Below are 276,544 nucleotides of genomic sequence, written 5' to 3' on the forward strand. Positions count from 1 at the left end.
GTTCCCAATTTGTTCATTATTTTAACATACAGTTATTACGTAAAACTATTTTTCTTATAATAAACCCTTATTTTTTATGCAAATTGTGTGAGTGGCGGGAGTACGGAGTCCCAGTAGGGCAGGACATTACGACTCTTTCCGCGAACACCGGGTGTATCACGGATTTTCAGTGATCCATTCATTTAGTTTGCACCGCTATTTTGTCTTTTGCGCTAAACGGAATCTGTTTCATCGGATCATCAAGACTGGTCATGCTCTGGTGTTGACGTTTAATATTTCTACTCGAATTAGCAAAATTGAAGCACTAGCGTTCGGCCAAGGACTTCAATTGAGTTTCAGGTATATGATCTTAAACCGTCACATAGCAAAACCCCTACCACTGATTTACATAAATTAGTACCCGTGATGATCCGGGGAAGAATAGGTCTTCAGCAAACCATGCTTGCCGTAAGAGGCGACTATGCTTGTCGTAAGAGGCGACTAACGGGACCAGGTGGTCAGGCTCGCTGACTTGGTTGATACACGTCCTCGTTTCTTAATTGCGTGGATTGATGCTCATGTTATCAATCACTGGATTGTCTGGTCCAGACTCTATTATTTACAGACCGCCTCATATAGCTGGAATATTGCTGAGTGCGGCGTTGAACAACAGACCAACCAACCACACATAATGTTAAGTGATCTGCTTGCTTGATGAGTTCGGAGCCTCACATAGAAAAAATTGCATGTCAGTGAAATCTGTTGTTGTGGACACTATGTCATAGAGTTATTTCGTTGTCACAAGTCAGTAAATAAGTATCACGTGCAGTATACAGTATATCAAGTGCAATATACAGTATACCACCTGATGTATTGAGTGAGTGCTGGGCAGTGCTGCCTGTACATAAAATAAGAGATGTCGGACATTGCCGGGATCGTATTCGGGGAGTCATTATTCAAATACGGGTGGATGTTTATAAAGCTTGTACAATTTATTTACATCCTTAAGTCTGTACAACACGTAGATATCCCATATAAGAAAGAAACGACTTCTTCAGCCACCAATGGCAGTTGGACTTGGTTGATGCATGTAATCGTATCTCAAATGCGTAGATCGATGCTCGTGATGGCAATCACGGCATTGTCTGGTCGACTCCATTATTTACAGACCGCCATCACATCACTGTAACAGTGCCAAGTGTGGAAACAACAAAGAAACAGTGCTTAATGTATGAGGAAGTGATACAGGTCACTGATTAGTCTTGTTAATGCCCATTAGCAAGAGTATGGAGCAGACATACCAAGGATCAGACTTTGGGGGATTCAAATGGGTATCTTGTGGATCCTAACAAGTCTAAGGAATGTGACACTGTACAGGGACTCGCTACTGACCTCTGGCCTAGATACGAGCTCTGCGATCTCTCAGGAATAGAATCATCCATGGGATGGGATTGTTCTATCAAAATATCTGGATCTGCAAATATGTTTGCCATCCAACTGCTAGCCACTGCATGCCACAATTTTAACTTTATTGGTTGGTTCGTTTGTTGTTTAACAACGCACTCAGCAATACTCCAGCTATATGATGGCGGTCTGTAAATAATCAAGTTTGGACCAGACAATACAGTGATTAACATCATGAGCAACAATCCACGCAATTGGGATCGATGACATGCATCAACCAAGTCAGCGAGCCTGACCACCCACCTCCTAGAAACAGCACAGTTGGCTGTCGCCTGTTACAGCAGGCATGGGTTGCTGAAGATCTATTCTAACCGATATCTTCAGAGGTCATTTTCTTTCTTTCTTTTTTTAAACTTGAATACCACTCAAACACAATATACTGACTCAAGCTGATCAGTCCATGTTTTATACCCCTAATGCCAAGTGTAAGGCAGGGTAACAACAAGTACAATCTTTAAACATCTTTTGGTGAGACGCGGATGGGAATTGAACCATCAACCGTCTGCTCTCTTGGCAGATGCTCTATCCATGAGACCACTACCAAAAGAACATCTCACCTAAACTAAAACACCAGGCCATCATAACAATAACAGAACTCATATTTGTTTCATGTTTTATTAAGTGTTTGTATTTATATTCTATATGATGGAGTACGTGTCTCTCTTCTCTGTACAAAAGGCAGAAGCTACAGGCTGAAATCACAGATGCCAGCACACAATAGGCATAACACCTACAGAAACATCGGCCCACAATCTCTTCAGGACAGATTCCACACCAAGACCACACCAACCTCCTGTGATATTTGGTATTAAACAGAAACACTTATTGTGAGGAAACTTAGATTTGGCTGAATAGGTACAATATATACATTTACCCTCCTCTCTGTATATGGGTGTTAGTCAGCTGAAAAAGAATTACAGTCTGTGGCAATACAGAACTTTAAATACCAACTTGACAGTAGAGCTCATAGCTGTACAAGGCTTGTATTGGGATGTATATCCTTTCCATAGTTAATTATTTGGAAGATATAAAAAAAACTTAAACCAATGAGCAGATATGCTAACCAGGGAACTTAAACATTAATTTATTTTGAAACTCTTGCAATAGTTGCAAGAAGTGCTGTTTTGGTTTTGTCACACTGCCCTCAGACACCTTACATAGAATCAGGATTTGATTATTTCAGGTTTTGACCAAAAATATCTCAAGCAAAGACAGATTCATTGAACATTTATCCATAACAGAAAATAAAATAAAATATATTACACAAGTTAAATCAACTGAAAAAGAATTCATTTCTATGTCAATGAACTATTTTACTTTAAAGAATCAAAAGAAAACATATTGGATCGAGTTGAGAATCAACATTTCTGATATATCTGCCAATACACAGGGCAAGATGTGCTTTCAAATAAAACAAATTTTGAAGTAATGAAAAACAGCCATGGCCTAATGCATATATATATTATCCGAGTATTTTTCAGTGAAAAAATACTTTTCACACACACACCCAACTGTGACTATTTCTGGTGACCCTTCCCTTCTTCCCTCCCTTCTTCCCTCCCTAATCAATTACCAGTAGTACTTTTTACCATTGCTCATACTGATACATATTATTCAGACAAGATCTAGACAGTTCAGTCACCAACAAACATAGCAGGACTATAAAAGTTCCTAATTACCTCATATTACCCAGAAGGGTAGAATGATTGTGTTAAAAAACCCTCCGATATTGGTACATGCTTTTTAGTGATTGTCAGTGCTGATTGGTCAATTGAAGATATGACTTCACTCTGCTTCATCGTTCATCCATTGTTCATGACATCACAAATTGTTTACATGGCGTTATCTGAACAATAGACTCTCTTCAGTGAACTCTCTGTAGGGTTGACATTTTATGTATTTTCTTCATTTTCACTTAAAATGTCAATGAGGAATATACAGAACCTACTCAAAATTTGAAATTACGGATTATCTGTCCCTCGAGAATGATTGCTGTAAGTGGCTGGCCAAAGGAGGAGGTTAATTTAACACCATTCATTCACTTGGATCGGAGTATCCGTAATTCCTCTTAACCCGTCGGTTATTCTCTACTTATTTCCCCAAGCCAGGTCTACTCAAGAGTTGACTGTATCAAAGATCCAATATAACCACTATGAATACCCATGAAGACGAAGCTATCATTAAATGCCTGATATGACCAAACTAGGAAACAATGTAAAAGGCATGCATCTTAAAGAACAAAATACACATTCACATTTGTAAATAAAAAGATGTTATAAATATTTTTGCAAAGGTATCTTTTCTCTTAAACTAAGAATTTGTTCCTTGCATGCCAATTTCACACAATTTAAAAGCAAGACTCACACAACTGATCTTAACAACAAAATAACACATGGTAGACACAGATATCCCTGAAAATGTATGGAAAATGTGAATCTGAGAAAATAAGGACTTCAGTAGTTATTGCTCTTCTATACCAGAAAGATGCAGAAATAAAAAGGAGAAGTAATTAAGAAAAAGTTACTTAATCTGATGACTATGTTTAGTCCTATTTTCTCAGAGTTGGAGAATAATGGAAATATGTGAGCATGGCCACTGAGCAACAAGCACGAACTATAAAACAGAACCTAGCACCCGTGTCTCTCTGTTGATATACTAAACTTGTTGATAAAGTATGCCACAGATAAAGGTTCATGCAAAATGTACGTTGTTCTTCCTAAAGTACTGTTCACAGAAAGCAGGAATGAGGAGATGTTGATCTTGCAAGGGGGCACTGTCTGCAACACACCACCAGGTATCGGAAACATTACATCTGCAAAATTTTAGAGTGAGGTAGAAGACCTTTCGTCACAAATGAGAGTTACATTTTCTGTATTCTATTCAAGGCAGTGCCCAGGTTGAAAGCATTTCAAGTCTTTTCAAGTCTGGGAAGAAATACCTACTTAGACTGACAGTGATAATGTTCCTTGGTTCAAACAAAAGTAGAAGTGGACTGGGAATAGGGCCAAAGACCATCTCCCCAGCTCCTACTTCTGTGGTGTGGTGTGGTGTGGCGTGGTGTGTGTGGTGTATGTGTGTCTGTGTGCTTTCCTACTTTGCGTGAACAGTTCCTTCAAGAGGAAAATGAAAGAGTATGGTTTTATGCCTCTTTTAACAATATTCCAGCAATACCATGACAAGCACACAAACAATGGGCTTCACACATTGCACCCATGTGGGGAATGGAATTGAACCCGTGTCTTAAGCATGACAAGCAACCCCTTTAACCACAAGGCTACCACACTTGCTGGTACGTCTACATAGAAGCCAACAACTCCACGTAATCGGGTGCACCTGCCCTGCTTTGTTTGATATCTGGTGAATGTGAATGAAAAGTAGTGAGTGAGCGAGTGGGATTTTATGCTGCTTGTAGCAATATCTTGGCGGGGGACACCAGAAATGGGTTTCACACATTGTACCCATGTGGGGAATCGAACCCGGGTCTCCAGCATGATGAGTGAACGCTTCAACCACTGGGCTACCCCAATTCCCTTCAGTAAAAAGTGAAGGTGCAAGATCAGCGATGCAATTTGATTTTCTTTACCCGTGCCCTCTTGAATATTGAAAAACAAATACCTATATAACATTTCCAATCTTACACTTTGTGATATCAGGCAATTAACAAAAGGGCAATCCCAGCACAGATATTACCTAAAAATAGGTCAGCATAATTGAACGAAGAGAAGCTGCAAAAATCTCATCTCAACATATCTAAAGATTTCACAACAAAATAAACCAGAAAGAATCTGTAAGAAAGACCAAGCTCCGTGCAAGCTGGTGACGAATCAGACTCTGTACATGCTGCATAACATGGTGTCACTGTGAGGAGCTTAGTAAAATAGGTGTGCACATGACAGGTAGAATCCTGATTATCTGCTGATACCTGGTACGAGATTGTGATTAGGATGCAGTTTTAAAAACATTGGATTGAATTTTGTATCCACACTCGGGTGAAGTGATGGTTTAGCACTACTGTCACAGGCTAATTCTTGTATCACGTGACCAGGTTTATCTCTTGTTTGATAATAAATGCCCTAATTCTAAATTCTGACCAGCCTAGTGGAAGCGTTTCAATATGACTTACAGAATGTTTTTCCCAATTTTAAAGATATGCTACTACAACTGCGCCAGTGAGGAGTGGGAGAGTACGTCTGTACATATCAAAATGACCGTACTACTAGCTAGCTGTAGGGCTTCCATGTCTGCACGTGGGACTGTACAACCTAAACTAGAATTAATACGCAATGGAAATAGTTTTTCATGTTTTGTCATATTTTCTCAATGAAAGCTAACAATTTCATGACATATGTTTATCTAAATGTGTACTTTTAAAATTGGACGAAAAGCTTATGTAAATTATTGAATGGACTGGGTAAGATGTGACAAGTCATCACATCTGGCTTGCCTGTGGCAGAGGTACCAGGTTAAACCGCAAGAACTCTGGGCAGGAGATTGTTTTTGATCAGAGCAAGTAAAAAAATAGTAGTTTAAAGAAAATGATAGAAATCGTGCCATATGCAGCTATGATGTCGCAACTTTAACAGATTGTTATAATTATTAAAAAATATGTTATTGAAAAAATATGTATACCATTAAAAGTTTGTCAAAAGTTGACGTCTATTGTTCGGTACACAAAAACGAATATGACAAAAGAAGGAAATTAGATGAACACCAACCCAAACAATTGATACAGACGTGCTTACAATGTGGGTCGGTTTGAAACTCTACTTGCATAATTAAAGGACATACAAATGTACAACTATCACAAAGTACAGAGAGGGAAATCATCTGATAGTGTGAAATCCTCTACTTTTGAGTTTATTATATAAATCTAGGACTATTATTGATACTGATTCATATTTACAAATAGTTCTGAGATTATGCAAATTCTGTACATTGATATTACCTCACATTTAAATACAGTGATGTAACCATGGTAACCTCAGTCTATTGGCTCATTTTAACAGGGCTGTAACGAAACACTTTGTCGCGATACGATACATATCTCACTAGTAATGATACACACTACATAAGATACGACAAATATCTCACTGTACTGTCGAAGTACAAGAACCTATACAGTATACAATATCTCACCAGTTGACATGTTACAGAGCTGTATCTGATCATAAAGATAATGAATAGATAAAATTTGTTATTTTTGGGTTAATCAAACTGGCTTGGGAACTGTTACATGTAATGTCAGAAAGTAGTACCATACGTTCATCTTTATGCCATTTTACTAACACTTCTTTAAAATTGAATAATTTCGTACTGATATGTAATCTCAGAATTCAATAGTTGTATCGTGCTGCATCCTTGTTAATCATCACTGCCCCTCTTTTAAGTACGACATTTGACCTGCGTGGGACTTCAGGGGTAAATCTTTGCAAGACTGATTTCTCTACAGCTCCAACATAATGAAAGTCTGCCACACTTTTGTTCAACAACACACTGGCCAAGTAGATCTATACAAAATAATAACAATAATAACTATGATAAAACATGAATCTGAATTCAGTTGACACAATCACACAGCAAGAGTACATCAAGCTTGACAGCTAGTAGCTTTAACGTAGAAAACTACAAAATTGGCACATCAAAATATTGGTTAATATCATTTGTTTCACATACACATGCATTTGAAAAATAGAAACTAAAGAATTGACTCCATATAACAAAAGTTTAAGAAACTGAAAGTGTGGTTAAAAAAATATGTCGTGAAGATTTTCACAAATTCTAACATAATGATATGAGTTTTTAGGAAAATATAACAAGAACTAATTGACTCCGGCACTTCAAGATCATGCTGACACTACTAATCTTGATGGAGAATAAAACCATCCAATCCTCATTAGGAGAAACTGAAAAATGTCAGGAACTAATTTTGAAACATTAACAAAAGTCTTTTCTTTCAGAAAACATACTCAGAAACTAAATATACATAATACTGATAAACATTGACCAAAAATGAATGACTGCGAAACACGGCCGAAACTTCTGAAATAAACTACTCCTAATAGAATAAAAACAATGTTCAACATTTCAGAAAGAGACTTATCAAATATGGCTAAAACAAAACTCCCTGCAAAATGTTGCATATCATGATAAATCCCACGTACACATTCAGCAAATCATGTCATCGACAGCATGGTGTACAAACATTACCACACTCTGTACTGAAATCATAAAACACATTTCTTACATTTTAACTCTGCTCACAAAGCTCTGTACACTAATATCTCACCATTCACACCATAGTAGCAACACCATTCACATCCTATCTTGTGTGACATCAGCGAATCAGTGGCTTAAAACCACTTTGAACAATAGTTCAGCTTAATAATGAAGAAAGCCCAAAGCGATGTTGGACTGAGGCCATCCAACCTGAAACCCTCCAGCCTGGGTAAGTGACTGGCACACCAAGGATCGTTCAGAGCAACCTGGGATTCAAACCCATCACCAGCAGATCCTGGCCTAACAAAGTGTTATTGACGTGTTTAATATTAGGTCCTTTATCTTAACCACAAACCAAGTTTATAATACTTTCAAGCAAAAACCCAAATATGAATGATAAAAACATAAATAAGTATAAGTGTTTCACATTGTAATTCGATTGAGTTAGCAAGATAATGTCAGCGATATGAAAAACAATATCATGAACATTAATTCATCACAAGCTGAAAATAAGCTAAATGTGTCTGAAAGGACTGTAAACCAATATTTCTTTCACATCTTAAGTAATCAATCTCACTCAAATCAGATCTTAGTGCTCGCTCGGTGTAGTGGTATTGAGCACTAAGATCTGATTTCAATGAGGTTGTGAAGTAAGTTGATATTCATGATTCAATCTTCTCCTTGAATGTCACTGTTTTCAGTGTACAACAGAACCACCAAGATGAAATAATTTTGTTTCATATATACACTTTTATATACATAAATCATTTTGTAAAGTATATAATTTATTTAAAAATCTGAATACATAAAATACTACTTCTCTTACAGAAATCATACCTTAGTTTTATCACAACAGTTAAGAGAATCTAGCCCCCTGTATTATCGCATCTCTGCAAAAGACATAACTTCTACATCTACTGATACCATCACAGACTTCTACTCGACCTTCCTAAGACTGCCATCGAAGATCTGTTGGGAAACAATAAGACAGAAGCAGCTAAATCATTCACCTCATGCTGATTAGAAACACAAGTCAGAAACATTGTATTGCTCTCAGACTGATCATTAATGATAGGGGCTTGCGAAGCGATCGATTCATTCATGATTGTCAAGAAAACAAAGATGTAAATGTTATATTTTGTTTGTCCATTTTTTATGACCCTTTCCAAGATGACATAAAAAATGATGAACATCAAACAAATATTACCAATCATATAACAGCAAGCGTTTTTTTATATTTCTGATAATGTCTAGCTCCAAATATGTACTTCGTTACGGCCCTTCACGATTCACTCCGACCATGCTACCCCTATGATAAATGACCAGCTATTTTATGGGAATAAGAAGTTGAAACAAACAATATTCTACATGTTGGATAAACGTGACAACGTTGGCCCTCTGGTGGTGGTCCTAATGGTTAGTTATTACAACATATTATGATTAATCTTACACAACTATATACAACTTCATATAAACCTCAGTTCAAGAATATCTGTACACGAATTTGCATTGAATAACTGATGGTTGATAAAAATATTAAACCCCATCAACATTTAACATGCAACATAAATTAACTGTATATTTCCTCAGTAAAGTGCTCAGAGTGATCTTAGCACTGTTTATGTCATGTGAACCTTTAACCAAGTGATCAGAGCTCTGACAATTATTGTAGGAATAGGAATGATCGCTAAAGCAGTCATTGCATTGATCTGCAACACTGGGTCCCATACAAGGGACTACTCCCCATGAAACAAATCTCCCTTGGCTGTTTGTTTGCAAAGCCCTGTTACTGTCCTCAAAATGGCTTGAGAAATACCTTGAACTAATCATTCATTTAGGAGCTAAAACTGTCTTTGAGAAGCAGAGTCCAGGCCAGCACACAGGCTTATTATAAGCCACCTAACTAAGTCTGACCAGTAGGGGTACACTGTAGTCACTGGTCTGTGTTATATCCATGTTATGGCATCCTTGTCAGGTTGTGCTGTTACTGTGTGAGTGAGGGAAAAAAAGTCTCCATAGTCAGCAGATGTATCGGTCAGCAGACATATCAAGTCTGGACCAGACAAACAAATGGTCAACAGTGGTCACCTACAGCCAGGTTGTGACTGAAAGTTGATCTTTCTGGATCACACATTTAAAATGTACTCCTGCTCAGGAACCATTGTGACCACCCGATCCCCAATCGACCTGTCCTGATGAACATGGCAACCATGGCCCTGTATGGCCCAGGAATCCAAGTACAGATCTCCAACCACAATAACTGCTGAGAAAGCAACGAATCCCAGAATGACTACCACAATAACTGCTGACTGAAATACCAAGGGCCTCACATCCATGAAGTCATCCCAGCTCTGAATCAAATCATTACCAAGAAGTTCTTAGAGCCACAGTGCTAAGAACACCCAGGAACAACCCCTAAGTAAATAGTTGTTGGACATGAGCAGTTTAGCAGAACCACTAGTACTGCTGTAAAATAATTTCATAGCAAAATAGGCATCTATGACTATAATAAGTGTTCAAACATGGTGAAATACTCCACCCAATCTATGATACATGATGGAGCCGGGTGTTATCAACACAAATCCCCTAGCCAGGGACAGATCTGTTTTATCACATTGCTTAAAGGCTGAAGTTAAGCACACACTCTGAAGCTGACATGGATATATACACGTATAACTCGTAATGACCACCAGGATGAGGACTTGTTCATTACAGTATTCAAGGCTGTGCATACATGCTTCTCAATGTAAAACAAAGTGTTACACATACCAACACCAATGATATAAAACGGAGGAGGATGAGCTATCTACAGGATGAAACAGCAGACTCATGAACTGTGTACATCTTCATCTCTGCCGGGACACACTAAGCAGGCTACATAATACTGTAAATATGGTGTAGAGATGAGTGGACTCGCTACACATAGCCTACATGCTGATGCCATTTAGTGATGGCACACCATCGTTTGTTCGTAAAACTAACAGAATGGATACAATTTAACCATGGATATTTCAATACATATTGTCCACAAACATTAACCACTGAAAGTCAAGGGGACATAACTCTAATGTATCTGAGAGTGAGGGGTTCCCTAGGTCCATGTACTACAGAAGCAAACCTCAAGGTCCCCTTAATTTTGTTTGATGCAAACAATTATTGTTTTTATCTGAATAATTGATAGAGTGATGTTCTATTTAACAGATGTTGCTTAGTCCTTACAGCTTTTATATTTGGTTTACGTGATCAAACGGAAAAAAACACACTTGAAATTAGAAAAGAAAAATTACGTTTCACAGTTAGGTAAAATGGAAACAAAGATCTTATCACCAAAATTCATAAGAGATGGTGACTGATACATATGAAATCTATTTAAAAAATCCAAAACAATCAATTATCTTTTAGTATCTTGCCATGTCAAAACTTCCTTGTTTTACATTCATTAACAGCAGTACTTATCTTGAAATTTTATGTTTCTTTTTCGACCACCTACACTGAATTTCAGGCCAATTGTTTTGTAAACCAATTAATAAAACATACATACATACTTATCAAACATCCCATGTACAAGTGTGAATAAACATATAGGACTTAACTACAACTTGAGCAAAGCTGAATGGACACAGGTATGTTTTAAGTAAGAGCTGTGACTGCTTCCTCCACTATCACACTTTTCTCAGTAGAGCAGAAGGTCTGTTGAGTCCGATCAAAACATGAGCGATGAATGTGCAGTCTGTCACAAAAAATAAGTCTTTTCCCCTTTAGGGAAACTTTGCACCATATGAAGCTGTACATATTTGAAATAACATTAAAATCTGTTGCTATGGTTACGATTATTCGTCGTCGTCTGCAACATATGCCAAGGGGAAGTAACCAATCTGAAAAACATAAAGATAATAATTAGGAATCAAAGATAATAATTAGGAATAAAAACACAAAAACAGTAATAGCTACATCAATGGAGGGACGGTTGTTGGCATTAGAAAAAGATAGCTGTACAACATTTGAAAAGTGTATACTGGTGCATTGCAATCACGTCTTCACGTTGTAATTAGAGCTAGATGTGAATTTGAGGCATTGTCTCAGGTTATTTGTGGACTTTAGCCATCAGTTTTCCTTTTCATTGCGGCCAATTGTGCAACAATCTCCCTCTACAATTGAGACAGTCTCCAAGCTTTTCACTCTTCAAGTTTCGCCTGAAAACTCCTCTGTTCCTGATCGCCTTTCAAGATTAACTCTTTCATTGTGTTTGTGAGCCTTGAGCATGCATTGTGCATGGAATAATGCACTAAAGATGTTGTTATTATTATTATTATTATTATTAACTGTAAGACAGCCATCATAAAAACTAACTTAGCAGACACATGTAATGCTGTTTAAACAACTTGAATCTAACTTGCAAGGATCACAAATTTGGAGAGACTAGTGATGTCAGTTGATTGTGAAATGATGGTAACCAATGACATCACAGTGGTCTGAAGAGCATTGTGATGTAAACTCATTGTAGCATTATCTCCTGTGGAAGCCAGGGGTGTGTTGCAAACAGCCAATCGCTTGCAAGTGATATACAGCGATTTGCCTTACAATGGAGCGCTAGCTTTCAGCCACTTGCAATCGCACCAATCCCTGTCTGAGGTCGCTTTGTTCTCAAACCAAAATTGCCATCAAACCATAGCCATTTTGGAAGCACATCGAGCTGTTGCAGACCTGGGGTGAGCGATGAAATTGCTTATTCTAAGCGAATCGTGGCTTGCAACACATCCCAGTTTTGGATGTTAAATAGAGTGAGTGAGTGAGTGAGTGAGTGAGTGAGTGAGTGAGTGAGTGAGTGAGTGAGTGAGTGAGTGAGTTTGGTTTAATGCCTCTTTTAACATTATTCCAGTTATATCGCGGCGTGTCAGCTTAATGTGGGAGGAAAGCCCGAAGTGATGCAGGTCTCAGACGTTTACCACTTCGGTGAAACCCTTCTAGCACGGGTATGGTGCTGTCAAACCTAGAAACATAATCGGGGCGAACCGGGATTAAAACCCACAATCATAGGTTTCTGGCCCCCGGATGTTGAATAGACATAGATGTGGTAAACCATATCATATTGTAGGCTCAGATGCCAGCAGATTGTTATGTGTGCCTAGTCCTCACCTTGAGTGACCGTAAGTTCTGCCCCTTCCACCACCCCTTGTCACTGCCGTTCTTGCTGATGACTGCAATCCGGTCGTTAGACTTCAAGCTCACTTGTGTGGTCGATGTAGCTGCATAGTCGTACACGGCAATAGCGTAGCCTAGAATTCGGGGATTTGCTGAAAGACATATTTGCAAATGTATCATTAAATTCATAAATTACATGTGGAGTGGTTTCAAGTCACACTCGTTGAGTACATCACAAAACTGACATTTATCTAAATTTTCATGAGAACAATTCTTTGCAATATTAATATAACCTGCCCCTTCTCACTGCACAGCACTGTACATTACCATGAATGTGTTAGCAAAACATCAATCACCCTTCGTATTTTTAGATATTATTATTTAATTTACTGTTAAATTCTGACATGTTTTCTTACATAAAGAACATATTGTGTGATCATTTTCAAATGTCCCTGGCTGAAAACTCCTGATTGGTTTTTTTTTAGCTAAAACAGCCAAACTCCTCATTTTGTTATGATTCAGACAATATCTTTCATGGTGCAAGGTATTACTTTCATTAGGTTATTGTTAGGGTGGTTTGTATAGGAAAGGTGATATCAACTACTTGATCTTGGTGTCAGTAGGTTGTGTAGTTGTATTACCAAGCGAGTGAATATGTTCAAGGCAGCTGTCAACAATATTACAACTATATAATGGCAGTCCTCAGTAATCAGTTCAGGGCCAGATGATCAATAGTTATAGGAGCAATAATCTAGACTGTGATGTATTCAATGACAATCGGCCAGGTCAACCAGTTTAACAAACGTGGCCCTGTGACTATAGGTCCCACGTGTCACTTTGAGCATAGATCCCATGTCATTTTAAGCATAGATCCTACATGCCACTTTGAGCATAGATCCTACATGTAGCTTTGAGCATAGATCCCATGTGCCACATTGAGCATAGATCCCACGTGTCACTTTGAGCACAGATCCCATGTGTCACTTTGAGCTTAGTTCACACGTGTCATCATGAGCATAGATCCCACATGTAACATTGAGGATAGATCCCACGTGTCACATTGAGCACAGATCCCATGTGTCACTTTGAGCTTAGTTCACACGTGTCGTATTGAGCATAGATCCCACGTGTCACATTGAGCACAGATCCCAAGTGTCACATTGAGCATAGATCCCATGTGTCACATTGAGCATAGATCCCACGTGTCACTTTGAGCATAGATCCCACGTGTCACTTTGAGCACAGATCCCATGTGTCACTTTGAGCTTAGTCAACACGTGTCATATTGAGCATAGATCCCATGTGCCACATTGAGCATACATCCAACGTGTCATATTGAGCATACATCCCATGTGTCACATTGAGCATAGATCCAGCGTGTCATATTGAGCACAGATCCCACGTGTCACACTGAGCATAGATCCCACGTGTCACATTGAGCATAGATCCCACGTGTCATATTGAGCACAGATCCCACGTGTCACATTAAGCATAGATCCCATGTGTCACTTTGAGCATAGATCCCACGTGTCATATTGAGCATAGATCCCATGTGTCATATTGAGCATACATCCCACGTGTCACATTGAGCATAGATCCTACTTGGCACTTTGAGCATAGATCTCACATGTTACTTTGAGCATAGCTCCCAAGTATCACTTTGAGCATAGATCCCACATGTTACTTTATGCATAGCTCCCAAGTGTCACTTTGAGAATAGATCCCACGTGTCATATTGAGCACAGATCCCACGTGTCACATTGAGCATAGATCCCACGTGGCACTTTGAGCAAAGATCCCACGTGGCACTTTGAGCACAGATCCCACATGTCACATTTGGCATAGGTCCCATGTGTCACATGGAGCATAGGTCCCATCCATGACAAGCAGATCTATAGATTAAGTATAATATAAGTATAAGTAATAAGCCACAGGCTTGGGGTATGATGACACCAGGCAGGTAACCATATGATCCCCATAGTTAGTTTGTTATTTAATGCTGCACTCAGTAATATTCCAGCTATATGATGAAGGTCTGGAACAGTCAATCCAATGATTGACATCATGAGCATCAATCTAAGCCTGACCACCTGATCCTTTTGGTCGCCTCTTACAGCAAGCATGGGTTGCTGAAGACAAATTCTAATACTAATATGCACAGTTAGTTCTCATAAGTCTTGTTCAAAGTCACAGTCAGCAATATCACATCTAAGTCCAGGCAGCCTTTATCAACTAGATGCCTGACAACCTTCAGGCTGCCAGCATGAGCAACCCTTCACGTTATCAGGCTTCGATGGCACACTATACGGCAGGTTACACATTGTCTCCCCTGGTTTCTAGTACAAAGATAGTGGGGACCCATTCCCCCCCTGACTGCCCACAAGATGATAACCATCAGCAACTCACAGACACGGCAAGCGGATGGAGTCCCACCTGAGCAACAGATACCTTGTATAGTAGGCATGTCCCAATATCTCACGACATGATATACATATATATACAGGCTGCAGTATACTGGATACCTGTCAGCCATACCTGTTGGTGTATCTAATATGGAGGCAAATTGAAGAAATATGCTCCTAAAGCCATAAAATGAATCTGCACTTGTTAGGATTTATATATTTAAACCTCAAAATTCTATGGCAGTACATTTCATTGACATGTAAAATAAGATGATCTGATCTTCATCTCGAAGGCATAAAGAAACCAACCCAGTTTTCATGTCTGGAAAAGGTTCCTACACACGTCTGAATTTGTAACAGCAATATCTGTGGGGGGCAAAGGCCCTGGAATAATTACAATGACAGCTGAAAAAACTGGGAAGCTGTTACTTACAAAATGGTGAATGCCTTGCCAAACTCTAATACTGTAATTTATCACAAGACAGATAGGCCCCTGTGTACAGGGCTCATCTGGGATCACCTGCTATAGTACTAACAGTTCTACAGGGACTCTCTGGTCCAGTCAAGGCAGAAGGAAATACTCAATAGTTTATTCAAAACTGAGGCTAGCCACTGCACTGTGTTTAACCAACAAATGATTTGCCCAAATGCACTGTATAGTACATAGTCCATTCAGAATAAGTTGAAAGTTATAAGAAACTATTTTTCAGCCACAAAGTAGGGAAAGTCTGACGGTTGTGTTTTGAGTGCTTTCCTAACTAATGTCTACGCAATATGGTCTGTCTGTTTAGTGAACATCAGTCCAAATGAATGATTGATTTGTTTGTTGTTTAATGCTGCAATCAGCAATATTCCAGCTATATTCTGTAAATAATCCAAGTCTGGACCAGACAATCCAGTGATTGACATCAAGAGCATCAATCTATGAAATTGTGATACGACATGCATCTGACCACCTGGTCCTGTTAGTCGTCTCTTTTGACAAGCATAGGTTCCTGAAGACCAGTTTTAACCCTTATCTTCACGGGGACCAAATGAATGAGCTGAAGGCTATATGAAGTGACGAAGTGTGCTGGCTATATGAAGTGACGAAGTGTGCTGGCTCCATCTACAAGGTCCAGACCAGAGACTACCAAATGGACATACCTCCTTCATTGTTGACATTCCGGATGGGTATTCTGAGTGTTGTGTTGACATCGGGGAAGCTGTCCCGCAACGAGTTCTGTTGGTAGTGTGAAACGAGTCTCTGCAGGCACAAGAGATGGACAGAATCAACATACTGTTCAAGTGGTTCTCACTAATGTGTGAAAAACTACTCACCTCACCTTACTTCAGTAGAGTTTACTCTGTACATATGGGTTCTCATAATCTTAGCTTACTAGATGGAAAGACATTTTACTAGAACTTGACCAGAGAAAAGTGGCCTAAAGTGGCAGACTTCTTCGGAGTAACCCACAACATATCAACCACTGAACTGTCGGCTAAATAGTGAAGAGAAAGGGATACGATATTTGTGGCACACAAAGGAACTCACCGGGACAGAATCGAAGTAGCGCCCCTCTGCCAAGAAGAACTTGGATTCAGCATTCTGGTTCACCTTGATGTGCCTCACTGCATTGGCGTACCTGACAGGGGAGAGAAGTATTAGTGTCCATACTCCCTACACTGTGGGAATAACGTGAAGGTCAATAGATGTGACCTCCCACAAGATGACAGGGATGAGATGACACCTTGTGACTGAAAAATCACATTTTGACTTTTCATTATATCTCAAAACTTCAGCATCTTCGGAACATAAAAATACAATTCACATTTATTACACAGACACATGACGTCACACATATCGATTTTCACTGAAACAAGTTGACGTCTTTATAATCCCACAGCACAATTGTATCTTAGCACCCATAAGGTCCCTTTTGTCCTGGTGGGTCACAAATGTATTACAGTTAGCACTATTAAAGCCATATCTCTGCAGCCCGAACTTAATCAAGTCTTGGCCAGGCAAACCAGTGGCTTATGGCATGAGCAACAATCAACATCATCAGCGTACAATGACACACAATCAGCACACTGCACACATTGTAACCTACTGTCTGTGGATAGTTCTTGCTACAATCAGATCTATTCTGACCTGATTTGCACATAGAAGATTTAACATGTTAAACAATTCTTCATAATCTGATAATACAACATGCTTCTAAACATACTACCAACAAATGGAGTACAGTTAGGTGACACTTACTTAATACTGAGAGAGTACGCTCCCAAGCGTATTCTGCTGATGGACTTGCGGATGAGGAAGGTTCCATCTGGACACTGGTCAAGCATGGCCTGCGCTGCATCTCGGTCCATCTCATCCACGTACCTACACACAATTACTCACATGCAGTCGACATGCACATAGACCCCTTGACATAGAAACACTAGTGACTTAGGAGTAAATGAATGTTGCTTTATGCCTCAGTCAGCTATATTCCATTTAAATCATGTTACCCGTACTCATAATTGATTGGACCGATTGCACTAGAGGTCGAGTGAGTGAGTGAGTGAGTATGGTTTTACGCCGCTTTTAGCAATATTCCAGCAATTTCACGGCGGGGGACACCAGAAATGGGCTTCACACATTGTACCCATGTCGGGAATCGAACCCGGGTCTTCGGCGTGACGAGCAAACGCCTTAACCACTAGGCTACCCGACCGCCCCTCACTGGAGGTCGAAAGCATGAACATTGTTTAATGCTATTAGGGACAAATAATAATCCCCAAGTAATCACTTTGTAAACAATATGGGGAACTGGACACCACCTCAGCCTGGTACACTGATCAAGTCCAGTGGAGAAGGTAAGCTAGTGCTTGATGGAATGTAGTTTGTTTGTTGTTTAACGCCGCACTCAGCAATATTCCAGCTATATGACGGCGGTCTGTATAAATAATCGAGTCTGGACTAGACAATCCAGTGATTGACATCATGAGCATCGATCCACGCAATTGGGATCTATGACATGTATCAACCAAGTCAGCGAGCCTGACCACCCGATCCCGTTAGTCGCCTTTTACGACAAGCATAGTCGCCTTTCACGGCAAGTATGGGTTGCTGAAGACCTATTCTACCCCGGAATCTTCACCGGTCTTTGATGGAATGAGCATTGGTCAAAACCATCAGAGAATAATGACACACTGAGAGTCAGCAAACAGCTGTGTGTGTGTGTGGCGTTGTTTAACGCTGCATTCAGCAATATTCCGGCAGCCTGTAAAGAGTCTGGACCAGACAATCCAGTGATGTGGACCACGCCACCGGGGTATGATGACATGCCATCAGTCACTGAGCCTGACCACCCTCTCCATTTGGTCACCTTTTACGACAAGCATGGGTTGCTGAAGACCTATTCTACCCCGGATCTTCACAGGTGGGTACACATAATGGATTCATAAAAATGTAAGACAAACCATTTGGCATTTATTAGATGATTGTTCATGACTAAAAGTAATTTCAGTTATACTCCATCATGCAGGATGTGGTTATAATCAACAATTAAGCATGCCAAAAGTATATATACACACTCACTATGGGATAACACTGTGGAAAAAATATCATTCCAACAGAAGAAAACACCGAGATTATTATCAGTTAGTAAAACACTCTCAAGACAAGTCCACAAAAATAGAACTGTTTTCTCCAGTTTGCTTCCTTCTGAGATTTGAGTCATGACACATGCAGTCTTGTCCAGATCCCCAGACGTTTGCTGACACAGAGCCAACATAGGTCGGAGACTGGTGCGTGACTTAGCAACAAACACCAGTATTGTCATACGGGAGTCGAGATGCACAAACTCCCTAGAGTACCTGTGCAGTGTCATACTTTCTCCTATGTTTGAGTATCTTTTTGTCATAAAGAAACCTATATATATAAGGAAGATGTGTATTTTGACATGGGGAGTGAGTGAGTGATTACTGTTTTCGCAATATTCCAGCAACATCATGGCGGGGGACACCACAATTCGGCTTCACATAATGTACCCATGTGGGGAATCGAACCTGGGTCTTCAGTGTGACCTCACCGCCCCATATTTTGATATGAACGTGAACAGTAAAATGTAAATTCTGATTTTATTTACACAAGGGGTCTTGCCATTGTAAGTTGCTTGGACTAAAGTTTACTATGTTTTGTTTGAATTTGTTGGTCCTTCTGATGATGAAATGTGACTTCATACTAGGGCTGTTACGATTCACTCGTGTATTCAGTGAATCGAACTGTTTCCATTCATGAATTGAATTCGTTAATCGTGGCCACTAGAATCAAATATTTATGAATATGCAGTACATACCCTGTACCTAAAAATATCAATAAGAACATTGTATGCACAGATTTCTTCAAAGTCAGCACTCTTATAATATTTAATTTGACAGTATTGTGGTCACTGGTCATTGTCACAGTTGAGCAGATACTAGTACCTGATATGTGAAGCATGTAAATGTTTAATATATTAATAATTAACAAACCAGTCAAATAACTTATGTTATTGTTTCACTGAATATAACAAATAATACATCAACTGTTGACTTGTTATTGTATTCGTGAATAAATATTCATATTCGTTACCCCATATTCATGATTCAAATCATATTCCCCTCATAGTGTATTCGTTGCAGCCCTACTTCATACCACGACAATTGTTGAGTTTTCATGTAACCTATTATTGATTTTATTGTGACTTTAATTATCATTCTGTATCATACATAAGAAACCTTCAGAATATTTGTGCACATGAAAGTAGTTCCTGCTGTAGCTTATGTTGAATATTTTTTGTATCTCTCCCAGCATGTTTTACACATTGTTACATTAGAAAATATTACCCTTACATATTTAGGCTGCAATATCAGAAAACATGCCCCGGACATATTTAAGCTATTGTAATATTAGAGTGAGTGAGTTGGGTTTAACTCTGCTTTTAACATTATTCCAGGTATATCATGGCGTGTCAGCTTAATGTGGGAGGAAAGCCCGAAGTGATGCAGACCATGGGTATGGTGCTGACAAACCTAGAAACATAATTTGGGCGAACCAGGATTCGAACCCACAATCATAGGTTTCTGGCGTGCCCAAGGGACGCAACTCTGCACAGCGAATTGCGGCGCCTTAGACGACTGGGCCACCCGTGCCCCCTTGTAATATTAGAAAGAATTCAACTGATAAGTTTCAGGTATTGTCAAATTAACAGTGTTCCCTTTCAAATTCATTGTAATTTTCAAGGATATTCTCAAAGAGAATACACATCACAGTATTAGAAAGAATTTCCCTGATGTTTCAGGCCCTGTAATATTAGAATATATTTCTCTTGACGTACCGGTATATAAAATTTGTATTTCCTGGACTGTAGGCATTGTATTTGGATTGTTTGGGATTGTCTTAGCAGCTTGGCATCTTGCAACACTGAAGTGCGATGTGCTAGTTCCGGTGGAGGTGCAACCTACCATGGTTTTTCTTTGAGTTCAGTGACATTAACATAGGAATGTGTTGAGTTGCCAGATGGTGGTGAGGAAGGTGTGTCTGATAGCTGTGGGTTGGAGGACCTATTGGGAAACGTCACGTCCAAGTACGAGTCTTTCCGCTGAAATACACACAATCAAAATACAAACAAAATAGTTTACATGTTAGAAGTTGAATGTAAGCTGTTTCTCTATCCTTGGTTCAGAAATATCCATTTGCAGTTTCAGACATCTTGAGTATGTTCACAGTATCATTGTACATGACTGCCTCTCTGAATGAATAGGCTGTTACATTGAATCCTGTTTAATCCAGACGCTAGAATGTCCTCGTGATTTTCAGCCATCTGTGCAAAAAACTTTTGAGTCTACTCGTCCGAACATGGACCCAAACATCATTTAAAGTAGAAGTTAGTTTTAAGTGGACTATTATTAGCTGAGCTTTTGACCGAACGGAATATTACTAGACTCAGGCTTTGGACGTATTTGGGTATGAGTAGAAGTTACAGAGTGATTGTCTCAAGGGCAGGGTTTCCAGACAAATGGGTTTCCCTGTTTGCGGAGCGTCACACTAGGTATTATTCAGCAATGTTCCGTGAAAATAAAATAGAAAAGAATAATGGCAAACTTTCTGTCAACTGAACACAGACAACATTCACTGGATGAAACAAGTATCACTGACTCTGACGATATTTCTGAACCCCGGATACTAGTGTTCACAGCATTCTAGCATTCCAACATAGGAAACACAATCTCTGGGAGGAACAGAAGGGGCGATCCATGCCATACAAACTAAAACTCTCATCCTGAAGAAAAACAAAATGTTGTGGTTAATGCCACACACCAACACACAAGAGTTTCAAACTGACATTTAATAACACACACTGATTATTTTTCAAAAGAAATATTTTCAGGTGTCAAAACATAATCTGAGCAATTTTGGGCTGAATTACTGAGAGAGAGAGTAAGGCATCATGATTAAGTTTGGGGATATTTATTAGTAGGGAAGACTGAGAATACAATTTTTAAAAAATAAACCCCAATATATTCATGATCCCTAACATTATTTGGTCAGTAGGGAAAAGGTGATTTAGAATGCTAATTTATTGAATGAATGGTGAATGGTGTGTTGTCAGCCTGGCAGTGTCAGTATGAAACCCAAGCTAACTGTCCACTACACAACAGCAGAGCCAACAGTGAGGTAGTCCAGTCCTTCGTACCACGGACACACGAAGAAGTGGCGCTGTGGGGGACCATTGCTGAATTCCCGCACCACCCTGGCCTGGTGGGGGACGACTCGGGGGACAGGGTTCTCATACTGAGGTAGCTGTCGGGGAAACAACATCTCAACATCAATGGAGTAAAATCACTTTATGGTACACTGTACATCACTGCAGGAGTTGTGGGCGGTTCAGTCCCACTTTCTTATGAGTTTACATGGTGACAGCATATTACAACAGAGTACAACACCCAGTACTGGGACACAACTGAATAACCGGCTCTGTAGCTCACCTGTTCCATTGACATAAGATACAACCACTTTCAGTATTCTCAAAACTGTATTCCAAGGGCTTTTCATCACTTTCAGGAATATTTAGCTATATTATGGCACCATGATTCAAACAAATGTAGGTCTTGCATGCAGGAATCAAAGTCATTGGGTAACATTCTACATACTCCAGCTATATGAGTGAGTGAGTATGGTTTTATGCCGCTTTTAGCAATATTCCAGCAATACCACGGCGGGGGACACCAGAAATGGGCTTTACACATTGTACCCATGTCGGGAATCAAACCTGGGTCTTTGGCGTGACGGGCAAACGCTTTAACCACTAGGCTACCAGACCGCCCCTCCAGCTATATGACTGTGAGTGAGTGAGTATGGTTTTACGCCGCTTTTAGCAATATTCCAGCAATATCACGGGGGGGGGACACCAGAAATGGGCTTCACACATTGTACCCATGTCGAGAATCGAACCCGGGTCTTCGGCGTGACGAGCGAACGCTTTAACCACTAGGCTACCCGACCGCCCCGCTATATGACTGTGATTTGTAAATAATTAAGTCTGGACCAGACAATCCAGTGATTGATATCATGAGCATCAATCTACGCAATTGGGATGTGATGACAACTATCAACCATGTTAGCGAGCATGACCACCTGATCCCGTTAGTCGCCTCTTACGACAAACATGGGTTGCTGAAGACCAATTCCTCCACTAAGTAAAGGATACTGAGAACTTTTTGTGGACACCCACTGGGTTATTGAGGCCATAGCAGTTGTTGTGTCAGAATAAAACTCTACAGTTAAATACATATTTTATGACACATGAATGCTACCGTCATTATTTGTTTAACAACTTTCATATTACTTCCATCTTCCATGTTGGGAATGTGACATTTATGTCTGTAAACCATAATTCAACGATGAGTTAGGCATCTGTCACCTTTCTGCTGATTGAATCAATCATAGCCTTTTTTAAGGTGACAATATTCAGTTATTACCTTACCCAATGCAAATTAGAAATCATTTGAGAAATGTGAGTATTTTCCATCACCGTCATCAAAACAACATTTACCCATATTACAAAAATGACTCCAACCAAACTTGTCCAAACCAAGTTTTAACTGAACACACAGAACACTAGTTTTTGATATAAACGTATTGAATATCAATTTATCCCAGTAGTAACCAAGAGATAGGAGTTAGTCTGAAAGACAAACACCAGAGAAATACTTAGTGTAATAACCTGATGAAAACATAATATTCAACACTCCATTTACCCACAGTTGGCTTCTCATTTGCTAGTACTGATATCCCCACTGAAGTATCTACACCTAGCAATCATACCGCCTTGATTAATAAGGCACAAAGTTGTTTCATATTCTATAATTGACATAGTGTGCAGTTTCTTTTCTCTACCATACCAGTACTTTCTACTAATGTTTAGTCTGTACAGAAGTTGAGATGGGTGAGCAGATTAAATATCAGCTATCAAAACGGAGTTCAAGTTTCTTAAACAGATTTACAAATCAAGGCTTCACATGGCTTGCAAAATATCAACAAAAAGATTATTCTACTCCAAATCACAATTTGATACATCCCAATTCTACTTAACTACTTTGGGGCTCTCAGTTGCATGCTACCTCATTTTAGGGGATTTATAGGCGTTTAAATATCTCTTTAACGTGGAAATGACTATAGGTCCCCCCAAGTAGTGGTAGGACGCCCCAGTTGGGATGGTCCTTGGTCCACAACCCAAGGACTTACACATCCCAGGGTTAATCCTGGGTTCATGATCAAGGATAAACAACATATCTCACGAGACCATCCGGGTCCACGACCCATGGCAACGCGTCTCGATGCTTCGGGTCCTACTGCTGCTGCATGGTTCATGACCTCTGCACGGTTCATGACCTCTGCACTGTTCATGACCTCTGTACGGTTCACAACCGCTGCATTAATATGTCCTTTGTTTGGTTGAAATTTAGTATATAATTCTAAACTTAACTGAACAAGAAGCTGAAGCTTATCAAGTGATATTAACTTCCATGAGGACGTAGATTACTGACCTTTGGATAAATGACTAATAAATATTCAGTTATAAGTTGTAACAAATATTATGAATAATGAAGGTGTTAAAAAGCTGTAATGTCATATGCACGGAGACTCAACTTAGAGAAATTAAATAAAACCCTGAGTAACCCTGTACCTTTGAATCTTTTCCATGTCAGTTCTACACTCGGAAGTAAACACTCGTTCCATACTCTTCTCAGTTCAAACTAGGTGAAGTCATGTTATTCCAGATGGGAAAAGAATTAAATTGTCAATTTACTGACAATGATTGAAAGTCTTTAATATTATCACAAATTTAACTCAAAGTGTAGACTTCAAATGGTGTTAATATAGGATTCTCCATAATATCCCCGCAACTAGACAATTCCTTAATAAGGAAAAGGAACCATAAACTATATACTTCTAATTGGGAAATTGTCAAATGGCAGGAATTGGAAATGTGGTTTCATTCCATACAAATATCTTTAAATCTTACAAAGCAAATTTAAGATCATACTGGGCATAATAGGGAACAACAATAATCCTAGAAATACAATTAACTTATTAGCTAAGCAAATTATTTATAGATGAAGTACAAAAGAACCTATTCCAAACATAGAATTCAGTGACGCCACAATGATCTGCAAACCACTGTGTTGCAATTCCACTGTAGCGATATCTCCTAAAGGATCGTATGATATCACCCAAGCAATATCTCCTTTGGAAGCCAATTTTGCTGCTTTATAAGTACTGTTTAGAAATACTCATACACTGTAATATGTCTCATACGTGTTATTAGTATACTGGACAATATCTGTATTTGAAAACAGGGAAAATCAAAACAGAGTGAGATTTAGTCTGTAAAGAACATTTATCATACCAAACTTGCTTCCACAGGAGATATCACCACACAGAAATTGAAACCCAATGCTTTTCAGACCACTGTGATGTCATCGGTTACCATGACGTCAAACAAATGACATCATTAATATCTCTGCCACTGAAGTTGTTTAACTCCACATTTTACTCTCAAAAGAGTGGTTAGTATTGTTTACAAACTGAAACAATTGTCAGAATGATCACTTAAAACCAAGTCATTAGTCTGTGTAGGAATAGTAATGCAACTTCCCAGTGTATTATAACCATGAATTACCTGATCTTCCTTGCTAATTTTCTGAAAGATTAAACCTGAATGTATGGAAATGCTAATCAAGGAAGGTCACTGAAAAACATGACAGTTTACAACCGCAATAGTAAAAATGCCATTCATAGTCCCTGCTAATGTTGATAGAACAAGGGCGAGGCTGAATCGAGGAGCCAATCCAAAACCAGCTGATCAGCACGCAATGAGCGTCCCCTTTCACCACCCAAGCCCCCTCCCACAAGGAGAGTCCCCCTTTTCACCACCCAAACCCCCTCCCCCCAACACGAATGCACCATCGTTATACCATCCGTACCCTCTGACACAATGACTCTCCCCATAAACCACCCAAGCACCCAGCCACAACAAGTGTCCCCTATAATTAGGGGCTTCAGACCTCTTGTTGAAAGTGCAGACACTACGCCCACTTACTGCGATCCGAGATACTTGTACATAGCTTGCAGGGAAGAAGCCCTCCTGGCCCTGATGACGACCCTGAAGGGACAAGTGTGAGAGTCAGTGAATGTTGTGACATAGTTCCGTCACCAAACTTAAGTTATATCACAGACACTTGTAAAAATGTCCAACCCACGAATTCAGTGCATGAACTCAATCAGAAAGTTTACACATTGTAACTATACCTTAACCATTATGATGACATCACTATACTTAAACCATTAAGATGACATCACTGTACTTAAACCATTAAGATGACATCACTGTACTTAAACCATTAAGATGACATCACTGTACTTAAACCATTATAACATCGCTGTATTTAATCCATTATGATGACATCATTGTACTTAAACCATTAAGATGACATCACTGTATTTAAACCATTACGATGACATCACTGTACTTAAACCATTATGATAACATCACTTTACTTAAACCATTATAACATCACTGTACTTAAACCATTATGATATCACTGTACTTAAACCATTATGATAACATCGCTGTATTTAATCCATTATGATGACATCACTATATTTAAACCATTATGATGAAATCACTATACTCCAACCATTATGCCAGGAATTCACTGGCCATTCTGAACATGCTTTTTGTGTAAGCAAAACTGACACAGCTGTAGGTCATTATGCAAAATTAGAGAGAAATTACATAAAACTAAAACTAAAACATGGTTTAATTTGGAAAAATCACTCAAATCTGTTGATTTCAGAAATAGAATCAGTGACCCCTGAACATTAGACCCCTGACATGTCAGCTCTTACATACATGGGGTACATAGGACTTATGATGCACAGCAACCCATCTCCAGAATAAGATTGAGTGAAAAATAATCTATATGGTATCCATTTCTCAAAGAAGGTAATCATAAGATTTTCTTCTATCTCAAAGGAGTGAGTACGAACCTTCCACCATGTTTTATCTGATTGGTCGACAACATCGATTGTCTCTCCCGTCTTGAAGGTGAGTGCTCGGTGCCCATTAGGAGGCGGCGTTCCCGTGTAGGCAGTGGTGGTTCGAGCTTTGGTGACTCCTGTGAGAATAGGGACAGGAATTAGGGGTGGGACGAGTACAAATTTACTACCCGGGTACCCACCCCCCTATCACCGACCCTACCCGGGTACCTGCTGTAGGTCTCAAGAGATAGGTAAAACATGTGGGAATAGTTTTGACCGTACTCCTGTCAAAATTTATATTATAAAATGATCTAGTCATGCATACACTGAAGTTGACTGAAATTTATCTTTATGCAAACATATAAGGTCAGAAGGAATGTGTGCATAGTCGGAAAGAAATGGGAACATTTGTCACTTATAGTGTAACCATAAAGTTCTAGATAATTTTTGCCATTTAACAATATAATCACATGACTACTCAGTACCGACCCGAGTGCCCGAGTTACCCGTCCCAGCCCTAACAGAAATGTACTTGTTTCTCCCACTCATGCCTCCAAATCCAACACTACAATAATCCACAGAGAACAACTGATCATGGATTACCTTGCGGTGATGGCCTGGGCGGTCTCGGTGACAAAGCTGAAACACAGACACAATAAACACTATTATTGTTTATATTTTCTATTAGTAATACTTTTATTACACTAATTCAGTCTTCAACTTACGCCATTATTCCAAAGCCTGAGGTGAGCCAAAATTCTTTTGGTTCAGGAAAAAGGCTAACAGTAGTTCATATAGAAACACGACAATCTACTGGAAATGATGCAAAGGTTTGCACTAGCAGGGATCACTCTAGGAATTTTCGGACATGGACCTTTTATGTGAAATATTCAAATATTCCAGAGGTATGCCTATACAGCACAATGTTAAAATGCCCCATTGTATTTGAAAATGTGGGCCTTTTTTTTCAAATTTAGGAGCTAAAAGCACAAGGCCCCACCCTTGAATTATGTGAAAATTCTCATGTGAAATATTGAACTATAGATATTGTCAAATGAGAATAAGACTTACGTTTAATATCAGGTTTCTTGCCTATGCATTCTTTATGCACAGCTTTCTTTGTGTCTGGAATACAAGAAGCATGGGTAACTGTACAACTCCATGGAAGTAGCTTGGCAAAAAATATGTGAGGGGATGTTGTTTTACGTCTCACTTATTGCAGATATTATACACAACAGCAAGTGGGTATGTATTTTGTTGTGTTTTTAGCAATATTCCAGCAATAACACGGCAGAGCACCAAAAAGTGGCTTCACACATTGTACCTTAGTGGGGAATTGAACCTGGGCCTTCAGTGTGACGAGTGAACGCTTTAACACTAGCAACCCATCCACCCTGTACATAATGAAGGCTGAAAATCAGGGTACACATTCAGCCAGGATATAGTCTGAATGAGCTCATGTAATTAGATGATTAAACATTGTCTTTCCGTGCTATATTTTCAAAACTTGCATTTTGATATACCCTTTCTGTTATGTTTTAAATGGTAGATGGTTGACTTATAATTTCACCTTGACAAATGTAGCCTTGGAAGAAGACTCCCCTGTGAAAAAAAGAGAAATGCATGACTAAGTGAATTACTTTTAATGCTTCAATCAGCGATATTCCTGTTTTATCATCCAAAACTGGCTTCCAAAAGCCAAAATTGGAAATTGCATCACCATGCTTTGCAGACCATTAGTTACCATGATGTCACAATTACATGACATTACTAATGGCTCTGCTACTGAAACTGCTCGCAATACTTTTTACGCTGAAGACACTGCTTATTACTGTCTACAAACTCAAACATTTGGAAGAATGATAAATAGAATCTCACCCTTGTGTCTTTTGATATCAAATACATCAACACTTGTTGATAAAAGTTTCAAACTCCTCGGCAAGTCTTTAGAGTTTTAAACTATTATCAACTCTGTTGATAAATTGCAGATCTACATAGGAATTTCTTTATCTAGAGACATACATAATAACTATAATAATAACTATTTTATTATTAATCGATAGATGGATGTATGGTGATACTTTTGAGTCAATATATATCAAAATTAAACATTTAAATCAATGACACCCTTAAATTCTCTGTACCTGACACACAAAGAAGCCAAATTCTGCTGTCAACATACCTGAGGAGCTTGCCACACACATCACATTCACGGGGTTTCTCAAACGTCTGCATCACATAGTTGGGGCCCGCTGACGGCTGAGTGTTCTCTCTGAAACAATATACATGCACTCCATGACCTCGTCCATCTTCCCGAGGCAAGCGTGTCCACTAGCCTATATCAAAGCCTAGTTTCTATCAGTAATTGTTTGCTAATAACTTGAGAGAGTTTTTTAATTGATCACTCACAGTGCCATCTGTATAGCCTCGATCCATTTCTGCCGTGCGTCTTCTGTCTTAGCGAAGAAAGTGAAGGCCATCTTCTGACTCTTCTGCACCATGATGAAGGGGCAGTTCCACTGCAGAAGAAATACAAGAATGTTCAACAATACGGTAATCGATCTCCAGAACAGATACAACAATGTTCAACAATACGGTAATCAGTCTCCAGAACAGATACAACAATGTTCAACAATACAATAATCAGTCTCCAGAACAGATACAACAATGTTCAACAATACGGTAATTAGTCTCCAGAACAGATACAACAATGTTCAACAATACAATAATCAGTCTGCAGAACAGATACAACAATACTGTAATCAGTCTGCAGAACAGACACAACAATGTTCAACAATACGGTAATCAGTCTGCAGAACAGACACAACAATGTTCAACATTACGGTAATCAGTCTGCAGAACAGATACAACAATGTTCAACATTTCGGTAATCAGTCTGCAGAACAGATACAACAATGTGGTAATTAGTCTGCAGAATAATGTTCAAAATCATGTCAGTCCAGATGCAGACAATGGTCAACAGCATATCAATCAACAAGAAGGTTCTACAGAACAAGGAATCAGTGCCACAGATCCATCAGACATTACGATCTTTGTGAACATCTGTCAATCCATTTAATCCCAAAGTGAGCAAAGTCATATTTATCAGAAATTTCAGAACATACAAATTACCAGTCCCATACCTTGTCAGTTCTCTTGTCATTTGGCACACTGCTGTCGTCTACTTTGTACTCGCCCAAGACGATGGCATCCTTGAAGCTGTAGGTCTCGCCCTGCAACATCAACATCGATATGGTCACCACGTAGCCCAGACAAACACATCCTCTGTCTTGGCTTGGATCTTGGCCGTCTTGGCCACCAAGAATCATCCTACAACATTTCTTCTGGCCAATAATGAGATGCTAACATGCCCACTATGTACGACCAGTGGGCACCAGTATGCATAGATGATTCAAATTACACACAAATTACAATCACAATAAGATCATTGCATTGATAAAAAGAATCATTCTCAGTTACTACAAGCTGGTTATTCCAACAACATATTAATACGCATGAATAGGTAGTCTTGTTCTAAATTATAAGCAGAACATTAAGTTAGCATTCAATTTAAGGTTATTTGCTTTGACCAAAAATAATTGTAATTTTGAAACAAAATTACAGTGACAAATTTAGTCAAATTTTGTGTTTAATTTCAGTATTGTACCTTTGTTATCACAACATCAAAAAGCATATTCAGTGAACAGGGTTACTTAATCAGAGCGCATCAATTTCTCAGTGTCTCCATATCAAAAGTACTGGGGCTGGTTGATCCCCCCTTACCCAACCCTCTACTGCAAGGAACAAGGCACCCTTGAAAGAGTTCTCCCTCTATGGCAATTATACCCACGAGACAATAGAGAGATGTAGTTTATCACAACACTTTCATAGTCCCTTTCTCTGCCTCCCAATCCATGAGAGCATCCTACACATTGGGCAATTCTCTTCAGTATCGCTAATACAATAAGGTACCAAGGATCTTTTCTTCCCTGACATTCCCATGCAGATAACGAGGAGCCTTTTTTTCGCTGGAATCCCCATGGGGTTGCTGATGCCAGCAAAAGGTACCAAGGACCTTTTCTTCCCAGAAATCCTCACAGGGTTGCCTATATCAGCATTGGATACTGTGGAGCTTTTCTTCCCTGAAACCCCAATGGGGGTTCTGATACCAGAACAAGGTACTGAGGAATTTGTCTTTGCTGGATTTTCCATTGGGATCCTGATACCAGCAGAAGGTACTGAGCAGTCATTCTTCCCCGGAATCCCCATGGGGATTCTGATACCAGAACAAGGTACTGAGGAATTTGTCTTCCCTGGATTTTCCATTGGGATACTGATACCAGCAGAAGGTACTGAGCAGCCATTCTTCCCTGGAATCCCCATGGTATGGTGACACCAACACCAGGTACTCAAGACCTATTCTTTCTTTGGACCACCACAGGGACATGATAATATATGGAACCTTCTCAAATGGAAATCACAATTCCAGCTCCATTTTTCAATTGGAGATTCTACTTAGATAATTGATTATTGTAACATTGATACTTTTGCATAAAATGGCAACTGAAATTCAACTTGGGTTTTCAGGAATTATTATTGGGTTGTTTGACACAAAATGGCATTTCAAACACTGAAAATAGTATGGACAAATTTGTTTCTTGAGAGATACACGGCCAGGGGTACCTTGCCCATCTGAGGATCTGTCCAAGATGTCAGCCATGTACACCATAGGACATGCTTTCTCCAACATACTTGGTCTTATTTCACATAACAATCATTGGGTCTTTGGCATAGAAAAAAACAATAACACATAAGTTCATGAATAAATTCATCTTCTAAAAATAATCCACAATTTCTTTTCTCATATTAAAGGATGGTCTCAAACAAAACCATGAAAAATATTCCTTAAAAATATAATCTTCCAGCTCACATTCTAGTCTGTCTAGACTCAGGGCTCTCACCAAATAAAGAAGAAGAAAAAGAAGAATAATAACTTCAGGGTTACAAAATAAACTATAGGTAGGCCTATTGACTGCTTCTGATAATTCAAACCCTTTTCATTCACGTTATGGGAGGGAAAGAGAGCTTATTTATATTTCAGAAGTATAGATTGTCAATTTTTAAGAATCCAATAAATTCCATGACATAAACAGTTGTACAAATGTAGTTGATCTTGATTCTGCTTGAGACTTAATTCTCGCTAGAATTTGATTTCTGTCTTATCTTGACTGAGGTCTGAACAGGATTAAAATTTGGTCCAAAAATTAGCCCAGTTTACACAGATCCCACTGAAGTTTTAAAATATCAGTAAATATTACACAAGATTAAAGGTATACACATTAGTATCAAGTACATATTGCTAAAACTATTTGAATCAGTTGATGCTTCATTAAGGGCATCAGCAATCTTTGGTCATTCCATAGGAGAAGTGGTTAGGGAAGACAACTCTACACGTGCGCATTAGTCTAAATACATAGGTTAGGGTCTGCAGGCTGGCTGGTCAAACAGTTGGTCAGGACTGTCATCTTTTATAATGGAGCAAAATGCCATGATTTATGTCACAAAACACTCGTGTTGCATGTCTTGCACAGACATAGCCCAGCAAGTAGATACAAACAGCTTTGCGGGTTGAAAATTGTCACCTGGCTATGAAAATGACATCTTCCTACTTTAATTGCAGGTATCATTAATAATTGTCATTATTTCATTTTTGTACCAGAATGAACAAGAAAAGTGTATTCAATCTGTAAATATTGCCATGTGAGTATTTGTGTCATTTTCAGCATGCCCAATTCTACAGATTTCTTTAATCAGTACATGAACAACTATAAGTATTTTCTGCAGTTCAATACATGTACTTGGCAACATGTCCTGTAGTCAGAAATAATTCATTTTCTTAGGCATGCTATTTGTTCTAATCAGTGATGTTGAAATTGAATTCTGGTCTTTTTTCATTTTGCCACCAGCCCATTCATATATAGTGGCCAAAAAAGTCTGCAAGACAAGAAATTCCACTGATCTGTCTTGTTGGTACAGATGTCTGTCTGACTGTCTGACTGTCTGTCTGTCTGTCTGTTATTGCCCTCCCGAAAGAATATGTACAGAACACATGCAACACAAGTGGCAAGATTTATAAACAGGACATCTTGCTGTAACCGAGTGTGACTAATTCTCACCCATCCTCCATTTCAAATAATAACACAGCCATCACTCTCCAAAATAATATTTGTATTAGAAATTGTAACCTCCTGAAATATCACTATAAGCAGTAGCTAATGTAAGCATAGAATCAACAAAAATGGCTAAAGTATGCACTTGCGAAATAAAAACAATGGTCGGCTAAAACACCACTTCAAATATGCAGGGACATTCCACGACAAAGATGGATGAGAGCACAAATGCATTCACATCATTTTCATGCAATACTGGTAAGTTATTTTAACAGCAGCCAATATCACTTTGAAAGGGTTGCTTTCTTATATTATTTGTTTCAGATTCCTGACTCGTTAGAAAAACAACAATTATAAACATGAATTTCATGTGCAAATTAATTGTATATTTTCCATGTGTTTCTCTTCCTATTTAAAAAAACAAAACTATAAGCAATAGGGCATAACTACACATGTTAAATTCTTCCACTATCTCCATCCATATTGCCTAGGTTTGAGAGCAGAGCCAAAAGCATGTGCAGTGTCGAGACGCAGTGCCGTGACAAAGGTTAAGGGTCAAACTCTCCTAGATGTACTTTGGGAACAATGTCACATTTGCAGAAATATCGAGGTACTTAGCAATATTCTGCAATTTCATATCTGACTGAACATGTGTCTGAGACTCAAGCCACGCCAGGCCTAAGGAGTGAGTGAGTATGGTTTTACGCCGCTTTTAGCAATATTCCAGCAATATCACAGCGAGGGACACCAGAAATGGGCTTCACACATTGTACCCATGTCGGGAATTGAACCCGGGTCTTTGGCGTGACGAGCGAACGCTTTAACCACTAGGCCACCTGACCGCCCCAGGCCTAAGGAGACATGTTTAGTTCATTGAATACATTTACAGTTTTAGGAAGATGAAAAATTGTTTTCCATTCATCTCTTCAAGAATAAGATCAGGGATACTGAAACTGATTAATACAACTATATCAGTGATTAAAGGACTGATAGAACATACTCAATTTTGGCCTATTTTAGTACATGTATGGATTTATCTTGACCTCCTCAGGGGATGATATTTGGCAAAGTCTGATTCAAATGTCAGAAACGTCAGAAACAATTTACACATGGGAATGGACAGTTTGCCATTAATATTGACATACTTATGAATAGTGTGATGACTTGGTCGAGGTTAGGACCAACAAAAGGTAGATACTTTAATGATAAGTATTACATTATCGAAAACAATGTTAAATTACAGATAAATACCTCAGAAATTGAGTCAGCTAAGGACAAGCAGTTTGGAATCAGTGGTAAATCGCCATTTATTTTAAAACACATCACCATGATTACACAGATTTCAAAATTTCAAAATGTTGAATAAAACAAAAGGAAGCTGTAAGCTACAGTGTGGCAATATACAGACTTATATCGAAATGTTGAAAATGTTAAGACAACATAAATCAGATAACTTTGCACAGCTGCGTTGTCAGTGTTTGAGTATGTATCAAATATATCATAAATATAACCAGTATTTAGTCTTAGTTGATGTAATATGCAACAGCAGACACATATCATATAATGTTGATTCCTTTTCCTGCATATACCAGGAAGAACCAAACATGCAGGTTTTAAGATGATATCTGCACCATGCCATACATGTGGGTAGTTCACAGTTGTCATGGTTACAACATAACATCAATGGCAATACAACATGCTCATGTGTTTCACATGCAAGATTGAAAATTCGGAGACTGACAACATTTCACAATATATGTTTGACTGGGCATGCCATTGAGAAACTGAAGATGATAGTGTGTATGGATGACATGGAAGCCAGACAGGAGGTCATGAAACAGGCAACGACCGACTGTCCAGCCAGCCAGACTCTCAGGTTGATCCTTTACAAAAGGAAAACGAACACTACCGGAGATATCATCAACAGGTAAGTGATCTATAGATACACCCCTAAGGATGAAGACACATTACAGAATTTATTTATGTATCCTAAACAGGTTTTATTCCTGGAAACATATTTCCTTTCTTCAAATTCATTTTCAAACTTTTAACTCAAACTTTTTGTGTTCCAGTGTAAAGAGCTTCTTCAATACCAAGCTCTAGTCAAAAAGAGGCTACATATATGAGAAAGAGGCTGTAAACATGAGAGTGAGGCTGGGACAGCAGAGACCCCTGGTGGCTGTATATCTGGGAGAGTTTGGACACCATGTAGGACAAAAGTGACAAGAGCTTACCCATAGGAATTTCTCCACCATCTAGTAGAGGCACAAAGATACAAGGGTGACAATGTGATCCATTCAACAAAACACAGGTGATATCTAATGTGGTGTCAGCTAACATGTGACTAAAGGCTACCAGTGACTCCACTCTTACAGCCAGCTTAAGACACGGGTATCAGAGAAGGCTGAACATGAAGAAACAGGGTGTGCTTACATGAACAGAAACATAAAATGCATTGAATATTAGAATTATTGCTTCTGGGCAGCTTAAAGAATTTATTGTGTATTTTTTACACCCTTTCCCCGAAACCCCAATAATTCCCTTGAAAGCATTGAACATTGAAAATTGATACTTTTGATCAGTATGTGCTAATGTTTATTGTAAATCTTTAACACTCCATCCCCATAAAACAATCCCAGCCAACCAAACAAAAACACAAAAATCTTAGCTTAATTACCATGCCAGATTGTGGCATTTTTCATAATACTAATCTCCACCGTCATATAGCTGGATTATTGCTGAGTGTGGCGTTAAACAACAAGCCAATACTAATCTAATTATAACTTCTGTGATGTCCAATCATTTTGTAAAGTTAAGACAGAGAATACAAAGCTGAGCTTAAAATTCATTTCTTTAGTGATAAATGTGCCCAAGACAAAAACAAATCATTCTTTCCAAAATAACAAATTGGACAAAGTGATGAATCTGACAGAAGGTCTGGCTATAAATGTGTGAAAAACGTGTCGGGGTATTTGTGCATGATTCGACTGCAATGAGATGATCATGTCAACTGTGACAAAGTGAACCAAATAAATTTTGGTAAAAATATACAGACAATAAATAGATGCAATGCAAAAAGAAAATATTTACTTTATTCTAGCAAAATAATGAATATTAACACTTTATACTAACATGACTAATGCATGACAATATTTGCCTATACCTACTGCCTAGCTAATCGACCAGGTCGTATAAAGTCTACAAGTGTTAAGTTCTGAATGCTTGATACAACACACTATGAATCCTCTGGTGCAGTGCCTTCTATTGCATTGTATTCTATTGTATGTGTCTAAACAGCAGAAAAGCAGCAAAGCTCATTGAAGACAAAGTATAATTATCTTTAAAAAGGTCTACTTATGTGCCGATCTTACAGAATTGGAATGATTCGCTGATTTCATTATAAACTCTTCTGCAGCCAAAGGATTAATCTAGAAAACGCCACGTCATACTGACTTTGTGCCCTAGGTACTTGGACTGTGATGCACGGAGGTGAGTCTAGCATAACTTAGAGATAAGTGAGCTTCCATCATTTCCCACTGATGATTCAATGAGGATTTCAGCCATTTTAGTGTTCTTCAGCCATACATAGTCACGGGACACCAAGAAGGGGCTTCACACTTTTGTTTGTTTGTTTGTTTAACACCGCACTCAGCAATATTCCAGCTATATGACAGCAGTCTGTAAATAATCGAGTCAGGGCCAGACCATCAAGTGATTGACATCATGAACATCAATCCACGCAATTGGGATACAATGCCATGCATCAACCAAGTCAGCGAGCCTGACCACCCGATCCCATTAGTCGCCTCTTACGACAAGCATAGTCGCCTTTCACGGCAAGCATGGGGTGCTGAAGACCTATTCTACCCCGGATCTTCATGGGTCTGACTCATTTTGTACATATTTGGACAATTGTGCCACTGACAATTGACAAGTTTGATAATTAATCCCACCTTCTTGGATTCATTTAGTTACAAGCTTACAGTAAAGAAATTCAACAATCCTTCACATGTTTTTATGGATAAGATTTAAAGAACATAGAGTATGTCTTCCATTTCATATAAAGAATACCTGAAGCCAAAAATTCACCAAAAGCAGATACTGAAATATTCAGAAAGGACTAAAGTTTTTTTGTTTCTCAGTTTCAATGATATTTCTCCGCGAACATTAAAGCGAAACCTCGGTGCATCACAGCGTAACAGTCAAGACCATTTCTAACTTACTGTCAGCTATTCGTAATTGTCATACACCGTTTTGGACAATAAAACATTCACCATGCTAATTGAAATTATAGCCACAATGCTGATCATACAAAAATTATTTGCCTTAAACATACAATATATACAAAAATCTTTTAATTTGCTTGCAAAGTTATCAAATAAAAGGCATCCTGCAGACATGAATGCTTATTTGACATTAATTGTAAACAATGCTTAAAGGAATTCAAAATTGCCATTTCTTATGACAGGTGATAACTTAAAGGGAGCAAACCCTCATCTTCATGGAGGATGGGATTTCTACTTTTGTGGTAAAAAATCATTGAGGTAAAAAATCATTAGACCATACCTCACCTATAGTCAACATAATTACTCAAAGCTACAAAGATTATCAACACATTGACAAAGCTACAGGTCATCCAAATAGATTGGGGAGTACATATACAGATTGATCTGAAGTCTTACTTTCTCGCTAGATAAAAGAAATGTTAGAACAGTAGTTCAAAGAGAATAAAACCTCACAGACGTACGATCAAAACCCTCCAAACTGTTTGTATCTTACACAAAGGAGGAAAAAAATCATTCTGATAGATACCCTATAAGCACATATATTCAACACACACAGCTTTTGTCCTTACACAAATATACATATGACTTGGGTTGTGTTGACAAGTAAACATATCTCGTAGCAATGGTCATAGATTAGAATGATATCAGAGAAAGCGTACACCTCTTGCCATTAATTGGAAAGGTCATAAATAACGCCATTATTGGAAAGGAAGTACCTATACCCAAAGCTATAAAGCATAATGTGTTTCCTCTCTATCTGCTGACACGGGTGGTCACTCGCCTACCAACTTACCCGAGCCTTGCACATAAGCATCACCTTGTCAAAGAGGAAAATGTGCCTGAAAAGAAAAAGAAAAAAGGTCATTCAAAATGTTGCCATTTCAAACATACATCCAGAATTTGGGTGAAACCAAGTGAATCAGAAATAGAACGAAGTGCAAGATTGAGAAATAATAATGTTTACTTTAGAGCAAACTTTGCTTGCTTTTATACTGCAGAAACTACTGGCAGAGGCAAATGTTATCTAGACAGGTACTGCTATGTTTAATACATGACATCCTCAGGATTATATATGTCATTCAAATACTGAGAAATGAAAGAGATCAAACAGAACAGAAAATGCATGTGTCCTACTAATTCACCAAAAGGATTTAACCACAAACAACAGAATCTGTGTGGAAAAATAACATTAAAAACATGGTGACAATAGAGAAACTATTTTGCATCAATTGTTGATAACAATATGATTATTTTGCTACATTTATTCCCAACTTGGATTGTTTATAACAGGTGGTATATTGTTCATGGTATAGTGCTGTAGGGTGTCATAACACATTTAACGTCATACTGATATGATTATGACCTCATACTAATATGAATATGTTGGCCTTAATAATTTTGTCCAAGATATTCAGACCAACATTGTGATGTTTTCTTCAAATTAATATCTAATATTTTCATCAATGATATATTAAAGCATGAAATTATGAAATAATGTGTTTTCCCTAAATGCTACATCTTCATAATTTAACACCTTGGGTAATAGTTATGCTCGTGTGAAAATAGAAATATAAGCCACAATTTTTTTTCAGTTGGTTCATTTGGCATATTTTAGTCAAATGTCTTTTCTGGATCTTAATCAAAAACTGACAAGTGATGAAAAGCTAAAATGCTAGAAGTTACAATTCACGTAATTTCTCCCCCCACCCTATATTTTTCATTTCATTCATAAATTTGGAAATTCCAGTGATTTAAGGGTGCTCTAATCACACCTTGTGTTTTGTCCCATCCCATGCAGGACTGTATTCTCATGCTTATCCCATCCAACGAACAAGAAGAAGCAGAGAAGGTTGTATCTACAGGCATGACAGGCACGGTGCTGCTGGACTAACTTGTAGGGGAGACATCATCACAAGGAGTCACTGCGAGTCACTGAATCTTGCTTTCTATGCCAGTCAGCAATATCACAGCTACATGATGGTGGTGTGTAAATAATGGAGTCTGGGATGAACAGACCGGGGGTTGATGGCATGAACAGTGATGGTGGTCACACATTTTAAAAACTCCATCCCCACTCCAAGGTTGCAGGAAAGCAATAGAGCTAACATATGACATCACACCCAAACAATCTTAAAACTATTAATCTGACTCATTAGGTAAATTGGCGCAGTGCTTCAGACTGCGAAGGGTCTAGGGCCCCATTCCACAAAGTGATCTTAGCACTATGACTATCATTAGCCAATGACTGACTGACTGACTGAGTATGGTTTTAAGCCGCTTTTAGCAATATTCCAGCAATATCACGGCGGGGGACACCAGAAATGGGCTTCACACATTGTACCCATGTCGGGAATCGAACCCGGGTCTTCGGCGTGACGAGCGAACGCATTAGCCAATGAAGAAGTACGGGAAGGATAGAGCTAACATATGACATCACACCCAAACAATCTTAAAACTCTTGGAATGGGACCCATATCATTGTCCGCTGGAGAACCAAATGATCCTAAATTTGGGGGGAATACATACAACATGTTCAACATGGTCTTAAAGCTGGCTCATTGTTTTCATAGGTTATTTTCACATTAATCTGAAGCTGTCAGTAGGCAAGTCCTAATCTCCTAGTCTGACTTTATTGGACATTCTCTTGTCATTGCAATGTGGCAACACACTCAAATATTAGTCATGGATATTGAGATTGCGACAGAGAAGGTGAAGGCCACAGGAAGTGAAGCTGATAGTTAGGGAGGCGATACACAGCAATATGACTATGAGGCAAGTGCACAGAGGTGTTCAACAGCAAACTTGGTTCAACATCAACCACCCTTACAGATCTGTGCTCAACTGGTTGAATGTGTTGGAACCATTATTACATGAGCCATGAACAGCTTAATACTGACCATGCTGACAGAATTTGTTGCTTGTGTTTGCATACGACTTGTCAACAAGGTTGGTTACTCCATCAATATTTGTTATTATCCAATAAATGTTAGTTTAAGTATTGACTGATCAATCTTGACTTGTCCTTAAGAAAGACCTTCAAATTTAGTTGAAAATGATGCATATTAATCATGATCAAGTATTGAGCTGACAATCAACCAGTTAACAGGGAGGATAATAAGCTGGTATTCAGACTCTGACCCTGTGACCTCACATCTGAACCCATTTCCAGGGCTGAATTATTGCAGGATGTGAAACACATCCCCACTGTTGTTGAAATTTAGATAAAATCTGAGCAAGAAATATCTGTACATATATTAAACGCAAGAACTTGTGATGGCGAATTTAACCGAATTCACACCATGCAATAGGCAAGAAAAGTAAACAATTATTCAGATATGAAGACAAAGAAAATAGTTTATAAACTTAAATTTAATAAACAGACTGTGTGAGAGATAAAATATTTGATAGTGAATGAAAACTGATTGTGTCTGGGCCAGGCAAACAAGTGGTGAGTGAGTATGGTTTTACGCCGCTTTTAGCAATATTCCAGCAATATCACGGCGGGGGACACCAAAAATGGGCTTCACACATTGTACCCATGTCGGGAATCGAACCTGGGCCTTCGGCGTGACGAGCGAACGCTTTAACCACTAGGCCACCCGACCGCCCCCTCAAACAGTGGTAAAGCGCATGATCAACAATCCACACTTAAGGGGGATATGAAGGCAATCAGCCTGGGGCCATGTCAGTCAGTTCTTACAACAAACATATACTGGGGGTCTGTTCCCCCATAGGGGTTCCTCCAACTGTAGAGTGTTGTTTCTTTGACAGAATACTTAATGCCTGTCATGGAGATGTCTCAGCTCTTAGAACAGGGCTTAACAGAATTTCAGTTACAAATTCATGGACTTTTTACACATTTTAAGGCCCCTCACAAACATTCAAGGCCATGCAAAAAATTGTTTGAAATATTCAATTCTAAGAAGTGAAACAAGCTGTGTATTTGTGTAAAGTATTGAAGTTATTCTTCATAACTCTATTATGGTGGGTTGTTTGTGTACAGCAGAATTATTTGTAGAATGTCTACACATCTGGATAACAATACCCAATAGACTGGACCCAAGGAAGTGAAACTATTGAATGCTCAAAAGGAACTATCGAGAACCCAATGTGAATGATTACACAAGGCACAAAAAATATCTGGAGCCTGAACGGAAACAGATGACCATTGACGTCACATGGGAAATAATCCTATGTTTACTGACTATAACTTGTTTGTATACAAATTGTTTCCTTTAACTTTGAAAAGACATATATAATTTAGGTAATTTACCAGGTAACTTGAGATGGGATTTAATCAGAAAAAAATCAAGGTATTTTCACCGTTGGTTGGTTGGTTGGTTGTTTTACGCCACACTCAGCAATATTCCAGCTATATGACGGTGTTCATCCAGTGACTGATATCATGAGCATCGATCCACGAAAAATCTAGCTTGATTTATTAACCAGGGTTCTAAGCAAAAATATAAATAACCTATAATAATGGATAGGGTGATATTGCAAGCGTCAAAACTGAAAACATTCTCTGTTGACAAGCAGAAATTCAAATACTAGAATTATGTGACATAAACAAACAAATACATAAAAAACATGAACAAACAAATAAATCAAAACAATTCAGGAAAGGGGATTACATGCAAAAACAAGCAACATGCAAACTCCTGAAAATAGTCTTAAATAATTTTCACTTTCAGCATATTTCTGATATTCCAGGAAACTCTAGTGGTAAGTACTATGTAGTCAATGAGTGTTTCTATTGATGCATTAGCGATGCCAGGATTGAGTCTATAGAGGTGTTATTCAGCATGTGTATTATGGCTTACCTTTTCTCTGCAGCCCCCCTGTTAAAGTGAAACTTTCTCATTTTTTATCAGTTCTTAACATATACATATTTGGTCACTGCTTACATTTTGTCACAAGGCAAGTTCACACAAAACTTATAAAGATTAAAGGTTCTCATATTTTAACAGATATTTTCATATAGAAATCGGAAAAGTTCACAACATTTCTCAAAGAGCAAATACACATAAAAACAATCCTATTTTATTTTGCATTTTTTTTATTAATCTAATAACTATGAATCTAAGAACTGGAAAAATATGTTCACACAAAAGTTATACTAATATTACATTTCTTTGTGACATAACTGAATAACTTTTATTATTTTCGGATGTTATTTATAAGCGGTTGGACTCCATTTTTTAGTTGAATTAACTCATAGAAAAGGACTACTGGTAAGTCACCTTCACATGTGTTGGATCCTGACTGTTCTGCCGAGACATGTTTGATAACAGGCATAGGGTGCTACGATATGAACTGTTACTGTGTTTGACGAACACATCTAATTGCGTTAACATTTATAGCTACTGATAATATATGGTTCTAAAATCATTTTTATTTGCAAAGATACTTTAAACAATAATGTTCCATTACTTTAAGAACTTAATTTTAGAATAAACTGAAAACATCATGTATGATTTAGCATGATTACCAAAATATTGTGAGGCAAAATTTAGTGTTTGTAATATATATTTTTAAATATTTCTTAGTTATGATTTTCTCATCATAGGACAAAATGGCAGCAAAATACTGACGATATTATAATTGATTCCATATATGGAATATTTTTAAATCAAGTGGAGATAACTCTCAATGGGTTGTGATGCAGCTGGAATCTGATAATACCGTTGATATCCCCTGTACAAGAAATTCATTATCTCATTGTAAGAGGTTTTTTTCTACAGACAATATTAGAAATATTCTTTTTGTAATGATAGGCCAAGATATACCTCAACAACATCTGCTACTTTCAAATGCCGATCGTTCCTACTTTTTCCTATTTCTAATGATACTAAAGCTGACAGCTGATCTCAAAGATTCATATCAGTATTTTCTCCTCTTTGTCAAATACCACATTATGTTTAGAATCATGTATTCTAGAATTGACACTGTATCCTCCAATTTTTCAAGGCTGTTATTGATCAGTGTGAAAATACCTGTAGTTTCGATGACCAGTGTTTGACAAACATAATTCCTTCTGGAAGCCCACAGAACAATTGCAGGACAACTAAATATCCTCAGTTTTAAAAAGCATTGCCTATTTTCGCATCTTTACACCTGGGATTTATCAGACCCAATCAAAGGCAGACATTGTGCCCCAAGTCTGCAGCAAATGTCAGTAAAACTTCCCAAATTGGAATCATAAATTTCCCCATTCATGTAATAACGAATATCTAATGTTATGACTATGTAGAGGTAACCTGCATTTCACTGATAACGGGGACAATACACAGGAAGAGGTCTTAATACCTGGTTTTACATTATTGCAATGAAAGCAATCTCAACATAAACTATAAAAAATACCTCTGAATTAATAAAATAAGAACTTTCAAAAATTCAATTTTGAACAAAGAAAGACTTTTTTCAAAGCTGCTTGCCAGGGGCATTTAGTGCAAAAACCAAAATAAATCACTGTAATATTGCCAATAGTCTAGCAACTTCTGCCAACTCATTCTGTAAAAGTAGGGCTTCCATAAAAGTATATTAAAGCATACTGGCATTTCATATTTTCCACTAGCCAGTCTGGCTACCTCCATCACGAAACAACTCTTCTTAAGTTCTTATATGATCTTACTGTCATTTACTCGTGGACCAGCATATTTGTCAAACACTGATCATCAGACTATCTCACTCACAGACACGGTAAGTACATTATTTTAAGTATTAATCACAAGACCACTACACATTTAACCTAGCCATCCTCAATTCCTTTAAAAAATATCACAAACAGGTTTTGTCATGCATACTCAGTGCATGATAGGAAACTTGATGTGAATGTTGACAAATAAATAAAACACAAATACAATGCATACACAATACAGTTTCCTGATGTGAATGTGACTAAGCTAGGGTTATGATGATACATGGGGTCTAACATTCAGATGGAGCTGTGGTGCCTACTCTAGTGTGGTGCTTCCCTCTCTAGCTACAGTGCTGGTATAGACGTGTCATTTCACAACACAAACAGGACCCATGCTTGTTTTAAAGGGAGACTTTGATGCCCGACATGGGGCAGGTGGTGAGGTGAGGTGAAATGGGGTTTAACGTCGCGTCCAACGACATGGGGCAAGATTAGCAAATGATCAGTGCCACATGAAAAATTGAGGCATTGTCTCTGTGTAATTCGATTAAGGTCGTCTTCAAATGATTGATTTGCATCATACAATTAAAGTTGGCACATAAACAACATGGGCTAAGGACTTTAAACAAATTTCACCTTACGTTTTGGTTTGAGTCTTGTGCCTCTATTGAGGTAATACCTTAGCCACTAGTCTGAAGCCCAAGTCTAGTAAATTCTGTTCGGTCTTGTAACCTCAGCTTATAATAGTCCAAATGACAACACAAAATGTACCCAAAATGATGCTAAGAGCCAAGTCTGGGGTGGTAGACTCCAAAGTTATTGGCACTGACTGAGGTAACTCAAGCCTTGGTTTTAGTCCAACACTCTTGCATGATGACTACTTGTGGCTACTATCAGTAAGGCGTTATCGAACACAAATGGACAGTATTCCAGTTACAGCAACTTGACAAAGTGGCCCTCCCTAACGTTCTATCACAACTGTCTAAAGCTGGCTTACTTGATGCTGTCTACATGACTACATGACCTTCATGTTTATATAGGAAAATATCCTATTGTTGTGAGTGAGCTGGACTCGCTCCACTTTGAACAGTATCTCAGTTATATTATGTGTCATGTTAGTGTGGGAGGAATCTCCAAGGATCACGATCAGGGAAAATCTGGGATTCCATTACCATGGTTACAGTCAATTAACATGACGGAAGTAATCATGGCAACAAAACTCTGATAATCTGAAATATCACTCCATTTGCACAGAGCACTAGTACTGACAAATGAAACGAGTTATCATTGTATATGTCATGCAGATCATAATTGTATATACTATGTATATAACTACATATATCATGAATACTACTTAAAAGAAGTAAAAGTACACCCGATTTAGTCATATGACTATAGCTAATTAAAAAGTCCACGTGCACAGGGCACTAGTACTGACAACTGAAACGAGTTATAATTGTATATGTCATGCAGATCATAATTGTATATATTCTGTATATAATTACATATATCATGAATACTACTTAAAAGAAGTAAAAGTACATCCGATTATAGCTAATGACAGAAACTATAGTCAAATTAAAAAGTCAAGTGTTCTACTGTTTGTAGCATGTATATCATGAAGTTGAGCAGCAGGAAGCTGGCAGGATAACTCGATACCACGCTACAGAAAGCAGCATTGTTACAACGAAATGTTATATACTGATCAAGAACCAGTTTTACTTATAATGGGAGGGAGGCCATAACGATGTTAGTGAAGCAATATTGCTACAGATCCTAGCATGACAGCAATATCAGTTACATCAGAAGCCACAGACTTGAGTCAGTAGAAAAAACTACAGAAATCAAAACAAAAAACACCTTCCTTTTTAACAATCTTTCTTATGATCCTCAGACTGGGAAGAACTTTACTAACTGGACTCATTTCATGTAGATATCTAATATTCTGTATGCAGGACAGATGCATCTATTTCAGACTTTGAAAATAAAATGGTGTTTTGGCCTGCTTTATGTTTGGCCATAAGGCCAGCTATGGATTCACTACTGCATAAGTTGGATGTTAGTGTTGTAGGATCAGTCAACACTACTGGACACTTCTCAATGGCAAATGCAAAATTCCCAACTCTATGGCCATGTAACATGGTCATAGTCAATTGTCTATTAAGAAAATCAGTTTATTGAACAAAATTTCATTTAGAAACATTTTTTTACTTTTGTGGTGCAGATTTTGCATATATGACTGCAGTCAGTAACATTGTTTTGACAAATGAAATATTTCTTATATAGGACACTTTTAAGAGGTAGTTCTAAATTGAAAAAGTTCATCAATTCCTCAAAACATGAAATACTTGGGGGTGTTTGCAAGTATCTGTAGGATGGCCAGTAAGAGTGCGGACAACCCCCAGTTAGTTTACAGGGAGGGTCAGTCAATAGGGAGCAGATCATGGGTCTTCCACACCAACCTGTTCCGGACTCGACTGTCCATATGGGACAACACTTTCAACTCCCCGTCTTTCTGGAAGCGACCATAGTCCTTCAGTGATGTATTTGCAGGCTGAAAAAACAAAACCTTCAGTAAATGAAATAAACCTATTTCCATTAGAGACGAATAAAGGAGAAAAATACCTTTACTGGGTGAAACATAAACACTCTTTTTTATCCCTTCTGAAAATTGAAGAATATCTGTCCAATTATTGTTACATAAACACCCAAAGCAAATCTACATAAATAAATAAACAAAGAATTTACATTAAATCCACATAAAACATTTCTCTTCTCTGGTTCAAAGTGCAAATTCTGATAAAATTTGGTAAAATTGTCATTGATATTTGTACCTCTGAAAATAAATGTTCAAAGTAATATGGTGTGTGAATCAATCTTACGGCCAAAAAATACACTACATATTCAAGAATGCTACATCAAGTCAGGCCAACAGTTGCTAGTCTACAACATGCTTGTTTATGCCAGGATGAGGATTACAAATGTCAGACTAGAATGCTCTCCGTCTCTATGCACTAAATTACCATCTACAAGGTTAATCAATAAGAACAAGACACACAAATAATCGTAAAAACTTAACCTTAAGAATCTATTTCAACTCAAGAAAAGAAATACGAATTAAATATGAAATGGCACTTGAATACCATTTGTTCAAAATATTATGAAGATAAAAAGATCCGATATTATAATTTTTAAATGAATATACCGCATACCTTTCTACGTCAAAGCATTAACAAGAGGTGACTTTTTCAAGTCCACGCCTATCATGATCATGAAAAGTGCCCAGAGCGAGGAAGCATCTAGGCTACGTGTCATGAATAAAATGGTGCATAAACAGGACAAAGTTAACAGGTCTGGCATACCGATAAACAATCAAGTTTGTGGATACCACATTACCCACAAAATCGTTCAGCATGTTCAGTAAATGAACTGAGCAGTCCAATGACGAGAAGAATCCTTTGGTTTATCAAACTTCATGAAACAGGAAGCAATATGTAAATCTTGACCCCTCATCTCCAGCCTTCAACGTTATGATGACCTCTCTTCTATATCCTTAAACCATTAGGATAACCTTACATTATTTTTGTCGCAGTTAATTTTGAGCTAGGAATTCACTGGTCATTCTGAACGTGGATTTTGTGCAAGTAATCCTGAGGGAGCTATAGGTCATTATGCAAAATAATAGAGAAATTATATGTGAACCATAACATGGTTTAAGTTGGAGAAATCACTGGAATCTCTTGAATCTGGAATCTGCACAGAAAAAAGCTTCACACATTGTACCCATGTCAGGAATTGAACCTGGATCTTCAGCTTGACAAGCGAACACTTTAACCACTAGTCTACCTGACCGCCCCTTATTACATAGCAGAAGTGAAAATCTAATTGTATTGACGTGCATGGTAGGTGAGTAACGAAACTGTTTTAACCAGAGCTGTTTCCTTGGATTAACAAACATCTCCGGTCAACATTTGTTTTTTAGTTGTTTAACACCGCACTCTGCAATATTCGAGCTATATGATGGCGGCCTGTAAAGATCGAGACGGGACTAGACAATCTTATGATGGATAATGTGAGTCGCCTCTCACGACCAGCATAGGTTGAAATGAACCAAGGTGCCGTTGTACAAAACAACCTTAGCACTACGACTGGCATAAGTCTATGTTAAGGTATGGGAGTTACGATCACCTTAGCGCTAAGATCACTTTGTACAACAGCACCCAATGCAAACTCATGGCATTTTGACCAGGAAAATCTTTAATGCAAGCATTATAAATTGGTTTGGCCTTGACAGTTTTGTGTACCAGAATAATATAATTATTAATACTAACTTGTCAGAATGCCACTATTGTGGAATTGCCATGTACTATTTCTATTTTGTCTATTCTCTGATATTTGAAAATCATATCGTTTCCTCTTGAGTGTATATAATGTAGCTGGTTTGAACAGGATAATTTTAATTTTGTTTTCTTAAAATTGTACATTAAAGCAGGCCACCTAATGCGAATAATCCAAAACAATTACCAAAATCCATATTTGAAAGACAATTTTTAAAATTAACAAATCAACAAATTCTCATGCATTTTGAAAAAGATTCAGTTCCATCAATCCTGTGTGTTAGAGAATGCTTGGAAAAGTTTGAAAATGTATAAAGTTGTGGACAACAGACAAATAACAACATCAACTCTCCATGGCTTTGTTTGCCTGATGAGCTTAAACAGGTACATAAGAAAGCATACAAATATATTCTCATCCAGGGTTTACCTTTTACTTTAAAAAAAACTAGGGGTCAAGGGGCCCCCCATTTATTAAATTCATGGGTCAATACAGGAAATATGAGGGTCCTGTAAAGTAATGAAATGGTGTAGTGTACTGTACTGTACTGTAGATTTGATAATTACTTAAATAACAGGACCGTTATATTTCGTGTGACAAGTTTGGTACTATGAATGTTACGTGTGTACCTCTGGATGCAATATTTATTTCCATCCATTCTATACTTTTGTGCATATTGGACGCACATTTGTGCATCGTCTGGACCCTGTACTAATCAATGCAATAATAATATGGAGGAACAAGAAACTGAACAACTAGTTTGATAACAAAAGTCTAACTACACAGTCAACAATCTACAGAACAAACCATGGGTTGCAGTAACAAGGGAGATAACTACACAGTCAGTAAGGGAGGTAACTGTCATTCCAAGCGACAGACGAGCATGGTCCTTTCAGACTTGTTAAAGATAGATTCACAGGTCAAAGGAGAATAAGTATATATTTCTTTTGCATTGCTAAGAAATTCAGATATCTCAAACAAATTTCTTTTGTGACTATATTATTTTCATGATGATAGCTTCAATATATTTGACAAGCCATGAACATTTCTATTTCACCTGACAAATGACTTTCCTCAAATTCTGTAGCTTAGAAATTTTCATGATAATTTTGTCATATACATTGTACAAATATAGTGATGCCTGAAAAATATGACATCTTAAGAGCCAAATTTTCAGGTCATTGGTTAAAATGTTTTCAGTTTCAAAAGTGTCTCCTACATATATACAAATACTTTACCCAAGATAAAACCATGAAGGGTCAATTAACTGTTTTCCTAAGATATGGAAATGTTAATCTAAGGAAGTTTTCAGTTTGGCTTGATACTGATTTCTCCATTTTGAAGGTGTCTTTGTCCTAATTTAGCAATGCAGAAGGCGGCGGCATGTACGAATTCAAGACAAGAGAGACATGTTTAGTGTGAGTTAATTCAGCAGATTCTGCAGGCAGACAGGCAGTTGGGTGGGTGACCGACAAACCTCCGTGGGCCTTTGTCCTGCTAGCTTCGCCAAATGCTATGAAAGAAAGATAAAATATTCAAAGCCGTCATAGGTGGGGCTTGAGCAAAGAACTTGGGCTGGAGCTGTGGTGTGGGTTGGGTTGTAGATGTGGGTTGGGTGGGGTTGTAGATGTGGATGGGTGGGTGGGGCTGTAGGTGTGGTGTGGTTGGGGCTGTAGTTGGGTCTGGGTGGGGCTGTAGGTGTGGTGTGGGTTGGGCTGTAGATGTGGTCTGGGTGGGGCTGTAGATGTGGTGTGGGTGGGGCTGTAGATGTGGTGGTTGGGGTTGTAGATGCAGTGTGGGTGGGGTTGTAGATGTGGGTTGGGTGGGGTTGTAGATGTGGGTGGGTCTGTAGATGTGATGTGGATGGGGCTGTAGATGTGGTGTCGGTGGGATTTTAGATGTGGGTGGGTGGTTGGGTCTGTAGATGTGGATGGATGGAGGGGGCTGTAGATGTGGTGTAGGAGGAACTATAGATGTAGTGTGGATGGGGTTGTAGTTGTAGTGTGTGTGGGATCTTAGATGTGGATTGGGTGGGGTTGTAGATGTGGGTGGGTGGGTGGGTCTGTAGATGTGGTTTAAGTGGGGCTGTAGATGTGGTGTGGGTGGGTGAGTGGGTGGATCCGTAGATTTGAATGGGTGGAGGGGGCTGTAGAAGTGGTGTAGGAGGAACTATAGATGTGGTGTGGATGGGGCTGTAGTTGTAGTGTGTGTGGGATTTTAGATGTGGGTTGGGTGGGGTTGTAGATGTGGGTGGGTGGTTGGGTCTGTAGATGTGGTGTAAGTGGGGCTGTAGATGTGGATGGATGGATGGGTTTGGAGATGTGGTAGAGAGGGGGTTGGAGACAGTGGAGGGATGGGGCGGAGATGTTTTGGGAGTGTGGAAATAAGTGAGCAATGGCTATATGGTGGTTTGTGTGAAGATACAATGGTAATGTCTTAATTGTTATTAATGACATAAAGTTGTACGTAGATATGTACATGTAACCTGTATCAGACTAGCTTAGTTTCTAATAGTTTCTCTAATACTAAAAATTTGGGATGTCACGATACAATTATTGCTGATGTGGTAAAGTATATATAGTAGAGTCCCTGTTCGCAAACTACCTTAGATGTGTGCCCGAATATATGAAAGATGAATGAATCGGTCCATGTGTGAAATGATACAGGATTGAAATATGCATCGTTACAGGAATAAAATATGAATCGATACAGGAATGTGTGTGTCACGCATCATATCATCTGTGGATATTGATGCATCAATGTATTGGTGAATCGTGACATCCCTAAGAAGAATATATCTATTTTTTTCAAATCTGAATACTACAAAACTTTTCATGTATATAAATGTTTAGTCCAGTTTACTGGTTTGTGTTGTGGTTAAAAAGGTCACTAAACAATGAAGGTTAATGTCACGGTCTGCTTAAACAAAACAAATATTTCAACGTCAAAGTCATGAGATCATAATGGAAGGTCAAGGTCATGAAGTTGTAAAGGAGGGTCAGTGGCATGATGGGAGAAAAAGAGTGTAGAAAGGTCTATCCGACATCCAGACTGTTATACATTGGAGTATCATGCAAGCCACTAACAGTAACTGAAGATGGAGTCAGTGATAACCGTGATGTAGAGAAACAGGAAAGCTGATGGGTGGATGGCCAGATGATCAACTTATAGGACTACAACAATGACGGTGGATTAGTGAAGGAGGTCCCTGACTCGGAGTATGCACAGCTGGATCAGTCTTACTCCACATGGGCATCTTGATACATGACGAGGATGATGGAAGCGATGATGATGAGGTTGAATGACGGCTGTGCATACTCTAAATTAGGCCAATCAGAAGAGACGTGAGATGTGAACCAAATTAAGATCTAACCATAATGAGCTGCAACATAGATTCAGAAATGCGAAGCTTACAACACAGATAAACTACACTCTTGATCATTTGTCTTCCCATTAAAACCATGACACGCACTGGAATCAAACGTTGACACAACACAACCCTTGAATACAGTTGGATCACATGTACTACTATGAAACCATCGAAACCATATGAAAATATCGAAAATATATTACATATTTTTTTCCAATTTAAGCCCATGCTAGGTCCGGTGAACGGGGTTGATATATTGAATATATAATCCAAGAGGGAAGTATTGTCCATATCAACCCTCACACTGATGCATGATGGGAAAGTGACTACTTACCATACGCAGATCAACAATGCTGAAAACAAACAGTAAAGGTTTGACAATAAGGAAAAATCTAAAAGTTCTATTTCATTTTAAATGGATGAGCCTAGTTCCTACTTTGCAATAAAGTGATTTACTGCAGACCTACATGGGTAATTTTTATCTTTACAGATACAGAATAATTAATGACATCATAAATCAATATATCATAATATCTTTGAGTAAACATCAACACTAAAATTTCCAATCAACAACACCCCTGGGTGCTACGTACCATCACGTCCAGCTCTGGAATAGAGGACAACACAATCACATTGCTAAAGTCAATCATACCAGATAAACAAAACTGAGACCACTCCTCATGCAGAATGAAGCAATCTTCCATTGATATTCAGTGAAGGACCAGTGATTACCCATGGCCACCATTAAAACACTTATGAATTTGTTTCCGATGTAACCATGGTAACTGGTTCGGTTGGCGGGATTTGTTCCGACTGCCAAACTTACTATAGATCTAACTGAAATACAGAAATACATTGCACTGTGAATCCTAGGAGAGGAAATCCTTTATGGTGCAGGGACTTGTCTTAACCTACTCTCAGGCCGAAATTCAACCCTCAGTCTTCAAGAAATGTCAGTAAAAATTCCCGAATTGGAATAATTCATGTTAACATAGCCATAACTGATATTAAAGGCTCTGTAGAGGCGACTTATCATTCAGGACTAAAAAGACGAAGAGGTTTTTATGCTTAGTTTTACATTACTGCATAAAATGCCATGTTAAAATACATCTGAATTGAAGAATTAAGGACTTTTTTAAAATCCCAAATTTGTTCCCCCTAATTTGCCTGCCCACACTACTTCTTATACTATGGGAGTGGTGAAATATCAGCTAAGGTTTTTTCTACCCCATCTTGTTCTGATTATGCAAGAAGGGATAGATCTATTGGCAGTTTTCGTTCCGGGTAGTTTTACACCACCTTTAGCAATATTCCAGCAATATCAAGGCAGTGTACACCAGTAACAGGCTTTACACATTGTACCTCTGCATGGGAAATGACCCAGGGCACGGCAATTAACAGTTTAACCAAAAGGCAATGCCACTGCTATTTTGATGAAGATAATATAGAAACATGACATTCTTCTCCGATGTACTTCACACATTTAGAGAACAATACACTCAGCAGTGATGATATTTTTTCTAAGCCCAGAAAGTAAACTGAGCAATAGTAATATAATTGCATGTACCTATTCTGTATCTCATCGATGAGCTGTAGAGCTTCGTGGTCTCTCTTCACTTCATTCACATATAGGGAGAGATCCTGAAACAGAACCCAACATCACTCAACAGCCTTCACCTTTCAGCAGAAAATAACCAGACTACTTCCTTCAGTAAGACGGGATATAAGGGCTGGGACGATACACCAACTGTGTGATCCAATACGTATCACGATACCTTACTCACGATTCCATATGTATCACGATCCTTGCATGTGCTCTTATCTGTGGTGCGTAAGCCATCTTGTTCATAGACATGGCTAAATATACCTGGAACACTGATGATTTACAAGTATGGCGCAATGGATAAAAGTATTTCACTATTAATTTGCAATACTGATTAGTGTTTAGTGGAACGGTTTTCAAAGTAAACATTTAAGGTCAGAATTGAATTTTTTTACTTAGTGTGCGACTGTGATCGATACTTGCTGCAAGAAATAAAAAATTGTGATCCACCGATGCATTGGTGTATCGTTCCACCACTACAGGATATGTAAATAATGTGAAGGAGAAATCACTCAAATCTGTTGGTTCCAGAAGTAGAATCAACTTGCCCTTTAGGGGTGTGTGACTTTCACGTCTCGTTGACTACTTTTGCAATCAACTGATTCAACTGCTTTCTCTATTTTATCCATGTTATGATTGATATATTTTTTCTCGATTTTGCATAATGACTTATAGTTGCATCAGTTTTACTCAGTGCATCCTCCTGAGGCAAGGGAGTAAATTGACTATAAAAGTCCAGTTCCCACCTTAGTTTGGCTGGACTAACAAGTCTGTGCATTACGAAATCGACATCAGGTTTGCAAACAATATGGATTTCAACGTGCAGATTTCAGTTGACTGAAGGAATTGCAAAGGATGACAGATACCAACAGATATTCTCCAAATCTTTTTTAATCAAGGTGCTCACGTGATTTGATGCACCTCGCGAGGTAAGACCTGTTCTATTACAATATAGAGCTTGATCATCGATCATTTCGTCTTGACTGGGTACCGCCATTCTGTTAGAAGCAAATGGAGGTGATATGATAGGTGGAATCTGATTGGTCAATAGAAGGGACATAAAAGGGACATAACTCATAAAAGCTTTGATCAAACCTGGTTCGGCAAGGGTAGAAACTGGCCTCTTAAAGTCTGTTAACCTTGCCGCGGGAAGATGTACTCAGTGTTAAAATGCACATTGAGAGTCAGCTGCCACAACACTAGCATGACTTATGGAGTGAGTTGATGGAGTAAGCACCTATCCAGCCATGATACAATGAAGAATGGGATACAGGAGAGATATTCCGAATCTCCACTGGTGAGCTGAATAAATCTTCATGAGTTACACCCACCTGCATGGCCTCCAAGCCTTTTTCTAGGTCTATTCTCTCAGGGTTTGACTTGTCTGTGTTCTTTATGAGTTCCTGAAATATAAGGAGATTTGATTACAATGTTACCATGGTAACAGAAAGCCAAACAAAAGATTTTAAAGAGGATCTTAATGTAGAACTCTGAACCACATTTCGTTTTCTTTGACAATGCAAAACTCCAAGCGAAGTCCCGAGTTTTACACTATTGCACCGAGATGTTAAAATACATTCTTATTTGAGTTTTTTCCAGTTTGTCTGCCAGGGCAGGATTAGAATCCTAGATAAAACCCTGTCCTTGCAGAAGTAAACAAGTAGTTTTAGAGACTGGTCTGACCTGATGGTTCTAGCACTACAAACATTGTACCACTAATCTGTGCCTCACCCTCAACAGCAAGTGGTACTTGAGCACTCTCTGCATTGGCACATGGAGCAAGTCCCGCAACCTAAACTTGCCCTCGTTGGCTTTCCGTTCACATTCCTGAAACAGATCACAATTAGAGATAAAACCTGATGGACACAGAACCTTCCAGTGCCTACACGTCAGTGAACATTCCAAAACATGTGTTCGCGATATTCCCTGTCCCGATGCGGCAGTCCACCGATGTAATACTCGCACCAACAACACTAATCCCTTTCAAGCCAACAGCACCGCTGTGACAAGCATGGGTTGCTGAACACAAATCCCAACCGGGATCTTCACTGGGCTTATTTCCATACCGATATGACACATATGTACACAGTAAAGAATATGCTGTAATCTTGCATGTGGATCAGACACATGATTGATCGAATCATACCCACGATCACTACTCACCATTATTTTATTTCGGATGACATCATTCTCACAGACTTTGTCAATCATTTCTTGAGCTGCTGGGAGGTTGGAACAGAAATCTCCATAGATGAGCAGCTTCTTCTTGTAGTTGACGAAGACGCTGCTGATGGTGGGGTTGCCTGTCTCGACAGCACGTAGCAGATCGGCGGAGAATGATCGGTGGACAATCAGGAGCTCCTGTAACCAAAGCAATGCTACATGTTTTTATTATGCCTCAAAGCGAGATTGACCAATCAGAGAGCAGAACTCTTAACCCCACATGAGCCTGTATACCGTCAGTAAAAATCCAAGATGGTTGTTACTGACCTAAAATGAGACCGTATACCATCAGTAACAGCCATTTTGGATTTTCCAAAATCAACCTCACATATTTCACATGAAAATTCTGGTACAGAAATTCATTATTCGACACCGTTTTGTGTTTTAATATCATTAATTTTGATGTGCAAGGATGTTGATGTTTTTCTGCATCACATTTGTGACTTTAATAAAGATTATAGAAAGTTAAAATTATCAACAAGGTTTGGCCTCTGAGGTTTGAAGAGCAGTCTCCCTTTGATCTTAACATCTTAGGTTGTAAGTGTTAAGTTTTAAGTTTTGACATGTTTTGACAGTTTTTGCGACAAAGATATCAAATAGTGTAAACATTTCAGCATAATAAATCATATGCCGAGAAAATCGGCTTAAGCCCCTCCCAATGTTGTTCTCCTAAATGTTTAAAGCATTCACTCATCACACTGAAGACCCGGGTTCAATTCCCAACATGGGTACAATGTGTGAAGCCCATTTCTGGTGTCCCCTGCCATGATATTGCTGGAATATTGCTAAAAGCGGCATAAAACCATACTCACTCACTCAATGTTTGTTTGTTGTTTAACACCGCACTCAGCAATATTACAGCTATATGAAGGCGGTCTTTAAATAATCGAATATGGACCAGACAATCCAGTGGCTAACATCATGAGCATTGATCCGAGCAATTGGGATGGATGACATGCATCAACCAAGTCAGGGAGCCAGACCACCCAATCACGATAGTCGCCTTTTACAGCAAGCATGGGTTGCTGAAGACCTATTCCACCCCGGATCTTCACAGGTGTGAAATATACTACTCAGGGGAAGAACACACAAAATTTTTTATGATTATTGTTAATTTGTCATGACATGACATGACAGACTACCTATAGTCATATGAAAAAATCAAGTGTGCTTTAACTTATTTTGAGTAGTTTGTATCAATTTATTTAAAAAATTCAAGACATGATGGCAAACACGTGAAATGTTTTCTTTTCCAATTGATCCAACATTTCTATACTTTCATTATAACACCACTTACCTCTATGTGGGCAAAGACCACTTCTCTGTCTTGTGTGGCAATAAAGGCATGTAGGGGCTTGATGAAATGCTGCAATCAAGACATAAGAATCAGTTACCACGTACATGGGACATATACATGTAAGATGTAACAGCATTACTGGCTGCAGTCTAAACTCACTATCACCTCAGATCTTAGTCAATATCAGTATTACCTCCCGAGACTGTAGCCCGGTGCATGACGTACCTGGTTGACCATGGTGAGGGCATCCACATAGTTCTTCTCTGTGTCCAGCATCTCCTTAATACAGTGGTCACGCTTGGTCAGTGGCACAGGCTGAAATAATATGTGGACAGTCAACATGGAGAGCAACCTCAATACTCAGCTACAGCAATACGTTAAATACAATACAATAATTTGATACATCTCATTTCACAATCTAAATGACTGAAATACGTCATAACAGCATTATTGTAACTACAGTACTGTCAGAAATGCTAGAAAAATGCTTTTCACCTCGAGCTCACATCCATCAATAAACCTCAGATCACAGGTTCCAGCGCGCAAAATAATGACACGATTACCTTTACCTGATGGTACCATGGTTTTAGTCTACCTTCTTTGTTATTTTTATCATACTGTTGATTTGTTGGTATGAAAGCACCAGAGTTTGAACAGTTTGGTAATACACCCTCTCATAACTAATAAAAGGTTTCCCTCTATCACTGTCACATGTAAAGAACTTGTATGCATTTCCTACTACAGACTCCATGTCCTGTACCAGTGGTACCATGGCTATGGCTGTGCATGTGTAATGCAACATTCATCATGTGTTTGTTTTGTTTGTTTTTTGTTTAATGCCACACTCGGCAATATTCCAGCTACCAGTATATGACGGCAGTGTGTAAATACTCGAGGCTGGACCAGACAATCCAGGGATTGACATCACGAGCAACGATCTATACAAATGGGTTACGATTACATGCATCAATCATGTCAGAAAGCCTGATCAGCCGATCCCGATAGTCGCCTTTTACAGCAAGCATGTTTTGCTGAAGACATTTTCTACCCCGGAACTTTATCATGTGAGCAGTGTTGACACAGAAAATGCAGCATCAAGTTGGTATTTTCTAATATGGACATCTAGAATGATCTCCAGTCAACTTGTTTTTTAGATGTCTTATGATGACTCCACTATAATATTGTTATAACAGTCGTGTGCGCATACTTCTTAGAGGTGAAACGATACACTGTTGCATTGTGAGTTTTCATGTTATCTAACTGTTGCATTGTCATGTTTAATGACCCCAGGGTTTTTGTCAGTAAAATAATAATCGCAAAATGTGTTGGAATTAAGTTTTCTACTAAAAATAGCCGCAACAAACATTTACCTACAGCTAGCTTTTCCTTTTGAACGTGCCCTGAAATATTCATAGTCAAGACATTTCCATGTGATTTGACGTAAATATAAATATCGCGATATGTATCGTATTGTGACCTTTGTATCAAGATACATATTGTATCGTGACCTTGCTGTATTGTTTCACCACTAATTCTTCTGTAGTCCGTTTCAGACTTCCCTGATTGGACTAAGAATAAATCTGAAGATGCTGTGTTGTTCTAATTTTTCTCCTGTAAAATTGTCGATAGGACTTTTTGTGACTGAAATGCTTCAAAACACAGGTAGGTAAGATTGTATTGGACATTTCAATAGCAACAGTCTGTGAAACATTCTATCTTCTCTTAATGGGCAAAAAGCATTTTTCTAGCATTTCCAACAGTACTTTAGATCATATAAGCCTGTAAAAAATCAAAACGGGGATAGCAACAATAATGTCTTGAGTACAAAGGATGACAGCCAGGTCACACATTGTTACCCATCCTCACGTTACTGGACTCTAAGACAACCTTTGGGTCCTGATGTTATTATTCATATAACTAACATGAAAGTAAGGGTATTACACAATGTAACAAGAGAACCTGTATACTAGGAGAGTCATCAGGTCATGAAAAGATTGGTATACCAATATGACCAAGAATCAGAGAGTAGGGTTGGTCTCATAATCAAAAACATTTATGTTTTCAGGCTGACATGATGTAAGTAGTGACAGTTAGAGTGGCTGCCCCTACTTGTGATTTCTGTGGCTCCTCCCTTTGCAGTCCACACAGGTCATCATAGATCTTGTCCTCCTCATCCTGGTACACACAGTCATACAGCTCTTCTGTGTCCTCGAGGTCGTTCTCACTGCACACACACCAGTACACATCAGTATTATCACATCATCGTACACTGACTTAGTGATGATTGGTACATATCAGTATTATCACATCACATCACATCTCATTAAGCATGTTAAGTGACTTAGTGATGATTGGTACATCCTATTATTGTTTGTTTGTTGGTTTAACACCACACTTCCAGCCTGTCTGTAAACAATTGAGCCTGGACCAGATAATCCAGTGATTGACATAATGAGCATTGATTCACACAATTGGGATACGATGACATGCATTCTTTCCCTGCACTATACAATGTTACAGTCTTTCCATGATAATTCAGTAATCAAGACCTGATATGTGGTCATTGATGTTTCAGTCAGGTGAGGTAAAAATGAATATTTTATTCTCTTATTACACTATATTTTTAGAAACAGTTAGTCAGTAACATCATTCAGACATTTATCTACCTCCTAATCATGCTCTAACACTGATATCACTGACACAAACATACATCAGTGGTACAGTGGTAAGTAATACAGTGTCATGATTGTACTGGTCTACCACAACTTCTACTTACAATGCTGACTGCAGCAAACTCATCATACAAAGCAAATATTAAACTTAACTTCCATTTTAATCATTCGTTTAAAATTATTTCAGCTAAAATATATATGTTCCCAACTGTGGTTAAATCCTTTAGCATGTTTAGATGCTTTATGACAACCCACGAATATCCATGCCTGCTAGCCTATTCATTACACATGCAAACAGAATATATGTGCAACCAACTAGTTTCACGTGAGTGACATGGTTTTAATGTCACACGAGTATTCAGTTGTCATGTCAGTGTAATGCGGGAAGTGAGCAAACGCTTTATTTTAACCACTCGACTATCCCACCGCCCCACACAGTAATGAACACCACAATGATGAAACCCATTAGCACAGGTATGGCAGCCTCCATAATTCATGCCAACCTGCTAGCCCAATACTATTTAATTGTGCTGTGGACAAGTAATAATCCAGTGATGGTTGTCTTCACTGCCTGGTAGCATTTCAGGATCATAATTCTGAACCAGTTCTCAATGTGCAGCGTTAGAAATTAGCACTAGTCCCATAGTCCCTGCCAAACTGCCCAACAGTTAAGGTATCATAAGGACAAGTAGAGATTTTTTAGGGGTTGGCCATATGTTATCATTATAAGGACAAGTGGACATGGTGGACTAAAACTGTTTGTTTCTAACGCTGAATGTACCTATATTGCTACAAATTGTAGAACTGAATTACACTGACAGAACATGTAAACACAGGAAACAAGACCTATTCCCATCCAACAAATGCCAAGTCCGTGGTCTAGGAGCCATCTTTACTTACACTGCCATGTCAGGTAACTCTCCATAGATGTTGTCAGGATCATCGGTGTAATGATTTGACTGGGCCTGACTATCCGGGGGGAATCCGCTACAACCAATAGGAGCCAAGAGTTTCAGACATCAAGTTTCAGACATCTCCACAAGACTGGTTAGTTATCACATGGACATACAGTTATCACGAAGGGTGTGTGGTATTATCGGTATATCGGTATATTGAGGTTCATTCTTGCCACGATATGTATCACAATATCATTTTTTCATGCTCATTATATCCGGCAATTTCTAATAGTGATTTTATCATGTATTTAATGTTATAGACTTAATGCCCTAGATTGTGCATACAAGATGGCCGCGTATTTATTGACTGAGTAAACATTATGTTGTACCAGCATCTTGCTTTGTTCCATTTCCTTAATCATGTTTATGTATCAGATTGCTTTTGAATTCAAAATTTAGAATAAATCATGATACATATCACAATATGGCTGATAAAATATTGTGATACACTTTAAACCTCCAATACCCAGCCCTAGTTATCACACAGGTGAATATGACAAGTTTACAGCGTTATCGTATTATCAGCTCCCCATTAATCTGATCACTTCACGTTAATTGTTCTTGGGACTGTCCCCTTTCTTACCTGCTCCTCCAACTGTTGTGGAGATTTTCTCACCACAATTTCTTTTATATATATAAATTGTACAATAGATGCTGTGAATTCTTACACCGTTATCAAGCTGGAGGGGTTGGTTATAGGCACTCCATTGATAACGGTGTAAGAATCTACTTCTAAACTTCGCTACATACAATACACCAGAAGTTGTCATCCACAAAGCTGTATGTTTTCATTATTAAGCGGTTACCATGATTGCGTAAAGTCAGGAACTGAAACAAAGTCATATCCACCTGTATGATATACATGATATATGAACTGACAAATACAATCTCATTATTATGCATTATTTTTTCTTCGATCTGACACAGTTCAATTCCATACTGCAATCAGCATGATCAGTCACATCCAAAGGTCATGCAGATGTACATGAAGTTATCTTTAAAAAATAATGCATAATACAAGTAATCATAGCAATTATACAGTGTTAAAGGACAAATACCTACATGTGTGTGTGTGTGTCACTGAACAAGTGACATGTGACGCAACTCAACCAACAGTGCCATGATACACTCATACACCCCTATCACAGTGGGACTAGTAATACTTGTTAGTATCACTTTCAGCATGGTCAACTAACTCTGTTACACACAAAATAAATTCTAGCAATGCTTTCTACAGACAATATGTCTGAATTGGATGGTTTGGTCCAAACCGCACGCTATATGTGTATAGCATGCATGCTGTACAAACCAGGCATTGATCAAGCAGAGAAGGCTTGTTTCTGTCATGTGACTGACTTACGTGGCTAGCAGCGCTATCTGGTTGTAGTAAGGGTGCTCATGGAGCGGATGTTGAGATACAGAAGGAAAACTTCTACAAACAAAACACTATCACTGTCATACCCGTGTACTCCTTATACACTCCATGATTAACTATCCTTATATAGTACATGAGGTGAGGTGAGGTGAAATGGGGTTTAACGTCGCGTCCAAGATTATTGCACTTATATAGCGATGTGCATGTACGTGTGTGTGTGTGGCTGCTTGTACTAGTCCGGACCGGCCGATTTATAGTGCTAGCTCACTGAGATACCATGCCGCAGTTTAACATAAAAAACCCACTCAGACACAGTATACTGACTCCGAGCCGACCAGTCCTTGTTTTAGCCCCTTAATGTTGAGCGCTAGTCCTGCACCATGACCGTGGAATATATTTATTTTATGAAAAAATAATAATCTAGAAATGCATACAAAAGCAAGTCTAGCCATCTCAAGCTAGCTCTATTCCACATAGAGAATTGTTTTTATTTTTAGAGTCAAGAAGGATATTGTGTAATATAAGATTTCAGAGACTAAATGTTAGTCTAGTTGAGCGCCAGACAGGGTAACAAGTACCATCTTTTAACGTCTTTTGGTATGACGCGGCCGGGGATCAAACCCCGGACCTTCCGCTCTCCGGGCGGAGGCTCTACCACTAGACCCCGGAGGCAGTCATATGGTACATGTAGTATTGGCTTGCACAGGAACATATACTGCACAGTTCACCCACCCATTTGTGAAATCAAAAGAATTGTGACTTGTTAATTCATACCAGAGTGAACACTGTTTAGCCACAGTGAGTGAGTGAATATGATTTGATGCCACTTTTAGCAATATTCCAGCAATATCATGGCAGGGGACACAAGAAATGGGCTACACACATTGAACCCATGCAAGGAATTAAACCCAGAACTTCAGCATGGAGAGTGAACGCTTTAACCACTAGGCTACCCCACCACCCTTTTACCCTTAGTAATTGTATGCTTGTAATTTATGCTTCAGATTCCAGATTCTCCAAATGAAGTAACAATATTTCCTCCTTAACCATTATTCATGCTATTTAATCCCAAACTGTAGCAACAACTGAATGTTAAACAACTGCAGTAATGAAAAAGGCCTGATATAATGAAGCCACAAGGCCACTTCAGATAAATTCTGGACATCAAATGTAGAATTCTGTCATCAAACAGAAGGAGGATTATATCAGTTATCATTACCAGTAGAACAATCATAGATTCTCTATTCACACTTCACAGACCTTGGCCATGTTGGCAAGAACACCAATTAATTCCTGTCAACAATAACCATGGCAACAATAATTGGAATTAATTTAAATTTAACAACCTAATTTAAATCCCATACATATACCTTTTATGAAAAAAGAAGACATTTCACGGAAATCTTTGTAAACATAAGAAGTCAATGCATGTGAAAAGACTGTTGCCATGTATATGATCAACAAGAAGGCTTGATGTGACAATCTGCCATGTTTGCCAAGGGAGATAACTTTGCCTACAAAGTCAACCTCAAGCTGCTTAAAGCAACTGCAATCTATCATGTTAATGTTGCAGGTATCTCAATCGAATATGCATTGTATAAACAAAACATTACATGTTACCTTGTTTTTCGTCGTGCTATGTCAGTTTTGGACAATACTGACATTGTCTCCAGAACCTAAAATGGAAATGACACATATCAGACACTTCATTGTATACATCCAATATGTCGGTTAAAGTATAATTAGAACTATCTGTGTGTTTCACTCAGGAATTTATCTAGGTATCCAAAGTCAGTGGCCTTGGCACATAAACTGGGGAGAAAATCATTATCTTGTTCAAAATCGGAATTTCAGAGTTATTTTTAACATTGCATGGAATTCACTACATGAACCTAAGCATAGAGCCTCTTTATTGGTCCTGTAACCAGTGAAGTAGAAGTCACCACTACAAAGCCATAACATTGGTTAGGAACATATTAACAGGAAGTGAGACATTTTCATTCCAATGTGGGAACTTTTGCTGCAGACTTGGCACTGAATATCGACCTCTGAGCAGGTCTAGATAATCCCCGAAATAAAAACTTTACACCCTGTGTGACAATACATTTACATCACAGTTGGCTGGCAGATCATATGACCAAACACTTTAGTATCAACAAAAACAATTAACAGATGTGTACCAAGTCTATATCCAAGCTATTTGGTCATATGCAGTGATGCAGGTCTCAGACGTTTACCACTTCGGTGAAACCCACGAGCACGAGTATGGTGCTGACAAACCTAGAAACATAATCAAGGGAACCAAGATTTGTACCCACAATCATAGGTTTCTGGCTTGCCCAAGGGACGCAACCCCTCATCATTATGATGTAATGCATTACTTGTATCATATTAAGATAAAAGTCAAAGCATATGCTGCTTTAAGCATTGTTAAGCAGAATTTTCAATATATTCACTAAATATTCTGATATATGTATGATTTTTGTGTCCCTATTTGAGGATTTCACGACAAATGTCAGGAACAATAATAATGTTTTGAGTGAGTAAGGCTTAACCATGTTAATACCTCTTTGAATAGGTATTTTTCAGTAATCACAGCTAAATGTGAGAGAAAAGCCCAAATTGATTCAGCTTCTAAATGCAAGGTGCTGACAGACCAACATGACCAAGGGATTTGAACCAGCAAATCAGGACACAATTGTGACATAATTCTGTATGGTAGACAACTGGATCACACGTGCCCACAAACCTCTTCCAGGAAAAAGTTTTTTGATTTGCTGACATGTCCGAGGATAGCTTCCTCATATCTTCAAAAGTTTCCCTGTCGTCATAGTCATGTCTATCAACATGATAACACATACATGTCAAAGTGAAATAGTAATTATCTGGGATATGGCTCTATGTTATTTGTTGTGAATAGGACATGTACAATACTGTGAGAAATATTGAATTGGTTTCACTTTGACATGTAGTATTACAAGCAGTCATTGTGATTCCGAATACCTGATTTGTCCATCATTGCAAACAAGTGGTTTTTTTCCATTCAGTCTTCTTTGGAAAAGTAAACAATTCATCAAAACTTAAATCAGTTTTGCAAAAATAACTGCCTTGTGACATCTTTCCATTACAGTTTTCCAACTCATCATGAGCATTTGGATGGCTTCAACATGTGGTCCTTATTGGCTCATTGGAAAGGGACCTGTGAAGATCCGGGGTAGAATAGGTCTTCAGCAACCCATGCTTGCCATAAAAGATGACTATGCTTGTCATAAGAGGCGACTAACGGGATCAGGTGGTCAGGCTCGCTGACTTCGTTGATGCATGTCATTTTATCCCAATTGTGTGAATTGATGCTCATGATGTCAACCACTGGGTTGCCCGGTCCAGACTCAATTATTTACAGACCGCCGTAATATAGCTTGAATATTGCTGAGTGCGGCGTTAAACAACAAACAAACAAACATGGAAAAGGATTAAGTTTTTGTCTTTTTTGTTTGTTGTTCAATGCTGCACTGACTGCAAATAATCGAGTCAGACAATGCAGTGATCGATAATGTGAGTAACGATTCATGTCGTCAGGGTACAATAACACTATCAACCAAGTCACTGAGTCTGACCACCCGATCCATCTGGTCACCCTTACGACCAGCACAAGTTGCTTGGGACCAATTCTTAGCCGGAATATCCACAGGGTGGGACAAATTTACAACAAAACGACCATCACTATTAGAAGGAGGAAAAAGGTCCGGCGTTTTGACAGCTAATATTTTCTTACGTTAAACCCCAGATTGGTTGTTCTCTCGAAAAAACTTGCCTGCATTTTGAAACCAACAAAACCATCATGTTTCAATATGTTTTGACAATGGAAAGCACATAATTCTACTATATAGAGTTTTACCTTTCGGAAGTCCTTCACATCAAACAGGTCCTGCGGCTGGAACAGCTGCATATCATGTAATCCAAAAGGTTTTTTGCATGTCTGCAGAAATGTGCGAATATTCTTCATGCACAAAAACTGAAAAAAAGAAGAAAATGACATTTCAGCATATACTTGTTTAACATGTTAACTATCTGTAAATATGCACAATATGTTTTATATGGATGAATGACATGCACTTGTAAACAGCGTTAGAAATTGGCACTAGTCCTGTAGTCCTTACCAAACTGCCCAATAGTTAAGGTATCATAAGGACTAGTAGAAATTTGTCCATGTTAAGGGTTTTGCTATATGTTATCATTATAAGGACTAGTGGACAAAAACTGATAATTTCTAACCCTGGTAAACAATGTGTACATTGCCTTACACTCATTGGATGCTTAGGAACAGGAAGTGAAATACAGACACTTCAGACAAATCAGGAATTTGTTCCAACCTGACAAGGAAAGGATGTTTGCAGATAACACTACATATACTTGGTACACTGTTTTTCACTGTGTTCGTACAGCAGCAAAAGGGAATTCCCCATGTTGGCTAAATGTTGATGGACCATAATGCACTTAAATCACTTTAGTCACACTGTCATATGTCTAGTGATGCTAAATCGGCACCGTTTTGCATCAAAATCTCCATGTTCCTTGTGGCCTGGCTGACAAGACGTTGTTCCTATCAACCAGTTGGTATTTGACCTCTGAAACTGTTTACTTCAGGATCATTCTATCAGATTTTTTGGTTTTTATCGTCAGTAAGGTGATGTTCGCCAAAGTTCTTCATTGGACATGTTAGAGACATTACAAATCTTGGTAAATATTAATATTTGAAAATTGAAACAGAAACGAAACATAAATTGATACATGGGTAGGCATACATCAGTAGCCATATATTGGTAGGCATACATATGTGTGGAAACTTTCGGTGAACCTTGACTTCCCTGATCATGCTGATGGAAAACAATGTCAAACTGTGAAACATGAACTGAGAGGGTCTCCATACAGTAATACTGCCAGCAGAGATCACATCACAGTGGAAGGAGATTCCACAATATTATCTGGTATTTTGAAACCTGTACTAAGCGCCAACATTTACTGACACTCCTATTTTCTCGTGTACGCAGCAGTGTAGAACATGAACATGGTGTACAGGACCAAGGGGTAGATAATTTCCTTGTATCTATCATAAAAAGAGGTTTTAGTTTCATCAATGTTTGAACTAAATTTGTTCCCTACCATGACAGATATCTCTCTGACAACAAATTCTACTTGTGTATGGTTTTATAATCGCTCCCCTTTGTCATTTCCTTACATTTGTTACATGCCCAGAGTGCTAATTACAATGAAAAGAAACAAGTTCATATCATGAAAGAAGAGAAAGACTAGTGTCTCACAGAATTCTACACTTTCTAAAATGATCAACTGATACATCTAAAGATGCACAACAGCGACAATCACCAAAACATATGCTAAATCAATAATGATTAAAAACTATTTATGAAAAAAATGGGTCTGCAATCAAAGACAATTTACCTAGATATACATGAACATGATGAATGGATTTCTGATGTGGACATTATACCAAATTTGAAAGAAAACGAAAATGGCTTAGTGGTGGGCCATCATTTGGCCATAAGGAAATGATGTGCTTAGATTCTACTTGGCAAATGATTTGATGTAACCTACAACATCTGTACAAGGGAAATGTTCTCACAGGCAGTAGTAATTTTCAACTAGAAGTTCCATTTTCTGGTTGTTATAAATTAGTAAAAAAATACATACAGGCAGTGTTTGTAAATAAACATGAAAGTCAATCATTGTCAATGGTACTTGTCATAACCCGCATATTAAATTAAAGGTAATACTTTTTGTCTGTCCTCAATAGGCTCTTCAAATTCTATCGGGAGAAACCTCAAGGATCCCTCTCTAAATGTTAGAACAATGTGCATGTGAAGAGAGATGACAATTCAGAAACAGTTCTGAATATTGATTAGTTTCAGCAACATATCTCTTAATACCATGGAAACTGGTAATGCAAGGATATAAATGTTTAACAATGTACTACATCCATAGTGCCCTGCAGTGTGAGAATCTATATACATGTACTTGTACTTAATATCTGTGGTAATAAGCATCTATGAAACGTTCCTCATGTATCATGTATATTATCATGAGTACCTAGGTCTTGTGTGATTTGTTTATGCTCTGCTTATGTGACAATGCCACCAAAATGGCAGATTCTACACGTTGTTCGAAAGTGCTTGTGCAATGAAAATAACTGTTTACAACCACAATTTGGACATGCAGTATAACAGTTTCTATTTTTTTTTTAAAGTTCTAAACAGCTAAAGAGTACATCCTCTCATCCAATTACAGTTGACCAATGAAATTTATGTCTGGGTAAAAATTCTCATAAAGGTTATTGTAGATGATTGATAATGGGTGTGTACATAACTATGTCTGTCTGAGATATACAACATGTGTGAGTGTTTTGTTTGTTTGTTTGTTTGTTGTTTAACGCCGCAATCAGCAATATTCCAGCTATATGACGGCGGTCTGTAAAATGATCGAGTCTGGACCAGACAATCCAGTGATTGACATCATGAGCATTGACTCACGCAATTGGGATTGATGGCATGTATCAACCAAGTCAGCGAGCCTGACCACCCGATCTCGTTAGTCCCTTTTTATGACAAACGTGTGAGTGGATAATACCCGATAACAACAAGACTTTCGTCAACTAGTCAGTAATTCATTATCACCAAAGTATCCCATTTGCATTGTTACCTGGATATGATGAAATTGATGCTTTTTTCTCAGTACAGTGCCATTGTGTTGAGTTTTCCTTCACATTTAAGTTTCACTCTGTTTTTCCCGATGTAATTATTCAGAGGTTATTGGATACTGGATTCCTATTTCAATCTCCATGTTAACTTGTAACCATTGTAACAACAGCCACACTGGCACTTGTTCAACCTTACTTCCTAGCAATCACATTACTGTCCCCATGATCAGCTGAGTCATAAACATTGGACCTTAAAGAAGTTAATTCCACTTACTCTTTACACTTGATCTGCAACACTGGCAATTGACATTATTCACATTATTGTTTGTTTTTTTAACATCACACTCAACAAAACTCCAGTTATAGTGATTGTGGTTGCCTGTAAATTATCATGTCTGGGCCACACAATCCAGTGACTGATATCATGAGCAATGATCTACACTGATGGACACACCATCAGCCAAGTCACCAAGCCCATCTACTCCATCCATTAAGTCAACTCTTATGACCAGCATAGGTTGATGAGGACTAATTCTAATCCGAAATCCCCATAGGGGTGAGATTAATCATAAACACGGTAGCTAAGCTAAACATATTTCAATTTCAGTCCTATAAGTTAGCTTATAATAATCAACAGGTTGCACAAAAATTTCAAGTTTGTAAAGATAAGGGTCGTAGAATACAAAACGTTTGGCACACAGTTAATTTTGATCATGAATCATGTGAATTATAGATATGCAATGCAAAACTGAATTCACCTGTCAGGGATTTTCTAGGATTGGTAGACAAATTGGATTTTCTCCACAAATTGCAAATCATTTATTAATTTCTTCTTATTATTATTAATTTTCTCAGATTCTGATGTATTCTTGAATTCCATATAATGCAATGGTGTAAGGCTACTGGTAAGTAGGTATGAAATCCAGTTATCAGTTAAATACAAGTTACATCTGAAACAACAAAATCATGAATGATAATAACCTGCATCAATGGGGAAATTGTTGATGCCACTTTGGAAACTTTTACAGACATTTACTGTATCCTCTAACACCTTCTTTATAAGTCCCTGGCTAATGGCATACTATGAACTATTTGAATTTGTTATGGTTATTTATAATAGACTTATGCTTATGCTAAACTAAGAACCTATCATATAAAATCTACATTTATATATGGATTACCAATATGGCATTAACCATGAATATCCCGTACATTCATTTTTTTTACTCATTTCTTAACTATCTTAAGTCCATAGATTTCTTTTACTGCCATAAAACTATAAGGTTGGTGTGTGTGTTTCTTTTATGGTGCAGATCTAATTGAAATCGCATACGTGGTAAAGTGCAACACTCCCAATTCTTTAAATCAATACATAATCACATGTAAATACACTATATTGATAATATGCAACCATCCATAGATTTAATTTGAAATTTAACCATGTTAACAAAAAAAATGACAAAAGCCAGAAATTTCTGGAAAATCATCACAGCAATAGTCAAAACTAACCATGCTAATATCAAATTGATCATTTGAAATTAACTGAATATAATCGGGTTATAGCGAAAACGGCACCTCAGCAAAACGTCACCGGGCGAAAACGGCACCTCGACTCAAGCGCAAACGGCTACTACAGTGATCGCTCGCTATTGCGCTACCAATGGGGTCCAAATAATTGGTGGGCGTTATAGACGATGAGCCGTTTAACCGAGGCCGAGGCGGGGGAGCGCGCTCGGCAAATCTCAAATCATCAATATGTGTTTATCTCACGTCACGTCAAAATAGTATATATTTTTATGGACCTAGATCTACCTGTAATATCATTCATTTATTAAATCTGTCATATTTCACAATGTCTGAAATACGTATTCCATTCTAATTTATCATTTTTTATCAATAAATTAAAAAATTATTCACTATTTCCCGCGATGTTATTGAAAATAAAATTCTCGGACACACATTTCGACAACGGGTCCGCATCAAACATGTCAAAGAGCAAAATAAAGACTATTTTAAGCAAATCTTTAAATATATTATACAAAGTGATAAATAAAATCAACAAAAATATATCTAAAAGTAATCAAACTTACATCTAAGTTATTATTTCCATCGTTTCGTGCGATCACGTGTAATTTAAGTCAAATGACATCTCGGCTTTCGTCGCCTTGAATTCTCGGCTCGGACACAACGTTTAATGCAAAAATATATGCATGAAAAATCTTTGTCACAGCTCGTAACCTAGCACGATACATTCGCAAAGTTCCATATTTTTAATATATGTCGTGATTTCCTGCTTAAAACGTTCAGAATAACACGATTTAACAAAAAATCTTTCGCTAACTTCTGAAATTACTTACTTACTTACTTACTTTGGAGATTTAACGTGCGCTTTCCGACTGATGCGTATTTCGCACACGGGCCCGGCCAGGCCATTTAATGTGTTTCCGAAAGGGGCGAAGGTGGTCTGTGCAACCCAAGAGGGGGGTTTTAGGGGTTGCTTATATAGAATTTGGGAATTTTGAGATTTGGAATAGATGCCGATGGGATTGGGGAGGAGAACTAAGGGAAATTCTGAAATTTATCAAACACGAGCTTTGTATCACAGCTTGATTGGCTGCCTGAGGTCACGTGCTCAAAATTGACCAATCACGAAACTTGTAGCAGATTTCGGCAAGAAAGCGTCATTAGAAACAAATTTTAATCCAATGAAATCGCTTGTTATAACTACGGGGAAAAAAGAGGCGATGTTACGAAAGCGCGATTACGAAATGAATGACCGCCGTGTTGTGACAGCAACTACATGTGTGTGACAGTTTAGCCTTAAATTGGATTGCCCACTAATTAAGAATATAAACTTCACTTGTGGTTCTCTTTTATTGCATGCATGCGCTTCTAAGATTAAAGGATGTATAGTGTGAAAAGTTAACGAGTAGAACAATCGTATTTCCGGGACCTGCCGCGGATGTTTTCAAACAGATTATTAGAACTCCATTCAGCGATAAACCGTTGATTATGCAATGAGAAGCGTTATGTGCAAATAAACAACGAACAACAATACAATCATGTCTGTGTAAAACTCTCAGTATTAAAAGTGTACATAAATTTTGGGAGCCATGCGTTACCGCGCGTAATAACCGAAGTAGCGCTTTATCGAAGAGCGCAATAGCGAGCGATCACTGTATCATGACTATTGCCTGGCGAAAACAGCACCTTATTTTCTTTTTACCTTGGTCAAATAAGTGCTATTAAACTTATATGGTAACTTGCAAACACCAATAATTGTGAGATGCTAAAACAAGTTTACATTAGAAATTAGCCTCTACTCCAACTATAATCCAACTTAGCTTATATGCAACACAACTTATTGTGAAAACATGACATGCTTTGAAGAAAAATAATAGAAATTAAACTCACGTCGTCTCTTACAAACACAAATAATTGTGAAATAAAACAAGTAAGAAATTAGACCCCTACTCCAATTTACTCGCCGACTGATGTGAAAACACTATACGCTTTGAAGTTTTAAGTACCTTTACTCAATTTAAACTGAAACTGTATTTAAGAGGCCTAACATGGTGCTGTCAGATCACAGTTATTCACAATGGCCTTTTGATGTGTTGCATGAGAGAAGAATGTCAGAAAACAACAACATGCTATGATAACTGGTACCATGTAAATAAACCATGTATATTACTACAAAAATCGTTCTTATTAAAAATAGAGGTGCCGTTTTTGTCAAATGCGGTGCCGTTTTCGCCAGAGAAATCGTTGCCGTTTTAGCCTGCACCCATATAATCATTATCAATGATTATATACTGAACAGTGTTAGAAACTAACAGTTTTAGTCCACTAGTCCTTATAATGATAACGTATAAGAAAACCTTAAAACGGGCAAATTTGTACCAGTCCTTATGATACCTTAACTATTGGGGAGTTTGGCAAGGACTATGGGACTAGTGCCAATTCTAACGCTGCTGAACTTGACTCTCAACAGATTTGCAACATTAGACAAAGTTAATGAAATGGTATTGGTAAGGACATCATCAGAAGATGAAAGTATGCTATCATTGACCTCATTCTATTTGCAAGGTACTCTAACTTTTTCATACAATACATGCACACACAAAAAGATTTGACTGTTGGACGACAAAAAATAATACAAAATACATACTTTCTACATGCAGCAAAAGACACTTAAAACTGAAACTTGACACCTCAAAAGAAGCATAAATATGATTATGGTCATAACCTTAAAGAATATATGATACAAATGTTGCAACTGTTAATTGCCCATGATGAGGACAACTCTGGTATCCAAGAGATGGGAGGGAGGCCTGTCAGTTGCTCTCCACGGGAAAGAAGGAAGAGGTGAATGTTACAACTGACAGGAGTGCATTTAGTTTATGGACTACTTATGAAAGTAGCTCGAATATACCATTTGATATATTTGAAACAGAAGACAGTATGAGACAGTTACGTATCAACTTAAGCAGTCGAGAGTCACCTGGCAAAAAATAGTAACAACCAGGATATAAATTAGGTAGACCCATAACACAAACAAACCTGCGACATTTGAGGACGCGGGCTGAATTCTTTCAGATCGACGCTTGAAGGATATAGTTGATTTAGCAAATGGCAAATTAGAGATCCATCTCGGAGAGCTTGTGCTAAATCAAAGGCATTTGCATCAGATCGTGTGGCTTTGTGGTCTTCTGGTAAAATCTGGCACCTGACGAGCCACTCAACGCACAGTCTCCAATCGTCCGCCATCTTGCGTCTTCTTCCTCTTCCTGCCTGAAATTAAAGAGAAATAAAGAACGATGGAATATAATTATCTATGAATGAAAAATATGTATGTCACAGATAAAGTCTTGTAGACAGATAATTGGTCCGCTACATGTTATTTACCAACATTAGATAGGAAAGATATTTTTCATAATCTTCCGGTCATCGCGGTCTGAAGAGTGACTATATTCAACCCGGAGAACCGGATGTCCATTCTGCCACTATACTACTTCCGTTAATGGTTACCAGGTGCGAGGTCTACATTTGTACTGTTTCAAGTGACTGCACTCACGTGTCAACAAGTCAGTCTGTCTTAAGTGAATCAAGAAATCGCCAGACGTCAGTGGAAAGAAATAGCCATCATCCTAAACAATGTTTTTCTACCCACGAATGACAGGAAAGGTAAATGAGAGTTGTCAATGTCAACAAATCGTGCGTGCTTGTAGATAAGATTGTTTTGCAAAAATGATTCGCTATGTACTTGTGGGAACACTAATTGTTATAGTGATAAGACTTTGATATAAATGATAAAGGTGTAGACGTGTTGTAAACATTTGGGGGTTGTCTGAAATAAATGCTTCTTTTTTTTAAATTATATAATTTTTTGGTTATTGAGTGAGTGAGTATTGTTTTACACCGCCTTTAGCAACATTCCAGCAAAATCACGGCGGGGGACACCAGAAATGGGCTTTACACATTGTACCCATGTCAGAAATTGAACCCGGGTCTTCGGCTTGACGAGCGAACGCTTTAACCACTAGGCTACCACTAGGCTTGGTCAGTGTTGGCCATGCAAGCACTTAGAATTTTCTCATGTGACAGATTTTCTCCTTGTGGAAGTGCTGATTGTTGCAGTTCTGCATTGCACAAATTTTGATATTCCATCACACAACCTTCTATGGAGATGTCCTCAGATCTCAATACAGAGAGGTATTAAGATCTCACTTTAAACACCCTAGACATATAAATGCCACATGGGAACCTTTGTCAGGTAATCTGAGTAATAAATTCATTAACTGAGCATTAAGTGAATGACAACAAATACACAGGTGTAATGTTATACCTGAAATGTGGATGACAACAAAGGAGTCGTAATTGTTGTGTTATTTGCAATTATGTTGTCTAAAAAATAAGGATCGTTGCTTTTTTGAATGTATGAACTGAACTTCATTGTTGTAAAAATAATATGTACACATATTTGCTGTATACTAAAGTACATAATTGTTCATACACATTTACTTTGATGGTTTGTTTTTACTATGCCCCGTCCAAATGAAGTTTTGCAGGGGATGTAGAAACTAGGGCTGGGACGAGTCCAAATTTACTACCCGGGTACGCACCCCACTATTACCCGTCCCTACCTGGGTACCCACTGTAGGTCTCAGGAGATGTTTCAAAATGTCTGATTGGGAACATTTTTAGGATAGACCAGGCAAAACGTATTTAGATACATGTATCAAACAATTTTGTCATTCATACGCTGAAGTTGAATTAAGTTATATTTTTATTCAACCATATGAAAAATCAGAAAGAATGGGTGCATAGTCAGAAAGAAATGCGAGCATTCGTGACTTGTAGTGTAACCATAGAGTTTTAGATCATTTTTCCCTTTTAACAATATATCACGTGACTAACCTGTGAACCACAGGTCAGGGTAGTCCTGTGGGTACCCGGGTCCTACTCAGTACCCACCCGACCCAGGTACCCGAGTTACCCGTCCCAGCCCTAGTAGAAATGTGGTTTGTCGTGTTTTGTTTCCGGGACATAACTCATAAACCTTTCAATATTTCTCCATGCAACTTTGTATGCACACCAGGCAGTTTTTAATTATGGTTATTTATTGCATTTCCATGTCAACAAGTTGGAAACAAGGGTGTGGATAATTTCATGAGCGTAGCTCATAAAATGTTTTTCATTTCATTGTATCTGGCAAGTGCTGGACTGGTGGGTTTTGCTATTGAGGTTGTGTTTTAGATTTTTTTATTTAACAAGTTGAACTAAGGTTCAGATGAGTGTTTAATTTTGTGGTTTCGTCATCTGTCAATATGTCAGTTGTACTACCAAACCCTTTTAGGTATAATGAGGTATATGACATAAACATTGTTTGATTTATGCACATATTTGAATGGGGATATTGATGACTTTATATTCTTGTTCTGTTTACATCTGATAGTCGATAGTATACAATAACCACATGCAATGGCAAAATTGGTTCTTATTTACGTTCTTAAATGAATAAGATGTCTATTTTTAATATTTCCAAATAATTGCATCCGATGAGCTACCAATGTTACATTCTAGCCCAGGCTCATCACACTCAGTTGGGTTGCCAGCAAATCAGCTAATGAGCCAAGCAAACAGTGTCAGATAGACGAATAGAAGCCAGAGTCTAGTGCCCCTTTAAAACAACCCCAAAATTATATACAATTATTACATATTATGAGCATGAAAACATTTATTTTTCTACAATAGCAGGACAGAAGCATTTTTCTTATTATGGCTATTTAATCGATTTATTAATTTACCTTATTATTTAACCTGGTGTTATTACTGTTTTAGAGTGATAAGATAAGGGAAGTAACACTAACCTAATTGCCTAAACAAATAAGAGTAAGGAACAAAGCGTCAGTGGCTGGCCCATGGATGCCGACTGACAATAATTTCAAGCTACATCTTGCGTCATTGACTTCAAGTGGAGTGAGTGACTGAGTTGTGTTTAACACCGCTTTGAACAGTATTCCAGTTATATCATGGCATTAGTCTGTCTTACAGACCCTGATACAAATCTATATCAAATACAGCCCATGCAAGTCTATAATGTTTGGCAAGTCTAGATTACTGCAGTATAAGGAAAATGTAGAGAGTCACTGGGCTGGCTCTCTTTTATTATATTTTTGTTAAGATAACTGAACAACTGTTTTTTCTGTACGATATGTTCATTTCAGAGACTAGATGTTAATCTAATCATGGCATGTCAGCTTCATGTTGGGGGAAAACCCAAAGTGATGCAGGTCTTAGACAGTTACAACTTTGGTGACACCCACGAGTACAGATATGGTGCTGACAAACCTAGAAACATAATCGGGCGAACAGGGATTCGAACCCACGATCATTGGTTTCTTGCATGCCCAAGGGATGCAACTCTGCACAGCGAATTGCGACTCCTGAGACGTGCCCCCAAGTCAAGATGAACATGATCTATAAGACCTACTTCATAATGTATTATCCTAACAACTGAAATATATTAATCCTATCAACCCTTTTTAAACAGTTCTGTTTGGTCTTGTCAAATGATAGATTTATGGATTCTTGTCCTTGTTGATACCTTGTCCAACCTTGTTTTGATCTTTTCCATTTGACATGGAAGAATTCAGTGTTATTTTTGCCTCTTCATTTTAACTTGTCAGTTTAGACAAATTTAGATGACGTAAATATTTGATACGGTTTTGTGCAAGAAAAGGCCTTATGAAATGTACAATTGTAGTACAGGAAACTGGACACAAAATTAATTCGTAAATTATTTCCATTTTGACTAACAAGTGACTTTCATGTTTTACCAATTACAGGCGGTCCCTGAAAGGGGGTGGCATTTCAGCACTTTCACTTGAACATTTAAATACTTTTTACGAATGTCATGATATATTATTCTTGGGAATTGACGTTATGTTTCTTGGAAAATTATGTTTGCAACAAAATCGCAATAACATTTTTCACAGTACTTGAACTTTAATTCCGATAAAAAACCCATTCATAACTCTGATCTCAACCGATGTTGCTTCACTCAATTTGGTAGAATGGAGATAAACAAAGTAGAGTGTTGTTCAGCTCCAAATTCAATTTAGCATGGTTTAATCTATGGGCAACCTAGCTCTATTATGAAAACAAGTATGCTTGTTTCCTAATCACTCACTCACTCACTCATTCCAGTGAATTATACATAAGTATTATGCATGTACCCTCAATTGCATATACCCTCAATTAGGGGATAATTAACTGTGCAATTTAGAGGTTTCAAACATGGATTTAATACCTGTAAATTTAATTCAAAACCAAACACAGCAATATTTTTCAAGGTTGAAAAATGTACAGTTTTCAAATCTGAGTGACCTCTAAACATGCTAAATTTGAAACATGGTTGGTTGATTTCCTTGCTAAAATGAGAAAATATACTTCTTTTTTTTTTATAAATTCAAAGTGATACAATCATCAACAAAATCAATTGTAGATTTGATACCCCTGCGGGAATTAATGATGATTCTAAAATATAAGAATATATCGGACTCCAGAAGTTGTAGACATTTTGTGAATGTGTTGTGCAAACCCCACCTTCTTCCTTGTTGTGTATGACAGTTGATGCCCTGTGTTACCTAGCACGTCTGGCCGGGAGATATATGGCATATCACCTACCTTCCTGGAGAGTGTTCGGAATCTATATGTGCTCTTCCTTGGCATAGTGGAGATGTTGTTGTCAGTATTATCCTCACTGTTGTGTTGAAAGTGTGACCAGTGTTATATTAGAATGATGTATGGCATGTTGCTGACCTTTTGATGATATACATTAGGTAAATATGTGATACTGTCTCCATCAATCAATTGCCCTTACTTGACATCTCTGATATTAATCCACTGTCAGTCCGTCATGCAATACCTAATCATAGTCTTAGATGATTTTTGCTATATCAAATATCTGGTTATATTTGTTGTTGTGTACTTTACACATTATACTAGCTTGTCTTTGGTTGATCTGTGGTTAAGGGCTGTGGACTAGCCTAGTGGGCAAAGTGTTCTCTTGTCGTCACATCAAAGGCCTGTGTTCTATTTCCCACATGCTATAATATCACTCAGGGTATATACGGTTTTATGTGTCCTGCATTAGGTTTATACCATGATCCGGAGGTCAAAATACAAAAGATTAGAAACCACATAAAAACCATGATACCATGCTACAACAAATTTATCTTGCCAACATGTTTTAATCTGCTAATGTAAAATAATTAAAACAAATTGAAAATTGATAGAAAACAGCTATTTGATTGAGCTGAGGTTAACTTTTGCTGTGTCATGTGGATTTCATTGACTTGTAAGAAAGACCTGCAGCTTTATTGAAGCTGGGTATAGGGGCTTTATTCTCACACTCAGAAATCCATGTGCAGCCTGTTTTCTTCATAGTGGGGTATAAAGGATTTTTCTCCCTCTTTGAAATTGATTTTGCTTACAGGCGGGACACATAGAATTTCATCCAGATCAGGTGAACCAATCATTTCATAGGAGGTGATATAATGAAGGATATTACCAAGACTTGAACGTGTTGAAGCAAAAGTATGACATCACCAGTTTTTGTTAGACATATCACCTTGAGTTCAGAATAGGATTAGGATTTGTTGTTTTCAAAATTAAGAATGGTCATTTTAATAATTTAAATTTTAGGCTGCTCCACAGATCAATATAATGTGTGAAACATTCAAGGACCTACCGACACCCCCCGAGAAAGAGTCTGAATGAAAAGTTATTATTTGCATGAAGAATAATCTGACGTCTTGCTAGGTCCAAGTAAATATAAAATTTTAACAAAATTATGACAGGAAAGAAATGAGTGGGACCAGACAAATTACATTTCGGACATGTACATATTTTTGGTAAGATGTCTGGGGACCAGAGCAGCTGAAAGACTTTTTAACCCCTGCTCTCTTCCCCCAAACCCTCATTCCAGCATTACTTTGCCACATATTACTTTCAAGTATATTCAACTCTGTCCTATGCTTTTTGCTATCCTTTGTTTTGAGTTTATGAGTTATGGAACGGTCTCAAGGGGGATGTGGGTAGATGTTAGTTAATGTTCGACCAAGGGGAACATGAAGGTTCATGAAGACTTGCTGCATGGTATCAGCCAATCAGAAATCAAATATCGATACAGGAGAATTCTTGCAACATCTTTCCTTTGTGATGTGGCTGATAAACATAGCATTATGAACTTCAGCGAGAAGCCATTCCAGAACTTGGTTGAAAATGAATTAAGTCATTATGACCTGTCAGTCACAGCTGCTCATTCAACCATGAGCCAGGAATTTGTTGAGTCTATCAGCTCTTTTATCAGTCTTCCTCAGTTTTACTGATTATAACTATATTCTGAATTAATATCGCTCACTTTTCAATTTATAACTGCTTAAATGCAATTAGACCATGATAGATCTATTGTTACTCCAGGGGCATGGGTGGCCCAGTCGTCTAAGGCACCGCAATTCGCTGTGCAGAGTTGCATCCCTTGGGCACACCAGAAACCTATGATTGTGAGTTTTAATCCCGGTTCGCCCCGATTATGTTTCTAGGTTTGTCAGCACCATACCCGTGCTCGTGGGTTTCACCGAAGTGGTAAACATCTGAGGCATGCATCACTTCGGGCTTTCCTCCCACATTAAGCTGACACGCCGTGATATAACTGGAATACTGTTAAAAGCGGCGTTAAACCCAACTCACTCATTCCCTATTATTACCCCAGTCACTGGATCAGTATGCACACAATGTTCATTCTCCCTGAGGAGTGTACAGTGCTATTCCATATGTTTTCATGGCTTTTCACAGTGGACAGTTGGTTAGCCTAGTGGTTAAAGTGTTCGCTAGTACTCCAAAAGACTTGGATTAGATTTCCAACATAGGTACAGTGTGTAAACCACATGTTTGATGTTCCCCAAGGCCCCCATAAACATTCGGAACCTTTTTGTATGTTATCATTCACATTGGGCATTGGTTTTCTTTGGGTATTCAATATATTCTTGGGGGCACTCGCACTCCGACTCGAACACACCTAATTTACAACAAATTACCGAAATCATTAATCAGTCTTGTTAATCCGACACAGTGATCAGCGTACTCCGTGGTCATCTGCCCGAGTGCCCGTGAGTACACAGGCCGTGTTTTAAAGCGAGATGAATCAGCTGGTAACCATGGTAACTGCATATTACAACGGCTGCAGAGATAAACTTGCATAACAATAAACAACTAATGCTTTAAATAAAGAAAACAGGATTAGTCACATGCTTAGATTACCTCAATCTCATTAAAATAAGATACAAGTTCTCGGTATCGGTGAGGACATCCCACTACAGGTCACGTCAGAACAACCTTTCACGAACTATAACCTACCCCTCAAAATGACTAACAGGAAGTCAACGTTAGCCACTTAGAAAGCTGTTTTCTTAAGCTTTGTGGTACCAGTTTCAAAGTTTGCGACTTCCATTCCAGACTATGCTTTTTAAAGTATTTTGAGTAAGTCATACAGTCAGTAACAGTTGTTTTGTGTCAAACTTTAGAGGTTGCATGATTAGAAAACATATTCCACCAACAATGTAACATGATATGAATATTTATTTTATGTCTTTTTATTACGTGTTTGAATCGTTATCTTTCGTGTAGTTGTCTGATTTTCGATCACGATCATTGATGCTACTTAGTTTCGTTTATCTGACATACTCGTTAATCCGACATAATCATATGCAACCATTGATGTCGGATTAACGGGACTTGACTGTATTCTTTTTTTAAAACTAAGTACATGTAATCTGAAAGTAATTTGGGGTGTGAGACGTGTCAGCCGAAAAAAAATGTAATTGTTTATTTGGATTATTATTTTTTGACCAATTGTAATGTAAATAGGGTCAGCGGATCCGTGATCCAACAAATATATATATAATCGAATTTCAATAAAAGAAAATCTAACTCTGTCCACTTTCAATTTAAAAAAAATAATTCCCCGAGAAACAAGTATTTTTGTTCCCAGCCTTATCATGTGCATTTGATGTCATGACTTTGACAGTTGGTTTATAATTGTGAGTCACAGTGTGTGTGACTAGTGCAGGAAAGAGAACACATTGTGGAATATATGGTCAGTAACACTCCCTGCTGTACTGGTAGGTGCACGCCACATTCCATTCACAATGATTTATCTTGGTAAGCGAAATGGGGGTGGGGGGTGATTGTTATTTTGTTCAAAATATTTTTATATTTCCTATGTTCTTAAATTCAGAGTTTTTAAAATTAAATTTGTATATGAACATTACATCTAATAATGTTAAACTAAACGTTAAAACCTCGTCCTTTTATTAGTTCTGATATGTTAAATACTAGTTGACACATTAGATATAACTATATTAACATGAATTGGGAACGTTTTAATTCCAACTTGGGCATTTTTAAGGGCATTTGCTGTAGGCTTTGGGCTGAAAATTGGCCACTGGACAGGTTTAGACAATTCCTGCAATATATATGATTACCTGTTATATACTCCTAACCTGGTGTGGGTGAGACAGCACCTCTCTATTGCTTGTCATAGGAGGCATTGAATGAGGTGGTCCAACTTGGTGACTTTGTTACGTGGCATTGTAGAACCCGACCCGTGAAGATTCCGGGGTAGAATAGGTCTTCAGCAACCCATGCTTGCCGTAAGAGGTGACTATGCTTGCCGTAAGAGGTGACTATGCTTGACGTAAGAGGTGACTATGCTTGACGTAAGAGGTGACTAACGGGGTCAGGTGGTCAGGCTCACTGGCTTGGTTGATGCATGTCATCCCAATTGCGTGGATCGATGCTCATGATGTCAATCGCTGGATTGTCTAGTCCAGACTTGATTATTTACAGACTGCTGTCATATATCTGGAATATTGCTGAGTGTGGTGTTAAACAACAAACCAACAACAACAACATGTCATTGTAGCTGACATGAGTTGTGCTGTATATTGTCTAGTCCAGAATATTTGCAGACATAACACATATTATGTTATCTACAGATTTCCCAAAACATTAAGCCAAAATAAACTGAAAAATGACAACTTTGTTCAACTTGAGATCTGAGTTTATAACCAAAGAATTTGGGAAATGTCTGTTGATTATCCTGGTCTCTGATCTAAGTCTTGTTTGGGTTTGGACAGTGGGGGAAGATACAGTGGTCCCTCGACTTAACGCTCCTCGATGTACCGCTACTCCGGATGCACCGCGGGGTAAACCATGGCTCCCAAAAATGCATGAAGAAATTTCCCCTAAAAGCACGTTAAAGCGCGTTAAAGCAAATAAAGTTACAAATAAACTGATGAAATTTAATTCCAAGTCGATGTACACGTGTGTGTATTTGTAAAACAATTACGTTCATTGTATCCGGCTGAATGTGATCGAAACCATTCTGCCTTTTGTTCCGGTTGTGAAAAAACATATCGTACACAGATCTGGCATTAAACTCACATAAAATCAAATCACAGCAACAACAAACATAAGCCGCATTGTTTGATTTAATACTCATCTCAGCTTGTTGTGATTGGTAAGACAACATGTGAGATGTCTTCGAACTTCAAACCGGCCGCGTGTAATGCAATAACAACAATGGAAACAATGTATTTTCAGATTTCATTACTCTTCTTCAAAGTTATTGCCTTTTCCATTGAGAATGTCCCTTGGTTATGTGGAATTTTGCACTATACAAATAGCCTTATGATGATTATTTTATATTTATTTTATTTTATTTTATTTTACTTTATTTTATTTTATTTTATTTTATTTTATTTTATTTTATTTTATTTTATTTTATTTTATTTTATTTTATTTTATTTTATTTTATTTTATTTTTATTTTTTAAATATTTTCAAAATAATTTTTTTATTTAATATTATTTTTATTTATTTATTTTATTTTTATATATTTTTTGTTGTTAATATTTTATTTCATTTTATTTTTGAAAGTGCTTTTGTTTTATTCAACAATTTACAAAATTTTGTTGGATTCTCCAGATTGTGTTTTATGATTTCTGTTATTAAACTAAACATGATTCTGTGGCCAAGTGATCCTTTCCTAAAGCTCAGCAAGGTTTGTTGATGTTTGCACAGCAAATAATGAGAGCTTCTCACATGGTCCAATATTGCCCTGTCTCTGAGCAGCTGACTGGGACAGTTGTCAGGCACACAAGGAGATGATCCCTGCTGAAGGCACGTTACCTGTGATAGCTTGTAACTAGTGGCATGTAATGGTGCCCAGAGGGAGGCAGCTTGCCCTCATTAGTTCATTCATCCGTTTGTTTTGTCAGTTGTTCCTTCATTCCGCTTGGTTGTTCATTGCTGAAACCAATTATTTAATAGCCCCCATCACTTATTCAGAAACCAATTATTTATTTAGCCGCAATCACTTATACATGCAGTCATTCACCCACTGATTAATGCAACCACTTGTAGTTATTTATTTTTTATTCATTCAATCATTTGTTAATTGGGTTATTTATTTGTCAGTTTGTTTTGATACTTATTTGATTCAAGGAACATGTTAGTTAATGATCCATATTGATACCGGTGTAACCAGATTGGTTGTTTGAGGAATGCTATAGCCACTCAAACCTTGTCTTATTGATATAGATGATCAAGGTATAAATATATGTTGGAAGAAATGCAAAACCTCAAAATTAATTGGTTTTTTTCTGAATAGGAACTAGTTTTGTATATGCAGTAAATCAGGAAGACATTTTTGCTGAAAGAACTTCATCAATAATGTATAGTTTTATACCTCATTAATCATGGTCATGCTATAACAGGTTTGGCACACCTGCCCAATACTTCATTATAACAAGGGTCTATTCATGTAGTCCCTCTTTATAACACGGCTCTTGATGAGGTGTGTCATGTTTGATGGGATGGTTGTTTGTCAATATAGCTCAATGGTGGGCATTGTGTCAGTACATGGTTTTCAGCCGGTAGAAACACTGGATGTGTCTCGCCGCTTGCTTGACATGCATATTATCTGGATAAAACAGGTTGTTACTGGGGTCAGCGACAGGGAATAGACACCTAGATTTGCTATTCAAGTTCTGCATCTATGCTTCCCTCTGTTACACTCCAGTGATGAAGCTTTTTGGAACAGCTCTCACCGCTGTCATTCGTTGTTCATCTCCGAGAAAAACGCTGTTGACGAAAATGGCACATGCTCCAGACATGTTGTTTGGAAAGCTCTGAAGCTGATTGAGTGCTCTGTTGAGGCTTGGAGGGAAGCCATACCGATCGACAAATCCATCTCCAAAGGTATATATCACGGTTCAATGATTCTAACTGAGGATTGTGCTCAGAGTCAAGAGTGGATTAGCTCGTACATCGAGTCCCCTTGGTCATGGTATTCGTGACCTGGGACAGTTGGGTAGGATTGTGTGTTTGCATTGTTTATAAATATACTGGTGATACGTTGTCATAAACTCGCAACCTTTCACTTTCCATGTTCAGTTGTCATGGTCTGATGTTACCTGGTGTGATATGAGATCCCTGAAGAGTAGTGTCTGTGTGTGCTCCGCGGATCATGCCATCTATACAATAGTTAAACAGGAAGGTCAAGTTACATTTGAAACTTTGAGTATGTTTTTATTGTGATGGTGTGATCGCAAGCGCTGTAGGAAGTAGGTTGGATGGGTGCATCTTGTATTCATGTACATAGTGGTGTAGACAGCCTTTATGTCAGATTTTCTGTAAGTGACAACAGGTGTCGACACAACCCTTTATACTTGCAACTAACATTTAGCCAGGCCACAGCAAGTGGATTATTTGTTCTTCTGATTTTTTGACAATTTTTTATAAATCTAATTAGTGATCATTGTCTTTATAGACTGGAAGACTTTGATATTATCTTGGGCAAATGTTAATGATATTATGATATTCTCTACTGATCCATGTTATGGTGATGTAGCCTAGTTGTAAAAGCATGCACTGGTCATAGGTCCAGGCCTTCAGCAACCCACGCTTGCCGTAAAAGGCGACTATTCTGTCGTGAGAGGCGACTTATGGGATCAGGTGGTCAGACTCACTGACTTGGTTGATGCATATCATCGTGTCCTAATTGTGTGGATTGATGTTCATGATGTCAATCACTGGTTTGTCTGGTCCAGACTCAATTATTACAGACCGCCGTCATTATAGATGGAATATTGCTGAGTGCTGTATTAAACAACAAACAAACAAAATAAACATTAGTACAATATGAGAAATGGAGATTACTAAAAGAGTCTCTGTCAGATACCATTACAAAGGGGGCGGTCGAGTAGCCTGGTGGTTAAAGCGTTAGCTCGTCACGCCGAAAACACGGGGTTTGATTCCCAACATGGGTACAATGTGTGAAGCCCATTTCTGGTGTTCCCCGCCGTGATATAGCCATACTCCCTCACTCACTCACTCACCCATTGCAAAGAGTTGTTTCAAAACGTATCTAATAAGCAATTAAGTTGTATATGATATGCGTACAGTAATCTGTTTCTTGAACGCCTTAGACCTGCGTTTATCATCAAATTGATTTGTTTTACTACCACTCAAACCTAATGTGACCCTATCTGTGGGTTATCAAGGGGATGCTGATGATACATACTAGATAATATAAAGAACATTATTAAACACTCTAAAAACATAACATTTTGAAACAAACGTAGGTGAAGTCGATAGAAGTACGAGAAACGTATAAATGAATTGCAATCGGGAAAGTAGTCCTTCATAATCTGACCTTGGGTCATCATGGACTAGCCAATCACGGGCCTCAAATGGGTTTCCCACCACTGGAGTCTCCCATCATAAAATGGGGCTGTCGGGTAGCCTAGTGGTTAAAGCGTTCGCTCATCATGCCGAAAACCAAGGTTCGATTCCTGACATGGGTACAATGTGTGAAGCCCATTTCTGGTGTCCCCCGCCATGATATTTTGCTGGAATATTGCTAAAAGCGGCATAAAACCTCACTCACTCACTCACTCGTCACATCGAAGACCCAGGTTCTATTCCCCACAGTGTGTGAAGACCATTTCTGGTGTTCCCAACTGTGATATTGCTGAAATATTGCTAAAAGTATGGCATTACGCCGCTTTTAGCAATATTCCAGCAATTTCATAGCAGGGGACAACAGAAATGGGCTTCACACATTGTACCCATGTAGGGGGAATCAAACCTGGGTCTTTGGCGTGATGACTTTTATCACTAGGCTACCCCACCCCCCAAAAATTGCAAAGAATTTGACTTTTTTTTGTGCAGCAATGCTCATACCTTTGAGCGATTTTGATTCGGGTTTGACTACCATGGTAGAGGTTTGGTATTAGGACGTCTTATTATAGGCCACTCTCCTAGCTGTCAACCGTAGTACCTCTGCCACAGACTTGCAAGATGTGACAATTTGTCACATCTAACTCAGTCCTGGGGCGGTCGGGTAGCCCAGTGGTTAAAGCGTTTGCTCATCACGCAGAAGACCTGGGTTCGATTCCCGACATAGACACATTGTGTGAAGCCAATTTCTGGTGTCCCCCACCGTTATATTGCTGCAATATTGCTAAACCGGCGTAAAACAATATTCACTCACTTTCACTCAGTCCATTCTACAAATTATATTTCTTAATCGTCCATTTCACTTGAAAAAAGTCATTTTGATAAACATGCGTCATGAAATTCCTAGCTTTCATTGAGAAAATATTATAAAACATGAAAAACTGTTTCCATCTGAGTATCATCCTTTCTTTACAATGGTTGTCATGAGCAGACGTCAAAGCTCTGCAGGTAGCTAGCGGTATGGTTATCTTGATGTGTATAGATTAGGGCTGTTACGATTCACTTGTGTATTCGGTGAATCGAACCGTATTCATTCATAGATTGAATTCGTTTTTCGTAGCCACTAGAATTGAATATATATGAATATGCAATCATGTGCATTTACATACCCTGTACCTAAAAATATTCATAAAAGTTTATCAAAACATATTAAATGCATAGATTTCTTCAAAAACAACACTCTTATAATATTTAATTTGACAGTATTGTGGTCACTGGTCATTGTCGCATTTGAGCAGATACTTGTACCTGGATAAGTGCAGTATATTAACGTTTAATATATTAATAATTAACAAACCATGTCAAATAATTTATGTGATTATTTCACTGAATATAACAAATAATACATCAACTGCTGACTTGTAATTGTATTCGTGAATTAATATTCGTATTCGTTACCCTATATTCATGATACAAATCGTATTCGCCTCATAGTGTATTCGTTGCAGCCCTAGTATAGATATATTGTCATACTCCTCACTGTTGTAGTTGTAGAGTATAACTGGTTCAAAACAATATGTAAGTCACCCTGAAAGGCTTACCCTCAGCCGGACTGCTCAGAATTCAGAATTAGCATGTTTGTTTACAATCAAGAGAAAAGTCCAGTCACAAGGTATGCAAATTAGCTTGTTGCAGTGGTGTTATACTAAATTATCCCTGTGCCGGAACTTTACAGAACTAACTGATAATGTTTTCATAAACTTCCTGGTGTGTAGATATTAATGCATGTCGGTATTAAACACTAATTCAAGGCTGAAGAGTATAGTAACAGTAACACATAGTAACATAGTAACAGCTGCTAGTCCTGGAAGATACACAGTGCATGTCGGTATTAAACACTAATTCAGGGCTGAAGAGTATAGTAACAGTAACACATAGTAACGTAGTAACAGCTGCTAGTCCTGGAAGATACACAGTGCATGTCGGTATTAAACACTAATTCAAGGCTGAAGAGTATAGTAACAGTAACACATAGTAACATAGTAACAGCTGCTAGTCCTGGAAGATACACAGTGCATGTCCGTATGAAACACTAATTCAGGGCTGAAGAGTATAGTAACAGTAACACATAGTAACGTAGTAACAGCTGCTAGTCCTGGAAGATACACAGTGCATGTCGGTATCAAACACTAGTTCAGGGCTGAAGAGTATAGTAACAGTAACACATAGTAACATAGTAACAGCTGCTAGTCCTGGAAGATACAAAGTGCATGTTGGTATCAAACACTAATTCATGGCTGAAGAGTATAGTAACAGTAACACATAGTAACATAGTAACAGCTGCTAGTCCTGGAAGATACAAAGTGCATGTCGGTATTAAACACTAATTCAGGGCTGAAGAGTATAGTAACAGTAACACATAGTAACGTAGTAACAGCTGCTAGTCCTGGAAGATACACAGTGCATGTCTGTATTAAACACTAATTCATGGCTGAAGAGTATAGTAACAGTAACACATAGTAACATAGTAACAGCTGCTAGTCCTGGAAGAGACAAAGTGCATGTCGGTATTAAACACTAATTCAGGGCTGAAGAGTATAGTAACAGTAACACATAGTAACGTAGTAACAGCTGCTAGTCCTGGAAGATACACAGTGCATGTCGGTATCAAACACTAGTTCAGGGCTGAAGAGTATAGTAACAGTAACACATAGTAACATAGTAACAGCTGCTAGTCCTGGAAGATACAAAGTGCATGTTGGTATCAAACACTAATTCATGGCTGAAGAGTATAGTAACAGTAACACATAGTAACATAGTAACAGCTGCTAGTCCTGGAAGATACAAAGTGCATGTCGGTATTAAACACTAATTCAGGGCTGAAGAGTATAGTAACAGTAACACATAGTAACGTAGTAACAGCTGCTAGTCCTGGAAGATACACAGTGCATGTCTGTATTAAACACTAATTCATGGCTGAAGAGTATAGTAACAGTAACACATAGTAACATAGTAACAGCTGCTAGTCCTGGAAGAGACAAAGTGCATGTCGGTATTAAACACTAATTCAGGGCTGAAGAGTATAGTAACAGTAACACATAGTAACGTAGTAACAGCTGCTAGTCCTGGAAGATACACAGTGCATGTCGGTATTAAACACTAATTCAAGGCTGAAGATTATAGCAACAGTAACACATAGTAACATAGTAACAGCTGCTTGTCCTGGAAGATACACAGTGCATGTCGGTATTAAACACTAATTCAGGGCTGAAGAGTATAGTAACAGTAACACATAGTAACATAGTAACAGCTGCTTGTCCTGGAAGATACACAGTGCATGTCGGTATTAAACACTAATTCAAGGCTGAAGAGTATAGTAACAGTAACACATAGTAACATAGTAACAGCTGCTAGTCCTGGAAGATACACAGTGCATGTCGGTATTAAACACTAATTCAAGGCTGAAGAGTATAGTAACAGTAACACATAGTAACGTAGTAACAGCTGCTAGTCCTGGAAGATACACAGTGCATGTCGGTATTAAACACTAATTCAAGGCTGAAGAGTATAGTAACAGTAACACATAGTAACGTAGTAACAGCTGCTAGTCCTGGAAGATACACAGTGCATGTCCGTATCAAACACTAATTCATGGCTGAAGAGTATAGTAACAGTAACACATAGTAACATAGTAACAGCTGCTAGTCCTGGAAGATACACAATGCATGTCGGTATCAAACACTAATTCAGGGCTGAAGAGTATAGTAACAGTAACACATAGTAACATAGTAACAGCTGCTAGTCCTGGAAGATACACAGTGCCAGGTCTTTCCACAGATTGCTGATGTGAGGTAAAATATTAACTCACTCACTACAATGTCCGATAGATCAACGTATCTGTCAATGAAATATGAACTTTATATCACCCACATCATATCCTTGACATCTTATCATGAGAAATGGTCCTAAACAAATGTAAACAAATGTAAACAAAATGGTCCTAAACAAATGTAAAGAATGTGATTTGCTTTGGCCTATGATATTGATTTTGTAACATCAGATGTTGTCACAATAGTACAGTAAGGTTGCCCACAGCTACTTGACCTTGACCTTACTTCTTTTCATCTACCGGTACTTCCTGATTCTTGTGTAACTGCTATTGTGACCTGGAGTTTTCGTTCCTTTCTTCTTGGATGGCTCCACATGTGAACATTGTTTTCAAACTGTGTTATTTTCTTTTGAGCATTTCTGTTTATTTACAAAATAGTTTGTTCCGACACTGTTAGGTGAGGGGAATGGTTTGGCATATGACTGTTTGAGGTGAGTGAGTGAGTGAGAGGGAGGGTGGGTGGGTTTTGGGTTAAGTGGTTGGTTGATTGAGTGAGTGAGTGAGTGAGTGAGTGAGTGAGTGGATGGATGGATGTGTTTGGGATAAGTGGGTGAGTGAGTGAGTGAGTGTATGATTGAGTGGGTGGGTGGGTTGGTGGGTTAGTGAGTTAGTGAGTGGGTTAGTGAGTGAGTCAGTGAGTGAGTCGGGTGGATGGACAGACGTAGGAACAAACAAATGATTGAATGAGGGAGAGAGGTGGAATTTGGAAGGAAGATAACTCAGACTGTAAAGGTTAGCACTTTGTTGGAACCCATGAACACTGGTATGGTACGTCAACAAACCCAAGATCTTAACCAGGGCAGATATGAGATTCCAAGCCACTATCAACAGTTCCAGAAGGGCCAAGGGGCATAACTTGTTAATATGAATTTTGCGCCTTAGGCCTGGTGCGAGAAATGTAAAATTAGACTTCTGTTTCCCTCGTCTCATTTGTCAGCGATGTGACAGTCACGGCAGGATTATTCAGGGAAGCATCTATGACCATACACGAATATGAAGCCTTAACAATAGAGGAACAGCTTAGCGTCTTAGGCTCTCAAATTGGCCGCGATTTGTTGTGCATACATCTGACTGTGAGGGAACATCGCCTGGCCACCAAGTCAGGTCAGTTGCTCTCTGCCTGTCCACTGGAGACAGCTAATTACAGGATGGGGAGGGACTCAGGTATCTGACCTTCTCCTTGGAAACTGTTTACCTGTGCAATACACCTGTGTAAAGGCTCGTTATAACACAGTAGTGTCTAGACAGGTCAGTTGGTTGGACTTGTTGGAGATGAAAGTTTTTCAACATTTGGTATCCTTATAATCTTTTATTTATTGTTTATGAGATAGTATTTTCCATACTTCATGATTCCAAACAATGAACATTGCTTTTTTGGTATGATTTTGTTTCATGGAATATGCGACTTTGTCATATTATATGCTTCTTATATATTCAAATATTATCATTTTTATTTCATATGATCTTATATATACTACTCAAAAGAAGTTAAGGACCACCCGATTTTTTCATATTACTGCAGTTGATCTGTCTTGCCAAAAGAAGTTAGGAGAACCTGATTCTTTCATATTATTATTGTTAATCTGTCATGGCATGACGGATTAACTATGGTAATGTGAAAGAATCGGGTGGTCCTCAACTTCTTTTGAGTAGTATATCTCGACCTTCATGAACAATTGTTACAGAGGTCAAATGTGGAAGTTTATTTATTTGTATACATTGTATAGCAGTGTAATGATATGATTACTTTGGTAAGTTTGATGATAAGCACTTTAGCCAGAAGTTATCATTGCAATCATTATCTCTTGTCATTGTTATTAGTTTTAAACTTTGTGAGCTTCAAAACTAAGAACAAACATAATTGACATTATGAGATTTGTTAATGATAATAGTATGCTATCATACTGGAAATTATGGTATATATGCTTCATATACCCTATCAGCAGTCTATATCAACATCTCTCATCAGTCTACCTTACGACTGGCCTACAGCTATTTATACCATGTGGCCCAGCTACGTTGTTATAGCGAGGTAGTGGGAGGCATTTCCTTGTGAGATATTTAGTGTGATTGAATATCTGTCGTGTGGACAGTGGATCTCGTCTCATCCTGGTAAGTTCATTTCCCTGTCTAAAACACAGCTGGACTCATTATTGGCAATGTAATGAAGCTAATACCGATATTGGTTGTAAGACTGCAGGTGTGTACGTGTTGAGGTCATAGTGGATGTTGACAGTCGATGGTTTCTGGAGGTAGGCGCACCTTGCTTTCTCTCATACTGACTACAGTTGTTGGAAGTTTGAAATTGAATTAGATCTGTTGTAGGAATCATGGGTAATAAGCTGTTTACATGGTTTTTGTAGATTTTGATGGAAATGAGGGATTTGTTTCAAAAGTATATTTTAATGGTACTTTTATCAAATGTTCATTCACACAGACGACTGATGTTGTGATTTCATAGAAGTTACTGATGTGTTGTTGTACTTCATTATCAACAGGGTAGTCTTCTGATTAAAGCATTCGCTCGTCAGACCCAGGTTCGATTCCCCACAGTGTGTGAAGTCCATTTCTGGTGTTCCCCGCTGTGATATTGCTGAAATATTGCTAAAAGCAGCTTTAAACCTATCACTCACTCACACACTCACTCACCCATTCACTCACTCACTCACTCACTCACTCACTCACTCACTCACTCACTCACTCACTCAGTATCAACATGTTTTATAAACTATTTACCCAGACAGTTGAATACATCACTTTATTTGTTGCTAAATATAAGATATGCAGTTTTTATCATTGTTTATTAGATGACTGAAGTTATAATTTAACTTAAATTAATTTAGAGATAACGTGTTTAAATTAATCATTGCCAGAGACCATTGCCAATCGGACATTTGCATTTTGGCCACGCCCACGTCATATCTGAGGTGCTGGATGTTTGAACAAAAGGAATAAACTCAAGTGTCACTTTCATAACATGTATAGTGTTTCCTCACTAATTCACCCTTCAATACCTCGGCTGTAGCGTGCAGTAACAATTGGCTCCCAAAATTTACTTCCAATAAACTGGCACAATGTTTTTCCCCATCTCAAAAAACATTATCAGCTGATCACTGAGAGTACGTTACACTGGAAATACCAGTCAACAAATCCGAACTGAAATATGCAATCCCATTATTATGCAATCTGGTTATCAAATTGTGTTCATTGTATATCTGGATTTATGTTTGTAATATATTTTATAAATTTTATTCAAAGTTTCATTTCATATTGTTTACATTAATTTAGGCGAAATCGTGTGTGGAGTGATCGGTAGATCGCACAACTCACCGTTACTGACAGCAACCAAGGTCAGATTACCACTTTTGACGCCTTGAAATGAACTTTAGTTGCCAGAGAATGAATACATATATCATAAATGCCATACTTTGACTTGTTAAAAGTCATATTTATTGGCAATGTAACTGTTATATGTCAACATTACGTTTTCGCAATCGAAATACACGTAGCGTGGGTTGGTCAAATTGGTCCATACGTAAAAATATCCTGCAATAGCAGTCGACTGTACCAAAGTGTTACGCTTATGGTTCTTATAATTATAAATGTATATAGTAAAAGCCGCAACTAAAATAGCACAATTTTGGAACATATTCTTCCTGATAAAATAATAATTTCAGATACAGTTTGTTCCGACCATTGCATCAAAATTCTTTGAAGTTGTAACATTGGATACTTTTCAACTGAATCACAGGTAGATTGTTGCGAGCACAGCTGATTGCTATTTCCATCTTCGTTTATGAGAAAATACACACGGAAATCTTAACCGCTGCATATAAACCAATGCTTTGGAGAGTAGGAAATACAATTTAAATGGTAAATCGTCATGTCTAGCAAAGTTTTATATCAAATTTCATATTTTTATCGACCAAGTTTGTTATACCTTTTCATTCACCTGAATTCGCTGAAGGGATAGATCTACGATGTATTTCATAGCCTACAACACTCGATAGATACATTGATCTAATATATACAATTCCAACCTATCGGGATGTCGGTCAGTGTGCCTGTGGTGATTGATGTTGACCAAATATTAAAATGTCCGGTTTGCACTTTTTCAAATCGCACATTTTGCAGTCACAATGGGACAAGTCTGGCACATAGACTGATTTCCGGATCCCTGGTTGTAGCTATTTGATTTATATTATAGATTTATTATCACTGTTTGTTTTCAACTGATGAAAGAGGTGATCACAGTTCTTGTAACCTACTGGACATATATTTGGGGTTTTATGTATAAATTAAATATCAACATGTTAGGTGGACTGTTTCCTCATTCAGATGATTGAACTTGCTATAACTATTTGATCAATATAATTTCCTAGTATCAAAAAAAGTTTAATTTCATGGACATTTCAACTATGTTTATTTGAACTGAGCAATCATTGACAAGAAATTTAACTTGTGTATTTTTTTAATAACTGCCCACCTTGAAAACATTTTTGAGCACCCAGGGGGCTTATTACAGCAAATATGGTAATTGGATCGATGCTCATGATGTCAATCACTGGATTGTGTGGTCCAGACTGGATTATTTACAGACCTCTGTTATATAGCTGGAATATTGCTGAGTGCGGCATTAAACAACAAACAAACAAACATGATCATCATAAACTGTATTTTACATGACCTGTCAACCATTTCTTCATGAGATTTTATCAGTATATATTTTGATTTACACATTTTCTAGTTCAATATGTCAAAAGGCAGAAAGCAAAATATGACTTTGATGTTAACTTTCTGAAAAGAACTCATGAATTCGAAACTATAACAAATATATAAAGATTAACATATCTTAATCAGACAGCATGCTTTCCATTCTTTAATTAGGCAGGTAGGTTAAGTAGGTAGGTAGGTAGTGAGGAGAAATGGGGTTTAAAGTCGTACTGAGATTATTACACTTAAATAGTACATGCATGTGTGTGCATGTGTCTGTATGTGTGTCTGTGCGTGTGTCTGTATGTGTGTCTGTGTGTCTGTGCATGTGTCTGTATGTGTGTCTGTGCGTGTGTCTGTGTGTGTGTCTGCTTTTTCTAGTCCAGACTAATGTTGGTTTAATGGTGCTAGCCCACTGAGATACCAAGCCCAAGGTTAACAATGATACCCCACTCAGACACGGTATGCTAACTCTGAGCTGACCAGTCCTTGTTTTAGCCCCTTAATGCACGAGGCAGGGTAAGAACAAGTTAACGTCTTTTGGTGTGACACGACTGGGGATTAAACCCCCAACCCTCCACTCTTGGGGTAGACACTCTATCCACCAGACCATGGAGGCGGTCTTGAATAGACTCGTTCATAAAACATAATTTGTATCCTGTATTTTCGTAACAAGGAAATTTTGTATGTGGGAAGTTACTTGTTTTCGCTGCAGTCACTGTGCAAGGTAGCTGCACTCACCCTTCTCCCCTCTCCTCTTTCCCCTCGAGAGCCTTCGTGGTCTAGTGGTAGAGCGTCCGCCCGGAGAGCGAAAGGTCCATGGTTCAATCCCCGGCCGCGTCATACCGAAAGACATTCAAAGATGGTACTTGTTGTTACCCAGTCTGGCGCTAGGCATTAAGGGGCTAAAACAAGGACTGGTTGGCTCGGAGTCAGTATACTGTGTCTGAGTGGGGTATTCATGTTTAACTGCGGCATGGTATCTCAGTGGGCTAGCACTATAAATCGGCATCAGTCCAGAGTAGTACAAGCAGCCACAAACCACACGTGCATGCACGTCGCTATATAAGTGCAATAATCTTGGACGCGACGTTAAATCCAATTTCACCTCACCTCACCTCTTTCCCCTCTCTCTCCCAAGTATCATTGATACAAATCCTAATTCCTTTGCCAAAATCGACTTTTCAGATGATGTACAGTTCATCTTAATAATAACTGCCCTAATTTTTATATTTTTGCTAATATAATTCTATGGACTCAAGATTCTTATTCTTAGTAAAGGACAAATATGCAAAGGGAGATCACCCATACTGACCTATGTTTCTGTTGTGTTCCAGTATTTTCCGCTAGATGGCTACTGGTAGCCACATGATTTCTGTGCTCAATGAACAAGTCGCCACCATTCCAAGAATCAGCCTACTTTGTGCACCAGCGCTACGAGGACACTGCCCACGTTGTCTTCCAACAGCTTCAGAAGAAGAAGAAGGACGTGGTACGAGGGAAACAGACACAACCTGACGATGCCAGTGCTGGAGTTGAAGTGTCTCACTATGGTAACGTGGGCGTGATAGCACGCAAGGAAGCCACTGAACGATTCGCTGCATTAAGGCAGGCTGAGAAAGAGGAGAAGAAAGCAGAGAAGAGGTCAAAGAACAAAGACTCCACCCCAAAGAAAGGTGATAAAGGCTCGAAAGGACCAGCTGTGACTGAAAAGTACACTCCGTTATCGAGTCCAGGGCAGACACCTCGAGATTTGCAAAGTGATCACTCTCCGTACAGTCGCAGAGAGACCAGCCTCAGATCCAACAATAGTACACCATTTCAGAGCCCCCAAAGTGCACAGCTGTCTTTTAGAACTGAACTTGAATTTAAAGAGGTTCCACTGAGTCCTAAAGAAAGGCTAAACAGTCCTAAGGTAACGCCAAACAGTCCAGTAGTAACTTTGAAGAGTACTAGGGAGACTCTGAACAGTCCTAGAAGGACTTTGAGTAGCCCTAAAGATTCATTGAATAGTTCTGGGCAGACATTTAAAATTCCTAAAGAGGCAGTGAATAGTCCCAAGGAGCCTGTGAATAACCCTAAGGAAGCGCAAAGCAAGCCTAGAGAAACACCGAATCATCCAGTAGAAACACTGAATAGTACTAGAGTGACCTTAAATAAGCCTAAATCTTCACTGAATAGCCCTAATGAATCATTGAATAGCCCTAATGAATCATTGAAAAGTCCTAATGAATCATCGAATAGTCCTAATGAATCATTGAATAGCCCAAATGATTCACTGAATAGTCCTAGAGGTTCACTGAATAGTCCTAAAGAGCCCTTACATAGTCCAAGAGATGTTTTGAGTAGCTTCAGTTCTGTGGAAACTCAGGAGAACAGCATTGGCATAGAGGAGGAATCTCTACCATATAGCCCCAAGGAAGTCAGCTTCAACTCAGAACAAGAATTTGTACCGCTGAGTCCCAACGGGAGGGATCTAAGTTCGGAAGAAGAGAAATCGCAGGTCCTGGACGACAGTGACAGTGTTGTTGACTTTGGTCACTATGGTAACACAGGAGTGGTAGCCACAAAACAGGCGGCTTCCCGAGTAACATCGATCAGGCGGATAGAAGAGAAAGCTGTACAGAGTAAAGTCTGTAGGATTATGTAACATCAGTCGGATAGTAATGCCATTTGTGCCAACCTCGTAGTAGAAGTCTATGAAGGATTTGTACCTGGTTGTGGAATCATAGCTTGTGAATAGTGTAGATGCTGGTGATAATTTTGGAGATTTTAGGAGTGCTTCCAGTGAAGGTGATTTCACACTCGGATTAAATAGGTTTCTGCTTCACATTCATACCAAATTGAATCAACGAACTTCGTCTTGCAAGAGTCAGTTTATTGACTCAAAAATAAGTAATCACCCTGAAAATCAGCCTGCATTTGTAGTGTTACATACTGGTTTCAACAGAATTAATAAGTCTTGGAACTGGTGTTTGTGATTCTGTGTTCTCAGTCCAATATGGAGCTTCATCCTATGTTAGACACTGAGACAGGTGCCAACCCCGGCTTGTGGTATGTGCTGGCGACGTCCGGCGAGAGTCCCACCATGAGGGTAGGACACACATGTACATACGTTAAAGGGAAGGAGGATGCTGGGAAGGAGGATGCTGGGAAGGTGCATGTCATTGGTGGCGCGAACCCGAGCGGGATGTTCGGGGACACATACGTTCTGGATCTCAATACGCTGCAGTGGGATACCATCGACTCCACGGGGCTCCGAGCCAGGTATGAACACGTAGCGTTCTGTGCAGATAGTCAACCTGGAAAAATCTTTATTTTCGGAGGTGCTGATCAGAGTGGGAATATGAACGAGGTCCAGTGCCTGGATACAGCCGACAACATGTGGAGCACCGTGGCAGTGTCCGGGACGGCACCTGCACCCAGAACCTTTCACACAACGGCTGTTGTCAAGGACAAGCTTATTGTGTACAGTGGCGGCCATAGTGGGGCGGATCCAGTCGGAGATCGACAAGTCCACAGCTTCGATGTTGCTACTTCCACATGGTCTGTACTGAGCCTACGTGGTGATTCACCCAAACCTCGTCATGGACATGTCATGGTTGCTATTGGCAACAGAGTTTTTGTGCATGGTGGCATGGCTGGGTCATCTTTTCATGATGACCTTCATGTCCTTGACCTTGACAAGAATGCCTGGAGTAATGTGAAACGTAAGAAGATGTGTCCATCTGCTAGAGCAGGTCACGGAGGTGTGGCAGACGGCACAGATCTCTACATCTTTGGAGGGATGAACAGGGATGGTGCTCTCGATGATACATACAAGCTTGATACAGGTCAGTGAATTATGTGATTTTTAGGAATAGGAAACCTCTATTATATAATAGAGGAAGTATTCTACAATTCTTACAGACATGTTTTAATATGACATTGTATAAGAATTAAAATAAATTCAAAATTGATAGAAAACAGCTGTTCGATTGAGCTGTGTCACTTGACTTTTATTGACTTGGAAAAAGATTGTGGCTTTTTGCTTCAAAGCGGGTATAAGGGATTTATTCTCCCTCTCAGAAATCCGTGTGCAGTCTGTCTAGTTTGTGGCGAGGTATAAGGCATTTATTCTCCGGTTGAGAAATTTGCTTCCCTCAAGGCAAGATGCATCATATTGTTTTCAAGATCATGTGAACCAATCATTCTGACATGGAGGTACGATAATTAGAATTATTAACAATGATAATTATTGTTTGATAATACCTTACAGATAAAAAACATCTATTCCATCATTGCCAGCAATCCTGTATTTTGACTCACCACACTATAAAATCTTTAGAATTTCAACAGAAAACCTTTTTACTATCAAATATCCATATCACAAATCTCTGTGCATGTGAGGCCAGGAAGTCTTCACATCTTTCCTGTGTGTCCTGTCAACATCCACATGCCTCTGTGTTCTATAGTGCTTCTGTCTGTCTATTGTGCCTCTCTCTGTCTATAATACCTCTGTCTGTCTATAGTGCCTCTGTCTGTTTATAGTGCCTCTGTGTCTATAGTGCCTCTTTCTGTCTATTGTGCCTCTGTCTGTCTAGAGTGCCTCTGTCTGTCTAGAGTGCCTCTGCCTATCTACAGTGCGTCTGCCTGTCTATAGTACCTCTACCAGTCTATAGTGCCTCTGTCTGTCTTGAGTGCCTCTGTCTGTCTACAGTGCGTCTGCCTGTCTATAGTACCTCTACCAGTCTATAGTGCCTCTGTCTGTCTAGAGTGCCTCTGCCTATCTACAGTGCGTCTGCTTGTCTATAGTACCTCTACCAGTCTATAGTGCCTCTGTCTGTCTAGAGTGCCTCTGCCTATCTACAGTGCGTCTGCCTGTCTATAGTACCTCTACCAGTCTATAGTGCCTCTGTCTGTCTAGAGTGCCTCCGCCTATCTACAGTGCGTCTGCCTATCTATAGTACCTCTACCAGTCTATAGTGCCTCTGTCTGTCTAGAGTGCCTCTGTCTATCTATTGTGCCTCTGTCTGTCTATTGTGCCTATGTCTGTCTATAGTGCCCATGTCTGTCTAGAGTGCCTCTGCCTATCTACAGTGCGTCTGCCTATCTATAGTACCTCTACCAGTCTATAGTGCCTCTGTCTGTCTAGAGTGCCTCTGTCTATCTATTGTGCCTATGTCTGTCTATAGTGCCCATGTCTGTCTAGAGTGCCTCTGCCTATCTACAGTGCGTCTGCCTGTCTATAGTACCTCTACCAGTCTATAGTGCCTCTGTCTGTCTAGAGTGCCTCTGTCTATCTATTGTGCCTCTGTCTGTCTATTGTGCCTATGTCTGTCTATAGTGCCCATGTCTGTCTAGAGTGCCTCTGCCTATCTACAGTGCGTCTGCCTGTCTATAGTACCTCTACCAGTCTATAGTGCCTCTGTCTGTCTAGAGTGCCTCTGTCTGTCTAGAGTGCTTCTGCCTATCTACAGTGCGTCTGCCTGTCTTTAGTACCTCTACCAGTCTACAGTGCCTCTGTCTGTCTTGAGTGCCTCTGCCTATCTACAGTGCGTCTGCCTGTCTATAGTACCTCTACCAGTCTACAGTGCCTCTGTCTGTCTTGAGTGCCTCTGCCTATCTACAGTGCGTCTGCCTGTCTATAGTACCTCTACCAGTCTACAGTGCCTCTGTCTGTCTTGAGTGCCTCTGCCTATCTACAGTGCGTCTGCCTGTCTATAGTACCTCTACCAGTCTATAGTGCCTCTGTCTGTCTAGAGTGCCTATGTCTGTATATAGTGCCTATGTCTGTCTATATTGCCTCTGTCTGTCTAGAGTGCCTCTGCCTATTTACAGTGCGTCTGCTTGTCTATAGTACCTCTACCAGTCTAGAGTGCCTCTGCCTATCTACAGTGTGTCTGCTTTATAGTGCCTCTGTCTGTCTAGAGTGCCTCTGCCTATCTACAGTGTGTCTGCCTGTCTATAGTACCTCTACCAGTCTATAGTGTCTCTGTCTATATTGCCTCTGTCTGTCTATGTTGCCTTCATCTGTCTAGAGTGCTAGGATTCCTATTTGTTCTTCAGTCTTCCAAGGAAACATGAAACATGAAAGGGTTGTGAAAGCAATCTACAAACTAATTACGCTTACCATACTCGCTGATCTCCACAAGAGAGGCATTCATGTTTGTCTAGCTAATACACTTATTACAGTAACTCTGAATGAGAGTTTAAATATTTAATAGCATTTTGTCGATACTTTGGAGAGAGTACCTGTTTCTGATCATCGTTTTCACTAATTTGGACATCCCTTGTTAAACACAGAACACAGGGTTTCCAAGCATTAAGCAAGGAAATTATTTTGTGTAAGTGGGGAATGATATGTTCGTTACAACTTCTCAAGTCATTTGGCAAGATGCCTTTCTCTGAGTTTTCAAACATGAGGGAAGGTTCTCGGGGAACTAGACTGGAAAGACAGAAACCTCTTCAAGGAGATTTATTTTACAAACATATATTTCAAGGTCTGACACGATAGTCACCTCCCAATATGATGTCTGACAGTAAAACATCAGCTAAAGTGAACTTAAAGTGTATGTGTTGTTTGACGCCACACTCAGCAATATCCCAGCTCAATGACGGTGGCCTGTAAATAATCGAGTCTGGACCAGACAATCTAGACTAACATCTAGTCTCTGAAATGAACATATCGTACATAAAAAAACAGTTGTTCAGTTATCTTAATAAAAATATAATAAAAAGGAGCCCAGTGACTCTCTTCATTTTCAGAAGATACTGCAGTGATCTAGACTTGCCAAACATTATAGACTTGCATGGGCTGTATTTGATATATATTTGTATCAGGGTCTGTAAGACAGACTACAGACAAATCAGAGCTATGATTCATGCCAAGTCACCGAGTCTGACCACTTTCTCCATCAAAGTCACCTCTTACAACCAGCATCGGTTGCTAGGGACCAATTCCAACCAGAATCCCCACGAGTTCACAATTAGCCACCTCTTACGGTTACCACCAGCAATAGGGAGCTGGGGACATAGTCGGTCCAGGCCCCCACAGGATCATACTAAGTAGATCCTTGACTTTATGAGTGTTGAGTGAGTTTGATATAAGCCTGCTTTAGACATTACTTGAGGTATTTCATGGGATGTCAGCTTCATGTGGAAGGTGAGGATTTCATGAAATGTTTTTTTTTCAATCAATACCAGGTTTTTTCCTTAATACTAAGCGCCAGGCAGGGTAACAACAAGTACCATCTTGAAACATCTTTTGAAGGAAAGCCCAAGTGATGTAGGTCGTAGACGTACTTTAGTGAAACTCGTGAGCACGGGTATGGTGCTGCAGGATTTGAAAATGTCCCACTGTAGGGAGTGCTTCATTACTGTATCTACAGCGACCATGGAGAGGTGGTTTTGGCTGTTCCAGAAGTGGAGGAATGGGAAAGTGCATCCTAATTAAGCTGAGAAAACCAATGGTAGTGATTACCCCAGGGAAACACTGCAGTAGAGCAGAGCCAGAGACAGGAAGTGACATATAAACATGCTTCCCGAATCATCTGTGTACCCTGCCACCTTGCCAACAGGTGCCCCTCACTCCCCCTCACTCCCTCCCCCTCCCTCCCAGCAGCCACAACAGGCCTCACTACCAAGCATAGTTGTGATATGTACAGGAACTCAGTATGTGTTAAACTCTGCTGCTGCTGGTATCTTGGTAGCCAGGTTTAATTTTTTACAATAAGGCCTATTTTTGTCTTTTGGTTTACAAAATATTTGGCCAAAAAATCAATATAGGCGGTAAAAAATAAAAGATTTTATTATTCAATTTTCAGATTTTTACTGCTTCTCACGTTTTTAATGATTAAATAACAAACAATTTTTAACATGGCAAGATACAGAAAGATAATTGATTGTTTTTTTGTTAATATGGGCTTGTAAATTTGTACGACCTGACCCTACCCGGGTACCCGCTGTAGGTGTCAAGTTGGGTACAAAATGTCTGATTGGAATTTGATTTACTGGCGTCCAGGCAAAAGCTATTTAGATACACGCCTAAAACACTCTGATCATGCATACACTGAAGTTGACTGAAGCTTTATCTTTTCTCAAGCGTGTAATAGTCCGAAGGAATGCATGCATCGTCGGAAAGAAATACAACAATATTGACTTATAGTGTAACTTATAGGTTTATTGTTATTGGTAAAATATGTCACGTGACTAACCATGGGTCGGGTGGTCCTGTGGGTACCCGAGTCCTGCTGATGCGTGTGTAGGGAAGACATGGGTGTAACCATCTTTCACCATGTTAGGACTTTCCCCACATGCCTAACACACCTGATATTAACCTAAGTGAGTGAGTGAGTTGTGTATAACGCCGCTTTTAACAGTATTCCAGTTATATAGCTGCATGTCAGCTTAATGTGGGAGGAAAGCCCGAAGTGATGCAGGTCCTAGACGTTTACCACTTCGGTGAAACCCACAGGGACGGGTATGGTGCTGACAAACCTAGAAACATAATCGGGGCGAATTAGGATTAAAACCCACAATCATAGGTTTCTTTCGTGCCCAAGGGACGCAACTCTGTACAGCGAACTGCAGCGCCTTAGACGACTGGGCCACCCGTGCCCCCAATATTAACCTTAACAAGTAGTCTGTGTGGACGTCAGAACAGTTCATAGTTGTATAAAAATGAAGTCTTTTGTAATTTTAAGCTGCTTCCTGTAATTTCTTGATCAATAGACCAAGTTGCAGGTAACATGGATTTCTGGCTTGATTTGTGGTGGATTTTCTACCTCAGTATTTGTTGTGTTTATTTGCGCAATGTTTGTACATCAGTTTTTACGTTTAGTAAAAACACATCCTGTAATAAGCATGATAAGTATGTAAAAATAATAACTTCACCGATTGTTCATTAACACAGAGAACCTGTAGACAACAATACGAAATCATTGCAATAATGCAACAAAAGCCCCACCCATTCTGTTATCAGCCTATCAGAAGACAGTAGTCCATTAGTGGATGTGGCTTAAGAAATTTTCTTGATTAGCCAATCAAATGCCATAGAATCATTTGCAATTTATTTACAACAAAAGTGCAGCCAAGTCACTGTCAGTTTGAAATTCAAGTCACTGGCCTGAAGCCTGAGAGTGAGACTAATCAATGTCATTAGGAATAGTAGGCTCGTTTATGGCAGTCTGTACCCAGTTAGTTAAGAATAAATCTAATGAAACACACTAACTCACATCTCTTCACATCGCCTCGCCTCTCCTCTCCTCACCTCACATTTTTTCATTTATATCTCCATAAACGTAAAAAATATTGCAAAATTCTTATAAATAAATAAAATCAACAATAATTACTTCACAGACTTCTTATTTCATCATTGACACACACAAAACTGTAGACAACAGTACGAAATCAGTGACCTCGTTCTGCACAATACTGCAACAGAAGCCCCTCCCATTCTATTATCAGCCAATCAGGAAACAGTAGTTTCTAAGTGGGTTTGGCCATTTTTTCTTTGTTTTGAACATAATCGCAAATCAAATGCCACAGAAGCGCATGCAGTTTATTTATGTGATGATTAATAAAGTGGCCCCCTTTTTGGGGGTGGTGGTGGTAAAAAAATGTCAACACAAGTTGATCACGGTACCAGAACTCCTCTTTTGGTCAGACATGTCCAGTTTTGCAAATGTTTTAGACTGTTGATACATCTGACATCAAGAGTTAGAACTGATTCAGTACATCTGGTGTCCTCTTGTTTCTGTTATACTAATATATTCCTTCGAATACCCTATCTCTATGACACCACAGCCATAAATTCCTGTTTTGGCTGTCAATCACACTATAAAATCTGTACATTTTCAACAGACGTCTTCTTCATTGCTAACATATCAATTATGAGTAAAATATCAAATTTGAAATCAGTGTTTTTAAATATAAATTGTTTCTTTTACTTTTCTAATTTCAAATTTTGATATTTTACTCAAAATATGGCATCAAAATAAAATCCATTTGTTCTCAATCTGAGGCAATCACAATGATGAGATAGACCCACATGCAGCCAAACTTACCAATTCTTTTGAAGTCAGAATCCTCGTCCCACGATGTAGCTTTATGACAACTTTTGTAATCAACTGCAGTAGTAAGATTTCCTGCACTCGTCACATCAGCAAATAATACGCTCCAGAGAGTCCAAAACAGACTCTTAAATCAATAGGCCGGTTTACAGACAATATTGAATGCACTAACAAGGAGCCATTATCTCTCTTGTTGAGAATGAGTCAGAACAGACCAGCTTGATTCAGATACCTTGAAGGTGACGGCGGCATCATTGTCAACTACTTCCTCATCACAAGATGCATGTGCGCTGATCCCTGTGTAGCGTGTGCCGTCACGGCTGCCTGTGGGTTGTCGGAGATAGATGCAACTGTAGCCCTGGTATTGTCTGTAGATGGGGTCGTCCTCAGTCTTTAAGATGAAGTCTCTGTTTATCACTCAGGAATGTGGTTCTGCTTTATCATAGAGCTATTAGCCTGTCGTTTACAACCGTTTTATCACCTTAGCATTGGAGCTTGATAGAGATTCGGCCCTTGTTTTATGAGACAGCTGAAGTAGAAATAATGCTTAATTGATGCACAGCCGAACGATGGTTATTAATATGCACATTTTGTCAATTAATATTTGTCATCTAATCGTTCCCAGATTAAACTTCCAAAAAAGAACAGTTGTGACTTATGAAACAATTACAGGCAAGCTATTGCCCCTTTTGTTTCGTAAATTATGCAACTTTATTGTGTGTGTGTGTGTGTGTGTGTGTGTGTGTGTGTGTGTGTGTGTGTGTGTGTGTGTGTGTGTGTGTGTGAGAAGATACAAAATCATATATATGTGTGTTACTGACAGACTTAGAGCTTCATGTTATGTAAACGTGGTTAAAATTGCTCAATTTTTTTGTTCATTGTGTTGAAGCCCGTTGAATGGGAAATGTCACCTACCTAAGTGTAGCTTGCTCCACCTATCCTAACTGGCTGCTTTAATGACTGTACACATTCTTCACTAGGTTCAATGTTATAACTTATTTCTTATCAATATTTGTTCGTAATGGGTGTTTTAATACTTCTTATCTCCCGTATGGTAATTCTGAATAAACTTCCCACTAAATCTCTCCTATTTCTACAAAAGCCACAAGCACAACTTGCTTCCTTGAGGCCTAATGCAGTGATCTGTATTCCTGTAGACTTGATACACCGAGAAAGCTTCCTGTGGTATATCGTTCTTATCACATGGAAGGAGATATGTACCAGTATTCCCAGTCAGTACAGATGTACAGGAATACGTACAGTCCGGTATGTAGGATCGCACAGCACTGTACAGGCGGGTTGATCCTAGTGATCTCGGGCTGTCAGAATGTAGTGTGCAGTATGTTTGTCTTACCTGCAGCAGGGACTAACTGTGTCAGGCTGTTGTGCACACACATATGTGTCAGGTTCTTATCAAGTTCACTTTTGAAGGACAGCTGCACTTCCTTTTGTGTGTCCTGGGGAATGTTATGATAGGGCTCTTCCAACATGACAGCATTGTCTTGAATGTAAACATTGTCATATTCAGATATACATGCTACAGGGAGTAGTACTTTATATACATGCTGCAGGGAGTAGTACTTTATATACATGCTACAGGGAGTAGTACTTTATATACATGCTGCAGGGAGTAGTACTTTATATACATGCTACAGGGAGTAGTACTTTATATACATGCTGCAGGGAGTAGTACTTTATATACATGCTGCAGGGAGAAGTACTTTATATACATGCTGCAGGGAGTAGTACTTTATATACATGTTACAGGGAGTAGTACTTTATATACATGCTACAGGGAGTAGTACTTTATATACATGCTACAGGGAGTAGTACTTTATATACATGCTACAGGGAGTAGTACTTTATATACATGCTACAGGGAGTAGTACTTTATATACATGCTACAGGGAGTAGAACTTTATATACATGCTACAGGGAGTAGTACTTTATAAAGCTGCAACTGCACTTTATCAAGATTTGCAGTTATATCCATGAATATATTTGTTTTTGTAAGTCTTGTTTGAGGAATATGAGGTCTATTAATATCTGCAGACTATGTTAAATGAATACACCTTTGGTTGTAATTTGTTCTATGAAGAACTTCGTATGATTATGATCCTGTTTTTGTAACAACCCCTCTGATTGTGATGTTGTTTGTGTAACAACCCCTCACCACCACCCTACACACACACTCCCCCCCACCCCAATACACCCCTTCCCCACACATCCCAACACAACAGCCCACACCCTTCTATTAATCAAATAATAAATCAATTGATTGTTTCATCATTTCACTGTAATTAAACTGACAGAATGATTTAAGAAAGAAAAAACCAACATGCTTGTTTTGAAAGGAACTGGTCCGAAGAAACCTCACACTTTTATACAAGTATGTACAAGTATACAAGTATAGAATATCCACGGGCTCACCACGCCAATGAAATCAGATAACAGCAGTCATTCTGATACTTCAGCTGGCCCCCAGCCAATGAACCAGTAGTTAACTTGACCCCTGAACAGAGAATCAATGGACAGAATTGCTCATGCATGTTTTGAAAATATCAGGCATAAATGAAATAATAAATCTCAGCTACTTTCACAAGTTTATTGCTCTGCTGTTTAATCAATAAACCTACAACCCACAGCTCTTTGCCACTTGACATAAGGAAATAAATATTGTGTTAAGACTGGTTGTATTTTATGATTTACGGATTCCACTTTTCACAAAACCCTTGTAGCCCTACCCTACTACAAAGTGTAAAGGTCCAAGCTTGCCATGACTGTATTCACCTCACCAGGTCAGAGCGACCTGACTTGAGGGCGCCCGGTCATGTGATACCCAGCAGGTCATGTGATCCTCAGTCCTTGGGCCAGCACTTATAACCCTGGTATTGTGTTTGAACTGTGTCAAGTATCCTCTCATCCCACAAGCTCTGAGGCATCTCTCCTCCTTCGTACATCTTCTGTATTGTAATCATTATTTGCTTGTCCCATGCATCAAAAGTTTCATGATATTTTGTGAACTTTGAAGTCAGACTTGGATTTATAGTAATTCTATCCTTATAATAGGCACGTTTAGATAAGCGGACAGTCTAAGGACTTTTATAGTCGTTTATAGGGACAACTTGTTTTTATTATTTATGTAATCTAGATATTATGATATAAACTACTAATTAATACCATACAGACTTGTGCAAGTCTAGAGAGACTTATACAAAGAACTTTGTAACATGAGTCGATATGAGTCTGGTGCTTTTGTAGAGAGGCTCACTGAAGGTGTGGTTATCTTTTTAATCAAAATAATTGTATCCTTTTTCTTTTAAATATATACAGTAAACCACGGTTATTATGACCTCAAAGGTACCACTAATTTTAGTTTGTTATAACTGTAGTTCGTTATAAGCATATAAACAGCATATATACAACAAATGCACGGGACCAAAAAGCACTTTGTTATATCCGTCAGTTCGTTATAAGCGTGTTCGTTATAAACATAGTTTACTGTATATGCATAAAAAATGAAAAAAATAAAGTGGTTGTCTTTGATTTGTGTATGAGTGGGTCAGAAAATATTCTCATCCAAGTACTTAAGCTTAATGGTTGTTGGTTGGTTGGTTTGTTGTTTAACACCGCACTCAGCAATATTCCAGCTATATGACGGCGGTCTGTAAATAATCGAGTCTGGACCAGACAATCCAGTGATTAATACCATGAACATCGATCCACGCAGTTGGGTTCGATGACATGCATCAACCAAGTCAGCGAACCTGACCACCCGATCCAGTTAGTCCTCTCTTACGACAAGCATAGTCACCTTTTACGGCCAGCATGGGTTGCTGAAGACCTATTCTTCCCCGGAATCTTCACTGGTCTAAGCTTAATGGTCACAAATCTGTCTGATCCAGGGTAGGTATTGCTGATGAAGAGGGCCCAGGGCCTGGCATGTTTCACATGTGAAACTGCATACAGACTTGCTTCATGACCCTCAGGGGCGGTCGGGTAGCCTAGTGGTTAAAGCGTTCGCTCGTCACGCCAAAGACCCGGGTTCGATTCCCGACATGGGTACAATGTGTGAACCCATTTCTGGTGTCCCCGCCGTGATATTGCTGGAATATTGCTAAAAGCGGCGTAAAACCATACTCAGTCAGTCAGTCATGACCCTCATGAGTGAGTAGAACTGTGAAGATCTGGGGTAGAAGTGTAGGAGAAACCATGTATCCGAGGGATTACTAGAGATTGTAAACCCTCACATGAGGGAACGTCCCAAGGAGACATGGTTTGTCCAACTTATAAACCGACTCATCTCATAGACAATGTTTTTAATTAAATAACTGTAATAAAAACTCTCAAATGTATAACCTGTATCGGAGATGAAATATCGTCTGCAGTCGTGAACTCGGTTCAATAAAACCGGTGACCTCAGCATGTGGGTTTCGCAATGGTGCGCAATCTTCACGTCTCGTAGGCTGTTCATAGTTTTTATTCTAGCAAGGGTTTACAATGATTGTAAGCCCTCCTATGAGGTGTTACCACAATTTCAAAAACTCCATATCGAGTTACACAAACAGCCAGTAGGTTTATAAAAGGTCTTCAACAACCCATGCTTGCCGTGAAAGACGACTATGCTTGTTGTAAGAGGTGACTAACGGGATCAAGTGGTCAGGCTCGTTGACTTGGTTGATGCATGTCATCATATCCCAATTGCGTGGATTGATGTTCATGATGTCAATCACTGGATTGTCTGGTCCAGACTTCATTATTTACAGACTGCCGTCATATAGCTGGATTAATGCTGAGTGAGTGAGTGAATTTTGTTCTGGACAAGGCAAGGCTGGACAAGGCAAACCAGTGACTGATAAAGTGAGCAACATTCCATGCTGTCTGGATATCACCAAATCCAGTTACAGTTCTGCCAAACCAAATTTTAACGACTGTGGAATAAAATAAGAAAAGCCAGTCCTTGTTTTAATGCCCTTACTGCCAAGCACCATGCAGGGTAACAAGAAGTAAGATGGATACCCCACTCAGACACATTATACTGACCCCAAACTGACCAGTCCTTGTTTTCATGCCCCTACTGCCAAGCACCATGCAGGGTAACAAGAAGTAAGATGGATACCCCACTCAGACACATTATACTGACTCCAAGCTGACCAGTCCTTGTTTTAATGCCCTTACTGCCAAGCACCATGCAGGCTAACAAGAAGTAAGATGGATACCCCACTCAGACACATTATACTGACTCCAAGCCAGTCCTTGTTTTAATGCCCTTACTGCCAAGCATCATGCAGGGTAACAAGAAGTAAGATGGATACCCCACTCAGACACATTATACTGACTCCAAGCCGACCGGTCCTTGTTTTAATGCCCTTACTGCCAAGCACCATGCAGGGTAACAAGAAGTAAGATGGATACCCCACTCAGACACATTATACTGACTCCAAGCCAGTCCTTGTTTTAATGCCCTTACTGCCAAGCACCATGCAGGGTAACAAGAAGTAAGATGGATACCCCACTCAGACACATTATACTGACCCCAAACTGACCAGTCCTTGTTTTAATGCCCTACTGCCAAGCACCATGCAAGGTAACAAGAAGTAAGATGGATACCCCACTCAGACACATTATACTGACTCCAAGCTGACCAGTCCTTGTTTTAATGCCCTTACTGCCAAGCACCATGCAGGGTAACAAAAAGTAAGATGGATACCCCACTCAGACACATTATACTGACCCCAAACTGACCAGTCCTTGTTTTAATGCCCTTACTGCCAAGCACCATGCAGGGTAACAAGAAGTAAGATGGATACCCCACTCAGACACATTATACTGACTCCAAGCTGACTTGTCCTTGTTTTAATGCCCTTACTGCCAAGCACCATGCAAGGTAACAAGAAGTAAGATGGATACCCCACTCAGACACATTATACTGACTCCAAGCTGACTTGTCCTTGTTTTAATGCCCTTACTGCCAAGCACCATGCAGGGTAACAAGAAGTAAGATGGATACCCCACTCAGACACATTATACTGACTCCAAGCTGACTTGTCCTTGTTTTAATGCCCTTACTGCCAAGCACCATGCAGGGTAACAAGAAGTAAGATGGATACCCCACTCAGACACATTGTACTGACTCCAAGCCAGTCCTTGTTTTAATGCCCTTACTGCCAAGCACCATGCAGGGTAACAAGAAGTAAGATGGATACCCCACTCAGACACATTATACTGACTCCAAGCCGACCGGTCCTTGTTTTAATGCCCTTACTGCCAAGCACCATGCAGGGTAACAAGAAGTAAGATGGATACCCCTCTCAGACACATTATACTGACTCCAAGCCGACCGGTCCTTGTTTTAATGCCCTTACTGCCAAGCACCATGCAGGGTAACAAGAAGTAAGATGGATACCCCACTCAGACACATTATACTGACCCCAAGCTGACCAGTCCTTGTTTTAATGCCCTTACTGCCAAGCACCATGCAGGGTAACAAGAAGTAAGATGGATACCCCACTCAGACACATTATACTGACTCCAAGCTGACCAGTCCTTGTTTTCATGCCCCTACTGCCAAGCACCATGCAGGGTAACAAGAAGTAAGATGGATACCCCACTCAGACACATTATACTGACTCCAAGCCAGTCCTTGTTTTAATGCCCTACTGCCAAGCACCATGCAGGGTAACAAGAAGTAAGATGGATACCCCACTCAGACACATTATACTGACTCCAAGCCAGTCCTTGTTTTAATGCCCCTACTGCCAAGCACCATGCAGGGTAACAAGAAGTAAGATGGATACCCCTCTCAGACACATTATACTGACTCCAAGCCAGTCCTTGTTTTAATGCCCTTACTGCCAAGCACCATGCAGGGTAACAAGAAGTAAGATGTATACCCCACTCAGACACATTATACTGACTCCAAGCTGACCAGTCCTTGTTTTAATGCCCTTACTGCCAAGCATCATGCAGGGTAACAAGAAGTAAGATGTATACCCCACTCAGACACATTATACTGACTCCAAGCTGACCAGTCCTTGTTTTAATGCCCTTACTGCCAAGCACCATGCAGGGTAACAAGAAGTAAGATGGATACCCCACTCAGACACATTATACTGACTCCAAGCCAGTCCTTGTTTTAATGCCCCTACTGCCAAGCACCATGCAGGGTAACAAGAAGTAAGATGGATACCCCTCTCAGACACATTATACTGACTCCAAGCCAGTCCTTGTTTTAATGCCCTTACTGCCAAGCACCATGCAGGGTAACAAGTAGTAAGATGGATACCCCACTCAGACACATTATACTGACTCCAAGCCGGCCGGTCCTTGTTTTAATGCCCTTACTGCCAAGCACCATGCAGGGTAACAAGAAGTAAGATGGATACCCCACTCAGACACATTATACTGACTCCAAGCCGACCGGTCCTTGTTTTAATGCCCTTACTGCCAAGCACCATGCAGGGTAACAAGAAGTAAGATGGATACCCCTCTCAGACACATTATACTGACTCCAAGCCGACCGGTCCTTGTTTTAATGCCCTTACTGCCAAGCACCATGCAGGGTAACAAGAAGTAAGATGGATACCCCTCTCAGACACATTATACTGACTCCAAGCTGACCGGTCCTTGTTTTAATGCCCTTACTGCCAAGCACCATGCAGGGTAACAAGAAGTAAGATGGATACCCCTCTCAGACACATTATACTGACTCCAAGCTGACCGGTCCTTGTTTTAATGCCCTTACTGCCAAGCACCATGCAGGGTAACAAGAAGTAAGATGGATACCCCTCTCAGACACATTATACTGACTCCAAGCCAGTCCTTGTTTTAATGCCCCTACTGCCAAGCACCATGCAGGGTAACAAGAAGTAAGATGGATACCCCTCTCAGACACATTATACTGACTCCAAGCCAGTCCTTGTTTTAATGCCCTTACTGCCAAGCACCATGCAGGGTAACAAGAAGTAAGATGGATACCCCACTCAGACACATTATACTGACTCCAAGCCGGCCGGTCCTTGTTTTAATGCCCTTACTGCCAAGCACCATGCAGGGTAACAAGAAGTAAGATGGATACCCCACTCAGACACATTATACTGACTCCAAGCCGACCGGTCCTTGTTTTAATGCCCTTACTGCCAAGCACCATGCAGGGTAACAAGAAGTAAGATGGATACCCCTCTCAGACACATTATACTGACTCCAAGCCGACCGGTCCTTGTTTTAATGCCCTTACTGCCAAGCACCATGCAGGGTAACAAGAAGTAAGATGGATACCCCTCTCAGACACATTATACTGACTCCAAGCTGACCGGTCCATGTTTTAATGCCCTTACTGCCAAGCACCATGCAGGGTAACAAGAAGTAAGATGGATACCCCACTCAGACACATTATACTGACCCCAAGCTGACCAGTCCTTGTTTTAATGCCCTTACTGCCAAGCACCATGCAGGGTAACAAGAAGTAAGATGGATACCCCTCTCAGACACATTATACTGACTCCAAGCCGACCGGTCCTTGTTTTAATGCCCTTACTGCCAAGCACCATGCAGGGTAACAAGAAGTAAGATGGATACCCCACTCAGACACATTATACTGACTCCAAGCTGACCAGTCCTTGTTTTAATGCCCTTACTGCCAAGCACCATGCAGGGTAACAAGAAGTAAGATGGATACCCCACTCAGACACATTATACTGACTCCAAGCCGACCGGTCCTTGTTTTAATGCCCTTACTGCCAAGCACCATGCAGGGTAACAAGAAGTAAGATGGATACCCCACTCAGACACATTATACTGACTCCAAGCTGACCAGTCCTTGTTTTAATGCCCTTACTGCCAAGCACCATGCAGGGTAACAAGAAGTAAGATGGATACCCCTCTCAGACACATTATACTGACTCCAAGCTGACCGGTCCTTGTTTTAATGCCCTTACTGCCAAGCACCATGCAGGGTAACAAGAAGTAAGATGGATACCCCACTCAGACACATTATACTGACTCCAAGCCGACCGGTCCTTGTTTTAATGCCCTTACTGCCAAGCACCATGCAGGGTAACAAGAAGTAAGATGGATACCCCACTCAGACACATTATACTGACTCCAAGCCGACCGGTCCTTGTTTTAATGCCCTTACTGCCAAGCACCATGCAGGGTAACAAGAAGTAAGATGGATACCCCTCTCAGACACATTATACTGACTCCAAGCCAGTCCTTGTTTTAATGCCCTTACTGCCAAGCATCATGCAGGGTAACAAGAAGTAAGATGGATACCCCACTCAGACACATTATACTGACTCCAAGCCGACCAGTCCTTGTTTTAATGCCCTTACTGCCAAGCATCATGCAGGGTAACAAAAAGTAAGATGGATACCCCACTTGGACACAATATACTGCCTCCAAGCTGACCAGTCCTTGTTTTAATGCCCTTACTGCCAAGCATCATGCAGGGTAACAAGAAGTAAGATGGATACCCTACTCAGACACATTATACTGACTCCAAGCTGACCAGTCCTTTTTTTAATGCCCTTACTGCCAAGCATCATGCAGGGTAACAAGAAGTAAGATGGATACCCCACTCAGACACATTATACTGACTCCAAGCCAGTCCTTGTTTTAATGCCCCTACTGCCAAGCACCATGCAGGGTAACACGAAGTAAGATGGATACCCCACTCTGACACATTATACTGACTCCAAGCCAGTCCTTGTTTTAATGCCCCTACTGCCAAGCACCATGCAGGGTAACAAGAAGTAAGATGGAAACCCCACTCAGACACATTATACTGACTCCAAGCCAGTCCTTGTTTTAATGCCCTTACTGCCAAGCACCATGCAGGGTAACAAGAAGTAAGATGGATACCCCACTCAGACACATTATACTGACCCCAAGCCGACCGGTCCTTGTTTTAATGCCCTTACTGCCAAGCACCATGCAGGGTAACAAGAAGTAAGATGGATACCCCACTCAGACACATTATACTGACTCCAAGCCAGTCCTTGTTTTAATGCCCTTACTGCCAAGCACCATGCAGGGTAACAAGAAGTAAGATGGATACCCCACTCAGACACATTATACTGACCCCAAACTGACCAGTCCTTGTTTTAATGCCCTTACTGCCAAGCACCATGCAAGGTAACAAGAAGTAAGATGGATACCCCACTCAGACACATTATACTGACTCCAAGCTGACTTGTCCTTGTTTTAATGCCCTTACTGCCAAGCACCATGCAGGGTAACAAGAAGTAAGATGGATACCCAACTCAGACACATTGTACTGACTCCAAGCCAGTCCTTGTTTTAATGCCCTTACTGCCAAGCACCATGCAGGGTAACAAGAAGTAAGATGGATACCCCACTCAGACACATTATACTGACCCCAAACTGACCAGTCCTTGTTTTAATGCCCCTACTGCCAAGCACCATGCAGGGTAACAAGAAGTAAGATGTATACCCCACTCAGACACATTATACTGACTCCAAGCCGACCGGTCCTTGTTTTAATGCCCTTACTGCCAAGCATCATGCAGGGTAACAAGAAGTAAGATGGATACCCCACTCAGACACATTATACTGACTCAAAGCCGACCAGTCCTTGTTTTAATGCCCTTACTGCCAAGCACCATGCAGGGTAACAAGAAGTAAGATGGATACCCCACTCAGACACATTATACTGACCCCAAGCCGACCAGTCCTTGTTTTAATGCCCTTACTGCCAAGCACCATGCAGGGTAACAAGAAGTAAGATGGATACCCCACTCAGACACATTATACTGACTCCAAGCTGACCAGCCCTTGTTTTAATGCCCTTACTGCCAAGCACCATGCAGGGTAACAAGAAGTAAGATGTATACCCCACTCAGACACATTATACTGACCCCAAACTGACCAGTCCTTGTTTTAATGCCCTTACTGCCAAGCACCATGCAGGGTAACAAGAAGTAAGATGGATACCCCACTCAGACACATTATACTGACTCCAAGCCGACCAGTCCTTGTTTTAATGCCCTTACTGCCAAGCACCATGCAGGGTAACAAGAAGTAAGATGGATACCCCACTCAGACACATTATACTGACCCCAAACTGACCAGTCCTTGTTTTAATGCCCTTACTGCCAAGCACCATGCAAGGTAACAAGAAGTAAGATGGATACCCCACTCAGACACATTATACTGACCCCAAACTGACCAGTCCTTGTTTTAATGCCCTTACTGCCAAGCACCATGCAGGGTAACAAGAAGTAAGATGTATACCCCACTCAGACACATTATACTGACTCCAAGCTGACTTGTCCTTGTTTTAATGCCCTTACTGCCAAGCACCATGCAGGGTAACAAGAAGTAAGATGGATACCCCACTCAGACACATTATACTGACTCCAAGCCAGTCCTTGTTTTAATGCCCTACTGCCAAGCACCATGCAGGGTAACAAGAAGTAAGATGGATACCCCACTCAGACACATTATACTGACTCCAAGCCAGTCCTTGTTTTAATGCCCCTACTGCCAAGCACCATGCAGGGTAACAAGAAGTAAGATGGATACCCCTCTCAGACACATTATACTGACTCCAAGCCAGTCCTTGTTTTAATGCCCTTACTGCCAAGCACCATGCAGGGTAACAAGAAGTAAGATGTATACCCCACTCAGACACATTATACTGACTCCAAGCTGACCAGTCCTTGTTTTAATGCCCTTACTGCCAAGCATCATGCAGGGTAACAAGAAGTAAGATGTATACCCCACTCAGACACATTATACTGACTCCAAGCTGACCAGTCCTTGTTTTAATGCCCTTACTGCCAAGCACCATGCAGGGTAACAAGAAGTAAAATGGATACCCCACTCAGACACATTATACTGACTCCAAGCCAGTCCTTGTTTTAATGCCCCTACTGCCAAGCACCATGCAGGGTAACAAGAAGTAAGATGGATACCCCTCTCAGACACATTATACTGACTCCAAGCCAGTCCTTGTTTTAATGCCCTTACTGCCAAGCACCATGCAGGGTAACAAGAAGTAAGATGGATACCCCACTCAGACACATTATACTGACTCCAAGCCGACCAGTCCTTGTTTTAATGCCCTTACTGCCAAGCACCATGCAGGGTAACAAGAAGTAAGATGGATACCCCACTCAGACACATTATACTGACTCCAAGCCGACCGGTCCTTGTTTTAATGCCCTTACTGCCAAGCACCATGCAGGGTAACAAGAAGTAAGATGGATACCCCTCTCAGACACATTATACTGACTCCAAGCCGACCGGTCCTTGTTTTAATGCCCTTACTGCCAAGCACCATGCAGGGTAACAAGAAGTAAGATGGATACCCCTCTCAGACACATTATACTGACTCCAAGCTGACCGGTCCTTGTTTTAATGCCCTTACTGCCAAGCACCATGCAGGGTAACAAGAAGTAAGATGGATACCCCACTCAGACACATTATACTGATCCCAAGCTGACCAGTCCTTGTTTTAATGCCCTTACTGCCAAACACCATGCAGGGTAACAAGAAGTAAGATGGATACCCCTCTCAGACACATTATACTGACTCCAAGCCGACCGGTCCTTGTTTTAATGCCCTTACTGCCAAGCACCATGCAGGGTAACAAGAAGTAAGATGGATACCCCACTCAGACACATTATACTGACTCCAAGCTGACCAGTCCTTGTTTTAATGCCCTTACTGCCAAGCACCATGCAGGGTAACAAGAAATAAAATGGATACCCCACTCAGACACATTATACTGACTCCAAGCCGACCGGTCCTTGTTTTAATGCCCTTACTGCCAAGCACAATGCAGGGTAACAAGAAGTAAGATGGATACCCCACTCAGACACATTATACTGACTCCAAGCTGACCAGTCCTTGTTTTAATGCCCTTACTGCCAAGCACCATGCAGGGTAACAAGAAGTAAGATGGATACCCCTCTCAGACACATTATACTGACTCCAAGCTGACCGGTCCTTGTTTTAATGCCCTTACTGCCAAGCACCATGCAGGGTAACAAGAAGTAAGATGGATACCCCACTCAGACACATTATACTGACTCCAAGCCGACCGGTCCTTGTTTTAATGCCCTTACTGCCAAGCACCATGCAGGGTAACAAGAAGTAAGATGGATACCCCACTCAGACACATTATACTGACTCCAAGCTGACCAGTCCTTGTTTTAATGCCCTTACTGCCAAGCACCATGCAGGGTAACAAGAAGTAAGATGGATACCCCTCTCAGACACATTATACTGACTCCAAGCCAGTCCTTGTTTTAATGCCCTTACTGCCAAGCATCATGCAGGGTAACAAGAAGTAAGATGGATACCCCACTCAGACACATTATACTGACTCCAAGCCGACCAGTCCTTGTTTTAATGCCCTTACTGCCAAGCATCATGCAGGGTAACAAAAAGTAAGATGGATACCCCACTTGGACACAATATACTGCCTCCAAGCTGACCAGTACTTGTTTTAATGCCCTTACTGCCAAGCATCATGCAGGGTAACAAGAAGTAAGATAGATACCCTACTCAGACACATTATACTGACTCCAAGCTGACCAGTCCTTGTTTTAATGCCCTCACTGCCAAGCACCATGCAGGGTAACAAGAAGTAAGATGGATACCCCACTCAGACACATTATACTGACTCCAAGCCAGTCCTTGTTTTAATGCCCCTACTGCCAAGCACCATGCAGGGTAACACGAAGTAAGATGGATACCCCACTCTGACACATTATACTGACTCCAAGCCAGTCCTTGTTTTAATGCCCCTACTGCCAAGCACCATGCAGGGTAACAAGAAGTAAGATGGATACCCCACTCAGACACATTATACTGACTCCAAGCCAGTCCTTGTTTTAATGCCCTTACTGCCAAGCACCAGGCAGGGTAACAAGAAGTAAGATGGATACCCCACTCAGACACATTATACTGACTCCAAGCCAGTCCTTGTTTTAATGCCCTTACTGCCAAGCACCATGCAGGGTAACAAGAAGTAAGATGGATACCCCACTCAGACACATTATACTGACTCCAAGCCAGTCCTTGTTTTAATGCCCTTACTGCCAAGCACCATGCAGGGTAACAAGAAGTAAGATGGATACCCCACTCAGACACATTATACTGACTCCAAGCCGACCAGTCCTTGTTTTAATGCCCTTACTGCCAAGCATCATGCAGGGTAACAAGAAGTAAGATGGATACCCCACTCAGACACATTATACTGACTCCAAACTGACCATTCCTTGTTTTAATGCCCTTACTGCCAAGCACCATGCAGGGTAACAAGAAGTAAGATGGATACCCTACTCAGACACATTATACTGACTCCAAGCTGACCAGTCCTTGTTTTAATGCCCTTACTGCCAAGCACCATGCAGGGTAACAAGAAGTAAGATGGATACCCCACTCAGACACATTATACTGACTCCAAGCCAGTCCTTGTTTTAATGCCCTTACTGCCAAGCACCATGCAGGGTAACAAGAAGTAAGATGGATACCCTACTCAGACACATTATACTGACTCCAAGCTGACCAGTCCTTGTTTAAATGCCCTTACTGCCAAGCACCATGCAGGGTAACAAGAAGTAAGATGGATACCCCACTCAGACACATTATACTGACTCCAAGCCAGTCCTTGTTTTCATGCCCTTACTGCCAAGCACCATGCAGGGTAACAAGAAGTAAGATGGATACCCCACTCTGACACATTATACTGACTCCAAGCCGACCGGTCCTTGTTTTAATGCCCTTACTGCCAAGCACCATGCAGGGTAACAAGAAGTAAGATGGATACCCCACTCAGACACATTATACTGACTCCAAGCCAGTCGTTGTTTTAATGCCCTTACTGCCAAGCATCATGCAGGGTAACAAGAAGTAAGATGGATACCCCACTCAGACACATTATACTGACCCCAAGCCAGTCCTTGTTTTCATGCCCTTACTGCCAAGCACCATGCAGGGTAACAAGAAGTAAGATGGATACCCCACTCAGACACATTATACTGACTCCAAGCTGACCAGTCCTAGTTTTAATGCCCTTACTGCCAAGCACCATGCAGGGTAACAAGAAGTAAGATGGATACCCCACTCAGACACATTATAATGACTCCAAGCGAGTCCTTGTTTTCATGCCCTTACTGCCAAGCACCATGCAGGGTAACAAGAAGTAACATCAGTACTATTTGACTCCTATATTTGTGAGTATTGGTGCAGACAGTTGGTACTGATATCACAGCTGCTTGTCACTGATGGTAACTCGACCCATATATTACAGAGATAGTGACAGCGGCCCCTCTGTAAGTTGCGATCTACCCAGCATGTTCCCTATCATGTCTAGTACTTCTGTACTCTGTGATTCACCTGATTGGGAACCGTGCTCTCACTTCGCCATAGTCGAGGGTTTCACTAATCTAAGCATTCCCCCAACATTAGCTGACTCACCAAGATATAACCTAAATATTGTTCTAACAGCCTCACACCACCTCACTGCCTGTTCCTATCTACATAGGGGGCTCGGGTGGCCCAGTCGTCTAAGGTGCAGCGATTCGCTGTGCAGGGTTGCGTCCCTTGGGCACGCCAGAAACCTATGATTGTGGGTTTGAATCCTGGTTTGACCCGATTATATGCCTGTGGTGTTGCCGGAAAGTTTCCCCAAACTTCATGCTTATAATAATAATAATAATAATTATAATAATAATAATAATAATAATTTCAAGGCCATTCATATTGTGTTTGATTTCAACATGACACAGATGCATGCTCAACGCATTCATGTTTTATTATTACCCTGGTCAAATTGGATCAGTGTGCACTCGATTTTCATTCTCAGCTCCCTGTGGAGTATACAACCCAAGCTGCCTGTGAGGTGCTAGAAGGTTAACAGCCATTATTATCTCATCCTACCAGGTACCCATTTAGTGCTGGGTGAACAGGCATATTACCTTGCCTTGTCATGTCAGAATTTTTTTATTTATTTCATTTTTCCCAACCAAACTGAATTATTAAGAATTCATAAACCAACTAAAAAGAATAAAAAGGCTGGAGTGGTGCTTGAACAACTTGCATCAACCTGGCAATTTGACTGAACCTACCCATCTTAATGGGCATCCTTGAATATTCCTGCAATGGTATTTGAAACATATTTCTTAAAAAAAAATTATTTTTTTATTATAAGGTCATGACGAGGACCCATTTATTTTCCTCTTAATTTCAAACACTGCAAGTACTTTGGTTGTGCTGAGATGGCTTTGTGGAATGTGGCCATAATGTAACCCAGGCTTGTTGAGACTGAGGCCCATCAACAGGAAGTGAATGGGCAAGGCATGTCCAACAGCTGCAGCACTAATATAGACGAGTATTTTCGTAGCAGACTGTTTAGTACATGGTACTGAAGGGAGGGAGTACTAGTTTAGGTGTTCTTCACACTGATCGCAGGACACTGCTGGTTCGGGACTGATTACTTACTTCACTGTATTAAACACACTCGAGAAAGAAATATACTCTTTGAAAAATTATCCAGACAAAATGTAAATGTAAATGTCCACAGTCATGAAGATAAATTATTTCAATAAATCCTGTCAAATAATGAAGCAGTCAATATCAACTGCATTTGTTTCCACATCTATAATTTCAAACAATAAATACCCCTTCATAATCAACCGTTGACATTTTATGTATAAAAATATGTAATATTATGTATATTATGTATGTCTGTATATATGTATATATAAATCATAATGTCTTGTCTTTTAAAATTGCATCTGTCCCGTAATGGAACGTTTCTGCAATAAATATTATCTTATCTTACACACCACTCACTTGTTGTCAATGAATACGGTGCTTAAATTAATTGAATGAAAACAGTTATAACGTTGAATTTATGTGATGGAGACATTTCAAATGTAAAGAGTTCTCATATATAGGGTTTAGTTCATGTAAGAAACAGACAAATTGTCTTCTTTTACATGTTTTTGTATTTCATTGTTTTTTGTTTGAACCGAACTTAAATTTGTGTGAGTAACAAAGAAACCCGCGAAGATCCGGGGTGGAATAGGTCTTCAGCAATCCATGCTTGCCGTAAGAGGCAACTATGCTTGTCGTGAGAGGCGACTAACGGGATCAGGTGGTTGATGCATGTCATCGTATCCCAATTGTGTGGATTGATGCTCATGATGTCAATCACTGGATTGTCTGGTCCAGACTTGATCTTTTTCAGACCGCCGTCATTTAGCTGGAATATTGCTGAGTGTGACATTATACAACAAACAAACAGTAACAAAGAACTGAGGTCATGTTTTAAGGAAAGCATCAGATCAGTGGTTCAGTGGTGGTAGTCGAGAGTGAACTAGGCAAGTTTGAGACAACAGTTAGCAATATTCTAGACTAACATCTAGTCTTTGAAATGAACATATCTTTCAGAAGAAAAAAAAGAAAAACAGTCGTAAAATTATCTTAATGAAATATGATAAAAGGAGCCCAGAGACTCTCTTCCTAATCTAGACTTGCCCACTATTATAGACTTGCATGGGCTATTTTGGATATGTTTGTTTCAGGGTCTGTATGACAGACTAGCACTATTCCCGATACACCACAAAGGCCTGTAGATGATTAAATCTAGGTCAACCTATTGCTTGATAGCATGAGCAACAATCTCAGTCATCATGGCACGATAGTCTAGACTACATGTCATGAAAGCCATCAGACAATGCAACATGAGGTACTGCAAATCTGATTTGCCTGAATCTTGTTACATTATGCCTCAGTCATACATACAACTGTTGCCGGCCGATGTGGGGACATCGGTGGGTTTCGACGATGCCCGGCATGCCACAGATTTTTGCCTTCCACTGTGACACATCGGTGCAGAAGTCATGAAACTAAGGATGATCAGTAGGCCGTTGGCTGGAGGGTGTCCGAAGGATTTTGGAAAAAATGGAAGGCGTATACTGTCCAGTGATTGACCGGTCATCTGGCTGGAATTGGCCCGTAATCTCCCGATACCCAGATCCGATGTAAACCAAATCGTGCGATCCCCGGATGAACACCGCTGGTTTCCTGATCGCTATAAAAGGAGCCTGCTCATTGCCCGGCCTATCATAGTTCATGTTCGCCATCAAAATTGCTGCAGGCGCCGCGATTCGCTGTGCAGAGTTGCGTCCCTTGGGCAGGCCAGAAACCTATGATTGTGGGTTCGAATCCCGGTTCGCCCCGATTATGTTTCTAGGTTTGGCAGCACCATACCCATGCTCGTGGGTTTCACCGAAGTGGTAAACGTCTGAGGCCTGCATCACTTTGGGCTTTCCTCCCACATTAAGCTGACACGCCGCGATATAACTGGAATACTGTTAAAAGCGGCGTTAAACCCAACTCACTCACTCACTCACTCAAAATTGCTGCAAGTGCTATATCACATTTCAGTTGATTTTGTAAATTTGTGGAGTCTGAAACTCATGTGGACCACTGGTCGCCGCAAGAAAATAACTCCAAGTTGATTTCTTTCGATGTGTCCACCGGGGTCTCCCCGATGTCAAAAACATGGCCAATGCTCACAGATGATTGTCCGGCGCCCCGTCGGGTATCTCTCAATTTTGCCGATTTTCAGCCTTTTCGGGCATCGTAAACTAATCTTTCCCGGTATCGGTGGATATGTGACTGAGGCATTATCAGGGATCTTGGCTAGGAAAGGTTTACTCAATCTGTATTTAAGACTTAGCAGTAATTAAGTTTCACAAGATCCTTCAGGCTATGGCCCAGATCTTGATGATATTGAGAGTGCAGCCACTTCCTGTGATGAGTGATATGCTAGTGCCCTGTATAGTCGGCAATAATGACTGCAAATCATATTCCACACAACTCCAGAGATGAGGGTCCAGATGAGGGGGAGTGTCACAAGTCTGTAGTGCGGGGCCTTTAGTCAGTAGGCAGTAAAGTGTGGGGCCTTTAGTCAGTAGGCAGTAAAGTGTGGGGCCTTTAGTCAGTAGGCAGTAAAGTGGGGGGCCTTTAGTCAGTAGGCAGTAAAGTTTGGGGCCTTTAGTCAGTAGGCAGTAAAGTGTAGGGCCTTAGTAGGCAGTAAAGTGTGGGGCCTTTAGTTTGTAGGCAGTACAGTGTAGGGCCTTCAGTCAGTAGGCAGTTCAGTCTTGGGCCTTTAGTCAGTAGGCAGTAGGGTGTTGGGCCTTTAGTCAGTAGGCAGTAAAGTGTGGGGCCTTAGTCAGTAGGCAGTAAAGTGTGGAGCCTTTAGTCAGTAGGCAGTAAAGTGTGGGGCCCTTAGTAGGCAGTAGAGTGTGAAGCCTTTAGCCAGTAGGCAGTAAAGTGTGGGGCCTTTAGCCAGTAGGCAGTAAAGTGTGGGGCCTTTAGTCAGTAGGCAGTAAAGTGTGGGGGCTTTAGTCGGTAGGCAGTAAAGTGTGGGGCCTTTAGCCAGTAGGCAGTAAAGTGTGGGGCCTTTAGCCAGTAGGCAGTAAAGTGTGGGGCCTTTAGCCAGAAGGCAGTAAAGTGTGGGGCCTTTAGTCAGTAGGCAGTAAAGTGTGGGGGCTTTAGTCGGTAGGCAGTAAAGTGTGGGGGCTTTAGTCGGTAGGCAGTAAAGTGTGGGGCCTTTAGCCAGTAGGCAGTAAAGTGTGGGGCCTTTAGCCAGTAGGCAGTAAAGTGTGGAGCCTTTAGTCAGTAGGCAGTAAAGTGGGGGGGCTTTAGTCGGTAGGCAGTAAAGTGTGGGGGCTTTAGTCAGTAGGCAGTGTTTTTGGGTAATAACAAACATGCAAATAGCAGACAAGTAGGGCTAGGACAGGTTACCTGGGTACTTGGGTTGGATGATTCCTGAGGAGGAAACAGGTACCCACAGGACTACCTGGACCCATGGTTTGTCACGTGATGTATTGTTTAATGACAAAACCTATCTAGAACTCCATGTTACACCATAAGTCACGAATGTTTGCATTTCATTCTGACTATGCACACATTCATTCTGACTTTTATATGTTTGCATAAAGATAAAACTTCAGTAAACTTCAGTGTATGCAGGACCAGATCGTTTCATTTTGCCAGGGCTACGGTCAAACTATTCCCAATTGGACATTTTGCACCTATCTCTGAGACCTACACGGGTTCCCGGGTAGGGTCAGGTAATAGTGGGGTGGGTACCAGGGTAGTAAATTTGGACTCTCTGTGCAAATGCATATCGTCAGTCTGTCTGTAGGGAAACAAGGCGACAAATGGTTCTGCTATCATCTCATTGCTGCAATTTGTGTTACTGAACCACTGATTGGTTTTGTCCTGTCATATCTAGATGTATACAAGATTTTAGCACAATTATGCTAAACAGTAGTAAAGTTAGTTTTTAAAATTTTATGGACAGTTTACCTAATCTTTGTAGATAATAAACATGACATATAAGTTTACTTTTACTTTTCACAGTATACCCCATCAGAACCCTCAGTTAAGTGGGCTGTTCAAGATAGTTTCACAATTTAAGTTGATTTAAAACAGATGAATATGAGATAGGAATATTATTTATAGTAAATTTCTACTGTAACCCATGACGGATCGATGTGAGTTCCGTATCTATTTTATAAGTGTTTAATCTATTTCTGTCTCGAATCCTGCTGATGTACTTTCTTTTGTTGTGTTAAAGGCAATTGAAAGTTGTTGTTATATATTTATACTGCTCAAAAGAAGTCAAGGAACCTGTGTGTTTCCTATAACTATAGTTAATCTGTCATGTCATGACGACTTCTTATATTTTACTATAGTTTATTAGGGGCGGTCAGGTAGCCTAATGGTTAATCACGCTGAAGACCAGGGTTTGATTCCCGACATGGGTACAATGTGTAAAGCCCATTTTTGGTGTCCCCCACCGTGATATTGCTGGAATATTGCTAAAAGCGGGGTAAAACTTACTCCCTCACTCACTCACTAAAGTTTATTAGAGATTACTATGGTAACTGTGATACAAGTTGTCATGACATGACAGATGAACTTTAGTCCTTATGTTCTTCAACTTCTTTTGAGTAGTATAGTTTGCTATATTATTGGGCTTGTGAGTGCATAAAAAGTTTGAGGGTTTTGTAGTAATAATGTGCATATCTATAATGTGCAAAATCCACACGCTAAAGCATGCATAGAGCATTTATTATTACCTCGGTCAATGTATCAGTGTGCTCTCAATTTTCATTCTCAGCTCCCTGTGGAGTATACAAACCAAGCTGCCCCTGTAACGTGAGAAGGGTAAAAGCCATTACTATCTCATCCTACCAGGTACCCATTTAGTGCTGGGTGAACAGAGGCTTATTACCTTGCCTTGTCTTGTCAGAATCTTTTATTTTATTTTTCCCTTCCAGACTGAATTATTAAAAATTCATAAACCAACTAAAAAGAAAAAATAGGCTGTAGTGGTCCACCTGGCAATTTGACTGAACCTACCACAGCTCCCTGTGGTGTTGACAACCTAAGCTGCCTGTGAGGCATTAGGGAACCAGCCATTACCATCTCATCCTACCGGGTACCCATTTACTGCGGGGTGAACAGTCTCATTTTAAACAAAGTTACTTCCCTTAGGAGACACCACATGTGCGACGTGTATATTTATGGGGATATACTGGTTACAATATGTGTGTTTGTTGTTTAAAGCCACTCATCCAGCTATACAACGGCAGTCTGTAAATAATCAACTCCGAACCAGACAATCCTGTGATCAGCATTGATCCAAACAATTGGGATAAGATGACATGCAGTCAACCAAGTCACTGAGCCTGACCACCTGATCCATTTTATAGCCTCTTACGACAAGCTTAGGTTGCCGGGGACCAATTCTAACCCCGGAATCCCCATAAGGTGGTTACAATTGTTGCCTGGGTGATGGTGCAATATGCAATTGATTGTTACTCATGCCATCAGCCACCAGTTTGTCTTATTCCTATTCAGCTATACACCAGCTGCCTTGTAATGCCGGAACAATGCTGACTCATTAGAACATTTTCTGAAACCAGGGTAAACCATGGTAATATTTTATAATCTTTTGTTATTTTTAGGTTGGACCAATATATTTTCTTGACTTAAGGATGTGCCAGAACCCTAAATTAACCTCATTCTTTACCCTATCAACATAACTTTCTCTGTTGTCTTTTGCCGTTCATTGTATTGTTCAACGAGGATTGTCTGCAAAACAAAAACAAAGCGATCAGGATTTGCCTTTGCCTTTGATTTGTTGTGGAGCGTGTGTATATAGGGGGCACGGTTGGCCCAGTTGTCTAAGGCGCCGTAATTCGCTGTGTGGAGTTGCATCCCTTGGGCACGCCAGAAACCTATGATTGTGGGTTCGAATCCCGGTTCACCCCGATTATGTTTCAAGGTTTGTCAGCACCATACCCGTGCTCGTGGGTTTCACTGAAGTGGTAAACATCTGAGACCTGCATCAATTCGGGCTTTCCTCCCATATTAAGCTGACACGCCGTGATATAACAGGAATAACAATAAAAGCGGAGTTAAACCCAACTCACTCACTCACTCTTATTCTATATGATGGTGAGTGATTTGTTGAAACAAAGGTTTGCTCATGATGTCAATCACTGGATTGTCTGGTGCAGACTCGATTATTTACAGACCGCCGTCATATAGCTGGAATATTGCTGAGTGCGGCGTTAGACAACAAACCAACCAACCTTTTGTCTCCGCATACGTGCTGCTGTTGAGCCTGCACACCGCAGGACACATGTTGTCATGACCCAGCTCTTCCAACCACTCCCTATTCTCGGAGAATTCACACAGTTTAACAGGGAGCTTAGTCTGTCTCTCAGTCCCTGAACCATGCTATTTTCCTTTCACCCAGCCCTTACTGTAGTTATAGCCCTAAAGGAAGCAAGTCTAGATTTGCCACCGTCTGTCTCACAATCCCTGAACCATGTTATATTCCCTTCTGACCAGCCCTTACTGTAATGCTATAGCCCTAAATGAAGCAAGTCTAGATTTGCCACAGTCTGCCTCACAGTCTCTGAACCATGCTAATTTCCCTTCCGCCCAGCCCTTACTGTAATGCTATAGTCCTGAATGAGGCAAGTCTAGATTTCCCAAGGGTTCAGAATCCACCATCTCACTGGGGCTCTTTTCAATGTAAAGGTGGTTGTTTGTTTCTGTCAGAATTTTATATTTTCATAGACAAGATTGAGACATTGTATGTTCAAATCAGTTTATATGTAAAATTTTAATTACTGTTAAGTTTTCTCTATTCCAAGATTCTCAATCACTTGTCAGCCTTTACAAAAAGTATTGTAATGGTGAATGAGAGAATGGTAAGAGAACGTGAGTTGTGAATGGTGAGTAAGTGAATGGTGAGGGAGGTTAGAATCATTCTTCAGCAACCCATGCTTGTCGTAAAAGGCGACTATGCTTGTAAGAGGCAACTAACGGGATTGGGTGGTCAGGCTCGCTGACTTGGTTGATGCATGTCATCCTATCCCAACTGCATGGATCGATGCATATGATGTCAATCACTGGATTGTCTGGTCCAGATTAGATTATTTACAGACCACATTCATATAGCTGGTATATTGCTGAGTGTGTTGTTAAACAACAAACAAGCAAACAAACATGTTCATCATAAACTGTAATCTAAGTGTATTACATGACCTTTCAACCATATCTTCATGAGACCTGATCAGTTTATATCTTAATCTACACATTTTGTAGGTCAATATGTCAAAAGGCAGAAGGCAAAATGGCTGAAATTGTGTTAAAACAGTTAAACCTGTTAAACCTACCTCACTGTAGTGACTGTAACTTATCTTGCGCCCCACATCAACACCCACCCCTACTAGCACCCCCACCCCCACCCCTACCCCCACCCCCACCCCCAGACATGCTGAAGGTTACAAGCCTCACCCCAGGGCTAACTGGTTCATGAGAACCAGGAACTACTTCAATCACAATGTACTGGAACATAATCTTCATCCTTTTGTGCAGTTTTAAAAACAAGGTCAAGTGATATGATCAGTCCTATGTGTGACTCCCTTGGATGCATGGTGTGTGTTTTCATATTTCGTCTCCAGTAATGTAGACCGCTGGACTAATGGTGTTACTATATCTGTTATCACTTCTTGCTTGATGTTTGGTCTCCAGTAGACTGTTGGACTAATGGTATTCCACTGTGGTGTTGCTTTATCTGTTATCACTTCTTGCTTGATGTTTGGTCTCCAGTAGACTGTTGGACTAATGGTATTCCACTGTGGTGTTGCTATATCTGTTATCACTTCCTGCTTGATGTTTGGTCTCCAGTACTGTAGACTGTTGGACTAATGGTATTCCACTGTGGTGTTGCTATATCTGTTATCACTTCTTGCTTGATGTTTGGTCTCCAGTAGACTGTTGGACTAATGGTATTCCACTGTGGTGTTGCTATATCTGTTATCACTTCCTGCTTGATGTTTGGTCTCCAGTACTGTAGACTGTTGGACTAATGGTATTCCACTGTGGTGTTGCTATATCTGTTATCACTTCTTGCTTGATGTTTGGTCTCCAGTACTGTAGACTGTTGGACTAATGGTATTCCACTGTGGTGTTGCTTTATCTGTTATCACTTCTTGCTTGATGTTTGGTCTCCAGTAGACTGTTTGACTAATGGTATTCCACTGTGGTGTTGCTATATCTGTTAGCACTTCTTGCTTGATGTTTGGTCTCCAGTACTGTAGACTGTTGGACTAATGGTATTCCACTGTGGTGTTGCTTTATCTGTTATCACTTCTTGCTTGATGTTTGGTCTCCAGTAGACTGTTTGACTAATGGTATTCCACTGTGGTGTTGCTATATCTGTTATCACTTCCTGCTTGATGTTTGGTCTCCAGTACTGTAGACTGTTGGACTAATGGTATTCCACTGTGGTGTTGCTATATCTGTTAGCACTTCCTGCTTGTTCTGGGAGTGAAATATGACACATCAGTATCTGATTGGCTGCATCTTCTTCCTGGTCCAGATAATGTGGCTTTGATTACTTAGGTCTTCTTCACAACATTGTGATAGAACATTAGTCTGCCATTCCGTCTCTGGAACAAATATATCCACTACAGCCCATGCAAGTATTTGATTACTGCAGTCTGAAATAGAAGAACGTTGTCTGGGCTCCTTTTTATTATATTCTATAACTATAATTCAACAACTGTGGGTTTTTTCATTAAAATATATTAATTTCAGAGACTAGATGTTAGTCTGATATGGCCTGTACTTTTGGTTTGCAAGTTGTCTAAAACACTACTTGCTAATGAAGTATGTTGTGTTATTGTTATTTAGGGATATGTATTGCCAGTTAAACAAGTTCAATTGCATTGATAACAGACATGTAAATCTAATTTTCCCCACATTTGCAGAATTTTTTTCTGTTTTTTGGTTTTGTCAACAGGGTACATGTCAGGTGCATGTCTGTCTGTCATGCTACTGTAATCCCTTGTGTAGGAGTACCTTGTTTATAGTCTCCATAGCATGTGACATGCATGATAACCTACTGGCTGTTTGTGTCACTCAATATGAAGTGTATGAAATTGTGGTAACACCACGTAGGAGGTATTACAACGATTGTAACACCTTGCAGGAGGGCTTACAATCAATGTAAACCCTTGATAGAACAAAAACTATGAACAGCCTACAAGACGCACATGCAGATTTCGCACCGTTGCGAAACCCACGTGCTGAGGTCACCGGTTTCACTGAACCAAGTTCACGACTGCAGGCGATATTTCATCTCTGATACAGGTTATACATTTGAGAGTTTTTATTACAGTTATTTAATTAAAAACATTGTCTATGCGATAAGTCGGTTTATTAGTTGAACAAACCATTTCTCCTCGGGATTACCAGCGATTGTAAACCCTGTAAACCCTACGGCCCCCTCGGTATGTCACCTCATGTCAGGGTTTACAATCGCTGGTAATCCCTCGTAGAAATGGTTTCTCCTATACTTAAAACATAACTAACCTAAAGACTGGTGCCTAACGATTGTCATGATACTTATCAAGACCCCGTAAAGATACCTGATGGTCAATGGTGAATGTGACATGACATGTTTGTTACGTCACAGTTGTCTTGTTCACATTTCGACTTACATCCATCGGTCACGTGATAGATCTAATTGTCATACTAATATTGCTGGTCACGAACAAGAGACTGAGCCATACATACAATGGGCTGTGGAATAGTGAAGTCTTTTGTTATATGTCCTTTTGAGGTATATCCCCAAAGGCTTGAGTCTACTGAGCTAAATGAGCAGGTCACAGTGTGTGGCCGGGTTTGGTGCTGACTTTGTAATGGTGCCTGGTTTGTCTGGTCCAGATTGGATATTTAGAAGCAGCTGTTATTATTAGCTTCAAAGCAACATTTGCTCACGTCCAATAGGAAAAACAAGAACTTCCTATACTGTATTCGACGTAATAAGCGCCCAGGGCGCTCTCAATATTAGAAATAGGGGGCTCTTAAATTTCGGGGTTTATGCTGACAGCCTGAAATGTTTATGTATGACAGATATATTTTTCCAGAATTTAATTGCCCATAATTAAGGGTGCATATAACACACGAGTGTGCATATACGCGAATAAATAAGTCTTGTGTACATTGATCAATCGAAAGGGGTGCTAATTAGGATTGTTTACTAGCCAATATATCAGCAAATATCGCTATGGGCGCTTATTAGAGCGGGCGCTTATTACGTCAAATACGGTAGTTTCCATGCCTGTTTGGTGACAATTAATTGTATGCATTCTAAAACACTTTAAAAGGAAGCAACTATGCTTGTCATAAGAGAGTCTCTAAGAGACGACTAACAGGATGAGGCAAGTCTAGATTTTCCAAGGGTTCAGAATCCACCATCTCAATGGGGCTCTTTTCAGTGTAAAGGTTGTTGTTTGTTTCTGTCAGAATTATATATTTTCATAGACAAGATTGGGACATTGTATGTTCAAATCAGTTTATTTGTAAAAGTTTTATTACTGTTAAGTTTTCTCTATTCCAAGATTCTCAATCACATGTCAGCCATTTAGAAGTTACAAAAAGTATTGTAATGGTGAATGAGAGAATGGTAAGAGAACGTGAGTTGTCAATGGTGAGTAAGTGAATGGTGAGTGAGGTTAGAATCATTCTTCAGCAACCCATGCTTGTCGTAAAAGGCGACTATCGAGATTGGGTGGTCAGACTCGTTGACATGGTTGATGCATGTCATCGTATCCTGATTGCAAGGATCAATGCTCATGATGTTAATAACTGGATTGTCTGGTCCATTAAATACAGACTGCAGTCATATAGCTGGCATATTGCTCAGTGTGGTGTTTAACAACAAACAAACAAACACACTTTGAAAACACATATTCCTCATTTTGTAATATTTGGCAAAATGGACACAATAATAAAATTAACTTGTTCATGTATTTAGGCAAGATATCATCAAACACAACATTGTCATTGTACAGGTTTAAGTCTCATTCGATGTGTTTCGAATTGACTTGAGCACCAAACACATCTTTTGTGATTTTGGTTGCGTCAGAATACCATATTCGACGTAATAAATTAGACATAGGGGGCTCTTATTAAAATATTATATTGGTGAAAAAAAAACAGAGTTGAAAGATCAATTTCGTGGTTTATGCTGACACCCTGAAATGTTTATATACAACAGATTTATTTTTCCAGAATTTAATGATAATAAACGGTGCATATAACACACGAGTGCGTATTATACGCGAATAAATAAGTCTTTTGTACATTGATTTATCGGAAGGGGAGCTGATTGGGATTGTTCACTCGCCAATATATTAGCAAATAACGCCATGGGCACTTATTAGAGTGGGGAGCTTATTACGTGGAATACGGTGGTATATGAATATTGATTAGCTCTCCTTTTACTGTGACAGTGTCAATGACGTGGACAAAAGTGGAGCTTCAGGGCCCTCCGCCGCCAAGTCGTCTGGACTTCGGCATGTGTGTCATCAACCTCTTCCGATCACAAAACCCCAACCAACAGCTGAGCACCGACATCGCAGCAACGTCAAGACAGGCCCAGGATGTTCTAGACACCGAACTGAAACCGGGAAGTGCCAGCTCCCGGGACTCCAGGCAAGACAATGCTCCAGGTGAGTCAGTGAACTGTGACTGTCTGGGTGACTCAATGAGCTGAAACTGTTGGGTGAGTCAGTGAGCTTTTAGTGTCTGGTGAAGTCAGCGAGCTGTGACTGTCTGGTTGAGTCAGTGTGCTGTGACTGTTTGGGTGAGTCAGTGAGCAGTAACTGTCTGGGTGACTCAATGAGCTGAAACTGTTGGGTGAGTCAGTGAGCTTTTAGTGTCTGGTGAAGTCAGCGAGCTGTGACTGTCTGGTTGAGTCAGTGTGCTGTGACTGTTTGGGTGAGTCAGTGAGCAGTAACTGTCTGGGTGACTCAATGAGCTGTAACTGTTGGGTGAGTCAGTGAGCTTTTAGTGTCTGGTGAAGTCAGCGAGCTGTGACTGTCTGGTTGAGTCAGTGAGCTGTGACTGTCTTGGTGAGTCAGTGAGCTGTAACTGTCTGGTTGACTTAATGAGCTGTAACTGGCTGGGTGACTCAATGACCTTTAACTGTCTGGGTGAGTCAGTGAGCTTTTAGTATCTGGTGAAGTCAGCGAGCTGTGACTGTCTGAATAAGTCAGTGAGCTGTAACTGCGGGGGTGAGTCAGTGAGCTGTGACTGGGTGAGTCAGTGAGCTGTAACTGTCTGGGTGAGTCAGTGAACTGTGACTGTCTGGGTGAGTCGGTGATCTGTGACTGTCTGGGTGAGTCAGTTACCTGTAGCTGTCTGGGTGAGTCAGTGATCTGTGACTTTCTGGGTGAGTCAGTGAACTGTAGCTGTCTGGGTGACTCAATGAGCTGTAACTGTCTTGGTGTGTCAGTGAGCTGTGACTGTCTGGGTGAGTCAGTGAGCTGTGACTGTCTGAATAAGTCAGTGAGCAGTAACTGCGGGGGTGAGTCAGCGAGCTGTGACTGTCTGAATAAGTCAGTGAGCAGTAACTGCGGGGGTGAGTCAGTGAGCAGTAACTGTCTGGGTGACTCAATGAGCTGTAACTGTTGGGTGAGTCAGTGAGCTTTTAGTGTCTGGTGAAGTCAGCGAGCTGTGACTGTCTGGTTGAGTCAGTGAGCTGTGACTGTCTTGGTGAGTCAGTGAGCTGTAACTGTCTGGTTGACTTAATGACCTTTAACTGTCTGGGTGAGTCAGTGAGCTTTTAGTATCTGGTGAAGTCAGCGAGCTGTGACTGTCTGAATAAGTCAGTGAGCTGTAACTGCGGGGGTGAGTCAGTGAGCTGTGACTGGGTGAGTCAGTGAGCTGTAACTGTCTGGGTGAGTCAGTGAACTGTGACTGTCTGGGTGAGTCAGTGATCTGTGACTGTCTGGGTGAGTCAGTTACCTGTAGCTGTCTGGGTGAGTCAGTGATCTGTGACTTTCTGGGTGAGTCAGTGAACTGTAGCTGTCTGGGTGACTCAATGAGCTGTAACTGTCTTGGTGTGTCAGTGAGCTGTGACTGTCTGGGTGAGTCAGTGAGCTGTGACTGTCTGGTTGAGTCAGTGAACTGTAAATGTCTGGGTGAGTCAGTGAGCTGTAAATGTCTGGGTGAGTCAGTGAGCTGTAACTATCTGAGTGACTTAATGAGCTGTAACTGTCTGGTGGACTTAATGAGCTGTAACTGTCTGGGTGAGTCAGTGAGCTGTAAATGTCTGGGTGAGTCAGTGAGCTGTACCTGTCTGTGTGAGTCAGTAAGCTGTAACTGTCTGGGTGAGTCAGTGAGCTGTAACTGTCTGGGTGACTCAATGAGCTGTAACTGTCTTGGTGTGTCAGTGAGCTGTAACTATCTGGGTGACTTAATGAGCTGTAACTGTCTGGTTGACTTAATGAGCTGAAACTGTCTGGGTGAGTGAGTGAGCTGTAACTTTCTGGGTGAGTCAGTGAGCTGTACCTGTCTGTGTGAGTCAGTAAGCTGTAACTGTCTGGGTGTGTCAGTGAGCTGTAACTGTCTGGGTGACTCAATGAGCTGTAACTGTCTTGGTGTGTCAGTGAGCTGTAACTATCTGGGTGACTTAATGAGCTGTAACTGTCTGGTGGACTTAATGAGCTGTAACTGTCTGGGTGAGTCAGTGAGCTGTAACTTTCTGGGTGAGTCAGTGAGCTGTACCTGTCTGTGTGAGTCAGTAAGCTGTAACTGTCTGGGTGAGTCAGTGAGCTGTAACTGTCTGGGTGACTCAATGCGCTGTAACTGTCTGGGTGAGTCAGTGAGCTGTGACTGTGGCAGTCAGTGAGCTGTAACTGTCTGTGTGAGTCAGTGAGCTGTAACTGTCTGGTCAAGTCAGTGAGCTGTAACTGTCTGGGTGACTCAATGAGCTGTAACTGTCTGGGTGAGTCAGTGAGCTGTGACTGTGAGTCAGTGAGCTGTAACTGTCTGGTTGAGTCAGTGAGCTGTTACTGTCTGGGTGACTCAATGAGCTGTAACTGTCTGGGTGACTCAATGCGCTGTAACTGTCTGGGTGAGTCAGTGAGCTGTGACTGTGGCAGTCAGTGAGCTGTAACTGTCTGTGTGAGTCAGTGAGCTGTAACTGTCTGGTCAAGTCAGTGAACTGTAACTGTCTGGGTGACTCAATGAGCTGTAACTGTCTGGGTGAGTCAGTGAGCTGTGACTGTGAGTCAGTGAGCTGTAACTGTCTGGTTGAGTCAGTGAGCTGTTACTGTCTGGGTGACTCAATGAGCTGTAACTGTCTGGGTGAGTCAGTGAGCTGTTACTGTCTGGGTGACTCAATGAGCTGTAACTGTCTGGGTGAGTCAGTGAGCTGTGACTGTCTGGTTGAGTCAGTGAACTGTAACTGTCTGGGTGACTTAATGAGCTGTGACTGTCTGGGTGAGTCAGTGAGCTGTAACTGTCTGGATGACTTAATGAGCTGTAACTGTCTGGGTGACTTAATGAGCTGTGACTGTCTGGGTGAGTCAGTGAGCTGTAACTGTCTGGGTGACTTAATGAGCTGTAACTGTCTGGGTGACTTAATGAACTGTGTCTGTCTGGGTGAGTCAGTGAGCTGTAACTGTCTGGGTGAGTCAGTGAGCTGTAACTGTCTGGGTGAGTCAATGAGCTGTAACTGTCTGGATGAGCTCTGTCTGGGTGAGTCAGTGAGCTGTTAATGTCTGAGTGAGTCAGTGAGCTGTTTCTTTCTGGGTGAGTCAGTGAGCTGTGAGATTCTAGGTGATTGTAAGTCCTCTGTTTTTTTATTTAATAGCTCAAGTTCATGCACTTTTAGGAGCAGCTGTATGGAAGCCTAAATGACCTAGATAAGCATGTTCAAACAGTTAATTTCCTCAAAATATACAATATTTTATGGATTCTTACAAATCTATGTTTGTTTGAGCAGAATGAATTTTTAGTAAGATGCCATGTTAGGTTTATGATAATGACTATTATTTCTGTTCTTCTCAGACCTAGCCAGCATTGGAGCCGACCTTGAATTAGCTGGAGCAGAGAGTCTAGACGCACTGGGAGCGAAGTCTAAGGGAGATAACTCTGAAGACCTAGAACAGCAAGCACCTGCAGCTGACAAGAAGAAACTCACCCTGTGTCTGGTGAATGGTGGGATGGACACTGAAGGAGAGATATTTGACGACACTCTCGTCATTCTGCTACAGGGGTCGTAGTGCTTGACTAGATTCACTGTTACAATGTGGTACTCTGTGCGTCTTGCATGAGGCTATAAGACCCTGGCTGTCATGCACTGATTGCAGCAAGCCCATATGACAGCATTTCATGTCTACATCAAGACATGGCCCACTTGTGACACAAGCGTAGCACACGTTTATACCAAGGGAAGACACAGAAAGACAAATGTATCCTGCCTGGGAACCCATGTTATGTTTCATCCGTAGAGCCATACCTGTGTGCTTGATCACACATTGCTGATAGCTCCCAGACAGCTTAGGCTAAAAAACATAACAGTCTTGGTTCTCAGGCACCACCCGCGTCATCATAAAGTCTACCGTATGTTTTGTTTTTATATCCATTTTAAAAAAAATCTAAAAATCCTTATACTTAAACACAATGCACCAAAAAAAATTGAAAAATGGAAACAAAAACGAAACGTACGATGAACTTTATGATGATGTGGGCAGTGCCTGAGAACCAAGACTTATGTTTTTTTTAGCCTTATAATTGTGAAACATAGGGGGATCCAGAGGAGGACCCCCCATTTTGAAAACCAAATGTAGTATGTTGTTGACAACAACCCTCGGAGGGAGAGAGTATTTTGATATTTTTGGGACCCCTCCTTTTACAGAATGCTGGATCTGCCCTTGTTTGAGACAAGCAGTTGCGAATGTCCAAAAGGATGGTGGCGTTGGGGTATACATTAGAATGTGTTTCCTCCACGGATCATGTACCGTATTCGACCAATAAAGCTCCCAGGGCGCTTAAAATAAAGACAGAAGGGGTGGGCGCTTATTGGGACCAATTCAGAGTCAAATTGGCGTAAATTCATCAGTAAGCCTTAAGTCACAAATATCTAAAATAAACAGAATACAGTCATGCCCCGCTTATAGGGACCTCAAATATCCGGAAACCTCGGGGGGGGGGGGGGGGGGGGGGGGGCTTATTGGGTCGAATACGGTACTTAGGATTACAACTTCTTTATAAGGCTGAATAAGTTAATTACTTGATTTTCATAATTGACTGTCTCACTCCCAAACACCCTGCCTCACGTACATGTTTGTGCCAAAGTACCTACCGATGAAGAAATCGCTATGCGTGTAACCTTAAACCTTGAATTGATGAAACACACGGTATATACATAGTCCTAAATATTTGTTTTATGTGAATCACATCCCTGGATAGTTAATGTCCACACATACCTGATGAGTTTGTTTAATAAGACAATTAAAATATAATATGAATATGCAAGATACCTCTTGCCTTCATTTTTGTACAAAATATGGTTGAAAATCAAATTATTATTCGTGGAATTATCTGGGTGTTTTTACTTGAAAGGAAGCAATCATTTAAGAATTGACCTTCATTTCATTGAGTTCATTGGAGTATGAACCTTCATAGAGTAAGGGCCAAACTGTATGAACTTCGGAGCTTGCGACGTGTTTACGTCATTTCAAGAACACAGTCTCGTGAAAAACGTATGAACATCCAAATTGTGTTGTTCATACACTTAAGAACGTCAATTGCGCGGTCATGTGACCAGCCTCTCGTCCAATGGAAAAGCTGTATATCGTGTAAACTTCAAATTAAAAAATTATTTATGTTTGAGTTGGTAAAGGCGTGGAATTTATGGGAAGGTTATAAAGAAAAAGGGCAAGTATTTTGGGAGGATCACCCAAAGTATGTGACTTTTCTTTTCTCTTCATACATGACACTGTCATACCACGACATATATATGTAAAGTTGTGTGAAATATTTTCCAAATTTGATATGACAGGAAACAAATCAGATCCAACATCAGTGGAAGAGTAATGTGCTGGTGTTGAAGGCAAATTATCAGCTGATGTGTGTATATGTATATATGTTGTGGGTATTAGAGATACAGGGTGAAGTTTTGAATGCCGGGTGAATTGCTGTTAAAATATGTCAGTAGTACACACACTGGTTCATCAAGATCTATGTTTTTGTTTCAAATTTGAGATGAACCATCTGTTATTTAACAGTTGAATAGATATAGGATTATAGATATTCAAGGTAACAATAAACGCGGTTCGTCTGTACTTTGTGTGGAATGGTCAGATTACCAGAGAAGGACTGCCATATCAATTTCATATCATTGCTTGATCTCAAACAAATCTTACATATCAAAATTTTAATTCAAGCCATTCAGAATCAATTTAATACAGGAATGACATTAATTTAGACTTCTGTATTCTCTCAATGTACATATGATAGTACCTTTATCTTGCTTGGCACGTTTACCTGGTTCTGATGCATGCTGGGAGAGTTGTCAGAAAGCCAAGGGAGATAACTCTGATAATTGTCGGATATTGAACTATCAACATGTATGTGGCTACAAACATGTCTCTTCATGATACAAAGTATCTGGGGGTAAGAATGAGTTGTGAACAAAATGATCATCTGTACATCATGAATGTCTCTATTGATACTGTTGATAGTGAAGGGTGACATCGAATGTCAACTGTGGATAGATCCATCAATCGTCACACCCCAAATTAACATACACTTTAGGTTTCTGGTTGGTTGGTTTGTTGTTTAACGCCGCACTCAGCAATATTCCAGCTATATGACGGCGGTCTGTAAAATAATCAAATCTGGACCAGACAATCCAGTGATTGACCTCATGAGCATCGATCCACGCAATTGGGATCGATGACATGCATCCACCAAGTCAGCGAGCCTGACCACCCGATCCCGTTAGTCACCTTTTACGACAAGCATAGTCACCTTTTACGGCAAGCATGGGTTGCTAAAGACCTATTCTACCCCGGAATCTTCACGGGTCCTTTAGGTTAATGAAATACATATGATGGTAGGCAGGTGAGGGAGAAACCATATTTATCCTCCATACTCCCATTAGTAAAATAAACCTACTATGACAGTATGACAGTCTTTATGTAAGAAAGAAACGACGAGTGGGAGTTGTATATTGTACAATAAAACACTGCTTGTTCTTTGAGGTTTATGGCATAGCTATCTTAGGCTTAAAGAATTGGTTCTCAGGCAAAGGTGTTTGAAAATATAGTGAGGGCAGGCGTTGTTGTTTGTTTTTTTGTTGCTCAAACTAGTATGTAACCAAATAAACAGATGTGTAACCAAATAAACTGTTGTGTACAATCAAGCTGGGAAAGCACCTGCCAACATAAATGTATTCCTTGATAAGTAAAATACTTGAATTAATTATTTGACTACTGTTGGACTTGAGGAATTTTTTTTGTTTTTTTTTAAAATGGAAATAAAAATGAAACGTGCGGCAAACTTTATGATGATCCGGGTGGAGTCTGGGAACCAAGACTATTATTTTTTAACCTTATATGGGCATTTAGAAGTTATCTTGGCAAGGAGTATTATGGACAAGTAGTAGCTCTGAAATGTGTGGATAATGAAGAACTTGTTATCAACATACTCATCACAATCTCCCATGGATACAGTACTTAACATAACATCTTGTTAAACAAACATCATACAAACTGACTTAGTCTGTCTTACAGACCCTGATACAAATACTATGCAAGTCTATAATGTTTGACAAGTCTAGATTTCTGCAGTATCAGAAAATGAAGAGTCTCTGGGCTCATTTTTATTAAGATAATTTAACAACTATTTTTTTTTCTGTATATGTTCATTTCAGAGACTAGATGTTAGTCTAAAACAAATCTTAGTCTTCTAAAACAAATATCTATATATGTACAAACTAATATTACGTCTAAGGTTGTCTCATGGTTGGAATGGAAGGAAAGCATCTTGATAAGCCAACATATATTTTATAACTATTTGTAGTCACAGAATCAAAATATTTGTCTCATGACTGGTGCGGAGTGATATGAAGATGCATTGTTGTTGCCTTGTGATCTCATGTTTGCATGTATTATATCTTGTCTGTATACTAGAGGGGCGGTCGGGTAGCCTAGTGGTTAAAGCGTTCGCTCGTCATGCCGACGACCCGGGTTCGATTCCCAACTTGGGTACAATGTGTGAAGCCCATTTCTGGTGTCCCCCGCCGTGATATTGCTGGAATATTGCTAAAAGCGGCGTAAAACCATACTCACTCACTCACTGTATACTACACTTTGAGCAGCTTCAAGTAACTGGGATTTAAGGCCTAGGACGTCATCACTTTAATTAGTCTGGGGACTAAACATTTACAATTACACTTAACAACATACAAATATACTATTCAAATGTTTAGAGATATATTTAGATTGTTTATACTATATGAGCTTATAAAAATAAGAGAATTGGTTCTCAAGCAATGACTTTTGAAAATATGGTGCAGGCAGGCGGTGTTTTTATTTGTTTGTTTGCTTGCTCAAACTAGTATGTAGCCAAATAGTCGTGCACCATCAACCTGGGAAAGATCCTCCCTACACAAACAAGCATACAAACTCCTATTGTTGCCATGACAACACGAGATGTGCAGTAAAGCAGTGTGCATGTAAAGGGAAGTAACTGCATGCAATATTGGATTGGATTGTTTTTAAGTATTAGGAGTTTGTTTTTTAAAATGGACATAAAAACGAAACATGGGCTGACTTTATGACGATGCGGGCAGTGCCTGAGAACCAAGACTATTATTTATTTTAGCCTTACATAACACATTTTATGGGCATCATTGTGGTGTACTATGGAATAATATTTATCCCTATCAAAAGTTGAAAAGTATACAGTGTGATTTGCCATACCATATTACAAAGTAGAGACAATTTATGGATAACAACTTCTTTCGTTAAAGGCGAAGTTTTGGTACAGATCCTTAAACCGTTGTCAAGCAAGGCTGAATAATGTCATACTGTTGTTATTCATTATTGCTTGACAACGGAAAAGGATCTATACCGAAATGTTGCCTTTACAGTAAATAAAGAAGTTGTTAGCCATATATTGTCTCAACTTTGTCATCCATCAACTTCTAAGTAATGCCTGTCAAACATACTATATTAGTTTCTGTTGAATTTCTAAGATTGTTTAAATTGTGACAAAACAGTTTTGGCATTCTATTAAAGAACTTTCATTTCAAAAGAGCCAGGAATATTGCCTGTACATGCCTTCATTGTCTGGAAGATGTTACATATCATTCAGTTCTGGAACATCAAGGCATGAGAGTTACTGTTTGCATGTGTGAGTTGTGATGACTTCACTCCTGTCTCTGCCCCCTACATTGGGGAGGATGGTTGCAGGACAATATCCACCTTGAATGCTTATTGAATGGAGGCCCCATGTCAACCTGTCACAGATATCACTGTTTCTACTTATTAAAAGGTTTACAAGTTCACATCTTTTTGTGTTATTTGTGTTCAAACAATCAAGTGACATAGTGAGTTTATTGCTTGAATGTAACACTTTTTAGGCCACACTTTTTTGACCAGTGAAGATCCGGGTTAGAACAGGCAGACGATCCCAATGTTGAAAATCAGACATCTGGTCAGCAGCGTGAGGAAGCGCCTTGCAAATGTGAGAGTGAGTGAGTGAGTTGCGTTTGACACCGCTTTTAACAGTATTCATGTTATATCGCAGCGTGTCAGCTTAATGTGGGAGGAAAGCCCGAAGTGATGCAGGTCTCAGACGTTTCCCACTTCGGTGAAACCCACGAGCACGGGTATGGTGCTGACAAACCTAGAAACATAATCAGGGAGAACTGGGATTCGAACCCACAATCACACGGTTCTGGCGTGCCCAAGGGGCGCAACTCTGCACAGCAAATCGCAGCACCTCATACGACAGTGCCAACCAAGCCCGCACCTTGCAAATGTCATTCATGAGAGGGATGGATACTCCAGAAACAGATTGCAGTCAGTGCCCCTCCACAGAGGAAATGACATCATCATTTGTATAATGCTTGCCAGACAGTTCTTTCGTCACGTTTGGAAAGAGGTGGAAATGTGACAAAGTCAAATCTGATGAATATGGAGGAGTGAGTGAATATGGTTTTACACCTCTTTTAGCAATATTCCAGCACTATCAAAGCGGGGGACACCAGAAATGGGCTTCACACATTGTACCCATGTCGAGAATCGAACGCTTTAACCACTAGGCTACCCGACCGCCCGAATATGGAGGATGTTCAATGAGTTCAGCTAAAAACAACAATCATTAACTCGGTCTGTAATACTTTTCATGCACATACATCAATATTTCCATCTGCCGCAACAGTATTTCATTTAAAACACAGTGTGTCAGCTTGATGTGGGAGGAAAGCCTGAAGTGTTGCAAGTCTTAAGACTTTTATTACAATTGAAGACCAGGACCATGGATCCGGTGCTTACAAACCCAGAAACATAAATCCGAGCATAAGACCATAGGTTTCTGGTGTACCAAACAGACGAAACTGCACAGCGTCTATAGATGACTGGGCTACCCATGCACCCATGTGAAGTAAACAATGGGGGAATATGTGACTATGTTTGCCAAGCTTGACGACTGAAAATTCCATGTACAGATTTCTCTGGATCTATGAGAGTTTATCTTGAAAGTATCCTAACTGTGGTGGCATGACACCAACACAGGTAGTCAGACCTGACGTCCGTCAATCAAGTGATTGTTCGAAGTGTGATCTATTTGTCATAGCGACTGATTTACGACACCCATTGTCTGAAGAACATTTAATTGCAAAGGCTCATTACCCTGGAGCCATGACATCTATATGCCTTGAAACACTTAATTGCTGTTATTTATAAGATGCTAATCCTAACTGTTAATCCCCATTTTTGTGTACATCGACCGTCTGCCATCCTGCTGATGAATTACTGTTTACATTTATATTTATTACTTACTAAATGTCAGGTGACCTTGGCTATATAAGCCTTGGTCCAGAGAGATTGAGGAGAAGGAGAAAAGAAAGGTCTTACCCTGAGCCTAGCTAGGGTTAGGCTGGGTGCTCCGGGGCACCTAGACAACAACCACTACCACTATGTGCTGACCTGGCACATAGTGTCTTTTGTATGTATATATCTCAAGTATAAAGTAAAACTGTATATACCACAAGCCATCGTCTCCAAGTTGTCACTTCCTACTGAGAACCATACGTCGGCCCCTTGCATATACGAGAGTGCAAATTATTCATTAATCAACGTCAGACCTCACGCGTTGATATATTGTTCAAAATATTATCTATTGTTCATGATGTCTGAGTGAGTTGGATTTAACACCACTTTGAACAGTATTCCAGTTATATAAAAGCGTGTCAGGTTGATGTGGGGGGAAAGTGAGTGAGTATGGTTTTACGCCCCTTTGGGCAATATTACAGCAATATCACGGCGGGGGACACCAGAAATGGGCTTCACACATTGTACCCATGTCCGGAATGGAACCCGGGTCTTCGGCATGACGAGCGAACGCTTTAACCACTAGGCTACCTGACCGCCACTGTGGGAGGAAAGCCTGAAGTGATGCAGGTCTCAGATGTTTACCACTTTGATGAAACCCACGAGTACAGGTATGGTGCGGACAAACCAAGAAACATAATCAGGGCGAACTGGGGTTGGAACCCACAATGATGATGTTGGCACTGGTTGACATTATGTCATAAGAACAGTAGGTTACCTTCAGTGAAGTATGTGTTTGAAACTTACAGATTCACTGTCCTTTGAGAAAGAGTCAAAGCTTTTGGGTTTCGGCGTTACTTCATTAGGGTCAGGTTTTTTTAGTAATTTCTCATAGCTAGTTGGTCAAAATACCATCGTCAGGGTTCAGTGTAAATTCCAATAAAGTATTTGTAATGTACAAGCCTTTTGTACATTTCGGTCAGTAGACAGTGAGATGAATCACATTGTATATGTTGTATGTGATACAGCATACCGTAAAGATATACGCTATTGCTACATGAATTAACGTATATCACCACTGATCTTACTGACTGTTTGTTAATGTGCAAAAACAAAATGTGAACACGTTCTAAATCACCTGTTTCGATTTGGCAACGTGATAGTTCGTGTGACGTCACCTATATTCGTGAGTCTGTTCCATGAAACTACTTCCTGTAGCATAATGGCTTAAATCAGCCTTGTATGGCTACAAAAGTGCATCTAGTCCATCTAAATGCATTGTATATTACTACACAGCCGTGACTCGAAGTAAAATAACTTCTGTCACTGGTGGAGTGCAATTTCCCCACGTTCCACCGACCGTATCCTCGTGCGAGAGACTACTTCCGGTATGACGTCACTTTGTTGACAGTTTGATCGGTTGTAGATTTTCTGATACGAGAGTGAAAGCCGGTTCGAGCCGAGATATGTGAGTTGACATTCAAGTATTTTATATTTATTGTACATCTTCCTAACTGAATGAAATACTGAAAAGAATAATTATATTCTGGTAATTTAATAAATGTTATTGTGCAATTCTTAATTGTGAAATTATTCTTCGAAAAATTAAATAATTTAACCCTCTTGGTGCCACGGGACCATATATGGTCCCTCACTTTTCACACCCGCATAGTGCCAGGGGACCATATATGGTCCCGAGAAAATGCCCTTTTTAAACTGTGAATTTTGATATTAACACTGAGTGCGCAAAGTCAAAACTATAACCATCATCACCCCAACCATCTTAGCTTTAACATCGTGTAACTCATATTTTATACAATGCTACGGATTGCGAAATATGGCGAGATTGGTAAAGTGGCTACCGCTCTTCTCGGCCTTTTTCTGCCATCTTTGAACACCAAGCGAATGACGGCGAATTTTGATTATGCACCCATGTCACATACACGTAAATATTTTCAGACAAAATCCTTGTTCATAAGAAAAATTATGACCTGAGTGGTCAGAAAGACATATTTTTCGCAACTGTATACTTATTCACGTAAATACAAGTTTATTTACACGTTTTGTATATTTTTATCGACTATCGGTAATGGCGGAATGGTCGGTACACATGAGAAAACGACAGTTTATATTTCCATTACATTTATGACGTTCATTGAATGAATTTATAACCATCATCACTCTAATCATCTCAACGTTAATATCGTGTAACTCATATTTTATGCAGTGCTACGGATTGCGAAATATGGCGAGATTAGTAATGTGGTTACCGCGCTTCTCGATCTTTTTCTGCCATCTTTGAACACCAAGCGAATGACGGCGAATTTTGATTATGCACCCATGTCACATACACGTAAATATTTTCAGACAAAATCCTTGTTCATAAGAATAATTATGACCTGAGTGGTCAGAAAGACATATTTTTCGCAACTGTATACTTATTCACGTAAATACAATTCTGTTCATTCCTTTATGAACAAGTTTATTTACACGTTTTGTATATTTTTATCGACTATCGGTAATGGCGGAATGGTCGGTACACATGAGAAAACGACAGTGTATATTTCCATTACATTTATGACGTTCATTGAATGAATTTATAACCATCATCACTCTAATCATCTCAACGTTAATATCGTGTAACGTGTAACTCATATTTTATGCAGTGCTACGGATTGCGAAATATGGCGAGATTAGTAATGTGGTTACCGCGCTTCTCGATCTTTTTCTGCCATGTTGAACTTCATGCGAATGAAGGAATTTTTTATTATGCACCCATGTCACATGTACGTAACTATTATTATATCAGACAGCCAATTATAAAAAGAAATCTGATCGGACTGGTCAGAAAGATTTACTAGTCCCCACTGTACAGTTATTGGCGTAAGAGTACTAACGTTTAGTCGGCCACGGAAGTTTTTTGTTAAGTATTGCATATTTTTATCGTCTGTGTCATGGCGATTTAGCACGGCGCTACATACGAACAGTGCAGATTGTCTTTTTGTTTATGATGCTGATTAACAGAACATATTCAAATCAAATGGAAAGATAGCTATAATCGTTAATATTAAGTTGGTATAGTGTATACTTATGGGCAGGAGGTTCATGATCAAAACCTAAACATTTAATGGCCAAGCCCGAAGTGATCGACAGGGCACGTTCGCATCATATCTGTGCCGCGATTTCTTGTTTACCGGTTGTCCTACATACTCGCCCGTTCAGACAAATAACTGCTACTTTTTTCATATGAAATGTCTAAGAGTCATGTGTGATTGCTCAAACAACCTGACCGTGTGAGTGACTTGCCCTAACTGTTTCACATTTTGTCGAAAATGGAGATTTCAAAAGTGTGGCCACGACATCTAACGTGAGTCGACGCCATATTGTAAACAAATTGTGTCAAGGCCGGTTCCACATGTGGTAGCTCGGCCAACGTTCCTGTCGATGGTACTTGCGATACAAACATAATGCAACTACTGAAAACATCAACATAACTTCTACAATGATGACATCAATACCTTTTTGTATTTGGATTAACCGCTTATGGATACGCTGTGCTATTAAGTTTGACTTCGATTTGTTTTTCCTTTCATTGAAACTGTGATAATGGCGCTGTGATTGGTTTGCTGAAATAGTATTTTCCATGAGTCTAATGTACATGGTACATGCTGTGATTGTAGAAGATAATTGATAACCAATTGTGTATGCATTTATATCATCAAATACACATTACTAATCTCTTCAGAAAATGGAATATATTATAGCTCGTTTTCAAACATTCTGCCATGGATATTAGATCAAAAATTAATATTAGATTTACAAATTATTTATGTACACTGTACTCTCGATTAACGTATGATAATCTATTGCAAGTCTTCAACTCTTATTTGATATGTCATCTGAAATGTAAGCAATGAGTAGGATTAATTTTATTTCGTTACAATCTGCAATTTTATTCAAATAGGCTAATAGACGGTCGGTGATTTCCCGCCGCTGTGAATTTGTCGTCTGGACAGGTGCGCGTGATTTGACCTCGCGTGTTGTGACGTGGATGACGTCGCATGAAACAGCTGATCTAATGTTGTGGTAGTATAATGGATACACGTGGTTTCATTTTCCAAATAACAATATTCTCTTTGACTGAACTAGAAAGCATATCTAGTACATCACGATTGGAAAATGTCTACGGCGACCGACGAGTGAAACATTTGACTAACAGTGTTAGACTTATTTGGCGCAGTTTTCTAATTTTGGTATGTTGACATGTGCTTTTGAAGGCTTGATATTCCAAAAATATAATATGCATTTAGTTGAGTATAGTGAGAAAGCTGTCAAAATGGATCCAATATTAAACCACCTAGATTTTTAATATTTTAGCTTCATCTATTGGAATCTCGAATGGTTTAATTTATAACATAAACAGTAAAAGTAATTAGATCTTCTCACTATATATAGATAATCAATTTCTGAAAGACAAAAAGTGTTTTAGTGTAAATGTGACTTCGTTTTGATGTTTATGTCTTTTTTCACTCTGCATTATCTAAATTACCAAATACTTCGACCAGTGACATAGTAGTAATTACATTCTACTTTGTTTTGTATCCTAGGTATGAAACAGATTTTCTTTTTAAATAAATATTTGTCTAAGAGCAAAATCAATACAATCTTATGGGTTTTTTCACCATTTTAATTTGTATATCTTCCCTCCAAGCTGTTGTTTAGCTAGGCCAAAATTAAGAAAAAAAGGAAAGACATAATAAACCATTTTATTAAAGATTTTGCTGGTTAAATTTTCGAAGTTCAATACCAAGAATATATTTTTCCTTTTATGACAAATAATTCCATTACTTTCATTAGCCTACGATCATTATCTATTTCAAACTTTTCCTTTAGTAGAATGGGATGGAATGGGAAACTAGTGGAAATAAACTATCACGTATGTCCTTAAATGTACATGTATATACCTAACTAGGTGTAAATACACTTCTAAAGTCGTATTTATAAATCAAATGAATAAACGAAAGAAAAAGTGGTATTTCATGGACTGGCCATACAAGTATATTTTGAGCAAAGGTCAAAGTTAGGCAACCTAGCGCGAAATACGACCTGATACGAGGATGTATGTTTTCTGGTGGCCATAGTGAAACAATGACATATGGCGCCCGAGTTGCGAGTGATCGAAAATAGGTTTGTTGAATAGATTTGCTGCCCATGAAAACGTTTCAACAAGTTTGATTGAATCTACATGTACTTACTCTTGGGTGGTATTACGTTAGTATAATCTTGTTAATTATTAAGAAATAATGATGATGCCCGATATTGAGCGATGTCAATTTGAGTATTGTTAGGGCTGTTTAGCGATCTTTCACATTTTGTCCTTTGAAAATGTACGATGTCAATTACCCCGAAGTTGTTTTTATCACTAATAAAAGAGCACGGTCATTGAAACATACATTGACGTAACCGGGATTTCTTCACGATATACATTCCAAACTGTCATTCGTTTTGTGACATAATCTTTAAAACAGTCTGCGTATGAATTAATCACGACCGCTTCCGTCAATTTTGTTTTGACGTCAAAAACACGCACAATTTCATCGGGATTTTTTATCGGTAAATATAACTCACGGAACATTCTCAGTGAATGTGTACTTCAACATAAATATCATATGTCTATCACTGTTAGGACATGTACTTGCCAATGATATGAATTATTGGTCATTTACATTTCAAACAAGGGCGCTTGCTTGACTTTGCTTGCCATATTCGGGTGCGATTAATGTGGAAAAGTAGGAAACTTATAATACCAGCACATTTATCGATGGCTGGGCAGTGCATAGATCTTTTGGATTTGGTGACTGTAGATACTGTTGGAAAGACAATCAACTCGAGTTGCATGTTATACAATTTGGTTACACTGTGTGAAGAAATAAAGACGTTGCAACACTTTTGATACAATGTATACGTTTTTGTAACCGCGACGTCAGCACAGTGTGCCACTGAGCGGTTTGCAGGCTGACTGACGTCCAGGCACCATGAGGGTTAAAGGGCAAGTTCACAAGGAAATGAACCTATTTTTCGTGTACCTTTTCCACATTAAAAGTGTTAACCTAGTAGTGTCATAGACAAAAATATAAAAATATCACAATTAATTAACATATTTTTTGCATTAAAACGATTTACATTTTTCACATTTACCAAGTGTTCTATTTCCAGAACAAAAACACCATGGCTTATGCCCCTTGCAATATGACGTCATTGGTGCCAATTGATAAACATCATGACGTCATCATGCTTTGTTAGAGCCGCTTCACGTGGTGTAGGTACAGGTGTGTGATTCTAGCGTCTCAGATGCCAGCCAGCATAGTGTTATGCTGAGTCACCACTGCGCCGGAGTGTGTCGTAGGCCATGCTGTTTTACCGCAAACTGGTTCTTGATATCTTTTGCGTTGAGAATAGACAGGGACCCAGTTGAATTGGCACCAATTTCGTCATAATCTAAGGGGGATAACTCTGGCCTGTTTAGCTCGAAAAACGAAGGCCTCATAACGGCAGAGCATTTTCACACTATTGTGAGCTTCCTACTTTCACTGTGAAAAAAATGAGTTTATATTTTCAAACACAGATACTAACTAATTCTAAAATTGCGTTTTGTTTAGAAAAAGAAAGAAAGTGATTTTTGCGTGTACACTTCCCCTTTAAACTGTGTGGTTGGTGGTATTGGGAGTGATCCACAATTCGCTACCAGAGATGTACCCCAATACCCACCCCCTGAACCGTTACATATTGTTTTCTCAGTTCCCTGAAAAAGGTGTCTGCATGTTATACTAAAATACTACCTGGAAGGTTTTCCATTCTCATTATAATCTATGCAAATGGTTACTCATTTGCTGCTGGGCATCCACAATGAACGATATGTCCTTTCGCTTCAAGCAATCAGCTTTGACAAACAACCAAACAGACTGTGATAATATCAGATTTTATTACCTGTTTGCCATGTTTCACAAAGATGTGATGACTATATACAGACTGCCTTTGAAACAATGTGATACATTGTGATACTGACACACATCAGATTAACATAACAACATGTCCAGCCTGTCTGGACTGCAGCACCATGGTGGATGAGGAACACAGCCTAGCAAGCCACAAGTGATCACGCCTCACAGGAAACAAGTACAACAACGGTCAACCTTTCACACAGTAAGTGGCACCTAGCTTGTCTTGGACCCTAGCTCTAGACTGGCACATTTGAGGGTGCCAACCCACCCTCTAGACATACGTCACACCACTTCCTTGCGGAAAAGGATATATACCGAAATGTTGCCTTTACAGTAAATAAAGAAGTTGTTAGCCATATATTGTCTCAACTTTGTCATCTGTCAACTTCTAAGTAATGCCTGTCAAACATACTACATTAGTTTCTGATGAATTTCTAAGATTGTTTAAAATGTGACAAAACAGTTTTGGCATTCTATTAAAGAAGTTTCATTTCAAAAGAGCCAGGAATATTGCTTGTACATGCCTTTATTGTCTGGAAGATGTTACATATCATTCAGTTCTGGAACATCAAGGCATGAGAGTTACTGTTTGCATGTGTGAGTTGTGATGACTTCACTCCTGTCTCTGCCCCCTACATTGGGGAGGATGGTTGTAGGACAATATCCACCTTGAATGCTTATTGAATGGAGGCCCCATGTCAATCTGTCACAGATATCACTGTTTCTACTTATTAAAAGGTTTACAAGTTCACACCTTTTTGTGTTCTGCTGTATCTGCAATAATTCTTGATCGGATAAGAGGAAATCGTCTATATAGACGTGGAGTCTTGCAAGATTTAGATGAGCGAAGCTGATGATGGGGGTGATACTCTGTGTAAAAAGCCATGTCGCTATTGATATTCCAAATGGAAGCACGTTGAATTCGAACCTTAGACCGTTTACTGCAAAGCGTAGGTAGGGTCGACAACTCGGGTGAATAGGTACATGCAGGTAGGCATCCTGTAGGTCCAGACTGACTAGCCAATCTCCTAGTTAGAGGGAATTGCGTAACTTTTTTTCTGATTCCATTTGAAATTTTGGTGGACGTATAGGTAGTCTCTTTTAAGTACCTTTAGGTCTATTATCATGCGCATTATTGTAGAGTTCTTTTGGGGGACCAGAACAACTGGAGAGTAAATCCCCTTTGTAGTGCCTGACTTTTGTAAGAGGCTGATAGCCCCTTTGTCTAGTAGTTCTCGCATAGACAAAGTTGCCGCCGCTAACTTGGCCCCTACTAGATGAAAACGTCGGCCTTTGGGGTGGACTACAAGCTCCGGACGCTGTTGGAAATAGAGTTTGTACCCTCTTTTTACCACTTCGATTAGCCAAGGGTCGTCCGTAATTGACTTCCAATTTTCGGCGTATAGTGACAGACGACCGCCGACTGGTCCCGCGGTAGGCGTTAAGATGAATTTGGGTAACCGGTAATCGAGGTCCATTAACATAGCAAGGTCGACAGGGTTTGGCTGAGAGATTCTTGGGTGTAGAGAGTCACGAACGGCGGTTACCTCTTCCTCTGGTATAGGAATGACCACGACCTCTTTGGGACTCATGTCTCCCTCGGCTTGGTTTGGCACGGGATGAGCTTTTCCAAGTGGAGGCACGAAAAGACTCACGTCCCGACATAACATGTCTGCGCTTAGGCGGATCTGTGTGAATCTGGGTGTTGGCCGACCGCTTTTCATTAAGCTTAGATGCCAATGAGATAGTGGAGTTTTGGAATCTGATTAGTGGGTACATGTCTGATGCCTGCTGCAAACCAGTTCATATACGTGCTAATATTTATCATCTGTTTGTTAACACTGTCAATTTCTTTGAATTTATTCATCTCAACATTCATCTTGGTATTTGGGTGTCTGACCAGATCAAAATATTCATCATCAATGGTAGGAGATGTGGGGAATGGACAATTGTGTGTTTTATAACATTGTCTCTCTTTGTGAGGAAAAAGAATTCTAAAAGCTCTACTGGTAGAGGCATTTAAATCCGCATTCATTTTTGTGACCACATTTTCAGTGAATGGTGAATATGGAAATGTAAGAAAACCTTCCCTCTTTTCTGCAGGATTTTCATAACCAGCTCTTTCAATAAACACTGGATCCTCTACCCCATTGCTTGGAGGCTTTACAGATGGGATCAATTGATGAATTTCATAGATAATATCTTTAAATGAGTAGTCGTTTTGGTTTAAACGTGAGTGTACTATTACCATCCTCCCGAGAAGCGCACGTACAATCTTGAGAAGCGCCTGTAAAACCCTCTCGGCCGTACCCCCGGGCGCTTGCCACTGGGGTGAAACGGCATCGCGTGGTGTATGGTTATCTCTCTGCTGCGATTCCTGGCTCGAGCTGCACGAGGATTGTGCTGTATAACTGTAATAGCTAAGTGATACATAACTGTCTGAGCTATAGACGCGATTCTGGCGTGTGGCATCGCATGTACGATCTGTAGGGAATTTACTTGTTGTTGACTATATCAGGGCAATGACTTCCAACTCACTGCAGATGTGAAATGTCAACTGATTGTTTCACTTCGACTGCTTTATAATCACCCCAGTGGGGATTCTCGGTTACACCACGTTTGTAAGAGTGGGTAGAGATTCTGGATCAGTCTAGCTCCCAGCACCCCGTGTTTGGAAGAGTTGGTGGAGATTCTGTTGTCAGTCAAGGTCCCAGCGCCTAACGTTTGTAAGAGTGTGTGGAGATTCTGGATCAGTCTAGCTCCCAGAACCCTATGTTTGTAAGAGTGGGTGGAGATTCTGGATCAGTCTAGCTTCCAGAACCCAATGTTTGCAAGAGTGGGTGGAGGATCTGTTGTCAATCTGTGTCCCAGCACCACGTTTGCAAGAATGAGTTGGAGATTCTGGGTCAGTTTAGGTCACAGCACTCCATGTTTGTAAGAGTGGGTAGAGATGCCATTGTCAGTCAATGTCCCTGCACCTAATATTTGTAAGAGTGGGTGGAAATTCTAGGTCAGTCTTGCTCCCACAACCCTGTGTTTGGAAGAGTGGGTGGAGATTCTGTTGTCAATCAATGTCCCAGCACCCCATGTTTGGAAGAGTGGGTGGAGATTCTATTGTCAGTCAAGGTCCCAGCACCCTGTGTTTGGAAGATCGGGTTGAGATTCTGGATCAGTCTAGCTCCCACAACCCCGTGTTTGGATGAGTGGGTGGAGGATCTGTTGTCAATCAATGTCCCAGCACCCCATGTTTGGATGAGTGGGTGGAGATCCTGTTGTCAGTCAATGTCCCAGCACCCTGTGTTTGGAAGATCAGGTGGAGATTCTGGATCAGTCTAGCTGCCAGAACCAAATGTTTGCAAGAGTGGGTGGAGATTCTATTGTCAGTCAAGGTCCCAGCACCCTGTGTTTACAAGAGTGGGTCTTCCGCGTAACGAGCGAAGGCTTTAACCACTTGGTTACCAGACCGCCCCTGTGTTTGTAGGAGTGGTTTGAGACTCAGATCCTGATGTTCCAGTTAGTAAGGAACACAGGATGACCAGAATGAAACAAAGAGACAAGCAACACGGGCAATATGATGAGGCTGGGCAGTATTTATTATGTACAGAAGTCTAAGAAACAATGTTACAATTATTTACCCTTTATACAGTAAGGTTCCGATTAGTGCTAGCTTTTGATCAGGTCTATATAGAATCACCACGGTATAACAAGAACAGCATTATGCAAAGCCAAGTAGAGCCATCCAGCACAGCCTGTACACTGAAGGGCAAGGATTGTTTAGAAATTACAAGTATCTGTCACACGTATACACTGAATACTGCCACCTGTCAAAGTTAGTATATAGATTCAATCATTTTCTAGAAATTGTATCAAAAAGACTTTCAATTAGAATTAGTTTACAGAAATTAAACTAAGGATGTGATTTTATCAAGCATGTAATGACAAACTTGACCACCATCTTTAACAATGGCTGATCAATAGTGGTATCTTAGGAAGTGATTTTCATGACATGAAATCAAGGAAAACATATTACAAAAATCTGTAGGTTACTTTAAAAATCTTAATCGATCTCAGCTAAATAAACTGGTGTAAATTACAAGGTAGAATCAAGAGTTCCCTACAACATTAGTAGTGCTACAACAATAAACACAGAGGAATTTCTTTGGCACTGGTCAAATTGGATGATGGAAGCTTAACACTAACAGCAGCACATGACACTTAGTGTGAATACATGACATCAATGTGTACCCACACAGAACACCGTCATGATACAGCCTTTGGAGAAAGAGCAGATGAACACATGCTGTAAATACCCACATAATCTCCATCTGTTCAGTGTGGTCCAGCAAATAAATAATGTTGAAGTGAAACGGTAGACACTAGTGTGTTGGTAAGCTACAATGTCAACCATACCCCTGTTGAACTGAGGTATGGGAATGAAGCAGCACTGACTGCTTGAGTCCGAGCTGGAGCTGGAGCTGGAGCGGGAGCTTCTACAGAAAACATTCATCTCGGAAATAAATCTGAAAACATTCAGGATTTAGAAAACATTGCACAGCACAATATTTTGAAGAAAATATGTATTAAAAACACATGTACAGGAAATAATGTAGGCATCTTTTGTGGAAAAGCAATCTTGTGGCATTAGTGACAATTGAAGGAATACTGACAAACAAGTTTGAAGACTAGAAGTGTTACGATGAGTGTAAAGTGTACCAGTAACAGTCAATACGATTCTTACAGCATCCATGGCCAAATAAAGCATCATACCCAATACAGGCAGATATGTACACATATTGCAATGTCTGGCACTATCATACTGTGAATGCCTACACTGGCATTACAATGACATTTCTAACTTGTGGTAATGCATAGATGAATAATTAAGATGAAATTTGAGAGTGATGAAGATCTGCATTTAAGATAAATTTCTTATTGTTACCATTAAGTGTTAAAAGACTGAAAAAGTTATTGTCTTAACCTTGATGCCCCTTACCTTGACCTTGATGCCCCTAACCTTGACCTTGATGCCCCTAACCTTGACCTTGATACCCTTTGCAGTGGACAAAAGGAGCATCTTGACTGTGGCCTACTTACATGTACTGATAAACCCCGTTAATCCAGATACTACCACATAGTGGAAAATCATGCAGCAAAAAACAAGCCTTGAGTACATTATCATAGGAAAAGAGTAATGCCCCTATTTACATAGACCTTCTTTCCCTGAAAAAAATAATAATAGCAAAATGGCAAAAATAGGATGACAATGTTGCTTTGACAAACGCCTGTGTGGTGAATAGACAAAAATCAGACCCAAAGAAGTAATGAAAAGGCTTCTTTCCGTGACCTTCATCTCGTCTCACAAAGCAATTGTCAGTTAAGTCTACCCTTTAACTTCAACATGGACTTGCGTTAGTAATCAAACATTCCATGCTAGGTTCGAGTACTGAAGCTCCAATGGACATTCTAACAAGTGAGTGAGCATGTATGGTAGCATGTTGGCTTGAGTCATGTCCCGGCAATATGTTGGCAGGGGAAGTAAAGAATGGGTTTCCTATATTAATCAGACCAAACGCCTCAACCACCAGGCTATCCCACCACTCCAGCACACATGGTTTTGTGAAACAGGATCTATTTACCACAAGGCGTATATCAGCATGAAGCTCACCCACATTTCCCCAAGCTAACAACCATTTTCCTCAGAACCAGGAAACACACAATCACCAATCTCACATTTTGTACCTAATTGTTGCCTACAGGTAATAATCCTGAACAATGTTCATTACTAAGTTCTCAACTCTATCCAGTAACACTGATATTAATTCTATATGAACAATTTCACTACTTTGAATACACATAATTCAATACCAGTCAATTCTGTAAATAGTTTTATCCCAGGTCACAAGGAGGCGAGAATGTCAATGTCATGAGAGAAATGCTTAAAAAACCCAACTGGATTATCACTATAAGAGAGACTGTGGAGAGACTGTGGGGAGACTGTGGGGAGACAGGGAGGTCAGACAGATCGGGAGACTATTCACAATCATAAAGGAACACATTATCTAAGTATGAGATCTGCAAAACAGGCTGATTGAAAGATAAAAGTTGACATAAGTTGAGTGTACCTTAACTTGCTTCCCATTGGGCCCATACAGATCACGACATGACCTTCACAGAGGTTGTTGACATTCACTGTGGCCGTCAACATTCACCTTGAACAACATTCAACACGATTGTTGACGCTCACAGGGGTTGTCGACTTTTACCGTTGTTGTCAACATTCACTGTGGCCGTCAACATTCACCTTGAACAACATTCAACACGATTGTTGACTTTCACAGGGGTTGTCGACTTTCACCGTTGTTGTCAACATTCACTGTGGCCGTCAACATTCACCTTGAACAACATTCAACACGATTGTTGACGCTCACAGGGGTTGTCGACTTTTACCGTTGTTGTCAACATTCACTGTGGCCGTCAACATTCACCTTGAACAACATTCAACACAATTGTTGACTTTCACAGTGGTTGTCGACTTTTACCGTTGTTGTCAACAGTCACTGTGACCGAGTGTTGTGATATGACAGTGTTGTGAGATGTAGTGGTCGACAGTCACAATTTGAAGCAGACTGTGACATAAAAAAGGTTGTCCACCTCAGATGCACAGCCTTGACACACTGACAGAGAAGTGAAAACAACAAAAACAATCAATTTGATTCACATTTTAAATTTTTGGGGAAGGAGCAATTGTAAAACAAAATTGGTGTGGCCTGAACAGTGTAGCCCCACAGCATGAAGAAAGAAACACTATCCAATCAAAGATCCCGATTTACAGATTAATCATGGCCGTATACAACTGTTTCTCTCCATTAGATTCAGAAGTCCAGGCAATGGGCTAGAAATGACACTAGAACTCATTCCATTAAGTGATGACTCAGCACAATGTCTATGTTTACCACGCAGAACTCTTACAGACAGATATTTTCAAAAATATTATTAATTATTATTACTAAGGTTAAGGTTACAATTGGAAACACTGATCTAATCATGCAATCAGCAACATCATGGCGGGGGACATCAGAAATGGGCTTCACACACTGTACCCATCGAACCTGGGTCTTTGGCGTGAGGAGCGAATGCTTTAACCAGGGATGAGAACGGATATTTTCGTTTTCAGCTGAAACTTCTTTGCAATGGAGCGTGGTCCATAATTTGGGGGTGTTTATGAGGGAAAACCATCAGATTTTAAGAAATTTGTTGTCACTAAAATTTGTGGAAATTCACGGATCCGTGGCAGATTCTCACCCCTGTTTAACCACAAGGCTACCCCACCGTTCCCCCTTTGTTGAAGGGGCCCAAATGGGTTGAGACGGAATAAACAAAGTAATCAATAATTATCATTACACAAACAAATGTTGCACCTTCATCACAGATCAATGCAGTAGAAAGACCCTACTGACGATTTCAAACAAACAGCAGAAAGCTCTAGCAAACGACTATATACACACTGCTAAGAGGAACAGCTCGGGTATATAGATCTGTTCAGGAGTTCAGCTTCTTGACATCTGCTTTTTGCAAATGGTAGACTATTGCACAATGCGAACAAGTAAAACAAGTTGTAAACATTAGCAATAAAAATAAGGACATTTCGTTCTCGAGGATTTAACTTACGATTTAGCGCAGATGACCTACATTAGTTCAGGTATTCTACATATTAATGCAGATGACTTACAATTTAGTGCAGGTGACCTAGATATTGTTGAAGTGAGTAAACTTAGACCACAATTTTCATCTTTGACGAAAAGCAGGAGTGTTTTGTACATGATAAGTACCCAAGAATAAAAAACAACTCGTTTCTTCTTCCTCATTAGCTAATTAAGGGTAGGGCTTAATTACGATGCCTCATTCACAGAAATCATGCATTTTGCGAACCCATATTGTTGCATAGCACAGGTAAAAGCCACACTGATGGACAAGCAAGTATTTGCAGGAAGGAAAGGGAAATGTCAAAGTGAGGTCACTGACCTCATGCTTTGTATACAATCAGGTAGGACGATATTGATCTAGGTTATATCGACGTAACAATGTAGGAATCTTTCTCCCCGTATAAACAAATAATATACAGTGATAACAGCTTCTGCAGAGAGTAACAGGCAGGGAGTCTTCAGTCCGCAACTCGAGTGCAGGCAACTTTACAATACGCTTTGTGATATATTATCAGTCAGTCAAGCAGTGACCCAACTACTCCATGTGGGTGAGTGTTAGAGTGTCAGTGTCGGTGGGTGGGTGGGTTTATGAGTGTCAGTGTCAGTGTATGGGTTTGTGTTGTAGGTGGGTTGGTTTACAAGTGTTTGGGTGGGTAAGATAGGTAGTGAGTGAGTGAGTGAGAAGGGTTTAACTTAACATTCTAGCCATATGATAGCAGGGGGCACCAAAATGGGCTTCACACACTTTACCCATAAGGGCAATTGAACAGGGTCTTCAGCATGGATGCCCATGAAGATCTGGGTAAGAATAGGTCTTCAGCAACCCATGCTTGCTGCTTGTCGTAAGAGCCGACAAACGGGAAAGGGGGGTCTGGCTTGCTGACCTGGTTGATGCATGGTATCGTATACCAGTTGCGTAGATCGATGCTCATGACATCAATCACTGGATTTTCTGGTCCAGTCTCCATTATTTACGGACCGTCGTCATATAGCTGGAATACTGTTGAGTGAGGCATTAAACAGAAACAAAACTTGTCTAGTGAGTGAGGGTATGTGGATGTCTGGAAGATTGAGTTAATGGGTGGGTGGCAATATTGTGAGACTGACACTGAGTTACATCTAACTTGGTGGGAGGGAGGAACCTCGGTGGATGGGTGGAATATGTGTGGGTGGGTCGGTGGTAGGGTGTGGATGAGAGGGAGAGATTGATGGTGGTTTGGGAGTAGGAGTAGGATGTAGGATGTAGGTGGGTGTTTGGATGCTAGTGTATTTTAGTTCAACATTCCAGCCACATGGAATAAAATGTCCTGGGTTGTCATAGCAACACACACTATTGAACACGACTGCTTTGTCAGATTAGTACCAACCATTTTGGCATTATTCAGCACAATTGGCTCTAGGCTAAACAGGGTTGTTTGTATCAGCCACGGGTGTATCGTAATATGGTTGACAACGACTGTAATCATCAGACATGTACTTCCAGTCGCCTCAAACCATGGACCTCTCTAAGTCTTTCACCTGAACATTTCATTTGACAAACTAGAAGACACGGACAAATGACCTGCAATCATAGCAGCTAAAAACATGCTGATGTTTTAAATGACGATATGTCACAGATGGCTGTCAAGTCAATTTTATTGACAGAGAGAGTGATTATGATTTGCAATACAAAATGAATTCCCTTTCTCGAAATCTAATTCCAAAATCCTTTCAGGTTCTGATAAGTTTACAAACACATAAAAACAAAGCCCAGACACTGTCTGTTGTCGTTCAGAACAAGCCCTCAAGCAAACAATGAAAGTATGACAGGAGCAAGTGTCAATAAGGTGCACCAACATAGTGATGAAAGAAAGGAGTTTGGTTTGGTTATGGCCAAGTTGCATACATTCAGTACTTGCTGGACAAACCAAGGATCATGATGTGAGTGGATCTGCTATTCCAACCCACACTGAAACTCTGACTTAGACTACACTTAAAAGTGGGTCCAAAGTGTCAGATGGATGTCCGAAGAAACACCAAAGGCAATCCAACAAGGAGTCAAACCTGGACCGTCTAGGTGAAGGAGCAAGTGCATGAACCATGAGGCTACCCTACCAAACCACCCAATGTCACCAACACAAGACATTGTTGCTACTGGGCTAACCACATAAGCTGTATGTTACCAGATGCCTGCACTGCCGGGGAGGAATCATTAACAAGCACAAACAGTAATGATTTAAATAATATAGCATCACAAATTACAGCATGATATTATACACAACTGCATCCTCGTCAACTAAGAAGTTATGTGCATGCTGTACATGACGCAGAGCTAAAACAAGATCACATGGGAAGGACAAAGGGCTAAAAGCAAGTCTATTTTGTCGGGATACCAACGTGGACATTCCTCAGTAGGGGATATTCCTGTAGTGTGTATGTTGTCCATATATATTTCTACATTAGACAAATGTCTATCAAGACTGTTGACTTCAGTCAACACAATAAAGGCCTTTTTTCTTAATCAAGTTGTGTAGATACTAAAACAATATGATGTTGTGAAAAAGATGTTTTGAAGAATTTCCGAACATGACAAGAATTCAACATATTAATCATCCAGCTACATAAAAGCACGTGCTCAATTCAATTAATCGTTACAGAGGTGCTTTCCTGTTTTCAAATTTGAGTGCATAATTCTATCAAATTTCTCGGCCTTCATTGGAAGAGCATCACTACTATAGAGTTACTTCCCCTACTTTCACAGGCTTCTCCAGCAGTCAACAGGTGCCCTTTGCTGTATCCCGACTGAATGCTGATGATCTGTGCAGGCAGCAGCAGCAACAACAACAGCGAACAGCAAGCCAGCATAAGTACATTAGTATCAAATATATACAACATGAATGACTACATATATCAAACAGATTAAAAAGGTATAAAGTGTACCTTGATCGTTTAAAAAAGTTGATCTGTTTATCTCCAGCCAGAGAATTTGATTGCACGATTTAATCATCAGCGTAACATGAACCTCTCCCCAAACTACAGTCGGAGATGAAGCCGAAAGACAGCCCTTTGATGTTGCAGCATTAATATCCAATCTGACCACCAACACATCGTAAACAGCACACAATGTAAATGCATTGTCAGCAGTCTTCTAATATCTGTTACCAAAGAGCTGCCTTTCAAACATCAGCAAGATTAAACCTTACTCCATCATTCAAATCTACATCAAGAGGCAACTTTCTTCATTCAATCCTCTTTTGTCCATTATCAATACGTTTCCTCGACAACTGTGTGACTCTTGTATACATACATTCTTTCTAGAAAACTACAGAACACATTTATATCAAATCGCATCCTTCTTCGGTCTTGCTCAGGGTCCATGATGTTGCGGTCAGCATTTGAAGCAGGTGTTATACATGATGTTGATGAAGCTGGGTGGGTGATGTGTTGCAGGGTTAACTTAATGCAGTGTTGGACTCCGATGGGTAATCTCACCGCATGAAGTAATGACACCATCAACCCTACCCTACATAGATCTGACTGACCTAGTTACTAGATGAAGCAGATGGACACTGGACAGCAATGGCGTGACACAGCATCATGGACCGTGGACTGTAGTGGGAGAGGTTGAAGCTGCTTCAGGCAGATACTGCCCAGTGGAAGGTATCATCAGTCATCTCCTGTACCCACAAGGTCACAAGGTGAATCTTACTAGCTTACGAACTGATGCAACCCTGTCCCGTACAAGGTCATAAGATGCATCTATGTAGCTTGATAATTGATGCAATCACAAGGTGAATGTTACGTAGCTGTGTAACCGATGACAACGCAAGCTAGGGCTTCTCCATCACCTGATGGACCTGCGCAGGCATCTGACTGATTGCAAGCATGGAGCTGTGGACTGACCACCTGAAAGATGACCTAGGTTACCTTGTCACCTGATGATAGTACTTTCACACATTCCAAGTCGGCTCTCAGTCTGTTCAAACAGGACGGTGCATTTTCTAGCATGGCTTGATGAAGGAACTATGGAGACGGTCTGTTCCAAACACTAGTGGGATTTGCCCGCTCCAGACACCTCAATGTTCTCCTGGTTATGAAACACGACACTCAATCAGCAGCTTGCATCCTGGAGATCTCATTTTAACAACCGACAGTGACATCTTTCAGGTCTGTGAACTAGAGTAATGCTATATGGTGTGCTAGACTTGATCCTGATCGTACAGGTGGACCTCTATGTAGGATGTCGGCACGAAGCCCTCGGAGGTATCGTCCCGCTTGACCCGCGTCCACCCGTCGCCCTGGTCAGCCTCTATGATGTTGAACTCTTCATTCTCCAGCATGGAGATCGACCCTTCGCTGCTTCCTGAAAACCACAGCAACAGGGTGTGTTTATTTGGGAGAGGTAAGGTAAAGTGAAATGGGGTTAATGTCATGTTAAAGACTATTGCACTTATATGGCGACGTGCATGCGTTTGCGTGTCTTCCTGTATTAGTACGAACTATTGCCAGTCTTATAGTGCTAACCCACTGAGAAACCATGCCGCAGTTCAACATGGACACTCCACTCAGACACAGTATACTGACTCCGAGCCGACCAGTCCTTGTCTTGTCCCCAAACTACTGAGTGTCAGGCAGGATAAAAACAACTACCTTCTTTGAACGTCTATTGGCATGACGTCTCCGGGCAGATCCTGTTTCAACAAGACCATGGAGGCGGTCTTATTTAGGAGGACTGTGTTTTCTGCTGTCTAATGACAGATGGTCAACACGTGTACATAAAGATAAATCAGCATCAAGCTACTTTGGTACGGATGTTGTGATGAAAGTTGGAATGGGCTTTGCTACAGTTGTAGAACTCACCATCAAAAGGATATAATGCCCGACAGGTTCCGATGATAGGAAACGTTTCAAACTCATCCTCCCCCTCCTCATCTCCATCAATAGGCCTGAAACAGAAGGTCAGTATGAGACGTTAGCAGTGAGTGGGAGGCAGTTTCAAATTACGATACAGTGAAGTTTCCACACAGAAACATAAATATCAGAGGTACATATCATATGTAAGGTTCAGCTAGATGTTTGTTTTCTATGGATGTGAAATGAACATTGCAAATATTCAGAGTAACATTTGTATCAACATCAAAACAATTGTTATTGTTAATAATTCTTGGAATACTACCTCTATTACATCACTGCCCAATATTGTATTCAGGCTGCGACCACACTAAAAACTAAACAATCAGATTTTCATCAGAAGTCCTCCTCACTGTCAACTATACATCATTAGTCGTATCCCTAATAGCACTCTGGACGACCTCTTCCATGTACAGGTCACGTCGGGTCTAAATGACTTCATTTCCTTTCTAGATGTCATTTCCGGTCTCTCAAAAGTCATAAAGGTGTCATCTATGACGTCACTTCCGGTATTGGTTCCGATCGTGACGTCACTTATTCCACTTGTGATGTCACTTCAAGTCAATAGGAAAGCCCGAAGTGATTCAGGTTTTTAGAAGTTACCACTTTGGTGAAACCCACAAGCTCGGATGTGCTGCTTACAAATCTAGTAAACATTACCAGGGCGAACCAGGATTCAAACCCACGGCAAACTGCGGCACCTTAGACGACTGGGCACCCCGTGCCCCCACAGCACCATGATGTGACAGACACTGACAGCATATACTTACGCATACACATTATGCTGCAGGTTTGGTGTTCCTGGCTCGGAGACCTGCTGTTGACTGGCTGGGGTACTGCCATCTGACACACTTGGGGACAGCGACTCGTTAGACGTACTGTGGCGCCGATGTTTACCATCAGCCTCACCTAGATAATTCTGGAACACATAACACAAACACTCCTTTCATCACTCAATATGTCCACACTACCTAGTAAGTTGAATGCTGACTTTCGTGGAACCTCGATAGCCTGGAAATAATTTAGGGACAATGTTGAACATGAAACTCATTATTGCCGGACACTTGTTTATCCAAGCCACTGATTTCAGCAAGCAAGTCATCTCTATGAACACAGTAGGTAGATTTACGTAGTCAGTAGTGATGGGTATTGGCCTTTTGTATTGCCATAAATTGCAATAATGATTCATGTATTGCGATACATACCACGATATATTGCATGCCTTCTTTCATTTGTAATTTGTAACAAAATAATAAAAAAGGTCACATACATCACACTTCCCCTGCAGTTTTTTGACAACTTTGTAGTAGTCCACCATTTTGTTGGATGTTACTCTGACCACAACACAAACGTAATAGACAGATCATATACAGGAGGCTGGTCGTGAATAAATTTGCTTCTTCGATCACAGGAATCAGATGCTAATTTCATAATTTCAACTGGAGTTGTCACTGATGTACATTTTGCCAACAAGATGAAAATATGCATGATTTTGAAAAACCCAATATACACCAGTATTTTCCAAACATATTGTCGGAAGTTTTCATACGTAATTCAAATTGTGGTATACTGGCAACACCTATAGCCGTCAGACAGAGCAAGTAAGGTTTTGGGACAATCCTTAAGAACTCTCCAGTATAATGTTATATGTTTACGGACCTACTGATTGACAAGAGTGATCTAACTGACGTGTCTGTGTGTCCACCTGCCCCCTGTGTCTGTACTTGGAATCATATTGTTTAAATGGCATCAACGTGTTTTCACTCACCTCAAACTTTTGCAGATCTTGCCGTAGATCATCTATCTTTTGAGCATTTTCTTCTATTTTCTTATCTAAGGTACTTGGATCTCCTAGAGCCGGGTTGTTTGCATAAACATCTTTCATCTTCAACATGCCTTCCCTGTAACAGCAAGCCATGGATACAGTCAAACACTGTTGTGTTGAAGTTGAGAGACCTATGTAAATACTGAGGTTCCACACAACCCAAAATGATAAATAAAGAAGGAACATGCAGGGACAATGCTTTAACTTCCAGACAACAGTAAGTTTGACACAACAGTGTTTCACTGTAATCTCAAGGTATCCCTGTAAAGGCAAGTCCCATGTAATCTCAAGTAGAACTATAGCTATCCCTGTAAAGGCAAGTCCCATATAATCTCAAGCTGAATTATAGCTACCCCTGTAACAGCAAGTCCTATATAATCTCAAGTTGAAACAAAGCTATCCCTGTAACAGTTTAACTCTACATAACCTCTGTCTGTCCTACCTCCAAGGACTACAACCCTCCCACAACTCTACATTACCTCTGTCTGTCCTACCCCCAAGGACTACAACCCTCCCACAACTCTACATTACCTCTGTCTGTCCTACCCCCAAGGACTACAACCCTCCCACAACTCTACATTACCTCTGTCTGTCCTACCCCCAAGGACTACCACCCTCCCACAACCCTACAGTGCCTCTCTGCCTGTCTTACCCCCAAGGACTACCAACCTCCCACAACCCTACATTACCTCTCTGCCTGTCTTACCCCCAAGGACTACCACCCTCCCACAACCCTACATTACCTCTCTGGCTGTCCTACCCCCAAGGACTACCACCCTCCCACAACCCTACATAACCTCTCTGTCTGTCCTACCGACAAGGACTACCACCCTCCCAATACCCTACATTACCTCTCTGTCTGTCTTACCCCCAAGGACTACCAACCTCCAACAACCCTACATTACCTCTGTCTGTCCTACCCCCAAGGACTACCACCCTCCCACAACCCTAGAGTACCTCTCTGCCTGTCTTACCCCCAAGGACTAGACTACCACCCTCCCTCAACCCTACAGTTCCTCTCTGTCTGTCCTACCCCCAAGGACTAGACTACAACCCTCCCACAACCCTACATTACCTCTGTCTGTCCTACCCCCAAGGACTACAACCCTCCCACAACTCTACATTACCTCTCTGCCTGTCCTACCCCCAAGGACTACCACCCTCCCACAACCCTACATTACCTCTGTCTGTCCTACCCCCAAGGACTAGACTACAACCCTCCCACAACCCTACATTACCTCTCTGCCTGTCCTACCCCCAAGGACTACCACCCTCCCACAACTCTACATTACCTCTGTCTGTCCTACCCCAAAGGACTACCACCCTCCCACAACCCTACATTACCTCTGTCTGTCCTACCCCCAAGGACTACCACCCTCCCACAACCCTACATTACCTCTGTCTGTCCTACCCCCAAGGACTACAACCCTCCCACAACTCTACATTACCTCTCTGCCTGTCCTACCCCCAAGGACTACAACCCTCCCACAACCCTACATTACCTCTGTCTGTCCTACCCCCAAGGACTACAACCCTCCAACAACCCTACATTACCTCTCTGCCTGTCCTACCCCCAAGGACTACAACCCTCCAACAACTCTACATTACCTCTCTGCCTGTCTTACCCCCAAGGACTACAACCCTCCCACAACTCTACATTACCTCTGTCTGTCCTACCCCCAAGGACTACCACCCTCCCACAACCCTACATTACCTCTGTCTGTCTTACCCCCAAGGACTACAACCCTACATTACCTCTGTCTGTCTTACCCCCAAGGACTACCACCCTCCCACAACCCTACATTACCTCTGTCTGTCTTACCCCCAAGGACTAGCAACCCCCCACAACCCTACATTACCTCTGCCTGTCCTACCCCCAAGGACTACAACCCTCCCACAACTCTACATTACCTCTGTCTGTCCTACCCCCAAGGACTACCACCCTCCCACAACCCTACATTACCTCTCTGTCTGTCTTACCCCCAAGGACTACAACCCTCCCACAACTCTACATTACCTGTCTGTCCTACCCCCAAGGACTACCACCCTCCCACAACCCTACATTACCTCTGTCTGTCTTACCCCCAAGGACTACAACCCTCCCACAACCCTACATTACCTCTGCCTGTCCTACCCCCAAGGACTACCAACCTCCCAGAACCCTACATTACCTCTGCCTGTCCTACCCCCAAGGACTACAACCCTCCCACAACCCTACAGTACCTCTCTGCCTGTCTTACCCCCAAGGACTACCACCCTCCCACAACCCTAGAGTACCTCTCTGCCTGTCTTACCCCCAAGGACTACAACCCTCCCACAACCCTACAGTACCTCTCTGCCTGTCTTACCCCCAAGGACTACCACCCTCCCACAACTCTACATTACCTCTCTGCCTGTCTTACCCCCAAGGACTACAACCCTCCCACAACCCTACAGTACCTCTCTGCCTGTCTTACCCCCAAGGACTACCACCCTCCCACAACCCTACAGTTCCTCTCTGCCTGTCTTACCCCCAAGGACTACCACCCTCCCACAACCCTAGAGTACCTTTCTGCCTGTTCTTTGGCCATTTCCTTCTTGATTGCATCAATCTTCTGCTGCAGCTTCTTCCGACGCTGATTGGGAGGCAGGTCACTGAAGTCTTCCTTTGGGTCATCCACCTGAAGACAATCAAACCAGTCATATCTCACTCTGAACTGGTCAATATCCATGTAAACGCCCACCATCAAGCAGACATGTCACAAGTATCTTTAACAAATCGTTTCTAACAAAACATTTTGTATTTACCACAAAGCATGTCATTCACATAACAATACTCTACATGATCATTAAGCAAAGCGAAATAAGCTGCTAAATTTGCATTCTTTATCTGTGGGATCATGCCATGTTACACAAAATTACTCAATGTTAATTTCATGGCCGGTCACAATTCATATACAATGATATGGCTGTATGTCACTGAAATGACCGCACATCATCATCATCATCATCATTCCTAAAGGACAACTGTAATAATGACAATGCCACAACGAGGTCAAGGGGCCTCATACTAGCATCTACCACTGATAACCCTCAACATGCACGCATGCAATACCAAAGCATACCACAGCATGCAATTTCTACCACTGCTGTTTATAACCACCTAAAACCGTTTTGGTATTCCACTTACTCATGTGTAAGCACGAGACAGCGATTAAGCTGTCTATACTGTTTCATTACAAAATGTTATCAGATGAAATACTTAAATTAATCTTTTTGTTCTGTTTGTTGTTTAAGACCGCACTCAGCAATATTCCAGCTATATGACGGCGATCTGTAAATAATCAAGTCTGGACCAGACAATCCAGTGATTGACATAACAAGCATCAATCCATGCAATTGGGATATGATGACATCCATCAACCAAGTCAGCGAGCCTGACCACCCGATCCCATTAGTCAACTCTTATGACAAGCATAGTTGCCGTTTAGGGCAAGAATGGGTTGCTGAAGACCTATTCTACCCCGGATCTCCACAGGTCAGTTAAATTAATCAGTAGATCGTAGAGAGCATTTACTGAGCACAGCAATAATGTAAATAAATATCCCAGGCATTGATTAAATGTCCAGTTAATGGTGCCTCAGTCCATCAAATATCAAGCCTGGACACTTGCTTAGGAAAAGTAAAGCATATCCTGCAAATGTAACACATTAAATCAACAAAAAATAATTCCAGGCAATAAAAACCCACTGCGAGCCTAAGGACAATGTAATGTTCTGTTATGGACAACATGCAGAAAACACTGGTGAGAACGCAGGGAATGTTAAGTAGCCTCTTACACCAGTGTGAGGACAGGGTTGAGGAAGTCAACCTGACCCGCCTACTTGTGAAGTCAAGTGTTGATATTGTGCAGCAACACTCCGATGACCACATGGCTTGATTTACAGCTTCTGGCACAATAACAATACTCACTCTCTAATTGCACCTTGTAAACAAAGTCGTACCAAATAGTTGTCACATACTGTTCTCGCTTAGAATTCATAGCCTGAACTTCATGTAATAGAAATTGATTTCGTTATTTGTCAAGTAAACTGTAGTCTTCCATATTACAGAGCACCATGTTATCAAGACATTAATCCATCCTCGTGGACAGTTGACATTAATGTATAGTTGCATGTTAAGTCAAATTAACATTTACACAAGCATATTTGTCAACTGTGGTTTGTATTCTGACTTTATGACTGTGTTTAATGAAGCATTTGCACATTTCAGAGTGAGTGAGAGAGTGAATGTTGTTTTTCGCTGAAGTATTTCAGCTATATGGCAACATCCTGTAACTGAATTTCACACAGGAAAACCAGTGGTTGACAGTATGAGCAACTATCCACGCCAGCTAGAGCCACAGTATCAGACAGATCCCAGGTTTAGAAGTGCTTAAGACAAACATCAGATACTTGGAATCCCCACCGACATGTCAGAGGGTATCAATGGGTATCAATGGAGATCCACTTCAACATCACTCTGTGGACAGGTCATTTGTTTGCTTGCTGTCAAACCCCACACTCAGCAATATTCCACCTCATAGAGTCTGGACCAGAAATTCAGTGATGACATCATGAGCATCCATCTACACAAATGGGATACATCAACCAAGTCAACAAGCCTGACCATCTGATCCTGTTAGTGGCCTCTTGGGGCGAGCATGGGTTGCTGAAGACCAATTTTAACCCGGATCTTGACAGGGTTGAATTCTGAATCAAATCGCAGCCACAAGAAATAACTTTACATATTGTCGTACATTTGGGCACCTCCAGGGCACAGCCATGTTGTATTAGTAACAGTGTCATGTTAGAACAACACTGATGGTAATTAAGAGTTCCCGGCCACCAACATCCAAAGGTCAAGGTCATCATGGTAGTTAAGTACAACAGAAATAATTTGGTTAATAACTCACAAAACAGTGCTGGAGATGGAACTAAATGGGAATGTTTGTTTGCTTTTCTTCCTTGTTTCTAAAAAAAGTATAGTTGCAATCATTCTGCTCCTGAGAACATATCTGCCTTTTTCAAAAGTTAGGGGAGATAATTATATAAAACATGGTGCTCAGGCTGGTTGCTTGTGACAATGGACGTAGTGGTGAATAGGTTCATGCTATCATCTAAAGAGATGAAGATTTAGACACGGTCACACTACGTAGCAAATTTGAGTTAACGTTCTGGAATATTTCTCTCCATAGATAAATATCCATATTTCTGTTCCAACACTGCTTTGATGGAACAATTTCCTGTTATATACAATAGATAGACATGCATCGTTCTTGATGACATCACAGAGTCGCTACATGTTCTCTAAGACAGTTACCATGGTTACATACTGAAGGAAGTACATCTAGGACTACAAGTTGTAAACTTGTAACCTGGGGATGCCCTCTGTGAAACTTTCCCAATCATTATGCTGTGCTGTTTGTTAAAGTGCTCTTTGACAATGATTAAGAAAATTTCCCAGACCATCCCACGTTTTATATCCCCATCTGGTGTTGTACAAGGGAGAAATATGTTCTTAAACAATAGCCCACAAGTGAAAATCAGATGCTGAAGCTGTTTTTTCAACCTATATCAGATTTGTTCCTCTCTGAAAATCCTGTTTTCAAACAAGATACAGCATCACAAGTCTACATAACTCACCTGTCCGGATTAATTTTGATTGTATTCCATGCACTTTAAACAGTTGCAACATTAATGTATTTCCTTGGGACTCTTCTGCAAGGATGCCCCATGCCAAACATTGTTGTTTGCGTATTTGATAGCACTACATGTTTGATAAACATCAGATCTTGACAACTATGTGAAAAGAAACTGTCATCTATCTTCACTGATAAAAGAAATTTGTTGGAGGTGCAATCTTCTGTTTGAGAACATGTTTCAAATATTTCTGGATGACTGATTCAACAGTCTTGACTGTTTGCTCAGAAGCCAGAGTGTGATGAATTATTTCCCCTTGTATATATACACCAGACAGGGTGGTAGATTCACAGTATATACCACAGATCCAGAAGTCTATGGCTAACCCAGTTGGAATCATATTACTTGTCATTCTGCTGCCATTTTTCAAAGCAAATGTCGTCATGCTATACACATTCAGGGGAAATACAATTTGTTCCTTCCTGAGTAAAAGGATGCAAACACAATTCTTACTTCACAGCGCTCTCAAAAAAATGAATTCTTGTAATGGTTAAACAGGAAAAAGCCCATTGTGCAATTTCCGACATTTGCTTTATAAAACAGGCAACAGAAAACATTGTGGAGCAGATTTGCCACACAGTGACAACTAACAGGCTGTAGTTATGACATTTCATTAACTAGTTTAACACTGTGTATAAAACTGACTACACTAATCCTAGACATGACCAAATCAACTGTCACAGTGTGTTGCATCTGCTAACTCTAGGAACTGAGTAAGATGCAGGCTCAGTAGATCATCATATCAAACCATTTCTGCCCAGGCCAGGATTGACAGCTCCATAATGAATACCAATAATGGTAGCAATATAATAGAGTCAAGAAAGAGACTGCCAACATCCTTTTGTACATGGGATTCAAGGGTCTATTTAAAGGGAATTTGGGACGCAAATAAAATCTATTTGGTACGTATATTCAACATTTAACAAAATATAACGTACATAATAATTCCCTTTACTGGTATGTATTATATTTTTTAAATATTTTTCTCAGTAATTCAATTTCAAATCATACCCTTTCATGAACTAGGAATGAGTTTGAAAGTTTTTCGTCTGCAATCGGGATTCTGCCTGAATTTTAAGAATTGTGTTAAGTAGTCTTTGGGATTCAGGGGTGAACAAATGAGACCGAGTGAAAAATTAGAGGGAATTTGGGATTCAGGGGAGGAGGGGATGTTTTCTGAAATGCCATATTCTAATATGATCATCTACTAAGCCTGTTCTGACACCTGGGTCTGGATGCTACAAGATATCATAGACACGGCATACCTAGATCTAACCTTCATATACACTGGGTACATGTGTGACACATAGCATACATATGTGACACATTGCATACATCTGTGACAAGTTGCATACATCTGTGATGTGATTGCAATATATTCCATACTTTAAGCTGTTAGTATTAAATATATGCAAAATGTTACTGGGATGTAAAAAATAATAATTTCGGAATGGTGTAAAAGTTGTTTGTTACAGGGCACAGGGATTGCGTTTTAGAAATTGGTTTAAAAAAAGATGTGGGTTGCTAAGAAAATGGACACTGTCCTATCAGAACGAACAGTTATCAAACTTAAACATGACAGGTTGTCATGGCGACATCTTAAGTTTACCCGAAGTGATGTTTTTGTGAATTTGGATGATACTTATGAAACTTTGGATAGCTATTTTTCAACTTGAAATCTAAATGATAACTTTTTAAAGACAAGAAATTCAGAATTTAAAGGGAACATATTTCCCGCATTCTAACATAGGAACACCTAGTTTCTGAGAGCAAACATAGGAGTACTGTGTAGAGTGATTGTCTGTGGCTGTAATGCATGGTCTGTCTATGACATAGTGCAGTAGATCCAGTGAGAGAGACTGACGGACGACGGACAGTGACACAGACATACGAGGTGGGCGACATATTTACCGTGGTAGAGATTGTGGGTAACTGCGATAACAGCTAGAAACAAAATAAATACACACATAGCCTTCAGTTCCAAAGTATCTAGCTTGGATGAGCATCTCTAGCGCTCTATGCTTATATGGATTCAACTCTCTCTGTATGAAGCTACCCAAACTAAAACCAACCACTCCTCATATCAGACCAAAGTTGCAATTCATAGAAACATGTACGCACATTGTACCAAGTTGGGATACATTACCGTCAGAGAAGATGGATTAATTTTGAAATTTTTTACCAAGTCAAATAATATTTAACGCATTGAGATACTTTCTGGGTGTTGATGAAATCATCCAACTTGATTCCATGTAGGCCTGGAAAACGTGCTGAAGAAGGTGACGTTTCTAATAAAACTGTGCCAACCATCACCTCAGTTCGTCATAGTTCCAAACAAATGAGAAATGTAAAATTCTATTGTAATAAATCTTTGTCCTGGAAAAAAAGCAATGTAAACAGTGACGCACAAAAGAACAAAATTAACAAAACAATACCTGGAAGCAATCTGACCATGCACCTTGACAAAGATACCCAGCATTATGCCATGATCAGCAGCTACCTCTAGTGTTCCATGGACTTATTGACTTCATAAAAGGGCTCCATTTCAGAACTTTAATTGTTGACTTATTACCTGTGGTTTACCATATCGCTGTGGTAACCCTATCTCAGTGCTGCTCCCTTAAAACAATCTAGATTTTGACTTGTTGCTACACGGAGCTGCTGACTGTGCCACAGTGTTTTCCTAATAGATTCCCGATCCAAATGTGCATCGTACTTTATAAGCTTCAGCAAAGTGCCAGCATCATGATCTAACGACAAATGCAACATGATTTACTTCATGAGACACTCGTCTTCACATACAAGTACCGGGTACTTATATTTTAGATGGAGCAACAATATATTTACTCATCGAGTTGGAAATCGGACTGGTAAAGATTTTTATCTGCAATAGCTCTCAACAATGACAGCCATAAATCTGTACCTTCTCGAGGATCCATACCGGTAAGTACATAGAAAGTTGCATGATCGAAAATAGATGTACACATATTTGAAGGCAAATCTATTAGGAAGCAAATTGTCTTGTGGTCTTCATGGGGTTATGATTCATGTACATACGGCAGGGTTGTTAGTGCCGATGTTCCAAATCGGGAATCTATTAGGTAAACACGATAGGACAGCCCGTAGTTGTGCATAGCAACATGTCAATATCAAGGCAGCACAGAGATACACTTACCTCAGCTATCTTTCCATATAGCTTTTACAAACGCATTCATAAAATTAAAGTAATGTGACATTATTCGGATGCTGCAAAACTACATGGAACACAAGGTGTCCTCCCCATCTGGCCGACACTGTCAAACTGCTTGTAGCACAACTACTCACACACCTACTCATGCCATGCTGAAAACATAGGACTGGGTACTAGACAGGAAACTCAGGGGAAACTATAATGCAGGATGGAAAACAGGACTGCATTCTTTACATACCAATAATCCAATGATCTTTAACATGAGGAAAAACAAATAATAACGGCTGGCTAGAAAATAAAACTTTGGTACAAAATTATCCCGAGAAATTCTGTTGGTTGTTAACACTCACACAAATACATTGAAGAGAAACCTACAAACAAATTGAGTCAACAGTCAGACACCAAGCACTCAAATTGAAAAGAATATATCCTGACGAAAAATTGGAAGCGTCATAACATTAATACGTCTCTTGAGTTAAATCAGTTGTCAGGAAAGATGTATTCAATTCATGAAAATGACCTACGGTGAAAGGTCTGCTACATGAGACATGAGAATACATGTGAATACATGTGAATTGATGTGATGAACGTTATGTGCCCTTGAAGGATGAAACCGACGATGAGGCAAGATGAAATATGTCTGACAACTGATCTAACACAGGAGCTTCACTGACATCCAACATCTAGTCTAACTGCCATTAAACAGACCTGAGATTTCTGCAGCAACAGTTAATAAAAATGTTCAGTCAATGTTTAAGAAGACAAATCATCTTTAGAAAACAAACTTGGAAATTCCACATATTTATAATTACAAATTGGGAATAATGGTAAAAACAACTGAGCACAACATATCTGTAGGAATGACTCCATTACGCCCCAAATTTTTAAATAAAAACTTTTAAAAAAAATTAAAAAAAGAACCTGCAAAAGTAACACCTAGAGTAGACTGTACAATGAAGTGCATGATAAATATTCACTTTACACATGATACAGTAGGTCAGATAACCATATGCAAGAGGTTGTGAAATACATCCGAGTGCATACCACACAGTCTCTACAGTGAAAGCTGTATTATAATCTAGCCTATCTGCCAATGCAACAAACACTAGCTTGGGTTAGTGGCATATGGCTGCCTACACATAGTTAAGAACATTAGGAATAAAGATTTGCTATAGTATGGGTAAACATCTTGTCTTTTTTTGAAAGTAAGACAAACATTGATTCATTGTAAACAGAACGAATTCCCTCCCTGGTAAATCACATCTACTGACAATAATACCTCGCCCTACAATAGTCAAAAACACATCTTACAATCTAGCAGTACTACCAACACAGAGTAAGGGAACAATAAATTGGGCGAAATATTTTGGCGTTCTTAAAGTTCCTAATAGTGTACCACCTGCTAACATTTTGTGAGTACACACACACAGCTTGAGACTGTGACATCTGTGAAATAAAAGGGGGCTGGCAACGGTAGGATATTGTATTATGTGGGTCTTTTGGTCAAAGGTTCAAACACAGGATTTGAAAGAGATATGTAGGATGCCCTGTTCACTTCAAAAGTTTCTTTAAGTCTAGATGAGCAAATGAAATAAAGCTTGGAAAACACTTGCAAAATCAGTAGACATGTGAGATGAGATGTCACAGTCATTACATTTAAAAGAATCTCTGAGTCTAGTTTACCTAAAGGATTACAACAAAACGTGGACTAACATCTAGTCTCTGAAATGAAAATATTTTACAGATAAATTATCATCTTAATAAAATACAACAAAAAGGAGCCCAGTGGCTTCATTTTGAGAAACTGCAGTAATCTAGACTTGCCAAATATTATAGACTTGCATGGGCTGTACGGGATCAATTTGTTTTCAGACAAAGCAAAATGCATCGTTCCCTTATGTTCGGTTGGTAGTACATGTGCTTCCTAAAAGAACAGTGCACACTCCTATTAATATTCTAATCCAAAATGACCAATATGTTAGTAGAGAGACCAACAATCTGAACATGACCTACCTTTGATGACTGAAATAAACCAAATATTCCCCCTCGTTTCCGACTCTTGCCAGAAACAGTGGATGTCTTATAGGTATTTTTCATGTCTGAAGGCGCTGATTTGGGTGTGGAGTGGTTGGAGTTTTCGGTGGCCTGCATGTTGCTCAGATCTTCGAATGGAATGTCACTGGGGACCTGAAACCCTGACTTGTGCCTCTCGATAACCATCTTTGAATCCTGAAAACATAAGATGAGGTCAGATGAAATGGAGTAAACGCCACGTCCAAAAGTATAGCACTTAAATAGCGACGTACAAGTGTGTGTGTGTGTGTGTGTGTGCGTGTGCGTGTGCGTGTGCGTGCGCTACTGCTACTCTGTACCCATGAACAGCTTGGACAGAATAGGTCTTCAGGAACACATGCCTGCCAGAATAGGCGACTATGCTTGTCGTAAGAGGCAACTAATGGGATCAGGTGGTCAGTCTCGCTGACTTGGTTGATGAATTGTGTAGATCGATGCTCATGATGTCAATCACTGGATTGTCTGGTCTGGACTTAATTATTTACAGACCGCCGCCATATAGCTGGAGTATTGCTGAGTGCGGGGTTAAACAACAAACAAACAAACAAACAAACAAACAAACGAACAAACAAACAAACGAACAAAGACTCTAACTCTGTCATCTACTTCCTGGTAAGCATAAATATATTCTTCTCTACTAGCAATATACAACACTACATTCAGACATTAAACAATTGTGCATGGTTGTATTGAAGTCTCACTTCTTTTGCATTAATGGCTGCTGCAGCCTTCTGCATGCCGTCGATGCAGGTGTTGATGATGGGGATGACATTCCTGTCAGCCTCTGCACTCTGACCTATAGCTGACTGGAGGCGGTTGATTCGCTTCTCGTCCATATCTTGTAAACCCTGAAACACACACAAATAAGCTTCTTCTTGTACAAAAAATGAAAGGGTAATATGATATAAAAAGTTGATTAAGATTTTTGATTTGATCTGTTTGTTGTTTAACGCCGCACTCAGCAATATGTCATAATTTTGGTAAACTTAAGATAACTTAGCACTAAGACAGCTTCAAGAAACGTAGCACTAAGACAGCTTCAAGAAACATAGCACTAAGACAGCTTCAAGAAACTTAGCACTAAGACAGCTTCAAGAAACATAGCACTAAGACAGCTTCAAGAAACGTAGCACTAAGACAGCTTCAAGAATGGGCTTAGATAAGCTCTTTATCACTATGAGACATTTATGACAATCTTAGTAACAGGACTGTGAACAGGCTGGCAGGTGAGCTACAAAAGGTCCTTGCTCAAACAAATTGCATACAGTAAACTACATTTATAACCAAGACGTTTATAACCAACTGACAGATATAACGAACAGTTTTTTTTTTTGTCCTGTCCATAAGCTGTATATGCTGCATATATGCTTATAACGAACTACAGTTATAACAAACTCAAATAAGTGGTCACTTTGACTTGGTTATGACTGTAGTTCACGGTATGTTGTGAATGATGAAGACGGGTGTACTACCTGAAATACTTGTGGCATGCCGGTGGAATAATACTCTCTCTGATGAGTATTGGTCTGCTGGAGCTGGGCAGCGTACTCATTTTTGCAATCCTCACATTGAGAAGCCTTCGTATTCATCACAATTCGATGCTGCAAAGTTAAGAAATAAAACATGGCAGTCCGAGCATGGTGAAACTTGAAATAGTAAATGTCCTACTGCAGTCCGTGCCAAATACTCTCAACCTCCTAGTCTGAAATTTTCACAACTTTCAGCTGATAATAGTATATACATAACACTTTTACCTATGTTCCATTTGAGGAACAAACCTGGAGCCTTCCTGTGACAGGAAGATGGTTCCCCCACTACACTAGCTCCCCCCATGTACATAGCCCTGTACTGAAGTCAAGCTCTACTCACACAAGACTGACACACACGGTGATAATTACCTTTTCCACTTCAGCTCGGGACAGATTGATGTCCGCATCAGCCTTCCTGTAATTGTCTAGAGCCTTTTCACTGTCTTTGAAAGCCCTTTCGTACTGTCGTTTTGACTGAAAGGTGTAGAAATAATGTCAACACATGTAAAGTTATTCTTATACCTCAGAAACAGTACACAACATACCTTTAACTCAGAGATATTACATAAATCTACATTTCTTCACTTGAGAACATACAATCAATACACAAATGACCATGTCATATTTATATTTACTACGATTTGAAAGCATTAATTACTTTCAAGAAATGCTTGATGTCATATTTGCATATTTGCATGCAATGTAATTACTCTGATCAGTTGTTTAAAACAAATTCCTCTGGACAATTTTTGTTTGTTTGTTTGTTGTTTAACGCCGCACACAGCAATATTCCAGCTATATGACCAGACAATCCAGTGATTGAAATCATGAGTATCGATCCATGCAATTGGGATACAATGACATGCATCAACCAAGTCAGAGAGCTTGACCACCCGATCCCGTTATTCGCCTCTTCCGATAAGCATAGTCGCCTCTTACGGCAAGCATGGGTTGCTGAAGATCTATTGTAGCCCAGATCTTCACGGGTCTCCTCTGCACAAACATCACTTCAAGTAGTGTAGTGTCTACCGCTGAAATGTGATAGCTGACACACAGTCTTGAGAGTTACCTCTCTTTGTTCAAGAACACGGAAGCAGGCAACCACATGGCATATGTAATTGAGACAAACACCTAAGAAAATAGAGCTTGCATAGCCTTGTACTTATTCTACAAGTTGGTATCTAACAGTACTCCCAATTGTCTCCCCTTGCTCAGGTGTCCCAACCTGTTGGTAACTCCCCACAGAGAAGTCACAGCCATGCATCTCACCTTATCTAACTGTTGGTATGACTGTTTAAGTGAATCTTGAATCCTTGTTCCTTCATGTAAATGCTGAAATGATAAACACACATCCATGAACACCCCACAGGAGCTAAGACATGAAAATGTGGCAGATTTTAATCATTATCACACACGCTTTATGGGGATTGTGTCCTGTTTGTTAATGTGTGGCCATTTCTATTTTAAGTGTGTACATATCCTATAGTTTGGTTGATCTCTGTAGGTTGGGAAGTAGGCCTGTAAGGGATGGATCTCTCCACCTTTTGGACATCTATAACTAATGTCTAAATGACACCTCTTTATATGTATCAATTATAAACAATAGGGTTTCTATGAGTTTTGTAAAAGCATGAAAACAATAGTCCATTTTTAAACATCTTTTAATGTGTGCATCTGTCAATAAAACAACTTAAAATGATTTTGGGGGTAAATTAACCAATGATCAACCAGACATTGTAACTGTTCTTAATCTGCATTGCATCCAGCTTCCCTTTTAAAATACAAAATTTGGTGTGTTATGATAAAGACTGTGTTATAATTAAGACTGTGTTATGATTAAGACTGTGTTATGATTAAGACTGTGTTATGATTAAGACTGTGTTATGATTAAGACTGTGTTATGATTAAGACTGGTTTTACGCCACTCTTAGCAACATTCCAGCGATATCATGGTGGTGGAAACCAGAAACCCACATTTTACCCATCTAGGGAATCAAACCTGTGCTTGCAACATGACGCTTAACCACTTGGCTACCCCATGCCCCTATTAAGACTTAGTCTGAAACAAGCAATCACCCTTTTCCTCTCCTGCCTGAGCTCCCCGATGAGAGCCTGCAGGTCTTTAAAGACGGTGCCCTGCAGGTTCTCAGCCACCATCTCATGCTGGCCCGCGATGTCATGCAGCTCCTTCACCATGTCCACAAACGCCCGCGACCACGTAAACCTGAAACACAGACCCACACATTAGTTACATCAGCCACCAGCTGTTTACTTATGTAATGTTTGTTGTAAAGTAGGACCATTTTGGCTTTCACTGTAAAGTTTTCCCCAAAACCAGCATCACATGGCTGGAGTATTCCCTTCCTGTAAAGTAAGACCTGTTTTCCCCAAAACCAGCATGCCATGGCTGAAGTCTTGCCTCCATGTAAAATAAGACCTGTTTTCCCCCAAACCAGCATCACATGGCTAAACGGATTTTCTTCAGACGCGACAAGAGCTGTTGAGATAAAAGACTACAGGATGGAAAGAGCTAGAGTCCCTACCTGACTGTCAGGTACATAGAGGGGATGTCATCCACCTGGGAGGGAGGGAGGGAGGGGGTAATACACAGCCCCACCCACACCTCCGGACAGTTGCCAGGAAACACAACTTTACACAGGTAGGTGGGGTGGATCATGTGGAGTTGCCATAGATGAAGCCAGGTAGGAACGAGATAAACACACTGGGGCAGCTATAGATACTGGTTACATCTTCACAGGTGAAATGTCAGTATAGAAGGACTGTCTGTGTAATTCCTTTGGGTCAAAGCCATTCCAGGATGAATAAAGATCCTATTGATGATTAGATGCAAGATGGAATGTTACTTAGTCACTGTCATAGCAGTGTTAGAAATTGGCCTTGACTAACTGCCCAATAGTTAAGGTATCATAAGGACTAGTAGAAATTTGCCCTTTTTAAGGGTTTTGCTAGATGTTATCATTATAAGGACTAGAGGACGAAAAACTGTTAGTTTCTACCGCTGCATAGGGTCAAGCCATAGGGTAATAGACAAGTCCTTGACCATGTCTGTATTATTACGAACTTTGGTATGAACAATCAGCAAGTGTTTAATTGTCCTCACATACTTAACACATTTATTGCTAAGCAGGAGCAGTGAGTGAGTCAGTAAGTGAAAGTTGTTGTATGGTACAGAAAACAATACTACACCTCTACCAGTCTGTAATAAACTGAAGGTTAGAACTGGAGGTTGATAGCATGAGCACCAATCCATGCCACTGGGCATACTGACACTGAGGCAGGCCATCTCTCCAGGAATTAGTTCTTCAACCTGTTTCTTTGAGATCACTCACAATGTCTGTTTTACTGGATTAGACCTCTTCAGCCCAGTGAAGTCTCCAGCCCATATTCATATGTAGCAGCCATTGTGATCACCCAATCTCCAAAATAGTCCTTTTTGTCAGTTGTTTAACGCCGCACTCAGCAATCTTCCAGCTACATGACGGCGGTTTGTAAATAATCGAGTCTGGACCAGACAATCCAGTGATTGACATCATGAGCATCAATCCACCAGATCCTGTTAGGTGCCTCTTACGACAAGCATAGTCGCCTTTTACGGCAAGCATGCCAAATTAGTCAGTTCATACAACACAGGGTACTGAAGGCCAAAGCTCAAACCTTCACTGCATCACTGTTACAAAGCTTTGCATGTTCCTGTAATGTTTTGTCAATCAGGTATTTTCTTTGTGTTGCACACACTTAGTCTGATTACACCATCACAATCTATCAAAACCAAAACCTAAAGCCTGTGTGTTTTATTTCATATGAAAACAATCAACAAAGAGGACGAAAGAAGCCAGCATTGCCTAATCACCAGCCTACTACACAAGATAAACAGGATTAAATTGCTTTTTATGATTACGCCGGTGTGGAGACTGTACTGGATGCCAGGCCAGGTTCACCAGCTGTTTCTTATCATAGCCTGGAGTTGGTAATAATGTAGAAGGCACAGAGCTTCAGGTGACTATCTGCCCTGGCAGGGAAGAGGAGGAGGTATCTTCAACACAAAAACCTGTGTCAGCAGTTTCTGGTTGACTGCAGCTAGACATGATATGGGTGTAAGAGGCTTGTCTTCTAGGTTGTTTAAACATATCAGGCCAGTTGAAGGCTTTTCAGAGCTTCCTGGTGAAAGTGAGTGAGGTGGGTTCTACACTATTTTTAGCAATATTCCAGCCATATCACAGGAGGGTACACCAGCAATAGGCTTCACACACTGTACATGCATGTGGGGAACCCAACCTTGGCCTTACAAGATGGACCACCTCCGAGGTCTTGTGGTAGAGCCTACGCCCGGAAAGCAGAAGGTCTGGGATTCGATCCCAGCCGCGTCATACCAAAAGAAGTTAAAAGATGGTACTTGTTGTTACAACCCTGCCTGTTGCTTGGCATTAAGGGGCTAAAACAAGGACTAGTTGGTTTGGAGTCAGTATGCTCTGTCTGAGTCGGGTATCCATGTTAAAACTATGGCATGGTATCTCAGTGGGCTAGCACTATAAAATCAGCATTAGTCCGGACTAGTACAAGTGTATGTGCACGCTCGCACACAGCGATATAAGTGCAATCATCTTGGACTCGACGTTAAATCCCATTTGACCCCACCTTTCAGGATGACAAGTGAACACTCTAACCACTAGGCTACCCCACCATCCCTAGTATGGTAAGAGGCAGGATACAAACTGTGGGAAGGCTTGTCTGTAAACAAGGAAATAAAGTGGTGTGGCCTTATATTGACTGCATGTTGAAAGGGACCAATAGATAAGTAGGTCAACAGGGGTTAATAAGAATATTCATCATCAACTGTTCTTACTGTCCTCCATCTTCAACTTTTAAAGTACACACCAACACTGTAACATAATTAGGCAAGGTACGTGCTAATCCGCAGCACACATGGCTGTCACAGGTAAGCTGATTGTGGTCACTCCATGAGGTCAAATTCTCAGCCAGATAATCAGGACCTCAGGGAGTCGCCCCTTTCTTTATATCATTGTACTTTAAATGGGCCAGATGACCATGTGACCTCGGGGAAACGCCCCTTTTTTTATACCATTGTACTCACATGGGAAAGCCGAACTATACAATAGGTGTAAAATGTTCATTCTGATTACCAGCAGGATGCAGTTTACCTGCATACCTTATCTGTGTGGAAATCTACCTCAGCAATTGTACAATAAATACGGTTATTCTGTATATTAGCTGCATTTTCACTACAACCCATGTTGTTTATTTTCAAAAACAATTGCGACTACAATGTCAACAATACTGTAGAAAGATGTCTCTCTGTTTCTAACATGAAAAAGATTATGAATCATATTTGATATATAACCTTCACATACCGCTAACACAACCCCCTTTCTTCTTGTATCCAGTAATTATGGCCAATAGAGGCTGACCACTTGCTTGTCGTGCCACGCCCCCTTCTCACCATTATGGTCACAATTACAGCTGACCACTGGTGATTTAAGTGCCACGCCCCCTTCTCACCATTATGGTCACAATTATAGCTGACCACTGGTGATCTAAGTGCCACGCCCCCTTCTCACCATTACAGTCACAATTACAGCTGACCACTGGTGATCTAAGTGTCACAACCCCTTCTCACCATTACAGTCACAATTACAGCGGATCACTGGTGATCTAAGTGCCACGCCCCCTTCTCACCATTATGGTCACAATTACAGCTGACCACTGGTGATTTAAGTGCCACGCCCCCTTCTCACCATTATGGTCACAATTATAGCTGACCACTGGTGATCTAAGTGCCACGCCCCCTTCTCACCATTACAGTCACAATTACAGCTGACCACTGGTGATCTAAGTGTCACAACCCCTTCTCACCATTACAGTCACAATTACAGCGGATCACTGGTGATCTAAGTGCCACGCCCCCTCCTCACCATTATGGTCACAATTACAGCTGACCACTGGTGACCTAAGTGCCACGCCCCCTTCTCACCATTACAGTCACAATTACAACCGATCACTGGTGATCTAAGTGCCACGCCCCCTTCTCACCATTATGGTCACAATTATAGCTGACCACTGGTGATCTAAGTGCCACGCCCCCTTCTCACCATTACAGTCACAATTACAGCTGACCACTGGTGATCTAAGTGTCACAACCCCTTCTCACCATTACAGTCACAATTACAGCCGATCACTGGTGATCTAAGTGCCACGCCCCCTTCTCACCATTATGGTCACAATTATAGCTGACCACTAGTGATCTAAGTGTCACAACCCCTTCTCACCATTACAGTCACAATTACAGCTGACCACTGGTGATCTAAGTGTCACAACCCCTTCTCACCATTACAGTCACAATTACAGCCGATCACTGGTGATCTAAGTGCCACGCCCCCTTCTCACCATTATGGTCACAATTATAGCTGACCACTGGTGATCTAAGTGCCACGCCCCCTTCTCACCATTACAGTCACAATTACAGCTGACCACTGGTGATCTAAGTGTCACAACCCCTTCTCACCATTACAGTCACAATTACAGCCGATCACTGGTGATCTAAGTGCCACGCCCCCTCCTCACCATTATGGTCACAATTACAGCGGATCACTGGTGATCTAAGTGTCACAACCCCTTCACATGACTTTTTGCATGGGTGCCTCCTCATCTGAGCTGCCATTCCTGTGACTCCATTCTATATGGTAATGGACAGAATAAGCTTGCTCTGTGATCACCTGTGTGATGGAGGAGAGATTGTGGTTATCCTACAGAGATCAGCAGTGGGCCATGCAATACTGACATCTGACACCCAGTGCTGCTAACACACCAGGATGTATATCAGAACAGTTCTGTGAACAAGAAAATAAAGTGAAATGGCCTTATGACTGTTGACTGCATGTTGCGAGGGACCAATAGATAAGTAGGTCGACAGGATTAACTAAAAAAAATAAGAATGTTCATGACCAAGTACTGTTTCTCATTTTCTTCCATCTCCAACTTTTAAAGTACACACCAACATTGTAACAGGTAAGCCTATTGTGGTCACTCCATGAGGTCAAATTCTCAGCCACATCACCATGTGATCTTGGGGACACGCCCCTTTCTATATATTATTGTACTTTGAGTGAGTGAGTGTGTGAGTGAGAGTTTTTATTGTATGTAGGTCATTCCAACAATTACATGAAAAGAATATGACATGTTGACCAGAAGTTGTAAAGTTTATCGATATTGTTGGTTATAGCAGATTCACATTTTGTTACATAATAGTATTCTGACAGTTTAAGTATTACTGGACTCACATACTGCCATACATCTGACACCCAGTGTACCCAATACACCGAGCTGTACATCAGAAACATTCCTGTATCTGCATCAGTCAACAAGACTTCCATATCAACACCAGGTGTTAATGGCCAATGTTAAAGTTGATTAATGCATTTAAATAATCCATAAAGTAAACATCAATACTGACTAAGTGGCAACCCATCTGCTGGCAAATTGTTGTCGGCAGTGTTATCATCAAGTGTAACAAATACTGATTCAGTGGTGCCACTGTCGGTTGTCACGTACAGCATGTTGATGGTGATGTGGTGGTGGTGGTGTGGTGGTGGTGTGATGGTGGTGTGATGGTGTGGTGGTGGTGTGATGATGTGATGGTGTGGTGGTGTGATGTGGGGTAACAGAGTTGAGTTACGTAGGTCCGAGATGGAATGTTGTATGACAACATTCTGTATATGATAGCGGACTGTAAATAATCGAATCTGGACCAGACAATCCAGTGATTGATATCATGAGCATCGATCCATGCAATTGGGATCGATGACATGCATCAATCAAGTCAGCAAGGCTGACCACCTGATCCCGTTAGTCACCTCTTACGACAAGCATAGTTGCCTTTTACAGCAAGCATGGGTTTGCTGAAGACCTATTCTACCCCGAGATGGGTTGTGCTGCGTGCAGTTGTGTAGTTGACAGGGGTAGGCACCATGGGTCAAATCTAACGAGTCCACAGCTTATTTCGGAATAGTGGTTATGTAAAATTGCTAGATTATGGTAGAAAACAACTTAGTGAGTCCCTATGGATTTTTACTTCTCTCTGACTAACAGACAAGAGGTCGTGTCTATCCCGAAGTGTGGGGGGTCTGTAGTGTGGGGTTGTGTAGAGTGAGGTGTGATAATGCCATGGTGAGTTGTGTAGTGTGGGATCAGTGTATTAAATTCAGATAAACTCAAGTCAGGCAGCTGAACTGGCAAGTCTAATAAATATGCCTTAAAGAAACGTGTTAGTTTCAAAAAGGTGCAGTGAAAAGCCAAGTGTCAGGCTTGATAACAAAGTACCCGCTTCTAATGTCTTTTGTTATGACATGGCCTGGGAATCGAAGCACTGACCTTTCACTTTCCAGGCTGATGCTCTATCAATATGCCATAGCTTTTGATTGTCTATTGAAACCCCACCCCTACTAAGAACGAAAATTTACGTTAAAGTCCACATTTTACTGTCTATATTAGATTGTTTTTAAGCCTATAAGGGGTGTATAATTGGTTAGTAACTATTATCCAAAAGGTTTAGTTTCAACGAAGTGTGAACAGCTTGTCCCCCCCCCCACCCCCCTTTAAATCGCTGGGGGTGGTTATCACAGTGCAACATTGCTGGTTACTAACTTAACATGCCATTGTCTTCAGGCTATTTCAAAAAGCATGAGTGACTGAACTGTGTTAAAAAAAGCTTTAAAAAAGCATTTCAGTTATATCCCAACATGTCAGCTTCAGGCAGAAGATGCAACATCGTCTGGCATCTCAAGTGGTCTCTCTCTTTGCCATCTCTATGACGTGATCTAACATGGTTTTCACATTAAGTCAAGGTAACAAATCGTAGAGTATTATTGTGTCAATATCTAGCAGAAAATAGTGTTGATACGATTGGGTATTATGTCACGATTACATTCTATCGATATGAAACGCTCATATGCAAGAGCCATATCTCAAACCACAAACCAACACTTTTCTGCACGAATATTCAAATCTGTCAGGTTATTGGCACCATCTATAAAATGTCCGCTCTTTAATAAAGCAACCCAATCAGGTCTAAAATCGTGTTGTTCCTGCCATGAGATTGACTCGGCTAATTGTTGAACTTGCGATCAATACATTGGAACAGACGGAACCATCGATAAAACTGCAGTCTTTCAGGCCATAAATCTTCCAAGAATATTGGCTTTACTTCATCCCACCAGACCTCTAAAAGACATATACTGATTTCATTAGATTTTGTCCCTTGTGAATTGACATTCAACTCGAAAGTCATAATGAATTCTTCAAAGGAATAAAGGTGACAGAAACCTTTAGATATGACAACGAGTTCAAATGCATGTTTCCGTGTAGTATTTACTCTTCATGGTCGTCTTGACATGGCAGCTGAGTTTCCCACACTATCTTCCTAACAACCAGTGTCCGAAATAACTGCCTGCACGTGGCTGGTAACCTTTTTGCCGGGCTGCATGAAATTTTCCTCCACCTGCCTGACTTTCTGGCACATAAATTTATGACTACTTTCGTATTCAGTTTTATTATGACTCCTTGTAGATTCTCAAGTAATTGTTTGCATTAATTCACCTGAATCGAGACGCTATTTGTCTCTAATTTTGCTTGGGGTGATTTTTCAATATTTATTATGTCTGAGTGCGGGCAGGTAACTTTGAAGATGGGCAGGAAACACTGATGGGTCACCTGACCGACTGTCCTGGTTGGGTTTTAAAATAATTTCAAACAACTGAAAAATCTTTCTTCATGACAAGCTATTACCCTCGTGTTCAGTATAAGTCTACCTTGTCATAAAAAAATAGTAATTTAAAAAAATAATTAAAAAACCAATCAGTCAGATCCACATTCAGGGCACCATTGAAATGGAGAGAGGCAGTGATGGAGCTGACAATCTGACCAATCAGACGGTTTAAGTTGATGTAGACTGATCAGTATAGCAAGTTTCAACAAAAAATATTCAACAGGTTAAGAGTTCTGCTCTGGAAATGGAAAATGGACAGCTGACAGACGATGATTGTTACACAGATTATGATAGGTAATACATGTCACACAAGGGTACAATGATTGTATGTGAGCCCACCATCAGAGCATGGCTCCTGGCATGAACAAAGTACAATTCCACACGTGTCATACTTACACATAATCATCTTCTTCTTTCTTCCGTGGTTGATAACTCTTCACTAGTTTTCTGAAACAAACAATGACAACAATAACATGATTATTTCAATGTGGTCTCAGTTGAAGTCATAACACTCACAGCAATATTGAAGAACATCAAGGCTGCAGACATTTGGGTTTCACTACGGCAGTTTGTGACTATATTCAAGTATGATTACGTCATGCCTCAATAAGGGGTGGTCAGGAAGCCTAGTGGTAAAAGCATCCGCTCGTCACACCAAAGACCCGGCTTCGATTCCCGACATGGGTACAATGTGTGAAGCTCATTTCTTGTGTCCCCCGCTGTGATATTGCTGGAATATTGCTAAAAGCTGCGTAAAATCAAACTCACTCACTCATGCCTCAATACAGGATACATGTATATATACTGAACCAAAACAGTTGGGGGATCATGAATATTTTGGGGGATAGTGAAATTGTGTGCTCAGTCTTCACTAAATTCCCCCTGGCTATCGATATAGACTATAGAGATCGATAATTGTTTGTTCCAATCTGATTTTGAATACATTTGTTGTTGAATTGGTTGTGAAAGCATCATAAGGGTATGTACAAGGAATAATGAGAGTAATTTCTGAAATGAGTCGATATGTGATGTGTGCTTAACTAGGAGTCAGACACACAGGATGAGACAGTGCTCAACTGGATTAAACATTGAACAAAAGCAGGGCTCCCTTTCACAAAGTGAAGTGTTGTTAACAACGTACTCATCAATATTCCAGCTATATTCCAGATTGACCACCCGATCCCGTTATCGCCTTCAACGCCAAGCATGGGTTGCTGATGACCCATTGTAACCCAGGGCTCGCAAGTTACAAATTATATCAATTACAAAATACAATTTCACAATGAATCTAGTCAGAAAAGAATATGTACTTGGCCACTCCTAAAACGGCATTGTTCAATATTAAAATATACTTAACCAAGGATTAGTGCTATAAATGGCTATACAAAGTTATTATTGTTCAAGAATGAGATCTGAAAATGAGTGAGTTGGTCAGCTAATAGTTGAATTGACCAGCTTCAAGATGGTGTGCAGTGACGAGGACACCATTAATCAATCAGTGGGAGTACACGCTGTCACCTCGCCATGATGGCTTGCACCTACATCAAACACACCTACCCCTGCAGGGCTCTCCCACAGCCTATCAAATACCCAGGAGTAGTACCTGATTGAGTACTGTGTCAGTCCACACAGAGATCACAGAGTGTAGTAATTGTCACCTGCATCGGAAGGGTTTCCAAAATGAAAAGACTGCCCTTATCAATAAATGGCCTGTATTTTAACAAGCTGAAGACACAAGAAAAGTATGAAATTCCATAACCTCTATTGTAAACTACATCAGATTTTGAAAATCAAAAGACTGCCCTTATCAAATGGCCTGCATTTAAACAAGCTGGAGTGAGTGAGTGAGCATTGATCCCCGCAATTGGGATCCATGACATGCATCAACAAAGTCAGCAAGCCTGACCACCCAATCCTGTTAGTCACCTCTTACGACAAGCATAGTCACCTTTTACGGCAAGCATTGGTTGCTGAAGATCTGTTCTACCCCGGATCCTCACGGGTTTCACTGAAACCACGATGATAGCTAACTGTTGGGCTTATCGTTGGCACAGGCACTATGAGTGTCCCAATGTAGGTTACAGTGTCTTATGGAGTCTGCCATCTACCTAAGCCACAAGCAATCTCAATCAATATCTTAAATATCATCTTAATCTCAACCCAACTATCCTTAGCGCTTAGATTCCCTTTCCAATCAAGAACCCTTTTACAATCATTAGGGTCAACACCCATTTACAATCATTAGGGTCAACACCCATTTACAATCCTTATGGGTAACCCCCCCCCAGGGTTTTACTGGATGCAAGGTATAGCATCCTACATGCAAACAAATTGTGAATGGGTGCAAATAATACTCACTGTGAGTCCTGTTGGACGCAAGAAAGTTTGACTGTGTCAATAAACTTATCAACATTGCAGACTGCATGTCACATATAAGTGATATTTCTTTTCTCGTAAGAAATACACTGAAAAGATCAAGATGGCAATGGGAAACTTCTTCAGTCTAACATTAGAATCCCTATCTATAACAGGCTAAAAGTTTCTGATCATGTGCAATGGCTTGACATCCAGAAAATCTTGGAGATCGAGTGAAGCATGCCACAGGTTGACAGCCTGGGACCCAAATATTTATGCCATGGACCCCCAAAATCTATTACTGAGTTCTTTAGAGGCCAAAATAGGTGGACCCAGGTAAATCCCTGACACGCTTTATAATTTTCTGGTTAACATCCCTTACAAGCCTTTCGGTTAACACCCCTTTACCGTGATCTGGTTAATACCATTGATGACCATTAGGGTTAGTTGTTAGTTAGGGTTGGCTATCCCACCTTTTGTAGCGAATCTTTCCTGAGGTAATCCAATGAAACCCATTGTAATCCGAGGTAACTCTGTATTCTTATCAACAAAATATGTACCTCTGGAACATTCTAATTGTATTTCTTCTGGCTCCAACAGCATTGATGACTGTTGGAATCACACAAATCAGACAACTATCGAAATGCATCAATATGGAATAGCCTTCAGAAATAAGGTATAAGGACCAAAATTTTCAATTAATTATTTCAAAGAATGACTTTGCAACAAAATCAATATGAAGGCATCAAGTGACTCTCAAATTCCCCTCTTCTGAACATGCAAACTCCTCAGGCATTTCTAAATCGGTACAAAATTACAAATTAATTCTATTAATCTACAATTTCTTTTCCTTTTCAATTGTTCAGCCAATGGCCACCAAATACTTCCACTTCATTCTGGAGATGCCTGGCTAAGAAGCAAGGACAACAGAGAATGAATATCATCTGGCTGAATACAATTGCAGGTGTGGACTACATTCCAGTAGTAGCCAGACAATGGAGTGTGTTCCTGCGAGGTGTACCAAATTTCCAGACCCCATCGGCTTCAGCATGGTGCAACCAGCCATATTGTATTGGCTGAAGGCCACACATAGTCAGGATGCTCCGCCATTACGACCACTTTCACTCGGACCCCCAGTGGCCATACTAGATGTATGGCAAGGTGTTTGACTTGGTCACCCATATTTGTCTTGGCCTCCTTTAACAATGTTGATTATGCTAAAACAAAAGCTGTATCCCTCTGGGAATATAAAAATAATCCACAGTGCTAACATGCTTCTGATCTGTCCATCAGGTAGTGTTGATTCACAAGGCTGTGAAGTATTGGTCAAGTATTACAATAGAGTCATACAATAACGGACAGTGTGTTGTCCGATCTCACTTGACAATATGTCAGCCTACCATGGTGGGTTGGTAATTCTGGGAGAAAGACCTGAAGTTACCATGTATTGAACATAGGGTGAGGTGAGGTGAGGTGAGGTGAGGTGAGGTGAGGTGAGGTGAGGTGAGGTGAGGTGAGGTGAGATTAATCCTCCTGTTTAGGTTTTAAATTGTATATCATGTTATTATGCGTGCCAAATTATTACTGTAATGTTTGCATTGTTCCGAGTGGGCACTTAGTTCAGAAAATGTTCTTCTTTCTTCTTCTAATCAGAACTATCTATCAAACATATTTTCAGTCAGAACTCTTCAGACAAAATGTGTGAATAATAAGCATGAAAACAACTTGAGAAAATATGTCCAGAGTTGATGAGAAGGCTATATTTGTGCCCTGACTGCAATAATTAGACTTGCCCAAGTCTTGGAGGAAATAACTTTCAGAAATCATAATTTCTAGATTATATAAATAATAAGAACAAGTTGTCCCTATAAGAGACTTGCTCATTGATGTACTATCCGCTTATCAAGACTTGCCTATAAGGATATAATAACTATACACCCATGGACTTGTCATTCAGCACAGCCATTGAGCAAGGCTAGGCAATGATGTGAATCATGACTTATGACCCCAGGCACAAGCTAACCAACCCATCACCAGGTCAGTCATGCAAGGAGCCTGTGGTCACACTTGATGCTTCAACCAAAATATCTTTGTCCAAGGACAGTCATGTTTGTTGTGTAAAACATCGTAACTCCAGGACACATTCTCCATGTTGAACAAAGGTGTTTGGGCTGTATTGGGTGGGTCCAAACAACAAAGATACACAACAGATTTTAATTACAAATCTTGCATATGGTAGATGGTTCTTGAGCGGGTTTAGAAGCTCGGCTACCCTGCAGCGATGTACATCCAAACCAGCTGCTCCGGTCCCCCAAAGCTGGGTTGAGCCGACATCGGTCCAAGATTACACACACACAACATTTTCACTCAAATCTCAGTGTTGTTTAGAATAAAAATTAGAAAAGTACGACAGGAAGGGCGGCAATGGCTTTTTCAAAGTTATGTCAAATGGAAAAGTTGACATATGGCACCAGAGTGGGGAAAGGTAAACCTCATGATGGCCAACCGCTGTTCAAATATTGGACCAATGTGTAGAAGTGGTCCATCGTCAGCACACTGCGATTGGGAGAATGAAGAGATGCTGTTCATCTGTTTATAAAAAGGCAATTGTATTTATTTTCCATGGCAATGCCATAGCAGTGGGGACAACATGACTATGACAGTGTGTATTTATTTAAACACAACTACACTTCATCAGTGGGGAACAAGTATACTTTGACAATGTGTATTCATATGCCACCATGATCATGTTTCTGTGTTGAAAGCCCACCCTGAAATATCCCAGCTATTTGATGGTGGCCTGTAAATAATTGAGTCTGGACCAGACAATCCAGTGATTGATAGTATGAGCACCAATCTACGCCACTGGGGTAGGAGGATATGCAATCAACCAAGTCACAGAGCCTGACCACCCAATCCACCGAGTTGCCAAATACGACTAGAACAGATCCTATTCTAAACCAGAATCCCCAAGGGGGCAATAGCTTTCAGCCAGCACAGGTTCTATTCTAACCCGGAATCCCCAAGGGAGCAATAGCTTACAACCAGCACCTTGTTTTATCCCCTTAATACCACTAGACCATGGAGGCGGTCACAATGAGAAGTATGATCCACAGTGTGCGACATTAACCTATTAGGTCTAGTAAGCTTAACTAGTAATAGTTCATAAAATAACACTAAATCTGAATATGTGCTTTATGCTAGTTCGGGGCACTAGCTCAAAAGTTATTGCATAGATTGCATCCATGTCATTTTCTATGCACTTATCCATGCAGTACTAAAGGGCATGATTACTCCTTATCAGTTCAGTAAAACCTGCACCCCGCCAATCAAATGTTACTCTAAAAGTGTGATCTATCAACAAAAACACATAATGATGTCTTTCAATTTTAAAAACCTACTTAATTATCTGCATCTAGTTAGCTGATGGTTGCACAGGAGTCATGGGCAGCAAGATACTATTAATTGCACAACTATTTATAGATAGTTAACAATGATGAGGGCTTCTGTTGAAAAACTTCAATAAGAGCACTAATGGCGATGATGTAATAGAGGTTTTGTATTCGGGGAAATTATTCTAAAAACACAAATATATTAGACTCAATAGCCATGATAATGAATGTAAACTCCCTTGTAAAATTGTCAGTTCAGCAAAAAATCTGATATTTGTGACATGTCTGTATGATATGAAGCATTTTCACACACAATTTCAAGAAAAGATCTGAGGAAAAGTTAAGTCTACTGGCAGACCAGCAAGCCAGTGACAACAGACTAGTATTGTTTGGATGAGAGAGTTCATGGCGTCCTAACAAAAACACCTGTGCGCACCAGGCTTTCTGCAGAGACGTGTGTTGATAAGAGGGCTCTTCTTCAGGGACTTCAAGCTTAAAGGATTCCCTTCCTCTGTAGCAAGATTACCGTAGCTTGTATTCGTCTTCGCTCACATTTGCGAATCTCCTTTTGTGTTTAATTTGTATATTTGTAAACTGATGATCTGTCATTTTCGACAGGAGGGCTTCATTTTAGCATGTGTTAAGAGACGCAGCTAATGGATGAGGGATATGTGTCTTCATGTCTTGGTGCTACAGACAGTACGTCCAGGGCTATTTGAAGATGGATGCTTGAACTGTGTCAATTCTTTCATTTGAGCTGCACACAGCTGTCTGGATAGAAGCTGGAACATCATCATTTATTCTGTGTGAAGATTAGAAACTGATAAAAATTATCCACATTTCACAATGGATTACCCAACACAGAAATAGACAATATAAATCTGAACATCACAGTCGCATTAATAAGAGATAACTTTTTCATACCTGGCTGTACAAAACTTGGAATGTTAAAATAAATCTGAACATTAAAACAGTCACATTAATAAGAGATCAATTTTTCATACCTAGCTGTGCAAGATTTGGAATATTCTCAAGCAATAACAACAAAGATGTCTTTGCTGCTTTGATTACAAATTCCTGATTGATTTAACTGTTGTTGTTTTTTCGTGACAATGGCAGGCATGCAGATGAACCACTTTCAAAGCTGATGCCAAACTTTCATGAACTGAATTACAACTGGACTTGCTTCAGGCAAAATAATTCCAAAGTTGCTTGATTGAGAGGCATGCAGAATCGTGTATACTTAACACATCTTTGTAAGAAAAAGCCACCTAATGCTTGGGTAAAAATCCAACATCCTTAGTTTATTGTAATTAGTTTTGGGGGAATAGCTGCTAGTCCTTACAATTTGTCATAAGGTCTAACCCTGCAATACAAGGAAGATGCTACTCTGTCTGTTGTGATATAAATTATCAATGTTATAATCACAATGAACTGCCACACTGTCCCTAATAATCCTTCTGAAATCAAATGTTACACCTGATCTAGATGCTCAGATGTTTTTACGACAGAAAATTAAGGTGGATTCTGGGATCCTTATAGTGCATTTATCTGGGGATCCCTTATTCATGAATCTTGAACATTTGGGTTTTGACAACATGGAAAACGGCACCCTGACTTTTAGAATACTGATGATAATCTATCCCTAGTATCATAAGTGCCTCTCACAACAGTTTGTGAGGTCTTCGGGGGTCCTTGTTAGACTAAAGCTTAGTCTCTGAAAACAGTGGTAAACACTAACATTTTTAGTCCACTAGTCCTTATATTGATAACAAATAGCAAAACACATAAAAATGGCATATTTCTACTAGTCCTCATGATACCTTAACTATTGGGCAGTTTGGCAAGAACTACAGAACTAGTGCCAATTTCTAACCCTGTGAAAATATATCAGTTTGATAGAAACTACATTTAAATTGAAAAGGAGACCCACAGTAGTTCTTGAACCTGTGGAAAATCTAGACTTGCTTCATTTAGGGTATAACATCACAGAAGGACTGAGTGGAAGGGACAATACAATGGTTCCGGACTGTCAGACAGACTAGGCCTTGTCATAATTCTAAAACAAAAGATTTAGAAGTCATCAGATTCAAAAATGATCATGACCCAAGCAGCAACCTTCAATGTTCCCTGACCTTCAGTCCACACACCATCAAGGTAATCTTAACACTTTTTGTCAAGCACGCCACAAGAGCATTACACTGATTCAATGGAAAGTCAAACCTACTAATCAGCATTTGGGCTCGTCAGGCAGTAGTGCTAATCCATATCCCAGACTGCGCCAGACAGCCTGTGTACACACACCCCTCCCCTACATGCATTTAGCTGTGTAGAGGTACCTCCTTTATCCCTCCACATGGGGAAGCAAACACAGCTTGTGTTTCACAACATCGTTCCTAACGGCAATCATCTCCACCCCATCTGTTGCTGCAAGTGAGCCATCTCACCTTTCATAAGGTTCAGGTGAGGTGAGGTGAGGTGAGGTGAGGTGAGGTGAGGTGAGGTGAGGTGATGTTTAATTTCACACAAAAGATTATTGCACTTATGCAACATATTGTGTGAGTGTTGTCAGTGTGTGTGTTTGTGTGAGTGTTTGTCAGTGTGTGTGTGAGTGTTTGTCAGTGTGTGTGTGTGTGTTTGTCAGTGTGTGTTTGTCAGTGTGTGTGTTTGTCAGTGTGTGTGTGTGTGTGTGCGTGCGTGCATGCGTGCATGCGTGCATGTCTCCTTGTACTACTTCAGACTAATGCCAGTTTTACAGCGCTAGCCCACTGAGATACCGCATTCAGACACAGTAATCTTTGTTTTATCCCATTCAATGCCGAGCGCACAAGTACCATTTATAACATCGTTTGGTATGACATGGCCAGCGATCGAAGCACCAACCTCCATTCTCTCTTCCACAAGGAACAACATTACTTTCTTTGAAAAGCCAGATACAACTCACTCCAAGTCTCTAATCACAGGCATTAAACATGTTACATGGCGACTTACAGAGCAACTGAACCAACTAATACTAAGCAAGCTTGTATATATCAAGAAGAAGAGTCAAGAATGTTTATCGTACAGAACGCCCTCGTAGGGCAGGGTACAAACTATCTACATATGGACATAAATATAACTATCAACATGAGAGGTAGATATACATAATGTACATTATATATAGAGATATTACATATTATTTTCAGTTACAGTATATCATGGCAGCGTATACTAAGTGTTGATACTGTATTGATCATAGAATAGAATTCTTTCGTAGAAAAACACCCACTTGGGACCTGGTACCAAAATAGTGCACTTGTGTGGTACAGAGATGAGAACATGGTATATATATACACACACCATAGATGCATGAATTTATCTTATCACTCAGCAATATTCCAGCTATATGATGGTGGTCTGTAAATAATTGAGTCTGGACCAGACTATCCAGTGATTGACATCATGAGCATTGATTCACGCAATTGGGATCGATGACATGCATCAACCAAGTCAGCGAGCCTGACCACCCGATCCCGTTAGTCGCCTCTTACGACAAGCATAGTTGCCTTTTACAGCAAGTATTGGTTGCTGAAGACCTATTCTATCTTATCAAATTTGGGCCTCATGGTGGTCTCAGCTTAAACAAGTGAAATACAGTCCTGGTAACAAGACTTGACCATTCATGCATTCTTTTGGAGGGTTCATAAATTGTTTTAGGAGGTTGGTTTTATCAGTCTGGGAAGGGTCGCCTATTTTGAACAGTGTCATGAGAAGTCTTGTGCTGGGAGTGGAACACAAAACAATCTTTCTCTTTCAAATCTTTTTTCTTTAGACTTTTTGAAAAAACAGTTCCTTATATCATTTTTAGTCAAAGATACCAAAGTGTAGTTACATCAAATATTTTCTCCATCTACATCCTTTTCAACTTCAGTGTAGACGAAAAAGTTTATTGACTGTCAGCATACACCATGTTGATAATAAACAACACATGTAGCAAGACCTCTGCCAGTCTGGACGGATTCTCTTTAATGAAGGAAATAGTACACGGCCATCTGTCAGACTCCAGCAAGAACATCAATGATTGATGCTCACTAATACCAGTAATAGGCCTCTCACTCACAACCCTTTCCAGCAGCCAGAGTGCAACTGCTACAGAGTGTCAAATATTCATGTCACTGACTTGAGAAATCAATTATTCATACTCAGCACTCAACAATGAATTAAGAAGCTAAATTTGTCACTATGTTCTATATTCATGGTATAAAAATGAAGTGTGTTCTAAGATTTTATAAGTAATATTTTTTCAATGACCCATGAAAAAACCCAAATGATTCAATTTCTGAGAAATATTGGTCCCTCGGCGCTGCAGTTTGATTTGAATAACCAGTGGTCAACTGACCTGTGAATACATGGACCTAGTATCCACACTCTCCAACACAAGTGTTTCATACTTTTCAAAAATAGACAAAAAAGGTATTAATTCCGAGGTCAATGAACCTGAATCACAAATATCTGTGAAAACAATACGACTTGGACCCATGCTGTTCAGAAGTGGAGGGTCACTGTTCTCCCAAAACATACCCTTCTTTTTCACAGGTAAAGAGTTACAGGGATTCCAGGTAAGAATATAGGTCACCAGCCACCTATGCTTGTCCTAAAAGGTAACTAAATGGATCAGCTGGACTTTGTTGAATGCATGTCATCGCATCCCAATTACATGGATCAATGCTCATGATGTCAATCATGGGACTCAATTATTTACATACTTCCATCAAATAGCTGGAATATTGCTGAGTGGAGCATTAAACAAAATCTAACAACAAATTGGCCCATAAGTATTATGAAGCTCAACATTGAGCACCAGCTACTTTCCAGAGCTCCCAACACTTGTCAACACTCTAGAGTGCACCATAAAATGTGCCCTATCCATGTCCCACAACACCCCCCTGATACCAACATAAGTAATCTGTGTGTGCACCTGGCTACCTGTCAGCATGGCGAACCAGGAAGTAAGGGGTATAGAAAGCAATTGTGTGACACACACATACAGCTAAATAGCACTTGGCAGTTGAATGCAGCCTGTTGATTTACAATGATAGTTAATATTGATATGACCTTAACTTTTTCAATGGTTCGTCAACATGTGTGATTGTATCGCCTGTTCAATAAAGCAGTATGTGAATGCATGGTTGAGTGAATGTGGGTTCACTCCATGGTCTGCATAATCTCACAGCTATAGTCCCTTAAGGACACAGACAGCTCTATTTACTTACTACCAAACAAGCAAACAGAACACTTCAACTGTGTTTGATAAAAAAAAAACCATTTTATTTTTTTTTTAAATCTGATGTAAATGATTAATAAATGAATCGAAACAAAATATACAAAAGAAACCAGAAGATTGAACGGTGTTTGAAATTAAGCCTTAAAGAGGAAGGGCCCTCATTAAAACCCAAATGTCAAAATAATAAAATTTGCTGGCCCTTTGATTCAAATAACATAGGATCATCCCTTTTGGACCCCAGAACCCCGTTTTGAACAGTGTCAAAGATAACAATCTGATTGGAATGTTAAGAAAGTGTACTACGGTATATTCAATAATTCTAAAACAAAAGATCCTGGGGTGACTGGTCTTCAGAGTAAATGCCACACTAACACAGCCCAACTGCCACAACAGATGGTCCTCCACTATTTCAAACCACACAATTCAAGTTTCCTGTTTCTGAAATTATGCACCTCTCTTGTAAAAATCCCATTATTTTTTTGTTCCTGTTCAAATGTTTTCATAAGATAATTTAATCAAACAAGGATGTAAATGTAGCTTAAATTTTAAATGTACACTCAATACAATCCTTTCACTATCTACCAGTGTCTACAGCTGCGGTACAGGCTCGGTACAGGCTCAACATGGCCTTGTGCTGTTGCTAAATGTCACATTCTACCTGACAAACTGCCTAGTTCAGATTACACAGAAACCCCAGAGATACAGAAACAAGATAACTGGCACTGAATTAAACTGTCAGCCATGAAGGCACATCAAACATATTTCAGACCTGCCTCCTGAACTGGTGATATTGATTTCTGAAGTTGGCTACAAAGAGTTGCTGTATCAGGTGTCATAATTTCATTTTCCAAAGTCTGGTTTTGAAGATATCCTTATGAGCACAAGGGATTATTCAAACGTCAACATGTTCATATAATTCCACTTAAAGTCCATCTTGAATCCTGAACTGTAAAGTGTTCAGATGTTCTTGAGTTATTCTGCTGCTGATTTCATGACTGATCTGGTCAGGATCCAATTTGGTTGTGTTAAAACAATCAACTGTGTTAGGCTGTTGTAACCTATCAGATAGAGATCAGACATCTTTAAATTGTGTACCCTTGTACAAACTATTGTAGGCTCTTGAGGCTTCTCATGCTTATTGATAACCTTTGATAATGTCATGACCAGTTGGCATGGAGTTGATGCAGTACCAAGAATATTAACTCAATCACACACTCTTCTGAGCTGTCCTGATTAAAATAAGGTACAAATCTCAAAGGAGGTCTGTACTGAATTATAAAACCAACTTGATATGTCTCAAACCATTATTATACAAGGCATTTGTTATTTTTTACATTTTCTTTTCAAAGCTGTTTAGTTTGCCCTTTGGAAGCTTAGTGTGATCACACACAAACATTCTTTTGATCCATCTTCAAACTCATTTGAAATGACAATTCACCATGAGCTAGATAATAAGAGGTTGTACTTGAGAGAGTTTTCCCATTCCCCCCACCCCCAATTATCAAAAAAGATTTTCTTTTCCAACTTCTGAATCCCCTGAATTATTTTATGAAGCATACTATGCATTAAGTATGTCCATACCTTTAATTTTGATGTTGTTTTAAACAAAAGAAGAACATGCACAGAACTTGCACTATTAATTTCCAATCTTTTAATTCTTAAAAATTATATTCAATTTAAATCAGATCTTGTATATGGTGCATGGTCATGTAAGAACGAACAGTGGAATCAGCCAATGCACAAAGGTGATTTTTTGCAACTTATTCAAGACCTCTAATTGTGCACAATGTAGCCATGCACTGAAATGTGGAACACTCCCTCCACAAGTGTGTTAACACAATCCAGCGGCCAGATTGTCACCGTGACCAGCAGAACATATGGAAACTTCAGAGTCAGCTCTGCAATGTTTCCAACACTGCCTGGTGATACAGAAACACCAATTACTGGCAAACAAAACAATTGTGGAATGTCAAAATTCTATTTCAGGAAGTCCTGGCTGGATAGGGTCCAGATGTGGATTGCCAGAGGTCACTGTCAGGTCCAGACAGCAAAGCACCACCATTGCCCCGACAGGGGGGAATGGCGAGAGATCTCATGGCCCATCGGTAAAATCAGCCTACTCCAGTCGCTATCTGAATGGCTGCAGCTGCCAAATCAAGCATTTCTAATCACATAGTTTCTGTCCATCTTCCATCAGCAGGGCTGAATCTGCTGCTACAAGACCAAAGTCCATATTCATATCTGTTCCCCCTGCCGTCTCGGTACTGGTATCTCCTTCGGCTAAACAATGGAACTATGGAACCAACAAAAGTCAAGCTCTCTTTCATTTTGATGTCAGTCCAGTCAAAATGTGACCATACTCTGGTGCCAGCTTTACATGATATAGAAAGGGACAGAAATTCAAAAACGTTTTTCTCTGATTAGTTGTTTTCAGTTGGATTCTAGTTTCAACTAAAGAAGCCGAGGACACACAATGGATCTAACATTGGGACTATTTAGCTTGTGTGTCATAGTGACAGTTTGGTTGGGTTCAGTGGCACTTGCTGATACCGTGGGCGGCTGTGAAACGGTGGAGGTGCCGATGTGTAAAGGGCTGGTTGGATATAACTATACCAGACTCCCCAACCAGTTCAATCATAGAACACAGGCAGAAGTCTACTGGGCTCTGCAACCATGGTGGCCTTTCATGGATACTCTCTGTTCTTCCAATCTCAGGATTCTGCTCTGTGGGCTCTACTTGCCCAAGTGCACCCCAGGATCCCCAAGGGTTCAGTTGCCATGTCGAGAAACATGTCGCAAATCCAAGGTAAGGTGCTCGTCAGACATGCAGCGTCAAGGACGACCATGGCCACGGCAGTTCAGGTGTCCTCAGTTCTTGCCGAAGAGGACCAACCGCTGTATCAAACCAATCCCGGAAAAGAAAAAGAAGAGTCAACGTGGCCATGTTGCCTGTGAGCGTAACACTCTGTCCATGTGTTCTAGCATTGCACCCCCTTTCACCCATGGTTCCCTGCCAAACATGTTTCTTCAGGGCAGCCTTGATTTGATGGAGCTGGAGATGCAGCAGTACAAGCCGCTGATTCAGTCCGGATGTTCTCAGAACCTTCGCTTCTTCCTCTGTGGTGTCTTCATGCCCTTCTGTGTCCAGGAACGTATGCAGGAAATCCCTTTCCTCGTCCCATGCCGGGAATTGTGTCAAGGGGTGTATGATTCCTGTCACGAGGAATTTACCCGCACTCGAAGTGGTCTCCCCTGGCCAGGTAAGCTTCACTGCCATCGCTACCCGTCCTTTACGGATACATATGGAGACAACCGTACCATTCCGTGCACGATGTCACCTCAGTCAGGCAGACGCACAACATTGATCCAGCGACGAGCACAGGTACCTACTGGCAGACCTGCCAACCGCAGACAACCCAACAGACAGGGAAACAGACAGGGCAACAGACAGAACAGACAGGGAAACAGACAATCCAACAGACAGCCAAACAGACAATCTAGCAGACAGCCAAACCGACAATCTAGCAGATATGCAAACAGGCAAGCAAACAGACGAGCCTTGAGACCAAGGGAAAGAAGTCACATGAGAAATTGAGACAGACAATGTTTTGCAACTACTTCTTGAACGACATGAAGACAATTTCACCAACTGGACAAAATGAAGTGAACAAGCCACATAAGGAAACTCAAGTCTGTGTCAGTGACCATAACAGAAAATCATGGTATGTTGTGAAAATTTCAGATTGGTATTTGGGGATCAAGTATTCCCTGCTGATAACATGAACAAATGTCAAACAGCAGTCTAGGAAAAGCTACCTTGATAAAATCTTAAATGTTAGACTGTATCAGACAGTACACGATAACACATAGAAAAGTATTTTCTATGACAGCACAACAACTTTTGTCAGATCAAAATCACTATTATTAGCACCATCCTATATTTTATCTGTATCAAAACCTTTCCTCATATAGCACTAAAGCAAATGATACAGATAAAATGCATGCGTATTAACACAATTTATCCTGATAAATCTACAGGGAGAGCATGCACAATTTGTCCAATGTTTGGATACAATATTAAATGACCGCGAATGACACTGTGTTGAATAAGGAAGTCTGGAAGAGATATATAGGCTGGTGAAACTGAAAGTAGGTCAAACTACATTAGAGAAGTGACAGCATTTTCCTTGAGCAACAAGTGAAATATACAGTAATGAAGAGTGTAGTGAGATAAGGGAACCAGTTTGTGCAAAGGTATTGAATGTCATCCAGCACAAACATGGTTTTTTTCATCAGTAGAAGATTATTAGCTAAGGCCAAATGAATGTTTTACTAAACTTTGGCTTCGGGGTACTGACTCCCAGACAAGGAACCTCAGGTTTCGGAAGATGTTTTTGACAGTTACTGTAGATGCCTGTGTATTGAAATCACTTGAATAAACAAATCTTATCTAAGACTAATGGTTTCTCTCATCTGTAATGACAAATGCTAACTAGTCAATATTTGAGGATTTTGTTTTTCCACAAACTATAACTAACAGAGGTGCTGTAACTCTGACCTTGTACCACCAACCAGGAAGGTGAGCTTCAGCTGCTGTGGTATTCATGGCCCATCACGATTCCTACATGTCATAATTAGTAGGGCTGGGATGATACACCAACTGTGCGATCCGATATGTATCACGATGCTTACTCACGATCCGATATGTATCACGTTACTTGCATGTGCTCTTATCTGTGATGCACAAGCCATCTTTTTTATAGAAAGGATGGCTAAATATACCTGGCACACTGATGATTTACAGTTGGCAGTGTCAAGTATGGCGCAGTGATGAAAATGTTTTCACTATTAACTTGCACTACTGTTTAGTGTTTAGTGGAACAGTTATTAAAGCAAAGATTTAAGGTCAGGATTGATATTTTTTTACCTAGTGTGCGACTGTGATTGATACTTGTATCGAGAAGTACAAAAAATGGCGATCCACCGATGCATCAGTACATGTTTCCTACATGTCGTAATAAGTCCAGCAGATGGGCAATCAGATCAACATAGCGATGAAGCATGTTTTAAGCAGCATCTCACTCCCTGATCAGACCACTTCACTGAGGTCTTAATGACATAGGCTGCACAAAGGGCAGGTGTATCTACCTTCTAAACATGGTAGTCAAATAACATTAAAGAGGGGGTCTCCATCTAGGCTTACATTTACAGATAGTTTTCTTACGTTTGACAGTGAGATTGTTTTAGCTATCCCAATGGCTCAGAGTGAGATCGTTTTAGCTATCCCAATGGCTCACAGTGAGATTGATTTAGCTATCCCAATGGCTCACAGTGAGATTGTTTTAGCTATCCCAATGGCTCACAGTGAGATTGTTTTAGCTATCCCAATGGCTCAGAGTGAGATTGTTTTAGCTATCCCAATGGCTCAGAGTGAGATTGTTTTAGCTATCCCAAAGGCTCACAGTGAGATTGTTTTAGCTAACTCAATGGCTCACAGTGAGATTGATTTAGCTATCCTAGAGGCTCACAGTGAGATTGTTTTAGCTTACTCAATGCCTCACAGTGAGATTGTTTTAGCTATCTCAGAGGCTCACAGTGAGATTGTTTTAGCTATCCCAATGCCTCACAGTGAGATTGTTTTAGCTATCCCAGAGGCTCACAGTGAGATTGTTTTAGCTATCCCAATGGCTCACAGTGAGATTGATTTAGCTATCCCAGAGGCTCTTATCCACTGTGTCCTTAGGATAAAGACAACACTAGAAAACTAGAAAAGAGAAGCACATTGAATTGTGAAACTTAAAAATTAAGCTCCTTAACATGAAGCTGCACTTACTGAAGTTCCTGGGAAATATTGAATACTGATTGTGTGCCAAAATATCTCGGCAATCAGCCACATTCAAATCCAACCAGGACACTACAAATATCACTATCAAAAGTTGAGTCATATCTATATTATGATCTCAAGCTTAACATTGCATGAAGCTGAATAAATCCCTGAGCACAGTAGGACTGATAAAACATGACATTCACGGGATATGTATGCCCAGTGTGTGATGCTTGGCATCAACAGGTATAAATATGACTGATACAGGGACCATGGCTGCTATCAGGTGTGCTGCGATGTATACATCGTCAGTCAGGTGGGCTTGACATGCAGTCCGATATTAATCCATGCTCACAGAGACTTACACTCTTGCGAATACTTTCTGGTCAAGCAGGTATCAGAAATAAAGGACCAAGGGATCCATATTTCTCGGAAACTGTATTTTAATTCGCCCGTGACCCACACACGTCTTGAAATGTTAATGAATATTATTATCACAATATCTTCTTTGAAAGCCTTTTAGAAGTTGGAGTACGATGTAAGGATGTAAGAATGTAAGATATATGGATGAGTCACTTGCTTGATAACGTTGTTAGCACCTACACCGAAACATTGTTCCTAATTGTAATACAGAAGTTGTTCATCCATATATCTTCTCCTTAATTATCACAATATGTTTGGAAAAGAATGGTATATTGTGTTTTTCAAAATCATACATATTTTCATCTAGTTAAGTGACAGTTTGAAATGAAATTTTTAAATTCAGAAGTAAGCTACTTGATTTCTGTGATGGAAAAACGAACCAGTTTCCTGTATAGATATGATTATTATAAATCCCCACAAAGCATGCATCATAATGATTAAAACCAGCCACATTTGGAACCAAACACAGTCAATCATGCACACTGCAACAAAAGAAGTGCTCATGCATTCGGTTTGTTGCGGTCTCCATTGAAAATGTGGTGTTTTTTGTAAATATTATGATGCACACTTTATGGAGATTGTGTCGTTTGTCATTTGTGTGGCTATTTCTATTGAAATTGTGTACAACATATCCCCTAGTTTGGTTGCTCTGTGATAGTTTTCCTTGGTAGGCCTGCCATAGAGAGCCTCTTAACTTGTACTTTCACTGAACGAGTAACACTGAAAACAGGGTCCCCAATAGAGAGCCTCTTAACTTGTACTTTCACTGAACGAGTAACACTGACAACAGGGTCCCCATAGAGAGCCTCTTAACTTGTACTTTCACTGAATAAGTAACACTGACAACAGGGTCCCCCATAGAGAGCATCTTAACTTGTACTTTCACTGAATAAGTAACACTGACAACAGGGTCCCCCATAGAGAGCCTCTTAACTTGTACTTTCACTGAACGAGTAACACTGACAACAGGGTCCCCAATAGAGAGCCTCTTAACTTGTACTTTCACTGAATAAGTAACACTGACAACAGGGTCCCCCATAGAGAGCCTCTTAACCTGTACCTTCACTGAACGAGTAACACTGACAACAGGGTCCCCATAGAGAGCCTCTTAACTTGTACTTTCACTGAATGAGTAACACTGACAACAGGGTCCCCATAGAGAGCATCTTAACTTGTACTTTCACTGAATAAGTAACACTGACAACAGGGTCCCCCATAGAGAGCCTCTTAACCTGTACTTTCACTGAATCAGTAACACTGACAACAGGGTCCCCCATGAAGAGCCTCTTAACTGTACGTTCACTGAATCAGTAAGACAATGAAGGAGCATCAGTCAGACAGCCAGTATGTGTTGGAATCAAACAGGACTTTTCCAACACATACAAGATGTCTAAACACTAAAATCAACAAATTCATCGAAGATTGAACAAAAATCATATGACAAGTAGTAGAAGCACGAGTGATTCACTACCTTGGGAGAAATAGGAATCAATACAGCAATCTTCATGCACTTCACAGAACTTATTTCTAGAACAGACTGTCTGATGTAAGAGATGCCAGAATATTCCATAATTCATCCCTTGTGTCAGCAGGCAGACTCTACCCGACAGACTCCAGATGAAGCCTTCCTGTAGGGTCTCTGCCAAGGGTGCTCCTACCAGACTCTGAACGAACTCTGGTGTCTGTTTAAGTCTGTTTGTTGTTTAACGCTGCACTCAGCAAAATTCCAGCTATATGACAGCGGTCTGTAAAAACAATCGAGTCTGGACCAGGCAATCCAGTGATTGACATCATGAGCATTGATCCACGCAATTGGGATATGATGACATGTCTCAACAAAGTGAGCGATCCTGACCACCCGATCTCGTTAGTCGCCTTTTACTGCAAGCATGGGTTGCTGAAGACCCATTCTACCACGGATCTTCACTGGTCTGTGCGAGTTCTGGTCCAATTACAGTATCTCATGTATTAAGCACCCGAAAACACCCCCAGTGTTTGAAAACAAAACTTAAACTTTCCAGACAAATGTTAAACCCACGCCTAATTTTGCAAAAGTAAAAAGCAATTTAAAGTGCTGTACTTCCTTGAAACTATCCTCTCATGAACATATTTTTTAGTTTTGTAACAATTTCAAGAGTTCTGATTTACCTCAATTTACCATGACAACACATTGTGTTTTAACCTCACTGAAAACCAGTACACATACAACATGGTATTTCAGAAGTACACACCATGCATGCCACTCATCTTCAATTCATTACTACATATGTTGAGAAAACCATTTATTTTCAATTTTTCACAACACCCATGAAGATCTGGGTTAGAATTGGTCTTCAGCAACCCATACTAATTGTATGAGGCAACTAACAGGATCAGGTGGTCAGACTTATTGACTTGTTTGATGCATGTCATCGTATCCCTATTGTGTAGATCGATGCTCATGATGTCAATCACTAGCTTGTGGGGTACAAACTCGAAAATTTACAGATTATCATTAAAGAGCTGGACTAATGCTGAGTGCGGTGACAAACAAACAAACAAGTTTTCACTTGTCTTTGCCTACAGCTAACATACGGACGGCCCTGTACAACTCTGTAGTACTGACAGTCTTTTGATGAGATGTATTGTAAAAAGTATGTGATTTTAATTTGGTAAAATGATGATATAACTGTGATTGTTAGTGGCTGTACCTTCAAAGGGGGTTGAAGTAACGTAAACTAATTGTTCCCCTGAGAGCGTACGTAAGTCCCACTTCATTCAAAGTATGTTTCATTTCCATGGTTTTAATCGTAGATTTTTTGTTGTTTTTTAATGGTTTGGCTAAAACTTACTAACAATCACCAGTGGCCAGAGGGATGGTGTAATTCCTGCTAGGGTACCATGTAGGTAGCAGAAGTACCCTAAGTCCCCATGGTACCTTGTATGGTGACCTACCTTTGGTTATTGGTGATCTAAAGCCCATTTTTATTGTGAATTGTTGTGAATAGTTCAAATTTTATGATGATATGCCTGTTTTAAATCTACATCTGTGATAGTCTAGTGCTTTTACTGTCCTTTGTCGACAGATTTTAATGTCTATATGTATGTATTATTACTGTATAACTTGATTTAGTCACTATATGGCTGAAATATTGCCGATGTGACTTTAAATCTTAACTCACTCACTTTCTTCATATACAGAGGTCAGGCTAATTGGCTGGCTCAATATAGATAAGTTAGGAGACTTCCCTGAATCTTATCTTGCATACACAACCACATAATGAGGTCAATTAGGAGCAGCCAAGATCAGATGTGTCCATTAATGAGCTGACCCTCAAATCATGCTCTGGTTGTCATATTTGTTCTTGACAAGATAAATCCAACACACAGACGCCAGGCCTAATTGAAGCTTTGGAGATCTTTTTTATTTTGTTTGTTGTTTAATGCCGCATTCAGCAATATTCCAGCTATATGATGGCATTCCTTAAATAATCGAGTCTGGACCAGGCAATCCAGTGATTGATATCATGAGCATCGATCCACAAAATGTGGATACAATGACATGCAGCAGCCAAGTCAGCAAGTCAGACCACCCGATCCCGTTTGTCGCCTCTTGCATGGGTTGAAGACCAATTCCAACCCGGATCTTCAGAAGTTGAAGCTTTGGAGTAATCAGTGAGGTGTAAAGGTAATTCCATGTGAAAGAGAGCAATGTTAACAGTACCAGTAGTTCCCTGTCTGCCCCAACAAAATTGAAAACAACCAATCATAAACCATGTAACACTGAGTAATGGATATTTTACAACCATGTAAATTGAAACCTTGGCCATCATTGGTCAGCACTGTCTCACTTTAGAATGCTTCATGTCATCGGTGCATTAACAATTTGTTCTCCGTATTTTATGCATGTTGATATCCAGAAAAATGACAAAAATCGTAATTTGGGGGAGGAGAAGTGTAATGGTGTAATTTTAGGCTCAAAGTCATAACTATTACGTGAAAATCATAATGATTGGCATCCCTGTTCTAACACACATCATCATCTAGCTGTCAACCATGAGACAGATGGACATTTGGATGACAGTTTGGTATTTTATGCGCCATTCAGCAATAGTCAATATATGTCACCGCGACCTGTGAACAATCAAGTCTGGACAAGACAAACCAGTGGTTGATATTACAAGCAATGCCCCACGCAGTCAGGGTACAATGACATGCACGGTTTTACGCCGCTTTGAGCAATATTCCAGCAATATCACGATGGGGGGGGGGGAACACCAGAAATGGGCTTCACACATTGTACCCGTGTCGGGAATCGAACCTGGGTCTATGGTGTGACGAGCGAACGCTTTAACCACTAGGCTACCCAACCGCCCCCGTTACTATCTGGGCTCCCTTGGGGATCACTGGGATGAATTTGGTCACATACAATGTATATGTAGATCAAAGAAGGAATTTAATCAAGGTCTACTAGCCCGAACAGCGATAACAAAATGTTTGAAATTCTACTAGCCCTCAGGATACCTTCAACATTAAAAAAAACCTAGTGCTAGTGGGCTTGTGGGCTTTTGCTAATTTCCATCCCTGTACATGGACTTACAATTAAGTGATAGTTTACACAAAGATAGGACCACAATGTCAAATAATTGCTAGTGCACATGGGTATAGCTTGAAACCCTTTCAGGTTCGCTGAACTGGTTTTATAGATATTTATCTTCTATTATTTTCTCAAATACACTAGCTTATCAAATAATGCTCCCAGGGAAAGCCATGTCTGGCTTGGCTGTTGTAACACTTCCTTATCAGATCTGGAGAGGACAAGGATGGAAGTGGACAACAAACAACAGCTTTGTTTGTTGTATAACACCACACTATAATATTCCAGTTATATGACGGTGGACTGTAAATAATCGAGTCTCGACCAGACAATACAGTGATTAACATTATGAACATGGATCTACGCAATTGGGATACACTGACATGCATCAACCAAGTCAGCAAGTATGACCACCCGATCTCGGCAGTCGCCTCTTACGACAAGCAAGGGCTGCTGAAGACCAATTCTAACACAGGACAGAAACATCGTCTAGTGATGACTTCTTTCCCTATACATTTGAAAGTTAAACTACCTAACATTGACCAAAAGGACTATTGAGCACAAAAAAAATGTTTACAAACTGCTTAATAGTTGAGATCCCTTTCAAATATCCAGTAATGGCTATCTTCAGAACATCACTGTGAATTAAATGACCCAGTGTATAAAACCACCACTGGTGGAAGCCTGGACTGTCAGTGCTAATGACCATATACATAACCCTAATCTACATACAGCATGATCCATATGCCAGGGCAAGCCTCTAAGTACAGATGACATTATTATGTGAATAAACCAAACTTTTCTAATTTGTAAAACATAACCCTGTCATTATCAAAACACATGGACAGTGATATTGGTCTTGACCACATGTCTACCTATAGACAGACATTTAGTCCCAGAAATAAAGAAATTTTATTCAAAAAATTATATCTACAAAATAAAAAAACTAAAATCCAAATGGAGGTAAGAACAATCCTTTCTTCTCAAGGGTCTGGGTTGGTTGGTTGTTTTGTTGTCTAAATGCCACACTCAGCAATATTCCAGCTATATGACGGTGGTCTGTAAATCATCGAGTCTGAACCAGACAATCCAGTGATTGATATCATGAGCATCGATCCACGCAATTGGGATCAATGACATGCAGCAACCAAGTCAGCGAGCCCGACCACCCGATCCCGTTAGTCGCCTCTTACAGCAAGCATGGGTTGCTGAAGACCTATTCTACCCCAGATCTTTACGGGTCTCTAGGGTCTGGGAGACAGAACTAGTCTTCTTACATATTTGTTGAAACACCTACAATGAGACTGATGTGGCTGGTACTAGGCCAGTTTACTAAGTTGGTCACTAACGCAAATTAGCATAAGCTTCTCATAGAAAGTATGTAATCGTGACCTACCACTGATATTATAAGATTGTCATCACTTGTAATACAGAAGTATTGTAATGATATAACAAATACATACAAAATACTCTAAAAGTCTGCAGAAAAAGGAAATTTAGTGAGAATGGCAAACATACTTTGACCTTCGCCGTGACCTTGACCTTACACAGAGGTAACTCAGAACCTTTCCAAATCGTGGCCCAGCCCAAAGGATGACATCTAACAAATTTTATGACTTACAATAAATGCTTCTTGAGTTATCAGTTAAACAAACTTTTCCTCAGGCCATGACCTAAAAGATGACATTGACTTTTGATATGACTGGCTAATGTGTCAAGAAACAAATATTGTCAGGGAGTGAGTGAGTGAGTATGGTTTTACGCCGCTTTTAGCAATATTCCAGCAATATCACGGCGGGGGACAACATTGTCAGGGGGATAAAGGAGACATGCATGATATGATGTCCCTGGGATGTCCAGCCTGAGAAGATCCGGGGTATAATAGGTCTTCAGCAACCCATGCTTGTAGTCAAAGGCAACCATGCTTGTTGTAAGAGGTGACTAAGGGGATCTGATGTCCAAGCTTGCTGACTTGGTTGATGCATGTCATCTTATCCCAATTGCGTGGATCTATGCTCATGATGTCAATCACTGGATTGTCTGGTCAAGACCTGATTATTTACAGACCGTCGTCATAAAACTGGAAAATTGCTGAGTGTCGTGTTAAACAACCATCAACATGTCCACGTGCCACATGGTTTTAAAAACAAATGGCAGGTGGTGGTCACAATCAGACAAAACCATAAAGCCCCAATTACATGGGTAAAACTGTTACGGAAAAAGAGAGAGTATGGTCTTATGTCTCTTACAGCACTATTCCAGACACATCACAGCAAGGGACAAAATAGATTCATACACTATAGCATCATCAGTGCTTAAAAGTAAGATAAGCCAAAGTGTATGTGGATTTGACACTGACACTAATGACTTGAGCATCGACACCCATTTCATAGCTCTTAGTCAGCTTGAAACAAACACAGCATGATCTGGCAACTTGCATCACGATCCTGATCATTTACATCTATGCTTCTCGCAACATGTGCAGGCAGTCTGTGCCAAATATTTCTGAATCAACCAGCCTGAAGTTGCCTTTTCACAATAATATTTTCATTAATATAAGGATTTTTACTTGATGAACACATCTCACAATCGATGTGGGTTTCAGACTAGGGGCTGAAGTTGCAAACTGATGGGGTACATGGAATCTATTCTGCTTTACATTATCAAGAGATCGAGATAGGTGAGTGAGTGAGTGAGTGAGTGAGTGAGTGAGTGAGTGAGTGAGTGAGTGAGTGAGTGAGTGAGTGAGTGAGTGAGTGAGTGAGTGAGTGAGTGAGTGAGTGAGTGAGTGAGTGAGTGAGTGAGTGAGTGAGTGAGTGAGTGTTTTTACACTGCTTTTAGCTTCTTTCCTGCCAAATCAAAGTTGGGGACACCAGAAATAGGCTACACACATTTCCAATAGGGAAGATAAACACAGTTACATTTATGTTCAACAGAATATCACATTTCTCTGTTAAACCTATTTACTTCCTTCTCCAGCTCATATGTTCGCACCCATTCACATTTACGTCAACACACTCATTTAAACACACTTTCTGCTTCAACTTCAACACATACTCACATATACACACTCATGTAAATATGCACACAGGCACATAAGATGCTGAGTTTTAAGACAACTAAGGTCACAAACTGGCAACTTCTATCTATATAAAGGTATTACCTCATTATAACTCCACTAACAAATAACAGATTTTGTGGTAAACAATATGTTTGTTTGTTGTTGCTTAACGCTGCACTCAACAATATTCAGCTATATAAAAGTATCACCTCATTATAGTGAGTGAGTGAGTTTGGTTTTACGCCGCTTTTAGCAATATTCCAGCAATATCATGGCGGGGGACACCAGAAATGGGCTTCACACATTGTACCCATGTCGGGAATCGAACCCGGGTCTTAGGCGTGACGAGACAACGCTTTAACCACTACGCTACCCGACCACCCCTCACCTCATTATAACTCCACTAACAAATTACAGTTTGTTTGTTTGTTGTTGTTAAACGCGACACTCAGCAATTTTCCAGTTTTATGACGACGGTCTGTAAATAAACAAGTCTGGACCAGACAATCCAGCGATTGATATCATGCGCATCAAACCACGCAATTGGGATACGATGACTTGCATCAACCAAGTCAGTGAGTCTGACCAGCCGATCCTGTTAGTCGCCTCTTATGGCAAGCTTAGTGGCCTTTTACGGTAAGCATGGGTTGCTGAAGACCTATTCTGACCCGGATCTTCACGGGTTCAAACCATATAACACACATAAAGTGAAACCAAGTCACCATCAAGCTATGCAAGTGGAAATCACCCTTCACAACTGAAACTCTAGACAGAAAGAGCTGCCACTTCTGGATTCAAGTACTGGAATCAAATTACAACAAACTGAGATCCAGACTCATTCACATGTTCATTGAATAGCTTCAGCATGCTTTAGATCTTCTTTTGTCAACCCTAATTTAAATTGAAGCTTTGGAGTAATCATGGTATTCAGTGGGGTAAAATATAGTAATTTCATGTGAAAAGACATGTTAGACCTAGACACAAAAAGTGAAACATGTCTTCAAAGCTCCATACATACATAACATTTATCACGTGACACATACCAGAAACCGTGTATCACTGAGTAATGGACATATTAACATTATGTTATGAAAGCATGGCTCTTATTGGTCAGTATTGTCTCGCATCAGAATGCTTCATGTCACCAGTGCATTAACAATTTGCTCTCCACGAAATTTTATGCATGTAATTATTTAGCGTAAAAATGACAAAAAATGTAGAAGCGTAATAGCACATTTTTCGGCTCAATTTTTCGGAAATGGTTGGCATCTCTGCATGTTAACCCTGCTCCTTATAACATAAGCGTACACATACAAGATCAAAACATCATTGCAACACTTTAAATCAAAGATCTAAGAGATATTAAAGCCATTATCACACAATCATAACCCCTTTGTATTTACAGACTTGGCAGGCCAGTATTTGACCTGTCCTTAAACATTACAACATTGGATTAGAGTCCACTGACACGGGTCTTGTCAAAGTTGACATCAAGAAACATGTATCATTTCAGTTTTAGCCTTAGTCATGTGCTTGATGTGTGGGCTCAATATTGACCAATTTGGCAGACTATTGAATTGGACCCGAGTTTAAATATGACATGTCTACTGAATGAATTGGACAGAAATACATCAATATTTGTCCATGTTATCTGCTAGAATGCAGCACAACAGTTCCAGACCAGTATTGGCCTGATTTGTGACCCATGACCTAGAGATGGCTGAGAACAGTTTAGAAACAAAGGCTCATTTCTGCTGTCCTTGTCTATCCCCAAAATTTTGCTAAAAATGCATAAACATATTTTAACCCAGAACGCAAAAACAAGAAGCATGTGACCTCAACCACTACCAGTAGCTGAAAGTCAGATAAAATAAAACTGTAGGGGATAGTAAACTTGGCTGATGATAGTGAGTGAGTGAGTTGGGTTAACGTCACTTTGAACAGTATTCCAGATATATCATGACATGTAAGCATAATCTGAGATGTTTATCACTCTGGTGAAAACAACGAGAACGGGGTATGATGCTGTCAAACCTAGAATCATATTCTGGGCGAACCGAGATTTGAACCCACATCATAGCTTTAGGCGTGCCAAGGTAAGCAACTCAGCACAGCGAGTTGAGGCGCCTTAGATAAAGGCTGATGACAGTATTTAAAATATCCAAGTTCGAGGTTGTGAGTGCCATGAATCAGTCTGAATCAGTCTGCAAAAAGAAGATGGTACTTACTTGAGGTTTCTGGCATATTCCATTTCCACGTTACATCTTTCCTTTAAGAAGTGAGTATACTTCTCACAGAACTCTATTCCTTTCAATGTGTGCAGCGAAACGTTGTCATACTGATCCTGAAAAACAGAGTTCACAGTTAGTCATTGTCTCTACATGAAACAACTGAGTGAGTGAGTGAGTTGGCTTTAATTCTACTTTGAACAGTATTTTAGTCTATGACAGCATGTCAGGTTGATGTGGGAGGACAGCCCGAAGTGATTCAGGTTTCAGATGTTTACACTCTGGTGAAACCCAAAAGCACAGGTATGGTGTTGACAAACACAGATTCTTGACGATAATCAGGGTGAATCAGGCACCGAAAACCATGATCACTGGCTTCAGGCAAATCTAAGGGATTTTGACAGCAGGGCCACCTTTCCCTACCATGCAGCCAATAAGTCAGATTCATTCAGACATAATCCGACTTTTCCCACATCTGGGATTTGTAGACTGGGTGAATGTTGTTACTGATACAGTCAGCAATATTCCAGGTAAATCAAAAACTCTGCGTAATGATCCATGCCATCAGGTCCAGTGACACTACATCAACCACACTGTGACCATACCAATCCTCATTAGAGCTGGTGCCTAGGACAATCATGGTGTACGGGGGACCTATCAGGCTTCAAAGTCCACACAGGCAGAACGTTTTAAGAATATGTTTTAAAATCTATTTGTCAATAAATAAAGTCTTCTTCACTTGTGATGCTTAAAGTTTTAAGTTTTGTTTGTTGTTTAACACCTCAGCAATATACCAGCTACATGATGGTGGTCTGGACCAGACAATCCAGTGATTGACATCATGAGCATCGATCCAAGTAAGTGGGATACAATGACATGCATCAACCAAGTCAGCGAGCCTGACCACCCAATCCCCTTAGTCGCCTTTTACGATAAGCATAGATGCCTTTTACGGCAAGCATGGGTTGCTGAAGACCTATTCTACCCCGGAATCTTCACGGGTCAGGTATTAAGTGTAATGTGGGTGTCACATATCAGAACTGTATCGATCTCACCTTAGTTAGGCTTAACACTGCTTTGAACAGTACTTCAGCGTTAGAAGTTGGCACTAGTAATGTAGTTCTTGCCAAACTGCCCAATAGTTCATATGATAAGGACAAGTGAACTAAAAAGTAAAAGTGTTAGTTTCTACCGCTGTACTTCAGGAATATCACAAAGTGAAAGCTTTACAATGAGTGAGTTGGTTTGAATACTACTTTGAACAGCATTCCAGTTGTATCACGGCGTGTCAGACTGATGTGGGAGGAAAGCCCGAAATGATGCAGGTCTTTTATGTTTACGTTTAAATTACTTTTGAGAAACCCATGAGCAATGTTATGGTGCCAACAAACCTAGAAACATAATCAGGTGAACAGGTAAGTGAAGCCCTGATGAAAGGTTTCTTGAGTTCCCAAATTGCGGCTTAGATGACTTGGCCATCATCCGTCCTCCCAATAAGAGAGTGGGTTTGTTCCATTTCAACAATTGTACCTATCGACAACTTATGTGACGCAGGGTTCCTAGGAACGTAAATCCCTCAATCAAAGACAAAAGACCAAGGATCACGATCATGCAAATCTGGGATTCAAACTCCATTGTCAATCAATCCTGGCACAACTAAAGGACACAACTCTAATAGCGGTGCCTTAGACGACTTTCATCAGTGAAAAGTAACCAAACAGAACACTGAGCTACATCAGCACCATAGTTACATGTAAACCAGGAAATTAATCCAGTGAAGTTGTTCTATAGCACATTTCCTCTAAGGCATGACGCATGGACAAAAGAGGTCAAGTTGCATAAGTAGAAGCCGTGGAATCAATCAGTGAGTAAGTAGAACAGATTACCAGTTCGGTGTGAAACCCATGAGTTTGGACATGGTCTGACATAACATCTGACTATTTGGACCAATCTACAGTGGTGAACAGTAGAGCATGGCTATACCAGGATCTTGTTGTAATGCATTAACAAACTACATCTATATTCAGTCAAAATGTCCAAAGGAAAAAGCAGGTATCAAAGGAAATGTCTGAAAATACCATAATCGAACAAATGATTTTTGCCCCCTATCTTTTGCTTTCTGGGAAGGTTTATTCGCTACTTAGTACTTCGAGGAGAAAAAAGAGAGAAAGTGTGAGGCCAGTGACTTTTTTTACCATAACAAGTGCTGAAGTAAGTATTGGGGGGGGGAGAGACAGAGAGAGAGACAGAGAGAGAAGGGTTCCGTATGATCTACTTTACCTGGCAACAACTGATTTAATTTGAAGGTTATCGTTTAGATAGCAATATTCCAACAATATCACGGTGGGGGACACCAGAAATGGGCTTCACACATTGTAACCATGTCGGGAATCGAACCCGGGTCTTAATCGTGACGAACCAATGCTTTAACCACTAGGCTACCCGACCGCCCCCAACAGACAACACAGCCAGTGACATTCAGTAACTAGAAGGCTATCATTTATTTCAACTGGCACCGAGCCAAACATCCCAGCAGTCAACCTCCAGGACTGTTTCAATGATGGAAAACCTTTCCTACGTTTTACATTTCCTGCAATGTGATGAAGATAATACTGCTATTAATCAAAGTGAAAAAAAGCAGCTGATAAGTTATGGAATTTCGGCTTTAGGCACACATGAAACATCTCTATCTGGTGTGGTGTGGTGTGGTGTGGTGTGGTGTGGTGTGGTGTGGTGTGTGTGTGTGTGTGTGTGTGTCTGTGTGTGTGTGTGTGTGTGAGTGAGTGAGTGAGTGAGGAGAGAGGAGAGAGGAGAAGGAAGAAGAAGAAGAAGAAGAGTGAGTGAGTGAGTATGGTTTTACGCCGCTTTTAGCAATATTCCAGCAATATCATGGCGGGGGACACCAGAAATGGGCTTCACACATTGTACCCATGTCGGGAATCGAACCCGGGTCTTCGGCGTGGAAAGCGAACGCTTTAACCACTAGGCTACCCGACCGCCCCCAAGAAGAAGAAGAAGAAGAGCAGGTATCCATTCCACCAGGGTTTCACTGCACACAGACTTAATTGTGACAACAAATATATATATTCTCCATATTCAAGGTCAATAAACATGTGACTGTTAACAGGAAATTTATTCACCTCGAACACAAGGAAAACTTGTACCCTACTTGATCCATATTATCAAAAATAGTTTCGTTGTTCTTAGTATTATTCTAATCTGTTGGTGTAACCAAATTTGTTTAGGAAAACAATCATGTTGTGCTTACCTGGTTAAGAAGCTTCATGTCTTTAATAACAAGGCACCAAGGTGGCAGAGGGAGGTCTTATCAAACTAAAATCTCACAAAATCCTCTGTGCCTGTTCTGAAATTCTTACAAAATAACAAACTTCAGCAAGAACTGAGGTTATCTTCGTTGTTTTACACTGAACCTTAACAACCTAATTACTCAGGACAAACTGTAATTAATTGGGAGGAAGTAATAGTTCCAGTGCAGAACCTTAGAAGACTTGGGTAGAAACTTCACAACACCTACTGATAGTTTCTTACACATGTTAGATTCATGTTGATAAGAACAACATAATTACTTACATGAGATAAAACATGTTTCAAAAACATCTGAATAGACTTGTGATAAATCTGTTTAATGCTAACTTCTAAATTGTATACAACACTATAGAAACCAACTACTTCCTTATTGGGATTGTCTGTATATTGAAAGAGTAACAAACCTTTAACCCTACAATCATAATCCACCAATCCGCTCACCACAAGAGACTCCTACGGTTCCAACACAAGCCCCTGATATGCCCCAGTCTGCTACAGCTACATCGAATCATCCCCTCCACAAGTGCACACCATGGACGCTGCTTGCTCACTAATGATTACAGCAAGGAAATACTTCCTCTTCAGACTTGTTTTAATATAGAAATGAACTTAATATTTCCTTATAGCTGGCTCTAGACTTGCTAATGTTCTACAGCTGATACACTGCAGATAATTTGATTACACACAAGGGCTTGAGTCAGACAGGTGCTTCGAGAAACCTAAGACCGATCTTGGAACTGGAATCTCAGGGTGATCTGTATCTATGTCATCTCACACTCTGCCCATGAAGACAACACAGAAGCATGGCCTTGCGGAACGCTCTTACAAGTCATCCTCGATCATGGAGAAGACTGTAGGCATTCTACAGGTACTGCTATATGAATATTGAGTTGCAAACAATGATCAAGAAATCACTAAGCCTACAGTTGTGGTTCCTATCTGTATTCCAACAAAATCCCCACAGAGTTGCATGCGATGCACAAATGTAGAGAATGGACGCAGACAAAAAATATACTGCGTCCCAAAGGAGGCACAATAATATTCATTGTACCTAGAGCTATGATGGGTCTGTTATTTCATCCATCAATAATGAGTGAGTGAGTGAGTAAGTATGGTTTTACACCGCTTTTAGCAGAATTCCAGCAATATCACGGCGGGGAACACCAGAAATGGGCTTCACACAATGTACCCATGTCGGGAATCGAACCCAGATCTTCGGCGTGACGGGCGAATGCTTTAACCACTAGGCTACCCAACCGCCCTTCCATCAATAATGACCACTGTCCACTTGGATCATTGATTCATTCCAGGCTCTAAAGTAATAATCAAGATGTACAGTACACTACACCATTACATTACTTTACAGGACGCCCATACAGCCTGCACGGTCCCTTAGGAGTAATTATTGGGGAACCCCCAGACCCCCAGTCATAAAAGTCAAGGTAAAACCCTGTTAATTAAATATGAGTAATTTTTGAACTATGGAAATGAATAGATATGGATTTTAAGATGTAATAATGTCATTTCACCAAATAAGTACATTTTCTAAAGACCACAATGACTGTACAAATAAATATCTGATACACAACTAGACTGTGAGTTGTACTATTTCATTACAAACAGAATGAATAGCCTATTGTCAACATGAAAGTGGAGTTTCCTATGGTTGTATGGCTAGCATATAATGACAGACTGTATGGCTGTTGTATTGATTACTTCACCATTTATTCATAGAACAACAGTTGCCATTTGCAGCTCCTCTCAGAATGGAAACTGATTGTGTAATGCAACATGAATCGAAGAATGACAAGCACCTCTACAAAGGCTTCAGTTCATAACATCACACAACATTAATGCTGATGCTTTAGATTCAGTCAAGTGATGAAACAGGTCCGTTACAACAATTCCTGTCGGTAGTGAAGTGTTTACATTTCTTAGAGATCACATGGCAAGCCAACAGGTTCCCCAAAAGCGTTTTTTACATACTACACTACCCAGGTAACTCATAATCAGTGATGAGAATGGATATTTTCCTTTTCAGCTGAAACTTCTTTGCAATGGAGTGTGGTCCATAATTTGGGGTGTTTATGGGGGAAGCCATCAGATTATAACAAATTTGTGGTCCTGGAAATTTGCAGAAGATTCCCATCCCTGCATAATATACCAATATAACACCGTAGTGAGTGAGTGAGTGAGTGAGTGAGTGAGTGAGTGAGTGAGTGAGTGAGTGAGTGAGTGAGTGAGTGAGTGAGTGAGTGAGTGAGTGAGTGAGTGAGTGAGCATATTTGTGTATGTTTGTGTAACGGTTTGTTGCTTTGTTTGTTTGCTCCTACCAGACTCTGGACAAGGTCTGTTTAAGTCTATTTGTTTTTTAATGCAGCACTCAACAATATTCCAACTATATGACGGCGGTCTGTAAATAGTTGAGTCTGGACCAGACACTCCAATGATTGATATCATGAGCATCGATCCACGCAATTGGGATACGATGACATGCATCAACCGAGCCTGACCACCCGATTCTGTTAGTCGCCTCTTACGACAAGCATAGTCGCCCTTCACAGCAAGCATGGGTTGCTGAAGACCTATTTTAACCCATATCTTCCCGGGTATATCTGTGAATGTAAGAAACCAGTTTGTCATACTAAAGTCTGCTTAAAAGTGATTAATACACACTGTGACAAGCCAACTGGCTCTACATGTACATGGTCATGATGGTATTCAACTCAGTCCAAAATAGGACTGCATGGTATACTGCAACAAACATTTCAATGATACGTATTGAAATATTTTTCTGTGTTCCGGTATATCATGTATATTGGATATAAAAATATCTAACAAGTTTTGATATGATTTGTATCGTTCAACCTAAAATCGACACAGAAATTCACTCACAAATGCTGTATCCCTTGGAAACTGATTGACAAAATGGCAGAAAGAAGGAAGTGATTTTTCGTTAAAGTTGTCATCTCCCCTGTATCCATGACTACAAAATGGCGGCGACTGACCATCCTGACTTTGACATTGTTCTAGTATGTAGAAAATAGATCTGTATGTTCAGTCAATGTCAATCAGTGTCAAACACTTTAGCTCCTAATATATTGCAATACACAGCCCTATTCTGAAATAGCTTCCGTGGTGACGCCAAAGCAAAACTCAACCCTGTGTACTTGAAGCTAATAATGGATGATCTAAATGTGCACACCAGCCTGTTCCGGGCAGTAAAACAAAAGCTGGGTCCCCTGATCCTTGTACAACACAGCCCAAACACTCCACCTCTCAGTGCACCCATGTGACAGCCATAACAGCCATGACACCCATGTGACTCAAGCTGCCACACGTGCCTACCAAATGTTTCTAGCACTGCTGAAAGTGTACAGTCCACTTGTGGCTTCTGGGGGAAATCAATGCGTCTCTAATTTTCATATTGACGGGTTATACTGACTCCCCGTCACTGAATACAGTAGGAATTGCGTTTTGATGGTGATGAAATAGGTGTGGGCTAATGCCATTATCGGACAGTTCGTAAGAATTGGTTTAGGGCAAATATTTCCATAACCAGTAAATTCAAATACAAACATCAATTTGATCATCAGTGAACAAATATCAGGGTGTGAATTATTTGTCATTTGTAACGTATTTCACATCACTGTAATGATATTTATTTTCATCCCAACTGCCTGATGGAATCAATGATTTACCAGCACAAGAAGTCCAAGTACTACCTCCATATCAATATTTCTGATGTCTAGCCTACAGATCATAAATGCCAATATGCAAAAAAACAAGATGAAAAATGATGTTGAAATATTTGGTTTTAGCAGTAATGTGTGTAAAGGAGTGAGTTAGGCTTAAAATAGCTTTGGCTAGTATTAACAGCAACGGCTTTATACAGTATTTCACAGCAGTTAGACACAGACATTATCCTGAGGAGTCTACTAGCCTGAACAGCAATAACAGACACATATAACCAACCAACTCAGTCTTGTGGCAATTTCTATCTCTGAATTCAGTCATATCACAGCAACCATACCAACAGAGCTACTACCATGTAATCATATCAACACCACACTCTGTCATAGCAAATATGACAATCCTGTGTTTTCTGCTTTTATATGTTTATCTAGAAACTCACTTAATCTTTCATTTGTAACACTTGAGTTATAGCAAGTACTCCCACAAGAACAAAATTAGCCTTGCTATAAGGCTGTACTGAAAAAAAAGTCCAGAGATGTGCAGTAATTCTATCCTCCTAATAAGCAAGTCTAGATATGTGGACAGTACACAGGACCCCAGTCTCTTATAGGGACAACTTGTTCTTATTACATACATAATCTAGAAATGATTTAAACTAATAGTTATTGGCTTAGAGACTTGTGCAAGTCTAGAACAAAGCTGAAGTCCCTGCTACTCCATGCCTGCCCCGTGCCTACAGATACCATCACAGTGAGGCAGCAGCCAGAAACTGTCTCCACAGCAGGGTTCCCTCCTCACATATGAATAATGCATCTCAATCGTCCTGCTGCTTGCACAACTTGGCAGAAATTGCAGGTTACTTTTTTTCTGTTTGAAGGAATTGCAGTAGGCAACTGGTGGTACAGCTACCATGATCCCAATCACTGACAATGATCAGGCTCTAGAAAATGGCAACCAATTCTCAGCATTGAATTTTTTCAACTGTTCAGGGCAATGTCAAATCAAATGGTTTTCAATGCAACAGGATAACTTTTAACCTCTCTGCTTAAGTGATAACCTTTCATCCAGTGTTCTCATTTCCTGTACGTGGAAACTACAACTGACAGGAATGACTGGTACAAGTGTCCATGAATCATTGTCAATCAACTGGGACGTAGTATATTCCACAATGTAGTAAGCATCCCCTACAGTCAAGGAAGATAGTGATGAAGCATGTTCAGGCTGCTTGTTACTTTCAGTGTTGCATCATCTACTTCCTGCATCCGGCTATTGTCACACGTGTCATTCACTGCACATCTACAGTCTGTCTCACAGTCCCTGAACCATGTTATTTTCCCTTCCGCCTAGCACTTTCTATGTTTACTGTAATGCTATAGCCCCAAATGAAGAAAGTCTAGATTTGCCACAGTCGGTCTCACAGTCCCTGAACCATGTTATTTTCCCTTCCACCTAGCCCTTTCTATGATTACTGTAATGCTATAGCCCCAAATAAAGCGGGTCTAGATTAGCCACAAGTCTAGATTTGCTACAGTCGGTCTCACAGTCCCTAAACCATGTTATTTTCCCTTCCGCCTAGCACTTTCTATGTTTACTGTAATGCTATAGCCCCAAATGAAGAAAGTCTAGATTTGCCACAGTCGGTCTCACAGTCCCTGAACCATGTTATTTTCCCTTCCACCTAGCCCTTTCTATGATTACTGTAATGCTATAGCCCCAAATAAAGCGGGTCTAGATTAGCCACAAGTCTAGATTTGCTACAGTCGGTCTCACAGTCCCTAAACCATGTTATTTTCCCTTCCGCCTAGCACTTTCTATGTTTACTGTAATGCTATAGCCCCAAATGAAGAAAGTCTAGATTTGCCACAGTCGGTCTCACAGTCCCTGAACCATGTTATTTTCCCTTCCACCTAGCCCTTTCTATGTTTACTGTAATGCTATAGCCCCAAATGAAGCAAGTCTAGATTAGCCACAAGTCTAGATTTGCCACAGTCAGTCTCACAGTCCCTAAACCATGTTATTTCCACTTCCACCTAGCCTTTTCTATGTTTACTGTAATGCTATAGCCCCAAATGAAGCAAGTCTAGATTTGCCACAGACGGTCTCACAGTCCCTGAACCATGTTACTTTCCCTTCTGCCTAGCCCTTTCTATGTTTACTGTAATGCTATAGCCCCAAATGAAGCAAGTCTAGATTTGCCACAGACGGTCTCACAGTCCCTGAACCATGTTACTTTCCCTTCCGCCTAGCCCTTTCTATGTTTACTGTAATGCTATAGCCCGAAATGAAGCAAGTCTAGATTTGCCACAGTCGGTCTCACAGTCCTTAAACCATGTTATTTTCACTTCCACCCAGCCTTTACTGTAATGCCATAGCCCTAAATGAACTAAGCCTAGATTTTCAAGTCTAGTCTGAAATTCCCATCTCACTTGGGATCCTTTTCAATTTAAATGTAGTTCCTTGTTTCTATCAACAACAAAATATTTCAGTAAGCACTAGTCTAATCTCCACAGTATACACAAAACCAAGGTGAATCAACAAATTTGCCTAATCTTCCATTTAAAGGTATCCTTTGGCCGAGTGGAAATTCATTATTTGATAGTTGAAATATTATCCAGTGCTGAAAAAATCAGTTTCCAGTAATATTAAGCAGAAGCATATCATCAACTAACATTTCTTATGAGGCAACATTCTCCACAGATCATGCAGACCAAAGCTTGTACATTCTTCAAGTTGTCCAACTGATCATGCTGAGTCCTGACGTGGCCCAGTCAGAGGAGTAGATAATGTGGCCTCTTCTACAGAACTACTGCCACGAAGATTTAGTGAGGAAATAAATAGTAAACAGGGTTTTTAACCATTTACAGGGCATAATAACTTGACTGCCTGAAGAAAAGCTGACCTTTCGGGCATCCTTTTGGAGAACTGGAGTTTCTTTTCAATATCATTGATTGCTTGCCAATATGATTTCATTTTTATGACGAGTGCTCAACAAAACAGTCATTTGTTCTGATATTAACAGCATGACAGACACTTCATTGATGTGAATGTCATAATATAATCGCAAACAACTTGGTCAATGTGTGATTTGATCTGGGGCCGTCGCATGATGTATAAATCAGTGAACAATGGGAAAATGCACCACAGATGCAGCATGTCACTTTTTTCAACCATAGGACCAGCGCCAGAGGTTTATGAGCCTTGGTGCGCCATGTTTACATTAATAATGTTGTGCTGTATGCTTTCCTTCTGCTTCTCTCATTCTTGCAATTCCTCAGTGTAACAACTGACACAGTCAGTATTGGCCAGTAATATCCCTCGCATCTCAACAAACACGCTGATCACGTAACCGCGACACATACAGTCCGTCAATACCGACCTGTCGTATGTCATAAAGGTTTCTGTACAAGCATGAACACAGCACAGCTTGCTGGCATTACGACATAAAACAGCTGTTTCCAGTTACAATAACAGCAACAAATTGCTATGCGAGGAAGGTATTTGTCTCTCAGCCACTGCTTTTCCAATAAGAATAGGAAAAGAGAACCTATTTCAGGGCTGATTTCTTACATCTGATTAAATTCTACACACTTAGACTACCTGGGTCTAACTTATACATGAGTGAGTGAGTATGGTTTTACACCGCTTTTAGCAATATTCCTGCAATATCACGGCGGGGGACACCAGAAATGGGCTTCACACAGTGTACCCATGTCGGGAATCGAACCCGGGTCTTTGGCGTGACGAGCGCTTTAACCACTAGGCTACCCAACCGCCCCAACTTATACATGAAATATGTTCAAACTGTTTACGTAAAGACTCATTTCATTGCTTATAATATTTTGATTAAAAATAGCCCTTCATAAATGACAATGACCACTGCAGAATAACATGACGCCAAGAAATAAACTTATCTTATTTAAAAATAAATAGCTACAAAACAAATAGTAAAATCCAAACGGTGCCCAGAGCAATGCATAATTTCCTAGAGCTGTGTGAGTGAGTGAAGATTCACAGTAACATCAGCATTATTTCAGTTATATCGCCTAGAGCTGAGGAACAATGACTTGCCAAATCATTCAAGACTTTGAGTTGGAAGTCATTTTTCAATTCTTGGGGACAGACTAACTGCAGAGATAAGAACATGAGAGAAGACATCAATAAAAAATGTTGAGGCCAAGTAGAATAACATTTAGTCTCTAAAATTAAAATATATAAATTTTTATTGTCTTTAAAGGAGCTCAGAAAAACTGATGAAATCAGTCAAAAGAATTTAGACTTGCTCCAGATATTATTGTTTAAGGGTCTGTATTAGGGATAAAAAATGTCTGGCTATTTTGTTGGATACATTAATAAGGCAAACACAAAAAAATAGCTTTTTCTGTTTCTAGATCAACCATTATCATCTTGTCAACTCATACTTCAGGTATTTTCACTCCATATTAATCAATTTCTTGTTGCTACATTTTTTTTGGTCAGTTGACCACATACAATAAAAATATCCATAAAAAATTCTTGTCTGGATTGATTTGAAGTGGTTAATTACCTTGAAAATAGGTCGCAAAATAATTTCCTATAAATAGCTTGTGCAATATTTTGAGCAACGCATACTTGCTGTAAAAGGCGACTATGCTTGTCGTAAGAGGCCACTAACTGGATCGGATGGTCAGACTCGCTGACTTGGTTGATGCATGTCATTGATCTCAATGGCATGGATCAATGCTCATGATGTCCATCACTGGATTGTCTGGTACAGACTCGATTATTTACAGACTGTCATCTTATAGCTGGAATATGGCTGAGTGCGGCGTTAAACAACAAACAATAAACAAACAGCAATAATTTGATTTGAAGTGGTTAATTTCCTAAAAATAGCTTTCACAAAAATAAAAAGTAATAGCAGACATAGCATTTTAATCATTATTTTCTTTTCATTTTGTTAAGGACAGGTAAGTAATGGTCTGGCCCATCTAAGGACATGCGCACCAGACATTGATAACTTGAAGCATATCAATCAAAATGAATGAAGAAATCGATAAAGTTTCCCAACAATAATCGGAGCTTCAATGTAACTGTAATGACATGAACTATTTTGACCTAGGAATATCAGATCACAACCAAATCGGTTTAAAGGCTTCTATAAAAAACATAATCTCTGCTTAAGAAAATCTTATTCCAAGCATCACAATATTGCACCTAACTACACTGGTATGACCAGTCACCAAGCTAATAGTATCTGTCTCCATTCAAATGACCAGATGAATCACAGTCTCTCGGGTGTGAAGGAGAGACAAGCGTCGCCATGTTGTGAAGGAAGCGAAATGTCGCACTCCAGCGACACTGTGTTACAGTGATGGGGAAGACGGTTACTCCCTCCCAAAATGAAAGCAGAACGTGATCTGTGTCAACAGTCGGAAACACAAGATGAAGATGAATCTTTTTTCCTGTTCCTTTCGTGTGGCTCATCTGGAGTCATGGTCTGTCAACATGAGGGATAGACATCCCTGTCTTCAACTCCAACATAGGCTCTCATTCACGTCTCATTCCAGGGTCAGAGAGACACTTGTCCGTCGTCTCACACATGTGAAATGTTACAAGAGATGGTTCTGTACTAAGCAGAGCTTCAGACTATTGTGAACAATAATTGGTTGAGATACCATGCCACAGTTCAACATGCATCCCCCACTGGCACTTAGACACATTATACTGACTCCGAGCACACTAGTCCTTGTGGCATCACCTAAATGCTGAACCAAGGCAGGGAAACAACAAGTATCTTCTTTAAACGTCTTTTGGTATGACTTGGCCGGAGATCTAACCACTGACCTTCCGATCTCAAGGCAGAGGTTATGACCTGGATGCATGGTTGTCTGAAGCCTGGACCAGTTCCAGGTGAACCAGACTTGCAGTTTGAACATGTACAACCATGGACACAATACAGAAATCATATGTCCAAAATGGAACCATATCAGCATCAGTGTTATAGACTGTCACCTGTCCTATAGACCCAAGCAAGATTTTTTTTACATCCATATGACCAGTAGCAATTACTAAAATTTGGATCCCCGTGAAGATCCAAGCTACAATATGTATTCAGCAAACCATGCTTGTCCTAAGAGGCGATTGACGGGATTGGGTGGTCTGACTGCTGATTTGGTTGATCCATGTCATTGTATCCCATTTCGTAGATCGATACTCATGATGTCAATCACTGGATTATCTGGTCCAGACTCAATTATTTACAGACTGACGTCATATAGGTTGAATATTGCTGAGTGCGGCTTTAAACAACAAACAATCAAAACAAACTAAAATTTGGAAGGCATTGCAAAATATGTCACACCGCTGGCAGACAAGGTGGTAAACAGAACGCTATCAAACTGGACGAGACAATATGCAAATACTTCCCTGTAACCACTGGTAGCTAGAATAGATACTACAGTGAATGCAATGAAAATATTAGATATAGATAAGTACATACATCCAACGTATATGATTAAACTGTTATTAAGCATGCTGAGAGACATGACACATGACCGTCAACAAGTTCTCTATTATCTGACAATGTTCATCACCAAGTTTGAAATAATGTCGAGAACCAATAAATATTTGTTATCCAGAGATCTAGTGGTCCCGAGGCCCTTGAGGTATGTATTATGACAAAGATCCTCAGACATTTATCACAAATTTTGAGTGAGTAGGTGAGTATGGTTTTACGCCGCTTTTAGCAAATATTCCTGCGATATCACAGCGGGGGGACACCCCGCAAATGGGCTTCACACATTGTACCCATGTCGGGAATCGAACCCGGGTCTTCTGCGTGACAAGTGAACGCTTTAAGCACTAGGCTACCCGGCCACCCCTCACAAATTGTGAAAACTCTTATCCATAAAAGTGATCAAAATAATAAATTCATGTCTTTCTGTCCAACCAACTTCTACATCCAACACTTGTGTTATCACCTATAAGAGGATTTGTGCAGGGTTTCATATTCAAGGAAATTTACTCTACCCAAAACGTCCTGAAGATTCTTCTTAAAGCTGTTAATAATACAAAAGAATGCCCTTTCAAAAATTGATAAATTCATGAAAATGTTCTGGAATGTCCTAATTAGATGCTATATGTACAATGATTGACTGTGCTATGTGCTTGATCTGCTGATTTAAAAGTAATTGAATATATTGAAGTGAAACTACCATTTATATATGGCTCCTACTAAAATATCCGTTTCACATTTCTGGATAAATATATATACCAAGACTGATGGTAGGGCTGTACACAAACAGTCAGTAGTTAGGCAATGACATTTGTTTGACTGCACAAAATTGCTGTTGATACGTTACACAAATAGTTCTTGTTACATAGCAGTAGATTTCAATAGAAGATTATTGCACTTCTATAGCGATGTGCATGCATGCGTGTGTGCATGGACTTATGCCAGTTTATAGTGCTAGATACCCACTCAGACAATGAATACTCTGAGATCGCTAGTCCTAAGTTTTGTCAACTTAATACCGAGAGGCAGGCAGGGTAACAACAAGTACCATCTTTTACCATCTTTTGGTATGGCAAAGGCCTGGGATTGAACAACCTGCCTTTCACTCTCCAATAGGCCATGAGGCAGTCTTCCACAGTAAGAGTAGCTGAGCTTGGATATCAAGGTGGTACTATAAAATGGTCATTTGCAACCACATGCGAAAGGAACAGGTTAAATAAAATTTCACAATATTGCAAATGTGAACCCTATAAATATATAACAAAAAATATATAATGTGTTTGACCTTTTCATTTTAGAGTGACATGGTAAGAAATGTGAATAGGTATTTATGTGAACCCATATTCAACAGCAAAGATCTTGTAACAGTGCATCTCATAACACCAGCCTGGCCAATACAAACCAGAGGTTGTTTGAGTGAACAAATATCCACATATATGATCACCAAATAACTATTGAAAGGTATTGAAAAATGGTTCTGCCCATGAACAGTTTAGCAATAACTTGTTTATGAACTGCCACTACAATAATCATAATTTCAGAAATATTTTCGGTAAGTTTCATCACAAAATCTTAACTGAGTAAACAGACAAGTGTCTGTCATATATACTCTGTCAAACTGTGAACCACCAGCTTACCTTGTAATGCAACACACAGTCAACTATTGGGTTCGAACCCGGTTCCGGAGGCGGAGCAACAGTAGTTACCATCATGTCTACTAGATTTTGCATCTTTGCTGGCGCCAGCATCCAAGCCGAGGGTCTTCGCGTCGGACACTCCATCGCAAGTCAGCGGCAGTGCTTACAAGGCAAACTGGCCAAGTGGGAGTATGTACTTACACAGACAGGACAAATACAACCAAGACCATGCCCAATTAAACAATCTTCCTTACCAAACACACAGATAAGCAAACTTGATTCTTGGTCACTGTTTCTACAAATCAACTGTCACAGATTGAGAAACAATCTGGATTGGATTTCAGAGTGTCTCCAGTTGAAGTTCAAACTGTCATTAACTCCAGCTGAGGCAAATATTCAAGAACATTAAAATCACAAATAATCACATGAAATTGTCCACAGCTGTTTAAAAAACATGAAGGTCGTCAAATAAGTTGCTGTTGTCATGCAATACAGCATGAATCAGAAGAACGTAGGTTACTTTTTGCTATTCCACAATGGTAAAGTGTCCGTTAAGTTCTGTGCATCCAACCCACACCTACCTAGTCAGGTGTAAAAATAATTATACCACTTCTCAGCTCAGCTCAGCTCAGGTGAGCCCCTCTGGCTATAATAAATAGGAAGTTGATGATCAAAGTCACTTACTTTCCCATGGGACATAACAGTTAACATGCTCCATCGCTCAATAATTAATGAGAAGGAAACTGAGGGACTCTTGTGGCTAATGTTTTAAGAAGATGGGCATGACCTGAAAGACCTCATACCTCTTTAAGAGGTTATAACTAACCACAAGAACAATCAAAAGCAGATATAAAGTTGAACTAATTAGTTCATTCCTCTTCAACCAGAAACCATAAATATTCTAACAAATGGTATATTTGGGATAACACTTTCTTTGTAAAGTACAGATTCTCGTACTTTTTTGGGTTGAGTCCCGTCCAGGATTCGAACCCACACTGCCAGAGTGAGGCACCTGATCACCAGAACACAAAGTCAGTGATCTAACCCACACAGCCACCGAGGCTTAAACATAAATATTCTTCCTCCTTTGTGAAAATAATCAATAAGTTGATATGGTACAAATTCCCCATGCTAGTTCCCCTTCTGTCACAAGATGATCTGATGAAGCCGTATTTACCAGCTGACCAGGGCAAAGTCAACTGTATCATCACTTGTTGGGCAGACATTACATCATCAACTCAAACTGTGTCATCTATTGTCAACAGTAGAAGTCAACAATCATATTCACTTCTTATGCCAATTGGCTTTGACACGGCAGGATTTCAATTAGATTAACATTTAGTCCCAGAAATAAATTTATCGTATTAAATTATATACCTACAAAAGGATAAAAATCGAATCAGGCTTGCAAACCATCATAGTCATTGAGATGGATTCCTTCCTTAATTAGTGAGTGAGTGAGTGAGTGAGTGAGTGAGTGAGTGAGTGAGTGAGTGAGTGTGAGTGAGTGAGTGTGAGTGAGTGAGTGTGAGTGAGTGAGCGAGCGAGCGAGCAGGGATGTATCTAGGCATCAAAGGCAAACCGGAAAAAAATCAATACGAGTGGTCTTCACAAATTGTACCCATCTCATATTCGACATGGTGGCAAATGCTTGAACCACTACAACTGCAACCCTCCTCCAAGGCATCAACACAATTACTTATAAAATATAAAGATGTAAGTATTTATACTACTTAACAGTTAATTACATTAATACTAAACTTACACTGGAGGCAATTGGTAATGGTAATGCCATACAAATACATTTTTATTGTAGATGACAAAGTACCTCATCACTGCTCATGAATCATATAAGCGTTATACCTTGTACTCTACACATATACTGAAACTATACACAAATTATGACATCACTGTATCACTCTCTCGACGGTTGAATAATAGTCTTGATTCATATACACAATGTTGACTCAAATATTACTTCTGAGTCATAGCCTGATACGACATATTTCCTCAAACTTTCAACTGCAATTACGGTGGCGACATATATTTTCTGCAATGAATCATTTTTTAACACCCTCTCTAGATATTTATAAAACATGGCACTGCCCCAAACACTTACAGCTGTGGCACATGTATCACCTTCTATGAATCATATTTTCAAAAACACCCTTTCTAAATATTGGAATAACCAAAAACATGGACAGCTGTGGCAATGCTAATTTGTACCAAGTCAGGCTGTGTTCCCTCTCATGAGTGTCAAGTGATATCAATGTTTTTCTCAGATGAACTTGAAAAGGATCTCTACATACATTGATATAACATATTGAACATAACAGGTATTCACAGAGCTGTGGGGCGTGTAAAACTGGTGTTTGTATATCATTTCAGCACTAAATCCCACACTTATCCACAGAGTAAACACAATCTATAGGTCAACCACCACTAATATATTCATGCAAATTGATATACTCCTCAACAGCAAATAGTATGTCAGTTTTACTCTGCCCTGTCTTAGCCTGGCCCAGATAAATGGCGGTGATTACAGAGAAGCAAACAACTCCACAGTTTGTAAAGTGGTTTCAGTTTATTGTATAAAGTTCAATGGCCATCTAGCATTCACAGAAGTATAGCAGAAGCTTCCTGTGTTGACACTATACATAAACTTGGCCAGTCTACCTTGCCCAGGTGTAGAGAGACAGAATGAGAGGAGGGTTCTCCTTGAAAACATTTACAGGTAACAGCTTATACTTCATCATGCCAACATTATTGTATGTCCTCGTAGCATCCCTCATCTAAAAAAACAGCATGTCACACCTGCTCTAAAGGCTCTACACTGTCTCTGATCATGATGATGGCTAGAATTGAATATAAGATTCTTTCCACAACACATCAGCAGCGGTAGAAACTAACAGTTTCAGTCCACTAGTCCTTATAATGATAGCACATAGCAAAACCTTTAAAAATGGCAAAATTCTACTAGTCCTTAGGATACCGTTACTATTGGGGACTTTGGCAAGGACTATAGGACTAGTGCCAATTTCTAACCCTGCATCAGAGCAAGAAAGGAGACTAACACTTAGTCAATGAAACAGTTATTTAAATTTTATTTTTCTTCTTCAAAAGAACCTTTCCTCTTCGGCTGTGGAATAAAGTAAACTAGGCTTGGTTCATGTTTATACAAATTCCACAGTCATGGCACAGGACTACAAGCAAGGAACAGCTCAAGAATATCTGACCGAGCCCATCAATGAATACATTCCAGACAGAAGCCTCTGATGGGAGAATCAGAACTGCTAACAATTCTAAAAAGAAAACTAAAATTCTTTGGCTACAGAACATTTTCACACTCGGCATCCACACTGAAATTCTCTGCCTTTGATCATCAACCAGTCATCATCTCTAACAGCATATAAAGCTGCTCTGAAGACTCATCTGTTCAGGCTATACTATACTATTACTTTCTACATATAAGTTTTCATATAGCTATCTGCTTGCAATCGAGAATAGATATGATGCAATACAAATGTCCATTAGTAGTAGTAGTAGTAGTAGTAGTAGTAGTAGTAGTAGAGGTGGTAGTAGTTGTAGTAGTAGTAGTAGTAGTAGTAGTAGTAGTAGTAGTAGTAGTAGTAGAGGTGGTAGTAGTAGTGGTAGTGGTAGTAGTAGTAGTAGTGGTAGTGGTGGTGGTAGTAGTAGTAGTAGAGGTGGTGGAAGTAGTAGAGGTGGTGGTGGTAGTGGTAGTAGTAGTAGTAGTAGTAGTAGTCCCAGGAATCCACATAGCTGCTGGTCTGTCTGCTATTCCAAGACATTTCAAGATTGTAGGTTTCTCCCAAAGTACAAAAAATAACTACTTGTCTCATACTAATTTTGGACTACCGGTAGTTAGATATATATGTCTATACCTGATATCCAAAATCTCTGAAATCTAGGCATCAGCAACCTCAGTCTCATCAATATCACACATGGTTCCCCTATTTGCAATACTGCTGAGCATGTTAGCAGCATCTGGCAACAAAAATCAACCAATCATGTTTACGATATTCAAAATAAGACGAGAAAGGAGAACATTGTTTTACACCACTCTTCGCAATAATTCCAACAATATTCCAGCAGCATTACAGCAATATTCCGGCAATATCAATGAATCTACACTCACTTGAGTTGACTATTTTGGTCTCAAGTATATTAATTTCATTTTATTTTCCTATCATGCTAATGTTTCAGTACCTCTCCAGAGAAATTGAGGAATGTAATTTCTTGTGTATTACAAAGCATGCTAGGACAGACCTAGGCTACATTCTAAAACATCCTGTCCCGATAACTGCTGTTTGAAGCTGAGCAGTAATCAATTAAACTTCACAAGTGCATTATCCGGAGTCAAGCGCTGTAGTATTACAAGGACTCCAAGAATCAATAAGAGGACAATCTGACCCAGCGTTGATCGAAAACTGTTCCAGCGATATCCCTCCACATGTTACACAAGGAGTGCCCTGCTCAACAAACACCCGAGAGGAAAGAAACAGAAACATCTGTTTCAGCAGCACTCAAGGGCCATTTCTCAATTATGACAAATAATTTTATGAAGACCTTAAACATGATAAACCCGAGATCAATTTAATATATTCATGATTTAATTTTGTCTGTAACAAGCCAACTGTTATGCCAAATTAACCATAGTAGTTTCCATGAAACAACCAACTAACAGGACTTTCAGAAGCCAGTCTGGGCCAAAACATAGTCTACCAGCCTGATCTTGTCTTCTGTATCACTTTTAGTAGATTAACGTCTGACAGTATCATGCATACGGACTATTATACGCCATGTTTACTAGACCAAAATCAATTTATTAGGACAGGGGTGTCAGACAAGTGGCAATGTAAGATCTTATACTGTTTTTATTCATTTAAAGGTGAGGTGAAATTGGGTTTAACGTCGCGTCCAAGATTATTGCACTTATATAGCGACGTGCATGCACGTGTGTGTGTGTGGCTGCTTGTACTAGTCCGCAGTTTAACATGAATACCCCACTCAGACACAGTATACTGACTCCGAGCCGACCATTCCTTGTTTTAGCCCCTTAATGTCGAGCGCCAGACAGGGTAACAACAAGTACCATCTTTTAACGTTATTCATTTAAAAGACCGACCAACAAAAGAACGAAAATGAGAAAAAAAATAAAATGACTTTTGACAAATTTGGACATTGTTTTACAATTAGTTTAACTCTTAAAACCAGTCATCCAGAAGCTTTTACTACTATGACACCGGGTTCCCGGACATATTCGGTGATAGATGAAGCCTACATTTATCAAGGAAATTATCCATTTGAAAGGTCTAATCCTACTGTTAATAAATATGAAAGTAAAATTTAGCACATTATTGAAATAATGCATTTTCAACTTAATTAAGGTCGTTCTTAAAACAAATGTAAGCTATAAACACATTCATCATGTCCAGATTTTGCACTAAGGAAGCGAAAACTGTGGCGATTTTTGGCAATTGTAAGATTTCATAGTATCCACTTACCTATTTCTTTTATGTTTTGATTGTTTACGTAATTGGAAAATAAATTTTTTTTTAAACTCAAATATTATCTGTCATCGCCCATCTCCGATGGCTGTCAGCACTGTAACATGAGAAAATACTCATTTGATGTTTGCTATCGTTAGTAAGTCTTAAACATAAATGATATTACAGTAACCTCCCCTAGAGTATTTCGTAGTTGTAACGTGATTTTATTGGACAGAAATTGGTTTCTAATGACGTTTTTTGTGTCATAATCTGCTACAAGGATCATGATTGGTCAAATTCAAGCACATGACCTAAGGCAGCCAATCAAATTACAGCAATGGATATCGTCCTCGTGTATGATAAAGTGTAGATTTAGACAAAAGGTTTTGGTTAAATTGTATTATTTTGCACGTTTTAAGCAAGAAAGAGTGACCTATAACAAAAATATGAAACTTAGAGGACGTATCATGCTACGTTACGACCTGTGAAAAAGATTTCACCTGCATATATTTTGGCATTAAACTTTGTGTCCAAGCCTAAATTAAGGTGACAAAAGATGAGATGTCGTTTGATTTACATTACACGCAACCGCATGAAAAGATGGAAAAAGTAACTTAAACATGCTATATGTAAGTTTGACAACTTTTAGATACATTTTTGTTGATCATATTTATCACTTTATGTAAGGACTTGCTTTAAACTTCTTTTATTTGCTTTTTGACATTTGACCCGTTTTTTATATGGACCTGTTCTCAAGCATATGTCCCAGTGTTTTTATTTTTTCAATATAGTTTTTATTCTATCGATAAAATATGATAAACTGAAATGAAATACATATTTTTGAACATTGTGAAAAGTGATAGATTTTAATGAATGAATATGACAGGTAGGATAATAAAAATATATATCATTTTGATGTGACTACGGCCTGTCCGATCTACTGGCCTGCAATTTCTGGATACTCATGACGTCTCAGCCAGAGTACCAGCCTGCAGTGTCGAAACTCGGAAAGAGTTAAAAGATAATAACATGAGATTTTATCACTTCTGTTTATAAGAAATGGTGAATAATGCAGGTATCACACATTTCCTTCATATGTCAAACCTCAGAGCTAACCTAAGGTGTCGACAGATCAATCATCATAAACAAGACACAAGGAATCAAACTGAAGACTGGCATGGCTAAGGGACACAACTCTGCACAGGAATATTGGTGGATTACACTTCTGGACCACCCATGACCTCTGACCTGAGTATGACGGTCAATGACATGTACACTAGCTACTTATCTGTGCTGGGTGATAACAGGCTGCGTGACTGATGTGATGGCATTGTGGTGTATATGAACATAGAGATAAGGTGCTGCACACATAGTGACAAAGTTAAATGATCTTCCAGTGTCCTTACCTCTTAGTCTATACTGATTGATCCAAGCAAAGTAACATTTTTGTGGGGCTAACTTATAAACGTAAGTCTTGTGTTAAGATTTAAATCAGTTGAAAATCATTCTGATGGATTCTTTAGGGCAGACTGTCTCAACTTTTGATCATTTAGCAAGTTTAGTCAAAACTAACTTCTGAGTGAGTGAGTTGGGTTTAACGCCGCTTTGAACAGTATTCCAGTTATATCACGGCATGACAGCTTAATGTGGGAGGAAAGCCCGATGTGATGCAGGTCTTAGACGTTTACCACTTTAGTGACACCCACGAGCACAGGTATGGTGCTGACAAACCTAGAATCACAATCGGGTGAACCTGGATTTGAACCCACAATCATAGATTTCTGGTGGGCGCAACTAGGCAAAGACAACTGGGCCACCCAGTCCTTCTCTACCTTCTGAGAAACTCAAGAAGACATTAATAACATTTACCACCATTACTCTAAGACCAATTGTAACAAAAACTGTAGCCACAGTAACCTACCATATTAACTCTCAGTCTTCTTATGCAGTGCATAATGAAGGTATCCTACAGCCTCTCTCTTCAACTATTTCTTCATTAATGAATATTTTGCTTATAATGTCCCAAGATCTGACATGTAAAAGTGTGTTGTGTTTATAAGAGGGGTGTTCACTAGTTGGTGCCAGCTGGCCTAACAAGCCAAGCCCTGGCGCGGGTCACTCACACATTCTATAGTAATCTAATTGGGCTAATGAACCACAATTAACTCTTTGGCACTGAAAATCTTTGTTTCATTAATATTCTTCCTATTTTCAAAGCTGAAACATATTTCAAAGTTAAATATTCTTCTCTGAAGTCCATTATTTCCTGACAAACATTGTAGAACATATTATGACTCACATTTCAACTCACAAGCTCAACAGTCTGTAACAGACTGGTCATGACCTTATGACCACCAACACCTACAGCTATGACAAGGTGATAGGCTAAAATGAAAATATTTTACAGAACAGTTGTTAAATTATCTTAATAGCATCTAATTTAAAGGAGTCCAGACACTCTTCATTCCTGAAACTGTAGTAACCTAGACTTGCCAAATATTACAGACTTCCATGTAATGGGATCTATTGCATATGTTGACTCTTTTCCCTTGGATCCAAGAGGAGACATTTCTGATATTTAGGGTCCAGTTTGAATGCATCTTAAATCCATTTTTAATCCATTTTTTTTAACCTATGAAACAAGATATCTTCAGGTATTGACTTGCTACATTAATTAGTACATCACACATTCGGAAGTAGGGATAAAGCATTCTTAAAATTCTGATCGCCAAATGATATGTTCAGGTGTGTGCTGAATACGACCAAATTAGTCACAACATTCAGGGATGAGTGAATACAGTTTAACAAACCCTTTACTTCGTAATATTGCATGAATATCAATGTGTGTGCAAATATGTTTTTATGAAGTTTGTATCATAACACCCTAGCACCCCTCTTAAATCAATGGATGGGTCCACGGGGCAAGGGATGGATCCCAGAAGAACATTTGCTGTGAAATTCACCATCAAAATAAAGGGTTTCTTGTCACAACCCTATATACTACTCATTTTTTGATAGGGATAATCAGACATGTAAATATATTAAAATATACCTTGACATAAGAATCAGTTTTCTGTGTCATGTCATAATAAAAATATCCCTATCAAAAGTGGAGTAGTATATTAAAGGTTTATGGGGTCCCTAGATTCCAATACTCTAGACGACATCCTCACGGACCCAGGATCCCCTTAACCTGGAACTCAGCATGTGACTATGGCTTGTAATATCCTATGCATCTCTAAAGGTAGACTAACATTTATTCTATGAAATCTTATATTACACAATACCCTTCTCGACTCTAAAATTTAACAAATAATTTTCCCCAATGCTGATTTCATATAGAACTAGTTTGAGCTGGCTATACTTGCTTTTGCATACATATCTACTTTGGTTTTTTTTCATAAAATAAATATATTCCAGAGTCATGGAGCAGGACTACTCTAAAGGATGTTATGCAACATTTCACCAGTTATTATCATATCAAAGTCCTCACACATGATGATAACTAGACATAATGACCATCCACACCCCTCAGATAATTGCCTGCTGATGGCCTAAGTGCAGCTAATTAGTCAGACAATGAGTTCATTGTTGCTAAATAACAGCTCAAAATAACTGACAATAATACTGTATACACAGTTAGCACTTGAGAACTTGTGAAGCACACAGAATGTGATCCTGCCATCTGATGATCATTTCAAAACTCTGAGCATTGTCTAATAATATTTTTTTTGTAAATCGACACATATTTATTCGTGTATTTTTCCTGGTACTACATTTTGTGTAATCATGATTTGTGCAAATTTCACATAGCTTCTCTTAATTAAAAAAGGATAGCCAATTATTTTGGGATTTCCTTATATCATGTATAACTTTCAGAGTTTCTTACTAAACATAATTGTGAGTAATGGTTAGTGTTGGAAATGTTTCTATTCATCAGTTAGTTGATTGTATTTGTTTTAATCGTTTTCATGAAATAATGACATAACCTACAGGTATATGTAGCTCTAAAAAACATATTGACCCATGATTCCTCCAACACCTTTTTAAAAATATTTTCTTAAAGCTATGTATTCCTGTGCACAACCCTATTGTACAGATCAAACCATTGGCCAATTACTTGGTCAGTGCTAAAGCACCAATATCTGCCTGTGTACTCTTTTGAATTTTGAAATGACAACAATGATAAAACAAGGTCATCTCTAAATATAAGGAATCCATCTCTACATGAACACATATGAAATTCAGGTCACAGATGTAAATATGTCAGTGTTCAAAATTAATGGGGGCATGCTGGGGTCCTGGAAGTTTCTGAATCTGTGGCCCCCACATCTTTACATTTAACATAGGGTTGTGACAATGACTCACTGAGGCCTCATGTTCTTTCTTAGTTGTTATTAAGACTGACACACAAAATATACATTCAAATAAGAAAGAAAATAACACCATTTTTAACCCAAAATAGTTGGGCCTACTCTGTTTTCCAATTAGATGAAAAGATGAAAAGATAAAAAAAAACAAAAAAACATGAGCTTTGATCACTGCTGTCTGTATAAAATGGTAAATAGTATGTATAAAAATCTTTAATCTTAAAAAAAACGAAACCCAAATAATTACCTATGTAAATCTTCCAATGTTAAAACTTGTTGTTTTTCATTTATTAGCAGCAGTACGAATGTGGAAGATGAAGTTTCTAAAAAACAATTCAACCACCAACATTGAATATCAGACCATTATTTTTGCAAACCAACTAATAAAAAAAAAATGGCTTGACTTTATTGCTTTATTTCAAACAATGTATGTGACCGTGCTATTATTTGACCTATCTCCACATGGAGTTTACGATTGTACTAATACAGACATGGTGAACAGTAGGACATCAACTTGTTCAACACAAACATCAACTCAGCACTGGACTCCATTGCCAACCTATTAGACGTAATGAGGCCAGCTACATACTTGCTCTGGGCCTGTGTGTCTTATGGGAGAGGTCACGCTATCAATCATCTCAGTTATGTCAAACTGTGCAGCTCAAGTCTTTACTTTTCCTTCAGTTGACGAAATGGGATAGGTAACACTACCTATATAAGCAACAGCAATGTGGATCATCAGTTGAATGGTAATGGCTGACCTTAACTTGATCTAACAAATACATGACAGTCAACATTTTTGGGAAATGTTGTCCTTAAACATGTTAAGAGAACTTGAGACTTCTAAATGATTATAGTTCCTAGATTACGTTACATTGAAAAATGAAAATAATTGTTGAACATCAAATAATCCAAAAGGTCAAAGTCAAGAAGAATATAGGTCAAAATCGTAAATCATAGAACATGTAGAACATAGCATTCTTTTATGCTTTGGTCATTTCTAGGACTTTGGGTATGTAAAACAACATTATAGGGAACAAGTGACAAAAGAATCAACTACATTGTATTCTAAAAATACATCACAAAACAACTTTCTGCACAATGAAAACCAAACATAAAAAAGTGACTGAAAGTGTGGATACCTGAGAACTCAAACATACAACATGGTTGCATGCGGAAAGTTAACCTGGGCAAATAACACAAAATGTCACTGCACAATTGACTAAAGCTAATTGTCCAACAAACCAACCTTAAAAAATGTAAACCATACAAGTCTTTGACTACAGTTTGAATGTGGTCGTATCAGCTCTAAAAGAGACTGAATAGTCCCCAACAATAATCTTTCCTGATCATGCTGAATGTCAACTGAGGAAGCCTGTGGATTCACTACCTGCAGTGATCATCACACAATGATTAAATGCAATGCAGTGAGGTAAAAACATGTTTATCAGTAAAAATTTCATGAGAAACATTCATGAAACAGCAATTTCCATTTTTTATATCTACTGTGGTTAGTTGTTCAGAAGAGAAAATGTCAAGGTACATGTACTATGTAGAAGAATACAGTGCTGTCAATGTTAAACCTGAAAAAATAATCTGGGCTACATAATATGTGATGACCATGTCTCGTGTGGCAGTTTAACTACATTCAGATGAAGAGAAACAGGTGATAGATATCACAAACACGTTTTCTCTTCACAATTTGAACAAAGTACTCCAACTAAACATGCAAAAACACTTGAATATTGTCACTATGACATTTACCAATGACAATATTCAGATATGTGATTAGAGACATCAGGTTACCTCAACACCACATGATCATGTCATATCGTGTATCATTAATCATGTATATATAGTGTATGACTATTTCTTGAAGGAATTAACAGTAAGAGCATGCAGGTTATCTCCCTTCACTGTAAACAGTTGTATAAGCATATTGGTCTTTGAGTTAAACAAGATGGAAATTGTTTGACCATGAACTAGGATCAAACAAATAAACAATTAGCTAACTTTCAAAAGACCCCAAAAGCAACAACAAAACAGACAAACTCAGTAACAAATCAATGGATGCATTTTACTGCCTACTTCTGAATATTTAATCATCTGTGGTAATATTAATCAATTAAAGTTTTGAGAAAACCAATCACCAGCCAATTATCTGTGTTCAATACACAATACATTCTTGGTGATATTATTCCAGGTAAATTGTCAGTTTAGCACTTCGGTAATTGAGAACCTAATCAACAAGTAGCTCAATATATGATGACTGCAAAAATATGTCTGTGGGATTAATATGAGTAAGCCCTTTTACTTGTTATTCCTTAATCATATAATCCAGAACAAGAGATAGTTGACATTTTTACATGCTATTCTTTGGCCACATGGTCATGACAACATAGCTTACTTTAAACTGCTATGCTTGACATGCTCGAGGGAAACAAACAATCAGCATATCATCATGTTTAAAGTCATGATCAATGAACATTTCACCTAAATTTATACTTTGACACTGGGTGTCGATGTTCTTATTATAATCATAAACAACTTTATAAATATGATATGCTATCTATATGTATCATCACTAACTAACCTTTACTAACTGTATCTTATTCTGTGACAGTCTGGCCAATACCAGTACCATGTTAATCAACATCTAACCAACAATTTCTAAACAATGAACCAGATCTGTTGAGCAAGTAGGGAATATATATGTATATGTATCGTACGAGTGTGTAAAATTAAATATATCAATGTGACATGCAGTAGTAACAGCGCACATCGCTGCTTCTGACTGGTTCTGCGTCTGAGCCCCATCTTTACTGACAGCAGACAATATTGTTTTTATGCGGGCGAAGAAGATAGTAGATACACAAACGGTCCAATCACGTATAAGGCATATACAGTATCCGTACATATACGATATGAAAGAAACAATATCAATTTTCAAATGCTTCGACCTGATTTGCATGTTGAATTGATAATCAGATGACGAATCCATGATCATTTTGCATGCGTCTCACTGAGACGCGACTGTCTTCATCATCGATGAAGACACACGACGTTGTCGGAAAATACCAGTAAATCCTCCAAAAGTAGAAATCATGATTAAACCACATCTTACCCACAACTCAGTTCCCCAGCTCATGACTGCATAAGTCCAATTTCGTTTGGCAAAAGCCGGGAAACGTTATGTTCTGATCTATCTGTCAGTAGACTATTTCCTCTATTCTGGGATCAATAGAATCATGGCGGACACCTCACGCGCACTTCCGGAAATGCGAGATGTGTAACAATTTCAGAAACATATACCGTTTGATGTGTATATGGGTATATGTGAAAGACAATGAGCATTGGGACGCTCCACTGCTTGAATTGGGACGCACAACACTCGACAAATTACAAATTAGACCGAAATATAAAATAAGGGGAAGTAACTCCTGGTAGACAAAGGAGGTGCGTCCCGCAAGTAAGACTCTTTGGAATGTGTTATTGCATTACATTGGAATTTTGAAGCAATACGATAGATGATATTCTCTGAGTCATTCTTTTGATTGGTGTTAAGAACGGATTCTAGTATTTTGAAATTGACAAGTTTCAACTGTTCTCGACAAATCTGTAAAGTGACAAGAGAATATTTGTGAGGAAAATAATATTTAAAAAATTTAAAGCGTGATGAAAGCGGTTCTGTTTCTTCAAGTGAATCCATCCTCACATTTACTGTGATCAGAAGTTTTTAATTAAACTTAAGTATTTTAGTTATATTTCACAGCATTTAATTTCTGATATATTTAGTCTATTTACCAGGATAATGGAGAATATAACTGGTAGGGCTAACTGGTTTCTAGGGCTTCGGTCCTGCCCCACCATGAAGCACATGCACCACATGTGGTGTCTCCTTTGGCAAGTGACTTTGTTCGAAATGTGCCCCTGTTCGCCTAGCAGTGAGTGGGTACCCGGTAGGCTGTTAACCTTCTAGCGCCTCACAGTAAGCTTGGGTTGTATACTCCCCAGGGAGCTGAGAATGAAAATCGAGTGCTCACTGATCTATTGCCTGTAATAATGTAAGCGCCATGAGCACACTATTATTATTATTTTTTGTTTTATTATTATTATTATAATTATTATTATAATTATTATTATTATTATTATTATTATTATTATTATTAATGGTAGTTCTAACTATACAGTTCCGTACTGGGGTTTCTGTATACATACCTCATTTTTATCTTACTTCGTACGTGATCGTAATCTCCAGCATGTAAAGGGTATATTTTTCTGTAAATATTCAGGAATAAAAAGCTGTAGTAATATACAGAGTTTATACAATCCTGTGAGTGACCTAGCTACTGGTTTCGGAAGAAGTGTCATAGCTGTCTGGTGTCCAGGAGAAAACACAGGTCAACATGACGTCAACAATTATCCAGTGTGACGTCAGTACACATTACATCAACAATGCTGTCTGATTTGCTGTAGAGTGCGTGAAATCATTATTACACATGGATTGGTTGTATGGTATGATATTGTAATCACTGCGCATTTGTCAGTAATACTGTATGACGTCATCATTGGAATGTTGCTGCACATTGTTAACCTTAAGGATAATACAACAATTTTGCAATCCATATATAGCATTTTCTTCAGAATTCTTGCAAAGTATGCGAAACCATTCCAGTCAGTATTTCACATACTATTCTGTATAAAAGACCAATAATGGATTGGTGTACACATTAAATTAGAAAAGAAAACAACAATTAACTACCACCTAAAAAGTCCTATATTTTAGATCATAATTACTTTGCTTTGTATATTATCACGAGGTATGTTTATATGTTCAACGTTTTGTCCCAGGAAGTCGCAAACAAATTGTTGTGAAAGTAATCAGAGACGTTCCCACGATTTCAACAAGTGAGAGCTTTGAAATGATAACATCAATGCATGGCTAAGGAGTGTCTAAAGGGAAAATATACATGCATTCGTAAAGCGGTGTTACTTTCTTTTTGTTAAACATGTCTTTGACGCAAGTTCATATTTGAGGAATTTTGGGTCACGGATTTGAGATCCTGAAAGGTACAACAGCACGGGGGTAGAAGACGTAGCTAATTCTGTCAATAATTGGTTTGTCTGCTCCGGACTCAATTATTTTTAGGTCGTCGTGATGTGCCTGTAATTGTGACTGTGACGTTAAATAACATACAAATCATAGTAAACGGTTTGTTTGTTTGTTTGTTGTTTAACGCCGTACTCAGCAATATTCAAGCTATATGACGACGGTCTGAAAATAATCGAGTCTGGACCAGCCAATCCAGTGATTGACATCATGAGCACCGCTCTACGCAATTGGGATACGATGACAGGCATCAACCAAGTAAGCGAACCACCCGATTCCGTTAGTCGCCTCTTATGACAAGCATAGTCACCTTTTACGGCAAGCATGGGTTGCTGAAGACCTATTCTACCTCGGATCTTCACGGGTCTATTAAAAGTGTTACATCAGTATGACTGTGTCGTTCAATATGGGAAATGCGGCTAACAGGCCCCCAATATTCCCCATGCATGTAAAACAAATAGTTCATAAATCGATACCAGTGGCCACACTGTGTGACCCGTCTGCCTGTGTGTCAGCCACGCCCTTACCAATCACCGGTTTGTATGGTTCAGGTTCGAGCCTACCTAGGACGTCGCGTAAAACAACAATCACTCATTCATGTCTTTGATATATGAATGTAGCGAAACATTAGTTAGAAGAAATCCTATTCCCATGTAACCTACTGTGTAAGAAGACGTTATACGAGAAAATAGTGCTTGAATAAAGCTTTGAGGACAATGAAAGATGAACATTTGCTCGTAGTGTCGATAACTTTCCGTAATATTTATCAAAGAGGAAATACAGACATTTTGACGATGGTTCATATCATGCTATTTGCAATAATCTATATTGCGTAATATATTCCGGAAGAAAGGTCGAATAAAAAACTCAATCTGCAATTAAACCAGTCAACTGAAACCTGTTTGCCCAAAGAGTGTAATTATGACGTCATAGTAATAACGTGCAGATTTTTTTTCAGTTTATATATTCACAACTTATAGGTGCCAAGCCTTTGTCATCTTCCCGAGGCAAGGGAGTTTACTGACTATTAAAGTCCGGTTTCCACCCTTGGCGAACTTGGCTTGAATTCCTGGGCGCGATCGTAGCGCCACCAGTGTCTATTACGAGTCATGTCCCTTCGAAACCTCTCCTATGGACAAATAAGATTCCACCTATCACTTGCATTTGCTTCAAACAAGTGAAGACGATCTGATTTCTTATCGAGATCTATATTGTTATAAAACGGGTCTTACATCGCCAAGTGCATGAAATTGACGTGAGCTCCTTGATTAAAAACATGAAAAGATTTGGAATATATCTGTTGACAACGAGTTGGCGGTGCACATGCTTTGCAAATCCTGCAATCGACCGAAATCTGCACGACAGTTTACGAACCGGATTTCAATTTCGTCGGGCGATTTTCATTGGACTATGCATAGACTCGTTAGTCCAGCCAAAATGTAACTCCATAATACCAGCCTAGTTCGGCAAGGGTGGAAACTGGACTTTCAAAGTCATTTAACTCTCTTGCCTCGGGTGGAAACTGAACTTTAAAAGTCAGTTACCTCTCTTGCCCCGGGTGGAAACTCGACTTTTAAAGTCAGTTAACTCTCTTGCATCGGGGAGATGAGCTTTTGTGTATACACGTTATTGTACAGGTACTTATGTGGAGTAATATGTAGTCTCTCAGACCCTTGACAATACATTAAAGGAGTCCAGCTCAAGTCTAGAGAGATTGGTCATGTCTAGTCTGAAATTATGCATTGATCTGGGCTCAATTTGGAGTTTATCATTTTTATTTTGTTGATATATATTTTTAAATAAGATAACTTTATTTCTGCGTCTTGGTGTCTTAGTAATACAGTTCCAATTTAATGAAATTGCGTTCTCCGATTCGAGTAAGAATGTGATTTTAAACACAAAAATGTATGTACTGTATTTATTTACCTAACATATTTGTTCATGCGATATGAATAATAAAAAGTCCCAGTGTAGTTTAAAAACAACCGGATTAACCTCTTGAAATATTAATGATCCGCTTTCGTTTCCCTATTCCTGTAATACATTTGAGAGACCCAACAGGTGCTCTACTTCCGGGAAGAGTAACCTCCCTTGTGTTGATTTTTTTAATAACTTCGAAGAACGTTATTTACGTTGTTCTCACCACTTTCAGCAAATAGCAGGTAAAATTCTTACTGTTTTCCTCAGATACCATCATAGTTTTTTATAGTAGACGTTTAATCAGGATGTTTGTAAAGGAAAGTGAATCATTACGTCTTTTTCTTGTATTTACAAGAATCACAACCACGAAGCTCTTGTAAAATCTTATGTTTACGACTTGAAAATTTAAACATTTTAGGAATATTATTCATCTAGCGAACAGAGAGAAATTCTTCAGGAGCCATTATTCATGTAATAATATTAGAAAAAATATTCAAGCAGATGTGTTTCATGATGCATAACAATTACCATATATTTCGCTGATTTCTATAGGCCTAAACAGCAGTCTAATCATTGTTGTGGTTCTGTCATGTTGCTATTTAATATTTTATATAATATAGGATGGTAAATGATGTTACATGTATTGGGTATTCTAATGGAAACAGTTCAGTTCTCTTTTTCACTTTTATCTCAGAACTCCCACACTAGTCATTTGTGGTGAACAATGTATCTCTAATTACACACTAATTGTGTCATCATTTAGGGTTTGGAAACATGTGAAATAATTCTTCGAATAATTCAATATCTGGAGAAGCATGATGTGATGTATTCCCTTTAGTTCTCATCTTGAACTATATCCGTATTGATAACACGAAGACTGGGATACGTTCATGGGTTTATTCTTCATCATGGCGACAGTACATCAGTCTGCAAAATCAGTCTGCACTGACGTCATCAGCTACGTCATTGCGCGAGCTAGCTGATATTATTTACTATAACACTCTTCACAATGACAAAACGCTACACATGATATATAACTGATAAAGTATCAACTGTCATTATATATATCTTTTTTCAATTCAAGAAGACCTCAGTATGTTCACTGTTGATAAAATATCTCGCTTGTTGGTTGTGCAAAATTATGAAAATGAACATGTCATAAATCTTAAACAAGGCATGCCACAATTGCTTCAGGAACCTAATGGTTTTTATCTGTGTTTTTTTCTTTTATTATCCCCCACCCCAACGAAGTTGGCAGGGGATATAGAAATGGGTTCTGTCCGTGTGTGTGTGCGTGTGTGTGTGTGTGCGTGTGTGTGTGTGTGCGTGTGTGTGTGTGTGTGTGTGTGTGTGTGTGTGTGTGTGCGTCCCGAAATCGTTTCCAGAGCATAACTCAGAAACCGTTAAATATTTCTCTACGAAACTTTGCATGTCTTTCAGACTCATGCTGAACTGGTGCCTTTTGCTATTTAGGAATTTTATAAATTTTTATTTTTGACTTTTTCATGGCAACAAGTTGGACTTAGGTTCTATAAGGGTGCTGTTCGTTTCCGGAGCGTAACTCAAAAACTGTTAAATAATTTCTTACAAAACTTTGCATGTTTACCAGACACATACTGAACTGGTGCCTTTTGCTATTTAGGAGTTTTATAAATTTTTATGTTTTATGTTTCCATGGCAACAAGTTGGACTTAGGTTCTACAGGGGTGGTGTTCGTTTCCTGAGTGTAACTCAAAAACCGTTAAATACTTTCTTACAAAACTTTGCATGTCTACAAGGCACATACTGAACTGGTGCCTTTTGATATATAGCACTTTTAGAAATTTTTATTGTTTATGTTTCCATGACAACAAGTTGGATTTAAGTTTTAATATAGGATTGGTTTACTTAAGTAGTATAACAAATAAACTGTTAAATATTTCCTTGCCAAACATTGCATGTCTATATATAAAGCCCATACTGAACTAGTGCCATTTGATATTAAGGAGTTTTAGAAATGTTTATTTTAGAATTTCCATTGCAGCTATTTTGACATGGGCTAAGAGAAATGTTGGGTCAGTTACCTGGTTTGGGACCATAACGTGTTAAAATGGGTGGGGGATTTAGATGACTTTGTCAGCTATACGCTCGTTTCTTTTAAAAAGAAGTACCTGTTACATAAAATGTGCTTCCGCCCAGGGTAGCAGAAAGCCCATGACATATATCACAACTTATTTCTTACAGAAAATAACATACATCTCACTCACACATTTACTAGTAATACAAACATAAAGTTTATATATCATATTGCAGTGTAGGAAAGTACATGTAGAAACATTAAAGTCTTCAGTATAAAACTAAAATTGAAATGAAAGCTCTTCCTCATTTTCAAAAAGTTTATGATACAGCATCCAAGCACCATGGTGTTTCTGCTGATTACCTGTATTGAAGGCAATATCTTTTTCAATGTTGTATCCTAAAATAGCTTCCTTATTATAAACATGAAAATACCGTTTTGTATTTTGGAATATGCCTCTATAAATATAGAATTTTGCAATAAATAAAAGTAAATCAAACATTTTATCTGTTTTATGTTCTCTTTATGTTTTATGTTTTATGTTAAAAAAAAAGTATCAATTCTGCACAAAATGTGATTTTATATTTATAAACATGAAAGCACTGGTCTATCCACACCGACACTTCATCCCAAAATTGTTTTATTACACCACATTCCCAACACAATGAGTAATTGTTTCCTTTTCATTGTGACAGAAGGAGCACGGATCATTCTGAACATAATTAAGTATAAACGGAAAAGAATTAGTGGTGAGAATTCTGTGGGTAATATTGTATTGAAACCAACACAGTTTTACGTTATTTTGCTTCAGATATTGTTCAAGATGGACACAATTTTATGGATAACAACTTCTTTAATACCGTGAAAAGCTTTTCACGGTATGAAAGAAGTTGGTATCCATAAAATTGTGTCTATCTTGTCATCCGTCAACTTCTAAGTAATGCCTATCAAACATTTTTTCAGATATCGTTCCAATTTAAGACTTCAAATTGTAATTCCCACTTTTCCTGCCCTTTAGTTTTTACTTCTGTAGAAACCAATGAAAAATTAATATACTTTGAACCTGACTTGGAACTACAAAAAGTTTTAACCACACAGCGCTGGTCCTCCACAAAATCTGTAGGAACTTTACCTAAATTAAGAGTTTTAAGATATTGTTTAATGCTGCTGATAACACCATAAAATTCTAAAGAGGATGAACACATACTTTACATTTAATTAAATTCCTCGTGTGATAGAAACTCCATATTTTCCTTGACCAAGTCTATAATTGTCATACCGCAAGATGTTAAAAGTTGGTACTTGTTGTTTTGTCTGGCGCTCAGCATTAAGGGGCTAAAACAAGGACTGGTCAGCTCCGAGTCAGTATACTGTGTTGAAGTAGACTATTTATGTTAAACTGCCGCATTGTATCTCAGTGTGCTGGCACTATCAAATCAGTATTAGTCTGGACTAGTACAAGTAGTACTACCTGGGTACACAGCCCTCTATTACCCAACCCTACCCGGGTACCCGCTGTAGGTCTCAAGACTAGATAGGTACAAACTGTCCGATTGGGAAAGTTTGACTGTAGCCCTGGCAAAATGTATTTAGATACCCATATGAAACGATCTATCCTGCATACACTGAAGTTGACTGAAGTTTTATATTTTTTCAAACATATATATAAAAGTCAAAAGGAATGGGTGCTTAATCAGAAAGAAATATAAACATTAGTGACTTGTAGTGTAAACATAGAGTTTTCGATAATTTTTGTCATTTAACAATTTATCACGTGACTAACCACGGGTCCGGTTTGTCCTATGGGTACCCTTGTCCTACTCAGTACCCACCCCGACCCGATTTACCCGTCCCAGCCCTCGTGGACACAGTAATGCAAGATGAGCAGAGAGAAAGCCTTGTAGTGTGATTATAAAGTCTGAGGAAGAAATGGGCAGGCACCGGCCTGATTGTTGAGAAAAAAAACCCAAAACATGTTTTAACCCCAGGGGTGGATTTATTTTGTCTTGCTGATGATTTAGACTATAACTTTTTATTGTCTGTGAGTGAGTGAGTGAGTGAGTGAGTGAGTTGGGTTTAACGCCGCTTTTAACAGTATTCCAGTTATATCGCGGCGTGTCAGCTTAATGTCGGAGGAAAGCCCGAAGTGATGCAGGTCTCAGACGTTTACCACTTCGGTGAAACCCACGAGCACAAGTATGGTGCTGACAAAACTAGAAACATAATTGGGGCGAACCGGGATTCGAACCCACAATCATAGGTTTCTGGCGTGCCCAAGGGACACAACTCTGCACAGCGAATCGCGGCGCCTTCGACGACTGGGCCACCCGTGCCCCCTTTTATTGTCTGTTATACACTATGTCCCTTTTTCATGTTGGATTTTGGTCCAACATTTGCATGCCCTAAAGTATTGGAATCTGCAAAGTTGCTATGCTCTCTTACTTGTCCTTTAGCATATGTGTCGGCTTGTTAGTGTAACCTTGTAATGCTGTAAATGACACAGAATTTAATAATAAGCCAATTATGTTGTCAATATAGTGGCACTGTTATTTCATATTAGTGTGATTACTGATACTATGTAGTGGTTTGTGTTTATTCTGGATGTGACAAGCAAAAAATGTCCAAATGTACTGTTTTGTGATGAAAGATTATCATCAGACTACCCCTGTCTATGACATCACATCAGGTGACCTTTGTACTTACATTGCTGTCAATTGTCATGATCTATAATTGTTTTTTCGCTCGTCATATTAAGCGGAAAAATGATAAATGAAACACTCTTAATTTAGGTATATGAAGCCAATGTGAACTTTGTTGATATTAAAATAGCAATAGGTGAGGTGAGGTGAAATGGGGTTTAATGTCGTGTGAAAGATTATTGCATTTATATAGCGACGTGCATGTACGTGTGTGTGTTTGTGTGGCTGCTTGTACTAGCCCGGACTGATGCCGATTTATAGTGCTAGCTCACTGAGATACCATGCCGCAGTTGATCATGAATACCCCACTCAGGCTTAGTACTGACTCCGAGCCGACCAGTCCTTGTTTTAGCCCCTTAATGCCGAGCGCCAGACAGGGTAACAACAAGTACAATCTTTTAACGTCTTTTGGTATGACGCGGTCGGGGATCGAACCCCAGACCTTCTGCTCTCCGGGCGGACGCTCTACCACTAGACCACGGAGGCGGTCTAAAATAGCAATAAGCATGATAAGTTATGTTGAGGCTGAGTGAAGCGTGCCACATCTGCTAGCATTTCGACACAGGATTTGTATTTTTGTGTGTCAAATATATTCAACCAAAACACTTCAAATTAGGATTGTTGAATATTTAAGTCATTTAGTGTATCATGCAAATTTTTCTGGAATGGTTCATAATTTACAATTGTGCTGTTTTTTGCCGAATAACAAATACAAATTTAAGCTCAGTTAAATTTACGATATCGGAGATATGATTATTGAAATCAGTTTGCACAAATTTAACAATTTATACAAGTTCCTAATATGAAACACATTCCACATTCAATCACGTTATTAAGGTAAGTTCAAGAAAATTTCAAATTTGTATGTTCGCTTTGCTTTTAAGCTCTGTATGTTTGAAAATATCTGGATACTTTTATAGATAAAATTAATGTGAATTTTTCTATCAGGAAGAAATGTGCAAAATATTTCTTCAACTGTTCCATGTTCAATGAAGCGACGATCTTTTGAAATCACCCACTCTCTTTACAGTGCCTTATCCGAAAATTAATCCAGCAGACAGGGTTAAGAAGCTTAAAAACAATTCAGCAGGCTAAAGGTTAAGTGTGTTAAACATATAATACTTTTGTCTAGGTTTTAACTAGATTTTGCAATGAACTGAAATATAATTTCTTTTCAATTGTTCTTTGAAACTGCAAGGTCTTGGAATCTTGAACATTTGTATTCAGATTTGTTCATGCCAGTAAATAGAATTACAATTTTTGTTATTAAAATGGAAAAAAATCTTTTGCTCAGAAACAATAATACATTTGGAAGATGCATTTGATCATAATCATGATGATATTATTTGAAGTTTTGCATGGAATGGAATTGAACAAATCTTCTTGTTTGTTAATTTTTAAACGGAAAATTGTTTTCTCCTTAGACACCTTATGGTCAAGAAACCTCATGAAGCAAAACAATGGGAGTCTGATTTAATTGTTCATTCCAGTTGATCAGATTAATTTTTAAAACATTTTTTAAGGCATTCGTCTTTCAGAAGCATATTCCAGGGAGATGAAACTTTATTATTAAGAAGTGTTAGACCTTATTATTAATATGACTTTGGCTTGTTCATGGTATGGAATTGAAAAACCAAGTAAGTGATCAAGCTTAAATTTTGTATGGATGATAATTTAAATATCAGGGGTGCACTGATGCATCAAAATCTGTACTTATTGTTGAAGATGGTAGAAGCTGTTTTACCAAATATGGCGATACTGGGGTCCAGACGGTTCCCCACCATCTTCCAAAGGCAAGAGCGTCCACTAACCTTTATATCAAAGCTTTGTTTCCACCCTTGCCACATCAAGCCCACTTACTCTGCTAAATATGATTGGACTATCGCACATATCGATAGTCCAATCAGGGAATGTTTCACAAAATCAACATCCACGACTGGTACACCTTCGTATGAAAGTGATTTACCGCTGCCTGTCTTTGTTGACACAAATATGTCTTTTTCATGTTTTAAACCCCAAACCATTGCCTATGTTTTTGTGTCAGGGATGAAATCGCGAATATTTTCATTATCTGATCAACTAGGTCGTCGCCTTTATTAGTTGACATCTTTGTGAAGCTATATGAGATAAGAACAGCGATCTGATTGGATATCACTTTTTCATTACAAGGGGTACAATTCGTGATCTACGCCAGGTGGCGCCAGGGTCGAGCCAAGAAAAGTGGCCTTTATGTGGCAAGGGTAGAAACTTGGATTTGATATAGGTAAGTGGACACGCTTGCCTCGGGAAGATGGTTCCCCACATGGACATTTCCTCACTGGACAATTTCCCGCTCTAAGTCGGACATTTCCCCACACCCTACTTTTATGTGCACTTGACAGGTAATGATGATTTTGATATTCATATTATTATAGTTTGTCAAATTGTTAATACAACTGTCGTCTGTTGTTTGTCCTTTTTGTATGTCAGTGTCGGGTATTGTCTGAGTGGAGAAATGTCTGTGTGGGCTAGTGTCCGAGTTAACAAGACTTTTTTGTTTTTGACTTTCATTCTAGACCATATTATCATGATTATAGATTTGCATTGCGCTCATTTCCATTCTAGACCTAGACATTATGATGATTCAGGGTGATAGTGTCTTATGTGAAATTGAGACACTAATGTATCTGTGACTATTAAGGCAATCCTTAATTGAAAATAGTTTAAGGGGTACATGTGTAAGACATTGGAATAACCTGATTTAAGCTTGCTGTGACTGCCAATTGAGTCACAGGGCTAAGACTGGATGGCCTTTAACCTGTTGGACAGGATTGTGTCAGGGGTGATGTGTGTGTCTGACAATCAGGGATGGTCAGTCATATGTAGATCTCAAAAACTTGTAATGTATGACTTGTTAGGTGCCTGTTATGTTGTAGCAGGTGCTTGTTGCTGATATGTTTGTAGCAGGTGCTTGTTGCTGATATGTTTGTAGCAGGTGCTTGTTGCTGATATGTTTGTAGCAGGTGCTTGTTGCTGATATGTTTGTGACAGGTAGGTGCTTTTTGCTTGAACTAGAAGAATTGTTGCCAGTCCAGGCTTTTCTTGACTAATGAACAAAAGTAAGAAAAGGGTAAACGTAAGAATAGTACTGTTTAATGTTAGTTCTCAGAAGATAACACACAAACAAACAAAAACAAAAACAAAGAATTCAAACTTCAAATATCAAATGATCATATTTATTCTGAAATATATTTGGTGAATTTAAATAATTGAGAATGGAGAAACTAAATTGAATGAATGTATTCTTTTGTTTCTGGTTTGTAATTATTGGTTGTAAAAAAGTGATTTTAAAAAGTCTTGAGTGTAACATACTGTGAAATGTATAAGGTATTAAATGTTTATGAGAATATGACAGATTTATCTAGTCCTGACCAGAGGTTGATATTTGGCCCGAGTCTGCAGCAAACGTCAGCAAAATTCCAAAATTGGAATTGAAAACCTTTCCAATTCATGTTACTATCATTATCGCTAATGTGGCCATGTAGAGACTTGTGTTTCACTGATAACATGGCCAAAAAACAGGATAGAGAGGAAGTGGTTAGAGATTATTGCATTGAATGCAATGCTGTAAATACATTGATTAAATACCTCAGAATGTAAAAAATCGAACTTAAAAGAATCAAAATAATAAATAAAGATTTTTTTCCATTTTGTCTGGAACACTAGATAAGTCCCTGTATGATGTAGAAACGTTGGCCATCAAAGAAAGTATTCCTGAGCTGGTGGAAATATGACCCTGCTGGGCTAGTTTCCTGGGCTGCTCTCTGCATCTGTTCATGATTGGATATCAGCTTGGTTTCAGACAGGAAAACCTAGTTTATTATTTCTGAGGATTACTTAAAACATCTTTTTGGTATTGATAGCCGTGTGGTTGTTATGTTTGCTATCTGAATTCCCCATCTTCAATTGAAATGTACGGTGTACATTATAGTGCTTACTGTGATGTTATACTGATGGATTTGCAACTGACTGGACAGGTACTACTAACACTAACACTAATAATACATGGATTTTTGTAATGTGTTAGATATCCCTTGAAACATGCTCATAGGGCTGTACTAGCAGATTTAAACATCAATGCTTTAATAACATGTTTACATGTAAATATATGCTCAGTAATTCATATTAATTAAGTCAATAAGAAAAACTTGGAGGCTTAATCGACCAACCAGTTGAATTTGTTGTGTGTTAAAAGTTATTTTGAGTTGTCATGTGTTTCCCTTTCTTTTTATAAGTCCTGTATATATACGTGTTTGTCCAAAGGCATCTTGTGACTCATGTACTTACTTGTATCTAGTTTTAATGTCATGGTATTAATCTCTATCAACCAGTATGATAGAATAGACTTTTTTGTATTTAATTTCTGAAATATATTCTGTTCAAAGGTACAGAATGATTTGATATTTAAATCTGTTGATTGATAAGGGTATCATATTTGTCCTGATAACAATGTCCCAACATCAACCATAGAGGGCCCCAGTGACACATTTAAACCCAACCCTTTGTGGGCCCCAGTTGTTGCAACCTTTGATGCGAGTTGCTCATCCAGTGATCAAGGTGGAAATATTCCTGCAACAAGTTCTACTGGTAGCCAGCCTGGCAGGTGCTTGTTTGGGTGTCAGATGTTTGTGTCAGTGACTGGCGACTCCCTGGAGATGGGAGGTATAAATATCCCATACAGGGGGATGTGAGTCACACCAGTGAGGCTCCCACTTTCCAATCTTTCTCCAGACAATATCATCACTTCGCCATCGGACAAGTTGCTCTCAATTCTGTTTCTGCAATTAGTTGAGACCAGTGAAAGTGTAGCTAAAAGCTTAATAGCTATACAGGCAGGCTCATTTTCAGGAAAGTGGTTGCTTTCATAATTTCAATTTATTTGTTTCGGACATTTGTGTAACAAATGTCTCTGATTCGCCAAGTGCCGGTATCCTGGGATGCGCCCACTTCCTGGAACAGACAGGGCTGGAACATGGATTACTTTAATCCAGAACGCCAGCTCGGCATGCTGGATCGAGAAATGAGAGATATGAATCTCCGATCGGGACTGCGCGATATGAACATGAGTTCCGACAATCGAATCTCCAACTTCCGATCTGGCTTTGACAATTGGGCGCCATATCCAAGGTCGTCATCATCGTTTCAACCCAGCATGCCGATGATGACGATGCCATCATTTGATGGCGACTTTCAGTATTCCTTGCGACATATGGATAGAGAGATGAAGAGAATGACGGAAGAAATGAACAGGATGTTTTCCCATTGTCAACACCTTGTTCCAGTCGACTCGCAGCCTGAGACCTGGAGAACGCGGGAGAACTTCCTTCTGGAGAACCCAATTGTGCACGATCATCAAGGAGGCAAGAAATTTCAACTTCAGTTCGATGTTCGCCAGTTTAAACCCGAAGAAATTATGGTGAAGACTGCTGACAAACAGCTCTCGGTGCACGCTCGCCACGAGGAGAAGGGAGACAACAAGTCTGTGTTTCGCGAATACCATCGCCAGTTCATGCTCCCTACAAACATTAACCCAGAATCCCTTGTGTCCAAGTTGACCAGAGATGGTCTCTTGTCCATTGAGGCGCCGCTACCAGCTTTGGAAGAATCGCCTAAACTCATTCCCATTGAGCATAATTAAACAACCATGAACATTGAAAGGAGGACAGATGATTGAAATGGACCAATATAGTGTATCTTTTCGTTCTTTAATATTGTGTAATATTGGGATCTGGACTGACGAAATCCATTCAGGTAGAGGATTGCAGTATCTGTGAGTTTTCTAGTCATTTCTTATACTATGACATTTAATTATATTTATTACAGCCATTTGTAATATGCAGTGTACATATTCTGGCTAAATGCATATACCTGTTGAACAGGATAATGTTCTATAACTGATTATGGTGCTATTTGGGTGGAGTTTGTTGATTGACAGTACTGCTGTGTTATAATTGAGGGGAGTGTATACTATATTCAACCTAATTAGTGCCCATTCCCCATGTATGAGCCAATGCAATCCTATATGCAGGGATAATTCTAGGGTGGGGCCTTGTGCTTTTAGCCCCTAAAGTTTCAAATACAATGGGGCATTTTAACATGGTGCTGTATGGGCAAGTGTGGGTGTACTTCTGGAATATATGAAATGTTCACATAAAGGTCCCATGTCAGAAAATTCCTAGAGTGATCCCTGTATATGTATGATTTGATCCCTCTTTTTCTTTGTGTCTTTGTATGGACACTCATTAGGTTGAAGTTAAATATGTTATTTGAACTACGTATCAGATGTTTTATGTTCAATATATTTTTCAGAAATATTGCCATGTCATAATATAAAAACTACTCAAAAGAAGAAACGGAACACCAATTTGTTCATATAACTATAGTTTATCTGTCATGACAGATTCACTATGGTAATAGGAGTGAGTGAGTTGGGTTTAACAGCTTTAAACAGTATTCCAGTTACATCGCGGCGTGTCAGCTTAGTGTGGGAGGAAGTGATACAGGTCTCAGATGTTTACCACTCTGGTGAATCCCATGAGCACGGGTATGGTGCTGACAAACCTAGAAACATAATCGGGGCGAACCAAGATTCGAACCCACAATCACAGGTTTCTGGCGTGCCCAAGGGACGCAACTCTGCACAGCGAATCGCGGCGCCTTAGACGACTGGTCCACCCGTGTCCACTATGGTAATAGGAACAAATCATGTGTTCTTTAACTTCTTTTGAGTGGTATCCATGTATTCCTATATTATATGCCGGATATTTATTGGCCTTTTCAGTCCTGCTAAATACTCAACATGTAATTATTGTTATTATTGGCAGATGCTTGTGGTCAGTATCAATCAACATTGCATGATGGACATGATAAATATCAGTGAAACTACTGCTGAAATCTGTTGTATTTATATTTGTATTTTTGTTATATATTAAATAAAATATTTCAATTTTCAAATAATTTTTGTTTTCTTTTTGTTCATGCTGTATGTGGTTACTCAGTGTCCACAGATCTATAAAAGGCATTGAGGTGGCCTAGTGGTTAAGTGTCCTCCCATCCTGATCTGGACCCTGGTTCAGTTCTTCAAATGGGTACAATGGACATGATGTATACACCCCATTGTTTCGTAACAATAGGGGGGTGGCCTAGTGGCCTCCTTATGCCGAAGACCTGGGTTTGATTCCCCACGTGTGTACAATGTATGAAGCCCATTTCTTATGTTCCCCGCTGTGATTTTGCTTGAATATAGCTAAAAGTGGAGTAAAACCACACTCATTCACTCACTCGTAACAATACATGTCCCCCCGACACTCACTCACTCACTCACTCACTCACTCACCAACATCTGTCCAAAGTTGTTAACATTGGTTGGTTGTTTTTTTTGTTGTTTTATGCCACACTTAGCAATATTCCACTTATATGACGGCGGCCTGTTGGTAATCGAGTCTGGTCCAGACAATCCAGAGATTGATATCATGAGCATCGATCCACGCAATTAGGATGGATGACATGCTTAACCAAGTCAGCGAGCCTGACAGATCCCGTTAGTCAACTTTTACGACAAGAATAGTCGTCCTTTACGGCAAGCATGGGTTGCTGAAGACCTATTCTACCCTGCATCTTCACGGTTCCATTAACATTAGAGGACTGGTAATATAACTGATTATAACACAATGCTTGGTTTCAGTTGAAGTAGTTAAACCCAGAACTGGTTTCTCTTTAATTTGTCACCACTGGAATACCAACCTGTAGAATTCTTTTTCATTTTTTTATTGAACCAGGTCAATCTTTTTTCTTTTTTTTTGAACAGCTACATAAACCTGTGATGAAACATTATTATTGGGGATGTGTACCAAACTTCTCAAACATTACCCTTCGGAATATCTTTTCTTCAGGAAAATGTCTCTGATGAATAAATGTGATTTTTGTAAACATAGGAAGGAGACTGAGATCCCTCAGCCAGAGTGTGTGACTCAGCCAAGCATCTGCCCTCCAGGAGGCTATTTGTGGAAGGAATGTCCGTATTCTAGTGAAGTGGTCTAAAATTACATTACATTATACTTTGCATACACATGATTCATGTTAAAGAATGTACCTGTAATCTTTGTATAGTGTAGATTATTGATTGGTGTAGGTTATTGATGGGTGTGTGTTATTGGTGGGTGTAGGTTATTGGTGGGTGTAGGTTATAGGTGGGTGTGGGTTATTGGTGGGTGTAGGTTATTGGTGGGTGTAGGTTATTGGTGGGTGTAGGTTATTGGTGGGTGTGGGTTATTGGTAGTTGAGGTTATAGGTGGGTGTGGGTTATAGGTGGGTGTGGGTTATTGGTGGGTGTAGGTTATTGGTGGGTGTGGGTTATAGGTGGGTGTGGGTTATTGGTGGGTGTAGGTTATAGGTAGGTGTAGGTTATTGGTGGGTGTAGGTTATAGGTAGGTGTAGGTTATTGGTGGGTGTAGGTTATTGGTGGGTGTGGGTTATTGGTGGGTGTGGGTTATAGGTGGGTGTGGGTTATTGATGGGTGTGGGTTATTGGTGGGTGTAGGTTATAGGTGGGTGTGGGTTATTGGCAAGTGTAGGTTATTGGTGGGTGTAGGTTATTGGTGGGTGTGGGTTATTGGCAAGTGTAGGTTATTGGTGGATGTGGGTTATAGGTGGGTGTAGGTTATTGGTGGGTGTGGGTTATTGGTGGGTGTAGGTTATTGGTGGGTGTAGGTTATAGGTGGGTGTAGGTTATTGGTGGGTGTAGGTTTTTGGTGGGTGTGGGTTATTGGCAAGTGTAGGTTATTGGTGGGTGTGGGTTATTCATGGGTGTAGGTTATAGGTGGGTGTAGGTTATTGATTGGTGTTGGTTATAGGTGGGTGTTGGTTATTGGTGGGTGTAGGTTATTGGCAAGTGTAGGTTATAGGTGGGTGTAGGTTATTGGTGGGTGTAGGTTATTGGTGGGTGTGGGTTATTCATGGGGGTAGGTTATAGGTGGGGGTAGGTTATTGATTGGTGTTGGTTATAGGTGGGTGTTGGTTATTGGTGGGTGTAGGTTATAGGTGGGTGTAGGTTATTGGTGGGTGTTGGTTATTGGTGGGTGTGGGTTATTGGTGGGTGTAGGTTATTGGTGGGTATAGGTTATTGATGGGTGTAGATAATGTGTAGGGTGTTGTTGTGTCACAATTTCACGTACTTTGATAATAAAACATTGTAACAGCAATTCCTTTCCCTTTCATTCAGAAATAAATTATTCGTTGACAAATACTTATGTTGACAAACTTGAATAGGTGGGAGTGGGGAGATGATGAAACCTTGCTTTGATCTACACATCAGAGGCCAGTGGAAGGGCCATTCTGGGAACACCTTGGCAGGACTGGTTAAACAACCCTTGCTAGCTTTCATTTCAATAACGCAAGATTAATCCCACCTGCCCTTACTGCAAATTCCTGATTGTTTAAGTTTCCATAAGATACCCCTCTTATTTATCCTTTCAACTTATTTGACATATTACCCTTTGCTATGATGCTGTCATACTTACCCTACCTGAGTTTTGAGTTCTCCCTGTGAGGTGGATCTGATGTAGACATGGTGTTGAGTGTGATCGGTGAACAGGTCTGATAGAACAGCGGTAGAAACTGACATTTATAGTTCATTAATATTGATAACATATAGCAAAACCCTTAAAAAAGGCAGACTGTTACCAGTCCTTATGATACATTAACTATTGGGCAGTTTGGCAATGACTACAGGACTAGTGCCAATTTCTAACACTACTCCGCATGCTCCAGAGTCAGTATTTGTTTGATTTTGTTTGTTTTGTTTGTTTGTTTGTTGTTTAACGCCCCACTTTGTAAACTCCAGTATGACGGCAGTCTGTAAATAATCTTGAACCGGACAATCCAGTGATTGGCATCATGAGTATCGATCTAAGCAATTGGGATACAATGACATGCATCAACCAAGTCAGCGAGCCTGATCCCTGATCCCATTAGTCGTCTCATAATTTTGTTTGAAAGGCACTCGTGGTCGAATGATGTTTATTAGGAGGCAGTGATACAATTAATACATTGTGATTCGATTGATACAATTTGATACCATTTTTATGCAATTAACACAGCTTTTTGCAGTTTGCATTGTAATACAATCAGCACTTTTTAAAAGCCAGGATTCCAGGACAGAGTAGGTCCCCCACCCAGTACCTTGTGTGTGTCGACCGCCTCCGTGGTCTAGTGGTAGAGCGTCCCCCCGGAGAGCGGAAGGTCCGGGGTTCGATCCCCGACCGTGTCATACCAAAAGACGTTAAAAGATGGTACTTGTTGTTACCCTGCCTGGCACTCGGCATTAAGGGGCTAAAACAAGGACTGGTCAGCTCAGAGTCCATATACTGTGTCTGAGTGGGTTATTCATGTTAAATCTCAGTGTGCTAGCACTATAAATCGGCATCAGTCCGGACTAGTACAAGCAGCCACACACCCACACACACACATACATGTGCATGCACGTTGCTATATAAGTGCAATAATCTTGGACGCGACGTTAAACCCCATTTCACCCCACCACCTTGTGTGTGTCATGAGAACTGATTTAAAAGAGGATTGTCCCAGACTTGATTATTTCCAGGCTGCAGTGACATAATTAATAATGCTGAATAACATACATTTTTGTGAAATTAATAATAAAAAGTCTAGAGAATATCTGTTATTGACATGATTAATGTCTGTGAGACTTACGATCACAACCAAGTTTATTTTTGTCTGCTGACAAATACCCCATATAGTTTATTGGTGAGAGGTTATCTGCATGATGGAATAAGACCAGTGGTTAAGTATCAGTCATCTTGATGATGACTTAATGACCACCATCATATTTAATAGCAGCCGTGACCTTAAGGCGTCTCTCTGTGGTGGTGTGATCTGTGATGGCTGTATGGCGTCTATAAATAGGAAACGAAAAGTTTATGGAACTAATTAAGAGTATGCTTGACATAAACAAGATATGAAGGCATGTTTTATTGCATGAGAGCTGTGCACTGATTGTATTTTTCAATGATATCCAACAACATTAACAACCTGCTGTAACACCTGAAGGTACATTCTCAGTTAACGCTGTCTGTTGCTGTGACTTCACTGCTGGACAGAGTTCCTGAGGAGGCCTGATCTGCTCTGCTTCAGGATGCACACATGGTGGGCACACTCGGAGCATGGGCGCAGTTCTAAAACTGTTCATGAAAAAACCCACAGTGACGACATTCAAATTGACAGATGCATTGTTGAGATTCCAACAATCCACTTTCCTGATGGGGTGTTATCTGAAACACAAAGTGTGTGTACCTGTCCTGCTGAGTTTGTGTGTGAGCGTGTGTGCGTGTATGTTTGTCTGTCTGGTTGTCCATCTGTGTGTCTCTCTATCTGTCTGGTTGAACATGTGTGTGTGTGTGTGTGTGCATGCGTGCATGATGGTCTGTCTGGTTGACCGTTGTGACCGTGTGTGTGTGTGTGTGTGTGTGTGTCCATCCATCTGGTTGACGGATTGTGTGTGTGTGTGCATGTGTGCTGCATGGTTGTCTGTCTGTTTGACCCTTTGTATGTGTGTGTGTGTGTGTGTGTGTGTGTGTGTGTGTGTGTGTGTGTGTGTGTGTGTGTGTGTGTGTGTGTGTGTGTGTGTGTGTGTGTTTGCTGCTTAATTTCCTTACATGGTTTTACTTTGAGTAACAAACGTGGGGGTCCAGGGGATCCCCAATAATTAATTTATAAGGAACCTTGCAGGCAATATGAGGGTCCTGTTAAGTAATGAAATGGTGTAGTGTACTGTATGTTTAGATAATTACTTTAGAGCCTGGAATGAATCAATTATCAAATGGACAGAGGTCATGATTGATGACTGAAATAACAGACACCCATCATAGCTCTTGATATGCTGTAGGTACCATGAATATTATTGGGATGCAGTATATTTTTTTTATGTGTCCATTTTCTACTTTTGTGCATCACATAAAACCCTGTACTTAGCAATATTTAATGTAAATAATCGCATCTGGACCATCCAGTGATCAGTATTGTGAGCATTTTTAGTGAGTGAGTTGGGTTTAACGCCGCTTTTAACAGTATTCCAGTTATGTCAGCTTAATGTTGGAGGAAAGCCCGAAGTGATGCAGGTCTCAGACGTTTACCACTTCGGTCAAAACCCACAAGCATGGGTATGGTGCTGACAAACCGAGAAACATAATTGGGGCGAACCGGGATTCGAACCCATAATCATAGGTTTCTGGTGTGCTCAAGGGACACAACTCTGCACAGCGAATCCCGGCACCTTAGACGACTGGGCCACCTGTGAACACATGTGCAATGATATTTTTACACATTGTATGCATGTCAGGGTGGCAGCTTGATGACCCTGTCTACCTTTTACATCAGTGTGGTGTGTGATAGTTTATTGTTTCAGGTCATGGACCTTTGCACAGATTTGATTTGATTTGATTTGATTTGATACTGTTTGGTATCCTTGTACCAATTGTTTTAGTTTGATTCATCACAGAGTTGAAGGTGTGAAACCATTTCTTGATATCCCGTTATGTTGCATCAATGCTGTTGAAAGCTGAGTTGCCACTGTCTTGTTGTGATGCACATGTTTCTGTTGCAGGTGGGTAAGTGATGTCTCAAGATGGGGGAAAGTCCTGTGGACGTACCCGATGACCCCGGACAGGGAGCAGACGACTGTCGTCTCTGGATAGGCAATCTGGACTCCAGACTGACAGAGTAAGGCTACAGATAAGATTTCTTGATTTATTCATGGCATAGCTTAGTCTGTCTCCCAGACCCTAGAGAATAGATTAAAAAAGGAGTCCAACTCAAGTCTAGAATATTTTGGCAAGTCTAGATTGCCTCAGCTTTAGGGAGGTCAGCGGTGACACACTGAAGAGAGAAGAGGGGAGGGGGGGAGAAGTTGTGGGGGTGGGGTGCCAAGGGAGGAAGGAGTGTTCATTAATAGGCCGTCTGAGTAGCTCTGGCATGTAAACAGAAATGAAGGTTGACATTGACAAGATTACAGAAATTCCAACAAATTAGAGCCTTACAGATTTGGTTAGTTCCTGAAATTAAAGATTGATCAAGGCTCCATTTGGATATTATTTTTTGGGGATTTTTTTTGTTGTTGTTCGTATGATTGGTTCTGTGTGTGTTTGTGTGTGTCTTGTTGTGGTCTGCTGGTATGTACATGTACCAGCTCACATTGACACAACATGGTTATCTCCCTTGTATTGTTTGAGAAGCCCATGCATAGTGTCCTGCATCACTGCTATATGTGCCTTTTATCATGTCTTACTTTTTAGCTCAACTAAATCAAGTGAATTTATGTGATGGCTTGTTGTCATGCTTTTGCATATTTGACATTGGCTCTGAAACCGTAAAGCCGATGGACCTGACCATTCATAGAGGTGCGCGATATTACCTGTATACCGGTATACCACAATATGAAATACCAACGAATATACGCAACAATATGTTTGGAAAATACCGGTTTACTGCATTTTTCAAAATTCTGCATGTAATCTTGTTTAAAGATTTTACAATTTCAAATGGAAATTAAGAAATTAAGAACTTTTTCCTGATGCTACAGACTAGGACTGACCCCCTATTACCCAACCCTACCCGGGTACCCACCGCAGGTCTCAAGAGCTGGGAACAAGATGTCTGCTTGGGAACTGTTTCATTGCAGCCCAGGCAGTAACTATTTAAATAAATGTATGAAACGATCAGATCAGGCGTACACGGAGGTTGACTGAAGCGTTATCTTTTCTCAAACCTACACTAAGTCAAAGGACTGGATGTATCGTCAGAAAGAAATGCGAACATTAGCGACATGTAGTGTAACCACTGAGCTATAGTGAGTTTTTGTCATTAACAATAATTCACATGACTAACCACGGGTCCGGGTAGTCCTATGGGTACCCGGGTCCTACTCATGACCCTCCCGACCCGAGAACCCGATTTTCCCGTCCCAGCCTTACTACAAACCTATTTTTTGTTTGTCCTCTTTCCAAATTAGGTTGAAGTGTCATCAAATCATTACTTCATAAGTCAGGTGAGATAAAAAGTTGGGGCACGACTAGCCTATTTGTCTAAGATGCCGCTATTCGCTTTGCAGAGTTACGTCCCTTGGGCCTCCAGAAACCTACAATCATGGGTACAAATCCTGGTTTGGTGTGATTATGTTTTTAGTTCTGTCACCTTACTTCTGCTCGTGGGTTTCACCGAAGTGGTAAACGTCTGAGACCTGCATCACTTTGGGCTTTCCTCCCACATTAAGCTGACACGCCGTGATGTAACTGGAATACTGTTCAAAGCTTTGTTAAACAAAACTCACTCACTCATGCTTGCAATATGACGGCGGTCTGTAAATAATCGAGTCTGGACCAGACTATCCAGTGATTAACATCATGAGCATCGATCCTACAATAAGGATACGATGACATGCATCAACCAAGTCAGCGATCCTGTTAGTCGCCTTTTACGACAAGCATAGTCGCCTTTTACGGCAAACATGGGTTGCTGAAGACCTATTCTAGCCCCGATCTTGAGACATATGCTGACTCTTAGGAAAAAAGGGGCGTGGGGATGCACTGAATTTTTTTAGAAATGAATTGAAATAATTAGGGAAACAATGTGTGTTTGGTAACAAAAATTGATTATTTTTGTTGAAAACATTGTTGAAGTAATTTGGTTACTAGTTTCAAAAAGAGAAGATTCCTGTTTAGAATATGTCTTCAGCAAACCATGCTTGTCGCAAGAGGGGACTAATGGGATCGGGTGGTAAGGCTCGCTGACAAACAACAAACAGACAAACACAAAGGGAGGAGTGCGCACCCCTGCACCACCCCTTCAGTTCCATGTCTTCTTGTGCGACCACTGATCTCCATTATTTGTGTTGTTGAAGGTTCACCCTGCTGAAAGTAGTCCAGCGCTATGGTGAGCTGCAGAAGTTTGACTTCCTGTACAACAAGGCGGGGCCGGAGATGGGGAAGCCACGAGGCTACTGCTTCGTCAGCTATCACAGTAGACAGGTAACAGAGACAGATCACCCTGATACTTGTTCCTATGGCTAAGGGGCGGTCGGGTAGCCTAGTGGCTAAAGCGTTCGCTCGTCACGCCGAAGACCCGGGTTTGATTCCCGACATGGGTACAATGTGTGAAGCCCATTTCTGGTGTCCCCTGCCGTGATATTGCTGGAATATTGCTAAAAGCGGCGTAAAACCATACTCACTCACTCACTCTTATGGCTAAACTCATTCATCCTTTCTGTGGATTTTTTAAGGAGGGAAAATCATCCTTTTCATTAAGTTGTGGGGTATAGTTTATATATTAGATGCCATCACCAGAAACTTTATTGTCAAAAACATGAAATACTTGATTTTTATTCATGATATTACAAAACATTTTCAGTGATTGCTTGCTTGCTTGTTTGTTGTTAAACGTCGCACTCAGCAATATTCCAACTATATGCCGGCAGTCTGTAAAATAAACAAGTCTGGACCAGACAATCCAGTGAATGACATCATGAGCATCGATACACGCAATTGGGATCGATGACATGTATCAACCAAGTCAGCGAGCCTGACCACCCAATCCCGTTAGTCGCCTTTTACGACAAGCAGTCGCAAGTATGGGTTGCTGAAGACCTATTCTATTCAATGATTGATAATATGTACTTTTCGTTTCTTGCCATGTGACAAGGTCATGTCATATGTCAAGGTCAATTGACACATAAGAAGTATGATCGCAGTATGCAGCTTGGTTTTGTATAATTAACCAAGGTAACTAAAGGTACAGGACTTATGGTTTTAAAGTGGTTCTGCATTGAACATCATAAGGGATCAGAGACGAATATCAGTTTGAACCTGATTTGTTGAGGTCCAAATGGTTCATGTTGTATGTTTCTGGTGTGAAAGTTTTTGGGCTGGTTTTCTTTTTGCATGTACTTAAAAAACGTTTCTAGTTCTTTCTGTTTCTGGCCTAATACATGCTTGGCATTTGTTTCAGAATGCTGAGAGGGCCTTAAAGGCCCTGAATGGCAAGCTAGCATTATCCAAAAAATTGATTGTTCGCTGGGCACATCAGGAAAAACAGGTTTGTTCTTCAGCAGTTAATGAAGCACACTGGTATTACATTTTATTACTGCTTGGTTGTTTCGCATGGAAGTTTCACATAGCTGTTATATAAATACTGTTTAAGGTGGCATTAAACCCCACTCACTCGCTCACTTTCAAAAGGGCTTTGTTGTGATGATGTCTGAAATGACCAAAGTAACATTGTCCAAGACCTGCATCACTTTGGGCTTGTATCCATGTTAAAATGACTTGTGGTAATATACCTGAAATATTGTTCAAAGTAGTGTTACACCAATCTCTAAGATGGGGTCTGTCTGTCTGGAACATGTGTATAGTCTGCATTCCAACATTTATTTGTCACTATACATGTACTACTCTTGCAGAAAACCGACATAAATGCGAAGCCACCGGAGAAGAATGTTCCAGCAGACAGGTATGTGAGCTGACGGGATCTCGACCGATCTCATTGAGATCAGTTTTGACCCCAAAACGATACCTCCCTGTGTGAAGATCTTACAACTCTTCATAGGAGGTCACAATCAAATGATGTCAATTATCTCTTTGAAACTGAGACCCGGGAAGGTCCGGGGAAGAATAGGTTTTCAGCAACCCATGCTTGCCGTAAGAGGCGACTATGCTTGTCATAAGAAGCGACTTACGGGATCGGTAAGTCAGACTCGCTGACTTGGTTGATGCATGTCATCGTATCCCAATTGCGTGGATTGATGCTCCCTGATATCAACCACTGGATTGTCTGGTCCAGACTCGATTTTTTACAGACCGCTGTCACATAGCTGGAACATTGCTGAGTGCGGCATTAAACAACAAACCATACCAAACCATAATCTTTGTAACTAAATCTGGTTAGTGCTACTTTTTACACTCAAGACACTGGTTACAAAATGAAAAAGTTGAAAAAATGATTGTTGATGACAAATAAAATCTCATCCTCGTGTCAAACACTGATCGATGTAAGTTTAGAACTCCTCTGCAAGCATCCGAGTTTTATACTGTTATCGACTCATGTCGATATATTATGTATCAATGCCTCACAAATTTTCACCTGATGCTTACCCATGTATATGTTGAATATATCAATATTTTGAAAGTTACATTTACGAGGATTTCAGATAAATTCTCGGCCTAGCTTTACCACCAATCATGCATCATAATACTCAATCTGATTGGGTCTTGCTGTTAAAATGAACATCAGTTAACCAATCATATACAAACTGGCTGCTATTGACAGTGCAACGTCTTGTCAGTTTGGCCGCTTGGAACATGATAACTGGAATGAAATTGGATAAATGTGTAGTTAGGTGTTTGAGTCCCGTAAGCTCACAACGTACGAGATTAGTGCATGACCCATTTGCTTGCATGGTGATCATGGTAATGCAGGGATGTGTTCGGGTGAGTTTTTATTGGGTGAATTGTTTTTTAGAAGCTGGAACTTCATTCAAGCACATTTCCATGTAGTTCCACAGCTAGTTGTTACATGTGTCTGTCTTTGTTGACTTTTGAAACTGTTGATTACACCCAGGTGAGCTACAGTGCTGTTGCATTATATTTATTGAATTGTAGAGCCATTTCTCAGTCAGAGTATAAAATTACCTAAAAGCCCAATAGTGTTTTTAATGTTTACAGTAAATTTACTTCTTAGATTGAATTAAAACTAGAATGCTCAGGTAATTTAGGGAATACAATCTCAGCCTGACAATTTGGCGTGTTAACTTTTCAAAAGTTACCGTCTGTCAGCAAAATAGACCATCTCGGACCGTCCGGCGGACACTGTCATAGTAAAGTCACAGGTTGCCAAGTTGTCATTAGTGTGTTAATTCACTGTGCAGAGTTATGTCCCTTTGTCATATAAGGATCCAATGATTCAATTTGTCGTTTGTTTGTTTGTTGTTTGACTCGGCAATATGCCAGCTATATGACAGCGATCTGTAAATAATCGAATCTGAACCAGACAATCCAGTAATTGATATCATGAGCATCGATCCACGCAATTGGGATACGATGACATGCATCAACCAATTAGGTGTATGACCACCCGATCCCATTACTCACCTCTTATGACAAGCATAGTCGCCTTTTACGGCCAGTATGGGTTGCTGCAGACCTATTTTACCCCAGATCTTCATGGGTTGATTTCGCTTTCAATCAAGTACTCATGGTATTCAACAAAATGGTAGACGTAAAAAAATCTGTGTTACTTTGGTCTTTCTGCCAGTCACTCATTATGTTTAATAACGGACCAGAGCTCCAGATAAGCTGCGTATCTGCATAAAAATATGCATCAGAAATATGCAGTAAAATAAAATCCAAGCGTATCAAATATGCAACGAACATTACAGATACACTACAAAAATATAACTTGTGCGTATCATCAAAATATTGTGAAATAACCCTGCGTATTCGATTAGCAAATCAGCAACTAATTTTGAACTTATAAACAGGCATTCCGTCAACCTTGCCAAACTCCTAGATGACAGTTACATCATGATCATTTGCCATCACACTTTCTTGTGGAAGTATCATGGTATTTTTTAGTCCTACAAAGCTCTCGAACCCACACGACACCAGTTTGCAGGGACTAGATGATTAGTGTTTTTAAATATTTAACTTAAATACCCACATGTGTAAAAACTAGTGGGTAACAGAAATTTGAATACCCAGATAGAATTACTGATACCCAACGATTTTAAAATGCATGGGTAAAATACCCACAACACCAAAAGCTTATCTGGAGCTCTGACAGACTGTTCTGTTTCCAGTGTTGATGTGAAGATACATGCCATTGAAGCCAAGCTGGAACAAATGGCAAAGACACAAAAGGACTTTACAATATCCAACAAAGTGGAAGCGCCCCCTGGGAGCAGTAAACTGAGTGTTGCAAACCCAGAAAACATTCGTAATCAGCTTGTGCTGAAACCTAAACCCTACTACAGAAAACACAGGAGGTGACTTGGGTGGCAAGCATAACAGGTCAAGTTTTTGGTGAGGCAACAATTAGCGATATTGCCATTATTGCTGTCTAAGGAGAAGACACTGGCAGGAGCTGATTTCTGTTGGTGACCAAAGGAGAGTCCTCTTTGTGGATGAAAAAGATTTGTGTTTCTGGTCTGAAGATATTCCTGTTTGTGCCCAAATGGATTCCTGTTTGTGGCCAGGGGAGATTCGTGTTTGTGGCCAGGGGAGATTCGTGTTTGTGGCCAGAAGAGATTCGTGATTGTGGCCAGGGAAGATTCGTGTTTGTGGCCAGGGGAGATTCGTGTTTGTGGCCAGAAGAGATTCGTGTTTGTGGCCAGGGAAGACTCGTGTTTGTGGCAAGGGGAGATTCGTGTTTGTGGCCAGAAGAGATTCGTGTTTGTGGCCAGGGGAGATTCGTGTTTGTGGCCAGAAGAGATTTGTGTTTGTGGCCAGGGGAGATTCCTGTTAGTGGCCAGGGGAGATTCGTGTTAGTGGCCAGGGGAGATTCGTGTTAGTGGCCAGGGGAGATTCCTGTTAGTGGCCAGGGGAGATTCGTGTGTGTGGTTGGTGGAGATTCCAGAGATCAAACAAATGTACATCAGATGTGACTTTTGTTTCAGCTGATCATGTGAAGAAATAATAAAAATAAAAAGAAGTTTATTTGTTTGTTGTTGTTCACACTGGAATGTGGTTTGATTGTGTTACTTTAATAGGTACATGTGTTCTTCTATTTGGCTAATTTGTTTGACCTTCCCTCCATCAGGACCCTCTAATGAATGGAATGACTGACACCAATAATATTGAGGTATATACGGTAGGTAAGACGTGATATTTCTGTTCTCATTAAAAATACAATCAATGGTCGGACAGTCCGTGTCAGATTTTCTTCACTGTTACATTGGAATAATGCCCATTGATGACACAATGTTGTCTTGAGTCAATGTTGTTGATTCGGTTATATTCAGAACAGACCTGTACACCTAGTACACAGCAGCACTCTGAACCAGACTAATGTCTAACGGTCATTCCCCAGCAACCTGCCTCCCTTACGTCACATATACCATCACACAGAACATTACTTACCAGTAACGTTGGTTGGTTTGTTGTTTAACGCCGCACTCAGCAATACTCCAACTGTATGACGGCGGTCTGTAAATAATGGAGTCTGGACCAGACAATTGGGTGATTGATATCATGAGCATTGATCCACGCAATTGGGATCGATGACATGCTTCAACCAAGTCAGTGAGCCTGCCCACCCGATCCTGTTAGTTGCCTTTTACGACAAGCATAGTCGCCTTTAATACCAGTAACAAGTTACCTTGATGACATCAAAAGTGATCACTTCCTGGGCAATGCCATCTTGAATGAAGTCTTGCTCTCGTTTTTTATTTACAAACTACCTTTTAACCTGTTCCAAACAAACTTTTTCTGAGATCTTTTTTTCTTCTCCATTTCACTTGAATAACAACACTTTTAGAGTAATAAAAGTCATTTTAAAGTTGTATTTTCATTTATATTTTAAACACTTACAAAACTCTACAAAATATTAATATAGAGAATAAGTCCATGGATGTAGAGTAATTTGTTCCTTGTAGTCAAGTTGAGATAAGCCAACAAGGATGTCAGTCTTTTATAGGGACAACTTGTTCTTATTATTTCTATAATCTAGGAATTATGATTTAAACAAATAATCATTTCCTTAGAGACTTATGCTGAAACAAAGTATATGAAAACTCCTAAGCAAGATGCAATACTTAGGGAAGTCTTGATATATTAATGGATAAATTCCAGACTAAATGTTATTCTAGAATGAGGTGAGGTGAAAATGGGTTTAACGTTGCGATGTGCATGCACGTGTGTGTGTGTGTGCGTGTGTGTGTGGCTGCTTGTACTAGTCCAGACTGATGCCGATTTATAGTGCTAGCACACTGAGATACCATGCCGCAGTTTAACATGAATACCCCACTCAGACACAGTATACGGACTCTGAGCCGACCAGTCCTTGTTTTAGTCCCTTAATGCCGAGCACCAGACAGGTTAACAACAAGTACCATCTTTTAACTTCTTTTGCTAAGACGCGGCCGGGGATCGAACCCCTGACCATCCGCGCTCCTGGCAGACGCTCGTCCTCAAGACCAAGGAGGCGGTCTAGTCCAGGATGAAGCCAGAGTGGTCAATACTGAGAGTGCATGTTTTCCTTACACATGGTAATACATTTCAATAAATACCTGGATGTTTTTTTTCACATAGAAGTGTGTACACAAGAACATGGAATATTTTATGATATACCGTATTCGACGTAATAAGCCCCCAGGGCGCTCTCAAAATTAGTAATAGGGGGCTCTTATTGGAATATTATTTTGGTGAAAAAAAGATTTGAAAGATCATAACTTTCGTGGTTTATGCTGAGAGCCTGAAATGTTTATATATGACATACCGTATTCGACGTAATAAGCGCCCCGCTCTAAAAAGCGCCCACGGCGATATTTGCTGATATATTGGCTAGTGAACAAGCCCAATTTGCATCCCTTCCGATTGATCAATGTACAAAGGACTTATTTATTCGCGTATAATACGCACTCGTGTGTTATATACACCCTTAATTATGGGCAATTAAATTCTGGAAAAATATATCTGTCGCATATAAACACTTCAGGCTGTCAGCATAAACCACGAAATTTATCTTTCATCTATGTTTTTTTCCACCAAAATAATATTCTAATAAGAGCCCCCTATTTCTAATTTTGAGAGCGCCCCGGGCGCTTATTACGTCGAATACGGTATATTTTTCCTGAATTTAATTGCCAATTATTCAGGGTGCATATGATACATGAGTGAGGATTATACACAAATAAATAATTCTTATGTACATTGATCAATCGGAAGGGGTGGTAATTGGGATTGTTCACTAGCCAATATAATAGCAAATATCGCCATGGGCGCTTATCACGTCGAATACGGTAACCGCTCTTCACTAGTGAAAGGTAAATGTAGCCGATGTTGAACAAATAGATTTTTTCATCATATACAAAAGCATCAACAGCAAATTAACAGACATACACCTTACTAGACCAAGAACAAAATGCCAAACAGCTGATTATGTCAAGTCTCAGATCCAGTCATCAGAAGGACTAAACCTGGATTGGACAAAATATCAGTTGTCATCCCTCAATCTGGACCCAGTCTCCATGGTTTGATTTGTTTGTTTGTGCCACACTTAGCAATATTCCAACTACCGTATTCGACGTAATAAGCGCCCCGCTCTAATAAGCGCCCACGGCGATATTTGCTAATATTTTGACAAGTGAACAATCCCAATTAGCACCTCTTCCGATTGATCAATGAACACAAGACTTATTTATTCGCGTATAATACGCACTTGTGTGTTATATGCACCCTTAATAAATGGGCAATTAAATTCTGGAATAATATTTCTGTCGTTTATAAACATTTCAGGCTGTCAGCATAAACCACGAAAATTTATCTTTCAACTCTGTTTTTTTCACCCAAATAATATTCTAATAAGAGCCCCCTATTTTTTAATTTTGAGAGCGCACTGGGCGCTTATTACGTCGAATACGGTATATGTAAATGATCAAGTCTAGACCAGGCAATCCAGTGATTGACATCATGAGCATCGATCAACGCAATTGGGATATGAAGTGACATACATCAACCAAGTGTTACGACAAGCATAGTCGCCTGTTAGGGCACGCGTGGGTAGCTGAAGACCTATTCTACCCCGGATCTTCATGGTCCCATGGTTTGAACCCAGTCATCAGAAGGGGAAAATCTTCCACCGTATCACCCGCCCAAAAGTTATATAGATCTGTGTATGCATAGCCCTCAATCCTTTTACTTTTCTTTCTGCGGGGGATACGGACGCAAGTCCTACCATTATTATTTTAACCCTTGTGTACTAAACTGTATTTTCATTTGAGGAACACAAACGCATACATGTGACAGAATAGTTGGTGTCTTGGCCCCGTAACGATTCATGTAAAATAATACACATTTCATTTACGATAATGCACATTTACTGATGAGGTCTTACGCACGTTTCTTCTTTGTAGTAGTATTTCTAAAACAAAAGCGGCGACAAAATAGAGCAGCGAGTGGGATCTTATCTGCAGTGAAAGCACCAGAACGTCACATAACCCACTGACAAGATCGAAAAAAACAACACGACAGACATGAGCAAAAAACAGTCAGTTTTTTTCAATTGAATTATGTAATGGACATTTTTTATTAGCATTGTTACTGACGACCTTGCTCGAAACATTTTTGATATCGAATTGTTTACTTGAATAGTTCGCTTAGAACCAGTACAGGAAGGCAGTAGCCGGAAAATTCTGGATCTTACGGACATACTTCATTACAGCGCTTCTAGTTATAAGTCTATATGAATGGAGCTCTACTGTCTGTCTCACAGTCCCTGAACCATATGAATTTTCCTTTCGCCCAGTCATTTCGTCAAAATCGTTAATAAAGCAGGTCTATGTTTTCTCAGGTTCAGAGTGACAAAACACTCTCCACAAGACTGCATGACAAGAGGGATGACTTCAACTTTTCAATTGCCATCTTTCCCATCATATCGAACAATATTCCAGCAGCTTCAGCCTTTGGAGTTTACATATCACAAATTTTGAGATAAAATCGAGCATGTTCTTTCTATCGATATTTCAAAAAGCGTCATACGACTCTTGCTCAGAAATTGTTTTATCAAGGTTACAACATTCAAGGCCTCAGTAAAGCTTTCAAAAAGATTTTTGGTAGACATTTGGAGGACATTTCCAAATTTGACGCATCAGTGACAAAAATGATGTCCGATGCAAATTCCTATTTTGACTTGTACCATATGTTCCCGTGTTTATTTATTCATGTGAACAATTGACTTGCCTTTGCACGTGTTTGTGACGGGTGCCACCGGTGGGACAGGATGCGAACACCTGGTATTGATCATTAGTATTTGATAATGATTCATAAACACATGCTCATGATAAAATCGGAATCGTACAATAGACTCTGCTGTATGCACATATTTTTTATATTGTTTGTTTGTTTGTTTGTTTGTTTGTTGTTTAACGCCGCACCCAGCAATATTCCAGCTATATGAGGGCGGTTCGTAAATAACTGGCTCTGGACCAGACAACCCAGTGATTGACATCATAAGCATCGATCTACGCAATTCAACAACCAATCACGTTAGTTGCCTCTTACGACAAGCATCAGTTGCTGAAGACTAATTCTCACGGGTCGTATGTTAAGTTTTGTTTGATTATTGTTTTTTCCGCACTCAGCAATATGACGGCGGTCTCTAAATAATCATGTCTGGACCAGACAGTCCAGTGATTGACATCATGAGCATCAATCTACCCAACATGCATCAACATCAGCGTTCCTGGCCACCCGATCCTGTTAGTCGCCTCTAACGGCAAGCATGGGTTGCTGAAGACCAATTCTAACCCGCGTGCTTATTTACAATATATAAGATAATTAATAATTAATAATTAATGTTCATCATATCTATCTGACCTTCTTCCCTACAGTAAATGAATGTATTTTGTGGAAATACTACTTTCTTAGAGTGAACGTCTTTGCGGTTTCAATCCTCTTTCGTTGTCCTGGCTTTCGGGCTGTCGATCTGTGGTGTCTTGGAAATGTTGAGGCGACCATCTGACGAAACAGTATTGCTTTGTTGACATCTAGGGCCACGCAGGAACTTTCGAAAATGTCTGTCTTTCTCCTGTTGGCTTGTTGATGTCCAGCAGGCATTAGACACTTTAAAGCCTGCAATCCACGGTGTCAGTTGATAGTTGCCTTGGCTAGAGAGGGCACGTCGCATGTCAGCATACTGGATTTGTACAATTGTGTGAAGTTTGTCTATTAAATCCGGAATTTTTAATGATTTCGAACTGGTACATAATTTGATGATTTTGTTCATGTTCTCACAGGCATTGTTAGTCCAATGTAACAGAAATGCTTTTGGTCTTTCTCTTGAAGGCAGGAACATGTCAGTTTTTATAGTTTTAATGACTTTAGAAAGGTAAAACTAGGAATCGGGAAAGTTGTTGAAACAAAGTCTTCTAGTTCCATTGATTTATTTCGAACTGATAGGAGTCATTTTTATTCACCAGTCCGGAGGGTCCAAAAACCTTCCGATGAATGAGTCGTATCTGCTGATCTGAAGGGCCAGCCTGATGTCGAAGGTGTCTTTATATATTTTGCTCTGTGTGCCGTTCACATAAAATGTGTGTGGAAGCGGGGAAACAGTTTCGGATGGCCTGAATCAAGCCCCTTTCTTCATCAGATCCAATTACCAGTTGTTTCCCTTGTGTCTGAGTCCCCCAAGATTTGAATCTAGAAGTGCCTGGGTATATGAAAAGAATCTGTGATATGTTAGGTATGACACATCCCAGTGAAGGTAAATGGGGCCTAGCTTTATTGGATGGGCCTCTGTACCTTTTCTGTATAAGTTTCGGATGTTGAAACACTAATAAAGTCACAAAACATGCCCCTAAATTGAACGTCTTGTCAACGCCAAGTACAACTGTTTTTTTTCTGAGGCACTTGTACAGAACGGTTTTAATTCCTGAATTTGATCCTGTGTGTATGAAATTACTGACGGCGGTTTTCCTTTACACTGAATAATGAACTCGGTGTTAATGAGTGAGTGAGTTGGGTTTAACGGTGCTTTAACATTATTCCAGTTATCTCACGGCATGTCAGCTTAATGTGGGAGGAAAGCCCGAAGTGACGCAGGTCTCAGACGTTTACCACTTCGCTGAGACCTGCGAGTACGGGTATGGCTTCTGACAAACCCAGAAACATAATCGGAACGAACCGGGATTCGAACCCACAATCATAGGCTTCGGGAGTGCCCAGGGGACGCAACTCTGCACAGCGAATCGCGGCGCCTCAGACGACTGGGCCACCCGTGCCCCCGAATCGCGTTAATGATGCTGATGAGGT

The 276,544-nt window shown here is 39.8% G+C and overlaps 6 protein-coding genes and 1 long non-coding RNA gene across 36 annotated transcripts; 5 read left to right on the forward strand and 2 right to left on the reverse strand.

Annotated features, from left to right (window-relative positions):
• Window positions 1-2,044: 2,044 nt before the first annotated feature.
• LOC124141805 (guanine nucleotide exchange factor VAV2-like) lies at window positions 2,045-105,861 on the reverse strand. 9 transcript variants are annotated; one of them, XM_046509927.2, is made up of 34 exons: window positions 105,720-105,857; window positions 104,360-104,894; window positions 72,963-73,193; window positions 65,586-65,702; window positions 63,308-63,363; window positions 60,257-60,343; window positions 58,794-58,908; window positions 56,910-56,999; window positions 56,685-56,753; window positions 55,328-55,525; window positions 54,896-54,991; window positions 54,496-54,567; window positions 53,129-53,202; window positions 51,896-51,914; window positions 49,669-49,704; window positions 46,319-46,410; window positions 42,040-42,057; window positions 38,010-38,055; window positions 35,165-35,185; window positions 29,904-29,993; window positions 29,170-29,279; window positions 28,943-29,032; window positions 28,331-28,362; window positions 27,832-27,885; window positions 27,364-27,399; window positions 26,770-26,897; window positions 25,820-25,882; window positions 20,679-20,815; window positions 17,449-17,571; window positions 16,738-16,828; window positions 16,350-16,449; window positions 15,208-15,234; window positions 12,796-12,953; window positions 2,045-11,534 (listed from the first exon to the last, which is right to left on the reverse strand). In XM_046509927.2, the coding sequence occupies exons 3-34, from the start codon at window positions 73,167-73,169 to the stop codon at window positions 11,490-11,492; spliced, it is 2,697 nt and encodes an 898-aa protein (XP_046365883.1). In that variant the 5' UTR covers window positions 73,170-73,193; window positions 104,360-104,894; window positions 105,720-105,857; the 3' UTR covers window positions 2,045-11,489. The 9 variants fall into 9 exon arrangements, with proteins under 9 accessions (XP_046365883.1, XP_046365890.1, XP_046365886.1 ...); XM_046509934.2 differs by lacking the exon at window positions 49,669-49,704; XM_046509930.2 differs by lacking the exon at window positions 42,040-42,057.
• LOC124141806 (rab9 effector protein with kelch motifs-like) lies at window positions 73,415-136,883 on the forward strand. 7 transcript variants are annotated; one of them, XM_046509940.2, is made up of 4 exons: window positions 73,415-73,586; window positions 95,651-98,146; window positions 132,244-132,462; window positions 135,809-136,883. In XM_046509940.2, exons 2-4 carry the CDS (start codon window positions 97,315-97,317, stop codon window positions 136,021-136,023), a joined length of 1,266 nt encoding a protein of 421 aa, XP_046365896.2. In that variant the 5' UTR covers window positions 73,415-73,586; window positions 95,651-97,314; the 3' UTR covers window positions 136,024-136,883. The 7 variants fall into 7 exon arrangements, with proteins under 7 accessions (XP_046365896.2, XP_046365901.2, XP_046365895.2 ...); XM_046509945.2 differs by lacking the exon at window positions 73,415-73,586 and adding an exon at window positions 81,048-81,088; XM_046509939.2 differs by lacking the exon at window positions 73,415-73,586 and adding an exon at window positions 83,840-84,229.
• Window positions 136,884-143,830: 6,947 nt separating this feature from the next.
• Window positions 143,831-167,558, forward strand: LOC124141810. Of its 5 annotated transcripts, none has more exons than XR_007219327.1 (5): window positions 143,831-144,274; window positions 149,835-150,009; window positions 160,251-161,187; window positions 162,854-164,442; window positions 166,829-167,475. It is a non-coding gene; the product is annotated as an uncharacterized LOC124141810 (long non-coding RNA). The 5 variants fall into 5 exon arrangements; XR_007219326.1 differs by having other exon boundaries at window positions 149,904-150,009; XR_006862076.2 differs by lacking the exons at window positions 149,835-150,009; window positions 166,829-167,475 and adding an exon at window positions 167,502-167,558.
• On the reverse strand, window positions 153,378-242,088 carry LOC124141808 (cdc42-interacting protein 4 homolog). Of its 11 annotated transcripts, none has more exons than XM_046509948.2 (16): window positions 217,427-217,578; window positions 216,927-217,022; window positions 213,659-213,774; window positions 186,933-186,983; window positions 178,814-178,961; window positions 178,007-178,069; window positions 177,107-177,211; window positions 176,681-176,809; window positions 175,910-176,056; window positions 175,149-175,364; window positions 171,857-171,889; window positions 166,773-166,885; window positions 164,169-164,301; window positions 163,171-163,319; window positions 162,350-162,435; window positions 153,378-161,852 (listed from the first exon to the last, which is right to left on the reverse strand). In XM_046509948.2, exons 2-16 carry the CDS (start codon window positions 216,942-216,944, stop codon window positions 161,689-161,691), a joined length of 1,671 nt encoding a protein of 556 aa, XP_046365904.1. In that variant the 5' UTR covers window positions 216,945-217,022; window positions 217,427-217,578; the 3' UTR covers window positions 153,378-161,688. The 11 variants fall into 11 exon arrangements, with proteins under 11 accessions (XP_046365904.1, XP_046365907.1, XP_046365905.1 ...); XM_046509951.2 differs by having other exon boundaries at window positions 216,927-217,030; window positions 217,427-217,552; XM_046509949.2 differs by having other exon boundaries at window positions 217,390-217,552.
• Window positions 199,834-202,002, forward strand: LOC124141809. Its single transcript, XM_046509958.2, has one exon. The coding sequence runs from the start codon at window positions 200,020-200,022 to the stop codon at window positions 201,139-201,141; it is 1,122 nt and encodes a 373-aa protein (XP_046365914.1). The 5' UTR covers window positions 199,834-200,019; the 3' UTR covers window positions 201,142-202,002.
• A 3,760-nt stretch (window positions 242,089-245,848) lies between the features above and the next one.
• Window positions 245,849-270,225, forward strand: LOC124141813 (probable RNA-binding protein 18). 2 transcript variants are annotated; one of them, XM_046509961.2, is made up of 7 exons: window positions 245,849-245,963; window positions 252,646-252,739; window positions 263,134-263,249; window positions 265,426-265,552; window positions 266,529-266,615; window positions 266,980-267,029; window positions 269,374-270,225. In XM_046509961.2, exons 3-7 carry the CDS (start codon window positions 263,155-263,157, stop codon window positions 269,561-269,563), a joined length of 549 nt encoding a protein of 182 aa, XP_046365917.2. In that variant the 5' UTR covers window positions 245,849-245,963; window positions 252,646-252,739; window positions 263,134-263,154; the 3' UTR covers window positions 269,564-270,225. The 2 variants fall into 2 exon arrangements, with proteins under 2 accessions (XP_046365917.2, XP_046365918.2); XM_046509962.2 differs by lacking the exon at window positions 252,646-252,739 and having other exon boundaries at window positions 245,858-245,963.
• LOC124141812 (alpha-crystallin B chain-like) lies at window positions 254,881-256,967 on the forward strand. Its single transcript, XM_046509960.2, has one exon. The coding sequence runs from the start codon at window positions 255,419-255,421 to the stop codon at window positions 256,151-256,153; it is 735 nt and encodes a 244-aa protein (XP_046365916.2). The 5' UTR covers window positions 254,881-255,418; the 3' UTR covers window positions 256,154-256,967.
• Window positions 270,226-276,544: the final 6,319 nt, after the last annotated feature.

The sequence above is a fragment of the Haliotis rufescens genome, unplaced genomic scaffold, assembly GCF_023055435.1.
Source record: "Haliotis rufescens isolate VD_foot unplaced genomic scaffold, xgHalRufe1.0.p SCAF_8, whole genome shotgun sequence".
NCBI lineage: Eukaryota > Metazoa > Mollusca > Gastropoda > Lepetellida > Haliotidae > Haliotis > Haliotis rufescens.

What these genes read in the sequence shown, in the direction of transcription:
- LOC124141812 (XM_046509960.2), top strand. Translation starts at nt 255,419, where the DNA reads ATGTCTCTGATTCGCCAAGTGCCGGTATCCTGGGATGCGCCCACTTCC.
- LOC124141808 (XM_046509947.2), bottom strand. Translation starts at nt 241,839, where the DNA reads ATGAGCTGGGGAACTGAGTTGTGG. An exon ending in AAGATCTGCAAAAGTTTGAG is followed by an intron (nt 163,320 to 164,168) that starts GTGAGTGAAAAC and finishes TATGTGTTCCAG; the next exon opens with AATTATCTAGGTGAGGCTGA. An exon ending in GGCATTATATCCTTTTGATG is followed by an intron (nt 161,853 to 162,349) that starts GTGAGTTCTACA and finishes TGTGGTTTTCAG; the next exon opens with GAAGCAGCGAAGGGTCGATC.
- LOC124141809 (XM_046509958.2), top strand. Translation starts at nt 200,020, where the DNA reads ATGGATCTAACATTGGGACTATTTAGCTTGTGTGTCATAGTGACAGTT.
- LOC124141805 (XM_046509927.2), bottom strand. Translation starts at nt 73,169, where the DNA reads ATGGCGGACGATTGGAGACTGTGCGTTGAGTGGCTCGTCAGGTGCCAG. An exon ending in AAGGCTTGGAGGCCATGCAG is followed by an intron (nt 53,203 to 54,495) that starts GTGGGTGTAACT and finishes GTTCTGTTTCAG; the next exon opens with GATCTCTCCCTATATGTGAA. An exon ending in GAATGTCAACAATGAAGGAG is followed by an intron (nt 15,235 to 16,349) that starts GTATGTCCATTT and finishes TCTGTTGCTCAG; the next exon opens with GTGGGACTCCATCCGCTTGC.
- LOC124141813 (XM_046509961.2), top strand. Translation starts at nt 263,155, where the DNA reads ATGGGGGAAAGTCCTGTGGACGTACCCGATGACCCCGGACAGGGAGCA. An exon ending in CTGGACTCCAGACTGACAGA is followed by an intron (nt 263,250 to 265,425) that starts GTAAGGCTACAG and finishes GTGTTGTTGAAG; the next exon opens with GTTCACCCTGCTGAAAGTAG. An exon ending in TCAGCTATCACAGTAGACAG is followed by an intron (nt 265,553 to 266,528) that starts GTAACAGAGACA and finishes CATTTGTTTCAG; the next exon opens with AATGCTGAGAGGGCCTTAAA.
- LOC124141806 (XM_046509940.2), top strand. Translation starts at nt 97,315, where the DNA reads ATGGAGCTTCATCCTATGTTAGACACTGAGACAGGTGCCAACCCCGGC. An exon ending in TACATACAAGCTTGATACAG is followed by an intron (nt 98,147 to 132,243) that starts GTCAGTGAATTA and finishes TTACTGTGACAG; the next exon opens with TGTCAATGACGTGGACAAAA. An exon ending in CAGGCAAGACAATGCTCCAG is followed by an intron (nt 132,463 to 135,808) that starts GTGAGTCAGTGA and finishes TGTTCTTCTCAG; the next exon opens with ACCTAGCCAGCATTGGAGCC.